The 288,358-nt window shown below is 35.1% G+C and overlaps 2 protein-coding genes across 8 annotated transcripts; both read left to right on the top strand.

The window, feature by feature from the left end:
- Positions 1–95,841: 95,841 nt before the first annotated feature.
- On the top strand, positions 95,842–109,492 carry Nudt12 (nudix hydrolase 12). Of its 7 annotated transcripts, none has more exons than XM_047556616.1 (8): positions 95,864–96,173; positions 96,497–96,590; positions 98,540–98,751; positions 99,388–99,977; positions 102,577–102,744; positions 104,010–104,123; positions 106,232–106,431; positions 107,433–109,492. In XM_047556616.1, exons 1-8 carry the CDS (start codon positions 96,169–96,171, stop codon positions 107,541–107,543), a joined length of 1,494 nt encoding a protein of 497 aa, XP_047412572.1. In that variant the 5' UTR covers positions 95,864–96,168; the 3' UTR covers positions 107,544–109,492. The 7 variants fall into 7 exon arrangements, with proteins under 7 accessions (XP_047412579.1, XP_047412577.1, XP_047412572.1 ...); XM_047556617.1 differs by having other exon boundaries at positions 95,907–95,953; XM_047556623.1 differs by lacking the exon at positions 96,497–96,590 and having other exon boundaries at positions 95,842–95,953; positions 98,544–98,751.
- Positions 109,493–144,324: 34,832 nt separating this feature from the next.
- LOC124986352 (uncharacterized) lies at positions 144,325–267,345 on the top strand. The gene is made up of 13 exons (XM_047554755.1): positions 144,325–144,393; positions 145,105–145,165; positions 156,137–158,458; positions 164,435–164,626; positions 175,909–176,076; positions 182,268–182,369; positions 194,526–194,636; positions 208,053–208,231; positions 251,879–252,036; positions 253,354–253,396; positions 255,264–255,450; positions 264,304–264,439; positions 266,394–267,345. Exons 1-13 carry the CDS (start codon positions 144,325–144,327, stop codon positions 266,491–266,493), a joined length of 3,828 nt encoding a protein of 1,275 aa, XP_047410711.1. The 3' UTR covers positions 266,494–267,345.
- Positions 267,346–288,358: the final 21,013 nt, after the last annotated feature.

Here is a 288,358-nt window from a genome sequence, read left to right as displayed (position 1 = left end):
TGTTCTAAAAGAAAACTGGATTGGAACTAATATTATACTGACCTCCACATGCACATCAGAAGTTTACTATCCTATAGATGAAAGGAAGTATGTATGGACAGGGAATGCATTAGAATTTCAAAGGATGTCAGATTTCTGAAAGTTTTAAAATAGAAAATAAAAACAGCAGTCAAAATTTCCTGGCATCTTTGCTCTATCTAATTCAATGTTCGATCCACATCAATTCCACTGCTAGTACATCCATCAAACATCTATAAGAACCCATAGTGTCTTTTTTGTGGGCGTTCGGTGAGATGGGAGTGGGGATTGAACCCAGGGGTGCTTAACCACTGTGCCACATCCCAAGTCTTTTTTATTTTTTATTTTGAGACAGGGTCTCATTAAGTTGTTTAGGGACTTGCTAATTTTCTGAGGCTGGCCTTGAATTTATGATCCTACTGCCTCAGCCTCCTGAGCCACTGGAATTACAGACATGCATCATCACATGCCTGGCCCATAGTGTCTTATATAGACCTATTTAAAAAGAATGTTTTCAGTGGCATCTCTGGTACCAATAGGTTCAAAATATCATCATATAATAGTGATCCACATTTCTCTGGGAGTCACCAGTGTAGCCCTCATGTAATCAAATTTCCAAGGAGTTTCCTTTTGTTCCAGAAAGGGAGAAGATTCAAAAAGCAACACTGTTGGGGTCCTGTTTTTTATTACATAGATTCGAAGGAAATAGTGATTGATGACTTTTTTTTTCTTTTTCTTTTTTTTTAAAAACAGTCCTCTTTGCATTGTTCTCCATAGAATTCAGATGATTCTAACAGGGATCTGAACAAAGGATGGACAACATGTTGCTATTTGTAAAATTTGCCAGCTGGTTCCCTTAGTACCACATATTCATTCTTTTTATTCCCTCAGGACAAGTTATTCTAAAAGGTAAATGTGCCCAGGCTTGGTGGTGCACACTTGTAATTGCAGTGGCTCAGGAGACTAAGACAAGAGGATCACAAGTTCAAGACCAACCTCAACAATTTAGTGAGGACTGAAGCAACTTAGTGAGACCCTGTTTCAAAAACAACAACAAAAGAAAACAAAAACAAAAATAAAAACAAACAAAAAAAAACAAAAAACGCTGGGGCTGTGGTTCAGTGGTAAAGTGGCCCTAGGTTAAATCTCCAGTAGCAAACAATAAAATAAAATAAAATAAAATAAAATAAAAATATAAAATAAAAGATAAATGCATAGAAAAAGCACTCCTCCCAGTTTTCCAGACAAATAACATCATGTTTGCACATGATTACATCTCATCTAAAACCTCTCTATTCTTGTAAAATTGCACAGAGATACAGAATAGCATGGTTTAATAATTCAACACAATTAGAATATAAAATAACTGAAGGTTGAGTAAGGGGACAGAAAGGGATGGCAGTTGCAAGAAGTGGAATCATTTCACTAGAAAGGACTCATTAATAAATGTTCAACCTCTCAAATTTACCTTGAGGACACTAAGAAGCAATTTCTATCTTTTATAAATAAAATTGGATTCAGAGGATAGCTAGGGATGGGGAAAAGGGGAGATTAATCTAAAAGAAGAGAACCCTTATTCTGTCACCTTTCTTGCTATTGAACAGAGGTTACTAACAGAATCTGGGCCAATATTGATAAAATCCTTTCAATTTCTCTTAGGAAAAAATGTTCTCTAACATGAAACAAGATAGAAAAGACAGTACTTCTCAATCTGATTTTTTAAATACAATACTGAATTTAATCTCTATTCTTACAAAGAATAATGTCTGATTTTCAGTGGATGTAATTCATGAGTTCCTCATCAATTTTTAAGAAAAATGATATACCTTCCAAAGATGATATGTGAGAATTCAATATACAGAAAGACAAAATGGGAAGCCATTGTTAAAGATAAATAGTTGAGTTACTTTCTTGAATACAATTGAAATAATCTTTCTATATGTGGTATTTCAGCATACTTCCTAAGAGGTCTTTAAATGACTGATGACTTATTTTATAAGTCACAAACTTTAATTCCTCAGTAATCACTGACCCCAATTAATGAAGAAAACTTGTCCATCCTTGTTATCCTGTGGTTATATGCTTCTGTATTGTTACATTAAAAATTTTGTACAAGTAAATTTAAAAAAGTTAAGTACATTCAGTCAAAATAATTTTTTTTCCTTAATGATACAGGGATTGAACTCAGGGGTGCTTAACCCCTGAGTCACATCCCCAGTCCTTTTTATTTTTTATTTGGGGACAGGGTCTCACCAAGTTGTTTATGGCTATGCTAAGTTGCTGAGGCTGGCTTTGAACTTGTGATGCTCCTGCCTCAGTCTCCCAAGCAGCTGGGATTACAGGCATGCACCATGAAGCCTTGCACACAGAGAAATTTAAAAAACACATTATAAAAATAAAACCTCAAGAATATTTTCATACATTCAGGTAAGGAATAGCATTAACAGTTGCACCTTGCAAATAAGAACATTTATAATTTCATGCTGCGATAATATTTTTGAGCCTACATATAAGGAAAGGATGGATTTTAGGGAATTGTCCATATGACTAAAATACATTGTGCCTCCTTGTGGAGTTGAAAAGTCTCTTAGTATTTGCAGCTACCACATCTTTATCTTCTCCTGTCACTCTGGTCCTAGAACTGCCTTAATGAGTCTTGCCTATTTTTTAATTCACAACCAAAGGGTCAAGAAACAGTCTATTGCTTAATTTCTTAGTGAGATCCTTGGTTCAATATCCCCAGCACCACAAAAAAAAAAAAAAAAAAAAAAAAAGAAGAAGAAAGAAGGAAAAAAAGGGGTCTAGTCCTAAACAAATACCCCTATACAATAGAAAACAGTATTGCAATATCAGAAAAAAATGGAATAAGAAAAGGAAAAAATGTTTTTGAAGTTTCTTGTTTTGTAAGTATAAATTTCCAATTTTGCCCTATCTTCACGATTTTTTTCTGTTCAGACCTCTCACTCCCTATTGCCATCTCCTTTACATGTTTCTGGTTGCTTGTTTTGGCTACAAAACATTAATGATGACATTAGAAAGTGTTTGTGATGAAATGAGACGAGTAGTTTCCTGTGGCTGTCATAACAAGTTACCACAAATCGAGTGACCTAAACCAACAGAACTGTTTTCTCGCACAGTTCTGGAAGCCGGAAGTCAGAAATTGAGGTGCGTCAGGGCTTCACTCCCCTCGGAGTTTCCAGGGAGACTGCATTCCTTCCCTCGGCTTCCTGTGGTTACCACTCCAGGCTCCACTGCAGCAGTCACATTGCTGCTTCTTTTCTGTTTTGTGTCTCTAATCATTAGTTTTAGGGTCCATCTGGAAAACTGAGGATGGCCTTTTTTAATCTCAAGATCCCTAATTTAGTTACAGCTGCAAAGACCTTTTTTCAAATAAGATAACATTTGCAAACTCCGGGAATTAGGGCCTGAATTTATCTTATGGGGGCCATCATTTAACCCATTACAAATGGTGTGACAAGCAAGTGAAAAATAATTGATAGGAAATACATATATTTGTGTGTTGCAAATACTAGTAGAATCACTATTACTTTTTTTTTTTTTTTAATTTTTCCTCAGTCGTTCATGGACCTTTATTTTACTAATTTATTTATATGGGGTGCTGAGAATCGAACCCATGCCTCAAGGTGCCTCATGCATGTGAGGCAAATGCTCTACCACTGAGCCACAACCTCAGTCCCACTATTACTTTTTTTAAAAAAATGTTTTATTTGTTCTTTTTAGTTATACATGACAATAGAATGTATTTTGATATATCATTCATACATGGAGTTTAACTTCCCATTTTTGTGATTGAACATGATGTGGAGTTAACCCTGGTTGTGTATTCATTTATAAACATAGGAAAGTTATTTTACTGTCTTTCCAATTCCCATCCTCCCTCCCTTCACTTCATTCCCTTCATTCTATTCCAGTGAACTCCTGTTCTCCCCACCCACCTCCGCTTATTGTGAGATGGCATCCAAATATCAGAAAGAACATTTAGCCTTTGGTTTTGGGGGATTGGCTTATTTCACTCAGCATGATAGTCTCCAACTCCATCCATTTACTGACAAATACCATAATAGCATTCTTCTTTATGACTGAGTAATATTCCACTGGGCATATGTACCATGTATTCTTCATTCATTCATCTATTGTAGGGCACCTAGGTTGGTTCCATAGCTTAGCTATTGTGAATTAAGTGGCTATAAACATTGATATGACCACATCATTATAATATGCTGATTTTAAGTCCTTTGTGTGTATGCTGAGGAGTAGGTTAACTGGGTCAAATGGTGGTTCCATTCCAAGATTTTGAGGAGTCTCCATACTGCTTTCCAGAGTGGTTGCACCAATTTATAGTCCCACCAGCAATGTATGAGTGTACTTTTCCCCCACATCCTTGCCAACAGTTATTGCTACTTATATTCTTGATAATTGCCATTCTGACTTGAGTGAAATGGACTCTCAGTGTAGTTTTAAATTGCATTTCTCTAGTTCCTAGAGATGTTGGACATTTTTCATGTATGTGTTAAACTAATCATATTTAGTCTTCTGTGAAGTGTTTGTTCAGTTCCTTTGCCCATTTATTGATTGGGATATTTGTTTCCTTGCTGTTAAGTTTTTTTGAGTTCTGTATATTCTGGAAATTAATGATCTATCTGAGGTGCGGTTGGTGACGTTCCTCATAGGAATATAAAAAGTGGTCATGAAATTCATTTGGAAAAATTAGAGGTTCAGAATAGCCAAAGCAATCCTTAGTGAGATAAGTAATGCAGGAGATATTGCAATACCAGACCTTAAATTATACTACAAAATTATAGTAACAAAAATGGCATGTATTGGCACAGAAATAGAATTGAAGACCAATGGAACATAATAGAAGACACAGAGACATGCCCACATAAATACAGTTTTCTCATACAAAACAAGGGCACCATAAACATACATTGGAAAAAATATAGCCTCTTCAGCAAATGGTGCTGGGAAAACTGGAAATCTATATGTAATAGATCGAAATTGAACCCCTATATCTCACCCTGCACAAAACTCACCCCAAAGTGGATCAAGAACCTTGGCATTAGACCAGAGACCCTCATCTATCAGAAGAAAAAGTAGGAACAACTCTCCATCTTATTGACTCATGAACAGACTTCCACAATAAGATTCCTAAAACACAAGAAGTAAAATCAAGAGTCAATAAATGGCATGGCATCAAACTAAAAAGCTCCTTTACAGCAAAGGAAACCATGAAGAACATGAACAGAGAGACTACAGAATGGGAGAAAATATTTACTACCTGCATCACAAATCCTCTTTTAAAGTCAAATATTATACTTTCCACAAATACATGAATCAATAGATGAATTTTTTTAAACTTTAAAGTGATCATTTAAATCACTTTGAGATATAGAATTACAAACTCCAATAAGATTTTATTAATGCTGCTTCCAAGACACAGCTCTGTAAAATTTGAATCACACATGTTGTTAAGTATAAGCCGATATGAGTAGACTTAGTATTAGACTGCAAATTCTACTAGAGTAATAATTAATATCAGTTCCCTTACTAATGAATAACCAGGAACATTGTTCATACCTGAAGGTGTACATGCTGATATGCTTTAAATATTGTATTAGTTTTAACACTGAACAAATATCAATTGGAATGTAAGACTTACCATCTGGAGAGAGTCTCAGTTTCATAATCATCTTTTGCCTACTTAAAGAAAAAATTAGGTAACCCATGTGCCACCATTCTGATCACACAGTAAGAAAAATTTACTGAGAATAACAAAATAATCATTTAAAGCTGTTTTTCAATAGCTCACTTTGGCATGTAAGGTATACAATGTAATTCCTAAGAATAAACTAGTAGAGTAATCTGCTTTATGTTTTTATAAAAAGGAAATGGCATTCTAAGATACAGCTGCATAGACTATATGATGAATATTCAACATATGAGAAACTGACAAATTTATCTTTACTCCATCATTAAGCATTTTTGTGACAAGCTGGGTATTCATCCCATTAGAGGTCTTTTTTCTGTGTGTTCTTTTTGTCTAATGCTTGCTCATGCCCTTTCTTGACATCCTGCAAGACTAGCCTTTTCTTTTCTTCTCAAAATTTCTGATTACCCATATTGTTAGAAACTCATACTCAGAAAACTCTTTTCAGATAGGAAGACAAGACCTTGGTCAAAACTTTCATTCCATAATTAAAAGCTTGATATTTTCCCTCAACCAATCAAAAAAAGTTTGTAAGATATGTAAGTTTTCCACTGGCAAATATATATGTGTGTGTGTGTGTGTGTGTGTGTGTGTGTGTATGTGTATAATTACTGTTGGTCATGAAGAATTCTGCCACCTTTATACATTCATCTTGCTCCTAATTTGAGAAAAAATAAGTCCTTATTTTATAACAGAGTCTACAACTTTGAAAATTTTATATTCTCAAATTAAATTATTCTTTTCATATATCTTCCATTGCTGTGTACAAGAAGAAACATTTAATGGTGGTGGCAGGGGGTCTTCTACCAGTTTTTGATAACACATTGAAGTAATATTCACCCAAAATTCATTGAACTCAGTCTGAAAAATAGATTCCTGGCATTGAGTTGGAAAATAACACAGATAATAGAACCACAGATAATAGGATCTCCAGAATCCCTATTATACTACATTAAAAAGAAGTTTACTCAGATTTTATTCATAAATGTTTGAAGTTTGGCAAATCTGTACACTAAACAATTCCATAGTTCCTTTTCAAAATTTCAACATTAAAAATATTTACCATGTAAAGAAAAAAATAACATATGAAAGTACATTAATTAAGAGAACTCTTAACTCCTTCTTCGTTTATTATGTACTCGGTGTCTTTATGAACCAGAGTTCATGACTAAACATCAATACATGTTAACACATTTTCAATATTTATAAGCTAAAGACTTAGATCCAAGAATTATCAAAAATTGTCCTGCTACTCTAGTTATACTTACTAGCATCTCAATTATAATGCCTACCAAGAGGCAGCTTCAGGAATTTGGGTGTGCAAGTTTTTAAAAACTAAATCTGATACTGTTAGGATTGTCAAATATTTCACTATCACTTCCCTGTCTTGAAATACTTTCTCTAAAAGGGGTTTTGTTTGCTTCATGACAGAGTGTATAAACACTTGAAGTCAAAATTATTCTTGTATAGTGATTATACCAAAGTTAAATAAGAAATAGCATTACCTACTAATATAAATAGCAGTGACTGGCAAATAAAATAGATACCAGAAATTCAAATTTTTTTCAATGAAGATAAGTGAGGAATGGTACATATTTACCACAAATATTCTGTAACAAAACTAATCCTATTTTACTCAACATCAAATGGAAACTACTTATTTTGTTAAAATAAATGCAAAGGTCTAAGTAGAGTATTTTAGCAAATGCCACTGATTTCCTATTAACAATGCATATGAACAGAAAGAACTAACATAAAAATCCTTCTGTCTATATATAGAAAATAAATGTCAGATTCATTTTTGTATTATGTTTCATTAGAATTTGATTTGTAAGATAATTTTAATATAGGATTACTGTCTTGATAGAGGACAGATTTCTACTTTAAAAATACTGTTACAATAAAACTTCAGTTAACAATGTTAAACTAGGATTGGAAGAATGAACCCTGGCCTAAAAACATTTGTTTATTTTTAACTTTAATATGATATTGTATAATCTTTTTTAAAAAATGATAGATTATCTTATTAGAGTAGGTATTATTTCACTATTAAAATCTTTTTGATTTATGCTTCTAATATATAGATCTTTGACCAATTAAAATTTCACTGACTAGAAACTGAAATGGGCACCTGAATCATGATATGTGTTCATGTTCAAATTGGGAGAGTTATCCCCATTCAAAAGTTATCCCTGTCATTCAATAACAAGTGCTGCCACAATGACAGATTTATCACCAGAAAGCATTTGCCAAATGAATACTCCTTTTTTGCAGTATTTCAGATATTCAGTTGACTGCCCAAATCAGAAAATCACAACTCCAGATTGATGTTTTTATGTTTATTCCATCAAACATTCAATCTGCACAACACACATCCTAGTCTGATCTCTGAACTAAATATATTCTCTCAAATGACAAATATATACAATGTGTCCCTAAACAAAACAAGGATGGAAGTGAGATTGCTGCTAGCCTGACAATGCTGTTGAAAGCTATGATTCAAATTAGTGAAATAAGTTATAGGTGGTTACTAAATGAGTTTTAAATTACCATTTTTGGTCCATTCACCCCAGAGAGAAGAGGATTCTCTCTCTCTCTCTCTCTCTCTCTCTCTCTCTCTCTCTCTCTCTCTCTCTCTCTCTCACACACACACACACACACACACACACACACACACACACATTTTTTCTGTCTTTCTTTCATTTCTGTTTTTCTCTCTCTCCCCCTGCCTCACTCTTTTTTCCTGGATGACTATCATGTATCAAATATTTGCATACAAGATGTTTTTAAGCCTCAGGACATTTTAGTAGTTGATTTACCTATCATCGTTTTCACTTAGGAATAGTCTAATATTTCAACATCACACTTGCCCATTATTTCATATCTTCCAACAAGGAAGGAAGAAAAAAAATGTTTTATGAAATTAAATCTTATTTTTGCCTAAAGAGACAAAAAACAGAAGTCAAAACTGTGTACTAATTTCATACTTTTACATTATTTTTTAAAAAATATCAGTGACTATTCCACTTATAGCAGAATTCTCTTCAGTTTAGATATGATTTTTGTCTAGTTCAAATTAGATTAAAAACAACAAAATAGAGGAGGGAAATACCTATTTTCAATGTACCTTTGATGTGAGAGAGAGAGTGAGCAAGAGATATAAATCTTTAATATGTGCTTTCCCTCTCTGTTTGAATGGATGGATAGATAGAAAGAAAGAAAGATAGAGATATAAGTATAACAAATCAGATTAAATCATTTGGAATTGATAGAACATGACCACTGAATACTATGTAACAGGTACTCATAAGAACTTTTAAATTTAACTGATACATAAAAACATAAAATTGTGCAAATTGATGTGGTGTTGTATAATGTTTTGATATATGAATACATTAAATGACATTTAAATCAGATTAATCATATTTGTCTACTCAAACATTTATCATTGTTATGATCTCAGGAATTTCTGGGACATTGGGTAATTCTCTTCTGAGGCTAAAGGAACATTATGATCCTTTGTTATTGATATATATATATATCCCAATCTCTGTCTCTAAATATATATGTAGATAGATAAATTTATAGATAGATATATCTCAATCTCTCTCTATATACAGATAGATAGATAAATTTTAAAATTATTATGAGTAACTGCTATATTGTATTCAGTGATCATGTTCCATCACTTACAAATGATCTAATCTGACTTATTATACTTGATATAGGGACAGATATTAGTGACTTTTAGACAAAATTTCTCTATAGAATGGTTTAAAACTATAGTCTAATAACAAAACCAAATTTTTGTTCTTGGAAAATTTATTTATGAATAATACTGCATTCATTGATGATAGTTATACATTAATTAGGATATGAACTTACTGTATTTGTTTAGCATATGCTTAAACACATTAGCATTTACTCTTTTTTTAATATATATATATTTTAGATGTCGATGAACATTTATTTAGATGTGGTGCTGAGAATCGAACCCAGTGCCTCATACATGATAGGTAAGTGCTCTACCACTGAGCCACAACCCCAGTCTAGCATTTACTCTCATGTATACACTTTGCATTGTGGGTTTTTCTTAAAACCTAAGGATATATTAATAGTTCTGTGTCTACCTAGGACAATAGAAAAGGGGTCCATGTCAAGCAAGTAACTGGTCTAATTAAAGAACCCCAAACCAAGAAGGTTGGGCTTCTTCTGATGCAAAACACAGAGAATCAAGGGAGAAAATGACATGACAATAAAAGGAACGATGTAATAACTGGCCCTGAATTGTGACAGAAAAAAGCAATGACATACTACAAAAAGAGAAGATCCATGTATATGCAATTCATGTCATAAAAAAAGAAGACATAAGAGAGGGTGGGAAAAAGGAAGAAAGTTCAAATACTTTAAGACGTAAGAAAAATAAAAGCAGGCCCTCCTTTCTTAAATGCAAGACTGCAGGTTTCCTGGAAAGGAGGACTTACTAAGAAAGTGCTGTTAACATTCTGACCCAAGGGTCAGTCTTCAGACTTCCTCTAGGAAATAGAAAATTATACAAATGAATAGTTTAGTCAATAAAGTAAAGCATTTTGTATTTCTGTTGAAAACTACATAACCATAAGTCTGACTACTATGGTTTAGGAACAATAATAATAAAAAAACCTAACTACTATGAAATGATGGGCTCAAAATAATTTTGTCACAAGTTTAGAAGTTGTTTTGTAAAATCGAAAGATGATTAAAGTATTTTCCTTAATCTTTCTCCCAACTCTACCAATTTCTTTCCTTTCCTTTTGTCCTCTGTGTGGAGGACAAAACCTATCAAGATTCATGCCTACAACACAAACACAACCATCTGCTTTCTCTAGGTCCCAACCCAACTGTAGATCCATCATTTCAGATGACAATTCCATAGGAAATCAATATTTTGAAAGGAAGATTGCTTCAACTCGTGCAGTGTGGACTGTGGATGCAGTCAGTGAATTCAAGAAAGCAGATCTATTTGTATCTGCTGCTCATTCTAGCAGGATTGATTGCAGGTAACTTCCTCAGAGAGGAGGTGGAAGAGCTATTCATTTATTCTTCTTTTTTTCAACTTGTTCCTCTATTCTGGATTTAATAACAATAGTCCTAAATTTTAAATAGCAGCAGGACATAAACAAACGCTCTGCCCACTCAAAATGCTAAATAATAATTTCACCCGTGCTTTAAAGATTGATGTTCTTTCTATTCAATATCTTTTTTCACATTTTGTGTTACAAATAGCAGCTGTGATTCATGGACCTTACATCACAGGATATTCCATCTGAAAAACTACTAATTCCCCAACTCATAAAACTCCCTTAAAGATTGTATCAAATGCAATTGTACTCAAACACAATATAAGATCTTAAAATTTTGAATCTTTATCATTTTTTTTTTTGCTTTTAGTATTTTGAACATAACTTACATATCTTATTGCTTCTTTTACATTACTTTTTGTTTTTCTCAGTATCTGTGATGCATAATAATTAAAGAAAGACCTTAAAATTCAGAAGGGAAGAAGAAAACATATTCCATCTCCAAAAACTAAACATATCTTGATTTATTTCTTCTAATACTTTTCTATGCAATTATTTTATATATTTAATTTCATATTGAGGATACAATTTCATATGTCCTTAATAAAACTTTTAAAGCACAAACGTTCTCCATATTCTTGGACTCCGATCATTAGTATCATATTTCATGGCTGCATAATTATTTTATACAAGTGTCATAATCTATTTCATCATCTTATGTTGATATTTGTTTTATCCAATATAAATATATAGTACTTTGTTATTAAACATAATTCTGAGATAAATACTTATATGTATTTCAAAAATCTTTGACACATATGGATAGATCACTTTCTAAAAGAGTTAAGCACTTTTTCTTAAGATGAATATTCTTTTTCAAATAAACCTCTCCTTGCCCTTTTGTGATACAGATCATTAGAACTATTCAGATATTTTCATGTCAATGTATAAAATACATTTTCTCTAAGAAGAGCAAAATAGAGAATGTACTATATTACTGAATAAATTAGCCAAAAAGCAAAGTGACAATCAGTTTAATCTTTAAAAATTGGTTTTATAGCCCATGAGTCATTAAGACTCCTTAAGACTAAGGCCTAATCATGACTCCACAGAAGGATAGGCAGCATGCTTCACCATAAGTGTGGTGAAAAAAAGGAAAATGTAGAGAGAAATAAAAAAGAAAATGAAGGAATCTGCATCTACCATAATGAATTCTTCAACCTCAGACCCATTAAGTTCAGGGAATGAAAGTATCAATAAGTATATAATGTGAATCAACACCACCCCATTTTAGTACACTCTATGTAGTTTTATTTACCAATTTTCATTAAGAAGAGATTGGACAGTATTACCTGGTAGATGATAGCCAAGAGCCAAGGGTTTGAGTTTTAGCTCTAACAAATCTGTGACCTTGGGCAAGTCAGATAACCCCTCTGAATATCAGTGTCCATTGTGAACTGCACAGTTGGGAGAATTAATAACTCTCAGGTTTTGTGGCATATTAATATTCTATGCTTCTGAGTCTGACTTATGTGTAGTAGGTACATTTGGTAGATTCTTTCTCTCATTTTTCTTACTGCTCTGTACTTATGTACCTAAAGATATTCATTATCAAATGTGGAGAGTGGGACATAGAACCACAAGAAAAAAAGTATTCGAAAATTGTTGGCAGTATGGGGGATTGAACCCAGAACCTCATGCATGTCAGACAAGCACTCTACCACTGAGCTATTTCCCCAGATCATGAATGGATTTTTGAGTGGATTCTTTAACCACATGGCATACATACTTAGTTCTAATGGTAAAGGCTCTTTCTATTTGCAAGACTCAGCTACTCAGGAGGAGAAAATGTCTACCAGGTTTCTAAAAACCTGGTGTTGCTGATCAGGAGAGGAGAGGCACTCATAAGAAAGGTTTATAGCATTGTGCTATCAAAATGTTGGTCAAGGCCCACAAGCAGGTCATGAAATCAAGTTACTAGGTCTAGACCAGCATTACTTTTTTCCAGTGAAATGAAATAGAGCATACAACAATTAGTAAGAATGCTTAGGGTACAATTCCTAAGGTTAATATGAAAATGTATTTCCCACAGAAGGTTTCTACCAAAACATTTTGAAAAATACCAGATTAGTTTATAAACCACAGAGGACAAGACGAAGAAATATGCTTACATAAGCTCAGTTGTCCAGAACTTTGGATATGTGAGGTGGAAGATAGCTTAGAAAGGATTGAGAGAGGGAAGCTACATGCAACTGTTGTCCCTGGGTCCTTTTTTCTTACACTGAAGCTTTTGACATTCAGAGAAATGGAGTCCAGAGCAACCACCAAACATTGACAATATGAAGACAGAAAAGTTCTATTCCATATCTGGATTTCTGAAAAGAGGCCTACTAGCAGTATGATGTTTGCTAACACGGAACCACTGCTTTTAGGTATAAATTACAACAGGACAAGTCTAGGCAGAGAAGTGTCTTGAGATTCATACCCATTCTACTATCTTTCCTGGAATGCTATAGGATATGGTGAGGATCCAAAATAACTCACCTGAACAATGGGACAAAGGTTAGATGAAAATTAAGAGATGGCATACCTGAAGGGTAAGTAGATGATAAGTTAGGGGAGCTACTGCACTGCATGAGCTTCCCAGAACAATCACTATACTCTGCTGACACTGAGAGGACAAATGGAAAGTCATTCCAGCAGATAGGAGCTGTAGACTATGTCCCCTCATTCAATGTCAGGGAGACAAAAAGTATCAAGAGCCTAGATAGTCCTGGGAAATAGAGTAGGAGAGAAATCTGAAGTTGACTTGATTTATATAGAAGATATAGACTTAACCTAGAAGCTACCTCAATCTAGCAAGACTGATTTACAGCACCCACGAAATTGGGACTTGGAATACATTATAAATTCATTCAAATGTAAATTAAGGGATGGGGGTGTAGCTCAGTGGTAAAGCACTTGCCTAGCATGTGTGAAGTCCTGGGATCCCCAGTACCCCAAAAAAAGAAAGAAAGAAAGAAAAAAGAAAAAGAAAAATAAAGAATATATCAAAAAACATAAATTACAAATCCTTGAGTTTGGGTCTGTTTTTATTTTTGAGGGGGTCTGTTTTTTATTCATTACACATCTCTCGTGTTTTTATCCATTGCATATCTTCTATCAATGTATTTATTACATTTTTGTTTTTAAATGATTTTTAGTTCATAAGCCAGTACCTTCTATATAATTGTTGCTCAACAAATATTACTTTCAATGGTTCCCAACATTTTACTGAAATGGTATACATAGAAATTGGACTGTATATTGTGTGCTAAGAAAAATGAATGAGGTTCACCTGCCCAGAGCCTTGGACTACCCCACATTTCACTATTGTATTTGAAGACTAAGGATGCCAATCAATGAGGGCACACTGAAAATCATTTCAAATTATGTGGTGTCTTGCATTACCAAATACAATCCACATGGCAGATCAAAATCATTCAACTGATACTTAACATAGTACCACATATATAATACCACATTTACTAAGGTACACACAAATGCTATTAGAAAATGTGTGTAGTTTCTTGTTTATTAAGACAATCTTGGGGGTCGGAGAGTATATTGCTAAGTCAATATCTCATCATCATTTAGAAAAATTGTGTTCACAAGTTTCTACAATGTCTCTTACCCATGTGGGTCAAATCAGGCTGCTAATGCTACATACAAAGCAAGTCCTCAGGGGATTAATTCAGAACTTGTGCCAAGGATAAATCATTATTTCTTAACTATTTTATAAATAATCAGCAGAACTTCTCTACTTAGCATTGGCTTCATGAATAAGCTCCTCAGTACAAAGAAATGTCAGAGGTCCTATTGTAATCAATTACAAATATGCTATATTTTATTTTTTCTACTTCATCTAAATGCCATGATAATTTTTTCCTGCTTTAAAGTATACTTGTATAGCTTTGGAGATTGTTTTATCACTCTAAAAATCCATTTGAGTCACTTTTTAAGTCCAATAGCATATTTTACTGAATGACCACATTGATTCTTTGATCTCTGATGAGTAAATAATGTTCTCTTTTAATGACCTATTATTTTTTCTAAGAGGTCATTAAAATTTTAAGGCAGCTCTTTTGTTGTAACTTGTCAGTGAACTACAATTAAAGATATAGTATAAAATCTTAGCTAAATATAATACAATATTCAATCATAAATTTTGTAGAGGAATAATATTTTAGAAGTTGCCTTCTATCACAATGGCAAGAGAAAGGGTCAAAGAAGGCATGATTTTTTAAAATAACAGTCAGTGTTCCGGCCATAGATTTGATGATTGTATTGGGATGTTCAAACTACTTTGAAGAAGAAATTTGATAACTTTTTGAAGGAGAATTTATTGCCTGAACCCCAGTTTAGTACACTGCATACATAATTTAATTTAATAAATTTACCATAATTAATGCCAATGGTCTTTTGACACCAACAATTTACAAGGACCAGATCCAGTGCCACCTGCTCTGTAAAGCCTTCACTGGGCCCTTTAACCCACCCATTGTATTCTCCCTCTTCCCATATCCAGCAGCACATACCATCTGGACTTATTTAAAGAAAAGAGAGTATTCACTCCCAAATGGAAAAGATATCAAAATATCTTAAATTATTCAATAAAGGTCATGGTCATATTTAGGGGTCTTTTATATCATTTATATTTTAAATATCTGTTCCCAAGGGAACCTCAAACTCAATATTGTTAGAACTAATGGAAATAGAAAAGTGCTTTAGCCATCATGGTGTTAAATCTTTCATTTTAAGCCCTCAGTTCATGAATATTTTATTTATTAACATATACACCAAAGAAGTAATCTACATATGCACTTGTGAATTCATAGCGATGTATCCTGTTCTTTTGTGCAAAGTACACTTGTACCTTATCTATCAACATTATAATGCTTATACTAAACAATAAAGTCATTTGTAATGAAAAGTGTATTTCTCAAAAACAAGAAATACATTAGAAATGCTTTACAGCATATTTATAAGCCTTTAGTAAAAATTTCCATGTGAGGTTATTTATTTTTCATTTTTTCTCCTTATTCTTTTTCATAACAATGATTTAAATTTTCGTTGCCACCAATAGGCTGGATAATCCATGCAAATTATGAAATGCATGTAAAGGTTTAGCACAGAAGCTGGCTCCTGCTAAGGGTTCTATAAAAAGTTATTATAGGTCTTACTTTGGTTGCAAGAGATGGAAATTTATTTAGAATTGCCTAAAGGAACAAAAAGAAGTTATGTAAAGGACATTAGTGTATTTCAAAATATTCAAGCAACAACTGGACAACCAACTAGAGACAAACTCCTGTACATTAGAAATAATTGAGACCAAGATTTAATAATGACTTTGTGTCATTTTTCTTGAATGCTAATTTCTTTTTCTTTTTCACATTAATCTAATTCTTTCTAGTGGCAAAATACCTGTCACAACATATTCTCACCATATCAACCAGAAATTCCATTCCTATATATTTACTCATGTGAAATAAAAATTTATATTACATAAAAACCCATACATAAATTTATTATATCTGGTTTATTTATAATTTCCTCAAACTGGAAATAATACAATGTTCTTAATTGTGTTGATGGTTAAAATTCTTTATAAATTTCTTAAAATCCATAGGACTATACGCAAAAGTAGATGAATTTTACTTTATTTGAAATATTTTAAAATTAAAAACAAATAAAAGAAAGTGGGAGGAAGTTATAGGCAATGAAGAGAGTAAATATGGAAGATGTTATCTTGGAAAGACAATACAAGATGTAGATCATAAGAATCTCTGAAATTAAAAACCCAAGCAATGGGACAAAACAAATACTAAAAACTAAAACCTAAAAAATTTTATTCAAGACTCTTTTTCTTTTTTGTCTTTGCTTTTGTTTGTTTGTTTATTTGATTTTGCTTTGGTACTGGGAATTTGTCAAGACTTCCTTGAAGTAAAGATTGGAAACTACATAGTAAAAAAGCAAATATATACCTGAAAATTTAGACTTGGATTGCTATCACTAATATCTTAATATAGTAAAATTATTGAACTTTGAATAAAAAAATTCCTTTGGATAACTTTAAAAAGATCAGTCATTTTTTTTTTTTTTTTTTTTTTTTGCAGTGCTGGGGATCAAACCCAGGGCCTTGTGCTTGCAAGGCAAGCAAGCTACCAACTGAGCTATCTCCCCAGCCCAGATCAGTCATTTTAAAAGGAAAAGAAAATTAGATTATCATCACACTTAGACCACAATGCTTTATGACATAAGAGAATATAACATATATAATATACCTAATAACATATTCAAAAATTTCAGTGACAAAATACATATGTCAAGGATTTTATATCCAGCAAAACTGACTTTTAAATATAAAGCATATAAGTCAAATATTTATTAAACATAGAAGAACTCAGAAATGTTCTTGTGAGCACATTCTGAGAATTCTAGCAACCAAAATAGCTACAGATATATCAGTAAAAGCACTGATGGTGAGCACTATATTTATAATTACATTTAGAGCTAAAACTAAATGAGAGTTAAAATAAAAAGAATACTGTATGTAATTTTTATATGCCCACATATTATATGTATATTCAATTAGTAAAATATGAACAAGGAATAGGATAGTATGAGTTAAAAATTACTTATATAACTGTAAGTTATGTTAAGTTTTATAATCATATTGATAGTAGTAATATTAGTATTGTTATTCTGAGACAATGGTATATGTACACAGGATAAATGAAATAATAAAATACAAAATAATTTTATCGACTTCTATACTTTTAAGTAGAAGTTAGGTTAAAAAATCCATGTACTAGTGAAATTGAATTCAAAATATCCATATAAACATATGATGTGTATTATATTTAGATATGCATATATTTAAAGATGCACATATATATGCTTGTATATATGTGTGTATATACATATTATATAAATACACATATATATATATTTCTGTGGGGGTGTTTCACAGCTGTCTACATATTTAATCTTAACAAATGCCTAGAAACACTCACTATCTCAAGATAAAGCAGAATCCCTAACAACTATATTTTAATCTTGAAGTTAAATTTTCCAATACAATTAACTAGAATTTGATTTTTTGGAAAAAGGCTGATTCTAGAACTTAGACAGGAATACATAAGATTAAGCCTGGAGCATCTTGTCAGACCAGATAGAAGGGAAGCAATCAGAAACTATTAGAGAAAATACAGAAATACTCAGGATCTGACAGTAAATGTTTTAACTGGCCAAAAATGGATCATTTTGAGCTTTAATAAGATAATAACATCGGTTGATCAAAATACACAAATTAGTTTATAATAATAGGGACAAATGAGTTTCCAGAAGATGGCTGGAATCAGTATCTTGGAAACTAGTAAATAAAGGGAAATAATTAAGCATCCACACAGCTTTTCTTATATACTACTGCATTCTACTGGGTCACGACATAGTAGATGAAGAGAAGTATCTCTTCAGAAAATTATTTCTAACTGACAAATGAATATAAAAGTCTAGACCTTTTTGCAACCCCTAATGAATTAATTAATCAAGGCATTAAGAACCAATGGTTGCTAACATGAGACAGAATAAAAGATTTAGAGACAGTGAAATAGACAAGGGGAGAGAGAGAGAGAGTGCAGAGATTATGTGCATCTTTATGAGAAACCACTATCAACAACAATAACAGGTTTACCAAAAGGATCAAATCTTAGTCCCATCAAGGCTTTGGATCTAGCTGCCATTCTTCAGGAAATCAGAGGGCAAAGGAATGTGTTGAATAGTATGAAATTATCAAGGTAGAGTATGAAATTATCAAAGCCCAGAAGGGAAATCTGTGTGCTAATTGATATGTTTCTCAACCAATGAATTTCAAAGAAAAAATGGAAATAGGATCTATATATTAAAGGATATAGAAGGCATAGCCAATAAGGAGAGAATGTCTAATAACATAATTTAGGAATGCACAAATAGGTGATATAACTATAGTAAAATTTAAGGAAGTGATTAGTAAAAAAATCAGCATAATGGGATCATTAATATTGGGACCATTAGGATTGGAGTAGAGCACATGGATAGATTCTAAGATAGTAGGAAAGAAAATCTGTTTTCTAACTCACGTAGTAGCTACAAGAGTAACCACATTATATTAACTTATTAAAGTACATGTACACATGTGGTTTTAATGTATGCATTTCAAAATAAAATGTATACTTCATGTAGAAAATTGACAAAGATTTAAGTGCTTCTAGACTGCATAAATCACAGAAGTTAATTTGTGAAAGAAGAATAGTATCATGGAGTTATGAACCTAAAGCTGTGGTAACTTTAGCAGTATGATATCAGGAGAGAAATAAGCAAATAGATCAATGAAACCTAAAAGAGAACACATTTTTATACTCATGAACACAAAAACACAACATATACCTTCTAATATAAGAATATAATGAATATATAATCCAATTGTAGCAAAATGCAGATTTTCAAATTAAAGATCTAAAATTTAAAAGAAAACTATATGAGTTTTTTAAAAAGATTTTTAGGAGTTTTTAAAATGCAGCTTAGGCTGGGGAGTTAGGCAAAAGATAATAGCAGTTCTTAAGAAAGTCATATATGACCTAGGAAACCTTTAATAAAATATCAGCATATTAGAATAAATGATAAGAACAGTCTTCCGGAATACATCAGTCTATAGTTTGCTCTTCAATGTCCCCCAAAGGTCCATGTGTTGGAAGCTCTTTTAGGAAGTGACAGAACCTTATGGAGGTAGAGCTCTAGTAAAGGTCCTTAGGTCGCTGGATGCACATTCGTGAAGGGGACTGTGGGATCCAACCCTTCCTCTTTCTCTCCTTGGCTCCCTCACCATGTGGTGATCAGTTTGTTACGCCACATGTTCCCATCATGACATTTGGCCTCACCACAGGCCCAAAAGCAATGGGGTCAACTTGATCCTGTATTAAATCCTCCAAAATTGTGAGGCAAAATAAATCCTTTCACCTTAAAAGTCAATTATCTCAAGAACTTGTTAGTGATAGAAAACTAACATGTATCAAAACTTACCTTTTTAAATGACAAACTAAGATATATTTCACATCTTATATGACTGGCAAAGAATGAACTCTCACATACAAAGAAGATGTATGTCAGTGTATAAAGAAGTACAATAATAAATCTAGTCATTAATAGATAATACACAGAAAAAATACACACACGTATATATTGTCATATAAGTTAAAACCTTTCACAATTTTTAACCTATTGGATTTGCAAATAAACAAAAAAATAAAAAGTGGTGTTTGATACTATACAGAAAAGCAGATACTACCACATAATGTTTTCCCCTTATGGAATCTCCAGATGGATATAAAAATTTGAACCTACATCAGTTTTTCCTTTCTAATTTTCATCTTTTTTCTTTGTGCTAAATTCTAGGTGAACTCTTTTGGCCAGTTTAATTAATCACTAAATAAATCTTAATCTACTATTAGTTTACTATCTACTCCAATTATCAAGCTTCTTATTTTGATGATCTCTGATTACTTTTTTCTAATAGTCTTTTGTTATTTCACTGCTGAATTAACTTATATTTTATCATTGTAAGGACATGTTATACTTCTTTAAAGTCTAATTCAATCTTTAATTCTGTTTCTTTTGTGTTATTCATGTATTTTCATGGATTTGATTATGTGCAAATGTTTGTAAATACTTGATTACCTGCTTACCTTCAGTGCTTCTTTTAAACATCTCATTATTCATGTGTCTATGACTCTTTTAAACCATGGGCTACTTCCAGTGATTCGGGGAGGACAATGCAGGGACATGTTGCTTGCTGCTGACCGTAGTGCCAAGAACTCAACTTTCAAACGTGGGTGCTTTCTCTCTACCCAAGGTGATATCAGTCATCCAGGCACTGCATTTACTATCCATGCACACCACTATCCAATTTGTGGACAGTCATAAACAGAGCATTTGCCTTCAGCTAGAGCAGGATCAAGATTGTGGACCGTGTGTGAACATGGACAGGAAATGCACAGCAATGCCTGGAAGGCTGGTGTTGCCCTGTGTAAAGTAAGTACCACATCCAAAGAAATGAACGAATGAACTCTTGCCAGTGCACTCAACATCACATACCAGTGAGCAGGGAACTTTCCGATCCACATCTGCATTCTAGGGGCATGGAGCCCTCTCCAGAACCAGTCTTACCTTCTCTCCACTCTTATCTTAAGTGCTTTTTGACCTATGTTTTCCTATTAATATGATAATGTCAGAAATTTCACATATTTCTATTCCTCTTAGAGTTTCCCTTCTTGTACCTCAGAGTCTTGGTTGATTTACATATTACAAAAGAAATGTACTATTATAATACCAAATAAAACAATTCAATCACATGAAAATTTTCTTTTTATTCCTTTCTCTTCCTAGCCCCTTGGGATAACTCTGGTGACCATGAAAGTGTACCACACATATTTTGCCTCTTGAGACTTTGCTGCAGGGAGCATAATTGACTGACAGTTGCTAGTTGCCACACCTCCTATCTACCTCAGCAGGCCAAGACTCTGCTACCCTCAGGCTCATCCCATCCCCACAAGGACTAACCCCAATCAATGAGGGGATACTAGGATCTACACAGGACTCCTCTAACAGGCACTTTTGTTCTAAGATTTTTCATCAGTCAAGACTTTTTTAGAATTCCACTCTAGTCTGCAGCTTTTTTAATCCAGCCCTCATTCTTACACTCACTTTTCCAATTATCACAACTGCATTATGATCCAAGGTTTCCTCCAGTCCCTCACACTTTCCCCAGTATATCCTTCATGGGTATTTTCTTCTATATCTCTTGCACATATAATACCATCTTGAGGTTGACTCTTGGAGAATTTGAACTTACACAGTTGGTAAGAGTAGTAGTCTAAGAACACTGACAGAAAGAAAGATTTGGAGATTGATTCACTCCCTCCCAGCTGTCAAGTAATGCCATAACCCAAGTAAAATATAGTACAGTTGCTGAAACAAGAGAAAGTTTAAGTTTTGAAAGATTTTGCTGGTGATGACCTGGGGAAATGTCCCAGTAAAGGAAAATGTCTCTGCAATGCAAGGATTCAGACATTTGAAAGACAGGGGGAGGGAGATTACAAATGGAAATGCTTATAAAAACAGTGAAGTTCACTGATAGTTCTAAGAATTATTGAGGTTATGAAAAAAGATAATGAAAATTTGAGGCTAAGGGTAAGCCAGAAATTTGCTGAAATAAGATAATGAAAATGAAAGGCTAAGGGTAAGCCAGAAATTTGCTGAGGTAGTTTACAAAAAGGCCCTTATCTTCTATGGTGGAAGACTGGAGAGAGTTGAAAAGCAATTTCAGGACTTAAGAGTGATGAAGCTCCAGAGATGTTTAAAAGCTGAGTGAAGGGATTGACATATTTGCCAGTTGATATAATCCCCACTTTGGTCACTGGCCTCTGAAGTAAGAGTTATCATAGTGGTTAAGAACCAGAAAACATCTCTGAAAATTCACCTAACTAAACCAAGGTAATGAACAACAATAAAAATCAGATCTCAGACTTTCCCAAATAAATTCCTGGGGAAAGGCTAAATATCACCACAAACTGAACCAAGTAGTAGCCCCAATCTTAGTGGCTGTTCCTGTTGCAGTTTTGTTGGTAAAAACAAATTAATAAGGTGTCAGGCACAGAGTATACAGTCATAGAGATGGTCAATATGCTTTTGTCCATAAGATATATAAAATAAGATGAGAAGTATTTTGATATTTATGTAGAACAGAAAATGATATTTATATATAGTTTTACCCAGAATTATATTAACTCTATCACCTGTTATAACAAAATCTTAAGACCTCTTATCCAAAATTTATCAATTGTTAAGCACAATGCTTCTAATACCGTTACACTCGTTACTCGAGAACAAGAGAACTGAAAGGGTTGTTTTTATCAAGTTTATCTAGTTTCTATTTGCTTTTTAAGAACATTCAGCAATCCTCATTTGATCAAAGTAGGAATTCCCACATGAAAATTTAAAAATTAATAACAATCACTGAACGTATTTACCACAAAATAGTCACAAAATAACCAAGCAAAGTAACTCAATTTATTTTAGCTAGCCTCCATCATTGATCATACTAAAAACACCAAAATATGCACATGGAAGGAGTGGCCACAGTTGCAGAAATGGAGGGTACATTCTGATCCAACCTTTCAGGAATCCACATACCAAGACCAATAATAACAGCTTTGGAATCTCTAACCAGTCAGCAACAAAACCAAGTGCTGACCCCTTGATATGCAACCAGTCTTTGAAGAAACCAACCAGCCACTCTAGACCAGTTGACGGTAGTAGGCCTATTCTTTCCTGGAAGCATTGACAATCATTCCTCACAGGGAAATATACACATTCCAGATACAGGTTCCTTCCTTTACAGAGCTACGATGAGCCTCTCCTTCAACCAAGGCCATTATTTGAGGACTTACAGATTATTCAATTCATAAGCACAGCATTCCAAACAAAGGAGCATGTAAATAGTGCACCGACCTAAAAGGGAAAGCGGTATATATCAAAAAGTATATGGCTTCATACAATAGATTTCCTACTGAAGATAGAATTGCAGCATCAGATGAAATATTCTGTGAGGAAAGGACATGCCATATTTCAGAATGCAGTATATGCATACATTAAATCAGAGACCTCTATAATCTTCCCTTAAGAATTCAAAGGGACTAGGAATCAATGGTGGAAGCAGAAGTGACTCTACTTTCCATCACACCCAGTGATCCACTAGAAGACTATTTGAAACATGCACTTAAAATCACTAGTTAGGACTTTCACAATATTTTTTCCTCATAAAGATTTTGTAAAGAACTTATTATAAAGGTATTCTGCTTCCTCCAACAAATATTACTAATTCCTACAACCATGTATACCTTCCAAGCACGCTATACAACAACCTGTTACAGATAGGAAATCAATATAACATGCTTCCTTCTGGGAATTCATTCAGGAAGCATAAGCCACCAGCAGAAATACAAGAACATGTGCTCGTCTATAATTGGCTTCTGAGTGTGAACCCTGAGGACTCTGTCTTAGAGACAAGCTCTAATTTAGTCAGAAGCAATTTAACAAGCATATTAGTCATCATGAAAGTAACAATAACAAAATAGTATCAATTTGGATAAATTAAAAATTGTCATTTTAAGACACTAAACATCAAAAAATACAATTTAAATGAAGTTGATTTAATATATGCCAGTAAGATGACTTCCTGTTTTCATGATTATCTTAAAAACAGTACCTCTACATAGCACTTTGTAGTTTTCCTTTGAGTCCCAACACAACCCTTGGAGCTAGGTAGAATATTATTATTCTCATTTTAAACATCAGGAAACTGAATCCAAAAAAATGGTCTGACTAATAGTAAAGAATAATGCCGACACTTGAATACATGCCTTTGGACTCTTCTTTCTGAAGAAGCAAGAAATTATAAACCAAATATGTGGAGTCAGAAGTAGACTTCTAGCCCAACTCTGTAATTACTACCTATAGAAATATCGACCACTGGATTATCTACTATAAGTCTCAATGTAACATATTCTTATTTTCCATTAAGCAGAAAGGGATAAGAAAACAGCCATGTATTGAACGAAACCTATTATCCAGTTATCTGCATATTGAAAATACATTAAAGATTCTTCTTTAAATTGTTTTTTTTTTTCATGGGGGTTTCTCTGAAATATGATGTTCTCTATTTTCCTTCCCTTAGCAAAACACCTTTACATCTCTTAAGAATTTACTCTTATGTCATTTTTTCTCCCACCACCACCCAACAGGACTGCCAAAACTGGGACAGCCACCTGGTACTGTACTATGAAGCTGCTGCAAAAATAAGGCTCTGTTTTTCTACCTCTGTTGGTTTTCTTCTCTTCCAAGGAATTCATGGCCAGTGACAGTACTGCCACATCAATCTTATTCTACCCCTACTCCCATCCTCCAGTTTCCAAGTCTTCAATTTTTTGCAGTTGTATTAGTCTTGTTCATGAGTCAGGCAAAATCACAAAGTTTTATTCTTCTTTCTTCTTCTTTTTTTTTTTTTGAGTTCTTGCAAATTTTTAAAAATATTTATTTATTTTTATCTTTTACAGACTGCATTTTGATTCATTGTACACAAATGGGGTACATTATTTCATTTCTATGGTCGTACACAATGTAGATTCATACCATTCATGTAATCATACATGTACATAGGGTAATAATGCCTGTCTCATTCCACCATTTTTCATACCCCCCCTCTCATTTCCTTCTACATAATCTAAAGTTCATCCATTCTTCTCTCACCCTCACCCCCCCCCCCTCCCATTATATATCATCATCCACTTATCAGGGAAATCATTTGGCCTTTGGTTTTTGTGGATTGGCTTATTTCCCTTAGCATGATATTCTCCGACTCCATCCATTTATCTGCAAATGCCATAATATTATTCTTCTTTTTGGCTGAATAATATTCTATTGTGTATATATCAGAGTTTCTTTATCCATTCATGTATTGAAGGGCACCTAGGTTGGTTCCACAATCTAGCTATTGAGCTACTATAAACATTGATGTGGCTGTAGCATGCTAATGTTAAGTCCTTCCGGTATAAACTAAGGAGTGGGAAAACTGGATCAAAAGGTGCGTCCATTCCAAGTTTTCTCAGGATTCTCCACACTGCTTTCCAGAGTGGCTGCACCAATTTACAACTCCACCAGCAACATAAAAGCGTGCCTTTTTCCCCACATCCACGCCAACATTTATTATTGTTTGTGTTCTTGATAATAGTCATTCTAATAGGAGTAAGATGCAATCTTAGAATTGTTTTAATTTGCATTTCTCTAATTACTAGAGATGTTGAATGCTTTTTCATATATTTATTAATTGCCTGCCTGTGTGTCTTCTTCTGTAATGTTTCTGTCCAGTTCCTTGGTCCATTTATTGATTGGGTTCTTTGTATTTTTGGTGTAAAGTTTCGTTAGTTCTTTATAAAATTTGGAGATAACTGCTCTATCTGAAGTGTGTGTGGAAAAGATTTTCTCTCATTCTGTAGGTTCTCTTTTAACATTACTAATTGTATCATTTGCTGAGAAAAAGCTTTTTAGTTTGAGTCCATCCCATTTGTTGATTCTTGCTTCAATTTCTTGTGCTTTGGGAGTCTTGTTAAGGAAGTCTTATCCTAAGCCAACATGATGAAGATTCGAACCCATTTTGTCTTCTATTTGGTGCAGGGTCTCTGGTCTAATTCCAAAGTCCTTGATCCATTTTGAGTTGTTTCCTGCAGGGTGAGAGAGAGAGGTTTAATTTCATTTTACTGCATTTGGATTTCCAGTTTTCCCAGCACCATTTGTTGAACAGGCTATCTTTTCTTCATTGTATGTTTTTGGCTCCTTTGTCTAGTATTAGGTGACTGTCTTTATGTGGGTTCATCTCTGTGTCTTCTATTCTGTACCATTGGTCTACCTGTCTATTTTGGTGCCAATATCAGGCCATTTTTGTTACTATTGCTTTGTAGTATAGTTGAAGTTCTGGTATTGAGATATCCCCTGCTTCACTCTTCTTGCTAAGGATTGCTTTAGCTATTCTGGGTTTCTTATTCTTCCAGATGAATTTCATGATTGCTTGCTCTATTTCTGTAAGGTACATCATTGGGATTTTAATTGGAATTGCATTGAATCTGTATGGCACCTTTGACAGAATGGCCATTTTGACAATATTAATTCTGCCTATCCAAGAACATGGGAGATCTTTCCATCTTCTAAGGTTTTCTTCAATTTCTTTCTTTAGTGTTCTGCAGTTTTCATTGTAGAGGTCTTTTACCTCTTTTGTTAGATGATTCCCAAGTATTTTTTTTTTTTGAGGCTATTGTGAATGGAATGGTTTTCCTCATTTCTCTTTCAGAGGATTCATCACTTATGAATAGAAATGCATTAGATTTATGCATATTGATTTTATATCCTGCTATCTTGCTGAATTCATTTATTAGTTCTAGTCATAAGCAATTCTCTAGTGGAGTTTTTGGGATCCTCTAAATACAGAATCATGTTTGGCAAATAGTGACTGCTGGGACTAATGACACGTTAACTAACTCAGGCTGACTCCTTACTCCCTGGCGAGTGAGCAAGATCAAGACCTCAAAGGTGGTTTCAAAGGTTAATGACGATAAATCGGACCACCATCAGAGATTGGTTAACAACAGTTCTGCGAATGTGATCAGCTCGTGCTTGCCATATAGTCCTACGGAACTCTTGCCTGCATGAACCCCCCTGCCTTGCTGACCTTTAAGCTGATTGGTTCCTGCCTAGCCCCCACCCTACATAAAAGCTGTGTGATTTCCTCAATAAACGAGTTCCTGCTGTGACTGGTCTCCCTGACGTGTCTGATTATCCTCCGCTCGGAGGACTGGGAGCGGGCAGTCAGTCAGCCCTACCTATCCCGTTCTGACCTTGTTGGGGAGTGTCCCCTTCCCTTGTTGCTGGTCGAGAAGAGCAAGGGGGCTTAAGACCCTGACAAGTGACAGCTTGAGTTCTTCTTTTCCTATTTGTATCCCTTTAATTTCTTTGGTCTGTCTAATTCCTCTGATAAGTATTTCAAGGAGCATGTTGAATATAAGTGGTGAAAGAGGGCATCCCTGCCTTGTTCCAATTTTTAGAGGGAATGTTTTCAGTTTTTCTCCGTTAAGAAAGATGCTGGCCATGGATTTAGCATAGCCTTTACAAGGCTGAGGTATATTCCTACTAGTTCTATTCTTTCTAGTATTTTAAGTATGAAGGAGTGCTGTATTTTATCAAATACTTTCTCAGCATCTATTGAAATAATCATGTGATTCTTAACTTTAAGTCTATTGATGTGATGAATTACATTTATTGATTTCTGGATGTTGAACCAACTTGCATTCCTGGGATAAACCCCACTTGATCATGGTGCACTATCCTTTTAATGTGTTTTTGTATGCCATTTGCCAGTAGTTAGTTAAGGATTTTTGCATCTATGTTCATCAGGGTTATTTATCTAAAGTTTTCATTCCTTGATGAGTCTTTTTCTGGTTTTGGCATCAGAGTGATATTAGCCTCATAGAATGAGTTTGGAAGGGTTCCCTCCTTTTCTATTTCCTAGAATACCTTGAGGAGTATTGGTATTGGTACTTCTTTAAAGATCTTGTAGAATTCAGCTAAGAATCTATCTGGTCCTGGGCTTTTCTTGTTTGGTAGACTTTTGATGGCTTCTTATATTTCGGTGCTTGAAATTGATTGTTTAAATTGTGTACATCTTCCTGATTCAGCTTGGGAGGTTCATATGTCTAAAAATTTGTCAATGTCTTTGATATTTCCTACTTTGTTGGAGTATACATTTTCAAAGTAGCTTCTAATTATGTTATGTATTTCAATGGTGTCTCTCATGATCTTTCCTTTTTCATCACAAATTCTAGTAATTTGAGTTTTCTCTCTCCTCTTTGATAGTGTGGCTAAGGATTTATCAATTTTGTTTACTTTTTCAAAGAACCAACTTTTTGTTTTGTCAATTTTGTGAATTATTTCTCTTGTTTCAATTTCATTGATTTCAGCTCTGATTTTAATTATTTCCTGTCTTGTACTATTTTTGGTGTTGAACTGTTCTTCTTTTTCTAGGACTTTGAGATGTAATGTTGTTGACTTTTTATTTTTTTTATATATGAGCTCTATGCAATGAACTTTCCTCTTTGTACTGCTTTCAGAGTGTCCCAGAGATTTTGATACATTGTCATTATTCTCCTTTACCTCCAAGAATTTTTTAATTTCTTCCCTGATATCTTCTGTTATCATTGCATCATTCAATAGCATATTATTTAGTCTCCAGGTGTATGAGTAATTTTTGTTTGTTATTTTTTTTGTTTATTTCCAATTTCATTCCATTATGGTCTGATAGGATACAAGGTAGTATCTCTATTTTTCTTTTTCTTTTTTTTTTTTTTTACTAATTGCTTCTTTGTGGCATAGCATATGGTCTGTTTTGGAAAAGGATCCGTGAGCTGCTGAGAAGACAGTATATTTGCTCAATGATGGATGAAATACTCTGTAAATGTCCATTAAATCTATATAATTGAATGTATTACTTAGTTCAATAGTTTCTTTGTTTAGTTTTTGTTTGGAGGATCTATCTAGTGCTGAGAGCGGTGTGTTAAAGTCCCCCACTATTATTGTGTTTTGGTCTATTTGATTCTTAAAATTGAGAAGGGTTTGTTTGATGTACATAGATGCTCCATTGTTTGGGCAATAAATGTTTCTGATTGTTATGTCTTGTTAATTTCTGCTTCCCTTAAGCAGTGTGAAATGTTCTTTTTAATCCCTTATGACTAACTTTGAAGTCCACTTTATCTGATATGAGGATGAAGACCCTGCTATTTTACTGAGTCCTTGTGCATGGTATATTTTTTCCCATCCTTTCACCTTTAGTCTGTGGATGTCTTTTTCTATGAGATAAGTCTCTTGAAGGCAGCATATTGTTGGGTCTTTCTTTTTAATCCAATCTGCCAGTCAGTTATTGAGTTTAGGTCATTAACATTCAGGGTTATTATTGTGATATGATTTGTATTCCTGGTCATTTTGGCTTATTTTTGGTTTTTAACTTGACTTGGTTTCTCCTTTGATTGGCTTTTCCTTTAGGGTAGTTCCTCCCTTTACTGACTTGTATTGTTTTTTCACTTCCTCCTCATGGAATATTTTGCTGAGAATGTTCTGTAGTGCAGTCTTTCTATTTGTAAATTATTTTAACTTTTGTTTATCATGGAAAGATTTTATTTCATCATCAAATCTGAAGGTTAGTTTTGCTGGGTATAGGATTCTTGGTTGGCATCCGTGTTCTTTCAGAGCTTGAAATATATTGTTCCAGGCCCTTCTTGCTTTTAGGGTCTGGGTTGAGAAATCTGCAGACATCTGTATTGGTTTCCCCTTATAAGTAATCTGATGCTTTTCTCTCACAGCCTTTAAAATCCTATCTATATTTTGTATGTGAGGTATTTTCATTATAATGTACCTTGGTGTGGATCTGTTATAATTTTGTGCACATGGTGTTCTGTGAGCCTCTTGTATTTAATTTTCCTTTTCATTTTTCAGGTTTGGGAAATTTTCTGATATTATTTCATTTTTCGTTCCTTTGGTTTGTATCTCTGTGCCTTCCTCCATCCCAATAATTCTTAAATTTGGTCTTTTCATGATATCCCATAATTCTTGGAGATTCCATTCATGATTTCTTAACATCTCAGTTTGTTCAACTTTATTTTCAAGATTAAATATTTTGTCTTCATTGTCTAAGATTCTGTCTTCCATGAGATCTATTCTGTTGGTGATGCTTTCTATTGAGTTTTTAATCTGGTTTATTGTTTCTTTCGTTTCAAGCATTTCTGTTTTTTTTTTTTTTTTCAGAATCTCTGTCTCTTTATTGAAGTGTTCTTTTGCTTCCTGCATGTGCTCTTTTAACTGTTTATTGCAGTGATCATGCATTGCCTGCATTTGCTCTCTTATCTCATCTTTTGCTTCACAGATCATTTTAATTATGCAGATTCTAAACTCTTTTTCTGTCATTTCTACCGCCATGCTGTCATTGGATTCTATCAAAATAGCATCTTGGTTTGTTAGGGACACTGTCTTCCCTGTTTTTTTCATATTGTTTCTGTATATTCCCCCCCAGCAGTGAAGATCTGAGGTACTGAAGTTTCCCCCCTGCAGGTTTATTGTGACCCTGCAGTTTTCCAGTAACTCTCTTTTGAAGGGGAGCTCAATATTAGTAGCACCTAATACAGGGAAAATACATCCCTGAACCAGATAGCCCCTATAAAGACTTCAATATTATTGTAATAAACAGGATGAGTTTGATTATTATTTACAGTATTTCTAGTTGTGAATGAAGAGGATGGGGAAGGATGTAGGATGTAAGTGAGTAAATAGAGGTACGTGTCAAAGGGTCTCCAGTCTCCTGTAGGTGTCTCAGGAAGGAAGCCGCCCTTCCAATGATGGTGGCCATGCCCTCAGAAATAATACAAAATACCTGCACCAGCCTCCAGAGAAGCTGGGGAGCCCCAGCGAGGGCAGGCTCGGTGTCCAGTGTCTGTCTGTGGCCTATTCTTAATTCTCTTCTCCTATGTCCTCTTTGGCTAGTATGCTCCTTAATCTGTCATTTCATAAGGAACACTGACTGATCAATTTAACAAACATTCCTAGAGTGCTTTCTATGCTGGCAATACTGTATAGTGCTGAGAATAGAAAGATGTACAACACAATCTCTATCCTTAAGGAGCTTACAGTTTATTAAAGGAGAGAGATAATTAAAGGAATCATATTACTATAATTCAATATATACAGTGTTCAAAGATAAGCTCAAGGTGTCATGGAAACAGAAGAGGAACAATTAATGGCTCTGAGGGTGGGAATTACGTTGATTAAAGACTACAAGAAGAAATGAAATCTGATCCTGCAGCATGAGTAGAAATTAACAGGTGAAGTAGAGTTACAGGTACAAAAATAACATAATTGCATAGAAGTGTAAAGCCACAGGTTTTGTTCAGGTGGTAAGCAGTTATGTACTAACAGCACATAAGTTTCAGTTTTGGATGGGTGAATTCAAGGGAACTGGGGGGATGATAAAGTAGAAATGTTTATCAGGAAGAAGGAAGAGAAAATAAGACTAAGTATTTAACAGCTAGCAACACTATAATACAATGAAGAAAAATCAAGTAAAGTAAGGGAGTAGGGAGAGTTTTTAATTAAAATAGAGTGGTTAGGAAGTTCTATACTTTTAAAGCAATTTTGAGGATAGAACCTAAGTAAATAAGTGAAAAGGTGAGTCACATAAATATCTTAGGAAAGAGTTTTCCAAGAAAAAGAAAGAGCAAATGCAAAGACCCAAAGGTAAGAGTATACCTGGGAATTAGAGAAACAACAAAGGGGAAGTATAAATAAAAAATATCAATCAAGAAGAGAGAGGAAGTAATGTCAGAGAAATAATAGGAACCAGATTTAAAAAGGCCTACATGATCATGGTATGGATTTCAGTTTTTACTTTGAAAAATATTAAAAATCATCAGAAATTCAGATTTGAAAAGTAATATGATTTATGTTCTAATATATCTACTCTGCCTATTGTTTGTATATTGCACTTATGGGGTAAAGGGAAAAATAGAATAATTTTGTACTGATAAAGGGAGCTATACCATTAATTAAAGAAAAAAACAATATAAGTTTAGATTGGTAATAAGAAATGCAGTTCACAGGATTTTCTGAGTTTAAAAATGTGAGAAAGGATGAAATAAGTTCTAAAGGTAGTAAAATATCTCAAATAAGAAGGACCTATGAGTGAGAAATGAAAGGAAAAAAACAAGGCACAAACAATACATAAGGAAGTCTAGTTTTTAAAAGTTTAACAAAAGCTAATATAGTCATATTTTCTAAAGCAGTAGAATGAAAAAAAGCTAAAAGCATCTGTTGGGTTTAACTTTTTTTTTTTTTTCTCTTATGGTACTAGGGATTGAACCCAGGAGCATTCTACCACTGAGCTACATTCCTGGCCCCTTTTTTTTATTTATTTATTTTTTTCATTTTGAGACGCAATCTTTCTAAATTGGCAGGGCTGGCTTTGAACTTACAATCCTCCTGCCTCGGCCTCCTGAGTAGCTGGGATTGCAGACATGTACCACTGTGCCCAGCATAGTTTTAACAATTGTGAGGTCATTATCTCTTACCAAAACAGTTTCCATGGAGTGGGAAGGAAGAAATCATATTGCATGGGTTGAAGAATAAATGAGAGCAAGGGATGAGAAACAGCACTAAATGTTAACCTGTCAAAATTTGACAGAGGGGAAAGAAAAGGGTTATACTTGCATGGTATTTGGAGTAAGAAGATTTAATCATTCATGTTTTGTGATGTGATTCAGAGCCAAGAAAGATCCATCATAATCTGTTCTAATCCAGGGTTTTAAGAACAACTCAGTGGAATGGGTCAGTTCCACTTTCTAGTCATAAAGATTTAAATGTCAGCTATTCCTGGAACCTGGATCCAGTAGAGAATTCCAGAATAATAACTCAAGTATTCATCAATCATCCAAACAAAGGCATTATGGAATTCAAAGTCACCAAAACAATAAACATTCTCCGGGAAGATGATGCATACATTAAATTTGTGTGGCATTTTGTTCAGTTGTGCTAATATCTGGTTTAATAACCTTGACTGATTAAATCATCTACCCTTCTTCATGTTTTGCTAAGCAGACAGAAAATATCAGATTCTACAAAATGAGTTTGCATCTTACTTTTACTTTCTTATATGAGATTTGTATAAGTTAAACACTATTTCCAGTGTTCTCAGTAAGTCCTTAATAATATTTAACTGTTAACCAAGTACAATCTATCATAGATTATGTAATTTCCGCCTGAAGATTAATACATTAACTTGTATTTTAAAAATACCCTTCCATTGACAGAAACCAGTAATAGTTATAAAACTGTTAAAATGGAAAAAATTTGAGAGATATCAAGTCCAAACAACTTTATTTATAAATGAGGAACCTGAAGCATAGGAAAGCTTCTTAGTGAGGTTAAGGTTAGATAAATACCCATAGAAACAAGGTGAAGTCAGGTGCAGTGGTGTACAACTATAATCCCAGCGACTTTAGAGAATGTGGAAGGCAGATTTTGAGTTCAAAGCCAGCCTCAGCAAATTAGTGAGGCCCTAAACCACTTAATGAGACCATGTTTCAAAATAGAAAATTAAAAGGACTGCTAATGCGACTCAATGAGTTCAGTACCTGATAACAAAAGAAGACAAAAAAAAAAAAAAAAAAACAAGGTGAAAATCTTCAATCCTGGATATCAGTGGTTTTCTTCTTGTTGTGGTGATCTATAACCCTTTTAAGTATTCCACAATAAAGGTATTAAGATACCACTACCAAAATTAAATTTATAAAATTTATTGGTGACTTCCTATGTGGCTCTAAGTATTGTTCTACGTCTTTACGTAAATGATTTCATTCAATAGTCACAGCAATTCTGACAGAAAGGTAGTGTTATTACCCTATTTTACAGCTGAAGAAATTAAGATTTAGAGACTTTGAATAACTTTTTCCAAGAAAATTCAGGTAGCAAAACTGGAATAAAAACTAGGTTCAAAACTCTCTGCTCATTTCTTGAGAAAGGCTGGGCATTTTTCAAGATCCAGTTCAAAAAGCATTGATTGAAAGGCTACTATGAGTAACCCAACTATTTTTGGAGTTGAATCAGATCTCTACTATACAGACCTTCAAGCCCTATCAAAAAAGATAGATCTGTTTACACCACTAACTGTAATACACCACAAAACGAGTGAAGTGTTAAAAAAAAATAAATAAATAAAAGACAAAAGTAAAGTGCCCAGGAGAGAAAGCAATTTTGGGCTGGTAGTGAGTAAGGACACTGAAAATAACCAGTTCTACTTTATAACCTGTTGAGATTTGCTCCAGACAAATCTCTTATCACCAAAGCCCAGCAAATAAAGCAACACTTTATTTTGATATACTTATATGCCTTTCATTCAGCTTGGTTTTTTTTTTTTTTTTTTTTACCATATCACCCTCAACACAGCCATTTCTAGATTTAGTTAGCACTCGAGTAATTTTTTAATGTCTCTAGTCAGAGGGTGAAGAACTATTAAAGCAAATAAGTCAGCTGTGCCAAAGTTCTTTTGTTATATCAAATCATCTTTACAGAACACTATTATGTCTCCATAAAATAATCCATTTACATTCACTGTCCACTTTAGCGAACTCCAAATTTATGAGTTATCTACTTGCTGAAAAGTCATAAAACTTGCTGAGTACCACTTTCTTAGATGATCCTGGTCTGGTAAAGAAAAATGCAAATAAGAGTCATAGTAAGGAAACAAATTCCTGTCAAATACATCCCAGACTATTCAAGAATCACTCTATCCTCAAAAATATATTTTTATATGCTTATGGTATGGTTTATTGAAGATAAGGGAAAATGTATTTGATTACTGATTATTGAGTAAAGTCTAGCATGTTAACTATTTAACAATTAAATTTAATCAAATGTTTGTTTGCAAATGCCCACCCTACATAATAAACTTCACACATGAAAAAGATAATGGGAAAACCATTGTTTTCTCTACTTTCTTTACTATACATTTTACTGTTACATGTTAATTTGCGCAAACATGAAGTGTGAGTATCTAGCAGTAAAGAGAGTATTATGTTTCTCTTTTATTTCAGAAGTGGCTTATTTGTATTCCCATCTTCACAGTCTATCCAAGCTGCTACTTTAACATTTTGATTGTTTTCCTTGTGTTGGGCAAGAGTAGTCTTGCATCTCTCAGCGACTTGGGTTCTTATCACTGAGAAGATGGAAGTACACTGGGGAGGTTTTGGCATATGCACTTGGCCACACTCCCCAGAAACTTTCCTAAGTAGAAGAGGGTTTGAAGCATTTTTCTAGATCAATGCTGCCTAAACTCCCATTTGTCATGGCTTGTGTCTTATCTCGAAAAGACCTAAATTTGACCTAAACTTGTGTCATATCTCACAAGACCTAAATTCTTAAATTCTTAATTTCTTAACTTAAAGGAAGTAACTCTTTTTCCTTAAATAAATCTACTATAAAAATGCTATCAGAATAAATTTTAAAATTTTTTAAATTTTTAATTAAAAAATAAAAGCAATAAATAAAACAATAATTGAACAATAACTGACTAAAAAAGAATACTATCAATATAGTAGATAAAAAATCAATACCTACAATGTCGTAAAAAACGTCACAAACATCTAGCTAGATGCAGTTACTTGCCAATGCTACTTTCCAATTATTCAATAGGGAGATTAACAAGTATTAGAGAGTTGCTAAGGATATATTTGTATCATCCTTATATTTTTTTCCTCCTTACTATAATTTTTTTAAAAAATGCAATTGTAAATCAGGTGCTTCTTTTTCCACGTGGCTCAATGTTATCCAATGCATTGTCCAGTTACCTTCTAATATCATCTCAAGTACTCCAGGAAGCCAAATAACACACTGGAAAACACTTTAAAATTATCTAGAATGTCTTGAATCCAAACCTTTGCACTTCTAATTGACCTAGAATAAGTTTAGTATCACTACTGTCATCTACAATCTTAACTGAGTGCTTCCTTTCCCCCCCTACCAGTGCTAAATCTTTATTGTATTTTTCTCAGCACAGCACTAGTCTGGTTGCTTGGAAACTGTTTTGTATGCCCACCTCCATAGGATATCATAACCTGGTTAATTTCTGGTCTAGTTCTTATCTCCACAATAACAATAATAACAACAATAGTAACAAGGGTAGGTCCATACTCATATATCCTTTAGATTTATTTTTGCCTTAATTCTTTATTTTCAAAGTTTTGTCATTTCTCAGTTATAATGAGATAGCTAAAAAGGGTTGTCTCCCTGGATTTCTTCTGTTCTGAACTTTAACACTCATTTTAACATGAATTATTTTCTTTCATTCTCTATGTTAATAACTCTACATTCCATTTGGAATTTAGCTTGAGAATAACTAAATTACTCATTATAAGTCTCCATGAAATTTAACTTAGGATATGATATTCTTATCCACTGTATTAAACTAAAAACTTATTTTGTACTCAAAATAATCAAACAACTTCAGCATAATTCATACTTTCTCTTTGAAACTAGAGAAAGAGCAATGTGACCTTATAAGGCAGTGTTAGCAACAAAATTGTTTTGTACTAACTTTATTGTATCCCCTTCCCAATTTTCCTATTTTTTAAAAAAATCAAATTTAGTATTGTTGAAAACTAGGAAGACTCAGCATCAACACAAACTAAGAGTCAGAGAGCAGGGTTTGTTGTAGCATGTGCTTGTAATTTTCCACAAAACCAGAAATCTACCAGGTATTTCTTAAACATTACATGAGATCAAGTAGATTTTCACCTATTTTATAGGTTTTAAAAGGTTCACCATGATTTTATTTGTAGCACATAATTGGGCACTTCCCTAAACCCACCAATTCACATAGAATATGAAAAGGAAAGATACATAATGATCAACTGTTGACTAGCAAGTCCAACTGACCAAGCCATGAGTAGGAAGAAAAAATTAACAGGAAGAGAATGAAAATCTTCAGCTAACAGGCAGTAAAACTGGCAGTTATATGCAGATAATTAAACATAAAACTCAACCATATTGGCACAAAACTCTATACCAAGATATAAGGCATTTCTAAAGAATTTAAATGTCCTTTCACTAATTAATAAATGGTATATATGTTTGATAGAGTCAATGAATTAAATGGAAAATAAAATATTCATTGTATTGGGGTGACCCAAATATCAACAATTCATTAATGGATTTTTTTTTTTTTTTTAGAGAGAGGAAAATTTGCAAGAAGGAGGCAATTAGATTATAATTACGGTATTTTTCAGGTGAACTACTGCAGCAGCTCATCATATTTACCCAGGTATCTTTTTAAGGTTTTACTTGTGAAAGGTTGTGATAACACTGAAAAGAACTTTAAATTCATTTGGCTTTTGAGATTATCACTCTATTTAACCTTGAAAGCTTTTTGCATTTTCTCATGCCTTTGTTTGCTTTCAGGAATTTATCTTCATTTTAACTTTAATCCATTTTATATCACCTGCCTCATCTTTGATCCACAAGGTTCAATCTTTTATTTTTTTTAAAATCTTCAGTGTCTAGAATGTGTAGGGTAGGAGTAGGGGAGCCTCTTGTATATAAAAAAGAGCATAAAATATGATCAGATTTAAAAGGTTATGCACAATATACATGTGTGTGCATGCCTGTGTGTGATAAAGTGATGATCATTTTATCTGAAAAACAAGTAATCCTAGTTCCATATTAATTAGCAATTTCTCCTGAGAGTTTAACACCAATTCTTTCAGTTATACTATCTCTAAGGTGACAGTATTTTTGTGTCAATTGGCCTAAGCATTTCAACATTACTTCTTAGAAAATGGAAGTAAATACTTACCAATGTTGTCCTAAGAACCATAAAACTAGCACTGAAATGGCCCTCTTACAACTTTGTATAGAATAGCAGTAGTTTAGATTAGCTTTACCCAGTTGCGGCATTTTTTTTAACATTAGGTATTACAAACACAGATTCTAGAATCTATGATGTTTTCTGGGGCATGAAAATAATTATATATCATTGACTCTAGAAATTAAAAAATTAAAAATATTCAAGTAGTGTCAGCTAAACTTTTGTGTCGACTGTAACTGAAATCACATTTAAATATAATAAAATTTGAATTTAAAGAGCAAAGGAAATAACTTACTACATTAAAATAAACTTTTCTTAAAATTTCACATCAAAAATTAAATTTAATATGATGAGTTAAATACTTGTGTTAGAATTTATTTGCTAGAATAAGAAATGGGGTGTACCAAAGTAAGCATGCCTAGGACAGATACTGCGATCACTATAAATCTTTATTCATATGTCAACAAAACAGTAATTACAGACTGTGAAACACTGAACATTTTATAAAGTAACAAAAATATCTGTATGAGAACTAGTTGTAGGTTGGAAATTACTTTCTCACAGACATTAAATCAGATAAATTGGGATTTTCCAGAAATCTTACCCAAAGAAAAGAAAATCCCTGGAGCCTTAAGACTTATTATAATTAGCCTTACTTCTATCTCATTTCTGAAAACAATATGAGTAGAACAGCTGTACTCTAAGATAATTAAAGATGGTTTATAACATCCTAAAGTTATCATGGGTATCAACATATCTATGATTTTATGATCCTTTTTTCTTCACTAATTTAAATTTGCCAAAAATAAACCTTAGCAGGGATGCTCAGGAAGTGTGCCCTTACAGTAATAATTGTTTCCAATTTGTTTAACAACTTGAAGTATCTAATAATGACCTCCATATATTTCTTACCTGAGAAAAATCAGAGCAAAGAATTCTCAGCAGAAAGTCCTGGGCTTTTAAGAATCAGATTTATAAACCACTTTATATCAAACTACCACATCCTATTATAGTTCCACACCTTGTTGAAGACCCAATATAAACTTGGACTTGAAATCAAGTATCCCAGTGTTACAAGCTAGCCAGTTTTTTTCACAATAACAATCCCATGGAGAGACACTGCTCTCACTTCCTAACAGGTTTGAGACACTGAAATGTGACTGCTTCTCTTCAGTAATTTTCCATCAAATGTGCAAGACACATCTTGACAGTGAAACATCGTTTCTCATTTACCTCTTCAACGAGATTGAAATATTCCTTTTCTATAACAGGACATTGATTTAACTTAAATAAAACCCAGGTTGCTCTCTATGGCTTCATTTCTTTTTCCAAATACTTCCTCATTAAAAAAACATTGATTTCTTAGCTCATAGGATCTGATAATTCCTTTTTAACGTGCCCCTGCTACCTGACAGTGATATGCTATTTGAGTTTTATTGTCAGCCATGTTTGGTGGCTAGCTTCCTGGTCACCACCAATCTAATCACTGAGAATGCAAGCTGCAATAATGGACACAATTTAAAACCATGTACTCAGTATATGGATTCCCAAATCAATGCAAGTTAAGCCTACTGGGACTGAAAGTTTGTAATTAAAGTAAAACATGTTCTGTAGGAAAAATGGAAATAATTTTGAAAAGTTGAAAATAGTGTTAAACTATAACACAAAGTTTTAAAACTCTGTCTACCACCCCCTCACCAGAGAGAGGACTCACTCCACTGCAATATGAATGAAAAGTCCAACCACTTATGAATCAATCGGAAGTGGTATTAGGGATGAAGTTCATTCTGACCTGCAAGTCCCTATACAGGAATTTGTCTTTGTCAAACAGCCAATGGTTCCATTTTCCTCACCTGCTAAAATAGTACCTTGCTCCAGTAAAATAGTAAGTTGGATGATAAATAATAAGAAAGGCATTTAATCTTCAAGGCTTCTAAAAATAACCTTCAGTTAACTATAAATTATCTCAATGGCCTGAAATACTCTAAAATTTCCTAAGGATAGAAAGAATATGTAGGATCTATCAAAGTTTACATATATAAATAAGGATCTATAGTTCCTATAGTATTAAAACAATTTTCTCTGCTCAGAACTAAGGTATAGGCCCTCTTGAAAGAGTGAAAAAATATAAATATTCTGTTTACTTATTAAGAACATTACTACTTTCCAACTGCAAAAGCACTAGAACAGAGAGTGGCATGACCAGCTGGTACTTCATGGCCATAAGAGCACAGCTCTCCCACTGCGTAAGTTATTAAATTCTCTGTACCTCAGGTTCTTTGTCTGTGAAATAGGGAAGGACTAAAGGAGAAATCATGCAATAGCACGGGTACTCACAAACATTCTCTAACTTTATATCCCATGATAATTATACAAGGTTAACAGAACATTTTCAATCACTATTGGGAATTCTGCTTCAGTGAATCACATAATAAAAAATAATTTTATTTTTTGGGTACCACTGGTTTTATGATTTACACTTCCAGAGATCTAAAAAATTGCTTGCTAAGTAGGTTAAATAAATTTCCTCTACTGATAACTTATTTATACTGTCATCTGATTACCAAAAACATTAAACAAAACACATTGATTTGGTTTCAAAATTTCCAAATTCAGCATGTCAGGATTAAAAAAAAAAACAAAAAACAAAACAGGCTATGAAGACAGAAATAACTGCTCAAAACCTAGTTTTGCTATAAACATGTTCATATCACTTGAGAAGCTTCAGCTTCAGTTTCCTTGTCTGCCAAATTGAGCTAATACTGCTTTGAGAAGTATTAACAAACTAAAAATTATATGTGGAGTGTGAATGTGAAATCATATATTTAAAATTACATATATACATATATGTACATAAATCTGGCATAAATCTAGTTATGGAAAACTCAATAAGGTTAGATGTGTTTAGATGAAGAATTTAAATTAAGTATGACTGGATTCATGAAATACTTGTATATACCACTAAAGCACTTGGTAAATGTCCACTAGCTTCAATTTCATATGTATAAGCTTGTCACAAGTGGTTAAAGTATGAGACCTGAGAGTTAGGCAGTTTCTCAAATGCTGGTTTATTCACTGTACACAATTACACACTTTACTTGCTCTAACTCTAGTCCTAAACTAACTCTACTCTCACACCTGACATCCCAGTACTCACTACTTGACATGTCTTAAGGCCGTCTTTGCTGGGATTCGATCCAACCTGGAGGGCTTGTGGAGAATTCACCGCATCTGGAGAGTGGAGACTAGCAGCATCTCCTGGGCTCAGCTTGTCTGGGGTCTCAGCTCTCTGGTGACATCTGGTCACCTCTGGTGTCCTCCGACGTCCGTCCAAGCTGATCTCAGCTCTCCACTGTCCTGTCTCTTGCTCCTCAGCCTGTCTTCTTATAGTTCTTGTGTCTGTCCAGGCTCGATAAGGTGGATGATGGCACTTCAGGGTGTTGGGTGTGGTTGCTCTAAGCTACTTCTGTTTGGTTACACTCCATTTTGGGGGTCTCTCACTGGTTACATCATTTTTAGGGTTACATCATTGGGTTTTTGCACAGTCACACATAACACTGCAATTTTCATATAATATTCCCTATAGTAAAATTCCATATAGCGAAATATAACAAAGCAAGGTAAAATAGTAGAGATCCACATAGCCAAAGCAAAACAGCATGCCACTCATAACAAAGCTACAATGGCTGTATATAGACTTCGGTACTGTCAGGCTTTCATCTATGAGGGTATTCTCAGAATCTCTGGAATAAGAGATTTTTTCTGTTCCTCACTTAAATTCCAAATAATACAAAAGAAGAATTGTAATATAACAATTGCTATGAGGATTCTTAATTTTCAGGACAACTCCTACAAAATGCTAAATTAACTGTGGTCTTTATTCCCTTGTGGTATTATATTGATTCATGGTTCAGAAGATTTATCATACAATGTCCTCACTTGGCACTGGATAATTTTAAACTAGCAAAAAGAAAGGACACAAATATAAGAATAATATTAATTTATTTGGCTGTTTACATTTGAGAAATTGTCTTTGTTTTTAGAGACAGTGATAAGACCATCAAACAGCAAGACCTGTTAAGTGCTTCATGGACCATTGTTAAACATCGGTTACCTGAACATCTCTAGAGTCAACAAAGGGAAATTGCTGACCTGTCTCTTGCACATATAGCTTTGTTCTTTCTATCTAGTTGTTGATTATGCTGTGATTTGCTTTCCTGTGCTTCAAACATTCAGACTTCACCCCATCCCAGATCTTCATATCACATTACTTTTTATCTCATCTCTTTTGTCTTGTTTTCTTTTTGCAATGATCATTATTCTGTTTATGTACTTATTTACTTGTTCAGTGAGTTGTTTAGCTTGGAATTCTGGAATGGTTTGTTCACCACTGTACTGCTAACATCCAGAATACAATTCCATTGCACATTCCATAGAATAGAAAGGCTAAGCATTTTCAAAAGCTCACTGCCTATCTAGACAATCTCCATTAAGGTATGATTCCACCTTCCTTTACAAGTTGTATTTTTTTCAAAAGAACACAAATCTAAGACGGTACTATTTTTTACTTAATTCATCTCATATCATATGTAAAAGTAGAGAGCCACAGATAAAGAAAGATATTAACAAAACCAGATTCCCATTAGGATTGAAACCACATGTACCCTCATAAAGTGAAAAGACTGAAAGAACAGTTCCAAACAATAAATCATGTCTAAGCAAAGCTGACAGAGATTTCTTCACGAGGCAAAAGAAAGACTGCATCACAAGTGTTTTTAAATGGTAAAGTAGAGAATATCACTGTGATAGTGATCTCGTATGATACATAGCTACAAAATATCTACTTCTGAATTCATTACAACTTGCACTCGAGAATCTCTGAAAAAAATACAAAATACAATCACATGATTCCAACTTTTTTGGTTGTTGATAGACCTTTATTTTTATTTGTTTATTTACTTATATGCAGTGCTAAGAATCAAACCCAGTTCCTTACACATCCTAGGCAAGCACTCTACCACTGAGCTACAACCCCAGTCTTATGAGTCCAACTTTGAAAACAGAAGCGCGAATGCATATGGACAAGACTAACAGATTGTACATGAATATTAGATGCACTGTATTAAGGTATAAGAATTATGGATTTTTTTTCTTTAAAGTCATACGAAACCATATGCAATAAAGAAAAAAAATCTAAAAACAAATAAAAAAATGAAAAAAGAATAGCTCCAAAGGGCAAGGGGGACAATGCACTGCTCCATGTCCCAGGTCAGCTGGACAACAGAGAACAAATGGTGTGGGCAATTTTTGTATTTATGATGAGTCTCTCATGGGCTTAGAATTTACCTTATCCCATCTCTGATGGAACTTCTTCTCATTTATTCTATAGAAAACTGAATAAAGAGACACTATAATTCCTCCCCCCAAAAAAGAATCTCTTCCCTGGGATGGGTGATGTAGTTTGGGGGTAGAACACCTGCTTGACAGGCACAAGGACCATGACTTATTTCCCAGCACCATAGAAAAAAAAAAAAACTAAAATAATAATTTCCTTATATAAAAAAGAACTTTTTAATATTTTATTCTGATTAACATGAATTATATATATGTATGTATATAAGTGAGGTTCAGTGTGATATTTCAACACATGTATACAACAATGAACTGACCAAATACAACTCCTTCCATCCTTTCCAAACTGGTGAACTTTTCTTAGCTGCCACATATGAAACATGTGGAATTTATTTTTCTGTGTCTGGCTTATTTCATTTACCATAATATTCTCCAGTTCCATCATATGCACAGGACAGGATTTCATTCTTTTTTATGCCTGAATAGTGTACCATTATGTACATGTTCCACATTTTCTTTATTCATTCATCTGTTGATGGGCAGTTAGTTGGAATCCACATCTTAACTATTGTGAATAGTACCACAGTAAACATGGGCATACAGGAATCTTTTTGGTATGCTGGTTTAATTTTCTTTGGATGTGTACCCCAAAATGAGATAGCTGGATCATAATTTCAACTATTTTTAAGGAATCTCCAGACCATTCTCCATAATGACTGTATTCATTTATATTTCTACAAATAGTGTATGAGCATTCCTTTCATGACACATCCTTGTCAGCTTTTGTTAATTTTTATTTTTGTTTGTAGTTGGTCTGTTTTATAAAATACCTTCCAATGGGGCTGAGATGGAATCTCACTATAGTTTTGATTTGCATTTCCCTAATGGCTAATGATATTGAGGATATTTTCTTTTTCTTTTTTCTTTTTTCTTTTTTTTTTTTTGGCCATTTGTATTTATGCTTTTGAGAAGTGTCTAGTCAAATCATTTGCCAATTTTTCATTAATTTCCAGGATATACAAAGAACTCAAAAAGTGTGATACCAAAAAAACAAATAACCCAATCAATAAATGGGCAAAGGAACTGAACAAATACTTCTCAAAAGAAGAAATATAAAAGATCGACAAATACGTAAAAAATGTTCAAAGTCTCTAGCAATTAAAGAAATGTAACAATTGATGAATGGATAAAGAAACTGTGGTATATATATACAATGGAATATTACTTAGCCATAAAGAATAATAAAATTATGGCATTTGCAAGCAAATGGATGAAATTGGAGAATATCATGCTAAGTGAGATAAGCCAATATCAAAAAACCAAAGGAGGTATGATCTCGCTGATAAGCGGATGATGACACATAATGGGGGGTGGGAGGGGTTAGTGTTAGGGTTAGGGTTAGAGTTAGGGTTAGGGAGGGTGGCAAGAATGGAAGAAGGAAGGACTGTATAGAGGAAAAAGAGGGGTGGGAGGGGTGGGGGGGAGGGAAAAATAACAGAATGAATCAAACAACATTACCCTATGTAAATTTATGATTACACAAATGGTATGCCTTTACTCCATGTACAGAGAAACAATATGTATCCTATTTGTTTACAATAAAAAAAAAAAACTACACTGAGATTACACCTCATTCCAGTCAGAATAGCAACCATCAAGAATATAAGTAACAATAAATGTTGGTTAGGATGTGGGGAAAAGGGTATACTCACATTGCTGGTGGGAATGCAAATTGGTACAACCACTCAGGAAAGTAGTATGGAGACTCCTCAAAAAACTAGGAATGCAACCAGTTATACCTTTATATCCAAAGGAGTTAAAATCAGCATACTAGAATGACACAGCCACATCAATGTTTACTGCAGCTCAATTCACAATAACCAATCTATGGAACCAACCTAGGTGCTCTTCAACAGACAAATAGATAAAAAAAAAAACATGGTATATATACATGATGGAATATTATTCAATCATAAAAAAAGAATGGAATTATGGCATTTGCCAGCAAATGAAAGGATCTGGAGGCTACCATGCTAAGTGAAATAAACCAATCCCAAATAAACAAAGGTTGAATGTCCTTTCTAGTATTTGAATGTGAACATATATCAAGGGGAAGAGCAGAAGAATATACATTCAATAGATTAGACAGGGGAATGAAGGGAAGGGAGGGGGCATAGGAATAGGAAAGACAATGGAATGAATCTGACATAACTCTCCTATGCACATATATGAATACATCACAATGAATTGCACATTGTGTACATACACAAGACTGGGATCCTAATTAGAATAAGACATACTCCATGTTTGTAGAAATATGTCAAAATTGAGTCTACTGTCATGTATAACTAAAAAGAACTAATAAAAAACTGGCAAAAGATTTATCTGGCAATTTTTATTTGAATTACTTTTTTTTATTCTTAAATTTTTTTATTTATTTATGTATTTTGCATATTAATTCTTTGTTAGGTAAATATTTGGCAAATAGTTTCTCCCATGCTGTAGTTTATCTCTTAATTAATTCCCTACCATCCCTTCCACTATTCTATTGTTCTCCTTTCTGTTTTCATGAGATTCCCTTTATATTCCTTTTTTTCTCTCAAGCTTCCACATAATGAAATAAAACATTCAACCCTTGACTTTCTGAGTCTGGCTTATTTCACTTAGCCTGATGTTCTCCAGTTCCATTCACTCATCAGCAAATGACATAATTTCTTTCATCTTTATGGTTGCATAAAGCTCCATTTTGAAGGTATAATGTATTTTCTTTATCCACTTGTTTGTTGATAGACACCTAGGCTGCTTCCATAACTTGGCTGTTGTGAATTGTGCTGCTATAAGCATTGGTATATAATCACTATTGTACACTGATTTTAGGTCTTTTAGATAAATACCAAGGAGGGGGATAAGCTGGGGTTCATATGGTGAATTCATTTCTAGTGTTTTGATGCATCTCCATACTACTTTCCAAAGTAGATGTACTAATTTGCAGTTCCACCAACAATGTGTAAGTATACATTTCCTACATATCCTCACCAGCAATTAATGTTACTTTTATTCTTGATGATTGCCATTCTAAAGGGAGTGTACTTTTGATTGCAATTCTGCAATTTCAAAAGATGTTGAATGAATTTGTTGGTCATTTATATATCTTCTTTTGATAAGTGTGTTTAGATCATCTGCCTACTTATTGAATGGGTTATTAGTTTTTTGGTGTTACATTTTTTGAAGTCTTTATATATGTTGGATATTAATCCCATCAGAAGAGTAGCTGACAAAGATTTTCTCTCATTTCAAGTCTTTCGCTTAATATTTTTATTTCCTTTCTCATGCAGAAGCTTTTAAATTTTATGCTCTCCCACTTATTGATTCTTGGTTTTAGTTCTTGAGCTTTAGGAATCTTGCTAAAAAAAAAAAAAAAAAATCTCATTATTGCCTTCACCAATATGTTGGTTGTTAACCCTATGTTTTCTTCTAGTGGTTTCAGTGTTTATGGATTCATTCCTAGGTCTTTGATTCACTGTGAGTTGATTTTTTTTTATAGGGTGAGAGATAGGTATCTAATCTCATGATTCTACATATGTGACATTATACAGGCTATATACAACAAAAGTTAAGATCATACTGAATGGAGAAAAATTGAAAGAATTTCCTCTAAAATCAGGAACAATCATGTATACTCTCACTACTTCAACTCAATATAGTTATTGAAACTAGCCAGAGCAATCAGCAAGAGAAGGAAATTACAGGGATTAAAATAGGAAAAGAAGAAATCAAACTCTCTTGTCTGCGGATAACATGATCCTGTATGTCAAAGACCACCCCCACAAAAAAAAAAAAAAGAACAGACTTCTAGAAGATATGGTAGAATACAATATCAACACAAAAAAATCAACGCTTTGTTATACTCCAAATAAGGAATCTTCTCAGAAAGAAATCAAGGAAATAATTTCATTAACAATAACCTCAAAAAATTAAATAATTGGGAATAAGTCTAAGTAAGGAGGTGAAAGAACTCTATAATGAAAATTATAGAACACTGAAGAAAGAAACGAATGAAGACACAAGAAGGTGGAAAGACACCCCCCTGCATGTTCTTAGAATTAATACTGTCCAAATGGCCATATTACAAAAAGCAATCTGCAGACTGAACGCAATCCTCATCAAAATACCAATGGCATTCTTCACAAAACTAGAAATAACAGTCTTAAAATTCATATTTCCATAAAAGACTCAGAATAGCCAAAGCAACTCAGCAATAACATCAGTGTTGGAAACATCACAACACCCAATCTCACATTATATTATACTACAGAGCAATAGTAACAAAAACAGCATGGTATTGGCATGAAAAAAGATGAGGACCAATGGAAAAGAAGACACAGAGACAAATCCACATAGATACAGTCATCTGATCCTTGGCAAATGTGCCAGAAACATTTGTTGGAGAAAAAAAAAAAGCCCTTTAAACAAGTGTCTCTTCATCCTTAATTGTTTCCTTCACTGTGCACTAGTGATTTAGTTTGATATAGTCACATTTGTCTATTTTTACTTTTGTTTCCTATGCTTTTGGAATCATATTCAAAAATGATACCATTGCTTTTACCAATGCCTTGAAAAGTTTCAAAGTTTTCTTCCAGTGGTTTCAGAGTTTTAGTTCTTCAAGTTAAGTGATGAACCCATTTTAAATTGAGAGGATGAGAGATGGTGGTCACATTTCAATCTTCTGCAAGTGAATATCCAGGAATACGTTTTCATTTATTAGTTATCAAACCAACATTTTTATAATTTTTTCCTGAGTTGTCTACCTTTTATAACCCTTTTGTATAGAGTCAAGCTACTGCCTGAAAACATTTCCTGGGAACACTGGGCAAAGTCATACAACTCTGACATCAGAATTAGTACCCAATTTTGTCCCCTTTTCTCTCAATTAATCTTTCTAGTTTATCCCTACCCAAAACATCCAATTATCTACATAAAGTTGCCTCGGGTTTGTCTTCCATTTGCAATCTGAATTTTCCATGGATGCCATTTATTTTCCTATTTTTTGTGTGTCTGCTTCTCTCCCATAAAAGATGAGTTCTTCTGTTTTCCAGCATTTTAGAGAAAAGGAAATTTTCATGCCTTTTTGTATGTTTTTGGCCTATTATAGTCTCATTATACTAACTATAATGGTTATCATTTAACCTGAGAATGTTTTTGTAATGCTATTCTATTTTGTTGAATCTCGTGTCCCATATCACAAATTCTTTGAGGACAAGTACCATAATTCACTCAGTGTGGATACCTAACACAATATTTTCCACATAGTACTTTTTAAAGAGTTGTTAAATAAACTAAATTGAGTCAAATTCTGGACAAATGGGAGTTGTTTAATGTCACATTTTAATTTTTAACTGTTTTTTGCTTCCCTGTGTATAAACTAAAGGACCACTATTTTATAGCTCTGTTTTGTTTTGAATAACTATATTATCTATTTAACAAGTGCTGTTCAGCTGAGGAAATCAGGCTTACACACAAATATATGCAAAGAAGCATATAAAATATTCATAGAAACTGATCCTAATGGTGTGTGTTAGACTACCTTGGAAAGCTAAAATGGGGAGAAGTCTAATCCCTGATGTACTTCCTGACTTGGAATCCCAGCTGACCAATATTTATACATCTGATAAAGCACCACCAATAGAAGCATTTATAAATAAAAGATTTCAGGAAATTAAGATACTTACCTTATAAAGATTTTGTGAAAATCAAATAAGCTTCATTATGAGAAAGTACATCAAAGATTGGGAAGTTCTATACGATATTAGTGACTATTACTATAATGTGCACCACTTCTAGAAGGGATTTGCATATAGCAGCTTAGAGGAAATTATTTTAGCTCATCCTTAGAGAACACTGTATGTGAGACAACATATTTTTAAGTAGCCCATGAATCTTCACTTCTTCAGTATAATCAATGTTCAATTGTTTATTCTTTTTCTGAATCAGTTCAAACCTTAAAAATCACCTCTTTACCAGATTTTAAATATCCTCCTCTCTAAAGCTCACACCAATTTTAAATCCATTCAATTACTTCTAACTTGGTAAATATTTTTTCTTAATTTTTAAAAGTTCATAAAAAGGGACATATTATCCATTAGACATTCCAAATTGTAAAATAATATAATATATGATGTTGGTATGACTCAAGCTATCAGGCACTACAAAATATGACTTGCATCTTGATCTTAAAGTATTAATACATTTATTATACTCTAAATAATTTGATAACTGTTTTATTTCCTGCAACATGAAACTTTACCAGCTTGTATTTGGCCTTATGCCATAATTCTTAATTAATACTCTCAGGTTCCACAACATGTTCAAAAACAATGGTAAATCATTGCACTCCAGACAGTGATTTCTGAATTAATTTCTAAGCACCAGGAGTAATTTTGCTATTACAAGCTGCATTTAGGTCATAAATTATTCTAGGGGTTTCTTGCCTGAGCCAAATAAATATGGAGTTACTAATATATATGGCAATTTGGAAAAATATTTAGAGAACAAAGGCAAAGTTCTCCTCCTATTGGTCAGAACCCTCTTCTAACTGAAAATGATGATGAAAAACTAGCCAAATAGTCCATGAAATGCATTTGTTGAAAACCTGCTTCATCTACAGCAGACACCTGAGAAGGAACTAGTTAACAGCTTGAAAGATTCAAGACAGGGATAAACAGTTTTCCTTGGCACTTTTTTAAACTGCTACAAGGGAGGGTGAGTCAGTGAAACTGGGGTCAGGGAAAAATGTAATAAATGCTTGTTTGGAAAAAAAAAAGAGACAAGCATTAGATAATGCTGAAGAAAATGTGACACTCCCAAAATACACATTTAAAATAAACCATTATTGAATTCACGTACTTAATAAAATTATTTTGAATAGTAGTTTGGTTCCTTCTAGGAAATAAAACATGTATGCCTAGAAATCACAGTAAGGTTTGAGTTTTTAAAAATGATATTAGATTTCAAAAGTCTATTCAAAAATTAGCTTAATCCATAACCTTAAAAATATTGCATGAGTTTTAACAGTCTGAGGACACAGGAAATATTTTTCAAATATCAGCATGATGTAAAATAGCCTAAAGTAGATACAGCAACAACAGCACTATGGTACAGGAGTCAGCAAACATTTTTTTTCCAAAGGACAATATAGCAGACATTTCATGCTTTGCAAGGGACTGTCTCTATCACAATGACCCAACTTTTCCACTGTACTGTGAAAGTAGCCAAAGATAACATGTACAAAAATGGGCATAGCTGTGTTTCAATGAAATTTATTGGAGAAAGAAATATTTTTAAAAGAAAATCTCAAAACACTATCCTGCTGGGCACAGTAGCAGATGCCTATAATCCTAATGACTTGATAGGCAGAGACAGGAGGATCACAAGTTCAAAGCTACCCTCAGCAATTTAGGCCCTAAGCAGTTTAGCAAGACCCTGTCTCTAAATAAAAAATAAAATAGGGCTGGGGATGTGACTTGGTGGTAAAGCAACTCTGGGTTCAATATCCAGTACAAAAAAAAAAAAAAAAACTCACTATCCTTCCATGCACTGTACACACTGCGACCCACATGGCACCAACTAGGGTGGTAACTAGAGTGTTATCTCCTTAAGATACTTGTTTTGACTCACTTTAACATCATATCAAAAGCACACAGCCTCTGAGCAATTCATCAGAACTCTCATATCCCTCCTGTAGACTGAGAGAAGGCAATATGGAGATAATATGAAGAAACTTGATAATGGGCCAGTAACACCAGTCACAGAATCCTTAGTAGGCAGGATGAGGGTCAAGACTAGCACCAGAACAAAATTAGATCCAACAGAGCAAAAGTCAGTCAGTATAATTTGACCACCCAGTTCCTGCTAATAAAGGGCCAGCTAAGCACTGAATTCCACATGAGATCCTTCCTGAAACAAATGCCTATTTCAGAACAAAACGAGCAGGTGTCTAATGCTGATTTTCCCTAACTATTCAATTTAAAAACAAACACTAGCATGCCTATAGTCTACTTAGAAAATTGAAGCAGGTTGATCACTTAAGCCCAGAAGTTTGAAACCAGCCTGGGCAACAGAGAAATACCCCATTTTAAAAATACATTTTTAAATATAAACAAACCCTAAATTTCTGCCTGAGGAATCAAGAACATGATGTTACATATTAAAATACTCATGTTGTGAATTTTGAAGAATTAAACTTACTTTTGAACTTTGAAAAAACTTACACTCATGATCACTTTACACTAAGTATTGAGGTTCCAGGCACAAAGGAATAAAGAACATTATATTGCTTAAAATAAGGTTATCCCGTGATTTTTAAAATTTTTCTTTTATTATTTTGTTACTGTTAAGTGACTTTATCACAAATAATATACTCAATTTGTATCTGAAGATGCATTTATGTGTAGTTTGTTTTTTAAGACATTCATATAAACTTAAGAGCTAGATGAAATTATGAAAATAAAATTCATGTTCAGATTTTTAGTAAGCTATAATCAAACATTTTAATACATTATACGACCTAAGACTGTTTTAGTTAACTATTATTTAAAACCATAAATTAAAACATATTCCCTCTTATACCCTTATTTTATTAACAAAGCATTTTTGGATACTTAACTGGGTAGTAATTGTTGATAATATCTTCTCTCTCTCTCCCTCCCTCTCTCTCTCTCTCTCTCTCTCTCCCTCCCTCCACCATTACTCAAAACTTCAGTTGCATCTGGACTCTTCCCTCTTCACTTGAAAACCTACTTGGTTTCTTGAACCTTAAATTTAATAATTGGCTCCCTACCTTTTGGTTCAGATATCTAAAGTAAGATCTTGATTTCTTACCAGAAACTTTTTTCTCATATCCTATCCATGGTATTATTTAAGATTTTTGCCTGCACCTATGGTCCACTACTTCACCTGTTCAGAATGGAAGAGTCAGAATGCATTCTACCTTATGCATTCTGCTCCCATCTGAGTCTTCGTTCTGTGGAATCTTCCACAGCTAGGAAAACAAGGCACATATTAATTACAGTTTTGTTTAAACTTATGTTGTCAAGAATAAATGTTTAAGTAAAATGTTTCCTTATAAAGCATCCATAATATTGAAAAAATTTAAATGTCCTTTTGAATTTCCTCAAGTTTGCAAATTAATATAAGCTTCTACATAAATTAGCCCAAATTATTGTCAGTTCTCAATGATCTTAAATACACGATTTTTATTGAATTAATTAAATTCTCTAAATTGTTGACCATGCCTATAATATCCACATTGTTGTATTTGCTGATATTCCTCTCTATTTATACCTATCACCTAACCCACTTTCTCAACTGAGTACACTAATTTGTCTGAGTGCCAAGCTGCATGGGCACTGACTAATCGGAATGTAGGCTAAATATCATATTTCTGGGATACAATAAGGACTGCTTTCCTCTCCACCTTACATGCCAGTTGGATTTCTATGGACATACTTCTACACTCTGATTCCAAAAGTCAGGTCCTTCCTTCTTGTGGCTCTGACTGATCATGTGCATTCAGTCAAGAGATGAAGAACAAGAGGGGAAACATGGAGAAGGAACACACTTGTTTTTAATTATCTTATCCTAGAGGCAGTAACGCAAAACTTCCCTGCAAATTCTATCAGCAAGAATGAGTTAGTGCCACACTAAAATGCAAGAGGCCTGGAGGTGCAGCCTAGCAATACACACTGTGAGTACAAACCACTGTATCTGCTACATATGAAACTACTAGAAGGCAGAAAGTGCTGTGGGAAATAAACTGAACGAAAATAAGAGACATTTGAAGTGGAGGGAAAGGAACAGCAATATGCTCTAATTAGGCCTCAATGAAGAGGTGACAAGTGAGGAAAGGACGGAAGGGAAATTTAAGTGGAACCATACATGTATCTCAGGGAAGAACATTTCGGGAGGAAACAGCCAGTTCAAAAGCCATGGTGTGGGATAGCAACTGGTAGGTTCAAGGAAAAGTGAGGAGGCAAGTGTGGTTAGAGCACAGTATTGCAGGGAACATCTGAGAAGCAAAGTGCCCCACAGAGTTGTATAAGTCATTGTAAAAACTTGTCTTTGATTCTGAAGAGAATGAGAGGCTCTTGAATTTTGAGTTGAAAAGGGATATGATCTGGGTTACATTTTAAACAAGATCATTCAGACTGTTCTTTGAAAATACACTAGAGAGGTCAGGTATGCAGCATGTGAGACCAGTTGGGAAACTATTCCAACAATCCCAATAGTAGTAGGTTGGACCCAGGTAGTAGCAGAGGAGATTTTGAGAAGTGGCAAAATTCTGGATATTCTCTACTTTTGAAAGTAGAGTCCATGTGTTTCCTGTAGGGTTAGATATAAATGAAATAAGTGAGAATGAAAGCTGTCACAGATGATCCCAAGTTTTTTGGCCTGAGATACTGAAAGTTAGATTTGCCATTTACCAATATGGGACAGACTGAGTGAAGCAAATGTGCAGGGAGGACAGGAGTACAAATCCCTTCTCAGACATGTTAATTTTGAAATACCTATTAGACATCTGTTTTCAAATGATCAGCTGGAATCACAGCAAAGGTCTGGACCAAAGATATAAATATGCAATTGTCACCACTGGATGATACTTCAGTCATGAGAGAGATGAGCCGGCAAGGTAACAAGGAAGGATAGAGAGAAGAGGCCCAAGGTCTGAGTTATGATTTAAAGCAACATTAAGAGGTCAAGATAAATAAGGACAAATCAAAAAAGTGAAGAGAGAAAAGATATAGAGAATTGCAGAAAGAAATCCAGGAGAGTGTGGTATCCTGGGAGATAAGTGAAGAAAGAGTTTTCAGGAAATAGAAACTGTCGACTGTGTAAAATGCTGCTAAGAGGTCAGGTAAGATGGGGACTGAGAATTGGATTTGGTGCCTAAGGGTCTTTGTTGACCTTGATAAAAGCAAGTTTGGTGGGATATGGAGTGGCAATAGTCTGAGAAGAGTGAATATAAGAGAGATATGAAGAGAAGAATTAGAGACTGGAAGTGCAGATAACTTTTGAGGACTTTTGCTGCAAAAAAGAAGCAGAGAAACCAGGGTACAGTAGAAGTTTTGTTAAGAGAGATTTTTTAAGACAAGCTAATACCAAGTTGTCTCTAATATATGTTTAACATTAAACTACTTGAGACTCAAACATTATCACAGATTTACTCCGCCTTACACATTTCTTTAGATTCTAGTGCTAATGACACAATTCTTGATTCTATTCTTCGTCAAAAACATAATTATTTGAAATTCATTCAATGATTAACAGAAAAATTCCTATTTGACCTTGCTGACAATTTATACCTTTTAAAATATATTCTATCAATAGTGCTTTCTCCCAGTTCACCTTAGCGCAATCATCACCGTGAGAAAATGTAAAAGGTGCATTTATCCCTTTGTTCCTTTTAGCCAAAATATGACAAACACTAGTGTCTCTCCTTCTTTAATTTGAATCATCAAATTATTTCTCTCTTTCAGGCCATTTTCTTAAAACAAGATGTATCTTCCAAAATTAAAAAGAGTGAGCCACATCTTTCATAATTAGTAGAAATTAAAAGTCTTCAGGAGATGGATATGTATCTAAAAATCTCAATTCACCCTACACACATAAAATCACTCTCACCATCAGCATCTCTAAAGTTGCTTTTTTAGAAGAAGCTCTTACCACCAAAAAAAACCCTTAGCTTTTCTTCAACCTTCCACCCTCAGGAAGAATTCATGTAGCCACATTGCAATAAACAGCTGACTTTCCATAAGCATACAGCTGAAACTTTTAAAAACTGATATGAGTAGGTTCAGGGGAAAAGGCTAGAGTTCAATTAAAATTCATCTGTTTTTCTGCAGTAAACATATAAAGTTCAACTTTCTGAGCAATCTGTTAGTTCTAGCAGAGCAAAACAATTTATAGACCTAGAAATACACAATGCAAAAATTAAATATCTGTTTAAATGAGCACACATAAAATAACTGTTTTAATAAGAAATTGTTCTTAGAAACGATTCAATAATAGCTTTGATTATTTAAGAAAATGGTTACCAATAAAAATAAACTGAAATAGAACAGGAATTAGTACAGTGCCTTTGACGTTCCAAACACACATTTCATCAGAGCCTACAATGTAGCAGGCTCTGTACTAGAACATTTTTATTTGCCTTTCAACTGCTCACATTCTAGTGGAAGAGAAAAAACATTAAACGATGAAGATATGATGTGTCAGGTGCTCTATAAAATTTAGAGATAGGTACTAAAATATATATAATCACAGTCATTAATTCCGTTCATGTCAGTGGAGAAAATTTTTAAAAAGAATTAATATTTGAAGGATAAAAACGTCTTTCTATAGGTTGAAGTGGGTTAAGAGAGGACAGAAAGACAGACTGAATGATTTAAAGTAAAGGTAACAGCAAGAACAAGGGGGGGGAGAGAGAAAACAATGTTATGAAGATAGAAAGATGCAGTCCACAGAATTCCTGTGAGCCTGTTTCTTTAAATGAAGAAAGCCAGAGAAAAGGAAAACTTTACTTTCCAGAGAGTGTCTATGAAGACTACCTAAAAGGGGGTTCATTTCCAACATGACACGGGAAGACACGGAGGAGGTCAGGAGGAATACCGCTTTATGAAGAGACTGCTTGAAGAACAAAAGAAACAGAAAAGTTTCCATCCTTATTCCTTTCTTTTCCCTACTACCACTTTCCCTACCATCATCTCAATCATTAAACAGTCCTGTGGTTGTATCTTCAAAGTGTATCTTAATTCCACCACTTCTCAACATCTTCTCTGACAGTCCAAAAACCCAAACCATCATCTCCTCTCTCCTAGATTACAATAGCTAACCTGTCTGCTACTTGTCCTCTTCCCTGACAACCTTATGTCCCCAAAATCTACAGTGATCATTTAAAATCATAAATCAGATTATATGATTCCCCTGCTAAAAATTATCAATTGGAGTCTTAAAAGTATTGATTGGAGTCCTGCTACAACAAGAATAAAAATCAAAATGCCTTTGTCAGGGTTTCTGGGACCCCCAGCCTTGGGCACGGTCAAGATGGCGCCTGGCGCTGAGCCAAAAGCGGCCAGCCATACAGTAGACAACCAAAGAATTCCAATGATTGGCTAGTTAACGATGTGATTAGAGCATGCCCCCCTCATGTACCTATTCTATGCCTGCAGCTGTCCGCGCGTTTACCTCGTGTGCTCTCCCCTGATTGGTTGAAGTGTATATAAGCCTGGTGGGTGGGAGAGTAAGCGGAAGCTGAAGCTGAAGCTGAGAGTAAGAAGAAACTGAGAGTGGAGTAGTGGAAGAAACTGAGAGTAGGGGAAGAAGCTGGGAGTAGGAGCAGAAGCTGAAGCTGGGAGTAAGAAGAAGCTGGGAGTAGGAGCAGAAGCTGAGGGCAGAAGCTGAGGGCAGAGGCTGAGAGTAGGGGTAGAAGCGGAGAAGCGGAACGACCGGAGCAGGCGAGAGTTAAGCGGAGGGAAAGAGAGCAGGAGAAAGAAAAGAGAGAAGAAACTGAGAGTAGGAGTAGAAGCTGGGAGTATAGGTGTGCAAGCGGGCGTGAGCCGAGCAGGAGAAACGAAGCGGCCGGAGCAGGCGAGAGCCGAGCGGGAGAAGAGTGAAGTGCAGGAGAGGGAAAGAGAACGAGAGAAAGGGATAGATAAGAAGGAAAGAAAGGAAGACTGTACGCAATAAACTTCCAAAGCTTCAGACATTTGTCGCGTCTCTCTCTGCGGGCAGAGGGAACGCGATATGCCTTATTTTGTTTATAAGGCCATATGTAATTTGGGTTCTGCCTACTCCTCTATCCTCATATTCTCTTTATTCCTGTGCTGGAATTCTCCCTGTGACTTTGACATAGGAAACTCACTCTTTGTACCATTTTCAGTTCAAGTGTCATGTCATCCCATCAAGGCCTTTTCTAACCACATTATGTGAAGAGCCCTCCCTTTTCTACTCTCTATCCATTACTCTGTTGTATTTTCTACATAGCACTTGTCACTATTTAAAATGATATTGTTTACTTTTTTACTCTCTCTTCTCTCTAGTCTAGTAAATTCAAAATACTCAAGGAATTGTTCCATTTTATTTACTTCAGTTTCCTCAGTATTTGTTTATTTTTTTTATTTTTTACAGACTGCATTTTGATTCATTGTACACAAATGGGGTACCATTTCTATGGTTGTACACGATGTAGATTCATACCATTTGTGTAATCATACATGTACATAGGGTAATGAGGTCTGTCTTATTTCGCCATATTTCATACCCTGCCCTCTCTCTCATTTCCTTCTACATAATCTAAAGTTCCTCCATTCTCCTCTCACTCCCCACCCCCATTATATATCATCATCCACTTATCGGGGAAAACATTCAGCCTTTGGTTTTTTGGAATTGGCTTACTTCACTTAGCATGATATTCTCCAGTTCCATCCATTCATTTGCAAATGCCATATTATTATAATGGTGTCCACAGATAACTATCCACATAACAGATGATAGTTGAGTATGTGAGAAAGTTTAGACAGAGGGAGAAATGTGCACAGAAAACTTTTTAAAATTTGCTCTCTGATGCCCTATTTAAGATTTCTGTGCATTTGTGCATCTACCTCTGAAATCTACTACAAGGCCTATATTCTTCAAGTCGGAGACAGATGGAATTTGCTTGATATATATGTAGTCTTGGGTTTCAAAGTAAGTGAAAACAGGCTCAGTTTACATGGAATGTAAGTGTAAACCCTATTTAAAGATTCTCCCTTCCACAAATAGTGTAATTTCTATTCAATGAAAATTTTTATGCATTGATTCATCTTTTTTTGAGTCAATATAAGTTTATCTGTAATAATCAAAAGCAAGAAGAGTTACATGGAATCAATAATTCATAGAATTCTTCATGAGGACGTTCCAGAAAAACTAGAAAACAAGGAAAATTAAAATTTGTTGTGAAAAATTTGTGGTAATAGAACTGGAAAATTAGGGTTTCAGTAGTAGAACTGGCAATGTGATTTTTTCCAGTGCATTCCATGGGAAAGAGATCTCATATCTTGGAAGCATATCTCATAAATGGTCACTAGAAAGAAGCATTCGACTGTGCAAGATTCCTAAAGGTAATTGAAAAAAGTGTCTACCTTTTCCTGTTCTCATTCTATGCTTCTTATGTGACTTTTTGATTATAATTCAATTTCCCTGGTCTCTTTATGCTAAAAAAATGTGTTAAGCAAGATGAAGATGGGACTGTCCAAGGTCCTTGTTGAAACTGAAGCACAGCTCAGTTTCCCCTTCTGCCCAGCCCAACTTCCTCCACTTTTTCCACAGGTGTTGACCTCAAGAGTACTCCCAAATATATTACCTGCATGCCAGTCTCCAGCTCACATTTTGCATTCCTGGGAACCCGAATTGCAGCCTCTATCTGTAAATACAGCAGGATTCAGGTGTTCAAATGAGGTAGCCAGCAATCCGACTCTGTTACAGCTTTACATTAAATTCATTTATAGACTCCCCTCTGGTTGAAAGAGGATTTTATTTTTTATTTTTTAATTTTAATTTGTTCTGTTTAATTATACATGACAACAGAATGCGTTGAAACTTGATAGCAAAATTTAATATTTAGTGTGATATTTCTTCTTCCTAGTTAATTTTATAATTTGGACATCATATTTAGAATTTTGAGCCTAATTTTTATTCTTTAATTCTTGTATTTTTGTACAATGTATTGGTGTACAATACAAAGTCACACCATTTGTGCAATCATTCACATACATAGGGTAATGATGTCTGTCTGAAAGAGAATTTCAGAACATTTCACAAAAATTTGGTTTTCTATAGTCAATTCTAATGACAATTTTGCTTCAGAATTTTTGGTAAATGAATGGTAGAAATAAAGTAGGATGATGTGCCATTTTGAGGAATTGGCAAAAGAAAATTTTTAAATGCCTAGAAGTGGAGAGAACATAACATAAAAATTCATTTAAAAGAAATGATAAGTTACTTTGATTCCTCACAATAATTAATTAGATATATTAACTTGGAAATAATCCACTATGAGATTTGACTTAAAAAGGCAAAATTATTCAAAATAGCATGTGAGTAATTAGGGATGATCAGAAGCAATTATTATTATTACTTTAATGTACTACATGATTTGTATATCACATTTGACATATATAAAACAAAAATACAAGAATTAAAGAATAAAAATTTGGCTCAAAATTCTAAATATGATGTCCAAATTATAAAATTAACTAGGAAGTAAGAAAAAATATCACACTAAATATTAAATTTTGCTATCAAGTTTCAAAAATAAACTAAGTTTTCAGCGCCAAATGGAAAATTGGCAGAGAATTTTGGCAATGTAAAAGTATTGATGACACATGAAATATAGAGAAATTGAAAAAATTTCATATGAATCACATTGTTTATTTGTGATGAAATATTATTTTTTAAATATTAAATATATATTTAAGAATAAAGCTATTTATAAACCTTAGAATTAATCAGTTAGAACATTCTTTAAAACATTTCTAGGTACAAATATAAAAATCAGGAATCTTCAAAATATTTTTATTTTTTTATGTATTTTTATTTGTTCTTTTTAGTTATGCATGACAGTAGAATGTATTTTAACATACACACATGGAGTATAACTCCCCATTCCTGTGGTTGCACTTGATGTGGAGTTACACTGGTCATGTATTCATATATGAACATAAGAAAGTTATGTCTGATTCATTCTCCTGTCTTTCCCATTTTCATCCCCCCTTCCTTCCTCCCATTTCCTCTGTCCAATCCAGTGAACCTACACTCCTCCCTCCCCTACACCTATTATGAGTCAGCATCCAAATACCAGAGAGAACATTCAGTCTTTGGTGTTTTGGGATTGGCTTATTTCACTCAGCATGATAATCTCCAGTTCCACCCATTTACCAGCAAATGCCATCATTGCATTCTTCTTTATAACTGAGTAATATTCCATTGTGTATTTGTACCACATTTTCCTTATCCATTCATCCGTTAAACAGCACCAAGTTTGGTTCCATGGCTTAGCTATTGTGAATTGAGAAGCTATGAACATTGATATGGCCCCATCACTGTAGCATGCTGGTTTTAAGTCTTTGGGGTATATGCTGAGGAGTGAGATAACTAGGTCAAATGATGGTTCCATTCTGAGGAATCTCCATTTTGCTTTCCAGAGTGCTTGCATCAATTTGCAGTTGTACCAACAATGTTTGAGTATACCTTTTTCCCCACATCCTTGTCAACATTTATTGTGATTTGTATTCTTGATAATTTCCCTTCTAACTAGAGTGAGAACAAACCTCAGTGTAGTTTTAATTTGTACTTCTCTAATTGCTAGAGATGTTGAACATTTTTTCATATATTTTTTGACCATTCATTTTTCTTCTTCTATGAAGTGTATGTTCAGTTCCTTTCCTCACTTATTGATTGGGTTATTTGGTAATAAGTTTTTTTTGAGTTCTTTATATATCCTGGAAATTAATGCTTTATCTGAGGTGCAAGTGGCAAAGATTTTCTCCCATTCCATAGGGTATCTCTTCACACTCTTGATTGTTTCCTTTTCTTGTGAAGATACTTTCTAGTTTAATACAATCCATTTATTGATTCTTGATTTTACGTCTTATACTTTTGGAATCTTGTTGAGGAATGTGGTTCCTAAGCTGACATGATGGAGATTTGGGCCTAGTTTTTCTTCTCGTAGGTACAGGGTCTCTGGACTAATATGTAGGTCCTTGGTGACTTTGAGTTTTGTGCAGGGTGAGAGATAGGGGTCTAATTTCAATTTGCTACATATGGATTTCCAGTTTTCCCAGCACCTTTTGTTTAAGAGGCTTCTTTTCTCCAATGTATGTTTAAGGCACCTTTGTCTCGTATAAGGTAACTGTAGTTATGTGGGTTTGTCTCTGGTACTCTTTGTAAAGTGTTAAAAACAAGTAAGATTTTTACAAACTGATAGATTTTTACATGGGGAATTTTCTTTTGGGAAATTTAATTTCAGAAAATTACTTTTAGAGAATTGATATTCTGTGAGTTGACCTGTCTCCACCAAGTTGGCCACTGGCAACCATAGTTTTAAACTCTACAAAGCAGATCAAATGCACACTTGGTTCCCAAGAACTTCAACAAAATCCTGGCACTAACATTGTTTAGGACAGCTTGATCAGGATGAGGATCCTCATCTCTGCACTAGTGATCATGGCCAAGACATTATCACACAGTGATCATTTGAGTCTGAACTTCATGATCCTCTCTGGAGTTAGGAAAGCAGCCAGGCACCTGTGAGTCACATAGACTCCAATTGGAGAGGGGAAACTCCCGAAAGAAAATTCTGAGTCCCTGCTCAGAAAAAAAGAAATGGTAGAGGTCTCATACATTTTTCACTCTAAAATTTGTAACAAAATTTTGCCTTATTTAGCAGCACTTCTCTAACATAGCTAATATAGCCAAATTTATCATGGCTTTCAAAAGAGAACATCTTATATATGTAATTTTTCAATCCACAAAAAGCTTTTAAAACAAACTTAGTATGTTTCTTATACTGTACCATAAAAGCACTGTTATAATTTTTCTCATTTGAAATTTTAAAAACTATTAACTGTCTTGTTTTTTTGCTTGAATTCTAACATTCAAACTACTTTTCTATAGTTCTGGCTGACAAGGTGAAAAATGTTTCCAAGTTTAAATAGACATGATTTGATATGTCAGTTATTACGAACTTTAGTGGAAAATAGATTATGGTATGCAGAAGTATTTATTTATTTGTTTGTTTATTTATTTATTTATTTATTTTGGCACCAGAGATTGAACCCAGGGATGCTTAACCATTGAGCCACATCACCAGTCCTTTTTACTAATTTAAAAAAAAAATTTTATTTTTTATTTTGATACAGGGTCTCATTAGGTTGCTCTCAGCCTCACTAAGGCTGGCTTTGAACCTGCAATCCTACTGCCTCAGGCTCCAGAGCTTCTGGGATTATAGGCATGTACCCAGCTAGTCTGCAGAATTCTTGATGATTTGTAGTTACTTTAACTTTTAATATATTAACCATCTATTATTGTTTTTTACCATGTTTCTTCTCCAAATAAATTAACTTTACCCTAGATAATTTAGAGTTGATATGTCTGTAATAAATCAAAATAAAAGTACAAGTCTAAATTGAACCCTTAGATGATACTGGAGTTGTTCTCACATTCTTTACTTCAACAATCATCTGACAAATATACATTGTGTACCTGCTCTGAGCCAAGAACTATTCCAAGTTCTGGAAAGAAAGCCACAACAAACTTCCAACACTCATGGACTTTATATTTAGCAAAGAAAACAGAACACAAATAAACACATTAGGTCAAGTATTGGTAAGTACTGTGAGGAAAACTGCAGCAGGACAAAGCTGTAGAGAGTGAAAGAGGGTACCAAATGTTGGATTTGGTGAAAACAATAAATCTTATACTTAAGTTTTATTTTAATTGAGGAAAAATAAGAAAAGGGTAAATAGGAAATCAGATATCATGATCCTTTACCCTTGATAATTTTGATTTAGGAAAATATGTCTAATACCTGTCAGTAAGTAGACTGCCTAATATTTTTTTCTAATCTTTTTGTTCTTTTTAGATATATATGACAGTAGAGTGTATTTTGACATATTATACATACATGGAGTATAACTTATTTTAATCAGGATCCAAAAGATTGGATTGTGGTTGAACATGATATACAGTTTCACTGCCTAATATTGAAGTCCAAAATTAGACCCACCAACCCATTTCTTCTCTGTGCTAGAATAATGTAAACTTCCCAAGAGGTCAGACCACTCTCACAGAAACATAGCACAAAGTAGGCGGAGCTCAAACTTTCTGCAAGCAGTTGGATCTCAAGGAGGAAGGAGGAGAAGCTCCCACCCCACCACCACATTCTCCCAAGTAAATAAAGTACCAGCACAATGAATGAGAAAATAGAGACAGGGAAGTATGTTATTAAAACTCCCTCATGCAAGGTATGTTATTAAAGGAACCAGGAAGAGGAGGATAAGAAAAATTCCTACTGAATCTGTTTGTTTTCTCCCAGCCACATTCTGCTATTCAGATGCAGGTGTATAGTAAGTAGGCAGAGAATTGATTGGATTTTATCAGGGACACAACCTGCTGAGTATTACAGAGGCAGGAGTAGAGAAGGGGATGGGAGTATCTGCAAGAGAGCAATTGTAGTAAAGGACTATAGAATACAAATTGGATAAAGAGAAAAGTGAGTCCATTAAGATAATAATAGACAATGGATAACTATTATAAAAAATGGACTCTATCCAAATGTAATGAAATAATTGTGAGACAGGGAATTAGTAAGTGCCCTGGAAATATAAAATAGTTCACTGGTAGAAAAATTAATCACCTACCAAAGACATTCATATCCTAATCCCCAGAACCTGCGAATGTTACCTTACACACACAGCAAAGAGGACTTTGTAGATGTGATTATGAGTCTTCATATGCAGATTTTTCCACATTATCTGTGGGGTTCCAATATGATCACAGGAGTCCTTTTAAGAGGAAGACATAGGAAACAGAAAAAGAAAGGAAATGTGATGACAGCAATAAACAGAGAGTCAAAGTTGGAGAGTTATGCTGCTAGCTTTGAAAAGGAAGAAAGCTAAGAGAAGAGGTTAGCCTTTAGAGTTGGGAAAACTAAAGACATACATTCTCTCCTAGAAGAAAGACTGCTCTGCTTGTACCTTGATTTTGGCCTGAAATACCCATTTTGGATGTCTTACCACCTGGGCTATGATTTAGAATAACTGTTTAAGCCACTGAGTTTGTTACAGATGTAATACAAAACGAACAGCTGTTTAAACAAAATTTAGAAGATGGTCTAAATATTTGTAATACAAAGTCTAGGGTGTGCCATGGGTTAAAGTAGGGTCAGGAAAAGTGAGAAGTAAGAGCCCTGAGGTCTGGGAGGTGGTTATCCACCTGAATATCAAAGTCTTTTGAAGAATGAAGATGGCAATTTAGATGATCAAATTCCCAGTGAATGAAGGGAGGTTGCCTGATTAATGAGAAGGGATGTACTTCAGAGGCTCTTGTTTTTGAGGGGTCAGTGATCTGGAAGAAACAATGAAACAGGGAGGACACATAAAATAGTCCTCCCTGTGGAGAAAATTCAAGTACAATCAGTGTCCTTAAAAATGGCCAGGTTTTAGTTAAAAAGAGGGAAGAGAATGATAAGAAGAGAGTTGAAGATACCAGAATTTAAATTTGATGACAAATTGTAATATCACAGTGAAAGAGTTTGGAGTATAGGGTGAAAGTGAATGATGTGCTTATATTGGGAGATATTCAAGGCTTTGGTGTCATGAACCAGACCATAATATATGATCTGAGATACCTGGACTTTTGAAAGTGATTTAGGTAGACAAGGTAAGGGTATAAAGCATGATGGTATTTGTCCTGATATTTTTTAAGGAGGATAAGGATCTAAGGATGTAGCTCAGTGGCAGAGTGCTTGCCTAGCATGTACAAGGCCCTGGGGCCAATCGCCAGCACCACAGAAAAAAAAAGGGGGGGGGCGGTTTGGGGACAGCTTGGGGGGGGTGGGCTAGCAGTTTCAAACACGGAAGTTAATTTGTTTGTTTGTTTGTTTTTGATACTGGGATTGAACCCAGAGACACTTAACCACTGAACCACATCCCCAGTGCTTTTTTGTATTTTATTTAGAGACAGGGTCTCACTGAGTTGCTTAGGTCCTTGCTAAAGTTGCTGAGGCCGACTTTGAACTTGCAATCCTCCTGATTCAGCTTCCTGAGCTGCTTGGAAATAGAGGTATGAATCACAGGGGCTGCTCAAATGTAGGAGTTTTTAAGGATTGATCATTAGGTAGTTATAGAGATAAAGTGAATTCTTGGTCCTTACCAGAAAGGACCAAGAATTCTCTGGGCTTCCTTCAAGTCCATTGTAGGGAAGTAGAAACATCAAGGAAGACACAATACTGGGAGTTATTATGAAATCTAGGAATTCATGAATCCCCGAGGACTTCTTTGCAGATTTCAGAGTAGGTCATGACTGCAGGTGGCAAGGTAAGGCTATGGAGCATTCATCAAGTTGCTATGGTATCTGCTTGGGTCATGGTTGGGAGAGGGGCAAGCAATGGAAATTAATGTCATCATATAAAGGGTTTTCTTATTTGCAATCCTATTATTACCATTAACTCAAGTACCTTAGCAGTAGCATTCTTTTTAGAAAATAAGTTCATATTGGAGAAGGAATAAGTATTTTTAAAAACTGAATGGTTTAAAGGAATTAGAAAAATGAACGTGAAAGGGAAAAAACTGCAAATGAGAAACAGCCCAGATTGAAATGGTTTTTGCTGACACAAATGAGAACTACTTTTTAAGACCTGTGAATGTTTGAGCAATCTTAAAAACTCAAACCTCTGGTAGAAAAGTCCTGACACGAGGGAAAAAGATATATTCATCAAATCTATTCTCAAAGAGAATTCTACTTTCTTACAAAAATAATACTATCTTTCTACTCTTTTTGTTTTCCTCAGACAGGAGAGTATAAGATTTTAGTTTTTGCATGTGAATTGTAGTTGATGTTTAAAGAAATTTACTTAGTCCTGTAATCCATGTAGTCAAAGAATGATATACAAATTATTCCTTCTTTAGAACAGGGGTTCTTAGCATGTCTTCAGAATGTGCATGAAGCCAGGTGTGGGGAGCATGCCTGTAATCCCAGTGACTTGGGAGGCTGAGGCAAGTGAATCACAAGTTTGAGAACAGCCTCAGCAACTTAACAAAGTCCTAGGTAACTTAGGCAGACCCTGTCTCAAAATAAAAAATAAAAATAGCTGGTTATGTAGCTCAATGATAAAGTGTCCCTGTGTTAAATACCTTGTTTAAAAACAAAAACAAAGAAACAGTGTACATGAAACCAGTGAAATTATATGTGAAACTATGTGGACATTGATAATTATGGTGTCAGGGTCTTTAGCTGTCTTCAAATTCTTAAAGTAGTTCATCTAAACAAAAACTTAAAAAGTAAATGACAATGATCTAAGTGTTTACAATGAAAAATAAGTGCATTCTCATGTTGTTTGTAATATAAATGTACTATCTAAATATATTTTAAATGCATGAAATGAGCACAAAAGACAAGAACTCATATGTCTCTACATCATGAGAGGTTGAAGTTAGTGAGTAAAAGTAAGTCATAAGTGAAACAAGAAACATTGATTCAAAATTTATTAAGCTGGGGCTATAACTCAGTGGCAGAGTGCTTGGGTTTGATCCTTAGCACCACATAAAAATAAGCAAATAAAGGCATTCTGTCCATCTATAACTACAATTTTTTTTAATTTATTGAGCACTAACTTTATGCTATGAATACATAGATGAACAAGTCACAGTATTTCTGCTCTTCACACTTCAATTTCTTGAAGTGTAAGTAGATCAAGTATAAAATGCTATCAAAATATTATAATTTTGCTCCCAGATTGGCAATAGAAAGGGGTATGAGTTCAGACTGAGGGGCCAGAAACCAGGGTCTGCGTGGATGTGCATAAGTAACCTGAAATTTTATGGCGCAGAGAAAATAAGTAGTATGAGAATTATTAGGATCATGAGAACAAACACTAAGCAAGATGATTTCCAAAAACAATAACAGTTATTCTTTCAATAACATTGTCTCATCAAGTATTGATGGAGATTTACTATGTGCTAGACTATCTTCCCAACTAGGATTACAGTGAATACAAGATAAGTTATGTCATATAAATATTATCAGTTTCTATGTATGCCATTATTATAGTTTAGATATGAAGGGCTCCCCAAAAGCCTATGTGTAAGACAATGCAAGAAGGTTCAGAGGTGAAATGATTAAATGATAGTAGTTGTAACCCAATTAGTGCATTAATGCACTGATAAGGATTAACTGGGTGATAACTGAAGGTTCACAGGATGTTACTGGAGGAGATAGCCCACTGAGGGTGTGGCTTTGGGGTATATATTTCAATCCTGGTGAGTAGAGCTCTCTCTGCTCTCTTATTGCCATGTCCTGAGCTGTTTTCCTCCTCACATCCTTCCACCATGATGTTCTGCCTCACCTTGGGCCCAAAGCTATGGAGTCAGTCATCTATGCACTGAGACCTCTAAAACCTTGAGTCTCAAATAATCTTCTCCTCCTCTACATCTTGTCAAGTCTGTTGGTCATAGTGGTGAAAAGCTGACTAAAACAGAAATTGGTACCAAGAAGTGGGATCATTGCATGCAATTAACCTGACTACATGGTTCAGAAGTTTTTGGATCTGGTTTGTTGGCAGAAAAATATTTGAAAAGTTTAGGGATGAAAGCTGGAAAAATTTTTAGAATGTTGTAAGTGGAGGTTAATGGGTCGTTCTGGTGGGAGTTCAGAAGACCAGAACGCTGACAGTACTGTGGACAGTATAGACTGGGTTGATGAGAATCTCAGAGAACTCCATTATAAATTGGACTAGAGTCTGTTCATCTTACACTCTGGTAAAGAAGCTGTCTACACTTTGCCCATGACCTGAAATTTCTTGTGAGGCTGAATTTAAAGGTGATGGGCTAATTTGTCTAACAGAAAAAAGTTTTAAGGCAGCAGAGCAGTCAGGCAAAGACATGGATATTGCTGGTGAATTTTATCCAAGTTTACTATGATAATCAGGAGTAGAAAGCAAAGAAAGATTTGAAAATCCTTTAGTTTGCAGTTCAACAAGAACAGTGTGATAAAACTGACTAAAGAAAGTGTGGTTCTTAAAGAGATTATATCCACTAAAGAAGTGCTTAATATTTCACCCAGAGACTATAAGAAAGATGGTCTGAGGACATCTCAGGAATTGGCAAGACTGCCCCATCTCAGGCTCAAAAGTACAAAAGTTCCTCTGAGAATAGCCCACTGGGGAATGCTGTTTGCACAGGGGGACTTAGGAAGTTGTTTCACCAAGCGCAGCTTCCCAGGTATTGAGAGGCTTCTGTAGCCATGGACCCAGGAGGCTTGGTTACTCCTTGCGATGGTGGCAACCTTGGTATCAACCACAAGGTGCTGGTTCTACAGGAATACAGGATGCTAGAGTTAGGAGATAATGAAGGCTTCCACCAAGATTTCAAAGAAGGCTTGGGAGGCCAGGCAAAATATAGCAGGCAGCCCCTGAGAGAATGACACATAAAGATACAAGAAGCCAAGACTGTAGCAGAAATCCCTGAGATTAAGTGATGCCAGTAATGTTGAACTTCTGCCAAGAAAAATTGTAGGAATCAAGTAGAAACAAGCCAAGAAAGAGGTCATGTGGACTACAATCAGCAAGGCCATAAGAACAGAGCTATACAAACCTTTTTATACAAAGAACTATAGAACCTGTTTGCCTAGCTGGATTTTGGTCTTGTTTTAGTCCCATCTCTTCTTTCTATTCCTCTATTTCTCCCTTATGGAATGGAAATGTTCACTCTGTGCCATTATACATGGGATACATAAAACTTACTTTTGATTTTTATAGGGGCTCATGCTGAGAGTTTGAGTCTCAGAGGAGACTTCAGACTTGGATTTGGGGACAATGCTAAAAATGTTACAACTATGGGACTCTCAAAAAAGGACTAACTATATTTTATATTGTGACATGGGCATGAGCTTTTGGGGACCAGGGGCAGGATGTTATGGTTTAGATATGAGGTATCTCCCAAAAGCTCATGTGTGAGACAATGCAAGAAGGTTGAGAGGAGAAATGAGTAAATGATGACAGTTTTAACCCAATCAGCAGATTAATCCACTGACAGGAATTAACTCAGTGGTAAACAAAGGCAGGTAGTGTGGCTGGAGAGATAGGTCTCTGGGTTGTAGCTTTGGGTTTATATTTTGTCCCTAATAAACAGTGCATACTTCCTCTCTCCCCTCCCCTCCTCTCCTCTCCTCTTCTTTTCTCTTTTCCCTCTCTCCCTCTCTCTCTGTCTCTCTCTCTCTCTCCCCTCCTTTCTGATTGCCATGATTGCCATGTCCTGAGCTTCCTTCCTCCTTCACATCCTTCTATCGTATTGTTTTGCCTCACCTCAGGCTCAGAGCAATGGAGTCAGTCATCTATAAAACTGAGACTTCTGAAACTGTGGGCACCATATAAATATTTCCTTCTCTAAAATCATTCTCGTTAAGTCTTTTGGTCACAGCGGTGAAAAGCTGATTAAAACAGCTATTATGAGAAAAAAACTATCAACAGGATAATTGATAGACTGTTGATAAACATTATCAACAGGATATCATAGTAGATCCAGAGGATAAAAGGAGCAGTAAATAGGGGAGGAAAGGAATGGAGCATACAGGAGAGTAAAAGTACCAAAAGGAACTACAATAGATAAGGCAGTGTCTGCAAGAGAATGTTGTAGTTTAGATGAACAGTTGTGATACTGTGACAAAATAAAATACATTTGGTCTCTGGTGAGTTTCTGACATAAAGTTTCTAGTAACTTCCTGAACATTGGGACACTAAGAAAAACTTTTTGTTCTGATATTTGGTCTTTGACCCCAGTTACTGACACAGAGCTCTTAAGATCCTTGTAATTTTCTACTAGTAGTTTCTAATACAATTCCTAAATCCTTAGAATTTCCAGAGTGATAGATGCATCTTTTGTTCTAGTGAGATAACACTTGTTGGGTTCCTGGATAGCCTCAAGATAGGGACTGACTATGTGGAGAATCAACCATTACTTTAGAGGACTGGAATTTGGTCTATAAATTCAATGCAATCTCAATCAAAATTTTAACAAGTTATTTTGTATGTATTTACAAACTTTTATTCTAAATTTTATATGAAAAGAGGAAAGAGTCAGAACACTCAACACAAGATTAAAGAATAAATTTGAAGAACTGACACTGCCTGACTTCAAGACCTATTATAAAATTATAGTAATCAAGACAACTAAGACATTGATGAAAGAATAAACAAATAGACAAGTGGAACACATTAGAGGGCCCAGAAATAAATTTACACAAATAGTCAAATAATTTTTATAAGAGATCAAAAACAATTTTAAGGAGAAAATACAGTATTTTCAACAAATGGTGTGGATATGTTGGACATGTATATACAGAAAAAAAGAATCTATACACAGACTTAAAACCTCTCACAATAATTCATTCTAAATGGATCAAAGACCTAAATGAAACACAAAGCTATAACTCCTATAAGATAATATATGAGAAAATCATGATGAATTTGGATTTGGTAATGATTTCTTGGAAACAACACAAAAAGCCTGATCCATGAAATAAAAACCTAAGAAGCTGGACTTCATGAAAATTGATAACTTCTACTCTACACATGATACTGTTAAGAGAATGGCAAGATAAGCCACATATTAGGAGAGAATATTTCCAAAATGCATATTTGATAAAAGATCAGTATCCAAAAAGTACAAGCAACTCAAAATTCAATAAAAGAAAAAGAATAAGAAAACAACCCAATTTTAAAATGGGCAAAATATATGAGCAGATATTTCACCAGAGAAGATATACAGATAGCAAACAGACATTACATTGAACATCATATGAGAATAGCACATTGAAACAACAATGGGATATACTACTCCCCATCTACTAGAACTGCTCAAATTCAAACACTGACACCACTAGGTGCTGGTATAGATGTGAAATAACAGGAACTCTGATAGAATGTAAAAAGTACAGTCACTCTGAAGACAGTTTGGTATTTTCTTACAAAACTAAACATACTTTTACCAGAGGAGAGCAATAACACTTTTTAGTAATTACCCACAGAAGTTGAAAATACATGTTAACTCAGAAACCTGCACCTACCTGTCCATAGCATCTTTATTCATAATTGCCAAACCTTGGAATCAACCAAGGTGTTGCATTAAATAGGTGAATGAATAAACGAATTTTGGTACCTCCATACAATGGAGCATTATTCAGCAATACAAATCACACAGAAGACATAAAGGAAACTTACACTCATATTGCTAAATTTAAAAAAAAAAACTAATGAAAAGTCTACATGCTAAATGATTCAAGATGTATGAAATTATTTAAAAAGTTAAAATTTCCAAGTTAAAAAAAATGATTGCAAAGGGACAGATAGCAAGGGATGAATAGGCAGAACACAGGCAATTCTTAAGGCAATAAAACTATTTTGTATGATACTGTAATGGTGCCATTATAAATTGTTGAAAATCACAGAATGTTCAACACAGAATAAATCCTGATGTCATTTATGGATTTCAGTATCAGTATTGGCTCACTAATTATAATAAATATAGCACACTAATGCAAAAGATTAGTAATAGAAGAAACCATGGGGTGTCAGGGAGGTAAATGAGAACTCTGTATGTTCTCCCCAACTTTTTTATAAATCTAAAACTACTTTTATAAATCTAAAACTTTTATAAATCTGAAAATAGGCTCATTAATTGAAAAAATGAAGGCCACTATGAATAAATGAATTAGAGTTCAGTTACAGTAGAAGTAGGATTCTACTAAGGAGACCTAAGTCATTAAGGCAAGGGAAGATGGTGGGTTGTACTAGGATAGATATAAATAAAAATAACAGAATCAAGACACATTTGCAGTTGGTATGAGAATTTGCTGATTATTTAGATATGGGTAAGGAGGGAGGAAAAAATATCTAAAAATGGTTTCTAAATTTTTATCTGTGTAATGGGAAATAGGCAAAACTCCTAAGTATAGATTTTAAGAAATGGAAACTTTCTGAAACCACCAGAGTAGGTCAGTGGTAGAAAGGGAATTATTATAATAGCTAGAAAGTTCAATCTTATATTTCAAAAAGAAAGCAATAGAGTAATATTTTTACTTTCTGTAATCATTTTCTTTTCACTCTCTCCTCACTCCCAGTCCTATACCAGAATTGCATTATAACATAAATTTAACACCATACAACTTAAAGTTCACAGTGATATCTGCAAAACAATATTTGAAACTTAAATGCAGTTATTTTAAATAATTTAAATATTTAAAATATTAAAATAAAATTCCCACTTTCAAAGGAAACCATGTATCAATAGATACTGTTTACATATATCAATAGATACTATTTATATGCTTAGAGGCTGTCTCTTTCCCCTCAACCAAAAAGTTAACCAGCATTTGCTAAGCAAGGATGCACACATCTAAAACAAGTTTTACTCCCCAATTCTCCTCAATGTAGTGTAAAAATTAACAGCAAGAATGCCTCAGAAGTCTAAATTTACAATGCATCACATTAAGAGAAAATAAAGTAACCAAGATCCAAATAATTGTGGACTTCATAGTATGCAGTCAACACCTTAAATTTCATCTGGAATCAGCAGAACAGAGAACACTGATGTAATATCCAATGGAAACATTATCACAGCTTGATTATGTAGTAATATGATGCATTTCTCATGCTGGTTTCATTAAAATAGCATCATATCCACAAAATTCTTGAATAGACCATCTCCAGAGAGATTAGTCCAAAATTATCATCTTATTCAAATATAATTCCTGCCTTGGTTGCATTTTACATCTTATTTCTTCAAATTTCCATATGATGGTTTACATAGCCAAGAGCCATGTGTTACCTCAGCCTCTTGTTTTAGGAATCAATTCCCTCTCCCCAATCAACTGTCCATCTTTGCAGATAAAGAGCAAAACTTAGAATTTAAATTTCTTTAAAATGGTAATTACAATTTAAAAAACCTTAGTTGTTTCCAAAGCAACAACTGTAATAGCTATACTTTATACAGCTGAGATTTATGTTACCTTTTTTAAAATTTTGGAAATCAGAGCAGGGCCATAATGTTATACAGACAGCCAATCTATTTTTCATTCTTCTCATACTAAATATATTTCCCTCACTTACCACCCACCCAATCAACCCCTGGGGCATTATTAACTTCTGTCTTAGGGTTGAAACAAACTGTCAGACATTAAGCCTGACCAATATTCACTTTAATTTAGCTCCTTCTTCTTCTCCTTCTCCTTCACTTCCTCCTCTCCCTCCTCTACCTCCTTTTCCTCTTCTTGCTCCTCCTCTTGCCTGTCAGAGTCTTGACTGTGCCATGACCTTTCATTACTAAATTTTGTGTTCATGGACAGGAATTTGGGATGAAATGAGCTGGGAGAAATAGATGTGACCAGAGGAAAAGCAATAAACTTTTATTTTTAAAAAGCGGGGGGTAGGCAGGGGAAGAAAAGAATATTCAGTTTTCCTCAATCTCTAATTTTCCCCAAATAATTGCCTGACAGGTATTTCTTACCTCCTTTCAGGTAACATTCGGAGGATCATGATTATTTCAAGGAGAACACTTGGGGAAAGTTAAGGCCATGAGAAGTCACTTCTCCTTCTTAATAAGGGAGTATTAGAAATGTGTAGCCACCTCCCCTTTCTCAGAGTGACTCATCATAAAATATTTTTATGTCAAACTGGAATATTCTTCATTCTTTCTTGTATAAATGAATGTGGGTTATTCTATACTAAAAGGAGTGGCCAAGGTAGCTTATAGATTTTTCTTCCCTTGATACCTTTAAAGAAGCTAAGTATCAATTTGAGTTTGAAGGATGGCATGGAATCCTCAGAATAGGTTAAGGAATAAATTAAAGAAATTAAATAACTTTGGCTGCCCCTACTCCCTCAATAACAAAATATGTATTCTCATAATATAAATCAACTTCGTTTAAACACCATTCCTTATTTACAGAGTGGCATCTTTTTTTTTTTTTTTAATGTAACTGTCACCTTGAGATTAGATGTCAAAACAGCACAAACTCAGGGCAGTTGAGGTACAAAATTAATTAACTGACTACTACTATGGAGAATGCTAATGTAGCATAATGAGCCTTGGAAGGCCTATGTTAACGCTAAATTAGAAAACACTGTTACCTTTAATAATTATTATTCTGATTCTGTGGTGTCCAGAAATTATATCAAGGTGAATGGAATGTTTATTAAAAGTATTAGCATATATGGTATCTTCTGAGAGTCATAGAAACTAAGGAAAAGCAAAGTTCACCTTCTTAAATCTCTATTAAGAACTGCTTAATCTTCAACAGGTTGATCAATGTGTAGCACATAGAAACTGAACACAGAATAAGTGGACTAGATCTAAAATATATTTCTTCTGGCCTTTTTTAGATGACTAGTTATTACCCTTCACAAAATGCTGAAGCCTCTCTCTCCTTCAGGTATAAATTCTGGATTAATATATACATATATATTATATATCACATATTACATAATAATATATTAAAATATTGTCTGTAATCCTATTATCTAATTTATACAGCTGAGGTTGATGCCATCCTTTTTTATTAATTCTGGAGATCAATATGAATCTTAGTATATCTTCCCAATCATTACCAAAATACATTTCTGAGAGAGAGATTAGCAGGAACATTAATTTTTTTTCTCTAAGTTAACCAACTTTCTCCATCTGAACTAGATGCTGGAAGGTAAGAACATGAGTAGGATTAGCCCCAAATCTCACTGATAATTTCTGACATTTGTACATAAATACGTAGTAGGTTTCTCCCTCCCATGAATTTTTTATAACAATTTGCCTATAATAAAAATTTACAGAGGTATAAATGGAGATATCACTACCATCAGAATTCTAGGACTATAATCTAGATATCCACCTAAATGAGAAAGTCCCACAAATTTGATTCCCATGTACATACCAATGTAAAGAACCATATTACCAGATCATTCCTTAACCCAACTCTTAGGGACAATAGTCACAAAAAGGAAGAAAGATGGTGATAATTTTAGGGGCTTTCTGTGAGTCAAGAATCCTGTTAGTGAAAAATTAAGGAATGCTGTGAGCTTTGAGGCAACTATTAATAGATGACAACTTACAAAAAAAAAAAAATCACCAAAAAAGTTATTTCTAAGCAGTGCTTTCAGATACAATCTTAAGTGTTCAACATTTATATTTCCTCACTTATAACGAATAGGATATGTAGTTCTTGATGTTTTTGAAATTTATAAGACAAACAAAAAATGTTATTTTGAAAAATATCATCTCACCTACTTGTCCAAATAAGACTATACAGTGAAAATTTATTTTTAAAACCTGTTTTATTAGAGATAATTTGCATTTTCCTTTTGTCAATTAAACCATTAATAGTTACAGTTAATTTTAGATTAGTTGTTTTGCCTAGATTGGGTTTATTTCTGAAAATTTGCTAAGGATCAAATAATCTATTACAGTCAGCCTACAGATATGTTTCATAAAGCTACCTCATCTAAAACAGAATTTTAAGACTCACTTTTAAGATTAATGTAAACTTTGCATTTTGTATTTAATCAAAAGACATTTCACAGCATTTTTGTCTTTCTCAGATTTTCTCAAAGTCTCTTGTTCTAGGAATCAATTGCCTCTCCCCAAGTGTCCATTTTACAGATGAAGGCTTATAATCTAAATTTCTCTAAAATAGTAAACTGCCTTTTTAAAAAAAATCCAGTTGTTTTATAGCAGCAGATGTAAAAGCATCCCCCCTTTTTAACACTGCTTTACTGATTTGATCCTATTTAAGCTTTTCAAAAGCAGCATAGTGACAACTTGTTCATTCAGAAGAAATCAAGTAAGAAAAGCAGGATTATACTCAGATGAGCATATACTCATCTCATGTTCAGAGAAATGCTCTGGAAGATTTGAATGTTTTCTGAAATATTAAGCATTTTGTGGTCCAAAAATGCACTTCTCTCAGTTATTTCTCATTCTAGGAAGAGTTTGTTTTTTTTTTTTTTTTTTTCATTTCTGCAATGCCTTTGCACCCTCTAATGGTCATTTTAGGATTTTCTTTATTGGGAGAAATTTATTCAAGGCTATTCAAAGATTTCATCTCGTAAATCTGAATTTTTATTAGAACAATGACATTTACACACTTTACACCTTTAAATCTGTGATTTCATAATACCAAATATTAATTGAAGCTCACACTTCCTCACATCATTGAGAAAATACAAGTATACAGAATTGAAGTTACTAGGATAATAATTAGGAAACACTCCATAATTTCCAATTACGTCTGACATTAACAAGCTAATAAGAATTTAAGATTCTGCCTCCAGGCACAAAACAATTCAACAGTCAAGCCATGATTAGGTATCACAGTTCTTATTTCCTGATACTAGCATGATGGAATCAACTCAGAATCTGTTTGGGCCTGTTTCACAAGGCACAGAAATGAGTTCTAATCTAGTACAATATCCCAAAATGAATAGCAGAAATGAGGCTTTATTTCATTAAGAGAATCAATATCAAGATTTACAGGCTTGCCCCATTGTTCCTGGCTTGATGTTTTGTATTTATACTCATATCTTGATATTTTCCTAACTTTTCTGATTGTTCTAATAATTTTTATTAAAATCTCTTGGGTTTCCTGGATCAACAAACCAGTAATTTGTGAAATATTTTTCTCCTTCTATAGTTCTAACTCTTGTATTGCAACTTTACAAAGTAATATTAAATAATAATGAAGACATTAAGAATAATTCATTTTGTTCCTGAATGTTAAAGGAAGTATTTCTAGTGTTCAACCTTCAGAATGTTCCTAATGATAAGGAAATTTCCTCCCTTCCTATTTTCCAGACTTTTCTCAAGAAAAATATTAAATTTTATGAGATCATTTGAGGGCATCTGCAGAAATGATTATATTGCTTTTCCCCTTGATTTATTACCATGGGACAATATTAGTAAGTGAACTATTAATAAGTAAATCTTGATCATCTAAGAATAAGATCTGCATAATGTTCTGGAAATAATGTCTTCTGATATTTGTTATATTATTTTTTACTGGTTTAAGATTTTTACATCTATTTCTGAAATATCATTGTGGAAATTGTAACTTGATCACCCCTTCCCAATATTACAGATGCCCATTACCAGATATCCTTTTTATTTTTTTTAATGGGACCACCTAGCATACTATGTAACTAGAATAAAATCTCCAAAAGACAAAAAAAAAAAAAGATTAAACACACACACTTTACAGTTTACCTGATTCATATGTTGTCTCAGCAACATTAAAATCCTTTAACTCAGAACTCTTTAAAAATATATAATGATCACTGGTTACCTTTTGTATTTTGTTTGGCACCGATAATAACAAAAAAAAAATGCTTATTCTTTTCCTGGTGTAAACAAAAGTCTATTAAAGTTTCATGTCTAGAAAACACTTAGGAAAAACATGAAAAGTGTTTAATGGCAAGATTTCTGAGTCAATGATGCTGATGACAAGGAGCCCTGCTTTGTGATGAAGCTAAGCAAGTGATAAAGCTAAAGAGATGTCAGATAAACTACAGTTTAAAGTCTTTCTGAGACGAACTATTGCATTTCCACCAATTTCCCCTTTCCAGGCTGGTGCTTTACATTTAAAGTTACTTTTAACTTAAAGAGAAGTGCAACTTGAGCCCTCTATATATCTATGTGTGAAAGTATGTAAAGTACTTCAGAATCTATACATTTTCTGTAAATGAATAATTTTGGTTTCAAAATACAACTACTCATTAAAAACACACAGAGCACTAACCAACAACATAAGAAATCCAAAATGGCTGAATAACATTTGAGGAGATAGAATATGCAATCATCAAACTGAAATAAGATATTATTTAGGATGACGTTCTGAGTATTTCAACATTTGATCATTTCCCAAAATACAAATAAATTTTAGAAATAAATATTTGGAGACAAATGCAATGGCACACAACTGTAATTCCAGCTACTTTGGAGTCTAAGGTAGAAGGACCGCAAGATCAAGGTCAGTCTAGACAACTTAGCAAGACCCTGTCTCAAATTAAAATAAAGAGGGCTGGAAATATAACTCAGTACTAAAATGCTTGCACAGTAGCATGAGGCCCTGGGTTCAATCCCAAGTATTGCAATAAATAAATAAATGAATAAATAAAATTTAAAAGAAAATTTTAGGGATAAGTACCTGGAAATGTAATGATCTCAAACAGCAGCTAAAATGGCACAAATATCACCAACCCCAGCAAAATACCTATTATTAAGATTGCCTAAGTAGAGGTTGTGGCTCAGTGGTAGGGCGCTTACCTAGCAAGCAAGAGGCACTGGGTTTGATCCTCAGCACCACATAAAAATAAATAAACAAAATAAAGGTATGGTGTCCATCTATGACTAATATATATACATATATATAAAAGATTGCCAAGTATAGTTCATACAGTGTGTCAATTATGATGACGGCAAATAAAAAATTAGACATAAGACTATCAGCTCCACAAATATTTATTATCTTCAATTATCCTTTCAAAAACTCTAAAATCCTAAAAGTCATCTCTTTTACAATGCAACCATGCATATTACATAAAATTCCTTGTTTATTTTCATGAACACTGAAAAATCTGTCATAAAATTGCCAAATGATCACTATCAGTGGCTCACATTATATGTATTATTCCACGATAATTAAAATTTATAGTTTTAATATGTGCATGTGTTTTTTAAAATGGGATATACTTTGTTAGTGGGCATTGCAAATAACTACTGTTAAACTCTATCTTGTCAGATATACCTTATAAAAGTCTTACATGCAAATAGTTCATGGAGAAAAACTTTAAAAGTATTACTCTTCAATAGCTTGAAGTTTTAAATCATAAAATGTACATGTAAAAATATAAAGTTATTAAATCCATTATCATTAACAACTATTTAGAAAACCAATAATGAGAACTGATGGAAAGCAGTGTACTTTCTTCAGCACTGTACTTTTTCACATTTTAATGATTACAAATTTAGCTCCCTTTATCAAAAATAATTTTTTCCTGTTTTGTTGTTCATATATTGGTACTTTATTACATGGGAATGTAAACTATTCACTTGAATGACTGTGTCTCCTAATAGATTGTCATATGAATTTCCTGATGATATGAACTGAGTTGATTCATTTCTATATTCCTAATACCTGAAAAGTAATAGGTGGTGAAACAACATGCTTTTGAGAACTGAAATACCATTATGGAGACCTGTGTTTTAATCCTAGGTTCAACAACTTAACTTTCCAATTCCCTTGTATTTAGATGAGGAATAAAACATCCTGCAGGACTGTTATAAAACAAAGAAACAAACAAATTTAAAGAAACTAACCCAGTGCCTGATTCACAGAAGACAATATTTTATATACTCAATGTCTGTTGGATTTCTTTTTCATGATAGCTCTTTCCATTTATATATTAACTAAAATACTGTCAGATATCTCAAAATTCAAATCACTATCTTATTCTCTTTTACTCTTTATCATATACTATAATTTAAATATAATCATAGCTACAAATAATGAATGCTCCTGTGTATTCAAGCAATTTTAATATTTAAGGGCATTTAGTTCAATTTTTTCAACAATTAAAACAGTTCAAAGCATCCTCAGAAAGGAACACTCAAGTTCAGGGCATTCAGCTTTATTTTCTCATCTACTACTCACCAAAGAGGAAAAAGAAAGCTTCAATATTTATAAGACTAAACATAATGGATGTGCATAATATTGCCCTAACATACATTTCTGCCTTTTAAACCCAGTTTAAACTCAGTGAAAGGCCAAGAGCACAGATTTAATTATGCAGAAAAAAAGATGCTTTAACTGCATTTCACATTCAATAGACAAAATCCAAAGAAAGCAGTCCTGCCTGAAATATTTACAAAGCAATTCATTATATTGATTGGGAATGAGTTCTTCTGTAATTTAAGACATAGATTTCCACAGAACAAACTTGATAAAATTCTATTTCTAAGACACTCTCACTTGGCTGTACACTTGACCTGAGACTTTTCAAGAAACACAGATTTGCCTAACCATAAGAAACACTATTGTATATAAATAATGGGTTTTAATGATATAACGATTAAGAATTTAATCAACATTATATTTCAAAAATGCACTAAACATTGTGGGTTTTTTTAGTTACTAACTTCAATAAACTATTGATATCTTATTAAGAACAGACAAAGTGTTTAGATTTCAAAATGATTTATCCCACAAACAATGAATAGACTGTTTCCATCTCATTTCCTAGTTCTGATATAATCCTTGAAGGAAAATTTAAGAATTGGTTCTGTCTTGTTTGGTTTTCATGAATAAAGCTGTCCCTTTGGGGAATCTGCAATTACGTCTAAGAGTTCTTTTGTCCTACTTAAATCTCCTGATGATTCACTATTTTATCTTAATGTAATTTAGATATGCTTATCTTTTTTCCTTTTTTTACCTTGGAGAAGACAGAGTATTTTTCAATCATTTTCATTATAATAAAATAAATAACCAACTGAAATAAAGAGCCCTGGGACTGTGAGTAAATAAAATAATAATTTGCAACTTTAGTCATTCCTAAGCCAGTCTCAGAATCCAGTCAGAATATATCAAGCTCCTTCCATACCTTAATGTCTCTCCTTCAGTGAACTCTTGTCGTTCTAGATTTCTTCATCATCTGAGCAAAAATGACCTCTCATTTCTGTTCTAATTTTATTTATTCTGAGTTCCTAATAATTTAAATAATTAGATTAGTAACAGAAATCAACTAACCTGCTCTTACCTGATAGGTAAAGTGATATATGGACATTTAAACATATGAAAATTTGAATAATCCATATGTAAGTTATTCAAATGAACACATAGCACTATTAAAATCCAAGCAATATTCAACAGTTCTTGATATATCATCCTCAAAAGTCTTCATTATTTCTAGTAAAATAACACAAAAGTTGTGAAAAATCAAATAGAATACCTCAATCAAAACAAAACAAAACAAAAATCCTTTTTTTGTTGTTGTTGTTGTTCAGGTTTCTTTCCTTTGAAATGAAAGAAGAAAATTTTAAGAAAATTATGGTCTGTGAAATTATAACTAAAGAGAACTTTTTAAATTTCTTCAATAAATGTGAGCAGCAATTTAAACTTTCAAAAATTTGTTGCCCTATTTAATCAGAGTGATTTTATTTTAAATAAATTTCTTAAAGTTTTCCAGAAATTTTCAAAGTAACTAGCTTGCATCAATAGAAATAAGTGATGCTGCTACGATATTTTTCCTGAAAAATTTAACAGGATTCAAACTACCTAATTTATTTAATTTAAGGTGCTTAGATTTTTTTTTTTCTGGTTGTGAAATAAATAACAAACAAGGGTAAAACAAACTGGCTATCCTCAGTTATTTGATTCCACAATCAAAACAAAATTCAGTCTCCAAACAGATATTTTTAAACACATTTAAATAAGTTTTCATCTGATTCCTAAAATAATTCTTGAAATAAATTAGAAGATAAATGTAGGTCTTCATTTAATGACTCCTTTATTTAACTTCCTCATATGTAGGTTTGAAAAATATTCCTTTCCAAGCTGATACCAAAAGCACAACCTTTGCTTGCACTGCCACCTGCTGTTGACTGTAGCCATTTTCCAGCCTATAGAAATAGAAATAAAAACAAACGAAATAGCAGGGGCAAATTGGTCTAGAAAACAAGCATCAACACAGATCTTATGGAAGATGGATTTCAGTGTATCTGCAGCATTGACCTAACATTGCCTATGGGGTAATACAGGAATAAAGTATATATTAAAAAACTGGATAGAACCAAATCTCTTTTATAATTTAACAGCTTCAAAAATGCCTTCAAAGTTTTATCAGTGTTCTTCAATTTTCTCATCATATAGTAAAAATTAAATAAGCAAATAACTGAGAACTTCATTTAAACATTCATGAAGATGTTAGTATATAAAGAAGATTCATTTTAAAGTTCCTTTTTTTATATAAGAAATCTAACCTTTGCATAAACAGACAACTTCTGTATTGTCTACCTAATCCTCTTCCTATAAATTCTTCCTCCCCTGTCTCCTATCCATACAAATTTAAATTCCATGACCCTTGCTGGTAATAACCTACCAGCTGGTGCTTCTCTTTTCTGAAAATTCAGAAATAGTATTCAGAAAGGATAGTTCAGTCTCTCATGTTTTTTGAAGTAGTGACAGGTAAACTCAGGAGCTAGGGGGCTGTCACTAAAGTATTAAATGCATGAAAATATAGAGAAAAAATACTCACATGTAAAGAAGGAAACACACTCAGGAAACAGGAGAGAAGAACCAGGGGACCAAGGGATAGATTCCTGATAGCTTTCCAGTTCCACATAAGCTCAGCAGTACTTCTGCCCATGGGTTTCCTGACATTTCTGTATTGCACACAACCCCCTTTCCCAGTGCACTAACACCAGTTTGATGTGAGATTCTATTTCTTAAAGCCAAAAGCCTTGAAATTTTTTGAAACAAGAAATGCAGAGAAACTTCTGATACAATAAAAAGTTAGAACACTACTCAAAAGTAAAAAACTAAAAAAATATAGATATTGCTCAGGAGATGAAATTTTAGAGATAAGCACCCTCCACAGAAAACTCTAATACTTAACTTGGGCTGATTTGATACCTAGGAATTTCAAAGTCACCTATAAGTGATTACACTATTAGTTCAAATTATTTGTCTTCCTTACAAATTTCCTCTCTAGCAATCCTTCAATCTCTTCTTAAGAGAGCAATATAACTCCCACTCCATAATCTCATGCTTGACCATGTAATTTGCTTTGGACAATCATAAGTAAGTCTAAGTGACGTGTACTATTATCAAGCAGGAACTTTCACACCACTGGTAGTTCTACTGTGGCTTTCCTTTCTCTTTGCCAACACAAGAAAAAACAACAATGTGAGGATAGGCTAGTTTATATGTCAACTTTCAACAGAAATATAACATGAACAATTAATGAGACTATATTGTTATCACTGAAATTTGCGGGTAGATTAGTACCACAGTATAACCAGACAAAAACTGGTACATGTCTCAGATAGATTCTCATTATAAAAATGCTAATGGGTAAGAGTAGATACTTCATTATCAATTGCATTTATTTATTGTTATTAAGCTGGTATTTTCAATGTCAATTTTTCAAGTGAACATATTATTAATGATTTTAAGGATCTTTACACATAATTATTACCAAAGGAGAAATTCACTACTTCACCTGTTTTTAAGAAATGCCAACACATTTATTAAAAGACCTATATTTTCTTAAAATATTATTTCAAAGATATTCTCATTTGGGCACTTGTACATTACTAAAAGTTGTGAATATTTTTCAAAACAACTAAGAAAAAGCTCTTGGCTATTTTATATTTTCCTTTCATATTATGAAAACAACCTAAAACCAAAGATTATGAAGCTTTTGAACAGCAAAACAAACAAACAAAAAAACAACTTTTAACATTAGACCTTTTTTCTTGGTCATTTATGATAGCGATGGCTTTAAAGTTTTAGATACTCCACATATTAATTCTTTTACATAAGTACCTTTTTCTTAAAACAATTTGTCACATTCAATAGAGATTTTCATAATTAAAAATACTATAAATAAATATAAGACATGAGGCCAATTCCATATGTTGTCACTATGATTAGCTATGTGATTTCAGGGTAGTCATTTTACCTCTTCTAAGCCAGTAGTCTCCATCAGAAAAAACAAGATAATAATCTATGCCTATTGCAAAGAGTAGTTAGGAGTCATACAATACAATATTTGTTGTAATCTCTTAAAATATTAGAATTAAAATTACTTTCATGTATATCAAGCTTAGATCCTTTGGGCTGACCAGGGCATACATACTGAAGGTCTAAAGGTCTAAATCCACTGCTAAAACCTACTGCTGTAACTACTAACCTAAAAGGGGCCAAACAGTCACAATGGAAGCAGTGATGGTTGCATACAATTTCATAAACTTTATTATGAAGCTTAAACTGTTGAAAAACCAAATCATTTTGAAGACTTTCATTACTTTTCTACTAACTCCACAACTATAACTACAATAAACTGCATTAATAAGAGAATTTACTCCTGTAATGCACTTTATATTTTTATTAAGTTTTAGTTGGTACAGTATAATTATACATAATAATAGGATACATTGTGACACATTCATACATGCATATAACATAATTTGGCCAATTTCACTCCCTAGCAGCAATTCACTTTATTATTCAAAATAGTCAGTAGATAAACACTCTCCATTTCAAGAACAAAAGCACTTATTTCCATAACAATAAAGAGATGAAGAAATAACCCAAATGTTAAAATTACATATGCTAGTGTTACTCTAGGTTTTGTGCATGTATTTAATCACTGAACCATGATAACAATTTTATGAGAAAATTACTATTAATTATTCCATTATTCAGATAAGAAGACTGAGGCACAAGTTAAGTAATTGGCCCAAAGTCACAGTTTAATTAGCAGAGCCAGTTTTTGAATCCAAGAATCATCAAAACTCCATTTCAATCAAATATTATCATACCTATACAATTAAAGCAAAAAGAATAGGGAAAAAAATGAAATACAGTTCTAACAAGAAAAAATTTTAAACAGCTATTATTTCATTAGTACATTTAAGTGGTCCTGAATAATCATATTTACATGGATTACTGAAGTTTCATATTTATATAAATCATGTGAATTCAGCAAACAAAATAAATGTTATGAATCTAGATTCATTACTACAATACCTCTTTTTAATTGTCATTTCAACTTTGAAGAATTCATTTTTGTTTTGTTCATGGTGCTTAAAAATTTTAGTCTGTGAGACATATTTCTTCTTGGTAATGAAAATATACAGTTGGAAGAGTTTAAATCAGGAACAAATAAATGTATAGTAACTATAATACTATAAATAGCTATAGCATCTAAAACTGCTATAATTAATACAGCACAGTATATCACAGGTATGCACCTAGAATGTACATTTAGCATGTTTCTATTACACTGTTTAAGAATAAATATATAGGTTCTGGAGATGTAGATCAGTGGTAGAGCAGGTGCTTAGTATGCACAAGGCTCTGGGTTTGATCCCCAGTTCCACCAAGAAAAACAAAAAAAGGCAAATATATAAAGATGACAATGTAAAAAATGTTTCACAGTATAACATATGTAAATATATAACTACTCTGGGAAGATAATGAAATAAGCACATCAAAGATTGAGACTTGACAATTACTTCTAAGCTATTACTTTAGTAAAAGAAGATAATTCCATTTAAATAGAAATTTCAACTCATGATTTAAGGAATTATTCACTAGGTGGTAAAAAATATTTTTCCAAATTCAAATCATATTTGAAACCTTCTAGAAAGAATGACAAGATACAGTTTAATTGAAATAAGTTAAATTTGATGTATTCAAATAACTTGGATCTTTTAAATTTAAGGAAATACAAAACTTCAAGTCCCAATATCAGAGAAAGGTGACAAAAATTTGTTACTTGCAAGAGAAAAGAGTCAATCATTTCCAAGGAGACCACTCACTGCCTTATAAGAACTAATTTACCTAAAATTAGCTAGGATTTTGGGATTGGCCCATTATGGAAAAGTAGATCTTATGTATTTTATCCTAGTTTGTCAATGAGAAAATCCAAATAAACTTAAAAAGAAAAGCCCCTATATTTTTACATCTCATTTTGCTCAAAATCAGATTATCAACCAAATGGAAATTTAGTTCTATCAACATGTCACAGAATAATGATTACTACAGTAAATGAAATGTATAAATATTATATTCTGTAAATTCTCAAAAAAAACTTTACTTAGTATTGTATGGTATAAAAAGACAAAACAACAAATGGAAAATGTTTACATTTTAACTTTGAAGAGGCTGGGTAAGGATTCCAATTTTTTTTTTTTTTTCAGAATATATCTGGGGCTTTTCTAACAATATCAATAAGCCCCATGGGACATCTATATACATTTCCAAGTTTCAATAATAGCTAAGATATTAAATAACTAATCCAGTATAATGCACTATTCAAAAGTAGAGTGGCCAGTATACCTCTTCAGAGAGATATAGTAATAGCTTCACTTCACTTTCAATGAATGATCTATAATGAAAGTTGCATTTTGGGCTTAACCTAGAGTTGTGTCCTGTGGGAAAAGATTGAGTCTTTGTAAAATGTGTTACAGTTTACTAATAAGAATGTGGAAGCAGCACAACTGATGAACCAGCAAATCTGCTCTGACTTATTTAGTCTTTGCTGAATGAATTTGAATATCATCAAAATACATTATCCTTATCCATAACCTGCTTCCTATGATTCACTCTATCCTCACACTCATTTCAAAAGGAACCTTAAGCACTTCAATATTTTATGGACTTTTTTTTGTGCTTTCTTTCAATATTTTATGTACTTATGCTACTCCTCTGGCATTACATAAAACAGAAGAAAAAAAATTTTCTAAAGGACAAAAATGAAGTTTTCAATAAGAAAAGGTTACAGGAAAATATTTAAAATCTGGAAAAAAGTGTGTGTAGGGGGATGATTCTTACAGAGATGTTTACAGTTGATTATGATATATAATAAATACAGTTTCTCACCTAAAAATAATGCAAAATCACCTTATTTGAATATTTATCATTCACATCAGAGAGCCATGAAGATATGGATTAAAATCCTCCTTCTACCAGTCACCAGTTCAAATATTAACTCCTCCCTTCTCTCACTTGCTTCCACCCTTTCTTCCTTTCCTTTCACCTGACACTCTCAAGAATTCATTTAACTTCTGTTCAGGGTATTAACACATACTGGACAACAGACTCTCGTGTATAAAGATCAACAAGATAATAGTTCCCCAGAGGAGCTCCTAACCTTTGGGGTGATAGAAAAAATAACTATATATACTTCAAAATGTGAGAACGGCTAATTTAGAATACTTTGCAAGGAAACAAGGAGATACAATTCAGTTCCTTGAGATGGTGATACATGAACTTAGTCTTGAAAATTAAGTGGGAAATATACAATAAGAGGTTGTATGGGTGAGTGAAGCGAGGTGGATTTCTAACAGGAGTTGACATGCCATATCCCCTGTAACTATGTAGCTGTTGCTCTAGTTTAGGAAGTAAATAGGGGAATGATAGAATTCTCCAAAGTTAGGTACATATACCCAAGGGTATGCAAGACAAATACATGAGTAGAGGAACAAAAAATTAGAAGTTCTTTTTAAAAGTATCCTTACCATTTCCTTTTAAAATTCTGTTTTTGTACTTAGTATAAAATGTACCTAATATTTTAATATTTTCAGATCTATATATGTGTATACTTTCTAATTAAATAAACATTATATATATGTTCTCAGAAATTTTTAATTGCAATTAAAAGGAAGGACTTCTATATTTTATTCTCCTGAAGGTGGTGCATGGTAATAAGGGATTTTAGATAAATGAAGAACAATTAGATTTCAAAAGATCAATCTAGTTATATTCTAGAAGGTAAATTAAAAGATGAGACCTGGGACAAGTAGAGCAGTTATGAAATCTCCATGTAATCCCAGCGAAAAAACCTTAAAGGATGATTTTTCCTCTTGGGAAAGCCAAGGTCAAGGTAGAGACTACTCATGAGGAAAAAGATTATAAACTGTTAATCAAGTTGATTTACATCATTCATTACATTTTGATCCTATACAATTCAAAAAAAAATAATTTATATACCCTTCCAAAAGCAGGCTTACAAATCAAGTTATAATGTACTATTATCCTATTTGAGATCATTAAAACTCACTGATTAAATTATATTCCAATTTCATGATGCTGATTTTAAACGAAAAAAGTAATTACTCTCCTGGTTCTGGGATTTTTTTCTCGTACAGGTCAAATTAAAATATTGATCACAGAAGATGGGCGAGTAGGAGGGAGGGGAAATCAAAGGTGAGAGTGAAGGCTATTGGCCGATAAAACACTACAATCAACATCCAATCATCCCAGGTCGTCATAATACCAAACGAAAAAAGACCATTTTCTTTCTGCTTCCCTCCTATGTTTTGTCAGACTCCACAGACCAGATATTTTTAACTATGTTCAAATATATCAAATTTCCTTTGCTAAGAAAACAAGAAACAGAGCAAAAATGAATGATGAGATAAAACTTCAGTACTAAGTTATGCCTTCTCCACTGAAATTTCAATAGTTGGATTTAACAAATTAGACACATTTTCAACAACTATCTCCATTAGGTTCAAATCCTAGAAAAGGAAAAAAGATTTGGTAATAGAACTTCGATGAAGTCGTTCATCAAGTACTATTTGCCAACATTTTAAGAACCCTTATCCATTTTTGAATGCATGAATTCAAAATGAATCATTTTTCAAATTTTATTTCACATCAAAGTGCCTGATCCTATATAAGAAGTATTATATTGGTAGTCCTTTTGCCAGAAAAGCTCCATGTGATTTAAATTGAAAATATTTTCACCCACACAGACAACATTTTAACTAGGATAAAATGAAATATTATATGAAATACACCTACTGGCATTTCCTAACATTTCCTTTTCCTGGCTTTCCATGTAGTTCTTAGGGCCTTCAGTAACACATATCCTCATTTAAGTCCCTCTAGTTTTCCCACAATTCTGTCAGATTTATGTTGAAACTAGCTAAACAGTGAATTCTAAAGGATTTTTCACAAGGACTTAAAGTATATTTATAAGGTATTTTTAACACCAACTTATGAATTTATAAGATATTTTTAACACCAACTTATGAAGTCACCAGCACATAATATGGAAAATGTTTTTTTATCTTAAAAAAAGTATCAGTTTTTTATCTTAAAAATGTATAGTGCTTTTTGGACTAACTAAAAAAGAATATTCTCATAATTTTTCAAATCTCTAAAAATAAACTGAATTCAAATTGACAGTTCTGTTCAGAGAATAAAAACAGAAAGGTATCCTACAAATTCAAAAAGTATTTATTAATCATTCTAAATTTCATTCCTCTTTTTAATGTATTCCAAAAATATCATAGCAATCAGCAACATATTATTGTTGTAATGAAAGCTGAGGAGGCAAGAGAAATCCTCTCTGGGATACTAAAACTAGACAAGTCGGGATGGCTAAAAGAATACTAAAAGAATACTGACAGGGCACTTTGTTTAGAAATAACAGGTAAGGTGCCCTCTAATCACAGTAAAGTCATGCTAGTTTTTTATTCCAAATTTTCAGATTTACTTCTGAACTAACCTTAAATCAGGCTCAAAAACAGAATATATTCACCTCCAACAGTAAATTAACTGACATGTGAGCACATAACATGTGGCTTTAAATACAGCATTAAATTACCCGTCCTCCATAGAGAAAGAATGGACTCTGATTCATAGAGCAGGTAACAAACCTAAGGCTCTCAATCATGGCTGAAAGAATTTACGTGCACTGCAGACATTCACTCTCTGTAGAAGGTCATTGCTTCACAGACTGGGAAATAATCCCTGCCAGCCGACTTGCAAAGTGCCTGAGGCATCGCTCCTGAGAGGCATAACTCGTCTTCTTTCAAGGCTAGAGGTCAGAGCCATGATCACAGCTCCGTCAAATTTAAAGGAAAAAGTATCTAGGGTCAAAAATAACCTAAGGAAAAAATGGAAGACTAAAACTCAAAAAATACATCGCATTCCTCTGGGCTTTGGCATGGTGATGGAAAAACCTGTTGCAGAATATTAAATTTGGATTTTTTTTCATCTGAAAGCTTCAAAATAAACTAAAACTGAATACAGAATCTGATGGATGTCATGCTGCAATCAGTTTTGAGGACATTTTTTAAATGCTACAAATCCATTTAAATGCTCATCAACCTAGACATTCTAAAAAAGAAAAAATTCAAGTTTAAGTGACTTAAACATGAAGTGTGAACAGCAGCTCAGTGATTAAATTACTGCATCAATTAACTTGAGTATACAGAAAAAATGCTGCTTTTTCAAGTAATGTTAATTCTGCCTATGATCTGACGGACTCCTCCTCACTTCATGGTTGTTGCTTCACAAAACACAACTTATACAGAAAAAAGGGAGAGATGATTTGTAAATAAGAATAAACTACAGTTTGGGAACTAAATACATAAACTAAATTGATGTTTGCATGAAAAATAGAGTCATTTCCATATACTTACAAGAGTAAAAAGCTCTGGAAATTGTTTTTGAAAATCATTAGATGAAATTGTCACTGAAGTTAATAAAACTGGTTTTGTATAAAAATCATAAAAAGATTAAAGTCATTTCACAAGGTACCCATCACAAAAGGCAAAATGTTTTATTTCGGTCATCTCTGCCAACTGCTGTTATATGCTATCATTTTCAGTAAGGGGAAATATAGTTGCAAAAACAGTAAACACAACAGGCCTTAAAACAGACAAACTGGGGACTATTTATAGAGCTATGTCAGCACTCAGCTTACCAGGGTTCTTGAATGTCAGCGTTTTATGGTGTGTTTCTGACGTTTCAGACACTTAGTAGACTGTGGCACTACCCTCCTCAGCATGTGGAATATTAACCTATTTTTATCTCTAAGTTTGTCCCTAGTCTTTTAAGGGACCTGGTTCAAGACAAGAAAGGAAAAGCCTATGACAAGCAGATTTTATTCTATCATTGTTCCTGATCCTTTAAAACTCAGTTCAGAGGTTATTTTCTCATTGTCTTCTGTATTACTCAGAATAAACTGAGGAAGCAACTTGACCCTAAAATCTCAATGGCTTACAGCACAAAGGTTAATTTTTTTGCTCATACAAAATCCATTGAAGATCTGGCAATTTTCCATGACAGTGTTCCCAAGGGTGAATGCCAGTCCTATCTTCTTGTGCCTTTATCTTAACATATGCTTCCAGATCACCATAACAGGGTAAGAGCTACCTGGCTGTAGGCTGTCCTGTCCTCAGTGGCATTAACCAAAACACCGTCTCTTCGGTTCATAGTGTATTGGCTACAAATAGTCACAAGGCCACACCCAGCTGCAAGGAACAATATTCTCTTCCCAGAAGATCCAAGGAAGAAGAAAAATAAATGGATAAGCACTTTATCTATTATATGTTTTTCTTTTCCTATTCTGAGAGCCTACACTGGGCACTCCCGATAGGCTGTCCACTTCAGCTTTACCATAATATATGTAATTGTTTATCACCTATTTTAATTCATTAGAGAAGGAGATCCTTGAGGAGCGCAACCAGACTTATTTCCCTACCTAAATTCCATAAACAACCACAGAAAGTTAATTTCTGCTTAATTTTATTTGAGAAGATATGATAGCAATGTCAAAAAACATATTTGACATAACATAAAAACAACCATTTGTTTAACATCAACAAATATTCACCAAATGTTTGTGATATGCCAAATAAAAAATCTAGGTATTTGAGAAACAGCAATAAGTAAGAAAAATAAGAACCTTATCACTGAGCAGTTTGCATTCTAATAGAAAAACACAATAAAGATCAAACCAATAAATATAAAAATATGAATTCCAAAAATAAGAAAATATCAGTAGAAGAGCTACTGTGATCAGGGGAGCTCCCTAAAGATAGAACTGTTGAGCTGATATATGAAAGACAAGAAAAGCCTAGTTAGAAAATCTGGGGGAAGCATTATTTCTTGGCTGCTGTTGTTGCTGCTGTTATTGCTTTCCATTACTTGAGACTGAATCCAGGGCAACTCTACTTTTTTATTTTATGTTTGAGAATACCTAACTAGGTTGCCAAGGCTGGCTTAGAACTTGAAATCCTCCTTCCTCAGTCTCCCAAGTTTCTGGATTACATCACACCCAGCTAGGGGAAGAATATTTTAAAAGGACGAAATAACTAGACCAAAAATCCCAAGACCAGAAAAAATTTGGTGTCAAGAATGCACAATAGATATATATCATATGTAAACTCCTCTATATATAGTTACTTTTGAAACTACTTCATAGAAAAGGCCATATACATGCAGAGTTCAAGATACCCTCACTTTTATTGAATTCAACTCTAAATGGTATGGTGTAAGCACAGTTCCCAGATATGTCTTCACTATCCTCCACCAACTTTTATCAGATGCATTATATGTGGAAGGAAATCAACTATTACTGTATAAGGTTTTTAAAAATCAGCCTCTCTATACTGAAAGAAATGATAACCTGTCAAAAGAAAAAGGCAAAATTACCGGAAATGTTAGTGTGGCAAGAATAAGGCACATCTCCAGATCATAAGTTTAATACCAAATAAAATTACCTACATAAACTTTTATTTATATATTGCTCATAACATTACATTTCCATCTGAGAGAAAAATGACCAGACGTATTTTCACTAAATTTGCAGGATACAGTTGATATGTATCTATCTGTCTTAAGAAATAATCTATGTTATACCAACATTCATTTGCAGAGCACTCAAAAAAGGTAGCAAATAACTTTCTATACCAGCCAAAACTAAAGCACAAGAGGTCCATGTGATCTTAAGAGGGCTGGTAACAGTGATGGACAAGCCATTTTGTGAAGAGATTCTATGGGCAGAGAGAAAAAAAAAAACTGGTTTAAAGTTTGAACTACAAATTATTTGCTTCAAGGGCAATCAATCCAAATTTCATGCATTGATTTGCAATTACACTGTTCTTATAAAGGCAACAGAATATAATGTGTTCCAGAATAACTGATAATAGGGACTTATTTACTTAATGATGGTTAATGATCCTCCCAAGCCATGCAGGGAAGGCTAACTACTCATAATAGAGGTTATGAATTGAAAAAAGGAAAAAAAAATCCTTATCTTCATTTATGTTCCCCAGAAGCAGATCCTGAGATAAGGATGCACATGTAATTGGTCATCTAGGAGGAAACAAAGGTAGAGGAGTAAGGACGGGAAGGAATGGTAGGGAAATAGGCAAGGGGAGAGAGCCAAAAAAGAGTTGGTTATTAATCAAGTCTACTATAGATGAAGAGAACCTACTCCCACCCAGGAAATCAAAAAAACAGTGTAGAACATGTTCCTCTGAGAGAAGGGGTGAAAAAGCTGAGTTATTTATATACCATGTTAAGTCATGTCAGTCATTGGTTGAGTATTTCTCTCAAGCAGTATTTATTATCTGACTCTGTTGATCTGCTGAGCCAGGAGGGCAGTGTGATCTGGTGACAAGGAAAAGCCCTCAGGTTTAAATAAAAAAAAATTACAGATATAGCAGTTGGAAAAATGGGCAACATACACTGAGGTGGTAAGAGCAACAAAATATTGGTGGAAAACTGATAACACTATGAACAGAAACGATCTAGATAATCTAATGGAAAAGGTACTTCAGCTGGGCTTTGAGAACCGGGTAGGATTTGAACAAAAGGAAGCACTTACATTAGGAAAAGTAGCATAAGCATAAGTGGCAAGGCAAGAAAGCATGAGGTATCTCAAGTCAGCGTATAGGCCAGTTTGGCTATATCAGAGATTGTTTATAAGATTTCTAAAAATATGCCTAAAATATGTTTGAGCCATTTAAGGAGAGTATTTCATGCTAAAGAATTTCAACTTTTAAGTTAAAGCTTTTAGGTTTCTAAATGGCAAAGTAATAAAATTAATACAGTTATTTCATTAACTTCTATGTTGGCACCATTACTGCCTTTAGAATGTAAACTGCTATTTGGAAAGGATCTGTACCTGTTCAATTTGCCTAGACAAGGGTTACATGCAGACAGGTATACAATAATCCATCAGCAATAAGCACCCCAGAACAAAGGATGGTGTTCAAGCACCATTGTCTCACTAAAAGGAACCAAAACTCCATAGAGGAATGGTTGATTCCAGACTTGGAACAGAGTATCTACCAGAAGAGTCTAAGCATTTTCTCATTGCCAAAAGGAAGTAAATTATCAAACACTACAGGAGTCTGGTTGAAAGAACTCAGGGTCCACTTGAGGAGGTTCTGCCTGGCTAAATAATTTACATATCAAAATAATAAATATTATACCAACATATTTTTAAATAACAATGTCTTCAATGAAATAAATACAAAATATTAACAACCATGAGTTCATAAATAAACTTCAAAACTTGAAGGATATTAAAGAACTATTCAGAAAACCAGAAAATAAAGGAGAAAATCACTTATTTATCCTACCTCTCATAACTGTGCATATACTTAATGAGAAAAAAAAGTTTATTATAAACTAATTTTGGTTCCTAACTGTAGAGTGAATGATCAAATTAGAATATCACCATTTTGTAACACCTAATGAAATAATCATCAATGGCTATTAAAACCATTGACTCAAAAGCTGATAGAAAAATTTGGATATTCATCATAAATTTTATGAGACTGACAACATTTGAAACCAATGATCAGTTACAGCAGGACAAAAAAAAAAAAAAAACACAACCATACATTGTACACCTATTAATGTAAGGCAATAATACAGGGAAAAAGGATATATGGAAATACAACCTAAAAAATTCAGAATGTGGGAAATTCTACAGTTCATTGTTATTCAATAAATAAGCTGCCAGAAAAAAAAAAAAATGAGAGGATTCTACAATCTTAAAAACATGAAATGTAATGTGGAGACCTAATTTAGGTCCTGATTTGAGAATAACAGTAAACAAAATTTATGATGTAATTGATTAAATGTGATATTGAATATCTTCCATATTACAGAATTTTTGTTAAAATTTTAGTAATACTAAAGATACTGCAATATTTTAAAGTTCTTATTCTTTAGATATATTCATAATTCCAAGAAGCTTATCCTTAAATATTTATCAATGAAATAATTAAGTGTATGGAATTTTTTTCAAAAGAATCCAAAGGGCTGGAAGAACTGTATATTAATTGTCGATGCTAGATTACTAATTATTAATTCATGAGGGTTCATTACGCTAATTTATCTAATGCACTGAATACAAAATTGGGTATTCCAGGGAGTGAGATAACTAAGTAGTATTTCTGATCTCCTATATGGTCACTGAAATCATTAAAGATTGAAGATTACTACTCAGAAAAGGACAGAACAGTTAGGAAAAGCACCATATCATCGGGTATATGTGGCTTTCCTGTGGGAAGAAGGAGATTCCACCGAGTAATATTCGGATAGGAAACAATAATCAATCTTAAAAGACCCATATAGCTGTGACTGATGGACAAAGAAAAATCACTGGTCTGGGAGTACCCAGCTCTGTAATCTCAAACGAACAAAACTTTTGTAGTTTGGCAGCATGAAAGCACAGAAAATGAAAGACATAAATAACAGCAACAATAATGGTAAAGTGGGTGCCGGCTCTATACTTGTCACTTTCCTAAAAGCTTTACATGCATTATTCTAGGTAGACCTTACAATCCAAGGAGGTACTGTGGGAGTCTGATACATACTTTTTACAGGACTACTAAACGCGATAGCCATTAGAACTCGGTATCATTTTCCACAGGAGGTGAACTGAGGTTTTACAGCAGCCAATACCTAAGTAACTTGGTTCGGTCAACATTCCAGGTTTAGATAACACGCAGAATGCTTTGAAAATTCAAATGCACTGATCCGTATTGGCTGAGGGAAAGTTGGGGAGTTGGCTGGGAAACACTGGAAAACAAACCTCAGACCTACACGGTCTTCAGGCAGCCCGCTCCGGGCTCTCCACACCTGGGTAGGAGAGGAAGGACCACCTGCCGACTCCGCAGCCCGGTTCGCGCACGCCTCGGATCCCGAGCCCCGCCCCCGGTGCGGAGCGCACGGCGGTGACCTTTAAACTACAACTCCCGCTAAGCCGCGCGAGCGCATGGACCTCCGCCGGAAGTCGGGAAGGTTGCCTCCGGCGCTGGGGAAAGTGAGAGCTGGATTTTCCCAGTCCTTCTACTGTATCCTGATTGCCACTACTCAGGTCACCCGTGGGTTAGTAGCAGCAGCGGCGAGTTAGTCGGCCCCAGGATCCCGTCTGGAGGCGGTGACCAGTTCCCCGGGTCCCCCGCTCGGTCGTGTGGCGCACCTTGCGCTGGGTTGGCGGGCGCCTGCGCGGGAGCCTCGGCCCGGGCTGCTGCGGCGCCCGGCACCGGGCGGGGGGTGCTGACGGCCCTGTGGCTGGTGGAGCTTCCAGCCCAAGTTTTGAGATGGGGTAAAAGAAACGCTACTTCGGATATGATTTCACATTTAAGAAGCAATCTCACGGTAGTGGCAAGAAAATAAACTATCTCCGTTTGGAGAGGCCGTGTTGGGGTTTTGCTAATTGGTTAATTGACTCTCTTGAGTGTCCAGGGATTGGAATTCGTTAAATAATGGTTGGGAATATCAGTAATACAGCCATATATGTGGTCTAGCTCTGTCCCACTGGAGCCGTATGACCTTGGGACCCGGGTTACACATTAGTAAACGTGGATGTTGGTTTGATTAAAATCCTAAGGCCTTTTAAATCTAAGATTCTTTTAAATGACCTCCCAGAATAGTTCATGCTCTTCTTGGAATGCAAGGGCAGCACTTTATCCTGCCTTTAAATCCTTACCTTCTACAGGACGTGTCAATAAGAAATGAAAAGGTAAATCAAGCAGTAGAGCTGGATGTCAGATTTTCTGTGCTTCTCCGGAATGAGAAATGGTACTATTTTGAGTTGACTTTTCTGTTGAGAAAGCTAAGGGGAGAATTGTATATTTTTTCCACTTTCTCTTTCCAGAGAATACTGTATGCATAAGCATTGCATTAGTGATAGTGAATGACACTATATTTTTGGAGGTCAATTTTGCAATCCCTTGGGGTGGCCTGCGAGGAGTATGAGAGAGTGACCATGACCTTAGAACAGGGGAAAGTGAAATAAAACTAATCCTCACTGAAGACACTGGGGGAAAAAATAATGGAAAATAAATTTAAGGGGAAAGCAATTTGGAATAGAGACTTACAGGAGTCATTCAACAGTGCTTAAAGTCCTGAAAAGTTATAGCTTTTTTTATTCATAATATTTAAAGGCATCTTCAGTATGAAAGATATGGAAGGGTAAATCTAAGATAAAACAAAGGAAATGAAAAACTTATTTTCTGGTATGATTAATTTGTAACTAGATCTTAAATATTGGGTTGTTTCCATTCCTGTGAGCAGTTTCAACTGATTTATAAGTAACAGGCAAACAAGAATTGTGAACAGTTACAAAATAAGAAAGTTCACCTTTAGCCCATTTTTTGCTAAACTTTTTCATACTGCACTACAAAATTGATCAGCTAGATTGCTGTTTGAGAATTTAAGAGATATTTCAAAAGTTATGTGTTATAACCTTTCATTCTTTTTTGCCTAAGTGCCTGATTGCTTTGAATAATTTCAAAACTTTTAATAGCATTTCATAGAAAAGAAATGTCTTAAAAAATACTTTGAGAATTTGATAGGACAATTGAAACATGAACCATTTTTATATGCAAAATAGCTGAGTATGTGCCATGCCACAAATAATTCATAATTAGATGGCATTTATTAAGAAGTATGAGGCAAATCCTTTTTTTTTAATCCCCACTGAAACATCAGATAGACAAAATAAAGTTAACGATTTGAAAAGCTTCTGTGATTCAAGAATATTATAGTGACCAACAGAACTTGTGTCCAATAATAGATTCAAAAATACGTGGTCATCTAATTTGTAACAAGATAATACTTAAATGCAATGAGACAAAGATGGTAGTGTCAAGAATAGTTGAGTTACTAAGCTGATGCACTCCTGTAGTCCTAGCTACTTGGGAGGCTGAGACAAGATAATCTCAAGTTCAAGGGCAGCCTCAGCAACTTAGACCCTGTCTCAAAAAATAAAAAAGCCTGGAGATGTAGCCCAGTAGTCAAGCACCCTGGGTTCAGTCCTCAATACCTGGGGGGTGGAGGGTGGGGAACAACAAAAGAATAGTGATGATTCATATGATTATCTATTCAGATACAAAATATCTTGATCTAGCCTACCTCATACCATGAATAAAAGTCATTATCAAATGGATTGCAAAATTAATCATGCAAGATAAATTATTTATATGTGAAATGTAGAAAGTTTTTGAATAATTATAGGATCATAATTTCTTGGAGGGTAAGGACCTATATCTGACACCATAGGATGGGATATTACTGTTTGTCATCTGTTAAACACCTCTTTTTATCTTTGTTTACTTTAATTGTATTTCTTGTCCCCTCACTATAATAAAGTCCTTGGTTTGCCTCAGATACCTTCTCCTCTTTGTAAGGTTACTGGCTACCCCTCCCAAGTCTCCTGTATTACCAAAACTCTTCATACATTATTTTGTATACCCTCCTGTGGACATATAGAATTTAATTACAGTTCTCACTGGTAACAGTTTTGAAATGTGTACTGTGAGAACAATTGACTACTAATTACCTTTTGAAGAGTATATTGCTTTGAAAACTATTACTATTATTCTAACATTAGCACTCAGATAATGTTCATACGTTGCTACAAAAAGCAATTGCAAATGATATTTTTCCCCTATTTTCCTTATTTTTAAGGAAGAAATGTCTTCTATAAAAAGAAGTCCAAAACAGGAAATAATTTCCGAATTTCTCAGTTCAGCTGCCGAAGGAGATATTGCCAAGTTAACAGGAATACTCAGTCATTCTCCATCTCTTCTCAATGAAACTTCTGAAAATGGCTGGACTGCTTTAATGTATGCTGCAAGAAATGGTCACCCAGATGTTGTTCAATTTCTGCTTGAAAAAGGGTAAACATTTAGGCTCTACCACCTGAAAGGACTTGTGATTTAATTTCTGTGTTATATAGTTCCTTTTCTTGTAGCCATATTTCCATATTTATATTACTGAGCTAGTAAATAATGCATGGACCAGTTTGTTATTCAACAAATCAGCATAATTTATAACTAAAAACTGTTAAACTTTTTTTTTTCCTGGATCTCGGAATTGAACCAGACTTCATATGTGCCAGGCAAGCCCTTTACCTCTGAGAAACAATCCTCAGCTGTAAATTTTATTATTGAGAAATTATTTCTTCATGCTCAATATTAAAGCAAATTTATTAGTGATTTTTTTCTCCTAAATAAAAATGCACATCTCATATACTACCAATAACTGTAGAATTTTGGTATACTTATTGCACATAAAACTACTGGTTGTTGTAATTATCCATAAATTGTAAATATTCACTATCTTCAATCTTTCATTACTTATAATTATTAAATGATTCTTTTCACGTTCCTAATAATAAACTACATACCAAAAGAAAGAAATAATCTATAAAATCATTAAATGGAGGGGCTATGATGTGTATCTAGAAATATTTTGTTGAAATATTTACTTTCTATTTTATTTTTCCTCTCCAATTTTTTTTCTTTCATCTGTAGGTGTGATAGATCACCTGTCAATAAATCAAGACAGACTGCATTAGATATTGCTATATTTTGGGGTTATAAACATATAGCCAACTTATTAGCTAATGCTAAAGGTGGAAAGAAGCCTTGGTTTCTAACCAACGAAGCAGAAGAATGTGAAAATTATTTTAGCAGAACACTACTGGACCGGAAAAGTGAAAAAAGAAATAATTCTGACTGGCTGCTAGCCAAAGAAAGCCATCCCACCACAGTTTATATCCTTTTCTCAGATTTAAGTCCCTTGGTTACTCTAGGTGGCAATAAAGAAAGTTTCCAGCAGCCAGAAGTAAGACTTTGTCAGCTGAACTATACTGATATAAAGGATTACTTGACTCAGCCTGAGAAGATCACCTTGATTTTCCTTGGAGTAGAACTTGAAATGAAAAAAAAACTACGCAATTATGCTGGAGAAGTTCCAAGAGAAGAGGAAGATGGGTTGATTGCCTGGTTTGCTCTAGGTATAGACCCTATTACTGCTGAAGAATTTAAGCAAAGACACGAAAATTGTTATTTTCTTCATCCTCCAATGCCAGCTCTCCTACAGTTGAAAGAAAAAGAAGCTGGTAAGAAATGAGTACTATTTGCTTGCTTTGGTAATAATCTGGTTTTTAGAACTGAGATGGAGTTATAATGTATCTGCAATTACTGAAATGGAGTTATAGTGTATCTACAATTTCCAGGAGACACACTTTTTCTAGTAAGTGTGAAATTAAGCTATCTTTGTTAGAAACTTCCAAAGTTCCACTTGGTTAGTTTCCTCAGAATTAACCTTAATACCTGATAGTTGCATTTCATTCTTCAGTGATTAATTCTTGAGCCCCTGCTATACACTGAATTTAATGGCAGAGTTCTCAACTGTTTTGTTTTGTTTTATTTTCTGTTACTAGGAATTTTTTATGCCATGAGAAGAAATAGTGTTTTTTTCTAAATGCCATCTGAATGTTGTAACCTGACGTATTTTTGTTTTAAAGAAAAACCTCATGCTAGTCTTCGTAGAGCATGAATTTTAGATACATAGCTAAAGTGTAGAAGTTAGGAGTCTTGTTAAGAGGGGATTGAGTGTAGCCCAGGTAACAGATTGCAGTGGCTTGAATAAGAACGGTGGCAGTTGAGAAGGAGAGAAAGGAAGCGTTTGAGATATTCTAAAGGTAAGAATAGGGCTTTATCTGTAGGTTGAGACTATTATAAGTGGGACAGAGATAGTGATAGCCTTGACTCAGGCACAAATTAAAGTGCTAATAGTAGCTAGGTGTGGTGTCATACATCTGTAATCCCAGCAATTTGGAAGGCTGAGACAGGACGATTGCAGTTTGAAGGCCAGTTTGCACAACTCAAAATATAGACCCTGTCTCAAAATTTAAAAATTAAAAGGACGGGATAGTTCAGTGATAGACTGACCCCTAGGTTCAATCCTCAGTACTGAAAAAGAAAGTGGAAGAGCCAGGGACGGAGGAAGGAATAGCTAACAGTAGAAATGGAGAAAAAAAGATACATTTAAGATACATATTTTGGTGATAAAATTAATACTACTTGCTGATGGATTGGGTATGGGTATATAATAAGGAAAACATGAATGACTGCTAGGAGACTTCAGTAATTTCCTATATAGTAATGCCATTTCTTAATAATAATGGGTGATAGAGCAAGGGAAGTAGGACAGACTTGGAGGAACTAAATCAAGAGTTTACTTTTGTGCATGTTAAATTTTAGAGAAGGATATTAGAATCTGGAACTCAGAGGAGAGGGCTGTACTAGAGAGGCTTTTTTGACAGTTGTCAACACAAAGGTGGTATAAGTTCTAAGAAACTACTGATATTACTGATTGAGAGTAAGGAAGAAAAAGAACTTTAGAATGAGACCTAAATCCCCCTAAATTTAGAGGTCAGGTTTAAGCAGAAGAGCCATCAAAGGAAATAAAAAACAGTATGGTCATAAGGTAGGAAGAAACCAAGAAAGCAGACTACTTCAAGAAAGGTGAGCTCAAGTATGTTGAATGCTATTGAGAATTTGAATAAAATACAGATTTTTTTAAAGGTCTTTAGTTTTGATATTATGAAGCTATTGATGAATTTGATGAGGAATATCAGTTGGATACAAGGAACAGAAATCAAATTATGATATACTGAATATTTAATAGAAGGTTAGGAAGGGATCACTTATCAATATCCACCTTCCCTTACATGATGTGGGTGACCCTTCTAGAGACTGCTTGGATACTTCCTCAAAGGCTGGTATTGTATGTTTTATTCTTTAAACCTGTGAAGAAATTGTTGACTTTAAAACAAACAACAACAACAAAACTTTTCTTTGGAACTATGTGTATAATTTTAAGTTCAAAATGATCTAATTGCTTTTTTTTTTAATTACTTTACTATTAGGAAACTGAGGTCCTTACTAACTTGCTGTATAACTTTACACAGTTACTTCTCTGTGTTTCCTCTTCCAAAAAATAAGGGTATTTTAAAAAGAGGAAGATCATCGATCATTTGAAATGTAGTTTCTGATTTTATTGCCTTGATTGGGCCAGACCATGTTAATTCTTTTTGATGTGCCAGTGAAAAGGTTATAGCCAAAGTGTACATACTATAAATAAAATTAACACCAAATGTTGTAAATACAGTGTATTTTATACTACCTGGTGTCTCCAGTTGAAAGTAGGATGTGTTCCACAATACCACGGACCAGCACTGACTTAATTTCCAAAAAAGAGAGTAGAGATGGGTTTCTACTAATACTTCCCTTACAATTCATGCTGATGTTAGGAAATTTCCTTGTAGTTTTATTGCTACTGTTGTTGAAAGGTAAATGTAATTTGCATTTGTTATCTGGAAAATTAAATCTTTTACTTGAGAAGAAAATGTACATCACAGAAACAAAAACTGTTAACAAAAAACATACTAACCTAACAAAAATACTGAAACTGTTTCTGAATCTCACACAGATATTCAGAAAACTATTATAGCTTAAAACATTACACCTGGAATATTGCCAAATTATATTGTTATATTGTGTGTATACACAAATGTGTAACAATAAATCCCACTGTCATGTACAACTATAAAACATCAACAAAGTAATGTGGAAAACAAAATTGTACCTATATATTAATTTTTTAATAATTTTTTATAGATTAATCCTTTATTGGTGCTTCTTTTTCAAAAGGAGTTGTAGCTCAAGCAAGATCTGTCCTTGCCTGGCACAGTCGATATAAATTCTGCCCAACTTGTGGAAGTGCAACTAAAATTGAAGAAGGTGGCTACAAGAGAGTATGTGTAAAAGAAGACTGTCCTAGTCTTCAAGGTGTTCATAATACATCATATCCAAGAGTTGGTAAGCTATTTGTTTTATGGTAAACTTTCAACCACCTGGAATCATGGGGAATTTAGGCATTCTGGAAAAACAAGTTCTTCAAGGAGTTAAAAGGTTTACCTGTTAATTAAAATATGCTTAATTTAACCATTAAAACTATAAATAGCTGGCACAGTAGCTCACACCTGTAATCCCAGCAGCTTGGGAGACTAAGGAGGATCTCAAGTTCAGAGCCAGCCTCGGCAGTTTAGTGAGGCCCTGAGCAACTCAGCGAGACCCTGTCCCTAAATAAAAATATTAAAAGAGCTGGTGATGTGACTCAGTGGTAAAGCACCCCTGGGTTCAATCCCTGGTATGAAAAAAAAAAAAGAAAGAAAAAGAACGTATGTTTTACTTTCATCATACATAATTAATCATTTAACTTTGTTAATCATTTTGAATTTAATGTGAAATTTATAGTTTCAAAAACCAGCCAATCTAACTCCTTTTATGGAAATTTAAAAAATAAAAAAATTCGGTGCCCGTTTGAGACCATACAAAGCAATACAGCAGGGAGTGAGCGTCCTGTGCTAGTGTCCACTATACCTTCTTTCCTTCTAATTATTGTTTTGTGTCTGCTGTAGGTTTGAAAATCTGATAACCTAGTCCTTTGAAACCATGAGAAAAGAGTAGATAGACTCAGCAGCTCCTGAGGAAGTCTCCAGGGAGTAAAACACATGTCTTAGTGACATCTGTTTTTGTTGCTCAAGAGCCTTTTACATTTAATTCCTTGTTCTCAATCATGATCTAGTAAGAATTTGCTGGATTAATGACTTCGACAGAAGGGAATTGTTATTTACATTTTGTTTTAATAACTTAAATCTAATCATACAGCAACATTAGCTTTCAAAAAACATTTGTAAAGGATTGGGATGTAAAGTAGAAGGAAATTTACTGTATTGTTGTAAAATTTGAACTTTCCCCATGCCATCCATGTATTACCTACTCATTCTCATTAAAAAATAATATTATTATAATATCCTAAGTACAAAATAAAAGTTACTACAATTGGGGAAAGGAGGGCAAAAATAATCTTCCTTTAGCATACTGACAGTGTTCTGTACAATTTTTCTAAGAAACCAATCAGCCACGTCAAAGCAGAAAGAAGTAATCTTATAAACAGACAAGAGTCTTGTTCCTACAGAAGATTTGTTATCCTGCCAAACAGTGACTTTGCTAAATGAGTCTAAATTATTTTTTACTGTCCTTCATGTATTTGATCTTTTTTTTTTTTTTTTTTTTAATAGATCCAGTAGTAATCATGCAAGTTATTCATCCAGATGGGACCAAGTGTCTTTTAGGCAGGCAGAAAAGATTTCCCCCAGGCATGTTTACTTGTCTTGCTGGATTTATTGAACCTGGTAAGCCTTCTCTCAATAATTTTTATAATTTCATTTAACTTATAATTTCCAAATAAAATTTTAGATAGCATTTGAAATGTAATCTCTAATAAATTACAATGTATAAAGCTGGGATTTTTCAAAATATTTTAAACATGATTTAACAATATTTTAGACATAAATGATACAAATTTTATATTTTTGCTAATATTATAATTTTATTTATTGTAAAATCAGTATTTGCTATTTCAGATGTTGATCTTGACCAGGTTATCTAGATGGTTTATGCCTCCCTTCTGTACTAGACTTAACTGTCACCTTTTCAGAGATGCCAAACCCTAAGTGATTGCCCTAAATGCATTACTGGGACCCCATACCCTGTATTCATAATCCCATAATATCCTGCTTGATTTTTCTCTGAAGTGCTTTACACCACCTAATATGTGTATATCTATTTATTTTCTACTCTTACTAGAATGTCAGTTCCATAAGAATAGAAATTTTGTCTTATTCATTTCTGTCTCAGACCATTAAGACAGATGCCTCACATCATAGGAGCTCAGTAAGGATTTTTGGAATAAGTTAATAAATTAATTAATATCTATTCACAACTTTTGGTATTAATCTACATTGCTAAAGAATAATGATAAACTGTAATAGTCTGTAATACCAGACTCTGTTCTGGAGGCTTTTTGTTTATTAAATCATATGATCCTTATAAAGTAAATATTCTAACAGTTTTACAGATAAGGACAGTAAGGCAAGATCACTAGTAAGTGATAGGGAAGGGAGTCAAACCAAAGCAGTTTGACTCTGCGTCTTTGCTCCTAATCACTATGTTACCAATGATAGTAGTTTGATTTTTAACTGCTGGGTAGTATTCCAAATATGAATATGCTACCATTTATTCATCCTTTCTGCTGTGGATTTCAAAGTTCTTACTATTATAAACAAGACTGCAATGAATTTTTTTATACTTCTCATGCATACTTGTAAGAGTTCCATAGAATATATATGTAGAGCAGAATTGCTAGCTATATATGAGCATCTTAACCTTATTCTAGACCTTGTCAAGTTACTCTCCAAGTGTTGCTGCCAGTTTTTACTCCTACCATTAGTAAATGAAATGTTCCATTATTCCACATCTTCACCAAGTTAGGATTTTCAGATTTTTCATCATTCTGAGGGCTATGAAATAGTATGCCATTGTTCACAATTTTGTTTCTCTGCCAGTGCAGGATTTTTTTTTTTCAAATATGCATTACACATCCATTTTCTTTTTAATTTTAGATTTTTATAGACTATTTTTTTGGTTGCTTAACCTTTTTTCTTATGATTTTAGTAGTCCTTAAATATGTATTATATACTAAATTCTTGTAATTATGATATTACAGATATCTTGTACTAATCCAAACTGTATTTGCTTTTGATGAGTATGTTCTTAAATTTTGTGTAGATTTATTGATGTATTGAAATAGAAAGCTATATTTTAAAATATTTTGCTAAATTATGTAGCAAAAATATTCTAAAGTTACAGATAAATTTTACTTAAAAATTTTTTTTCTGTTATAATTCTCAGTTCCAACAAATTTCAGAAATATAAAGAACATTTATAGGCATCATTTTATTTTATCATAGCGAAGTCAAGAAAATATTGAATTTCATCTTTTATGCTTTTTAAAATATATAGTGAGATGAAAAAAATTATCTGCAGTAACTGAGAACTTAAAAATGTTTCAACATTTTAATAAGGAAAGAACTATTTATAAAAGTCATGAAATGATAATTTGTATCTAGTGATAATCTGTAAATGAGATAATATGTTGCATAATGCTTAGCCAACAGTAGGTGATAGACAGTTTTATTAGATATTATTATTTGTAAAATGTAACTGAAAACAGATGAGAAGTTTTTGTTGACAATTTGATATTTAATATGTGGACATATATTTTTAAAAATAATGGAGTTTTTTTTTGTTTTTGTTTGTGTTATTTTACTTCTAGTCTAGTATTAGCAATCTTTGAATTGTGTTTTTCTCCAAAGTGAATTTCAGATGTTTGCACCATTTGGAGCACAAAATGTCCAGGGCGTGTTCATCAGCAGCTTGTTCTTTTGCTCCATTTGATTAGGGGAGACAATAGAAGATGCTGTTCGGAGAGAAGTAGAAGAGGAAAGTGGAGTCAAAGTTGGCCATGTTCAGTATGTCTCTTGTCAACCATGGCCAATGCCGTCCTCCTTAATGATTGGTTGTTTAGCTGTGGCAGTGTCTACAGAAATTAAAGTTGACAAGAATGAAATAGAGGATGCCCGCTGGTTCACTAGAGAACAGGTAAAGTTCAATTTAATTTCCTTCTTCTATTGATTGTTCCCTGACAGTATTTGTTGGGCATGCAGCGAGGAAACATATTTTCAGCAAGTTGAATGACTATGCTTTCTCATTATGCATGGATTATAATATAATTGATAATTCCATATAGGAAATATATATGTTTACTAATGTATCCTATTTTAACTTATTCTGTGTGATTCTTCTAGTAGTGATGAGTCCATGTCATTTCAGATTTCAGATGTGATTCTATCTCATTAATGTTAACACCTTTCACTGGATTTAAAGTATAAAAACATTAGCTCAGAGATAAGAAACAAGAATATTATTCTCACACATTTTATATTTTAGTTTATAGCATTAAAATAAGTATCTCTCAAAAAATATCAGTAAAAGTGCTTAAAGTTTTTGAAAAGTATTTATTCTGAAATATACTGAAGGACAAAAAGGACATAACTGTATATAACAAATATACACTTCCAAAAATGTTTTAAAACATCTCTAAATAATATGATGAGATGTGTTATTTTTCTGTGTTTTGCATGACCCAAAGCATTTGTGTAAAAAACAAATGGACAGTCTGCAATAGTAGACCTGAAATGCTTTCTTTGTCCACATAAAATTAATTTTATTTCATAATCGACCCCAAAAGGTAGAAAATAAGTTATTGTTTTGAAATTTTAGAAAAGGGAAGGGAAATAGTCCCAAAGATTGACTTTACTTTGAAATTCAGTATGAAGCACAAGTTGCTTTTTCATGACTCCATTTTCATAAGGGACTATGCCGTTCTGGAATACTAAATATTGAAAAACTATTCAGTGAAGCAATTAAAAATGCTGTACTAAATTTTGCATGTTGAGAATAGATATTGTCACTTTCTACTATTTTTCTTTACTGTATTACTCATCACATTTTGGTTAAATTATATAAACCTGCAAATAGGAACTAGTATTTAATTGCTACAGTGTTGAAATCCTAATGCATTTTATTATGCTGTATTTTAGGTTGTGGATGTTCTGACCAAAGGGAAGCAACAGGCATTCTTTGTACCACCAAGCCGAGCTATTGCACATCAATTAATCAAACACTGGATTGGAATGAACCCCAATCTCTAAATCAAACAAATAGGCTTTGTTTGAGTGTTATTTAATTTCTAATGCCACTTACTCTTTATGTGAGATTAGAAATACTCAATGCTTTTTAGAATATAATAACACAAAATACTATGTTGGGCTTTCAAAATATTTTGAAAGTGTTCTTTCCATAATTAACCACAGAAATCATATTTTTATAAACTTCGACATTGCCTCAGGTTGTGTTACATTTGGGTCAACCTTTGAATTTTCCGGGGGGTTTGTGCTTCATAAATTATCTCACAAAACCATATTTCTAATAAGAAAAATCATGTTACGTAAAAATGTGAGTAAGCCTGAATTATAATGCCTCTTATAAGCATTAGATTGCTCATTAAAATTCCTTATTTGAAAACTGAAAAAAATAATTTTAATGAATTTTGAGCCTGCGTTGATTTTCAGTCTTTTCATTATTGTAAAGGTCCTTTAAGTTACCAATATCTGATTTTCCCTGATTTTTCCGTTGCATTTCCACTTATTCTTCCCTCCTGGTTCTCTTGTTCTAGCAGTGGTGCTATTATAGTGTTGCTACTAGTATAATTTGACCAGTGTTAAGAATTTTTTGATAATTAACTCTACTGGTGATCTTAGGATACCACACTTATGGAAGGAGACCTGAAGAGAGAGCATACCATTGTGTAGGACCTCTTCCTTAAACCTAAAATTAAAATATACCTATTTATATGTTATTTATACCCAAAGTAGTTCTTACTCAAGATCCTCTGCTTTTTCACTGAAATTAAACATATTTAAAAGGAATTTTCCTCAAAGCTAAGACTTTTAATCAATTCCAGGTATATTTACATAGTCAGTTAAAAACAATGATTTTTTTTTATTTTTTTATTTCATAATGAGGATTATGTCTGTGTTAACCAAAAAATTAAATAATCATTCCCAACAATATTTACAACATCTTGGTTTGACATTATTTCAACATATTCTCAGGAGTCTTAATAATGTAAGTATATTTTAGAACTGAGTAAGATCCTAGAGAAAGCAAATTATGGTAGACAGTTTTGCAACATAGAAACTCGTATATTTTACAATGCTATTTTGAGATCATTTTAAGAGGTACATTTTTATAAATGTACAAATTTATATAATTTGGCTCTTTACTCTTGTATTTTGGAACTGGAAGAGACTTACAGGGTAATATATGTAATACATTGCCCTTATTTTATAGATAAATAAAAGGAAATCATGAAAGCTAAGTTTCTTTAATTGGTAAAAGTTACACAAATAATTATAACCCACTGTACTATATAACCCAGGGCAAGATTCTCCCTGTAATAGAAAATAGAAGCTATTACCAAAAATGTGTGTAGAATAAATTTTAAAAAGGGATAAGAATAAATTTTCCTTGCCAAATACTAAAAATTTACACATAGTACTTAAAATGTATTTAACTTAAATATGACAATTTTCTCAAATAAAACTTTATTTTGCTAAATGAATAATTTTTTTAGCTAATTGATATCAAAAACCAAATTAAGATTTACACAGGACATTTATGTACATAATAATATTGCAATTACATAACTATGTAAAATGATGTGCCTTGGTTATTATACCATATAATGACTTGAGGTTCAATTTTACTCTAATGAACTTTTAATACTTGAAGATTCTAACATTGCATTGTAAAATTCAAGGATTCCCTAATGTTAGTATAGGAAAGTAAAATATAAAGTGTCAACAAATATGATTATAAATGTAGTTTCTGATATTTAATTCTGCACTTGGGGAAAACCAATATGTAAGTAAATTATTATTTTAATAATTATTCCTAAATTGCTAACCTCTGAGAGGTGAATAACTACATGTAAATAGAAGGAATAGCCAATTAAAAATGGTATAGGTGTAAGTTCCATAAATATATTCTAATGGAAATGAATGTAACAATACATTAAAATATTTATTTTCTGTTTTGAGTGATGTGTATTTTTAATATGTTTTGTCACAGAGAAAAATCCAAATTTCAGATTTTATCCCCTGTTTAGAATTGATGTGTTAACAAACAAAGGTATGAAATTCTTATTAAAACTTTTCATATTTGGAAGACATAAACTTTTGATATGAATGCCATGGATACAGCTCTGTGGAAAAGAATTTGCCTAGCATGTGTGAGGCCCTGTGTTTCTTCCTCAGCTCCCTACCACTGAAACAAACAAACAAACAAAAAAGGGCAGGTGAGAAAAAAGACAAAATGAAATAAAAGTTCCCTTTGGGTGACTGAGGGATAAGAACCAGGATGCAAAGGAGAAACTACTTTCCTAGGAAAGAAATGGAGGAAAATTCTAAGGGCCAGTAGAGGAGTGATGGGATATCTAAGCAGTGTGAAGTACTAGAAAGGAAACAGAGTCAGCACCACAAGCATAAGATAGGTAGGAAGTGCATTTTGCCCCAATACTAGCTACAGACGAGACAAACCTTCTGAATTGTCAGAGAAATCCATGGTTTATGCAAGCTTTAAATTCAGGGATTTGGTCTGAACATGTCTGCTGTTTTGGAGGAGAAAGTTAATATCATAGCAAATTCTCATTGCTATAACCAGAAGCCATCTTGAGAGGGGTCCAATTGTTAGGAACCAGATTGCTCCTGGGAGCAGAAAACTTGGAAATATCATAATTTGGGGTTTCTGTGTATAGCCCATCACAGTGACTGGGTAGGAGAAGGCCACATGAAGTAGTTGTGGCAGAAGAACCTAGGCTGGGACAAAAGGTGGAAGATACAACCGTTGATGGCCCTTCCCTCTGTCATGAGGAGGAAGACCAGTATCAGATGGTGTGGCAAGGACCTAAGTTAGGGCATTGGGATGAGAGTGGCTAACTGTGTAGTTTGTGTGCCTCCCTCCTGTGCAGAACACAGTTTTTGACTCCTCCCCCACACACCCTGAGGCATCGTGAAGGCATTTGCCATGCCTCCTTTGCACATGCTGAAGTCTGTGGGACTGAATATATGCCTGTCCTGTGCCACACTCATAATGCCAAAAATCAGAACATCTTTCTTTGGTTTGGATGTTGACCAAGCCCCAAAGGGCATATACTTAGGTCTGCAGAGTTGAATGTAGGCCTACCCGGTACAGCTGACATACCTAACAGATATTGACTGTGTTCCAGTGTCCAGACTAAAATCTGTGATCTTTAATATTGGCTTGCCTGGGGAGAAATGCTTACTGTGGCCTAGACATTGACCCCATCCCTGGGCATGCAGACTAAAGGGCCTCTGGAACTAGCATATGCATGCTTGGAAAGAAGTGTCTCCAAACCAAACATCTCAGATAGGATAAATTTTTGACACTTCTTTTTTCTTTCATTCTTTTTCTGTTTCCTCCATTGATTCTACCATCTATTATATTATTGTTATTTTTCATTATTTTTTCTTAGTTTTATTCTTTATGTCATACTTTAATAAAATATTTTTAAATCTCTCTAGTCTACTTTGTCATTTTCCCCTTTTATCAAAAATAATTTTAATTATTAACTTGTTATTCTGTAATATTTTTACCTTTTTTCTACAGTTACTGTTAAGGTAGTTCTTGTAGTTTTAAAATTGATTGTTACCGTATTCCTATATGTGATTTGATTCTACGTTGTGGTTTTATTGTTTGTTTTTTTCCCTCTGAGTGGGGTGGTGATCTTTGATCCTAGCACCTCAAGCAGATTGGGTGGGAATTCTACTGCAGACCTATACCCTTCACACTGTTAAGAGAAATTGCACTTTACTTCAGCCATGACCTAGACCCAGTCAAACCTTGGTAGATAACTTCAACTTTAAGGACACACAAGACAAAAATTCCCCAACCAATGACCCAGCCCCAAGTAGTCACATTTAGGGGGTGTCCAAATTTCCACTGCTGGGCGCATGCTCCCATAGCAATGGAGTGAAAATGCACCTACAAGGAACCTCAACATAGGTCATTCCCATACCCTTGCAGACAGCACATTGTAGACAGACTGGAGGAGTAACCACCCCATATACTCTTCTGTTTATAACACAACTGCCTACTACACACTGTCAGTACCTACAGAGGAAAGGTTCCTCTGACTTTGACACTGTATGAACTGTGTTAAAATTGAACTGTCATGGTCAGAGAAGGCCCAGGGATACTGTACTACAAAGGTCACTTGGAATTAAATTTAACACTACACAACAAATTGATAGCCCAAGGCATATTGTCAAAAGAAAACTATTCCCTAAGAAACCTCTCACATAAAAGTGGAAGAGACATGTCACAACAGATGCACAAAACTCAATATAGAAATATTTAAAAAATGAAAAACCAAGACATTGATAACTCCAAAAGTTCAAATTTTCTTAGAACTGATTCCAAAGATACTGAAGTGGATGAAACATCAAAAAACTCAAAAGTAGTTACTAAAAATGATCAATTCAAAGAGGGTACAAATAAAAATTAAGAAAGACCATGCAAGATATGAAAGAACAATTTGGTAGAGAGATACTGATGCTGAAAAAGAACTAAACAAATATTGAAAATTAAAAGCCTAAAAATCAAAAAACAGTTTAGAAACTCACCAATAGAGTATGTCACGTGAAAGAATATCAGAGCTTAAAGACAAGGTTAATGAATTATTCAGACAGTAATAAGAATGAACAAAAAATGCAAGACCTTTGGGATATGATTAAGAGACCAAATATGTGAATCATAGGTGTACACAAAAGAGCAGAGGTACAGGCAAATGGCATAGAAAACCTATTAAGTGAAATGATAGCAGAAAAATTTCCAAATCATGGGAAAGATATGGGCATCCAGGTGCAGGAGAACTTCAATTAGACATAACTAGAAAGAAATCGCTCCATATCATGTTATAGTTAAATTACCAAAAGTACGAAACAAAGAAATATTGAAAGTTGCAAGAAGTACTAAGTCACTTACAAAAGTAAATCTATCAATGTAACAAGTTTCTCATTAAAATTCTAAAAGCCAGAGGGCATGGAATGATTTTTTCAATCCTTAGAGGAAAATATCTGCCAACCTAGATTACCATATCAAGCCAAATTATCCTTCAGAAATAAAAACCTTCCAAGATAAGCATAAAATAAATAATTCATGACACTACACCAGCATTATAAAAGATACTTAAAGGAATACTACACACAGGAAAGGGAGCAAGATAAACATGATTATGAGAACATGTGAAAAAATACATCTCACCAGAAGAGTAGATAAATGAGATAAAAGAACCAAACATTGTTAACTCAGTAAACCATCAACCCTCTAAGGAGAATAAGGGGGAAAGAAATAAACATAGATTATTTGAAAGTCATCAGAAAAGTAACAAAATGACAGTAATTGGTACATATCATTCAATTATAACCCTCAATGTAAATAATATCAATTCTCCAATTAAAACCATGTAAAATGACTGAATTAAAAAAAAAAAAACAATAATCTGCTGCCTGCAAGAAAATATCCTCACTGGCAAAGACATATGCAGGTAGAAAGTGAAAGGATAGAAAATGTTTCAAGCAAGTGGAATCCAAACTCAAGCAGAAGTAACTATATACATAGTATGATCTGAATCTGGAATTTCCCCCAAAGTTTCATATATGGAAGGCTTGGTCCACAATGCAGTATTGTTCCCAGGTTAGGAAATTATTGAATAATGACTGAATAATTCAATCATTATTGAATTATCTAACCTCATCAGTGGGTCAATTCATTTGTTGATTTAATAATATGAAGGGACTACCGAAAGGTGGTTGAAAATATAGACTAGTGGGGCTGGTTGGCAGAAGTAAATCACTGTATGTATGGGGACTATATATTGCTCCCACTACCCCAGTCCTGGCTTCCCAACTGCCATGAGCTGACCAGTCTTCCTCTGTCTCACCCTTCCACCACAGTTCTTCCTTGAAGCCAGTTGACTATGGACTGAAACCATGAACCAAAATAAATCTTTCCTCTAAGTTACTTTTCCTCAGATATCTGTCACAGCAGTGAAAAGCTAGCACAACTCAAGTCTCATATCCAACAAAGTAGACTTCAAGTCAAAATCAGAAGAGACACAGAAGGTCACTACATATGAATAAAGGGGAAAATCCATCAAAAAGATATAATGATTATAAATATATATGTACTGAATGTAGTTATACCCAATTTTATAAAAACAAATACTTCTGGACATAAAGGAAAAGACAGACTCCAGTATAAAAATAGTGGGTAAGTTCAATACCTGATATCACCAACAGATAGATCATCCAAACAAAACATTAAAGTAATTTTAGAATTAAATTATATTGTAGAACAAACGGACTTGAGGGACATCTTAAAAATTTTTAGAATCAAAGGAAAATGAAAAACAATATACCAGAAACTGTGGGATACATCAAAATCAGTACAAGAGAATGGAAGATGGGGACTACAGGAATTATGCATTCTCCAGAAGTTCCTCAGCCTGTTTTAAGCAGCAGGAAGACAATCCCTAAGCAAAGTGGGTGACTAAGGGAACTCACTGAAATTCAACATTGGATGATAAAATAAACATAGAGACATAATGTCAGAAACTTTTAACATAAAATGAGAAATCATATATTACAGATGTGTCATTTTGGCTGCAATGGCAATTTTGGTGCTGCCAGTCCATTTCAGAGGGAAGGGGAAGCACAGACAGAGAAAGAGAGGAAAGCGTGGCAAGTAAAAATAGCTTAGAAGAACCCATGGAATAGAGAGGGAGGCTGATCTTAACAGACTAGAAATGGTGGAGAAAACTGTTGAGTGAAAACAACCAAAATTGCTCGACCCATGGGCAGAGAGTTCAGCAGGAACCAGTCACTAAAGGGGTGAGAATTATTTTCAAGCAGTCACACAACAGCAAGCAGAGGCAGGAAATTAAGAACTTCATAAAGGAAGTTGCCAGCCTTATGCAGCATCCAGAGTGTGCCTGGACTAGTGTGAGTAAAACAGGTGCAGAGAGAAATGTGCCCAGGGCATTCCAGGCTGGAGATATTGAGACGAGAGAGCCTCCATTATTGCTGTGTCTCAATGAGCTGCTTGACAGACACCAGTAACCAACCAGATGGGCACAGTTATGCTCTAGGTCTGATCCTGGGTAATTTGCATCCATGGCAGTGAATATGCAAGGCATGTGGAGGTTTAGACCCTCTCATCCTAAAAGTGGAATTTTCAGGAGACCCCTGAGATAAGCATCTGCCCAGCAACAGGGGGTATGAATCAAATCTCAAAACCCACCAACAGAGTTCCAAAGGTCAGCCAGGACTACACCTTTCTATTGGAACTTCCAATTTAAAACTATGTGTTAGCCCCACTATGGAAATACATCATATGCCAGCACTCCCCAGTTTCTCTCATCCTATACTCGAAGACAAGAAGTTGAGAGTTACTTCAAAAGCCCCTACCCACAGAGACTGGCAACTTGGTGAGAAATACATAGAAATGGGACTTAACAAGCCCCAGCCCTTGACCCAAGGGTCACATAACCCAAAATAAAAGTAAACAATTACAACATAAGCAATGAACATCCATCCTTGCCAACAGTTTTGGCCACCTACATAGAAAAAAGTCTTTTATTTCACACTAAGATTTTTCCCCACACTTTTTCTGTATTTAATTTTATTTTTTTACTTTGTTCCAATGTATGTGATTGTGTGTATGTGTTTGTGTATGTGTATTCTTGCTGAGCTGATATTGAAAATATATACATTCATATAATTTTTCTTTCATTGTAATTGCTTTGATCTTCACATGTTTATAATTTTTATTTGGTTTGACTTGGTTATGTGGGTTTGATTTGTTTTGATCTTTTATTTGTTTATTCAAATTTTGTTGTTTTTTCCTCTTACCACCTCTTCCTCACTCTCTTTCTTCACTAATAGTCAAATTTTCCTGTTCCCTCTTCTGCTCCTTATTCTATTACTTTTAGTTATTTTTTTTACTTCTTCTTTATAGCCATCATGTTACATCTCTCCTGCTTCTTTTCTGTTCACTTTTTTAAATTTCTTTTGCCTCCCTACTCTATTTCCTCTCTGCTTAATCCCAATTTCTGATAAAATTACATCATTTATGTAATTCCTATCCCATTCTTATTGTGACTACTAATAATAGGCTATGTAGTAGACAACTGCTATTTAATATCTAATGTAGTTCATCATCATTTAGCATTAGTACTGATGTTAAGTGCTGACCCCACCATTGTTTTGTAAGGGGTGATTAATGCTATAGATTTCAAAGTAGACATAGGGCATTTATTTTAAGGCAGTTCATCTGTTGCTAACATTATTGCTATTCTTTACTCTCCCTCTCTCTAAGAGGGGCTGGGAAATAATTGAGACTCTTCAAATTCACAGAGTAGAGTTCCAGCTGCTGAACAACCCTCACAACTAAGCCAAGTAACAGTGAACCTCATGCCACACATAGTAGCCCTATCAAGCCTCAAAAATACTTTAACACTTAGAATAGGGGAAAGAAAAACCCAAACCAGTGACCAGGCTCCAAGGGACCTCAGATCCCACTCCTGAACATTGGCTTATCCACCAAAATAGAGAAGTCCCTAAAAACAAAAAGATATCCACACACCAAAGGACAAATAAAACAGGATAAAATAGGAAGAAGAATCCATCTCGACTGATTCACAAGTCCAATGTATGTGATTGTGTGAATGTGAGGAAAATGTGAGGAAGCTGGCAAACAAAATCCACCCCCCAACCCAAATTCACACTCCCTCAAAAAAGGAACTCACAAATATGGAAGTGGATGTGAAATTTCAGAGGAATTATATTGAAAAAGAATTATCAAAAAAATGTTCAGCCAGGCATGGTGGCACATTCCTATAATCCCAGTGGCTAGGAGACTGAGGCAAAAGGATTGCAAGTTCAAACTTCAGCAATTTAGTAAGATGCTAAGCAACTCAGTGAGATCCTGTCTCTAAATAAAATACAAAGAAGGACTCATTGAGTGCTCCTGAGTTCAATTCCTGGCACCATAAAAAAGTTCAGTGAACTAAAAGAATATTTAAGGAATGAATTAAGAGCAAATACAGGTGGTGAAAGGCCACATCAATAAAGAAATAGAGATACAAAAAGAAACCCATCAGAACACCCCAAAATGAAAGAGACAATGAATCAAATTAAAAATTAACTTGAAAATATAACCAGTAGACTAGATTGCATAGAAAATAAAACTTGAGGCCTTGAAGACAGAACTTCAGGCCTCAAATGAGAGGATATATAAATTTGAATACTAAGTATGTAATAAAGGTTAAAAAAAAAAAAGTAAAAGACTATAATCAGAAGACACAAGAACTCTGGAACAACATCAAAAGGCCAAACCTGAGAGTCATTGGACTAGAAAGAAACATGGAAATACAGGCTGAATGCATTAGGAAAGTCTTCAGTGAAATAATAGCACAAAAATTTACTAACCTTAGAAATGAGATAGACATCCACATACAAGAATCATATAGGACCTCAAAAAAGAACCTCTTCAAGACACATCCTAATCAAAATCTTAACATATAAAAAGGAAAGAATATTATTAAAGGCTGCAAGAGAAAAACATCAGGTCACATTTGGAGACAAACCAATAAGACAAACTTCTGTCTTCTCAAATCAGACCCTTAAAGTAAACAGGGCTTGAAATGAGATAGTCCAAACTTTATATAAAAATAATTGCCAGTCAAGATTGCTATATCTAGCAAAATTATCATTCAAAATCAATTATGAAATAACAATTTTCCATTATAAGGATAAACTAAAAGAATTTATGACCAGTAAGCCAGCACAAAAAGAATATTTAAAGATGTACGGCACATAGAAGAACTCAAAAGTAAATCCAAAATCCCCCAAAAAGATGATGTTCACCAGAAGAGCAACTGACTAAATGAAAATAAAGACCTAATTAAATATAGCAAATGAAAATAACAAACATGTATCATAATAGTACTGAATACAATGGCCACAACTCCCCAGTTAAAAGACACAGATTAGCAGAATGCATTAAAAGACAAGACCTAAACGTGATGTTTGTCAGAGACTTATATCAAAGACAAAGACACCCACAGGCTGAAAATTATTCCATGTCTGAAAACAAACAATAGTAACTATTCTCATCTCATATCTTACAAGCATATCTGAAGCAAAAATTAATCAGAAAAGACAAAGGCCACTACATACTGGTAAAAGGGCAAAATCTAACAAGCAGATAAAATGATGGTAAAAAATTATGGAGCAACTGTCATTCACCTAATTACATGAAAAAAACCTTCTTGATATTAAATCCCACATTGACCCCAATACAATAATAATGGGTGATATCAACACAACATTGTCATCAATAGACCGGTCATCCAAACATAAAATCAATAAAGATATTTCTGACTTCAATTATACTATAAAGCAAATGGATCTTATAGACAGTTATAGAATATTTCACTCTAAAACAACTGAATGCACTTTCTTCTCAGCAACTCATGGAAAATTTCCCCAAATAAACTTTATTCTAGGTCACAATGTAAGTCTTAGTAAATACAAAAAAAGATATAATCTTATGCATCCTAACAGATCATAATGGATTGAAACTAGAAATCAACAAAAAGAAAAATTATAGAAACCATATAAACACATGGAGATTAAATAATACTTTTTAAAAAATTTTTATTTATTTATTTTGATACTTGGGATGGAATCCAGGGGTGGTTAACCACTGAACCACATCCACACCCACACCCTTTTTTTTTTTTTTTTGAGACAGCATCTTGCTAAGTTGCTTATGGTCTTGCTAAATTGCTGAGACTGACTTTAAACTTGCAATCCTTCTGCTTCAGTCTCCTGGGCTGCTGGAATTATAGGCATACGCCATCATACCCAGCTGAACAATACTTTTTCAAATGAGAACTGGGTCATATAAGAAATTATAGCATTCAAGAAATACTTAGAAATAAATGAGAACAGAGATACAACATATTGAAAAATCTCTGGGACACAATTAAGGCAGTTCTAAGAGGAAAGTTATAGCACTGAATATCTTCTTTTAAAAAACTAGAAAGACCCCAAACAGATAATCCAATGCTATACCTCAAGGCCTTACAAAAGGAAATACAAATCAATGCCAAAATCTGTAGAGGACAGGAAATAATTAATATTGTAATAAAAATCAAGGTGGGAATAAAAAGCAATACAAGAATCAATGAAACAGAGTTGGGTTTTGAAAAGAAAAATAAGATTGATAAATGCTTAGCCAAACTAACTAAAAGAGAGAGAAGACCTAAATTAACAGAAGTAGAGATGAAATAAGAGATATAACCACAGATGTTTCTGAAATCCAGAGTGACATTAAAAATTATTTTGAAAATTCATACTGGAAAATCTAGATGACATTGACAACTTTCGATACACATATGGCCTGATCAAATTAATACAATGTTATGGTTTAGTTGTTAGGTATCCCCCAAAATCTCAAGTGTAAGACAATGCAAAAAAGTTTAGAGATGAAATGACTGGGTTACAAGAGGTTAAACCTAACCAATGCATTAATCCTCTAATAGGAATTAACTCGATAGTAACAGCAGGCAGTTAGGGTGTGGCGGGTCCTTGTGGGTGGGCCTTTGGGGTTTATATTTTGTCCTTGCTAAGCAGGGTGTTTCCAGGTGCCATATTCCCATTTGCTTTCCTCCACCACACACTTCTGCCATGATGTTCTGCTTTACCTCAGGCCCTGAGGAATGGAGTCAGCCATCTATGGACTAAGACCTCTGAAACCACGAGCCCCAAATAAACTTTTCCTCCTCTAATTGTTCTTGTCAGATTTCATCATAGCAAAAAAAAAAAAAAAAAAAAAAAAAAAAAGTTACTAGAATACCCAGGAATATAAAGAAAACCTAAACAGGACAATATTAAGCAATGAAGTTGAAAAACCAATTAAAAGCCTTCCAAAAAAGAAAATTCCAGGAATGGATGGAGTCTTATCCAATTTCTACCAGATATTTAAAGAACAAACAACAGTTATCCTCAAATTATTTCATGGGATGGGAAGGGGAGAAACACTACCAAAAACATTCTATGAAACCAGGATAAACCTGAAACAAAAACCAAAGATTTATCAAGGAAAGAAAACTAGAGACCAAAATTCCTGATGAACATAGATGCAAAAATCCTTTTAAAAATCTTATCAAACCACATTCAGAAGCACATAAGATAGTATGCCATTATCAAATTGGTTTCATTTCCAAGATGCAAGGTTGATTCAATATTATAAACAAAAAATGTAATTCACCACACAAATAGAATTAAGGAAAAAATCATAGAGCATTTCAATGGATACAACAAAATGCCTTTGATAAAATCCAGCACCCGTTTATGTAAAATCATTAGAGAAACTAGGGATAGGAATTTAACAACATTATAAAAGCTATATACTGAACAGAAAAAATTCTGAAAATATTTTCTCTCACATCAGGAATAAGACAAGGCTGTTAGCTCAGGGTTCTTGAAATTCAGGGAAATCAGATAAGAGAAGGAAATTTTAAAAATTCAAATAGGAAAATGTATTCTTGCTGATGACATGATCTTATATCTAGAAAGCCAAAAAATCTTCACCAGAAGTCTAGAACTCATATATAATTCAGCAAAATAGCAGGATAGAAGCTCAACATTCATAAATTAGTAGTTTTCCAATATTCCAATTGTTTTTATCAGCATTTTTGCTGCTGTGATTAAAAGATCTAATGAGAACAATTTTAGGGGAGGAAAAGTTTTGGGGGCTCATGGTTTTAGAGGTCTCAGTCCACAGAAGGCCAGCTTCATTCCTTGGGGCTTGGGATGCGGCCCAACACCATGGCAGAAGAGTGTGGCAGAGGGAAACAGCACACTTGGTGATCAGAAAGCAGAGAGAGAGAGAGGTCTCCACTTGCCAGTTACAAATATATACCCCAAAGCCATGCCCCCAATTCCCACCTCCTCCAGTCACACCTTACCACTGCAGTTACCACTCAGTTAATACCATCAGGGATTAATCCACTGATTAGGTTAAGACTCTCACAACCCAATTATTTCTCCTCTTAACCTTCTTGCATTGTCTCACATGTGAACTTTTGGGGGACCCCTCACATCTAAGCCATAACATTCTGCCCCTGGCCCCCCAAAACTCACAACTATCTCCACAATGCAAAATACATTTTGACAATTTCCAAGAGTCCACATAGTCTCAACAGTTTCAAGATTGCTCAAAGTTGAAATTCAAAGTCTTCTCTGAGGCTCAAGGCAATCTCATACTGTGAGCTCCTGTAAAATTAAAAGCAATTTATAAGTATCCAATATATAAAGGTACAGAGTAATCATTTCCATTCACAAAATTGGGGGCGTAGAAAGAAGGGATGGGGCCAAAGCAAGACTGAAATCTGACTGGGCAAACAAGTCCTGTAGCTCCACTTCTAGCATCTGAGGCACAAGGCATCATGATGTTCTCTCCAAAGGGCTTATGTAGATCCAGCTCTTGGCCTTTTTGGTTGCAGCCCAGGTGGTATTTCTGTTGACTTGTCTCTGCTCGATTCCTGCAACTTTCTTAGGATGACGTACCATGTTACTTGCATTTCTTAATCTGGGGGGTCTCCACTGTAGCTTTGACTTCCTCCTCAAATCTTTATACCTTGCTTTTTCAGTGAGTGCCTTCAAGAACTCCAACCCTACTGCACTTTGCCTGGCTTTCAAGGCCTTCCTTTGAAATCTTTGTGGAAACCCCCATGACCCTCTAACTCTAGCATCCTATATTCCTGCAGAACCAGCACCATTTGGTTGATGCCAAGGTCTGCTGCTATCTCAAACAGTAGCCACACCTTCAGGGACTCTGGCTGCAGCAGCCTCTGAGTGCCTTCATGGTTGAACATGTTGCAAAAAACTTCCTAGGCCCCCTTGGGCAAGAAGGGTGCCCCATTGATCTTTTCACAATAGAGTTTTCAGTTTTACTCCCTTGAGTCTGAAGTAGGTGTGGTCTTGCCAGTGCCTGAGACACCCTCAAGCCATCTTTCTTATTGTCTCTGGCAAAGTCTTTAGCATTTCTTTTCTTTGAATTTTTTAAAAATATTTTTTTAATTTTGATTCATTGTACACAAATGGGGTACAACTTTCGTTTCTCTGGTTGTACACAAAGTAAAGTCACACCATTTGTGTAATCATACATGTACATAGGGTAATGATGTTTATCTTGTTCTATTATCTTTCCTTCTCTCTGACCCTCCCCACCCCTCATTTTCCTCTATACAATCCATCCTTTCTCCATTCCTGCCTCCCCCCCATTATGTATCATCATCCACTTATTAGAGAAATCATTCCACTTTTGTTTTTTGGGGATTGGATTATTTCACTTAACGTGATATTCTCCAACTCCATTCATTTACCTTCAAATGCCACAATTTTATTCTTTTTATGGCTGAATAATATTCCATTGTGTATATACACCATAGTTTCTTTATTTATTCATCTATTGTAGGGCATTTATGTTGGTTCCACAATCTAGCTATTATGAATTGAGCTGCTATAAACATTGATGTAGCTGTGTCACTGTAGTATGCTGATTTTAAGTCCTTTGGGTATAGGCTGAGGAGTGGGATAGCTGTGTCAAATGGTGGTTCCATTCCAAATTTTCTAAGGAATCTCCATACTGTTTTCCAGAGTGGCTACACCAATTTGCAACCCAACTAGCAATGTACGGGTGTATCTTTTTCCCCACATCCCCACCAACACCTACTGTTGCTAATAATACTATTGTTGATAATAGACATTCTGATTGGGGTGAGATGAAATCTTAGGGTAGTTTTGATTTGCATTTCTCTTATTACTAGAGATGTTGAACACTTTTTCATATATCTGTTGATTGCTTATAGATCTTCTTCTGTGGAGTGTCTGCTCATTTCCTTAGCCCATTTATTGACTGGATTATTTGCAAACTTGGTGTAAAGTTTTTGAGTTCTTTATAAATTCTGGAGATTAGTGCTCTATCTCAAGTGTGTATGGCAAAGATTTTCTCCCACTCTGTAGGCTCTCTGTTCACATTGTTAATTCTTTTGCTGAGAAAATTTTTTTTAGTTTGAATCGATCCCATTTATTGATTTCTGCTTTTATTTCTTGTACTTTGGGAGTCAAGTTAAGGAAATCTGGTCCTAGGTCAACATGATGGAGATATGGACCTACTTTTTCTTATATTAGTTGCAGGGTCTCTGGTCTAATTCCTAAGTCCTTGATCCATTTTGAGTTGAATTTTGTGCAGGGGGAGGGATAGGGGTTTAGTTTCATTTTGCTGCCTATGGATTTCCAGTTTTCCCAGCACCATTTGTTGAAGAGACTATCTTTTCTCCATTGAATGTTTTTGGCACCTTTGTCTAGTATGAGATAACCATATTTATGTGGGTTTGTTTCTGTGTCTTCTAGTCTGTCCCATTGGTCTACCTGTCTATTTTGGTACCAATACCATGCTGTTTTTGTTACTATTGGTCTGTAGTATAGTTGAAGGTATGATATTGTGATAGCACCTGCTTTGCTCTTCCTGCTAAGGATTGCTTTGGCTCTTCTGGGTCTCTTATTTTTCCAAATGAATTTCATGATTGCTTTCTCTATTTCTATGAGGTACATCATTGGGATTTTAATTGGAATTGCGTTGAATTCATATAGTACTTTTGGTAACATGCCATTCTAGTAGGGCTATTGTCTTTAACAACTGCAACTTCCTTAGCCCTAGTTTTACTCAGGCCTTTCAAGTCCTTGTTTTCAAATCTCTCTGCTCCTGATTATCACAATAAGTTTGGCTAAAAGCTGGCAGCAATATCCATGCCACCACCTGAATGCTATATTTTCTAGAAGTTTCTTCCACCAGATTAAGAAATCTATTCTTAATCTTCCTCACAGAAAAGTCTCAGGACCTGGGAAAAATGCAGACAACTTCTCAGCCAGAACATAACATGAATGGCCTTTAGTTCAAATACCAATAGTGTCCTCCTTTTCCTCTAAACCCTCTTGAGCCCTATCTTCCAATGTCCATGGTCCTGATGGCATTCTGGTCTCCTGAGCTCTCACCAAAATTGGTCACTAAACTCCTCTTACAACAATCTAAAGCATTTCCAGCTTGCACTGCTAAAGATCTCAAAATTCCTCCCACCAATTCCAAAAAGCTCAAAATGTTTCTGAACCACATACCCCATAGTCAGATTAGTCACAGTTATGACCCCATTTCTCAGTATCAATTTCTGTTTTAGTCAGCCTTTTTGCTCCTATGACTAAAAGACCTGACCAGAACAACTGTACAGGAGGAAATATTTATTTAAGGACTCATGGTTTTAGAGGTCTCAATCCATAGACAATAGGCTCCATTCCTCGGAGCTCAAGGTGAGGCAGGACATCATGGTGGAAAAGTGTAGAAGAGGGAACCAGCTCACATGATAATCATAAAGCAGAGAGAGATGTCTCCACTTGCCAGATACAATTATATACCCCAAAACCACTCCCCAACAAACTACTTCCTCCAGCCACACTTCACTTGCCTCCAGTTACAATTTAGTTAATCCCATCAGGGATGAATTCATTGATTAGGTTAGGGATATAACCCAATCATCTCTCCTCCAAACCTTCCTGCCTTGTCTCACACATAAACTTTTGGTGACATCACATCTAAACCATAACACCAATAGTGATTCTGCTGAGAAAGAAATCAGGAAAACTATCCAATTTATATTAACTTTTTAAATGTATAAATTAATATAAGGAGGCAAAACACCTCTACAATGAAAATTATAGAACACTGAAGAAAGAAATTGAAGAAAACCTTAGAACATATAAAGACCTGCCATGTTCTTGGATAGGCAAAATTATATTGTCAAAATAACCATATTGCCAAAGCACAAAATGTTATACAGATTAAATGCAATTCCTGCAAAAATACCAATGACATTCTTCACAGAACTAGAAATAACAGTGGTAAAATTCATACGGAAGATTAAAAGTCCCAGAATAGACAAAGCAATCTTGAGAGAGAAGAGTGATGCTGGATGCATCACAATACCTAATCTCTAATTATACTACAAAGTTATAGTAACAAAAACAGCATGGTGTTGGCACCAAAGCAGATCAGTGCAATAGAATAGAAGACACACAGACAAACCCACATAGGTGCAGTTAGTGAATATTTGACAAAGGGATCAAAAATATATGTTGGAGGAAAGATAGCCTTTTTACTGTGGTCAGAAAACCAAATATCCAGAAGTAGAATGAAGCTAGATCACTATCGTCTGCCCTGTACAAAAGTCAAATCAAAGTGGGCCAAAGATAAGGAATCAAACCAGAAACTTTGCAACTACTAGAAGAAAGCATGGAGTTAACACTCCAACACATTGGTGCAGACACCAACTTCCTTAACGAAACTCTAAATCTCAAGAAATAAAGTTGAGCATCAACAAGTGGGATGGCATTAAGTTAAAAAGCTTCTTCACAGCAAAGAAAATGATCAAGAGCATAAATGGGAGAAGATCTTTGCCAGCTACTCTTCTGGCAGGGGATTAATACCCAAAATATATAAAGAACTTAACACCAAAAAAAAAAAATACTAAGTTTAATTTAAAAGAACTAAACATGTTTCTCAAAAAAGAAATACAAATGGTCAACAAATATATTAAAAAGAGTTCAACATCTTAAGCAATCAGGCAAATGTAAATCAAAACTACTTTGAGATTTCATCTCATTCCAGTAAGAATGGCAATTACCAAGAATATAAATAATAATGGATGCTGGTGAGGATATGGGGGGAAAGGTACACTCATACATTGCCTGTGAGTCTGCAAATTAGTACAGCCACTCTGAAAAGCAGTGTGGAGATTCCCAAAAAAAGTGGGAATGGAAGCACAATATGACCTAACTATCCTACTATTTGGTATAGAATCAAAAGGTCTAGACTCAGCATACTATAGTTTTATGCCACATCAACGCTTAAACAGCATAACTGATAATAGCCAAGTTGTGGAACCAGCCCAGGTGACCTTCAACAGATGAATGGATTAAGAAAATGTGGTATATGTACATAATGGAATATTATTCAGCCATAAAGAAGAATAAAATTATAGCATTTGCTGGTAAAGAATGGAACCAGAGAAAGTAATGCTAAGAGAAACAAGCAAAACTCAGAAATTTTAGGGTCAAATGTCTTTTCTCATATGTGGAAGCTAGAGAAGAGTAAGAAGAAAAGGGGGACTGATATTACACAGATAAAGGAAAGATCAATGGAATAGAAGGAGATTGAGGAGGGAAGGAGGAAGGACAGGAACTTTGAGGAAATACATTTTGCAAAATTACACTATGTGCATATATAAGTTTACCTGTTTTAGTCATTTTTATTGCCACTGTGATGAAAAGAACTTACAAGAATAATTTTAGTGGAGGAAAAGTTTATTTGGCACTCCTAGTTTCAGAGGTCTCAGTCCACAGATGACCTACTCCATTGTTCTGGATCCAAGGTCAGGCATCACATCATGGCAGAAAAGTGTGGAGGAGGAAAGCAGCACAAAACCTGGCAGTCAGGAAGCAGAGAGAGCTCTGCTCACCAAGGACAAAATACTAACCCCAAAGGCACACCCCTAATGACCCACCCCTTCCAATTACATCCTACCTACCTACCATTACAACCCAATTAATCCATATCAGTGAACTAATCCACTGATTAGGTAACAACTCTTATAATCTATTCATTTCACCCCTGAATTCTCTTTCATTGTCTCAACATGAGATTTTGAAGAACAGCTCATGTTCAAACTACAACAATATCACTGTGAATTTCATCTTTACGTGTATCTAGAAAGCACCAATTAAAACAAACAGATAAATAAATAGAAGGAAGACCAGTAGAACAGAAGAAAAGGAATAGGAGGAAGGAGTAGACAAGAACAGAGGAGACACCCAGGTTAAAAATGGAGAAAATCAAATTTGATACATTTGTGATTATGTCACAATGAACCCTGTTATTATGTATAACTCTAATGCACTAATAAAAGTATGATTGCCTTAGTTTTCATAGTAGATGTTCTCAAGTCATCATGCAGAAAAGCAAAAAAAAAAAAAAAAAAAAAAAAAAAAAGCCATACTAAGTAGGAAGTGTATAGCAATGAATGCCTACTTTAAAAAAGAGAGAAAGTTCAGATAAATAACTACATGATGTATCTCAAGATCCTGAAAAAGCAAAAACACAGCAAATGCAAATTCAGTAAAGGGAAAGAAGTAATAAATATCAGAGCTGAAATAAATGAAATAGAGACTAAAAGAACAATACAAGGGATCAATAAAACAAAGAGTTGAACAACTTGGTTCTATGAATATATAAACAAGATTGACAAATTCTTAGCCAAACTAACCAAAAAGAGAGAGAGAGAATACCCAAATTGGTAAAATTATGATCAAAAAGGAGGGATGTTAGAACAGATATCACTGAAATCCTGATGATCATTAGGGACTATTTTTAAAAATTATATTTCAATATAACAGAAAGTCTAGAAGAAATGGACAACTTTCTAGACACATATGACCTTCCAAAATTGAACCAAGAGAAAATTAGTAGCCTAAACAGATGCATAACAAGCACTGAAACAGAAAGAATAATAAAAAAGTATATCAACAAAGAAAAGCCTTGGACTAGAAGGATTCACAGTTGAATTTTATCAAATTTTTAAAGAACTTATACCAATACTCCACCAAATATTCCATGAAATAGAAAGAAAAGAAAGTCCTTCAAACTCATTCTATAAAACTAGTATTACATGTCTGTAAAAACCTGATAAAAACACAACAAAAAACTATAAACCAATATCCTTTGTGAACATAGAAAAATCTTCAAAAAATAGATGCAAATCAAATTCAGTAACACATTAAAATGATTTTGCACCATAATCAAGTTTGTTTCATTTTAGGGAATGCAAGAATAGTTCAACATATGCAAATCAATGAATGTGATACACCATAGAAATAGAATCAAAAACAAAAACAACAAAATTTTCTCAATAGATGCAGAAAAAGTCTTTCATAAAATTTTGAATCCTTCATGATAAAAGTCCCGAGGAAACTGGGTAGAAGTGTCACACCTCAACATAATAAAAACTATATGTGACAAACCTATAGCCAACCTCACACTGAATGGGGAAAAAGTGCTGAAATCATGACCTCTAAAATCAGGAAGAAGACTTGAGAGCCCACCGTCCCAACTCTCACTCTATATAGTACTAGAAATGTTATCCAGCACAATCAGGCAAGGTAAAGAAAAAGTATAAAAACAGAAAAGAAATAAGTCAAATTTTCCCTTCTTGCAGATGATGTGATTCTATACATAAAATGCCCTAAAGACTTTACTAAAAGACTCATAGAAACTAATGAATAAATTAATTAAAGTAACAGGATAAAAAATGAATATAACAAAAATTTGTAGCCTTTCTATACATCAATAATGAACTCACTGATAATCAGGAAAACAATCCCTTTCCAAGAAATTAAATATCTAGGAATAAACATAATCAAGGAGATGGAAGACCTCTTCAATGCAAATTGTACAATGCCAAAGAAATACAAGAAACTAGAAGACCTAGAAATCACCCATGTTCATGAAATTGGAGAGTTAGCATTGTTCAAGTGCTCACACTACCCAAGGCAATCTACATACTCCATGCAATCCCCATCAAACTAACAATGTTGCTTTTCATGGAAGTAGAAAAAAAGAATCCTAAAATTTATTTAGAATTACAAAAACCCCACATAGCCAAAATATTTCTGAGCAAAAAGAACAATGCTGGAGTCATCACAATACTTGACTACTGCAAATTGTACTACATAGCCATAGTAACAACAAAAAAATAAGCATGGTATTGGCTTAAAAACACATACACATACCAAGGGAATCAGTAGAGAATCCAGAAATAAACTTACACATATATAACTATCTGATTCTTGATAAAGGTGTCAGAAATGTACATTGAAGTAAAAGAGCCTCTTCAACAAATGATGCTGGGAAATCTGGACATCCACCTATAAAGGTTAAAATGAGACTCCTGTCTCTCAGCCTGTACAAAAATCAACTCAGAATGTAACATAGAATCTGAAATTTTGAAGTGATTAGGGGGAAACTGTTGGGAGCAGAGAATGAATGGTGGGCTTGTCTAAGTCATCTTGAAGTGGAGGCTTGGCCCTCAGAGAACTCTTGGTATTATCTCACACATCTGAGATCACTTTATTGCCTTGGCAAGGTCCTACGTAAAGAGAATTTTGTGATACTGGGGAATTTATTGGTTCAGACAGCCCTAGATTCAAACACAACTCCCCTGAGGTGGAAAGAGATACCAGGGAGCTGGACCAGCCCTGAGGTACCAGCTGCCTGGAGGAGGAAGAGTTACTGCTCTAGCGATAATTCTCCAATCAGGCCAACTTCCCCACAGCCTCTGCTTCTTGTTTACCTTGAAGAACCCTTACGATAAATTCCTTTGGTGTGTTTCACTATAAAGAAAGCATTCTTGGGCTTTTTTCCTTTGTTAGGATCAGACCCATCAGGTCTTTTCCACCCATCAAGCCCTCGCTTTAAATATATTTCTTGTGTCTTTTGTTTTTATTTCTTAATACTACTTTTTCAGCCTTTTATTTCCAGTTGGCTCAGACCTCTGATGGTTACTTATTTCCTCACCATGCGTGAAATATCTGTGGTGAAAATAGAAACACTTCAAGATATTGGCACAGAATAAGATTTCCTGAATGGAACTTCAATAGCTCAGGAAATAAAAGCAACAATTGATAAGTGGGATTACATCAAATTAAAAGTCTGCACAGAAAAGGAAGCAATCAACAGAATGAAGACACAACTTATAGAACAGGAGAAAATCTTTGCTATATATTCAGTGACATGAAACTAACATCCAAAATGTATAAAGAACTTGAAAAACTTAACATCAAAGAGCAGTCTAATAAATAATGAGCAAATGATATGACAGATACTTCTCAAAAGAGGACATACAAATGGCAATAAATATATGGAAAAAAGTTCAACATCTTTAGTCATCAGAGAAATGCAAATCAAAACTACCTTAGATTTCACCTCATCATAGTCAGAATGGTTATTATCAAAACAACAACAAAAAATGTTAGTGAGGACATGCAGATAAAGAAGCTCTTATACAATATTATTTGAAATGAAAATTAGTACAGCCACTATGAAAAACAATATGATGTTTCTTCAAAAAAATTAAAAATAAAACTCCGTATGATTTATCTATACCACTCCTAAGTATATAACCAAAGAAAGTCAGCATACAAATAGATATCTGCAAATCTATCTTTATAGTGCTCACAATAACCAAGTTATGGAATCAGCCTGTGTGCCTATCAACAAAAGAATGGATAAAGAAAATGTGCCACACATACCCACACACACACACACACACACATCCCACATGCAATAGCAACATTCAGCATAAAGAAGAATGAAAATGGGTGACACTGGTGATCATCGTGTTAGGCTACATTAGCCAGATACAGAAAAGTAATTTTCATATTTTCTCTCATATGTAGAAATTGGGAAAAAGTAATTGAACTGAGTATAGAAGAGGAACTTTTAGGGAAGGGAAAGAGGACAAGGGAGAGAAATGGAAAAGAGGGCTTTAGGGAGAGTGGATATGATTAAAATGTGATATGTGCATTTGTCAGGGTCTTAAGCCCCCTTGCCCTTCTCGATCATCGACAAGGGAAGGGGACACTCCCCAACAAGGTCAGACCGGGATAGGTAGGGCCCACTGACCACCCGCTCCCAGCCCTCCAGGTGGAGGACAATCAGACGCATCAGGGAGACCCGTCACAGCAGGAACTCATTTATTGAGGAAGTCACACAACTTTTATGTAAGGTGGGGGCTAGGTGGGAACCAATCAGCTTAAAGGTCAGCAAGGCAGGGGAGGTTCACGCAGGCGAGAGTCCCATTGGACTATATGGCAAGCACGAGCTGATCACGTTTGTGGAACTGTTGTTAACCAATCCCTGAGGGTGGTCCGGTTTATCATCATGAACCTTTGAAACCGCCTTTGAGCCTTGATTTTGCTCACTCGCCAGGGAGTAAGGAGTCAGCCTGAGTTAGTTAACGTGTCATTAGTTCCAACATGCATTCATGGAAATGCCACAGTGAAAACCATTTGTATATTTAATACATTAATACTCATAATATTAAAAAGCAAAAAAAAATATTTGAACTTTGTATTGTGTAGTTTGGGGTCAATTCATACATACAAAGAGAATATATATAGTCAATAATTTTTACTCTTCAGTTTGAAAGTGATTTATTTAATATAATGAATATTTTCACTACTTGTCTAATATTGCCAATCTTTGCATTTTGAAATTTTCACTTGTTTACTCCTCAGGAAGAATTAAAAGGCCATACATTTGATTTATTTGGAAAAAAATGAATAAACATGTCAAAGACCTAGTTAGAGATTTGGGTGAAGACATAAAAGAATGGAAAAACAGAGGGTAGCATCATGAGCAAAGAGCAAATATATGACTATTAATAAACCAAATAAACTATATTAAACTTCACATAAAAGTAACAGGAGACAGCTGGTCCTATAGCTGTATTGCTAATGTGAATATAGCAAAATATTAGGTAGAAATGTTTTATAAAACAAACCCATTAGTTATTATTTAGAATAAAACTTCTACAATGCAAATTTTATTAGAGCTGAGAAACAATTTTTAGGTTCTGAATATATCTGTATGTGAGACAGATAGTGGATACGGAGTGCAATCTATGTGTTTACTGAGCTCAAAGGGGGCAGTTTTCTCTAATAGAAAAATGTATAGGACAAAGTAAATCCAATGTGCAAACTTAGGAGCTTCTGTCTTCAAACGTGAAGGTCCAGGTCTGGAGGCAAACCAAGAGGAGTTGCAAAGGATTTGGTAAAGGAAGGTAAGGGAGTTTGACATTCTCTGCATGTAAGGGATGGTGAAAGGAAAGGGTGAAATTTCTGGGAGTTTTGACACCACAGGGGCAGGTAGAAACAGGCTGTATCTTGAGGAGGCAGGAATAGTATTGTTGCCAAACATCAGCACCTTCAAAAAGTCTCAGTGATTAGCAGCTAACTGAAGAGGAATTGCTTATGAAAATAAATACTGAAAATGATCTTTCCTTTTCTACACTGCACCTTGTTCTCTTCCTTCACAGGATACTCAGCATAAAATTCCAAACAGCTTCTAAAAGAGAAAGTACAGATTGTTATATATGACACATTTTCAAATAACTCACTTTACTTGCTCAAAGTAGAAATGGTACAAAGGAGAGTCATTCAAATAATAAAAATAGTGTGGGGAGAATGTAGTCAGCAACCTGAATATTTTTACTTGTTTGGAAAAATTCTTTTCAGTTATGGAATAAGCATTTGGATGTGTTAATTGGGCTAATGGGCAAATTTCTCATTCTGTTTTTACTGAAGGAATATGCACATATAATTGTACTCATTGGTAAAAGAAATACTTTTAATTTTTCTTTATTCCTTCAAGAATAGTACATTTTTCTTTTTATTGCTAAGCAGACACAGTCATTGCAGCAAGTGATGGGTATCTCTTGGTGATTCTCCAGAATAGTGGGGGAAGCTGTGAAATTTTAACATTGATTTTAAACTTAAAAAAGAAGACTTCATGCTAATGGAAACTTTTTTCTTCTTTCTAACAAGAAGTCTGGTAAGAAACAGATAAACAGTAGCACAAAGAAAGAAAAAAATGTCCTAGCTTTCCATTCCTGGGCTCAGGGGAACTCTACCAGAACAGCTCATTGTCTCCTTCCTGATGAAATAAAGGCATTCATCTAAATACTTAACTAGTGAGGTGGCTTCATTATTAGTAATGCGGAAATTACACCCAGGAGTAGAAACTAAAAACGGTACTCTTACACATTCAGTACAGAGTGCATGGACAAGTGATGTAGTCTGAAGTTTATTTTTGCTCTAGCCTGAAATTGTAGTTTACCCGAGCAGTATGATCTGAATGCCTCAGTAGAGTACCTTATAAATATTTATTACTGCTCTCAGGTGGCTGTGAGCTGAAACCATTTCTATCAGTGGGGGTACAGTGATTTTAAATGCCATTTTCCAACAGCTTTACAGAAGAATTATTTTGCTTTTTTGCTAGGTTTACTCGTATTTGTGTGAATACTGTAGCGCCAGTTTGTTTGCAGATCTGAAGAAAGAATATACCAATGATGCATGCAAACTGAACCACAGGGATTTTGTTGGTTCTGACCACTCTGCATCAAGGTTAGGGCTTCGGTGAGAGTCTACCCATAAATAGGAAGCTAGTTGGAAATCTGTGTGTTTTGGGATTCTGGGGAAAATTTGTACATATCTAGGTGGACATGACTGCAGATGTATCTAATTATTATTTCCAAAATACACCCTTAATTTACTTTGTACAAATTCCTAGGATTGTTCTATCAATCTTTCTCTTTAGTTCCCAGTCATTTCATACATCCTTTTGAACAAAAACACATTTCATTTTCTAATATGATGATAAATTTGTCACGTAAAAAGCTTGGTTTTATAATATGCTGATTTTAAGTCCTTTGGGTATAAACCAAGGAGTGGGATAGCTGGGTCAAATGGAGGTTCCATTCCAAGTTTTCAGAGGAATCTCCATGCTGCTTTTCAGAGTAGTTGCTCCAATTTGCAGTCCCACCAGCAATGTAGGAGTGTGCCTTTCCCCCCACATTCTCATCAACACCTATTGTTGCTTGTACTTTTGGTAATTGCCATTCTGACTGGAGTGAGATGAAATCTTAGAGTAGTTTTGATTTGTGCTTCTCTATTTGCTAGAAATGTTGAACATTTTTTCATGTATTTGTTGACCATTCATTTTTCTTCTTATGTGAAGTGTCTATTCCGTTTCTTAGCCCATTTATTGATAGGGTTATTTGTTTTTTGGTGTTAAATTTTTTGAGTTATTTATGTATCCTAGAGATTAGTTCTCTATCTCAGGTGTGTGTAGTAAAGATTTCTCTCATTCTGCAGGTTCTCTCTTCACATTATTGATTGCTTCCTTTGTTGAGAAGAAGCTCTTTAGTTTGAATCCATCCCATCTATCAATTCTTGATTTTACTTTTTGTGCTTTAGGAGTCTTGTTACGGAAGTCTGGTCCTAAGCTGACATGATGAAAATTTGGGCCTACTTTATCTTCTATTAGGCGCAGGGTCTCTGTTCTAGTACCTATCTTTGATCCGCTTTGAGTTGAGTTTTGTGCAGGGTGAGAGATAGGGGTTGAATTTCATTTTGTTACATATGGATTTCCAGTTTTTCCAGCACCATTTATTGAAGAGGCTATCTTTTCTCCATTGTATGATTTTGGCACCTTTGTCTAGTATGAGATAACTGTATTTATGTGGGTTTGTCTCTGTGTCTTTTATTCTGTACCATTGGTCTACATGTCTATTTTTGTGCCAATACCATGCTGTCTTTGTTACTATTGCTCTATAGTGTAGTTTGAGGTCTGGAATTGTGATGCCTTCTGTTTCATTCTTCTTACTAAGGATTGCTTTGGCTAGTCTGTGTCTCTATTTCTATAAAGAATGTCATTGGGATTTTAATAGGAATTGCATTGTCTGTATAACACTTTTGGTAGGATGGCCATTTTGACAATATTAATTCTGCCTATCCAAGAACATGAGAGATCTTTCCACATACTATAGTGCCACAGCCACATCAATGTTTATAGCAGCTCACAATAGCTAAACTATGGAACCAAACTAGATCCCCTTCAACAGATGAATGGATAAAGAAAATGTGGTATATAGGCATGATGGAATATTACTCAGCCTTAAAGAAGCATGAAATTATGGCATTTGCAGGTAAATAGATGGAGCCAGAGAATATCATGCTAAGTGAAATAAGCCAAACCCAAAAAACCAAAGGTGGAATGTTTTCTTGGATAAGTAGATGCTGATTCATGATGGGGGCAGTGCTAGAGAAGAATGGAGGAAATTTTCATTGGGCAGAGGGGAGTGAGGGAAGGATAGGGGGTGAGGAGGTGAGAAGGATGGTGGAATGGGATAGACAACAGACATTATTACCCTATATCATATATGATTGCATGACCTGTGACTCTGTATCATGTATAACCAGAAAATGAGAAGTTGTGCTCTATTTATGTACAATGTGTCAAAATGCATTCTGTAGTCATATATAATTAGAACAAATTTAAAAAAGAAAAGAAAAATAGATCTATAAACTGCCATGGTGGCACATGCTTGTAATCCCAGCAACTCAGGAGGCTTAGGCAAGAGGATTGTGAATTCAAAGCCAGCCTCAGCAAAAACAAGATGCTAAGCAACTCACTGAGACCCTGTCTCTACCTAAAATGCAAAATAGTACTGGGGATGTGGCTCAGTTGTCAAGTGTGCCTGAGTTCAATCCCTAGAACGACCCCCTCCCCCCAAAAAATAGATCTATAAAAATGAAAACAAAATTTTTTTAATTTAAAAATCTTGGTTTTATTTTACACAGGGAAAAGTGTAAGAATATTCTCCTCGTTCAGTATATGTATCATCATTTCTAATAAGTTGTATATTTCTTCAAATTAAGTTGTATATTCCTTCCAATTCAGACTTCTAGACTTTGCAAAAGTTATTTTTCACCTGTTCTTTGCAATCCATTTCTAAGATTTACTTAAGGATTCCTATTTAAGACAAGCTCTTAAGGAAACAACTCTTTGATTAGCTTATTCTCATAACAATAATATTTACACAGGACTTTAAATAATCAAAGTTGATAATTATTTAGTTTTATTCTTAAATATCACTCTTAATGCCTTTTTTTTTTTTCTTTCTTTCTTTCTTTTTTTTTTTGGTACCAGAGATTGAATGATTGAACTCAAGTGCACTTGACCACTGAGCCATATCCCTGGCCCTATTTTGTATTTTATGTAGAGACAGGGTCTCAGTGAGTTGCTTAGCACCTTGCTTTTGCTGAGGCTAACTTTGAACATGAGATTTTCCTGCCTCAGCCTCCCAAGCCACTGGTATTACAGGCCTGTGCCTCCACGCCTGGAATAAATGCTTATTAATAACATTATCCCAATTTACAATTGGCAAAGAGGAGGCCCATTTCTCAAAGGTAAATTTTTCTTAAATAGGAAAACCAGAGCTTGAAGGAGGTATTCCACTCCAAATCCTTTTATCTTTTCACTTATTTTAAAGAAGTTTCTTAATAACACTGCATAGACCAAAGCATTTCCAGTCTCAATCTCCTCTTCCATTCCCTTAAAGTTTGGTCATTTTAGGTCTTCTACTTTTGCTACTCTATACATTTCTTTAGGACCTTCATTACTTACTTGGTTCCCAAATTTTTCTGCCTCAACTCTCCATCAGATAATGCTACTCAGATGTCCCAAGCCTCCCAACTACTACATGTCTTAACATTATCTTTTCTTCTAAGCAAGTCCTAGCTTTTATTATCTCTATGTCAAAAGTCTTGCCCAACATAGAAATTTGGGCTTTGTTGTCTGTATACACTTTATCCCTCACCTTGCTGCACCCACAGCCAAGCAATCTCTAAATCCTATGACTTCTCTTCAGAATGAATTCTTCTTAAATCTTCTTAAATCTCAGTATCTCCCTCTCCATACTCTCCATAACTTCCTTCCTCCCTCTTCACTCCTTTCACTGCCACCATCCTACTTTTAGACCACTCACCTGGTTTCTACATCAGCTTCCAGAATTTGTTTCCTTATATCTGGTTTTACTTCCAATCCATTCCTCACAGTGCAGCCAAGGGTATCATGCCAAGGATCAGTTTTATTTAATCTTTATTCTACTTTAAACTTCAAAAAGACCCCCCACTTCAACAAAGAAAAAAGTCAATTCTCCTTGGTATGGCAACTTACCTCTCGATTTTCAACTCTCATCTGTCTTCCAACCCCTTCTACAGACCATAATTTATGTTCTTTCAAGGAACTATAGGAAAAAAACCTTCTAAATTGTTATAATGCATTAATAATATTCACTGAAGAAAATTTGGAGAACTATCACCAATGCCATGTGCTACTAGTTTAAATAGAAATAACATTTTAATCACTTAAAGATTCTAAACTCTATTGTCATTTACAAAATTCATGGGATTTCAAAAATTCTACATCAGGGTCTACAATGTCTATAATACTTATCCCAGTTTTACAAATGAACATATTAAATCTAAGAGTAAAATGGCTTTCCTAAGATAAATATAGGATGTGGAAATCGTACTGAAATTTAAGACTTTTGAATCAAAATCTATAGCATCCATCATACCAAATACCACACTGCTTCTGGCACTGTCTACCACACAAAGATATATAAAATTACCTCATAATAAGCCCAACCCATGTAAACAGCCAAGCTAGATCATTTAGGTTTCCATTATTATTTTGATTTCTTCCCCTTCATCTGTTCCACAAGAACATCATGCCTGTATTTCATGAATATCCATGTCAAAGTTCCAAAACTACAAAGCACACTGTGCATTATTGTTCACTAAAAGTATGTTTAAAAATAAACTATTAGGGGTGATTAAGAAAGATAAAAATAGACTGATTAAAGGATAGTAGACTATTCCTGACACTGCATAAGATTAAATATGCTAATCAGATTTTGGACTTAGAGGACCCAGATAAATCCAGTGTAGAACAAGACAAGGTACTCAAATCTTTATTTTCTTGCCTTTCAAAATATTTATTAGCATTTTATCCATGTTTCCTTCAGAGCTGAATGATTTATGAAGGCTTCACCCAGGTGAGCTGATTTTATATCTATAAATGTAGATTTTTCTTTTTGAGTAAAGCATTCTCTATTTTAATCTTAGCTGCTGTAAATTGACTATTTGGCAAAGAATTATGGCAAAGGGAAAATTATTTGAATGTTATATAATGAACAAAATTTAGCAACATATTCTTTTCTAATGACTAATTAGGTAACAGTTGTTTGTAACTTATTCTGTTAACAAATACAGAGGATGGTGACATCCCCAAAATTCTAAATATTCAATATGCTTAGGTCTCTCCTTTAAAGAAAGACATCATATCATATGCACATTTGAATAGCCATTACCCATATCCTAATTTGCTTATTTCAAATAAATTGTACATTTGGAAAGCAAGGAAAATGCAGTTGACAAGTTAGGTTTCTAAGCATAATTGAAATTCATTTTGAATGTAGAAAGGATCACTTTCATTTCTAAGCAGAAGATTTTGTTTTGAATTCCTATATTTTGCTTTGTTTTAATTTCAGTATTAAATTCTCTAAAAGCCAAAGCAATTTATGTATCTACTTTTGTTAGTTGCATTTTCTACACTAATTTTATACTTACTTTTACTTAAATAAATGTTTATATTTAACTTTTTGAACTATGTTAACTGCCCAAACATTGTGATCTGAACTCAGAATTTCTTTTCTATAACAATTGAAATTACTCTGTGATTTAAGTCAATTTCACAGGCAAAATATTCAGACCACTATCTTTTATGTATGTAATCCCAAAACAAACCATGCAGAATAGCCTATTTACAATCTTGCTGTCAGCTGATCTAATGTGCCCCAAGATTTTTATGGTAATATACATTTACTATGGAAGACTTATTTTTTTAAACCTTTTTTTAGTTGTAGATGGACACAATACCTTTATTTTATTTGTTTATTTTTATGCGGTGCTGGGGATGGAACCCAGTGCCTCACACATTCTAGGCAAGTGCTCTACCACTGAGCTACAACCCCAGCACTATGGAAGACTTCTTTTGCCATTTAGGATTCAGTCAGCTCTTCTAATCTTCCTCATTCAGAATTTGAATATTAGTGTTTAATCTTCTTTAACCTCTCAGAGTTTAAACATCAGTTTGTTTATCCCAGTGTCAAACTATAATATGAAATAAGTATCCTCAAATTCTTTATTTGGAAAAATAATTTTTAAAAATCTCTGGTTTTTTGAGATATACCTTCAGTTTCTATCAATTAACCTTTAAACAACAACAACAAAACTTATGTAAAGTTGATTGACTTTTCAAAGAAATTTTTGTAGTAATGATGTGAAAAAAATATAATTACAATGCTTATAAGATAGTCTTGGTGTCTTCTCTCCAGGGACAAAACCATCCAATAACCCAAGTTTTCAAATAAGTCTTTAAAATGTTGCAAGAGGAATTTAACTGTGATGGATCAGATGCTCAACTTTTCCATCAAATATGATGCCCCTTTCATATACTAGTTCCCAATGTGCACATATTTTTGCAATGTGCAGAATAAAAATTCTGAATATTATCTGAATTGTGAAGAAGTACCTATACTACACAAAATGCACTAACCTATTATTCTGACCTCATGAGACTGCCCAGACCTCAGTGAATTTGAGATGGAATATATTGTTAGCACTATTACATGCTCAATATGAATCCAATCATAAAGTGATTAAATTAACCTGGCAGATTAATTTTAAGCACAATTTCTCATTCCTTCAACATTAGTCAGACTGCAAACTTTTTTTATGACCTTGGGAAAAATATAGCACAATCAGTAGTGCAAAGAATGTCAGCAGAAAATATCAAATATATAACTGTTTTAAACACGTCTTTTTATTGCTTTCAGAAACTTGCAGTAGTTTGGACTAAGCTACAAAAATATATTTAGTGAATAAAGAGAATATAGAAAATATTTTAAAATAGTGATTCTAAAATTATTGAAGATTTCTCCTTTCAATCTTTTCATTGACACATCTTTGGAACCCTTCTAACTGGTTTACATTAATATTAATATAAAATGTTTGGGTGGGTTTGTTTTTACTATTTATTTGAGACTTTTTTTTACTTTTTGGGATGTAGCAATGTGATTATACATGGGTTTTCTTTGCTTCTTGACTGAAAAGAATGAATATGTTGTAGAGGATCTGCTTTGAGAAATTCAGAACTCTGGTATGAGCAGAATTGATGAGATCCACCTCTGGAGAAAGACGACTCATCGAATGAGTTACAGTGATTTCGTGTTTTGTAGGAATTACACAGAGTTTTCTGCGTAAAGATAGATATTCCATATATTCAAACACTACTTCAAACTGAGATTTAAGACTGAATATTCTAAAATTAAGAGGATATCATTTAAACACAACAAGAGTTGACAATTCAGAAATTATTAAATCTTCAGAGAAGCATAGCTGTTCTGTAACATGTTACTAAAGTAGTGTATCTCCACTTTAATAAGCAAAGAAAGAGAGAGAGAGAGAGAGAGAGAGAGAGAGAGAGAGAATTTCTCTTTAGAAAACTCAAAGGCATTCTTTATTTAATTAATAAGTAGGAAAAGTCTTGAGTAAAAAAAAAAATTAGCCTTTTGTGCCTATTCTTTTACTAACTTTTGTAACTTATCTAATATTATATTCGAGTGCATATATGTGCCTCATTTTTTTCTTTCTTTGTGATAATGAACATATATCATTTTAGTAAATTTTTTCTTATTTGAAATACATGTATTGAAATGAAGCTATCTTATTGTAAGCAACGCAATTAGTCAAAAAGGAGTGATATAAAGAGTAACACGGGACTAAGTAAAATTTGGAAATGGGTTTATTAAGATAAATTCTGAAAGTCCCCATGTCAGTTAGGTCAGAGTAGAGAAAAATCATAATTACAGATTTCTCAGATATAGCAAGTAAAAACACCACCACCACACACACACACATACACACACATACCCCTACAGTAGCTAGATTTCTCTTGTAAATGAAGAAAGTGCTTCCTCCTCTGTACAGTGATATTTAATTCATACATCATGTGGGATTAGCTAAACTTGCACTATAGTATTCATTCCAAAGCTAGAGAGGAAATGAAGCAAAGCAAAATACAATTCTTTAGGGATTTCTAGTCTAATAATGTCATGAAAATAGCACATGGAACATGACTACATCTTCCAAATCAAGAGACATTTAAGGTTAGTATGCAAAATGGTTTTAGTTATTACAACATGAAGATATTTACTTTTTATTATTTGCTGTTTTCCTATTTTTTGATATAATCTATGATTCCAACTATATTATAGCTTAATGTGAATCTAAAGTAGAAAATTTAATGAATTAAAAATTATTGAGCAATAACAACACAGGTGTTATGCTAGGTGTAGTAAAGATCATGAAGGTAGTACCCAAATAACTGAAGTTGAAAACCAATAGAGCAAGTCGTGTTCATTCATTAATCCAACAAGTATTTATTAACTACTGTGTTCCTTCCACACATCAGGAATAAGAGCATTTCTAAATACAATAGATAAATTATCAGTCTTTGTGAATCCTGTTTAGTTAACATACTTCTGGTGATGCCTCAGAAGACTGACATAAACAAAGGCTGTATACACTAGGTGCTTTGTCTCTTTTTGCTGGACTCCAAAATAAATTTCCTCTGATGCTCAGTTGGCTAACTCAAGTAACTATGGAACATCAGGGGGCTAGTACAATCCTGGAAAGATAATTCTCAGTAGAGGTGCTTCCCAATATTATGCTGTACAAATGCTGGAGCCCTAAAGAATGGACAAATAGAGGCTTCATCATAAATAGGAAGATCAAACTTTAGATACCTGATCAATTATCCTGCCAGATACCCTGCTTACAAACACTTCACTGTAAACCCCCTTGTACTTGCCAACCATTTCATCTCTTAAAAGAAATGTCAAGGGTTGGGGGTTGGGGCTCAGTGGTAGAGCCTTTGCCTGGCATGTGTGAGGTACTGGGTTCAATTCTCAGCACCACATAAAAATAAATAAAGTTCCATCAACAACTAAAAAAAATTTTTAAAAAGCAAAGTCAAACCCAAAGCGTAGGAACCCTTTGACTCTGGGAAGTTGGGTGTCAAGACAGGTTAAGACAAGCGATCAAAGACAAGGTTATTTTTCTACTAATTCCAGCATCCCTGGCTTGCTAATTTGACTTTCTCAATTTTTATCACAAGTTCTGGTTAGCTCGAAATAAATACTGGGGCACTAACATGTGAGTGATTTAGAATACAGTTCAAGTGGAACTTTTTTTCGTTTATTTTACTGCAAAAAAATTAATCTTTCACTGAGCTTTCTTTTCAGAAGCTTGTTGATATAGAAAGAAAGAGAATCTGTTCTTAAACCAAAACAATATAAAAAAATCAAGACATAGTGGGCAACAATTGAGAGAAGAGGGAAATGAGGTGGAATGAAGCGACACTGCATTCATAGCAAGTTTCCTCAGGGCTCCGTCTGCTAAAATCTTAGGCTTTCAAAGATTTTCTGAATAAAGTTCCACTCTACCTACCCAACTGTATCTGGTTCAGTGGAGTTTCTGAACTTGGGGTGTGTGTGTGTGTAATGGAGTGGAAGATAGGTGCATATTAAAAATGCGTATACTTGGATCCTGAATCTCTAAGCTGAGGCTCAAAAATCTACATTTTTAGCTTGTTGCTCGGAGTTTCTCAAGCACACTGTAATGTAAGAATCTGTGCTAAATTGTAAACTACATGAAATTTGCTTTATATTTACATGTTTACATCAAGTTCAGCTCAGAACCTAGCCTGTAACAGCGTGCCAAATTCTAAGGCTACCTCTGTTAGAAGCATGCTGCAATTTTCCCAATTACCATTCAAATCCTTTCACCAGAGTCCTTCTATAATAAAGTGAGAGAGGAAAGGGAAAGTTCCCAAAGTATGTCAGGAGGAACCTCTACATTTAACAAAGCAATGAAAATCTTCGATCTTTTTTTTGTTTGTTTGTTTGTTTTTTTTTTTTTTGCTGCTGAGGATTGAACCCAGGGCCTTGTGCATGCAAGACAAGCAGTCTACCAACTGAGCTATATCCCCAGTTCATTCAAAAAATCTTAAGTGAGAAAATGTTTCCCTTGCAGAGTCTGGCCATGATGGAAAGAGAAGTGAAGCAACATCTCAGCATCATGTTTGGACAATTGTTTTGTCTACTAGTTTCCTTTGAAGGGAAATAAGGGAGTAGGGTAGATGGTCGCATATGTATCTTCAGTCAAATGCAAAATAGACACATTGTAAGGGATTTTCATTTTTAGTTCATCCTTTTTGTCCTGGTGTTACATCAAACTTCACTAAATAATGCCCACTTTTGGTTAGTAATATTTTTTTCAAGTTTTAAACATTATTACTATTAATAACATTATAAATCATACGCCACACAATTCTCTGTATTATTTACATTTCATTTCCTCAGAGATTCTCATTTAATTTGTATGTCCTTGTCACTCCAAGGATTAGCTGCATCCATTAAGTTGTTTGACTCATTACGGGCCATAACAAATCCAACAATTATTTTAGTATTGAGGTTCTCTAAACTCAAGACCTTAACACATTTATGCTCCGTTGATGGCTAAAAATCTCTTTTGCAGATGGACATAAGTACTCCTCATGTGCCTTAATAACTTACCCATTGCATGCTTGGAGGAAGGATAATTTGGTTTAATTGAAAGTTTATGCTTAAAAAGTTTAACCAGATGAATTCAAATATTTTTATCTACATAAATTATTATAAATATGCATATTTTTCAATCAATTTTGAACTTGAACTTTTTGGGAACTTGTTTCACATGTATGAATTTTCTTTAAAAATTTAGTACAGATTATATGGACTTTGTTTTAAAATCAAGAAAATGAAGTCATATGAAAAATGCTACAATGTTTTTTCGGAGTCTATAGAAAACTCAAGATGATGGACATCACAAAGAGTACTAGATGGTGTGCTACCTTGGAACCTGAGCATTTAACTATCCGAATTTGTTTCATAGTCTCCTTCTAGCATTTTAATAGTGATCATTAGCTACTCTTTTGTGAACTTCTTTGTATTGGTAATAGAGCATTATTGTTCAATGTTTCAAGGAAAATGTTCCAGCTTAGCAACACAATAGAGAATTTTTAAGTAATTTGTCAGAAAAGTGACATCAGTAAAATTTTTTAACAATACCTTTCAAAAAAATCTTCACAATCCAACAGCTTTCTCAGAGTAATGGTACCACCATGTAATTCTGCAGTAGAAAAATGTAAGTTTTTCTGTTCAGATTTTCTTCATTCTTCTGTGAATTATAGTAATAAGTCAAAGCCCAGATGGAAAAAAAATCTATAAAATCAATATAAAGGCATCAGATGTGATAGGATTCAGCTGATATATAATAGCAATCATGGTGACTTTCCTGAATTTCATTGCCAATTTCATACAGAACAAATAAATATTTATGAAAAATATAAAGCCAGGAAAATCTGCAATGGAATGGATTCTGTAATGTATTACCAAACTTTAACAGTGATATTCTTTGCTTGTGGATAAAATTAAATTTTATACATTTATGGAAAAAATAGTTAAACGTTTAGAACTTTTCTGAAGTGAAATGAGAAACCCTTCAAGAGTTTTAAGCAGAGAGAGATAATATAATTTTATTTTTGTTTTAAAAAGTCAATCTGGTTGCTATGTAAATAATCAAAGGATAGAATTTTAACCTTATAAATGAGTATAAATACACATTTTTCAAATATTTTTTAACTTGGAGGTAAGAAAACTAATTAGAAAATTATTGTAATAGTCCAGATTTTAAAAACATAAATATGGTGGGTTGGATTAGGGTAGTAACAGTAGAGAAAAAAATAAATGAATACATTTGGAATAAGATGTTGAGAAATAGAGTAGGACAAACACTGATGGCTTGAAGGAGGAAAGTTAAAGGGTCACCAATGACATCTTAGTATCTGATTTGAGCTGAATGAATAGTGATACTGCTGATTGACATGGCAAAGATTCAGAGGAGGGAGGAATTGGAGAAAGCAGAGGACATAAAGAACTCTGTTGGGTGCATGGTAAGTTTGAGATTCCAATTAGACATCCAAGAAGATATGTCCATTTGGCAGTTGGCTATTTAAGCAGGGACTTCTGAGCCTATGAACTTATGAATTTTAGAATCATCCATACAGAAGATTTTAGAACAATGGAAATAAATTAACTAACTAGAGAGTTAATGAAGAGGCAAAAGGAACCTGAAAATGTCAAAAGATTAGATCAAGCAATAGCATCTAAGAAGGGATTGTTAATAGAGCAGGATGACAACCAAAAGAGTGTGGCTCTGTGGAATTGAGGAAGGAATGGATGCAAGAGGAACAGAGTGTCAAATTCTGAGATGGCTGCAGATAAATGGCTCTTTGCTTTAACAATATGAGTGTCAGTGATAACCTGGACAAGACTCATCCTGAGGAATGGGTGGGGATACTGGTCTGCTCGTGGTGGGTTTGAGAAAAGATGTGAGGAGAGAAAAGTGGAGTCAGAAAATATAGATAAATTCTTCAAGATGTGTTGCTGTCAAGGTGAACAGAGATACATGACAGTAGATGGAGTATAACAGCAAAAAATATTACTACAGAAGAGGAAATAATTGTAGGAAAGTGGTCCAGATATACTTAAAATAAAAGGGATTTGATAAAATCTGAAACAAATTCAAAGAAATTGGAAGTTTGGGTATTGGAAAGCAGAGAGATTTTCAGTTGATTTCTATTTCCTGTGTCCCATGTGTCAAGCTCATCATCCAGAGTGTAGGGAAGAGGAGGAGAGATGGGAATCTGGAGAAGAAACAAGATGGTAAATATTTGTTTTGGAGACAGAAAATATGTACACATTACAAAACTATTGTAGAAAATCTCTGAAATGACTATGGCTTCTGCATATAAAATTAAAAATTTCAAACCATGTGTGAGGAAGCCCAAGAATATTCTAATTTTTCCAATGATGACTACTTTGAAATTTTTTGAAAAATAAAATATTAAATCCTTTACTGTTCTAAAACATGCTTTAGTACCCCTACTTTGCTTGTGTTCTAACCACTCTCTCTATAATTTTATTATGCCTTTCTAAAAGAAGGGAGAGAGACTGACAAGAGCATAAAATGATTGCCTGTCTTGGAAGAACAGGGTCACATGGGATAAAAGAATGTATAGAAAACAGGAGACAGGCATGGTAAGAAACATCTTCTCCCACCCATCATTTTACTTAGAGTCAGTTTAGAAAATGTGGTTGCAGCCATGCCATGTTTAACAAATAAGAAGAAATGTTTCCTGCCATTCAGTTAAAGTAGAATTGATAGTACTCTACAGGCTGATTATGGGACTTATGCCAGTGACAATAGGCAGTGCCATCAGGTGATTTTGGTGCCCCTTATGAAAGTATAGATAAGAGATATAACTAGTAGTGGAAAATATGAACGATTTGGTTGTAAAAAAAAAGCTATTAAATAAATTATAAATTGACTATCAATAATACAGTAAATATATATAATATTAAAAGAAATGAATATATTTAGAAACACAGAGGGCACTTTATTAAAAACATAATTAGGTATAACAGATACTGCCAATTTAATGCATTTATTCATGTATAATTACTAGTGTCAGGTACTCTTGTTAGATTCTGGGTACATTCAATTCTATGGAACAAAGTTGAGCTCTCAGAACTAAAATGAAAACTTACTGCAACATTTGCTTGATAAGATCAGAAGCAGTACCAGGCCATCTACACCAAGTGTGTCCAAAACAGAAAGCTAGTCTAATGCCTAATTCCCGCCAACCTGGGTTCTAGTTCTGGTTTGTTATTGAGATACAGGAAGCAAGGATGAGCTGTAAAATGAGAGCTTTGAATGAAATGACCTTGGAAACTTCTAGAAATTCAAACTCAAAAAATAATTTATAATTTGGACAGCATTATCTAAGCACTCATCTATAGCTCTGATGAGATGACCAGTCTCCCCAAGCCAGGCAATGCTCAGTGCTAATTATGGAAGTAATTATGTAATTTGGTTGTTGCTAATAGGAGGTTAAGAATAACAGGAACCAATCCTCAACACTGAAGAAGAAGAAAAAAAAAAGGAGGAGGAGAAGAAAACAGAAAAATAGGCATCATGTTTTCAGATGTGTTTCTTTAAGACAACACTGTAAGATAGAATTTGTTACCATTTCCTTAGAAATGAAGGACACAATCTCACAGAGATTATACTGCTGAGTAAGAATCAGAGCCAGACAAGCAAACTTGGGTCCAGTCAAAGTCCAGATGCCCTCCATTGAACCCAGGACAGCAGGTCACATTGTCTGTCCACACTATATAGACCTATGGAGAAATAGTTTATATTAGTCAAGTGTTTTCAAAGCATGTTTTAAATTCAAAAACCCAAGGAATAAAAAAAAGAAAGTAAGATTAAATTATGTGTTTGTAATCTGCTTCCAAATCCCAACCCCCACATTATTAACCTCCTGAGAAGAAAGGATTATTGCTGTCTTGTCAACCTGAGGGACTTCGTTGTGACTCTTGAAGGAGAGAGAAGAGAGGACCATTGGAAAATGCCAAAAGGTCAACTGTTCTTTTTTTTTTTTTTAATTTATTTTTATTGTAAATAAATGGGATACATGTAGTTTCTGTTTGTACATGGAGTAACAGCATACCATTTGCATATTCATACATTTACATAGGGTAATGATGTTTGACTCGTTCTGTTATTTTTTTCCTTCCCCCCACCCCTCCCACCTCTCTTTTCCCTCTATACAGTCCCTCCTTCCTCCATTCTTGCCCCCCCACCCCCCATTACGTGTCATCATCCGCTTATCAGTGAGATCATTCGTCTTTTGGATTTTGAGATTGGCTTATCTCACTTAGCATGATATTCTCCAATTTCATCCATTTGTCTGCAAATGCCATAATTTTATTATTCTTTATAGCTGAGTAATATTCCATTGTATACATATATACCACAGTTTCTTTATCCATTCATCAATTGAAGGGCATCTAGGTTGGTTCCACAGTCTGGCTATTGTGAATTGAGCAGTTATGAACATTGATGTAGCTGTATCTCTGTAGTATGCTGATTTTAAGTCCTTTGGGTATAGGCCGAGGAGTGGGATAGCTGGGTCAAATGGTAGGTCCATTCCAAGTTTTCTAAGGAATCTCCACACTGCTTTCCAGAGTGGCTGCACTAATTTGCAACCCCACCAGCAATGAATGAGTGTACCTTTTTCCCCACATCCTCTCCAACACCTATTGTTGCTTGTATTCTTGATAATCGCCATTCTAATTGGGGTGAGATGGAATCTTAGTGTAGTTTTGATTTGCATTTCTCTTATTACTAAAGATGGTGAACATTTTTTCATATGTTTGTTGATTGCTTGTAGATTTTCTTCTTGAAGTGTCTGTTCATATCCTTAGCCCATTTGTTGATTGGGTTATTTGTATTCTTGGTGTAGAGTTTTTTGAGTTCTTTATATATTCTGGAAATTAGTGCTCTATCTGAATATGAGTGGCAAAGATATTCTCCCACTCTGTAGACTCTCTCTTCGCATTGCTGATAGTTTCCTTTGCTGAGAGAAAGTTATTTAGTTTGAATCTATCCCAGTTATTGATTCTTGCTTTTATTTCTTGTGCTATGGGAGTCCTGTTAAGGAAGTCTGATCCTAAGCCAACAAGGTGAAGATTTGGACCTACTTTTTCTTCTATGTGATGCAGGGTCTCTGGTCTGATTTTAAGGTCCTTGATCCATTATGAGTTGAGTTTTGTGCACGGTGAGAGATAGGGGTTTAGTTTCATTCTGTTGCAGATGGATTTCCAGTTTTCCCAGCACCATTTGTTGAAGAGGCTATCTTTTCTCCATTGCATATTTTTGGCCCCTTTGTCTAGTATGAGAAAATTGTATTTATTTGGGTTTGTGTCCGTGTCCTCTATTCTGTACCATTGATCTACCTGTCTATTTTGGTGCCAATACCATGCTGTTTTTGTTACTATTGCTTTGTAGTATAGTTGAAGTTCTGGTATTGCGATACCCCCTGTTTCATTCTTCCTCTAAGGATTGCTTTAGCTATTCTGGGTTTCTTATTCTTCCAGATTAATTTCATGATTGCTTGCTCTATTTCTGTAAGGTACATCATTGGGATTTTAATTGGAATTGCATTGAATCTGTATAGCACTTTTGGTAGTATGGCCATTTTGACAATATTAATTCTGCCTATCCAAGAACATGGGAGATCTTTCCATCTTCTAAGGTCTTCCTCAATTTCTTTCTTCAATGTTTTGTAGTTTTCATTGTAGAGATCTTTTACCTCTTTGGTTAGATTGATGCCCAAGTATTTTTTTTTTTTTTGAGACTATTGCAAATGGAGTTGTTTTCCTCATTTTCCTTTCAGCTATTTCTTTGCTTGCATATAAAAATGCTTTAGATTTATGCATGTTGATTTTATAGCCTGCTATTTTGCTGAATTCATTAATGAGGTCTAGAAGTTTTCTGGAGGAGGTTTTTAGATCCTCTAAATATAGAATCATGTCATCAGCAAATAGTGACAGCTTAAGTTCCTCTTTTCCTATTCGTATCCCTTTAATTTCTTTAGTCTGCCTAATTGCTCTGGCTAGAGTTTCAAGGACAATGTTGAATAGAAGTGGTGAAAGAGGACATCCCTCTCTTGTTCCCATTTTTAAAGGGAATGGTTTCAGTTTTTCTCCATTAAGAATGATGTTGGCCATGAGCTTAGCATACATAGCATTTACAATGTTCAGGTATGTTCCTACTATCCCTATTTTTTCTAGTGTTTTGAGCATGAAGGGGTGTTGTATTTTGTCAAACACTTTTTCTGTGTCAATTGAAATAACCATATGATTCTTATCCTTAAGTCTATTGACATGATGTATTACGTTTATTGATTTACGAATGTTGAACCATCCTTACATTCCAGAGATGAACCCAAATTGATCGTGGTGCACAATTTTCTTAATGTGTTTTTGGATATGGTTTGCCAATATTTTGTTAAGGATCTTTGCATCTATATTCATCAAGGATATTGGTCTAAAATTTTCTTTCCTTGATGTGTCTTTTCCTGGTTTGGGTATGAGGGTGATATTAGCTTCATAGAATGAGTTCAGTAGGGTACCCTCCTTTTCTATTTCCTGGAATACTTTGAGAAGTATTGGAATGAGTTCTGCTTTGAAGGTCTTGTAGAACTCGGTTGAGAATCCGTCTGGTCCTGGGCTTTTCTTGGATGGTAGATTTTTCATGGCTTCTTCTATTTCATTGCTTGATATTGATCTGTTTAAATTGTGTTTGTCCTCCTGGTTCAGTTTGGGAGGAGCATATGTCTCTAGAAATTTGTCAATGTCTTCGGTAGTTTCTATTTTGTTGGAATACAGATTTTCAAAGTAGCTTCTCATTATGTTCTGTATCTCAGTGGTGTCTGTCGTGATATTTCCTTTTGCATCATGTATTTTAGTAATTTGAGTCTTCTCTCTCCTTCTCTTTGTTAGTGTGACTAAAGGTTTGTCTATTTTGTTTACTTTCTCAAAGAACCAACTTTTCATTTTGTCAATTTTTTGAATAGTTTCTTTTGTTTCAATTTCATTGATTTCAGCTCTGATTTTAATTATTTCGTGTCTTCTACTACTTTTGCTGTTATTCTGTTCTTTTTGTAGGGCTTTGAGCTGTCATGCTAGGTCATTTAGTTGTTGACTTTTCATTCTTTTCTGGAATGCACTCCATGCAATGAATTTTCCTCTTAGTACCGCTTTCATAGTGTCCCAGAGATTTTGATATGTTGTATCATCGTTCTCATTGACCTCTAAGAATTTTTTAATCTCCTCCCTGATGTTTTTTGTATCCATGTTTCATTCAATAGCATATTATTTAGTCTCCAAGTGTTGGAGTAATTTCCCTTTTTTATTTTATCATTGATTTCTACTCTCAGTCCATTATGATCTGATAAAACACAAGGCAGTATCTCTATTTTTTTGCTTTTCCTAAGGGCTGCTTTGTGGCATAACACATGGTCTATTTTCAAGAAGGTTCCATGTGCTGCTGAGAAGAAAGTGAATCCGCTCGTTGATGGATGGAATATTCTATATATGTCTATTAAGTCTAGGTTATTGATTGTGTTATTGAGTTCTATGGTTTCTTTGGTTGGATTTTGTTTGGAAGATCTATCTAGTGGTGACAACGGTGCGTTAAAGTCACCCAGAATTATTGTGTTGTGGTCTATGTGATTCTTGAAATTGAGAAGGATTTGTTTGATGTACAGGGATGCACCATTGTTTGGGGCATAAATATTTACAATCGTTATGTCTTCCTGATTTATGGTTCCCTTAAGCAGTATGAAATGTCCTTCTTTATCTCTTCTGATTAACTTTGGCTTGAAGTCCACTTTATCTGATATAAGGATGGAAACCCCCACTTTTTTACTGAGTCCATGTGCGTGGTAGGTTTTTTCCCATCCTTTCACCTTTAGTCTGTGGATGTCTTTTTCTATGAGACGAGTCTCTTGCAGGCAGCATATTATTGGGTCTTTCTTTTTAATCCATTCTGCCAGTCTATGTCTTTTGATTGATGAATTTAAGTCATTAATGTTCAGGGTTATTATTGAGAAATGATTTGTATTCCCAGTCATTTGGCTTATTTTTGGTTTTTAAGTTGGCTTGGTTTCTCCTTTGAGTGTTTTTTTCTCTAAGGTAGTTCCTCCCTTTGTTGACCTACATTGTTGTTTTTCATTTCCTCCTCATGGAATATTTTGTTGAGAACATTCTGTAGTGCAGGCTTTTTATTTGTAAATTCTTTTAACTTTTGTTTATCATGGAAGGATTTTATTTCATCTTCAAATCTGAAGATGGGTATAGGATTCTTGGTTGGCAACCATGTTCTTTCAGAGCTTGAAATATGTTGTTCCAGGCCCTTCTAGCTTTTAGAGTCTGGGTTGAGAAGTCGGCTGCTATCCGTATTGGTCTCCCCCTATATGTAATCTGATGCTTTTCTCTCGCGGCCTTCAAAATCCTATCTTTATTTTGAATGTTAGCATTTTCATTATAATGTGCCTTGGATCTGTTGTGATTCTGTGCTTTTGGTGTTCTGTAAGCCTCTTGTATTTGATTTTCCATTTCATTCTTCAGGTTTGGGAAATTTTCTGATATTATATCATTGAATAGGTTGTTCATTCCTTTGGTTTGTATCTCTGTGCCTTCCTCAATCCCAATAATTCTTAAATTTGGTCTTTTCATGATGTCCCATAGTTCTTGGAGATTCTGTTCATGATTTCTTACCATCTTCTCTGCTTGGGCAACTTTATTTTAAAGATTAAATATTTTGTCTTCATTGTCTGAGGTTCTGTCTTCCAAGTGGTCTAGTCTGTTGGTGATGTTTTCCATTGAGTTTTTTATTTGGTTTATCGTCTCCTTCATTTCAAGGATTTCCGTTTGTGTTTTTTTTTTTTTTTTTTTTTTTTGAGAATCTCTATCTCTTTGTTAAAATGATCTTTTGCTTCCTGCAGGTGCTCTTTCAGCTTATTGGTATTATCATTCATTGCCTGCATTTGCTCTCTTATCTCATCCTTTGCTTCGTGAATCATCTTAATCATGTATAATCTGAAGTCCTTTTCTGACATTTCTTCTAACATACTGTCATTGAATTCTATTACTATAGAATCTAGATTTGTTTGGATCATTTTCTTCCCTTGTTTTTTCATGTTGTTCATGTATCTTCCCCTCTAGCAGTGCAGATCTGGGGTATTGCAGATTTCCCCCGATAGGCTTTTAGTGGCCCTATATGTTTCCAAAACCCTTTCTTTAAGGGGAGAGCAATATTAGCAGTGCCCAAATCAGACACTATGCAATTCTAGACCAAATAGCCCAAAATGAGTTCAAATATTATCGGCAAAACAAACAGGTTTGCAATAAGGTCTGCAGTTTCTAATGGAGGACAAAGAGGATGCAGAGGGATGTAGAATGTGGCTGTTAATGGGATAAGAAAAGAATATAAAGAAGTTCTAGAAAATAGAAAGAGTGAGAGTGTAATCAAAAGAAATCGGATGTTAGCATGCAAAAAACAGAGAAAGAGACTATGAGGGAACAGGTAAACAAAAGGAAAAGAAAGCAAGAAAAGTAAAGAAATAAAAACCAATTTTTTTAAAAAGGAGAAAAAAGAAAATCTATTGTATAACAATCATATACTAATGAAACCTTCCAGTGTTTAGTAGCCTTTTGCATGAGAGGTACCTGACAATGAGCTTCAAGCCTCCAGCAGGGTCGTAGGATGGGATTTGCCCCACCTAAAGATCGGAGCTACGGCTTCCAGGATTATCTAAGATGGCTCTCTGGCTTCGAAATGTGTTGGCAAATGGGGAGCTGCAGCTCAGGGGTGGACGCGGTCAGCTGGAGGTCCTGGAGACAGGATGCAGTTGGTCCAACAGGGGTCCTGGAGGTCCGGTGTGTTTGGTGTGGTTGTGGGATCCTGGAGGCCCGGTGCAATCAGTTGGTCTGGGGTCCCAGTGATAGAGCGCAGTCATTTGGTCTGGGGGTCCTGGCGGCAGGGAGCAGTCAGTCGATGTGAGGGCTCCAGAGGCAGGGAGTGATCGGTTGGGCTGAGGGATCCTGGAGACGGGGCTCAGTCAGTCTGGCCAGGGGTCCTACGGGGCTTGGCTGTTGTCTCAAAATGACCGCAGCCACGTGTAATCAAACCTGCAGGTACTGTGACAGTGAACTTCCAGGCAGCAGCAGGCAGCTGGTGCTCTCTCTACTGGCGGTCGGCGATCAGTTTGCTGACTGTTGTTGGATGATCGGAAGGTGAACCTCCAGCGTTGGGTGATGGATAGGAGTAAGGCAGGCGATGGACAGCGTGTCAACTGTTCTATATGAGAAAGCTGACCTAAGAAAAAAGAATAGTCAGCAAGTTATAAGCCTTGGAGAGGCTAAGGAGTATGAAGCATTTGAAATCAATATATCTATGTATCCCAGATATATCTTAATATCCTATGATGTGGGGGGTTTTGAGGAGAGAAATGGGGCCATAAACCAGCCCCATTTAAATTACTCATAAAACAAGTCAAGGTTCTCAGCTGAGGTGTCCAAGAGCATAGTCTGCCTAAACACACTCAAAATAAACTGCTTCCGTGGGAAGCCGTTCCCCTCGCATCTTCAAAAGTAGTTTAAAATATTTTAAAATAGTAATGCTATTAGAATCAAGCAGAATTCTAAGCACAGGTAGATGAGTTAAGAGAACAGACCCTTTCAACATTTTGTATTACTTAAGACATCATGAACAGGGAATATAACTTTTTATTTCATTTCACAATTAAAGAATTAATTGGGTCTTCTACAAGAATTGCCAACTCTGTCAATGTGTGTATTCAATTTTATATTTAAATTCTGTATGTATAATGATATTGGAATGAAGGCAAATCATCTTCCTACTTCATTTAACTTGGCAAGGCTGCAAATTTGATGTTATTGAATTTAGGTTAACCTCACAAGAATGTAGATGTTTCTACTAGGATAAGGAAAAAATGGAACATAAAAACAATCAGTTAATATGATTTTAAAATTTGAATCCTAAATGTCTACCAATTTGTGTATGTGTGTGTATTTGAAATATTCACATGGCATATGATAACACACTAAATAATTTGGATAGAATAAAACAGTAAAGAAAAATAGAATTATGATAATGAAATGTATTCAAAGGAGATTACTATAAGAAAAAGAGAAAAATATTATGCTAACAAGTTAACAAATGAGTTGAGTTGGCCAGTAATTTGATTAAGTCTAAATTTGGAGTGGAAAATAATTTCAAATTTTATGTTTTCAAAGGGCAGTGAAAACTGAAGATCCACAACTCCCCAAAATGAGAAGGAAAAGAAGAAAAGCCTATAAAAAATGGAAAACCTTGAATACCACAGTATGTAAGTTCCATTCGATGCTTTTATAAGTATGTGTAAGTTGAACTACCACCTTATGTACTTTGTTCTTTACCACAGGAATGTCTATAATATAAAATGGAAGATAAGTACATGCAAATATTATAGGATGATTTTAAAGTTTAGCCTATTGTTATTATATATACAATTCTGCATTAATTATTAGCATTATGTGTTGTGATGATAAAAATTTAAATAAAAGTATTTACTTATTCAGACATAGAATATTAAGACCACCATCCTTAGAGTCTATCATCAGTCCTTATATTATTTTATCAGTTCTATTTTCTTGCTTGCAGACCTTAAGAATAATCAATTGAAAGGGGCTAAAAAATTGGAAAGGGCTATAAACTGAACTGTTCTTGGCTTGAAGGTGTTATTTTAAGAATAAACTATAGTCTCCAGTTCTGGAAGGCAGTCCATCAGTCTATAAACTGTTATCAGGGTCATGCTCTGTCATAAATGTGCTTTGGAAAGATATGTCTCTATGTCTTTTCTCCCATGACTTCCACATTACAGCTTTCCGATTATAACCAGACCCACTAGAAATTATTTCAGTACCTACCAAGAGAGAAGCCCTTCTGTCAAACTAGAAAACAGACAAATGGGAATGATTCTACTCTCCAACTAATTTCATTATGCTCAAAGTTTTTATTTTTCCTGTTGAAGAGAATTTATTTATTTTCTGTTTGCACACATATTAAATATGTATAGTTATGTTTAATTTGATAACATTTAAAGAAAATTTACAAATAATTTTTTTAATTTAGTTTCATCAGATTATTAAAAATCACCTTTGAACACCTACTTTATCAATTTCCATGGAATCATTATTTACTTCTTGCCCATTCTTCTTTCTTTTCCTTAACAAATAATCTCTTTGAGATGCAGTTTAAAATAGAATATGAGATCTTTCTGTTTTTTTCTACTGTGTTTTATACAAGGTACCTCATTTTCAGCTTCACAAATTTCTCACAATTTCAACTTTAAAAAGCAGAGAAGTACAAGTTGCAAGCTCACAATCCTTAGGCCAAAGTTGGTTTCTACATATATTGGTCTCCACCTGAAAAGAGGTGTTCTGTTTTGGTTTTTTTAATTTGAGCCAATTCTTAGAAATTAGGAGGGATTTCACAGTATAATAAATCCAGAATCTTGTTCTGTCCTGGAAAATAAGAATATGTGGTAGTACCAGGATCCCTTCTCACATGTCCGCTATTGGGTGGGACTGAGTTACACAGGAAGTACACCTAGCCTGCTTCATTTGTTGATGCCATCCAAATTGAGTTTGTAATGATATCTTATAAAAGGCCTGGGCCAAAGGATTCTGTCAGACCTGATTGAAAGGCTTCCTGGAAACCATACTTAATTCTCTTTCATCCTCATTACTCACATCTTCATTGATGGTACTTTCTCAAAATATACGCAGTTTGATATAGCCTGTAACATAACACCACGTTTAAATACCTGATAATGGCAACTTGCTCTTTATCAAGAAGTTGCATTTAAAAATTACTTGCACACGTTTCTATTGAAATTTTCACTTCACCCACTTTTGGAAGTTGTTGTTTTTGAGTTAAAGCTTAATTAAATTCTTATTTCCTAAAACTACCAGGTGGTATTATTCACTCTGAGAATTAATTAAAAATAAAATACTTATTAGAGGTGAACTTTTGTGGAAAATAACTTGACATACTAGAAATGGATGAAAACTGTTAACTACAATATAAAGAATATAAAGGATATGAAAAGATATGCATTATTTTTCATCTGCTTTAAATGGACACAGAATGTTTTTCCTTTTTTCTTTTCTTTTTTGTTTTTTTTGTTTTGTTTTGTTTTGTTTTGCTTCCTCTTTTAGGTACATCTCAGCCTTCTGGTCAAGCATGCCAAAATAATATCAAAGACCTTGAAAAGGAAGTCAAAGGAGATACCTTTAAAGCTGTATTTCATCAGACTGGTGCATTAGGGAAATCTAAGGAAAATGGAGATGAACATATGTCTGCTTCTGTGAATAGAAAACAAAATTCCTCTTTTCTCCCTGAAGAAAAGAAGCAACCTCCATCTGACAGCAAAATATGTAGGGGAAAGGAAAATGATGATCCTCCTTTGGCCATCTCTCACCAACTAAAGAAAACATTACCAGTGGTCATGTTTAATGACTGTGAAGAATCATTATCAGAAAAAATTACACAAAAAGATTTCAAAAGCACAGTAGAAAACTGTAAACCAGAAAAGGGCAAATTTATTACAGAAGTGAAATGTGGGGCTTTCAATGTGCAAGTAGAAATCAAGAAAAACATTTTCTGTAAAACAGAAGCACAGTTCCCAACAAAAAAGGTATGTCCAACATGTCACCAGCGATTCTCTGCCAGGCTCACTAGGAGATGCTACGCATCTAGGAGATGCTTTCCTAAATACAATAATACAGTGGCAGAAAAATTAAAACCTGAACCATCATCTAAACAGGGAGAAATGATCAGAACTGACAGCCCCTCACTGAAAGTAAACATTGTAGGAAAAGAAATTAAAGTTAAATACGTAAGTAAGAAACAGAATATATTAATTAATATAACTCATCCTAAAAGAAGGGGAAAAATAACCAAATACAGAAACATTTCCTCCAATCCCACCCCTAAGGAACCTTTCAGATCTCCTTCACAGTCTGATATTAAGCACCCTGAAAAGCAGCAGCTTGAAAACAAGCACCAGAGTTTAGATGGTTCACAGGCCTCGCCTCCTGTTGTGTGCACCATACAGAAGAATTCTGACACAGTTCTGGTTTCTTTAACCTCAACTCCCAAAAGGGAGAAAAATAAGTCTGTATCTGTAGTCTCTGATGATTCTGAGGGAGAATCTGCCATCTCTCAGCAGAAGATTTTTAAAATTAGTCACAACACCCCTGAGAAGAAACAGTTCTCTGGAGCTGATGCTCTTCCCAAAAACATTCTTCCTACTTCACATGATACTCTAAAGACCACACATTTAAGTAATATATATTTAAGTAAAACACCTTTTGAGGATTCTAAGGATGTGGATAAAGAGAGAAAAATCAACTTTGCTGTCCCAGAAAATATCACATCAGATTCAAATACACAGCAGATCACAGATGGAAGAAATCCTTTGCTAAGTACCATTACCAACATCGTTCCCATTCAAGATGTCTCAGACTCTGACTTTTGTTCTCTGTCTTCTCTAAGCATTCAGCTTTTGGGAGAAAAGACAACCAGTATCTATTGCAAAGGCAACAAAACTTCACCCACAGAAGGCTATAAGAACTCAAATTCTACATCTTTCTCTTCTATTCAAAATGCTCTGAAGTCTTCTACCTCATTCAGTCCATCTCACTTAGAACCAAAAGATACTCTCAAGCATACATTTTCCTTTAACCACTGTACTGAACTTGTGATAGACCATGAGAAAGAGCACAGTGATATGACCGAAACAAACATTAACAAAGCCTTTATATGTAGTGACTCTTGTGCAAACGCACAGCAACTATTGGAAAGGAAGAGTATACAAGGTCCAAACGCAAGCCCTGCATCCTGCAGCAACCTAGCTGATGAGAGTACACTCCATGATATTAGCCATGGCACTGTGGAATGGGACCAAACAGAAGCCCAGAAAAATCATCCAGAGACAGTAGCCTCTAGCAGAACAAAAGTGTCAGTCATGACTTTCGTAATTGATAAGTTAGAGCAAAGATTAATTACTCAGAATGATAAAGAACACACAATTGATTCCAATGGTCCCTTGGAAATGAGAAACTCAAAAGAGTCACCCAACTCTCTGGGGAATGTTGAAAATGACAAATGCGAGATAATACCAGTGATAATGAATGCATGCCACAGAGATTTTGAAGACCTACCCAGTGAGAATCATGATGAAATCTGTTTTCAAATGGACTTTCCACCAAACACTGCTGAGACCAACTGCAAAGTGTGTGCTATGGATAAGCTCTTTCTTATAGAGAAAACACTACACAGTGGTGCAGACCAATGTGGTAACCAATATGGTATCCAAGATGAAAAGGACCTTGAATTAACGAGTTTTCAACACCAGTCAGCAGAGTGCCAAAGGATTTCATCAACAAAACCAGATTCTGAAGGAGATGAGAATGAAAAGGACTATTCTCACCAAATAGACATATTGCTGTCTCCTCAGAAGCAAAAGGCATGGAAAGGTACAGTGGCTATACAGAATCTTTAACTTTCATTATTTTTATTGAACTTTGGAAAGTCTTAAGGGTAAGGGTTCCTTTTTTAATTGCTTAGGATTTTTTCCTTATTGCCCAAGATAGAGTTTTATAGAGTTAGATATATATGAGCAATCATATGTCAGCCTGCTTTTTTACATTATCACCCACTCTACCCATAAATAGTACATAGAAAAATCACCAATGCTGCAGTTTAAGACAAAGTTAAAAAAATCAATTTCTCTTTAAGAAACTGATGTATTGCCAGATCAATTTGTAGGAAATGTTAGCCTCTTGCCACTCTTAAATGACCCACCATATCGTTCCTTCTTGCAAGCTAAGCATGTTTAAAAGAATGGGAAGAATATGTTTGTAATAAGCAGTGTTTTAAAACCTTGCTGTGGCATTATAGAAACATGGTTATGCAGGTCTCCAGAGGTAGTGTGGAATAGCAATTAAAGCAAAGGACAAAAACCAGAAACAATCATGGCTAATCCTAACTGAGCCATTCATGGGCCTTTGACCTCCAGCAGACCTCTGGTCTCCCTTGTGCATTTGGTTGGCCCTGCTCGAACCACTGATAGAACCCAGAATCTCTCCAGTCCTCAAGAAGGACTAAGATGGAAGCTCTTTTCTAAATCCATAATACTCTGTCTGTTTTCAATCTGGGATCATCACAAAATCATTTTTGTCACTTCATAAAAGGCCCTTATTTTTCTCAATGAGCTCAAATTATTTTATATTCAATATTATCACTATTCCATATTGTAAATAAAATAAGTCTTGGATGAGTAAAAATTGCCTTCCAAGCTGCAGATAACAGGGGTTGGGGATGTAGTTCAGAGGCAGAGTGCTTGTCTAGTACACACAAGGTCCTGGGTTCAATCCCCAGCACCAAAACATAAATAAGGAAATAAATAGGGAAGCTAACTTGCCAATTACATTCTGTAAATGCTTAGAAATGAGATTTGGAAGGTTAAAACTTAATGGAGAAGCTATTTTTTCTTTGTTGTTTTTCTAAATTTATGCAATAAAGATTAATAAAAATTTTTATTTAAAAATTTCATTAAGAATAGAAACACAAAAAAGTATAATCAATTGCATAAATGTTGGCATAAAAATGTGAAATTTGCTTTGTGAAAAATAAATTATTTAAAGCAGTACAAAACCTATGTAGTCACCTGCTTGATATGAATTCCGTCAAGCAAAGACCATCTATCACAGCCACTGCTTCTCAATGCCAATATAACTCCAGATATCAGATCAATGACATTAATCCAAACATTTGCTTCAGTGCATAGTTATTGAGAACTGAAAAAGAAGCATTGAATAAGAGCACTTGTGCCTCCCAGAGGAGATACATGTTTACCGGGATGAGTCTGTCTGACTGACTCTCTTTCCCCTAGAGACAGGCTCATCCTTGTGCTTCTTCTCCTAACAAGATACATTTCCTTAAGACAATCAATAATCCAAGTAAGAATCTGCCCCAAACTGAGATAACCCTTCAATGAACTTAGAAATTGTCCCATTTGGTAAATAATTCCAGTCATTGGTTCTCCATGTATCTATGGTTCATCAAAAGGTTATTCCTACAACTCTCTCCCTTGATCTCTAATGCCTCTTCCCTTATTAATTCTGTTCCAGCCACATTGACCTACCTAGAATCTTCCAACAAACATCCTCCCTCAGACTCTTTGCATGTACGACTCCCACTACCTAGACCAGTCTTTGTCCACATGTCCGTGTTCAGTCTCTTCTCCTCATCTCTCTGCTCACATTCAGTAAGCCTTCTTTGACCACTGAATTTAAAATTTCAATTTGATCTGTCCTTGTTCCAACCCAGATAAACTCTATCCCTTTTCCATGTTTTACTTTTATGCATAGCATTTTCACCTTCTAATATTTTATGGGTTGATTTTGTTTACGTTCTATTTTCTTCCATGAGAATGTCAGCTTCACGAGGGCATGGATTTTTCCTGTTTTGATTATTGCTACATCCACAGCATTAGACAGTACCTGTCCTGTAGTGTAGAAACTCAATGAATATTTGTAGAATGAATGCAAAGAAGCCATATCAGATTTCTTTATGTAATGCCCTGTTCACATACCAACGCTTGTGTGCATGTGCAAACACACACACACACACACACACACAAGGAGGAAAAAAAATTCAGTAATTAAAATATTTGCAGAAAAGCTATTTAAATGTATAAATCTATAAATATCTGCATGGATTTGACTCTCCTAGAGCCATGAGTATCTTTTTATTTTATTGAACAAAATTGTAAGTATGCTACTGATACCTCAGGCCAGGACTGAATAAACTTATCAGGCCAGAATTGCTTTGAAGAACTTGGACACCTTTGGGCTATTTTACCATAAATCATGCATTCAATATAGACACAAACTTAAGTCTATCTTTTCAAACAGGCTTTCATAACTCTTCAGAGTCTATCCATGTACCTCAGATTAAGAATCCCTGACGTGAGGGCTGACTGTAATATTTATGTAGTGCCTTCCAGCATGTATGTGTATCTGGGAATTAACTAGATTGGAGGTTACAAGCTAGACTATCTACTGGGGCCAGACAGGCAATGTAAATGAGTAAAACAGACTGCATGTGGGAAAGTGTGGAATGTTGGAGAAGTAGTGACCTGAGGGAATGAGAGTGCAGTCTAGTACATCCAGGCCTTCTGACTTTTCAAGATACCTGGAGATGTGGATTTTTTTTCACATGTGAATCTCCATGTTATAAAATTTGGAAGACACAGTGCATATTAAACCATATGCCACCTCTGAACTAGCTAAATGAAAAGATATAAGCGTGGGGTGTGGCAGGAGGCAACAGAGCCAGCATAGTGTAAAGGAAAAGATTTCAATGTGAACCTTTTATAACTTAATATTGAGTTCTTCCTTTGCCATATAAGACTATGTGTTCTTGGGTAAAAAGGTACTTGCTCAGGGACTGATTTCTTCATTTTTAAATGAACTGAAATATAAGATCTAAGTCAAAGAACTAGATCTTTAATAAGGAAACCAAAAGTACGCAACCATGAGAAAATGACAGATAGAGAAGGCTTAGGTGATATTTTATATGGCATAGACCTATTCATAACTAAATGGTCATTTATATGGAATATGACACAAAACTTAAGTGTAACGCATAAGATATTTTATTTCCCTGTACCTCTTAAAAAGGAGCAATTCCAGGGGCTGAGGTTGTGACTCAGTGGTGGAGCACTTGCCTCACAGGTATGAGGCACTAGTTTCGATCTTCAGCACCACATAAAATAAATAAATAAAAGTGTATGTTCATCTACAACTCAAGATATTTTTTAAAAAGGAGAAATTCCAAGAGCCCATACCAAAGCAAAAAGGTTTAGAAGACTCTGTAGTCTGAAAGAGTTTGGGATCTCAAACTCTGCATCAAATATTAAGAATAAAAAGATGAAATGAAAATTATTCCTTTCCTTACGGAAGACTACAAATGTTGGGATAGTACTCAACAAGTGGACAGGGTGAAACTGGGATCTTCCCATACACGTGTGCATTTCAACATTTCTTGGTTCAGCTGCAGTACTTGTGGTTTTTCTCCTGCAGGGCTCCTGCCAGATCTGCATCTTTTTCTTGGTCTTCCCACACACTTCCTGTGCCTCCCCCTGGCTTTTAAGGTAGTAGCTTCCACTTTCACACTCGTGCTTGGTGACTCAGTCCATTCATGCTGGTATAGCAAAGTATTAGAGACTAGGTAATTTATTTTTATGGTTCTGGAGGCTGACAAAGTCAAAATCTCTGGTGAATCTTCTTGCTGCTACCAAGATGGGATATTATTGCTGTGCCCTCCCATGGCAGAACACAGAGGGGAGAAAAGACCCAAATTGTACCCCCTAGCTCTTTAAAGGATAATAATACCATTCAAAGCCCTCAGGAGTTAACTGTCTAAATGTCCCACCCTTAATATTACCACATTGGGTCTTAGTTTCCAACATATGAATCTGAAGAGACACATACTTTCAACCATAGCACTTAGTAAAACTTTGTGTTTTTTTATGAATTAACCTATTATCCTATAAAGTGTCAGTGCATATTTTAACAGAGCTCCTTAAGACTTAAGTCCCAGCGTTCTAGCCCCAGAAAATTGCCTGATTCCTAGAAACGCTCAATAAATATCTACATTGTATTCATGGAATGAGGGATAGATTCACATGTGAATGAAAATTCTTGAGATAAACATGCAACGCAAAATGCAAAACCAATCTAACAAGTTTTAGTATACAAGGATTAGGCTGACTCACAGGTAGTATATTTGAGTCTAGGGAGTATGTAAGCTTAGATTGAATGCCTACTTGGTAGAAATTTTGTAGAAGTGCTTTGAGCTGTAGAGGGTGGTTGGACCATATCTCTTCTGTATTCTGTACAAAACAGATTTTACAAATTCCAAGATGGACAACAGCAGTGATGTTTATACTTGGCCAGTTGTTCATAAATTCTCAAATTACATTTCAAAGCACACTATATACTTTCTCCTAATTTCTTCTAATGTATAAGAAGGTCCTAGAGGGAGAGTTCCCACCATACCACAGGGCCATGTTTACATCACACACCATTCCCTAGGCTCATAAGACTTCTTTTTCCTTCAACAATTTGTAAAAAGGATTGCAATTACATGTAAGATATTTGATATTAGAAAATTTTTCCTTTCATGGATACCTTCATTGTCATCATGAACTCTTAATCTTAACAAATGGCATAACTAGAACAAGTTTTGGAAAAAAATATCTGGAGGTCATTTCACAACATTTTTTAAAGTTCCAGTACTGTAATATTCCAGAGGGCAAAAGTTTTCATGTTCATTGTTGCAGTCCCAATAACCAGCACAATAGAAACTAACATGAAGAAAGCACTAAAAATTATATAAAAAAGCTAGTTTTGCTGTCATCCTTTCATTTCCCAGGAAAGAGGTAAGAGTCAACAACAAAGTTATGGAAAACTAGAGAAATTGAATAATGATTTTTTTTCCTATTCCCACCCATTTAGCTATGGCAAGTGAGTTTAAATTGTAATAAAAACAAATTATTAGCAATTATATGTATAAAGAATACTATTTATTTACTGTCTATCCCATTTGTCATTTAAATAGTTCTTAGAACAAATGTTAATATTGATAAATTATATTTTTACAGAGACCAAATTGTAAAAATTCATTTACTGCTAGGAACAGAGTAAAAATAAAGGTCCAGAGTTGGCTTCTTTTTAAATCTGTGTTGTAAAATCAAGTAAAGTTTTAGCCAGTTATAATATATAAAAAACTTTCTAGGTATTATGTGTTCTCCTGTTTGGTTTTCTTTTTATTTTACTTTTTTCATTTTTCATTTTAAAGTTAATTGTATTGTGTCATTTATAATTGTTATCCTTCTTACAATACACAGTATCTTTGCTTGTGATGACAGAAGTCAATAGTTTGGAACTGTATAAAGTATCTCGAGTTGTTTTTTATACAAATATAAAATTAACAATGCCTTCATGCATTTTTGAATTTCTTTTTTTATCCTTTTGAACTAACATGATTAATAGAAAAGTATCTTGATTAATAGAATTCAAATCATAAGTACTAGAGTTCAGCAATAAATTCATTGTCCTGGCTTGTAATCTAAGTAATCCAGGTAATAATATCTTCTTCTTGAGAATTTAGCATGTGTATTTTACAACTTGTAGTTTGCCCCTCCATTGTAATTAATACAGAATCAGACACATTGTTGATACCCTGTTAAATTTTCCAATGTAAATCTATATTTTAAAGCTGCATGGTATGCATTCTCTCCCTCCTCTCCCTCTAAATAATACAAGTTTTGTAAAGGAATCAAAAAGAAATTAAATCATTTTAGTTCTCATCTACTGTGATTCTATTTCACATTTTATCTTGAAATGTTGTCTAACTTTCGTAGTCTATGTGGTTTAATCTAGATCAGAACTTGGAAATCAGTAGCCTCCGAAAGTTTTCCCAGGAGTTGACTTTTAGAGGTGCAAGAGCCAGTGATGGTTCCCAGGAAGAAGCAATAGACCAGTGGGCCAGGAGGAGGCAGCAATTCAGAGATGGCCGAAGATGCAATTCAACAGGAGGGAGCTCATTCACCAGCAACATCACGGAAGGATCCAGTGAGTAGTCAGCTTCTTTTCCTAAGCAAAGGCACCAGCAGTTTACTGAATAGCAAAGGCAACAGTTTACTGAATCTTAACCAAGTTTCCTCATCCAGCTGCTTTTATCTGCAAATACAAACTACTGTGTGAACATGGAAATGTAGTGATGATAAGTTTTTCTATGAATGACATTTGTGGAATAATCAACTCTCTGTTATCCATTAAGAAATCTCTCCTTTGTAAATTATCTTCTTCAAAAGCACAACTGCCTGCTAAGTTTCCTCTTCTCTTCAGATAGGAAAAAAGGCTATCTAAAGGATTCTTTATGAAATTAAATGTGCGTCCTACTTCAAGGAATCTGTATTGGTTTACAAAGTATGTATAATGCAAAAGGATAAGATAAACATGTTTGATTATAAGTAACAAGTTTTCTTCTTATGTTAACATTTCTAAAATGAGAGATATCTTCAAATGGATGTGCATTTTAGTGAGATAGTGTTTCTCTCGCTATTGAGAGTCTGTTTTTAAATCAGTGGGTACCTCAGTCCCTGAATCAAAAACAACTGACAATGTAAGATAGGTCATCATTGAGAAAACCCAAATAAAGTGAAAATCCACATAAAAAAGAAAAAAAAAACAGGGATTAGTTCATTTAGTTACATAGGAAAGAAAGAGGTGGCAAGGGAGGAAAGTGGGAAGGAAGGGAGGAAGGAAGGAAGGAATGGAGGGAAAAAAGGACAGGACAGCATTGTGATACAGAGAATGACTTTATGAATAGACAGCAGTGAATGTCCTAGGTCCTGTCCAACAGACAGACTGATGTGATAACAACAGTACAGTTCATGAAGAAGGTAGTGGTATAACTTGTCAAGAATAAGTGGGAGAGTTGGCACAGGCCAGCGCTGTAAATGTGGGGATGACAATTATAATTACTTTAAGTAATCAAAAATCATACTATATTATCACCAGCACAACATTCTTATATTCACATGAGCAATGAGGAATGTAAGTTAAATGCTCTATTTTTGCCCTGAGAGTTTACATTCTTGTCCCTTTATCAATGTCTTTTTTTCCCCAGTTCCTTCTTATTTGGCAGCAAGAGCCCAAGATCTGAAATCCTAAATTTTTATTTTCAAATTTACTGCAGTATAAGATTCCTTTGGTGTCCTTTATTATCCATATATCGTTAAATACCTCCCTGGAGAATATACTTTTTATGTTAGACTTCCAATAAAATAACCCTACTACTTCACATTTGTTCTAATATTCTTGTCTTTTTACTACTAGTCCACCTGCCCCTTATCAACTCTTGCATTTATATTCTAGAATTTGATACATATTTTTAAAATATTTTAATAATAAATGATATATTTCATTAACTTTACCTTATCATTGCTTTTTTGTATTGATTACTTCAAACAGAGTTCAGTTTAAATTTCTTCTTGTTATGATAATGTTCTAATAACATTTTCAGGGAAATTCTGTGGGAAATGAGCTGGATCCTTATCTATCTGAAATTATATTCACTTTCATCTTAATTATAAGTGATAGCTTGGCATAGTTTGATGTAGAATCCCAGGTTCAAGTTATGGAAGAAACTGAGTCATTGTTGTCCTGTAACTATGGTGATGCTGAAAAGTCTAAGTCCAATCTGATACTCACAATTTTTGTCATTAATCCACTTTTGTTTCTAGTATCTTTTAGGGGTTTCTCTTTATTCTTGGTTTACTAAGATTCTTCTATGTACCTCAGCATGTGTAGTTTAAATATTTGTTTCCTGTTCGGCATCCCATGGGATATTATATGTTGATGATTCATATTTCTTTAACTTTCATAAATTCCCAGAGATATTATTTTTTTTCCAAATATTTGCTTTGTTCTCTCCTCTTTTGCATGTCGCACTGGCACCCCCATTCAGCTGGTCATTTAAACTTCTGCGTTTATTCCCCATGTGCCTTAATTTTTCCTTTGGCCTTTGCATCTCCTCATCTTTTTTTGTTACACTGAGAGAATTCCTTAGCTCAGTCGTTCAGCTTAGTAATTCCTGCTCTTTAGCCTTTTTTTAACTTTTATAAATTTGAGCAATTTTATTTCTAATTTTAAAAATCTCTAAGCAGCTCTGGGTTTTTTATTGTTCTAATTTTTATACCTTTGAGGCTATTTTTATATAAAGTTTTAATCTAATTGTTCTATCAATTATTTCCTCAGATGCACACATCTTATTCAGATATTGCCAATTTCTGGCTTAATGAGAATTTCTTTCTTTTTAAACTCATTTATAGATATTACAAAATATACATATGCGTGCTACCTGCTCCTTCCCCTTATCATTTCTATCTTAGATGAACTATTCTTAATCTCACATTATGACATCTGATTTCCTTAAATCCTATCCACTCTTTTGAATAGTGTTTTTATTAAAGTCGCCTCTAAGTATTCATTGGAGGGTACTGTTTTTTTCAAACCACAACCTATGATACACCAGAACTCTTCTCCAGTGCTGTTGAATGCCTGCCATCAAGGATCACCCAAACATCTACCAGTAAGACACAACTGCTTACTGCCTACAGAGAAAACGGGTCACCCACTCAACAAAGCTTTGATAATGCCTCAGAGTAAAATAGGCAAAATTGGGTTTCAATAAGAATTAGAAACTTGGTTTAAGGAAGGTTCTTCAATGTGATAACTTGGTTAGAATTGAGTAAGGGTCATGAATTGATAGTTTAAGACTAATGGAAATGGTAAGGTAAGGATTTTAAAGACTTCAGAGAATCTAGGGGAATAAACTCTCTGTTGGGCATTTTTCCTGAAAAGTTGGTGATGTTTTTTGAAAGTTTCTAATAATTAAGTGTTTGACTGGCCGAAAGTCTCTTGGAAGAGCAAAATCGTGCTTAGACTGTGGAATAGGTCACACTAATTAAGACAGGAAGATGTATGATAGTAGGAGGTTTAGATTTTCAGTGTCCAAACAATAAAAGGGATAGAAGTTTTGTTCTCAGTGTGCTCTAATCTCTAAATAAAGACCTGATATTTCATTAAGATTGATGCCCCAAACTGGATTTTCTAGAGAACAATGATCTTTTTTAAAATTTGTTCTAATTAGTTATACATGACAGTAGAATGCATCTTGTTACATCATACATAAACTAAATATAACTTCTCATTCTTCTGGTTGTACATGATGTAGAGTTACACCAGTCTTGTAGTCATATATACACCTAGGGTAAAAATGTGTGATTCATTCTACTATCATTCCTACCCCCACACCTCCTGCCCTCCTTTCACTCCCCTCTGTCTAATCCAAAGTACCTCTATTCTTCCCTAGACTCCCTCCTTATTGTGAATTACCATTCGCATATCAGAAAAAACATTCAGCCTTTGGTTCTTTGGGATTGGTTATTTTGGGTAGCATGATATTCTCAAGAAAGGAATGATATTGAACTGACATTCATTTTTTTTGGTTTTGCATTTGATAAAGTTTCTGTCTTTGAACATTTTATTTCTTTTCATGTAAGAATACAAATCTTGTGTTATGCATGCAATTGATACATTAATTGACATTGATCCTGTGTTTCTAGGTCCCACAAAGACTATACTCACACAAAAGCAAAAGTAAAGAATATAGGGTTCCTTGAAGACATCAAAGGAGAAAGAGAGGAGAGGGTTGACACTACATATCCCATGGCAAACAATTTGAAGTTCCCTTTATCTATTACTCTATTTTGAAGGCACCTATGATGCCTTGCAGCCATCTAAGGAGTCCCATTCACAGCACTGCTTCCCTTATAAATTCCTACATTCATGGTTTATGTTTTTCCAGAGACCTTAAAATTTCTCTCTTTTATATTGAAGGAAGATTCAACTGCAGTTTCAATTCTAAACCTGTGTAACCAAAATTATTGAGGTGTTCTGCAATTGCCCAACATTAATCAGCATCTACTCATCTCAAGAACTAAGCATAAGGAAACTGAGAGATGAACAATGTGATTATAAATATGAAAAACAGAAACAAAATTTCACATTAATCATTAATATAATTATAATGTAAATAATTATACATTATTAATATAATAATTCTATTACTATATTAGCAATATGGATTTATTACATATAGTAATACCTTCCACTATTACCTGGAATAATTTTTTAATTAAGATTATTTTAAGGATACATAAAAACATAAAAATTATAAATATCTGTGTGATGTTTTTATACATGTATACACTGGGTAATGTTTTAATCAGTTTAAACATATCTACTTCCTCAAACATTTGTCATTTATTCATGGACAAAACATTAAAATCCTTTCTTCTAGATTTTTAAAATATACAGAATTTATTTATTGATATGTGTGATAGCACATTTGAACTTACTTCTATCTAACAAAAGTAAAAAATTAGATCAAATGGAAACTTTGTTTAACTTGATAAACTATAGATGATCTTCATGTATCTTAGAGAATAGATGCAGTACTTTCTAGTCCAGTGTGTCCTTCAGTTAGCTGGACTCAGTGCAAGTCTATTTTAGCCATTGTTTTATGGACAAATCTTTCACCGCTAGTGCCCTTAGACATTCATGTCTGCTATGCATTTCTTGAGAAAAAGGAATAATCAAGTACACTGGAGCCAGCTCTCAGTGGCTCACAAAAGCCAACTGTGCACATTTATCTAACACTGCAGTTCAGCAACAGCACGTTGGTAGCTTGAAATTGGTCATAGTGGGAGTATTTATACAATGAAAACTGGCAAATACTGCAAATCAGGAGTTGTTTTCCTTTTGGAACATTTAAAACATTTACCAATACTCCACTTGAAATAACACAGCAGTCAGCTATATAATTTATACACATTTAAATTTTGTGCCAAAATAGAATAATCATTTATTAAAACAATGATTGTGTTTTCTTTTGGATGAATTCTGTTTTGAATGAAAACTTATATTGACAATTTGTTTCACCATTAGACTCAAGAGAATTGATCTGTCTGCCATTTCTATTTTTCAGTTTATCCAAGCCACTGACACACTGAAAGCGTGCTGTATTTCTTTGGAAACTTTTCAGTAGAGACTGCAATTTACCAAGAGCTGCTAGGGCTAGCATTGTTTAATGTGTGGTTTAAATTTTATCTCGTTTATAGAGTTGGGATATGCTACTAATCCATGACTTAAAACCTGACAGCTTTATCGAGCATCATTATAGCTGGTGTTTTTCACTCTGTTAATCTCACTCATCTCTGACTTCCTATATAATAGCTGGAAAAGACATTAGGAATGACATATTTATGTGTGTGGACACAGTTGATCAATCCATCTAGGCTGTGGGGAATGCTGACTAAGGCACACTAGGTAAATAACTGGAAGGCAATAAACGGAAGTGGGAAGGGCCTACAAAATGGAGCTCTGAATTTTGTAATCTCAAATGGCTCCAATATCATAAACAGATGTGGCAAGAATTTAGATCTAATCATGTAAGGACACTTGATAGCAATCCCTTATTTAATCCGGCTATTAAAATTATTATGGAAATATATTTTCCAAATATTAATTGCCATTGAGAAAAAAAGGAAAAAAAGGAAGGAAGGGAGGAAGGAAGGGAGGGAAAAAGAAGAAGAACTCTAATTCTTAATGATAAAAACTTACAATGTGCTTGCAGAGTTATTGTAAGCTATTCATGATGTTTTATCATTAATTCTCCCAGTAGTATTGTGAGTTAAGTACCCTGTTTTCATCCCCATTTTACTAAATAAGGTTCTGAGTCATAGAAAAGATAAGTGACTTATCTAAGATCACTCAGCTATAATTAGTGGTGCAGCTGGGTTTCAATTTGTACAACTGAACCAGAATCCATGTTCTTCAACATTACATTCTACTGCATCTGATTGGACTCTTCAAATCTAATCCTGGTCTCTCTCTGGAAAAGTCCAAGCAGGGTCTTACTTCATTACATACCACATTTTTTTATTATCTTCAAATAATACAATACAATGAAAGAGGTATAAGAATGGCTAAAGACACTTGGAACTGGGCTGTACATTTTATCCTTTTTATTCTAAAGTCAAAAATTAAAATTAAAAAGGAAGTATTTACATTTTTGAGGACAAGTGTTCAAATGCAATTTCAGTAATATCAAGCATATTTAAGAGTTCATTGTATTTTAAAATTTCATTTATTAAAGGACTTATCCAGCACACCTAATTTGAGTGGCAAAATTTTGTGCCAAAGACATATTTGAACTCTTTTCTATTTGACTAAGGTTCCACTGGGGCAGATGTTCAGAAATTCAGCAGCTATAAGTTTGCAGCAGGTGTGTGGCTTGCTGCTTCATTAGGTTTTAACACAGATTTTATGTCTCAGTTTATGTAAGAGTATATTGATTAGCTGTGTTTTGGTAACTGAATGGATAGAGAATTGTTCATCCACATAATCAAATCTGTTTTTAAGCAGTGAGCTGTTTTAACAGACTCATGCATACCAATAAAAACAAAGATCACAATAATTTAAAGACTCACCCTCAAAACTTTTCATGATAGGGAGATGATTGCATATCCATCAAGGACAGCTATTGCTGAGGGAAAAAATAATAAAGATAAATCAATGGGCCCAGAAATCTATGTAAGTTATATTCATAAATGTTAAAATGTTACTGAATTTTAAGGCCAAGCAGATAGGAAATAAATCAAACAGAAGAAGCTTTAACACTTTAAAATCCTTCAGCACTTCTGTAACTTTAGTAAGTACTATTTTAGCAAAAAGCTTTGATTTAACCTTAAGGCTGAGAAAGGTAAATCAATAAATTATTATAATTTTAGGTTTGCTTTTTTACCCCTGAGGATCAAACGTCACACTTACACTTGACCAACAATTGAAAGCAAAAATATATATATATATTGAAGGGTTTTGAAATAGCATCTGTGGAAGAATGCATCCTATATCCTGATTTATAATAGTCTGTTCTAAAGTTTTTACAATTCTTATTCCAATAAACAATATGCCCCATAAATTTATCATTCATTTACATTCTGACTTTTTGTTGCATTGCTTCTCAATCTTTTGGTGAAAATCAAGTGTAGTATCTAACTTTATAATTTCTTAATATGCCCGTATGTCATTGCCTTTTATTTTCCCACACAGTATAACTTATTTTTTCGATCAACATGCCCTATCTTAGAAGTACAGGTTGAGTATTCCCTAACTAAGATGCCTGATATGAGAATTGGGGATTCTGTTAATATATTCATGTGCATAATGAGATATCTTGGGGATGGGAACCAAGTCTGAACACAGATTTAATTTATGTTTCATATAGAATACAGTCTGAAAGCAACTTTATACAGTGCTTTTAGTACACCTGTGTTTTGACTATGACATCTCACATAAAATCATGTGTGGAATTTCCACTCACGGTGCTATATTGGCACTCAAAAAGTTTCAAATTTTGCCTTTGGGGTTTCAGATTTTCAGAATTGCAGTTGCTTGAACTTCACCTGTTTTCCCACTGCAGACCATATGTCCATAGTATGTTTATCTGCCTCTCTCCCACCCCACATTCCCATAGAAAGTCTACTTACTCCATCAGATCCAGTCTAATGATATTCTTCCTTTAATCTTACCCCTCAGCCAGAATCACTTTCATCTTCTTCTAACTCCTTTATATCATCATGAGCCTGACTTGCTCATCATTCTATCCCCATTACACACAAAACTACACATTGATCACAAAAGAAGAACATTTATTTTAAACCAATTCAATTTAATGAATGAGTGAATGAATGAGTAAATGTACCTGAAACCACTCAAACTGTCAAATGACTATGCAGTCTCATCCAGAATACAAAATAAAAAAATACAAGACTAAGCATTAAAGATATTTGGGCTTAAAAGACATTTGCACTTTGTTCTGGGATGTCTGCAAGAGACTGGGAATTTATTTGCATTTTTTATTTGTTCTCATTAGTTATACATGATAGTAGGATGTACTTTGACATATTATATGTATATGGAGTATAAATTTTCATTATTCTGGTTGTACATGATGTAGAATTTTATTGGTCATATAATCATGTATGCACATAGGATAGTAATTCCCAATTCATTCTACCAGCTTTCTCATTCCTATTCCCTCTCCCTTCATTCCCCTTTTGTCTAATCCAAAGTACTTCTAATCTTCCCTACACACCCACCTTATTGTGATTTAGCATCAGAGAAAACATTCAGCCTTGGGTTTTTTGGGATTGACTTATTTCATTTAGCATGATATTCTTCAGTTCCATCCATTTACTGGCAAATGCCACAATTTCTTTCTTTTTAATGACTGAGTAATATTCCATTGTATATATATACCACATTTTCTTTATCCATTCATGTTGAAGGACACCTAGGTTGGTTCCATAGTTTAACTATTATGAATTGACCTGCTATAAACATAGATGTGACTGTGCCATCACTGTAGTATGCTGATTTTAAGTTCTTTGGGTATAAACCAAGGAGTAGGATAGCTGGGCCAAATGGTGGATCCATTGCAAGTTTTCTAATGAAACTTCATACTGCTTTTCATAGCTGTTACACCTATTTGCAGTCCCACCAGCAATGTATGAGTATACCTTTTTCCACACATCCTCACCAACCCATTTATTGTTGCCTGTATTCTTGATAATTGCCATTCTGACTGGAGTAAGATGAAATCTCAGTGCATTTGTCTATGTGTTAGGACAATGGCTAATACATACTCTTATTATATAACAAAGGTATAAGTTTATGGGCAAGAACAAGAACTGTTAAAAATGGTACTCCAGGGAAAAACCAGTGGAAGCAGACAACCCATCCTTCCCAGAGGTTTTATGTAACTGACACAAAACTGAAGTCCAGCAGGTGTCCCCAGTTGGATGGGCCCTTTGTTGACATGGACTCTTCTATGCAGTTTTTGTAGAGCTGGCTCAAGTTCCACAGAAGCTGAGGTGCTTTGCACTAAACTTGTTTTGGACTTTATACATGGAGCTCATTCTAGTAGGGATGGCCAGGAGTAGAGCTAACTGCAGCTCCATGGGGGATAAATAATCCTGTGCAGAAATGACACTCGCTTCTGCAGAGCTGACTCTTGCTTCTGACTTGAAGCTAGAAAATGGTTCTGTACTAGCTCTAGTTCTATGACTACTGCATCTAGTAACATAACTGCCTCCAGTTCTGTGGCTGGTTTTCATTCTATCACTGCTTCTATAGCTTGCTTGATCTTGCACTTGAGATTTTTCCAGAGTTGGTGCTAAAGATTGAGTTGGTGACAGCACATCTTCATGAATGTAGCTGATGACTTAATAGTACAATTTAAAAATGATTACAAAAGTTAAATTTTGTTTACATAAAAATATCAGTGCGAGAAAGTTAGCTGAAATCTTTAATGCCTTGGATTCTACAAGTGGTTGTGACCAAAATTATAAAGGAAATGTTTTATAGGAAATTAGTTTAATACTGTCTTTGCTATACCATGACGAAGAACTTAGCTGCATCGTGCCCATGCCCTAACATGTCATGAAAAACCAAACTTAACTAATGGACCAAATTATCTGGTGATATTTTCAAAACAACAAAAATTCAGGTTGCACAATGAGTATTATTGGTGGTTTTTAGTCAGATTTAGACTGATATGTAAGAGCAAAAGAAAGCAAAGTGCAAATGTTTGGAAAATTTATAGCTTGATGAAGGAAGAAATGCAGAAATTAAGTGTCAGATTGTCACAGAAAAAAAATATTTAATAAAAAAGAGATTAGTGAGGGGAAAATAAAAGGCCAGCTGGCCACTGCTAGGCAAGGTGAGGAATTATAGAGATTCCTTAAAAACAAGAAATGGAACCCCCATATGACCCAGCTATCCCATTCCTTGGTATTTGTCCAAAAGAACTAAAATCAGCATGCTACTGTGATACAGCCACTTCTATGTTTATAAAAGTGCAATTCACAATAGTCAATTATGGTAACCAGTTCAGATGCCCATCAATAGATGAATGGGTCAAGAAATTGCGGGATATATCAACAATGGAGTTTTACTCAGTCATAAAGAATGAAATTATAGCATTTGTCAATAAATGAATGGAACTGGAGAACATGATGCTAAGTGAAATAAGCCAGACCCAGAAAGTCAAAGGTAGAGTGGTTTCTCTAACATACAAAAGTTAAACCAAAATAAGAAAAGAAAAGCTGGAGGTGGGGGTATCCCATGAAAATAGAAGAGAGATTAGTGGAATAGAGAAAGAGAGGAAGGAGATTGACTGGGAAGGATGAGGGACAGGAAAAGGAAAAAAAAATGGTGAAATGAATCTGATCAAATTTTCCTATACACATATAAGAATATAACACAGTTAATTTCACCTTTATGTGTACTCATAATGCACTAATTTAAAAAACGTATAAATATAAGAAAAATCAGTAGAGTAGAGGAAAGGGAACAGAAGGAGAAAGGAAGGAAAGAAAAGAGGAAGTACTGGAGACTAAATTGGAGCAAGTTATATTATGCTCCATTAAATTATGTCAAAATGAGGTCAATATTATGTATATCTATAATAAGCTAATTTTTATAAAGCACCAAAAAAAAAAAAAAAACCAACAAATAACCCCAGAAAAAAGAAATACATTGTGTTACGTCACAGAAAAGAAAAAAACACGTGGGAGGCAATATAGAACACTCTCTCATGTCGGTAAATGGCACAGCCCTCCACACTATACAAGCCACTCCTACACACAGAAAAAATCCTAAATTGCTGTGAAAAACAGTAAGATAAAACTTTCTATGCTTCCTTTTATGCTTTTTTCTTCATGTAAGAACAGAGTGACTTTGCTAAGAATTGATATTTTTCAGTGCCTTCTTCAAGCACAGAAACAGTGGGAGCAGGGATTTTTACAAATTCACACTTAATAATCCTTTTCCTTATGTGTGATACTTTGAAAGGAACTCAAAGGTAATTCTAAGACTTTTGGGGTTTCATCTTCACACCTATATATTAATGCACAGTATATAGTGAATATTTTTCCATAGTTTTCCTTGACAAAAGAATCCATAGTGCTACCTCTAAGGCACAGACTCCCATTCTTTAAGATTCGAAGAAATACATGTTTTGATTTATGCTATATTTTGTCTATATAAATTCTCCCTAAGAAATCTGTCCAGGAAAGTTAGCTATTTATTTTCAAGGGTGACACTCTTCATTAATACAGACTTTATCTCTGTGTATTTTCTGCTTCTCTCCCTGACCAGCAGTATGTTGGACCTTCTTTCTCACCAGAGCATAATTGGTGTTATTTTTTTCTGTTCCTCAGTCACCTCAGAAGAAGGCCGTTCTATGGATTTTGGCTTTCGAGTAGATATTGAAGAAAAAGGATTCTACACAGAGAATTTTCATTCAGCAGCATGGGTTTTCCAAGGGGACGATGGGAATCCTGAAGATAGTCCCAGATGTCTTAGTAAAAAACCACGACCAGTAGCTGGTAAGGACTCTACAATCATAGCAAGATGAGTGAGCTCTGGAGAACTTGTAGCTAGACTCCAGGCAAGTCTCTGCAGTCACCAAACTGGAAAACTGGGTGGGAGAATTTGGTGAACTAAAGCATGTGTCATACACAGCACATTTCTTAATATTTTGTTTTTAAAATAAAAACTGTCTTAAGAGCTTATTCAAACAAGAAAGTAATTCTAAAGTTGGAATAAAGATTAATACACTCAGAAAGAAGAGTTTATTTTCATCCTTAGTTAAAAAAAGTACTTACTAATTTTAAAAATATACTAGAAAGTATGAAGAAGTAATAAATTGTCACTTCTTATTCCAGCTTCTCTAGATAACTGTTTTATTGTTTCTACATTTTTTATTATACATACTTCTGGTCCTGTTCTTAAAAATATATGAAGTATACATCTGATACTATCATGTATTTATTTTTATTTTGATATATATGATCTTACAGCCTGCTCCTTACATTTGATAAGTATTTAATAACTACACTTTTAATTGATAATTTTTTGCAGACTTCATTAATATTCTAATATTAATGTTCCATGATAATTTATAAGAGGAATTTTAGTAAATTAAAAATTAATAACTATATGTATTTCCCTAATGAAATAATAGCTTGTGATTTTTAAAAAACTTACACCTGAATTATAATTTTCAATATGCAAAATATTTACTTCAGTCCAATCTTTGCTACAATTTTAGGGTGCAGATCTTTTGTGAGCTTCTATTTTGTTATTACAAATAACCTTCATGAATAAACAATTTAACACAAGCAAAGATCCAGGCAGAAAAGAATATTTTAAAGTAATTATACAATAACGTATTCAATAAACATCATGCCTACTATGGTCAAGGTCGTAGGGGTAGTTGTAAGAGAAATGACAGGTTTGAGAGTATGACAAGTTCTACAAAACAGCACATAATTTCATTCATTACAGGCATCATAATGTGCTCAGTTTCATCTTATCTCCAATTATACAGATAAGATGTAATCTATACATACGTATATATTATGTATAATGTCGTTTGTCTTCCCTGTAGAATAAAATAGAGTCTTTCTTGGTTTTCTTCTTATACATACTATGAAATTGAAAAATGGAGGGTTTAAATGAGGAAAAGTAGTAAATCTAAATGAGTTCTTATATACATGCCTAAGAGAATACAAGGTTTGTAATTTGCATATGTAGAATATTTATTTATATTTACATCAAATTATAAACAAATTAAGCTTAACCACACACTGAAAAGTAAACATGAGACTTTGAATCCAAAACTTAAATTATTCAGAGTAGAGTTTGTGAAAATCAAGATAGTGTTGAAGCATACAGTTTTAGTTAAGTGAGATGAATAAGTTCTACAGACCTGCTGCACCACAGTACACCTATCATCAACAATAATCTATTGTACATCTAAAATTTTAAGAGGGGAAAATCTAATGTTAAGTGTTCTTACCAGAACCAGATAAAAAATTTTAAAATAAAATAAATCAGAACAACCACTATAGTAACAAAAGGTAGATGATGGGAATCTAGGAGCAACCTTAAAAAAAAAAAAAAAAAAAAACACCAAATTTTCTATATCTAACATATGTACAGTTGAGTTAAATGTAGGGAAAGAATATCAAACTGAAGGTCAGAGCTTCAGGTCAGAATATCTGTCTTTTATTAGTTCATTGGTATATCCCAATCTCCCAGGACTGTGCCTGCTTCATCATAGGAAGTCAACGTGTATTTTTAGAATAAATAATTAAAAATACTATAAGTACAATACAATAAGTACTATTGAATATTTATCACCTATGTGATTTTGGAAAAATCATCCACCATTATTATCCTTCTGCCTATCCCAGAATTTAAAAAATGTAAAACAAAGTTATATATGTGAAAACTACAATGGGCTCTTTCTATTCATTTTGGCTATTTTTATCTCCCTCTTTTATTTCTCTTAATTTTATAATAAATTTGGCTGAATAATAACTATAAATATATATGTATTCACATACATGTCTATGTATGTTTATATACCTTTATATGTAAAATATACATAATTTATATTGTATTAAAATTCAGTAAGTTAACAAATATTTATGGAATATTTGTTTGTGGCAGGAACCAGAGAACATAAAGATGAGGAAAACATAATTCCTACCCTCATAGTATTTTAGCTAAAACCTGATGTATAACGCAAATAAAAAGTACAATTATTATAATTTCTACTACTGTTTGTATTTATCAAAGAACAGCATTTTACTTAATTTGGTATTATTTGGTAAAAGAAAACAAGTGGAATTGATTTTTGGGGGTGTATATAAATATATTTGTACACATGCATATATGCATACATATATGTATATATGTATGTCTCTGTGTATGTATAAAAATATATTTAAATTTTGCAAGTGAGCTTCATGATACAACTTATTGGACTGAACCTCAGTTCAAGAATAGCTTTGTGGGCTGCAGCGATAGCTCAGTTGGTAGAGTGCTTGCCTTGCAAGCACAAGGCCCTGGGTTAAATCCCCAGCACCACAAAAAGAAAAAAAGAATAGCTTTGTTTTCTTTTCATATTGTTACTAACACTTCAAGTGTTACTTGTACCAGGTGCCTGTGTTCATAACTATGTGGTACCAAGAGACCAATAAAAGAAGATGGAAATTAAAAAGAAAAGTGAGTTGAAGGCTAATAGACAGTTTTTGAACTGAAAATATCCTTATTAACTAATAACATTTTAAGTTATGCTAATTTATATCTACCAGAATGAAATAAAATTCATAATTTAAAAACAAAAAATCCTACCCTGAATTTCCTGAAAGAATTCTTCTGAGTTGGATAGAGACTATATCACTATGTGAAAAATTTAAGGTATGTTTAGTATATCAGTTTTGTTATATTTGTGGATATATCCACCCTTTGAATTTTCACATCCAGCTACCTGATTCTAAGGAGGTATTATCTGGGGGGATAAATTATTGATGATGTGCCCACCCAGTCTCTGAAACAACAATAATATTCATTTGTGAATTTTCAGCAATTGTGCAGTATTTGTGGATTTTCCACAAGTGACAAGGGAAAGCAGGACTATGCATTTTAAAATATGAGGAAATTGTCTTCAGAATGGGAGGGGACCATGTTACAAAACATTTTGATTGTCTCTTCTCCCACATGAGAGCTCTGCAGTTGAGTTCACCATTTCAAAATTTTATTGAATTGTTTATTTTTTTATACACATTGTTGACATTCAATTTGCCTGATTGAAAAACTGAAAAGAAAGAAACACAACCTAGCTAGCAATAGCTAGTTTAACTGTCTCATGCAATATGAAAGTAAAATAACAAACATAATTTTATTTGAATCAACACAGTAAAAATACTCCATTAAACAAATATCTGTTGGGTAATCAATCTGTCAAAGCACAAGATAGTATCAAGAGAGTAACCTAGAGGATGCAAGAAGTCTTGACAAGTGTAGATATTAGAAATGATTTCTTCAGGGGTCAGAAATAGGATTTCTGATTTTTTTTTTTTTTACTTGATTGGTTACCAGCCTGTTGCAGACTGCTGAAATATTAATTCCTAAGTCCTTGAATTTCCCAGTTCTGTTTCTTAAGTTATACTGAGATCCAGTAAGTGGCAGTCCAAACAGTCATACCAAAGAGAATTGTGTTAACCAGTAACAGAGATTTCCCCAGAAGCATTGAAAAGAGCAGAGCACAGAATTTTAGATCTGGAATGCACTAGTACCTTCTCAGCAACTTTGGTATGCTTTTCTTGATTACAGTTAAAAAAAAAAAAAAAAAAGCATTTTCTTTAGACATTTTGTGAAGACAATCATTCCTTCAGGAATTCACATGAAGAGACTCTGGTCTTCGAATGTTTGCCTGTTTTGGCTGTCAGGGTCTGCAACACGAACTCCATGAGAAAATCACCCCTTGTCTGTCTGGAGAACCACTACATTTTAGTACTTAGGGAAACACCTGGACATATAGTAGGTCCTCAGTAAGTGCTTATTAATGAATGACTTCTGCTATCAAACTGCAAGGAATTCGGAAGAACAGATGCATGTTCCCTTGTTTTTATCAGATACTTTTGTTATCTGTCTGACTAAGGAAGTGGTCTCATCTGAGCATGCATGGACAAATTGCTTAACCTTTTACTATATGTGTTATTTCTCATAAGAAACTTAATTTGAAAAATATTGATTTACCTCAGAATATCTGAGAGAAAATTTAATAAGTTAAATGGCAAATCATCTTACAAACTGAGCCAAGTAATATAACTTTATAATACCAATATTTCTCCAGATGTCAAAGACAAGCTCACCTGCCTACCTGCCAGAGATGGTAAGGAAGAGATGCCCCAACAAATGGAAGATTGAACTAAGGGCCTTCCCCACTCTAAATAAAATTGTTGTCCATCACTTTAGACTCTCAAGAGTTCCTTTGACCTCTTAAATGCTCTCAGTTCTGATCATGTTTCAGCTACATTTAGACATTCTGTAATAGTCTTTGAATATAGACCTAAAAAGTAGGCCACCCTGCACAGGATAAATGTGCAGAACACCTAAATCTCTTCAAGAAATGAAAAGTGACAAATAAAAACATTAAAAAAGAACATTGGCATAAGTCAACAAACTATATTATCAATGAATTATGTTTCCTATTTTTTGATAAAAGGGGACTCTATTAAATTTTAATTTTAAGGTGTTAGATTGCCCTGCCCTTATTAATAAATCAGCATTCTTATTTCACAGCTATTAACCTGGCCTTTCCCCAGGACCTCAGAATAGGCCTATTATTAATACTTCACTTTTGAAGCTCAGAAAAATATCATTATACTTTATTATTATTTACTCTCAGTTATTTTCAATTTTTCATTGACATATCGAAATAAATGGACCAATAAAGTATGTCAATCTAATTGTTTAAGGAAGATTAATGCTCTTAGTACTTCTCTCTTGTAGACTTGACCATAAATAAAACAGAATACACATTATTTTGAAGTTTTTTGTTGTATTTCTTTATTGGATACCATTGTTAGCATTTAAAAATGAATCATCTGCCATCATATAAGCCCTTCAGGTGTTTTATTTCATGTATTCTGAGGTGATTCAGGTATATGTTTTTTTTTTCATAAACAGAAAATGAAATGAAATTGTATAATTAAAAATGAATAATTAAAAAATAAGAATGCCTACCAAGTCCACATCTCACTCCTTGGAAACTGTCCTTCCACAAAAGGAAGAGACAGTCTTGCGAGGGTGTGTTTTCTGTCTTGGAATCATGCCCGCTTCTTGCCTTTAAAGAGGAACAACAGAAGAGTTGTGATCAGAGAGGATTTTTACCTGTGAGATGCCCTCCTTCTGGAACTCAAACTTGGAAAATGCTCTTGGTAGTGAACACAGAAGTTAAAATCTTTCAAGGTGAAGAAAATTCAAGAGGGTCCTTGAATGAGCTGAAGTTATGAATAAACTGAACTCATCAACAAGCAGAAGCTGAGGAAGAAACATACACACATCTATACCTGCACACACAGAAAAGAGGGTACAAAATCAGCAGGGAGAAGAACAAACAGAAGGAAAAGCAGGTGAAGAGGTCACTGGACTGGAGTAAAAATCCATGGTCTCTTAGTGAAATTCTTGGTACTCCACACCTTCAATGAAGCACACTTAAGAGTTTCTCGTAGAAAGACCCAATTATTCCTATATTCTTCTGAAAAACTCTTGTTGTTTTAGCTTTTCTTGGTTTCTTCTAAGACTTAAATGTATGAGTGAAGATTCTGTTTTCTTATCTCTATAAATAACCTGAGACTAAATATCTTATTTACAGATCTAGGTGACTTAGATCTTTAAGGCCCAGGTGCCTTACAGGTAGCTATAACACAGTGGTCAAGAGGGCAACCTTGGGCATTGTACTGCTCTACCCCTTCCTCACCATGTGACTCAGGCAAGTCGTTTAACCTCTTGGTGCCTCAGTTTCCTCTTCCCCCAAAATAAGAATAATATGCTGTTGTGTAAATTAAATTAGATATTACTTATTTAATACTGGTTAGAACATTTTCATTAGTTCTGGCATGTAATAAACCATAAATACTAGCTACTGTAATAATAATATAATTAATTAATAATACCTAAAAATTAACGCAAAGCAATGCCCCCTTTGCTTTCCTTTTAGTTCGTGAGCGAACGGTGAGACTATTCAAGGGAACTGGAGATTATCCCTGGGGATTCCGAATTCAGTTCTCCAAACCAATCATGGTAACTGAAGTGGACACCAGTAAGTGGTCTCACAATAAAAGCTTTAATTCATTTCTGAACAATTATCTCAACCCTAGCAAAATACAGAAAATAGATTTCAATATCATAGTCCTGTAAAACACACATATGCAATAGAAGCAACTTCTAAATCTCAGTTTATCAAAAATGTATGATTGAGAACTGTTCACATCATGATCATATATTTTAAATACATGTATTCCTGATGGAATGTACTTTCTGATCAACACAGAGTGTTACTTAGTCTTCCTACCAAAAAGCCCTATTTGTTTCTACAGAAATGGTGCTCAATTCTGTAGGCAAGAAGACTATTGACCAGATAGCTGCCCTCTTGTCAGTATTTAATAGTTTCTGGGAGGAATCCTATTACCCCTAAATTCTTTTCTCCACAGCTTCCCAGGTGTCCATATTTTTAAATTAGTGTAATGGGAATTAGTAAATAAATAGACTTTTTTACGTCCTGATTTCTAAATTGAGAATAATCTGAGATGAATGATTTGAAAAAATCAGAACCCAAAAAATATTATTGGTAGGAGCATAAAATAAAGTATCCATACTCAGCCTGGTACATTAGGGGAGAAGCAATGAGATTATCACAGAGGGAAACTCAGGGCCTCTAGAGAGTTTCTGAATTGCTTTATTTTCAATTGTTTGTTTATCTCCCCATCTTAACACTGATTTCCCCAAGGTTGGTCAGCAACTGTATTTTACCTATTATATTATCCTCAAAATCTGGTGAAGTAGTCATGAGACAACAGAATGGTGCCCCAATAACACTTGGTGAGTGGCTGTGAGAGCCCTAGATGTCTGAAGGCTGGAACAGCATGGGGAAGAGAAACACTTCAGGAGGACCCACCTTTCCTGTTTTGGCCACATGCTCTAATCCCATTTCTGGCCTCATTATCACTAGGGTCCCATTCGATTTCTCTTGGTCAACACTTAGAGTTCCTCTGTTGTAGACTCTTTTGGTTCTGTTGGAAACTGCCTTTCTGTTATGAAGAAGTGAATGACTCTTCAGCTCTAGTAAAGGTGACAGGGACGACAAGTGCATCAGAGGAAATTGTTGCTTCCCAGCCCATCACACAGACATACGTGACACCAGTGAGCAGGAAACAGTGTTCAGACTGCCACCAATTTTTTTTTATATTAATGGAATTTTTAACCAACTATCAGGGTATGAGAATAGAGAAAGGAAATATTTATTGCCCAGAGAGACTGTAAGATCTTCTGGGCACAGTAAGGAAATTAAGGTTCATCCTGAGGAAACTTCCTGCAGGTTATCATTCATCCCAGATGATTAATAAGCACACATGCTATGAAATGTAGAGTTTAGTCTCCTATAAGCCTGAGAAGACTACCTAAATGTTAAGTAACCTGACCACCTATTTTAGATTCATTGATGTTACAAAAGACAGAGATTTACTTACATATTAATTTATTTTTAGATTTTTATTTTTTTATTTTTATAGACTGCATTTTGATTCATTGTGTACAAATGGGGTACATCATTCCATTTCTATGATTGTGCACAATGTAGATTCATACCATTTGTGTAATCATACATGTACCTAGGGTAATGATGTCTATCTCATTCCACCCATTTTTCAAACCCCCCTCCCTCTCCCTTTCCTCTATGTAATCTAAATTTCCTCCATTCTTCTCTCGTCCCACACCTACCTACCCCATTATATATCATTCACTTATCAGGGAAAACATTCAACCTTTGGGTTTTGGGGATTGGCTTATTTCACTTAGCATGATATTCTCCAGTTCCATCCATTTATCTGCAAATGCCATAATGTTATTCTTCTTTATGGCTGAAAATATTCCATTGTATATACATAACACAGTTTCCTTATCCATTCATGTGTTGAAGGGCATCTAGGTTGGTTCCACAATCTAGCTATTATGAATTGAGCTGCTATAAACATTGATGTGACTGTAGTATGCTAATGTTAAGTCCTTTGGGTATAAACTAAGCAGTGGGATAACTGGGTCAAAAGGTGGGTCCATTCCAAGTTTTCTCAGGATTCTCCACACTGCTTTCCAGAGTGGCTGCACCAATTTGAAACTCCACTAGCAATGTAAAAGTATGCCTTTTTCCCCACATTCATGCCAACATCTATTATTGTTTGTGTTCTTGATAATAGCCATTCTAATTGGAGTAAGATAAAATCTTAGAGTTGTTTTAATTTGCATTTCTCTAATTACTAGAGATGTTGAACACTTTTTCATATATTTATTAATCACCTGTATATCTTCTTCTGTAAAGTATCTGTCCAGTTCCTTGGCCCATTTATTGATTGGGTTCTTTGTATTTTTGGTGTAAAGTTTTGTAAGTTCTTTATAAATTTTGGAGATTAATGGTCTTTCTGAAGTGCATGTGGAAAAGATTTTCTCCCACTCATTCCCTCTAAAAAATGGAACAAGACAGGGATACCCTCTTTCACCACTTCTGTTTAACATCGTCCTTGAAACACTAGCCAGAGCAATTAGACAGACCAAAAACATTAAAGGGATATGAATAGGAAAAGAAGAACTCAAGCTGCCACTATTTGCCAATGACATGATTCTATATTTAGAGGATCCAAAAAACTCCACTAGAAAACTTCTAGAACTAATAAATGAATTCAGCAAAGTAGCATGATATGAAATCAAATCACATAAATCTCGTGTATTTCTGTGCATAAATGATGAATCCTCTGAAAGAGAAATTAGGAAAACCACTCCATTCACAATAACCTCAAAAAATAAAATACTTGGGAATCAATCTAACAAAAGAATTGAAAGATTTCTATAATGAAAACTACAGAACACTAAAGAAAGAAATTGAAGAAAACCTTAGAAGATGGAAAGGTCTCCCATGTTCTTGGATAGGCGAAATTAATAATGTCAAAATGGCCATTCTACCAAAGGCACTATACAGATTTAATGAAATTCCAATTAAAATCCAAATGACATTCCTCATAGAAATAGAGAAAGCAATCATGAACTTCATCTGGAAGAATAAGAGACCTGGAATAGTCGAAACAATCCTGAGGAGAAAAAGTGAAGCAGAAGGTATCACAATACCAGGCCTTAACTATACTATGGAGCAATAGTAACAAAAACGGCATGGTGTTGGCACCAAAATAGACAGGCAGACCAATGGTACAGGATAGGAGACAAAGAGACAAACCCACATAAATACAGTTACCCCATACTAGATAAAGGAACCAAAAACATACAATAGAGAAAAGATAGCCTGTTCAACAAATGGTGCTGGGAAAACTGGAAAACCATATGCAATAAAATGAAATTAAACCTCTATATCTCACACTGCGCAAAACTCAACTCAAAATGGACCAAGGACTTAGGAATTAGACCAGAGACCCTGCACCAAATAGAAGATAAAGTAGGCCTGAATCTTCATCATATTGGCTTAGGATCAGACTTCTTTAACAAGACTCCCAAAGCACAAGAAATCAAAGCAAGAATCAATAAATGGGATGCATTCAAAATAAAAAGCTTTTTCTCAGCAAAGTATACAATCAATAATGTGAGATTTACTGATTTATAATATCAAAGTATAGATCAGTTAATTTCACTGTAAGTATAAAAGCCATGTAATATCACAGAGAAAAGAACTCACATTCATTACAGACCTATTTTGAGCAGAGTATTATATATATGTATATATACATATATATAATATTACTAGGGAGAGCATATATATATGCATATATAATAAAACTTGAAACTTGATATTATCACATCCATTTAGCAGATGATTAGATTAAGGGTCAAAGTTGTTAAATGACCTGCCTAAGGCTTTATAGTTATAGTCATGGCAACACCAATGTTCAGGTATCAGAATTTCTACTTCCAGAAAAGAGTTCCTTCACTGTAATTTATTTCAGTCAGGACTCTTTTGCAACTTATAGAACATTGGACTGTACATGGTTTAAATGATGTAGGGGAAGTATGGGCTCACAGAAGCTGAAGTCTCTTAGCTGGTGCATGGATTTGATTTGCTTCAATGGCTCAATAATTTCATCAAAGACATGACTTCTTTCATTCCCTTCTTTGGTGTTGCATGCTTCCCTGTTGGATACAAAACAGTCTCCACAGTTCTAATCTTTTCCTATCACAAATCATAGGGTCAAAAAGAGAGGACAGTTTTCCAACTTCAAATACCCTCATTTTGCTATCAGCCCTGGGGCCCACTGTGAGTCAGTTTACATAGGCCAACTGCAAGGGGAATAAGATTGTTTTAAATAAATTACTAGAAAGCCAGGGACTACTCCGGACCTGAAGGCAAGGAACACTCCTTTACCTTCCTCAAGCCTTTACATAATGGAAGATAGAAGGCGGTGAGGCTGTGAAATCTCAAGAAACTCTTTCACCTCCCAGCCTCAAGCTATATTGAGACAGTGGCTCCCTGCAACCAATGAGACACAAACAAGAAGCACACACACACAAACTAAGTATCACTTGGTTAATGCAAAAGATGGATCTTTTCCTCTTCTTGATGTAATAGTACTTGACATCTAATCCCTTTCTGTAAAAATCTGATTCTACTTATCAAAGAACTGCCTTTGATATTTTCATGACTTGATTCTGGTCAAATACATTAAATATCACAACAACTCTTTTTAGCTAATGGTCTAACTACACATTACCTCTAATATTTGACTGTTTATGGAATGAACAATGTTCATTTTTTTTTCTCAACAGTCTCTCTAATCAATTACCTTACAGATCCATTCTTCCCTTTCTGAGTGAGTTTTGAGATGATCTCTAATTTTTTTTCTTAGACAATAAAGACACCTTCCCTTTGTTTCATCATTAAAAGTCTAGAGTAAACTAATAATCTTAGAACTACAGGTCAGTCTAGAATAATCATCAAAATGTCAAGTATTCTTATCCTATCTAAAGTTTTTAACCTTCCCTCAGTTTGAGCCTGCCTCAGATTTGCAAGTATGGTTGTCTTCTTTATGATTTCTATCTCTACTTCCTATTTTTCAGAAATTCTACCTCTACACCTCTGAATGAACTGGAATTTGTATCTTTTTCTGCCTCCTTCACCTATGGAAAGCCAGTCCTTCCTGTTGTGTGCTTGATCCCCTTTGTTTTCACTTTCTAATGACTTACTAAATATTAGTAAATTAGGAACAGATAAAAACCTCTTTAACATAACAAAGGAAGTTCCTTTATCTTCTGATAATAGACAAAATGAATGTGCAAGAGGTCGAAGGAAATCCCTGTGCCTGGCAATGGGAAGAAAGCATGCATGAGTGGGCAGAAGAGCCTCTGAGCACACCTGTCTGGCACCTGAGAGAGGAAGAACAGCAGGACTGGGCAGGAAGAGACTCAAACAAGTTCTGAGAAATTCTGAGACAGGCTAATAGGGAGCCCTAGAGCAGAGTGTCTATTAAAGGAATCCTGCTTTTGGTTAGCAACCGCCTGACTCTAGCACCCCCTCCAAGTTCAGTCACTAACTGCAATCAGACTGGGAGGAGTATAGCCTCTGTGAGAGATGCTGGGTCCAAAAGTGTGGCAATCAAAAGTTCTCAGTCAGTTCCAGTTCTTGCAATAGGTAGATCTGACAGTGTGAACATAAGAGGGCCACAAAGGGTGCAGGAGAGTAAGCCTTGGTGGGGAAAAAAGGAAGCTGATGAGAATAATTCTAAAAACATGAAAATCACTACTTTGCAAATGCTATAGAAAGAAATCAAATGACAACTAAATTAGCAGCAGAAAAAACACATTCATCTATTTTAAATCTTAGTATTTAAAGATGTTAGTTCTTCCCCAAATTATCTGTAGATGTACTCACAATCAAAATTCTAGTAGTAGTTTTAGTCCTCAGTTTTTATTTATTTATTTATTTATTTAATTTTTGGTAAAAAGTTCTCAGATTCTAAAATACAGGAGAGCAAGGGCCAGATTACTAAACTGGATTTTTTTTAATCCAGGGGGAAAAAAGTCTTCTATTCCTTAATTAGATATTAAATACAAATGCATGGATATATTCTTATTCTAATGTGAATGAATTTCAGTTAAAGTTTAGTCAGTTAATCAAATATATATACATGTATGTGTCTGTGCATGTGTGTGCACATGTATACTATTTAGCCAATTATTTCTTTACTAATGAGGGAAGTGAGGGAGTCTTTCTCATGTCAGTGGGATTTAGGGGTGGAAAGGTGAACTACAAAGAATTGAGGAAACCGTGCTGAAGAAGACTTGGCAGCAGGGCTCAGATGACCAAAGATAAAAATTGCAAATATTGTCTAGGTCAGTTTTACTTGGCTCCTTAGTGTCCTTTATATGAGCAAGAACACAAAATAATCGTGTGCCATGTTATCTCTGTTTTAGATACAAAGACAGGCAATATTTTAGCATCAAGTGGCTTCAGATTTCTTACTACATTTTTTATAGAAATCTGGCTTTAACAAAATCAGTGTTCATTCATGAGAAATTTATTAAAGGATGTTTCACATATTCCCACTCCACTTTCTCTTTCCCCTCTTCCCTTGCTCCTCTTCTTGTTTTCTCTTTCTCCCCTATCTTCTTTCCCACTTCCCTCCTCTCCTTTCCTTTCTCTTCCTCAGACTTCATGAGATTAGTTTCAACAGAGACAAAGGAATTTGTAAGGAATATAAAAATTACTACCCTTTAAAAATCAAACTGGACTGACTTCATAAATTCAGTAGAATTTTGCAAAATATTCCAAATCTTTACATACCTTTTGTGCCTGCTCTTCTATATAAGTTAATGTAGATTAATAAGATGTTATGATTTATTGAATTTCTGATACCTTTGCAACTGTTCAAATGTGAGACAAATAAAAATGTTTGCATTGCAAATGGCTTTTTATTTAGAAGCCCCCAAGGTTTTTGTAATAGGAAAAGCTAAGACATCTTTACTGTACTAGAAATGGTGCAATACATAGTTAACCTAGGATTTTATTCGTCATAAAAAAGTGCTGCCCTGGCAGGGATTCATGTAGCTGCTGAGTCTAGTTCTCTTTTTTAAAATGTATTCCTCAATGCTGAAGAGCACCCTCTGAAATCCATTGTCTAGTCAAATCTACTAAATGAGGGGTTGAGGGACTTTAAAATTACACATATTTTCAGCCCTTCTGAGAATCTTATTCATACCACAAAACATTGTTCTGGATGCAGTAGAGAAGCTTAATTACACACTGAAGATAAAAAGATAAAACGACGAGACCTGTAGGTGGGATGGAAATGATTATCCATAAGTATAGAGAGACTGAGCTTGCTTGGAGCTTACATAACTAATTGCCCACACCCGGCTGGCATTTGCATGAACATTTTCTATGAAAGCCTAAATGCTGTGAGATCTGTTGGCATAAACAAAAGAAACAGATGTTTCAACTTTGATACCAAGCAAACTTGAAAAGAAAACTATAAATTTAAGGAAAGGCAAACTATAGAGGACATTTTGAACAAGGCCCATCTTTTGGGAAGCTCTAGCATTTTAAATGCTACTGTTATAGTACAATTTTTAAATGAAAAGTACAAGCTCCTTTTTTAATTACAAGGTTTTCAGATTCTGCATTATATGTAAATAAGCATGAAAAGAGAGTAGCTCAGCATTCACTTCATAATAAACACAGAACTGTGCAGTCAAGTATCCTATTAGAGGGAAATGTAAATTTAGAAAATTATGGTCTTATTTCCCACCAACAAAGTAGACTGAACACTTCCATCTACTCCTAAGATCAGCCTCAAGTGGAACAAACATCTGTGTGCTATATATCACAAGGCTGCCTTGAAATATCTCCCCCAAGAAGTCCTAATGCCTAAAACTTCCACCATAATTACTAGATAAAGGAAAACTTATATGTTCCATTGCAAGATATTGGGACATAATCAGTACCCTTGATAACTAAAGTTAAAAGCAATTACATGAACTACCCAGAAGAGTTATATTCCATAAATAATTCCTCTATGAACAAGAATCATTTTCACTCTCATAACTTAATGGTACAAAAATAGAACAATTTTAAAATGAGCAGGGGATTTGAATAGACATTTCTCTGAAGGAGATGTATAAATAACCAATTAGCAAGTGAACAGTGTTCACCATCAGTAGTCATCAGGGAACCACAAATCAAAACCACAGAGATACCACTTCACACCCACTAGGAGGGCTGCAATAAAAAAAAAAAGTTAGATAATGACAAACCTTGACAAGATTGTAGAGAAATCCAAAACACATATGCAATGGTGGTGGGAGTATAAACCTGTATAGTCACTTTGGTAAACAGTCTGACAGTTCCCACTTGGGGCAATTCCACTTATGATATAAACCCATAAAAAATTGAAACAGATGTTCACAAATTTCGAAGTTGAATCCAAATTTACATAGTGGTGTATTTATCTTTTTAAATGTGAAATAACCCAAATGCCCTTCAACAGATGAGTGGATTAAAAATATACTATATTTTAACAACAAATATTGTTTGTCAGCTACAGGAATATATGACAGTTTATAGCAGATGAATCTCGAAAACTTTAGGCTAAGTGAATAGAGTCAAACAAAAAAGACCACATGTTTTATGATTCAATTTATATGAAAGGGCATAGTCACAGTAGGCAAGTCCAGAGAAGCAGAAAGCAGATTTGTGGTTGCTTCAGGCTGAACAGGGGGGATAGAGAGTAACTGTTATTGATTAGAGTTTCTTTACATAGTGACAAAAATGTGCTAACATTAGATTGTGGTGATGGTCACACCACTCCATCAATATGCTAAGAACAATTGAATTATACAGTTTACACAGATAAGTAGATTGTATGTGAATGACATTTCAGTAAAGGTACTTTTTAAAAAGGATTATTTTCATATTAGTAGACTCTTTCAGTAAAAATATTATTTAAAATCAAATTTTACTTAGGAATGACAACCTATTACTGGACCTCTACACTTATTTTAGTGGTTTATAACTTTATCTACTCAATCATTTAACCTGTTGATTAGCACAAATACTCAAATGTTTTCCTTCTACTTCCATAAAGTTCTTTATCATTTACTTTCCCATCTTTGGATATTATCACCTTTCCTCTGCTCTTACTTTTTTTGAGTTCTTGAACAGAAGAGAATTAAAAATGCTGTGGTTACTCTTTTTTTGGGGGGAGGCGGTACTAGGGATTGAACACAGGAATGCTCAATCACTGAGCCACATCCCCACCCTTTTTATTTTTTCTTTTGAGACAGAGACTCGCTAAATTGCTCATGGTCTCACTAAATTGTTGAGGTTGGTTTGAACTTGCAATCCTTCTGCCTCAGTCTCCTGGGCCACTGGGATTACAGGAGTGCCACCACACCCAGCAACTCTGGTTACTCTTATGGCACCATGACAGGGTTGTTGGTTTCTTTTTGTCCTGTAACTCTTCACTGTCTTCATTGACTTTTACTCTTGGGTCCATGCTAATAAGTATCTGTTCCTTTCTTATATTCTCTGAGCCCCCTCTTTTCTCCTTCTTCTAAAGTTAATTATTCTTCAAGATTTTGTCTTCAATGCTCTGATTTCTCTCCTTACATTTGTCCCATTGGTTAAGAATCATGAATCTCTTTCTCAGGCCCATCTTATCTTCTAGATTTGAAACGTTTTTCAATAACTCAAATGAACATTTTCAATTCTCTCTTCCAAGTTTATCTCTGTGTATCTAAAAACAATACACATATTCAACCAACACTTAAAAATTTCCTGCCATGTGTCAGAGATTATACGAAGCATGGGAAATATCAAAATAATTGAGAAATTTTACTTGTCCATGAGGTGTTTACAGTTCATTAAAATACAATGAATGCAATAAAATGTTTCAGCTCTCATGACAGATTTTTATATCTCACTTCCAGTTTCCATTTCTGCAGTCATATTTCAGATTTGCATTAATTTTTAGTAATAATTTCCACACTGATCTAATGTAATATAATCTCTAATGTAACCTCTCCCTACTCTAAAGTAATCTCTTGAAAACAGCTGCATATATATTTTCTGCTCACAGTCTTTAATGGCTCTCTAGTGTTGAAGGATCAAGTACAAATTCTGCAACTTCACCATCAAGACCCTTCATACTTGGTCATCTTTTCTGCCTTAAACTCAATGTCTACCCACAGTCTCTGCTCCAACTAATCTGAGTCACTAACTCTTTGGCGTGTATTAAAACACTGTTTCCATAACTGTTCAGAATTCTTTTACTTTCTTGCTTTTCGGATTATTTGAGATTACATTAGCTTTGAAACAAAAAGATCTTTATAACTTAAGACCAAACTCTGAAAAAAGAAAAAAAAAAGTTTGTTAGTCACATTAATTGGTCCATTGTGGATGTTCTTGATTGGAGAATAGTAAAACTATCAAATAATGTTTCATGATACCTAGGTCTCTCTTTTCTTATGAGTTGTTATCCCTAAGGGCCTTAAGGTCTTTGGCATCTGGCAGGCAGATGGGAGAAGAATATGAAGGGTTGGTTCTTGGGATGTTGTTATGGGCCAGGTCTAGAAGTGGCACACTTCCCTTTGGTTCACAGTCCAGTGACTAGAATTCATATATCTTGCATGCCCAACTCTGCCCTCCCTATGACTCCTCTCCAAAGAGAACCTATTTATTAATCAGTCAGATCAAATTCTAATTCCTCTGAAAAGCATTTTGTAACTACTCCAAATTGGAGTGAAAATGTCCTTTTCCAAAGTTTCACATTATTGCCTTATATATATATATATATATATATATATTTGTCACTCACTGTATTACACATATATATTTTTTATTAAGCATGTCTTTTCTTTTGCAAATAGAATTTTAAATTCCTTGCAGGTAGGAATTATGACATAAAATCTCGACATCATTCAATCATTCATTCAATATGCTTTGGTTGGAAGACTATAATATATATGACTTAATATTTGTACCATGGGGCTTACGAAAAAATGGAAAATTGTCTCTGGACCTATGTTGTCATTTTGGAATTTAATTTAGAAAGCATTGCCATGAGTAAGTGCTTTGAGTTCTTTTAGACTAAGGAGGAATGTATTCAAATGGTCACGCATACCATGAGACTTTAATTAGGTTCAAGCATGATATTAGGTAAATGAACAAAATATCAAATACTATGCTTTACCTACCCTCCTGTATTGGTGAGTCATTGTTTGTCAAGCAGAGAAGGCCTTCCCTACTATTATGAACAGATTTAAACAGACTGTAGCCATTACTAGAAATAGTCTGTTACCTCACCAATAGACCCATGCTTTAAGATTAAAATCTTTGAGATGTAAAACATTCTACATAATAAAATCCCTATATTGCTGCATAATACTCTGCATGTCCATGAACAGCATGCATGCACCAGGAACTGAGATCTAAGAAAGAGGAAATGAGCATAAAATGAAGCACAAAGGAAAAAAAGAGATGTAAGAATTTTGGTCAAATATGTGGAAAACTTTATTAAAAATTAATTAACCTTGAAATGCCTTATTACATCTTTTTTATCCCTAGAAAATGTTAGATATGCTCAGTAAGTGCAGATGCTAGAATCCAAGGGATAAAATAAATAACGTCTGGCAAGGTCCTCCCCATCTTTCTTAGCCCGAGTCCTAAGGCTTGGACTATTTTTGTTTTCCTTTCTGTAATTGTTCAGGGAGGAGCCTACACGATGAAAGTAAAAGCAGCTCTATTTCTTTTTTCTCTGACCACTCCAAGATCTGTTTTTGCACAACTTTGTAAGTATTTCAATTACTTGTTCCCTCAACAATCCTGCAGAGAAGCTCTGCCCTGCCCCCATCCTCCTTTTATAGATGAAGATATTGAGGTTAAGTGATTTTCTCAGGGTTACAAAGAGACCTAGCAGCAATGAGGGAATGAGAACTAGCAGTTCAACCTTCTAGTGGATGAATAGATTGCGTTTCTGAGCAGCTTTGCTATTATATTGCAAAGAGGCCACTCAGACAACCAGCTGAATGTGGGAGTCCAGGAAATGAAAGGGAGGCGGCAAGGAGAGCATTTTCCTTCTTATTAATGACATAGGGAATTGTCTAAAGTTGGAAATAAAGGCCCTTTAGAGAAAGTCTTTTTAAAAGAGTACAAACAACAGGACCCTCAAGCAGGGACCCTCCCTCAATGAGACCATTGTCTGTCTGCTTACAGACAGTGCTGCTGAGGAAGCTGGACTCCTGATTGGAGATGTGGTGCTGTCTGTCAATGGTACCGAGGTCACCAGTGTGGAGCACGCAGAAGCTGTGCACCTCGCAAGGAAAGGTAGGTGCGCCAGTTAGAGTCCAGAGTTAATATGAAGGAGCTAGAGAGCTGCAGTACACAGTTCAAACATGAGGAGCGGGTGACTGCACCAAGAAGACATATGCACTTCTCTCCCAAGATGCCTCTTTAATACTTTGTCATCATTTCATAGGAATTTTCTATCTCATGTACTTTTTGTATTGATGGTCAGTCACAAAATGAAAATGGCAGGAAGAGGAACACTCTTTATTACCAATATATTTCTTAAAACTCCTTGCACACACACAAAAACGAGATTCTCATTATGAGGATTCATTTACTATTTTCTTTCTTCTTACTTGCATCACTTGTTCCCTCCCTTCCTTCCTCTTTTCTTCTCTTCTTTCCATTAGTTTGTAGAGTTAGGAGCCTCTAGCTTTTAATGTAAAAAAGAAAAAAAAAAAAAAAGAAATCAATCAATCAATCAATCTCTAGTCTAAAGCTTCTACAGATTCTGCGAGGGCCACCTGAGGCTTTCCTTTAAAACATTCTAACATAGATGGAATCACCACAAGAACAGTAATAATGCATGCTCCATATCCTTGCATCCCCTCACATTGAACTTTGTGGAAAGATTAACACTGTCATCTCTCTGCAAACAACTTACTTTTTTTGGACCATGTTACAAATCATTATCTCCCTGCAGACCTCAAAGTACACAGCTGGGAAATGTTGTATTCCGTCTTGGGATTATGTGGTATGGTATCCTTTCCTGGTTCCCTAAGGGTTGAAGTATATTATCAGACAATAAGATATTTAAAATGTGTGTACTTGGGAGAGGCCACACTTCTCCAGCAGTAGGTGTCACTTGCCTTTCTCATGCTTCAGGGTTTGCAACAGTGAGACTTCTCTAGTGTGGACTAGCAAAAGAAAATCACCAACAAATGTTACATCCTGATGAGGATTCTGAATTTTTTTGAGGTGTAATTTGGCTTGGTTTTTTGCTGTTCTGTAGTACTTGTACTAGGTGTACAGGAATTCAAGAACATTGTCAGTTAAGCTTAGGTAGCAACTACATATAAGTCTTATATAAACATTTATAGTTTCTGCAGAACAGTTGAGAAATTGAAGTAATATGTTCATGATTATAATAATAAATTGATAGTATCCTATACCACGAAAGAATTTTACCCCTTGCTTCTGGACTTAGTTGTTTCTACGTTCTTTCTCAGAGACAGTTGCTTTTTATAATATTTTTAGTTAAATAAACCTTTGTTAATATTTTTTTCTCTTAATATCTCTATTTTTTCCTGAGAAGTTTAAATTCTTTATAATTCTGAGCCATTTCACCTCAATATATCAGTTAAAAGAAGGCAGAAAATATCCTTATAACTTGAATGGAGAGGTTTCTAGGTTCTGACAAGGTGATCAACTAATGTCAATAGTGGGATAAAGGCCAAATTCACCACCCTAGCTTGTGCTGCTCCTGGGAGGTACTTAGAAGGGTTTATCTGCTCTTATTACCTGGAGTAAACCTCTCCTCATTTGCCATGTTTACCCCTGCTTCTCCCCATTGAAGACTGTGAACCTGTCTTTGCCAATCCTCATACCCAACATTCTAGATCTGAGATGCTCAATTGAGGACAGAAAGAGACTGGGGGTAGGGCAGGGGAGATCATTTTGCACCAGTATTTATGTGAGAGGGGTGGAAATTACAACTAATAGTAAAAGAGGGCCACGTGTCTCCTATAAGAAATGGGCTAAGCAACTGCTTATTATTGTCTTTCTCCTCCATGTGGCCCTGGGTGACAAATTCTCCATCCCAATACCACTGAAAGCCATAAAAATGGCAGCACCTATTGTGGGCAGTCAGTGAGATGAGTCCAGCTGGATTAGGGAGTTGATCATTACTTACTGAGGCATAATCTGCACATTCCTAGGATTAATTGATTATAGCAAAGCTTTTAGTTGAGAAACAATAGTCTATGGCAGAAGAACAAAGAGATTTCCTGAAGTTCAGAATCATCTGGTAATAAAGTAAGTGACACAAATACAGTAACTGGGACAAGACAGCAACCGGAGAGGCTTATAGCCCTGAGGAATACCCTGTTACCACCACCTCTCCAAGAGGGACACCAATTATGGCCTGGACTTTAAACCTTCTCCCTGTACATATTTTCTGTAACTTTTTAATGATCTCATAAAAATGGAAGTTGTCTATTAAAAATAATAGGACATCTGAGAAACACAATTCCACTAAAAGAATAACATACATAGCAAGCAAAGCAAAATAAAGGAATACATTTGAGAGAACAAGCATTTAAAAATAAGATCAATAAATATCATAAAAGTGATATTCATAGGATATTACATATGAAACAGAAAAGCAGATATAAAGAAAAAACAATTGTCAGTACTAGATATAAAGAAGATAATTGTTGAATCAAAGGTGTAGTAGGTGAATTGAGTAATGAGAAATACAGTATAAAGATTTTTAAATGATCCAAACTATTTAGTGTAAACACTCTCACAGAAAGTATCAGAAGAGTTTAAAAAATTAAAAAAAGGAAATACATAAGAACAATTAAGAAATACAGATGATAAAATTATAGAAAACAACATGATAATATTTGAATCAAGAATTCTTGAAGGAAAAACACAAATACATGAAAGGAAGAATGTTTTTAAGAAAAATAAAAGACTTCTCCAGAATTAATGAAAGGAGGGAATTTAGAAAATACTCACCAATTATCCAATAGATAAGGGTAAAACCCTCACAACTGGCATATTGAGGTGAAATTTAAGAATATCAAAGAAAAAGAAAATTTTTAACTTTAAGGACAGAAAAAAAAAAACTCATACTATCACTAAAGGAATTGAAATTTGGTTGACATTGAACTTTTTAACACCACCACCAGATGCTAGGATATGATGGAGTAATGTTTTCATAATGTTACAGGAAATTAGCAGTATGACTTAAGTTTAATAGTCAACTAAACTATTACTTAAATGTAAGTGCACAATAAACACATATGTTGGCATTTATAGTTTTAGAAAAAATTGTTTAAAATATTCCCAGATGAAACTCTGTGGCAAGAAGAAATATAAATCCAGAATGGTTTTATGTAAATCATGGGAAATAGAAGTGAAGAAATGACTTATTAAAGTATCCCACTGTCCATATCAGCCTTCCCAAGGACAAATAATTTTATTTGACTCAGAATTTGCTAATCTCAAAAAGTGGTTAAAATATCCAAATAGAAAGCATCAATAATGGATGAGGTAAGCAGGATGACAGAGTAAGAAGTGCCAGACTGTCCTTTGTCACACAAACATACCAATTTAGCAATGATTCACAGAAAAATTGAGAAATCCAGATACTAACTAAAAGTTGCCTTATCCCAGGAAAACAATAAACCATGCTCACTGAAGTTAGAAGGGAGATTTGTTACATTCTCTCACCTGAATTCTTACATGCACTACTGTACCATATCATCAGGAAAAGAACCCCAATTGCCACCTTCTCTAAAAGGAGGGATGGGATTGGTGTGCACATCAACCACTCTGACATTCCCAATGGAGTTCTAGAGGACTGGCTTTCCAGTCTTGGAGATCTGAGGAAAGACATGGAAGCTTCAGCTGGTAAACACCATAAATTTTCCCTTGCTTAGCATAGAACAAGGAGACAAAATTCCAGCTAATCCTAGGGAGAGAAAAAGTTGATCTTTGTTTGCAGCCCCCAACATCTCAATGGCTGCCCAAAGAACTGGCAAATGTTTAGCCAGTCTTGGAATGTCAAACAGGTCTGATGCATCCAGATCATAAAGGAAGAAGTTAAATTGTTCTTGTTTGTGGGCAACATGAGTTCATGTATAGATAACCTAAAGTTGCCAAAATAGAACAAAGAATTGAATTCTGCAAAGTTGAAGATGAAAATAAATCAACATTCAAAAAATTAGGTGTTTTTCTATATACTTACAACAAAGTATCTAAAAAGGAAATTAGGAAAACAATATCATTTGTAATAGTACTGAAAAAATCAAATACTTAGGAATGGATTTACCTAAGGAAGTGAAAGACTTATACACCAAAAACTACAAAACACTGACGAAAGAAATTAAGAAGGGCTGGGATTGTGGCTCAGTGGTGAAGCGCTTGCTTAGTATGTGTGAGGCACTGGGTTTGATCCTCAGCATGGCATATAAGTCAATGAATAAAATAAAGATCCATCAACAACAAAAAAAAATTTTTAAAAAGAAATTAAGGGGGCTGGGGAGATAGCTCAGACGGTAGAGTGCTTGCTTTGTAAGCACAAGGCCCTGGGTTCGATCCCCAGCACCCCAAAAAAAAAAAAAAAAAAAAAAGAAATTAAGAAGATGCAAACAATGCAAAAATACCCTGGAATTCATGGATTGGAAAACTCAATGGTGTTAAAATATCTATATTACCCAAAGTAATCTACAGAGTCAGTGAAAATGATTATCAAAATCCTAGTAGCATTTTTTTACAGAAGTAGAAAAACCAATACTAAAATTCATACGGAAACACAAAACACTGCAGGTACACAAATCAATCTTGATAAAAAAAAAAGTAAAGGTGGAGACCTCACAGTCTTTTATTTCAAAATATATTCCAAAATTACACTAATTGAAACAGTTTGGTACTGACAATACAGACAAATAGTTCAATAGAACAGAATAGACAGCCCAGAAATACAGCCATGCATATACGGTCATCTGATCTTCGATGGCATTACCAAGAATGCACAATGGGGGGGAAATAGTGTCTTCAATAGATGGTGTTGAAAACACTGAATTTCCACATGCAAACGAATGTAATTGGATCCTTATTTTACACAGTACACCAAAATCAATTCAAAATGAATTAAAAATTTAAGAACTAAAACTTCTAGAAGAAAACAAATTGAATTTTTTTTTCAGGATACTGATTTTAACAGTGACTTTTTTGGATATAAAAATAAAAATACAGGTAATAAAATCAAAGATAAACGAACAGGATCCATCAAACTAAAAACCTTCTCATTAGAGTTAATTGCCGAAGTGTATGAGGAACTCCTAAAGCTCAAGAGCAAAAATACCATAATAATCCAATTAAAAAATAACCCAAGGATTTGAATAGACACTTCTCCAAAGAAGACATACAAAGAGCCATCAAGTATACAAAAATATGCTCAGTGTCACCAACTGTTATGGAAATGCAAATCAAAACCACACTGACAGAGATATCACCTCATATCTGTCAGGGTGGCTATTATAAAAAAAAAAAACAGTAAACAATAAGTGTTGGCAAAGATGTGGAAAAACTGAAACCCTTGCATATTGTTAACAGTAGTATAGAATATGCAGCTGTTATGGAAAATAGTATGAAGGGACTTCAAAAAACTAAAGAGAACTACCATATGATCTAGAACTCTCAGTGGTGGGTATGTCTTCAAAAGGTTTGAAATGGGGATCCCAGAAATCTGCACTCCCAAGTTCATTGAAGCACTATTCATAATAGGTAAGATGTGGAAACAACCTAAGTGTCCATTGGTAGATGAATTAAAGAAAATGCAGTATGTACATAATTGAATTCCATTCAGCCTTTAAAAAGAAGGGAATTCTGAAGGTATGTCAACATGGATAAACCTTGAGGATATTATGCAAAGTGAAATAACCCAGTCATAGGAAAAACCCCGAGTGATTACACTTATGTAAGGTATTTCAAATAGTCAAAATCATAGAAGCAAAGAATAAAATGGAGAGCGGTAAGAATGAAGGAAAGAAGGACTGTATAAAGGGAAAAGGGTGGGAGGGGTGGGGGGGAAGGGAAAAAAAAGAAACATCATTACCCTATGTAAACGTAAAAAAATAAAAAAATAAAAAAAAGGACATTTAAGAACATTCTAGTTTTAATTTATTTTATTTTATTTGTTCTCATTAGTTATACATGACAGTAGACTATATTTTAAAAAAAAAAAAAAAAGAATAAAATGGTGATTGCCAGGAGCTAGATGAAGGTTAAAAAAAGGGGAGGAGTTGCTAATCAATGAGTATAAAATTTAAGTTTTGAAACTGAATAAGCTCTAGAAATCTCCAGAACATTTACCTATCGTCAACAGTGTGTTATACACTTAAAGATTTGTTAACAGGGTAGATATCATGCTACATAATACATAAAATTTTATTAATATTTCTTATTATCAGTAAGGAGAAACAATATTTTAAATCTGCAAAAAGTGTTAGTAAATTTGAACTTGGTTTGCAGATTTAGAGAGAATAAATTCTATGTCCTATAGAGCATACATACTCTTTTCTGAGTACATTAGAATGTTAACAGAAATTGATAACAGGCTATGAATGAAGCTTCAATAAATTCTAGACACTCAACATCATATAACTTATATTCTCCATCCATAATGTAATTAAGTTAAATTTAATTAATTTTAATAAAACTTCATTTAGAAGTTCTATGGATAAAAATATTTTTAAATGTTGCTGGATAATTATTACACTATTTAGAACTGAGTAACAATAAAAATGCTGCATTTCAAATTTGAAGAACACAACTAAATAGTATTCAGATGAAATGTATAGTTTAAACATATGCATCAAAAGCAAGAACAATTTAAATCAAATGAGTAAATCTTTAACTCAAGCAACAGAGAAACCCCAAGAAACCAAAAGCACATAAAGAATCAAGTTCAGAGTAGAAATAGTAAAATAGAGAATTTAAAGAAAAATAAAGAATAGTAATAAAATTAAGAATGGGTTCTATCAAGATTTGTAACAGACAATTCTTGGTAACAATAATAAATAATAACAATAAAAGAATTATAAATAAACAAAATATAAAACAAAAAAGAGAAAATAAAAAATATACAAGATTTTAGAAATAATAAAATAAATTATATTTTGTGTAAATGAATTTGAAACTTAGATAAATAGGAACATTTGCTACAAGCAATTAGAGTGCCTAAATTAGTACAAGAAAAAATAGAAAATTTGTACAGACTATAATATATTATTAAATGAAGATTCCACCTCACATCTCTCCCGTTTTCAACCCTTCCCTAAAGCTCATGAGACATTTTTTTTAAGTTCCCATTCATCCGACTTTCTAAGAATACACAATCCCTATTTTATACAGTTTTCCAGAAAATCATGAATGCTTCTTGGTTCATTCTATAAGTCTATTGTAACCTTGATTCCAGAACCAGATTTGTATGAATAACAAAATAACAATAATATATTTCATTTATGAGTTTATAGATGCCTACATCCTAATAAAAATAGTGGACACCTCGCTGGGTCACCTTGCCTGTAATCCCAGTGACTCCAGAGTCTGAGGCAGGAGGATTTCAAGTTCAAAACCAGCCTCAGCGAAAACGAAGTGCTAAGCAACTCAGTGAGATCCTGTCTCTAAATAGAGTACAAAATAGGGCCAGAGATGTGACTCAATCCCTGGTACCACCCCCGAAAAAAAATAGTGGACACCTGATTCAAATCATTTTTTAAAAAGACACATATCATAATCAAGAAGAGTTTATCCCTTTATATATGGTTTATCATAAGAAAATATTTAATGTAATTCATCACATTCATAATCTAAAGACAAAAATCACAGAAACTCTCAGTAGACAAAAGGAAAATGTTAATGAAACTTAATAAAGTTCAATTTGTGCATATAACTGTTAAATTCAATAAACAGTAGAAATAGCGGTTTCCTTTCATAACTTGAGAAAGGCTATCTACCTGTATTAACTTTTTGTTACTATGACAAAATACCTAAACAAAATCAACTTATAAGGAGGAAAAGTTTATTTTACTTCATAGTTTTCAAAGGTTTCAATTCATGATTGCTTGGTCCTTTTGCTTTGGGCCTGTGGTAGCACAGTCCATCATGGCAGGAGTGCCTGACAGAGGAGGTTTTTCACTTTATGACAACCAGAAAGAAAGAGAGGCAAAAAATGGGGACAGAGTCTCAATATCATTTCAAGGTCACAACCACAATGACTTAATTTCTTTCCACTAGGCCCACCTCCTGAAGGTTCCACCACCTTCCAACCACAGGTCAACTACCAAACCTTAGCATATGGGCCTTTGGGGGATTTTAAAGATCCAAAACATAACACTACCAAAATCCTAATCTTGCTCACACACAAGAACAAAACATTTAACAGAGAAACTCTGGACACATTTCTTTCAATATTGAAAAAAACAATGCTGAGAATAACAACCAGGTCAAAGGGCCTGACTGATCCAATAACACATGCAACAGAAATAAATGGATATGTACTGGGAGGGAAGAGAAAAAAGCCATTATTTTTTGCAGATTATATGATTATAACTGAATCAGCAATCCAACATCTAGAACTAAATAGACAAAGACTGACCAAACCAAGATCACATTATAAAACTCAGTAATATTTGCTTACATTAGAAATAAATATAAGGAAAATGATATATGATTAACAATAGCAACCAAATTACAGTGTAGTTAAGAATTAATCTAACAAAGAATGCACAAGAACTTTAAAAAAAAATTATGACTTCTTCAAGGTATATAAAATTAAATTTAAACACCTGGAAATGGGGTGAAAAAATTTGCAAAGATCTTAATTCACCTAAAGTTAATGTAAAAATTTAATAATACTCCAATAAATTTTAATGAACTCTGTGTAGATTGTCACACTTATCCTCAAACATGTAGAAGACTAAATATCAGCAAATGAGCTATGTCATTTGTGAATAAGACAAGCCAAAGCAAAGGACTTTCCATACCAGATATTAAGATATATTACAAATCCATAATAATTAATAAAAGGTGGAGTTCTTTCATAGAAAAGATAAAGACTAGTGGGAAAAAAAAGGACTAGAAATTTCAGAAACATACGCAAATATTAATTAAAATTTTATGTATGAAAAAGGTAACCCCAGGAAATTTTTAGAATCTCACTTTTATAAAGAAGTTAGCTGAATTCAAGCATTATAGCTTAACCTTTATACCTTTTACAATGTGGACTTCAACTATATTAAAGACCCCAACTGTAAAGTTAAAAGCATTGTCAATAAAATAAATTGTAGAAGAATAACTTTATTAGTAATCAAAGAAATGCAAATTATCAGCAAGATGATAGTTCAGATCCACTAGATTATGAAAAAAAAAAAAAAGAGATTGAAAAATAATAGCTAGCTTTGACAAGCCTGTAAGGATAAGGAAATGAGCCTCCTCATGCACTCTTTTGGGAATGCAGGCCTTTCAGAGAGCAATCTGGCAGTTCCTAGGGCAGTACCTATAAATCTTATGTCCTAGCAGTTGCACTTCAGCGCAAACAAGCCCGAAAAACTACAAAGGAAGACATACAAGGGCATTCGTTGCAGTTCTGTGTAGTAGAAAAGAATTACAGGCAGTTTGGGTGACCATCACTAGATGAAAGGATAAGTAAGCCACAAGAGATTCACACTCTGTGTTTCTACACCTCACTTCACAGCAGCGTCCAAGATACACATTTAGCCAGCACCATGGATAGATTTGTAAAACATGGTTTTGAGCTGAAAATGAAGGAGAGAGGAGGGGAGAAACAAAGCAGAGCAGGAGAGAAAGAAATAGAACTACTTCTTAGCATAACACTGTTTCTAAAATAGACATAACAAAATTCCATAGTCAGTATCTTTTGTGAGGGACAGAATGCCTGAGGAGAAAATAAAGTAAAGTAAAACAAAACAAAATAAAATAAAGCAAAGCGAGGTCTTGCACTCAAAAAAAAAAAAAAAAAAAAAAAAAAAAAAAAAAGCCATGTGCCAGAATCTGAGGGTAACAATCAACTGATCTGAGAGTCATGAACACCCCAGTTCAACGGCAGAGGAATGCTTCCTGAGTGGGAACCCAAAAACCAACTTTAGCTCCACCTACATTCTAAAATGTATAAGCAGTAATAGTGAAAGAAAGCAGAACAAAAGAGGATTACTGAGGAGCAGCAGGTCTACAAGAAGAATATTTGGGACCACGAAATTGATTTATATTTGTGAACATCAAATCACTTTTTGCCAAATACTGAAGCCTAAATCTAACTGTGTGTCAGATTCGCTGGTAAGAAATTCGTGGTAGTGGTCTGCACGTTTGTAATTTGAGTAAATGTCCCTGATGATGATTTCACTAACAGTCCTGCATCAGAGCCCCGCCCAGCATCTTAGAGACATGCTACAGCACTATGACAACAAGTCTGCTTTCTTAGGCTCTAACACCAATGTTATCTCCCCAGACTAGTGTGACAAAGGGGATTCACTGAATATTACAAAGCCTAATTTTATAATTAGGATTACTATTCAATAGTACCAATCACACACACCTGTTCAAAATACCTTATTTTGCTGACAGGAAGATCAAAATGGATATTTAAAAGGCGCTCGGTGTCACATGGTGAATGACAACGTCTCTGTGTGAATATTTGTTTCAGTTAGGTGTCCCTTACTTTCTGGTTTTAGCTTCTATATACATGTAGGGGGCTCATTATTTGCAGACTCAAATAGAAGATTTAATCAACAATGAAAAGAGTAAAGGAACACAGTAAAACTTAATCAGTCCAGAGTCTTTCACCTTCTTCAGGGCTTCTTTGCATCACTAAAGTGCAGGCTTCACTAAAATCAAACACACAGGTACCTCTGGAGGCCAGACACTCAGCTTTGGAGCACAGAGCAAGCCCTCAGGGACAGTCCTCGTCTTGCACATTTCTCCTCTGTGCTTTGGAGGGTGGTAGAGTTTGTCTGACAGCAGAGGTGTGACTCTGACACAGTTTAAGATTGGTGGCATAATAAGAAGATGATAAGCCAAGGAGAAAGTGTGAATTAGAAAAAGAAATTATTTTTCTCCTTCCTGTAGCTGTAAATAACCTCCACAACTCTTTACTTTGAAAACTCTGGGCGAAAGTGCTAGGGAAGTAGAGCTTTCTGGGTAGCTTTTGTTTTGAAGGACATCATCGCCAAAGAGTTAAATTTGCTAAAGATTGAGTTTTCGAGCTCTTTCATCTCACAAAACTGGTCGTTCTCTTGACTCTTTCACCTCAGGTTGTAGACATTTGCCCTCCCATATCCTTTATCCCACCTACTGCCAATAAACAAACAAGATGTCCAGAGAGGAAAGGAATTCTCCTGGTTGGGGAGAGACAAAGAAAAAGAAGTAAAGGAAGGAGCTAGTTTTGTTGCTGAGAAATATTGGGGCTGAAAATGAAAGCAGACAGAGGACATTAAGTCATAGTCAAGGAAAGAAGAAATATGGAAGTTGGTGGCAAAGACTGTGCTAAGTAACAGAGCCTCTTGGAAACTGAGAGGTACCTGGGAACTTGCAACTCAAATTGTGGTCAAACATTACCTGAGAGCTCGTTACAAATTCAGAATCTTAGGCCTTATGCCAGATCCACTGAATAAGTATATGCAATTTAGCAAACCACTGATTTGCATTTATATTTGATTTCAAAAGCATTGAACTAAAGAACTGAAGACACTTCCTAATTTTAGGTTCCCAGTTAGTTAATAAATAAATGATAACAAAACCAGGAGGTTTCAAATGTTCCTACTTGACAATTTAGTCCTTTTAACACAAATACACACACACACACACACACACACACACACACACACACAATTGCAATGACTATACTAATAACTTTTTTTGAAGGTAACATCAAATGTCTAAAGCCTTAAATCAAGCTCCTCTGTGAATGTCAGGTCCAAGTCCTCTGGGCCCTGATAGAATTGGATAAACAGTATAAAAACCACCACTGCCCGACAGCTGTTTGGAACTCAGAAACTCCCGATGCATCAGACTCATATCCTAACCCTGCATGTGAAAAACTTTCTTCTACTACGATGACACTATGCTGCAGCAGGGCCATCTGTATCCCTCCCCCAGAGAGAATTTTTTTGTGGTGCACCAAGTTATGTTTATGGCCAGGCAGAAACACAAGCTTAGTCTGATCAGTATCAGAGAAACCCATATGCAGTCTGTGTAAGCAAGAGGAAAATGACCTCGAGGGGCACCCACTGCAACAGTACATAAATAAATTGGCAGATGTGTCAACTATGCATATTAGTCCAAGAGTGCAGTTCTTTGGGGACAGAAGTCCAAAGACAAAGACATTTGTGGGTTGCTGGTCAATCTGGAGCATTTCTTCTAATTTTCCTGGATGTGTTTTTGACAGGAGCTTAAGGGCAGTTCAATAAATTAAAATGTATTTACATGGCAATGAAGAATTATCTTGACACAAAGAGAGTTATTTAATTACCAAGGTGCATTGTGTGCTGCTAAAGTTAAGACTGTGTCAGCCTTTCTGGGACAAATCTTTATTTTCAGGGCCATTTGGCTCAGCCAGGAATGATCCCCTGGGTTGGAGCTTGTCATTTATAGAAGAGGAGTCTCCTCACTGACCCCCATTTCCATAGACAGCTCTAAACAGATCGGTAATCTCAATGTCAGACATTATGATGAAGTCAGCGTAGCCAAGGCCAAATGTCCCCCTTCAGGGATGTGGCCTCCCTCTCAGAGGAATTGTAAATGAAGTCATACCCCATTTGCAGTCTTCAAAGCATGTCAGGGTTGCTGTCTGTCTGAGTGACATTCAGAGTGTTGTCTTGAGACATCAAAAGATAGGTGTATGATAAAAGTCTGTGTCCACATTGGCAGCATCAAAGCACAATGACCTCATATTAACAGGGACAGGGACGAGTTCCCCAAGCTATACACCATACAGTCCTATGGGTAAGGGGATGCCACTAAGTCCAGTCACCAAAGGCTTTCCAAGAAAGAGAAGATAAGAGTCTAGAAGCTCAGGGTTAAATTCTCACCTTAAGTTCGATAGGTAGGGGGAAAAGAAAAGTGCTTTAGCCCTACTAGTCTTCTTCTACTTCCAAGTTCAAGGGTTGGTAAATGATTTTGATGAGAGACAATATTGGCAAGAGATACAGTGACTTAAATCTTCCCTTTTGCTTGCTTGGGTCAAAGAGGCTAATTATCTCAAATAAAAGTGAGACAGAAAAGCAAAAGCATCATCCTCCTCCTCAGGAAACAAAACCAAAATATGTTTAAAGATTTAGTTTGATATAATTGTAACCAGTAAAAATGAACAGACTTGAGGCCATAATCAGAACCAAGAGGGCTCTATGGTTGAATGAAAGAACTATGTCCTAGAAGTTGGGTCCCACAGCTGGGTCCCACATCTGACTCAACCCCTTGTAAGTTGTGAGCTCTCTGGGAAGTCTCTTTACTTCTCCAATTTTTATTTTTCTAAAAAACATGAGGGTTTAAATTACCAAGGAACCCATTTCATTTCTAAGTTAAGATTCTATTTAATTTCATTTTTAAAAGCTATAACCATTTCCTCATCTACTCCTGAATAGTAATGTCCTTCCACTTGATTTTAAGCTTGTTAACCACTGAATGATCCCATATTTATGCCTTTAGGTTCAGACATCTTGACTCTGGTGGTGGGATCTGACATCAGCCACTGTCCTAATACCCCTCGGCCCACCTGCCGTGGCTATCTACATAAGAGGACTCACTCTGGCTTCGTGAAGGGTTGGAGGAAGAGGTGGTTTGTGCTGAAACATGATGGCTGCCTCCACTATTACAAACATAAAAAGGTAACTGAGGGTAGGGGTAAGGACTGGCACCGGGACAAGAACAAGAAACCATAGGAAAAGCAGTCCCATGGACTATTTCGTGTTCTAAGTATTCTCTTGTATGGTACCATGTTGCAGGATTCTGGAAACAGTGTTCTCTTCTGTGACTTCTTGGGAACTTTTCTTTCTTCAAAAGCTCAGGGAATTGTAATTTATTTTCTCTGCTGCTGCATAAATCAAGGCTGGCATAAGTTTCTATCTTGTCTGCTCCTATTTTCAGATTCTCTCTGAAAACTTTCTTATCAAAGCCAAGAAAATAAGAACCAAACTGAATACCTAGAGAAATCAAGGTGGGCCTAAGGCAAAGCACAGGTGGCCAGGACTCAAAGCCCAGGCACCATTCCCTGTGTGATAAGACTTGGATGTCATTAAGCCTTCTGAGGCAGAGCACCAGGGAAGTGGCCTGGAATACCTTGTTTCATTTTCCAGATCTCCTAAGTGATTTCTACCTATAGGTGAAGATTGAAATCATCTAGGGAATATTTTCAAAATATGCAGACTTTTTTCTTTTCCCAGATGTTTCTCATTTGGCAGGTCTGAGTTGGGACCTAGGCCTGTATGTATGGGGAAAGCTTTTCAAGTGGCAGTTCACATTTTATCAATAAGTGTTTTCTCAGCCCCATGAAATCCAGTGTCTAATATTTTTTAATCAGATGCAAACATGGTAAAAACAGAGGTTTCACTTGGACATCTCAATTTCCAGCTTCTCTTGAAATAGTCTGGGTGTTGGCAAGAGCTAGATGGACTCCTTTCCCTAGGGAGTACATACATTTCCCCGTCTGTCAAAGGACCATTGTGTCTTGCCACTTTACAACCTATTATAGGCTTCACTTTGACCACATGTGTGACCCACCTGTAATTGGAGTTCAAAGCAGAAGTTTTGATCTTTTACCTCATTCATTACACAATCGTATTTTTTCTTCCTTTAATTTACATTACCCTAGTTTCTTAACTTTAAGTTGTGCATATATATACATACATATATATATATGCACACTTATATGTATATATGTATATACAATGTAAACCACATATTTGTGACACAGAACTTGAGATGCTGTGCTTTCATGGAAATGTGATCCCTATAAGCTCCTTTGAAAAACTTTGTCTCCCTCCAGTGCAGGAAAATAGAATTCTCTCTACTTAGGATGAAAAATGGTACTCTGTCCTTGATTTCTGTTGTCTGAGTATTAAAGTGGAACAGAGCAGAAGTTTCCAGTCTGGATGTTGTTTCAGAAGCCCCAGAGTTTTCTGAAGTACATAGGGAAACTACCCTCTTACTTGTTGAATCTTCAAGAGTAGGGTCCTTGAAACTGTGCATTCTTTTTTAAGCTTTCAAACTAATTTTGATTTGTAGCCAAGGTGAGTATCACAACAAAGTTTATTCCCATCCAGTCAAAAGACAAAAATAAAAACAGCTCATCTGAGCTTGCCAATTGTACTTTCTGAAGATTGGAATCCTGAGATTGTATACTTCCTGCCTTTGATCAATTTGTTTTCCTCTTATAAAATAGTAATAATAGTAGATGCTAGTTTTTAATGTCGTTTTTCAGCAAAATAAATACAGAAAACAAATTAAGTCAGGCACCCCTTGTTTGCAGATTCCTGGTTTTTGAATTTCAGATGATTCCTGGAGTCAATATTTTAGGTCTGGGTTTGCCAGGCAGCAGTCATAGGACTGGTGTTGCTTGCAGGTGTTGTGTTTGGCTTGCATGATGTTTTTATAACTTTTTTAAATTAAATGCATTCAGGTGTAGCATGTGCTGTGCAATTTGCCATAATCCCCACTATTCCTCATTTCCTTACACTGATCCCAGTCATTTGAATTACCACAAGATCCTATTGGGATTTGAGTGTATAAATTCGGGGGTAGAATTTATGTGGAAAAATTGGAACTCTAGTGATAATAATAGTTGGAGTTAAAATATTTTTTTAATTGCATCTAGTTTTCTTTTCAAAAGAATTGAAGATTTTAAGATTTGTACACGGCGAACAAAAAACTATCATGAGCAAATGCAATTGTGACCATCATTGCCACCATAGGTAATAATATGGAGATAGGAATAAAAAATACAACTTTATTTGGCATCCAAAGAGCCAAAATCAGATCCCTCATAGTGCTCCAAATTCCAGAATACATTATTCTGATCTTTAGAATAGATAGCAATGACTCAGAAGAGTTAATGGGGCATAAGAAGAACATAACAGAATAAATTAGCAGAAAATGAACTCAGTCACACAGTATTCATTCATGCAGCAAATATTTATTGAGTACTTTTTATAAGCCAGGCATTATGTAAACACTGGGAAGGCAGCAAAACAGACACAAAGCCTGCCCTATTTGTGCTTATAGTTCTGTGGAAGAGACTTATGAAGAAGTAAACACACAATTGTGATTAGTCCTATAAGTACAATTATAGGAAGAAGAAAATTGCAGCAGTCTGAATGGAATCAAGAGACAGATTCACAGAATGCTTTTAAACAAGGGAAGTTTAATATAAAGAGTTCTTAAACTATAATAAAAGAATAACTATAAGATATAAGACAATTCTATATGGCACCAAGATAGCATATCCAAGAAATGACCAATTTGGAAGGGGGACCCCTCTCTAAGACTGGGGATTCAGATTTCATTAGAAAAATTAGTTTAATTCACTGGTGGCAAAGCTCACCACTTTGCCAGGCCAGAGTTAAGTCTATAATCACAGGACAAACTAAAAACAACCCTTTGGGGCATAAATGGGGCAGGCAAATCTCAGCCGGTGGTTGCTGGATAGTTATACAATGAGAATGAGAGCATTCAGATGGCAGGAGGCCTAGAGTATGAGGTGTTCCTTTTAGAAAAACCCTGTCAAGAAATGGTGGTCTGAAAAGAACTGTAAGGAAAAAAACCTAGGGGAAGAGGGACGTGCACAGAGGAAATCAGGACATCAGGTGGGCAGGAGACCTGGCACATAGGAAGTCCATATGGAAATAGTTGAAAGAAAGTGATCACCAGATCAAACTAGGGCTGCAAATTTCAGGAGCACAGAGTGTTCTGGGTACATGGTTGAGACAAAGCACCCCCTGATGTCCATATACTCACACTGTGGTCCCACCCTGCTGCAGCTGAAAGAGCAGCATCATCCCTTCCCCCTGCAATGCTCCTCTAGCACCCTCTACTGAGAAATCTTAGCACCATGCTTAATGTAAAGGAAAATGTAAATGTAATGTAAATGTCAAGGAATTCAGTCCATTAGAACAGAGCATATTTTAAGAGTTGAATTTGGACAGAGACTGAAAGGCAATAAATTGACAATTGGAACAAAAGTAAAATGAATGGCCTAGATAAATTAGGATGGGGAAGGGAGTATGTAACGAGTTCCTTTTCAAGGATATAACATTTTAACTGATACCTGAGGGCTGAATATTAATTAACCAGCTAGAAAGTTGGAATGAGCATTCTTCAGATAGGAGAAACAACATGCATGAAGTCTCTAGGCTAGAAAAAGTTGTGTCATGTTTTAGGACCATAGAAAAAGTCTAGTGTAGCTAAAACCAGAGTGGAAGGTGGAGGGCAGAAAAAGAAGAAGGTTAGACTTAGAAGGTAGGCAAGAAACCGGTCACACAGGCCCTGAGGTATACAAGGGACTTTTGCATGTTCTAACTTCAATAGAAAACCATCAAGTGTTTTAGGTAAGGCAATTCTCAAAAGCTCATTCTGACTTAGTGTTGATAATGAATTGGAGAGTGATCAGAGTGGAATGGAAATTCCACTTAGGAAGCCAGTGCCATAGTCTAGGCAAGAGGCAATGGTCTTAACCCATGTAAGATTATTTTACTAGACAGGTTTCCAGATGTCTTTAAGAACCAGAAACAGTAAGATTGGGTGATGGATTAAATGTAGTATCTTCGTTTTTCAGGACTACTATAACAAAATACTATAAACTGGGCATCGTATAAGCAATGGAAACTTATTTGGCACAGTTTTGGAGTTTGAGAAGTCTGGGTTCAAAGCAGTAGCAGATTCACTGTTTGGTGAGGACCCTCTTCCTTGTTCATAGGTGACCATCTTTTCACAAGTCTCACATGGTGAAAAGAACAAGGGAGTCTTAGAAATCTCTTTTGTAAGGGTCTTAATCTCATTCATGAAGATTTCACCCTAGTGACCTCACTTCCAAATATCCCCCTTCCAAATGCCTCTACATTAAGGAATGAGGTTTCAACACATTAATATGGAGGGGAAGGGAATATCCCATCTATAACTTAGGGAAAGGGTAAGATAAGGATCACTGAAGTTTCTTCAAAAGTGATTGGTTGGACAAGGTAGCACTTACTGGAATGGGAGCAGGTCACAGAAATATAGAGTGAGGAAAGGTCAGTAGTTCAGTTTGCCCTGTGTGGTCTTGTGGTTGACATTGTAGATGCCCTTCTTATGTAGGCATTTGGATATTCAAGATTGGAGGTAGGAAAAAAAATTGAGAAGTGTGTGTGTGTTATTATGTAAAAGATAGATATTATAGAATGCCATGTAGTGAGTATGTGTGGTGTTTAGTCAATGCCATTGCTAAGGGAGAGAATTAAAGAAAGAAAAAAGACAGCCCTTAACTTAAGCAGAAGGTGGGCAGAGAAGGAGGACATAGGAAAAGCGACTGAGGGGTAGCCAGAGAGGGAAAACAACCCAGGAAAACGTGCGTCATCGAGTGGAGGGGATAACTGAAGTTTCAGAAAGGAAGGTGATTCATTTCCCCGTGCTGCCCAGGTGGCATATGACAATGACTGTTAGAAAGCATCCCTTCAATCGTGCATCACAAAGGTCATTGGTAATTTTGGCAAAAGCAGTCTAGAGTGGGTTTAGACAAAACCAATTCATTAATGTGAGTTAAAATTTGAAAACAGCATTCAGAGACAAGGCTTTTGAAAAGCTTAACTGCAAAAGAGACTAGAGAAGCAGGGTAACTTAAGAGTATCTAGTTCATATACAATTAATGCAACTAGTAGTATCATTGAATTTATCTGCTATAATTTCTTTCTTTTGATTTGCCCCTTCTGTTCCATATTTCTTTTCTTCATTTTTCTTCCTTTTAGTATTTAAAGAATTTTATTATTCCATATACATGATAGTTATTAATTATTATAATTTTAATAGTTATCTAAAAGTTTACCTCATGCACTAACTTATTAAGCTAATAGTTTAATAAGTCAGTACTTATACTATTTTATGGAGTATTTTATGGAATTCACAGCATCTAATTTAATCATGCTCTAAGTAATATGTTCATGTTATTATGTATTTTAATTCTACACAGACTATAAATCCTATGACACATTATTGGCATTCTTTTATACTTACCCATTTATTTATCCCTCCTATTAATATTTCTCTATTCCTAAATCTTCAAATGTTTAACCTGCAGTCATTTTTCTTCTAGCAAGACTCTGTTAAGTAAGTAGTCTATTGATGATGAATTTTTCAGTTTTCACTGGCAAATATCTTTGCCTCTAATACTTTAGGAATTTTTATTGACTATAGAATTATAAATTTTGTGGTTGTTTCCTTTCAGAACTTTGAATTTTGACTTTCATCATGCCAATAAGATGTTCAGCTACTTTCTCAACAGAAAACCAAGAGAAACCTCTTGTTTCTTTATGCTTTATTCTGTATATATTCTTCTGACATACCTGCAATTATATAATTTAATAGCAAATTAATTCCATAAAGTTCTCAATTTCAGTACTTATATTTTCACTTCTACTTTCTATTTGATTCTTTTTTATAGTTTCCTGTTTATGCTGAAATTCTCAAGATTGTCTTTCATTTCTTTTAGCATATTAACATAGTCATATTGAAGTTCATGTCTAATGACTCCTTTATCTGTATGCCCCTTAGATCTGTATTGTCATCTTCCATTTCTGTAATTTTGTTTCTGTTAGGAAGATAAGAGTACTCATAATTCAAGGTCATCTCAATCTTATCAGTGCTGGAGTGGTCGTAAGACAACCATCAGTCCCTGTGAGGGTTGGTCTTTACCTTGTTCACCTAATTTCCAGGGTTTTTCTTCAGAGTTCTAGGGCAGATTGTGATCTATCAGGAACAACTTCTTAACAGAAGGTCAGCTCCATGACTTTGTCAAATGCTCTGTTTACTTCTCAGCCTCTTCAAATGGATATGACCCTGATGTTGGGCTTTTCTGTTTGGTTTTACTCTCATTAATATTTATTTTCTTCCTAGCTCTCTGCTGTATTCAGAGACTTTTTTTATATTTCAGCTTTTCCTTCTGCTTGGCAGTAGAGGAGATCCTTGATCAATTAGCTTGCCATTGCTAAAAGGAGAACTCCAATGAAAACTGACAAGGAAGGTGGTATGAGGATAAAGATGTTTTGGTCATAGTTTTTTAAATGTGAGTTACCAGTTTAAATGTGAATGCTAGGGGTAGAGTATAGAGAAATAGAAAAGAGTAGAAGACACAAAAGAAGAGGAATGACTGGTAAATCTATTTACTATTTAGCCTAAAAGTTAGCTATATCCAGGCCATTAGTGTCAATAACAGATAGGACTTTACAAAAATTAAGTCTGAGTGTTCAACCAAGTTAAAAATAAAAGGAGGCATTCCCTGTACTGTGTAGTGAAACAAGCTAGTTTTTGTTCTGCTCTATGAATCTATGTATGCAAGAATCCAAATGTGGGTGTGTGTGTAGGACCTGGAGATTCTTCACACACTGGGCTGTACAGATGCTCAAAGAAAAAAGCTGTGTTCTGTGCTGTAAGTACATGTCTCTCTTTCAAGGTTCTGCTTGTCATTGCATATCTACTCTGCACTGTTAGAGAAGGAGTCTAGTGGATGGCATGGCACACACAGTAAGAGGAGACTTCATTTTCAACAAAGATTAAAATTGAAAGCATGAAATGGGATTAATTATTTCAGTTATGTATGTTGGATTTATTTTGTAACTAGGCCTCTTAATCTGCATTTCCTTTTATCAAAGGAAAGTGATGTATACCACCTTCGAAAGTTTCAAGAGGTTAACAATTCATTTTACAGAATCGTAAAGTTCTATAACTAAATGGAGGCAAGGTAGGGAAAGTGAAGGTCATTCTGGCTCCACAGACCACAGTCTTAGAATAAAGATTTTATACTATAACTCTTAGTCAACTAAGGCTTACTAGAAAAGTGGGTAGCTTTGGGGGCATACCCTGACATTGATCCAAGAGTCAAAAGAAAACCAGGCCCCAAGAAGGTCTGAATGGACAGTGGAAGGAAACAATATAGATGATTAGTGAGGGCACTTTTTGTAGTTATGCTTCTCAACCAAGTGATTTTATGCCTATTGGTTATCCTGGCAGAGACAGTGCTGGAGCCCCGGGTAGAGATGTGGAAAGAGATTCAGTGGTGTCAATCATTTACACGTAGAGATGATGTCATATGCTATGAAGTCAACTAGGTAGAATGTAGATCATAAAAGAAGAGAGCTGAGAATCTAGCCCTTTGGTAGAAGACAGAGACTGTCAGAAGTCTGGCACAGGGAGGAGGATCCAGTAACAGATTCAGAGATAGCCAATGGGGCAAGAGGAAAACCAAAGGGTTTGGAGAAATGTGTTTTGATGGGATAGAAGTGAGTAGTAGAATGAAATGTTGCTGCAAGTAGTTGTGCATCAGGCAAGAGCCTCTTGGTGGGAAAGTGAACCTGTCTTACTGTGACTTGTCTTGTCTGGACTTAACTTATCTAGATATTTTATTTTGCGTTTTTTCAATGTAAAATCACATTTGTCTTTGCCATCTCAGGGAAAGGGGGGAAACTCCTTTGAATGCACATTTCTTGCAACCTGTTTTCATTCCTCTTCTCCCTTCCTAATGCAAACTTTATGAAAGAGTTTTCTCACACTGTCTTTCTCTTTCTTTTTCTATCCCACTGCAATCACATGTCCGCTTAAGCAATGCTTGTTTAAATTACAAGCATGCTGGATTATCCAAGAAGAGTGTGTAAGATGAGAAAAACAGCAGGTCACCAGCATGTAATGGGAAATTAGTCTACTTGATAAGGCTTTTATGTGAATTAAATTAAGTTACATGCAAACCAATCACTATAGGGGCTGGTACATAATTTCAAATACTATACTAGGGTCCCTCTCCTTTCTCCATTTTGCCCCATTCTCAGTAAACTGCCTGTGGCCGTGTAACTAATTAAGTGAGTACAGATTCAAATTCGGGTATGCTTGTTTAAAAAGATCATGTTCTTTCTACCGCATCAAGCTTCCATCTTAGTGCTTTTGTTCTCATTTTTGTGCCTAACTGCAAACTATCTGCCCCTGGAGACTATAGACCCTGACCTAGCTCTGGTCACACCATGGTGCTTTGCCTAACGCTGCAGATCTGCTCCTAATGGAGATTTCGGCTATCTCTAATTTCCTATTCCACCTGTTTTCATGTCCTGTTATTCCTAGAGAAAAGTGGCGAGACCACAAAGAGGCAAATGGAAGACCTATTGAGTAAAATTTGTGACCATCATTTTCTGAGTTCACAGGAATAAAACAAAGACATACCCATGGAAAATACTTGCAGCATTCAGAAAGAACGGAATGAGTGTGTGTTTGTGTGTGTGTATGTGTGTGTGTGTGTGAGAGAGAGAGACAGACAGACAGACAGACATACACACACACACACACACACACACACACACACACACTCAACATAATAGGGATCTTAAAGAAGTCTCCGAGTTTCGATACTTCATTGGAGTCTTATTTGTAATTTAAAAGTCACCCAGTAGGTGGAGTAGCTTACTCACATTTTGTTTTTCAGATCCCATAGTAGCCAGTAATTTGAATCAAAATTTTTGTTAATGGTGGAAGACACTTGAGAAATAATTTATACCTACCTCCTTATTTTCCAAAATAAGAAAGTGAGCTCTAAATATAGAGTTTACAACAAAAGGTTCAGCTCTTTAGTCAAGTAGTTGATGTCCACTGAAATTCCTGGATTGAACTGGTTACTTGCCTCCAATTTGAGTATCTTGCCCTATGAATCCCATGCATTAGCATAGGCAGCTAGTTCTGGGTTAGGAAGGTGTTAGGGTGTTAGAGGGAGGTTTTATGTCATAGGATGACATTTCTGAGGATGATACCCTTTTGGACCTGCTTCTATTAAAAAATCTTCCCCCAAAGAGGGCATTTTAGAACAGAAATTCACCTACCCCTTAGTTTTTCTGACTTTCTTCTACTACCATCTGCTTTCCCCTGCACAAAAACCCCACTTTCCAAGTAAATGCTCGGTAAATTAGAAGAAAGCAAGGCTTTGTCTCCATGCCCACTGTTAAGAGATTTATTACTGGGAGAAATTTACATTCATTCAATTAGTTATACACCAAATACTTACTGATAACTTACTTGTATGCTAGGGATAGAGGTGTAAAAATGATTTTTAAAAAAGGTCCACAGTTTCCATGGAATTACGTTTTACTATAGTAAAAAGACAGAATAGAAATTAGGCAATTTTAGATACTGATAAATATTTGGATTTGAGAGTCACTGGAGGGTGGGATAAGGGTCCAAGACTATTTCCAAGGAATGTCAAATAAGCTTCTCTGTGAAGATGCTGAGTAACGTATTTTTAAAAGAAAGATGTGGGAGAATGGTTTAGTCAGCAGAAACAGCTAAAATAAATGACCGTGGTAGAAACATAAAACTATTCTCAATCAACATATTCTTAATAAGCATTGGGTAGTTCATCAGATTGCTTCATTAGTGTTACTACCTGGAATAAAGAAAGATATGAAAGGGAATCAAGTTCAAATGAGGGAAGGAAGAGATCTTTCTGGAACCTGTCAAGCATGTATCCTTCCCCTAGTGTGGTGGGGCTGGCAAATGAGGACATCCTCAGGCACCAGTACCAGGGTACACCAGTGAAAGGGGAGAAGGACATCATAAAAATTCAGAAAGACCCATTGATGGGACAAACTGAGGACTATAAGAATAAATGGTCAGTACTTAAAAGCAGCTCTTTTAATAGCTTTAAAAACTAACCTGCCTATCTCAGCTCTCTGTATCTCAAAATGTGACTGGAGGAGAACCACAAATTAGAACCACCTAGGCACTTGTCAGATACCCCAGGCATCACATCGGGTCTACCAAATCTGAGCTCATGCTCTGTAGAATTCATATTTTCACAGAGCTTCAGCTCTTCAAATACTATGCCCTTCTTTCTCCTTGTACAGGTTCAGTTCTTATAAATCGGAAGAGGTTAAACACCTCTGAGAGAAAAGATTAATGCATGCAAAATAACCTTTAAAACACTAGAGAATTGTTAAGCGATGTTTAGTTTTTTCCTTTATAAAAAAAAGACATAGGTTTATTTTTGTAATTCATGACTTTTTATCTATAATATTTAAAGAGGCATTTTTCTTTCTGGGTTTGAATAAAGAAAGGGCATTAGGCATTCTTCAAGGCCACAATATTATTTTTCCTGTGCATGCTGTAATTTTGTGGGCTGTAATGTGTTCTACCTAAATGTCAAAAGTACAGAGCCCTCACCTCATCCTGGTTTGGGAGCACAGTGAAGAGGAGGTTCTGTTAGTGAAATGTGTGTTGGGAGAATGCAATTTCAGCTCCTGCACCAGAAAACAATGATGATACAGCCAATGGATTTGGAATAATGAAGAAAATCAGTATGTTCCTCATGTACACTGGAATCTTTGTATTTGACTTAGAAAACTATGTCCAAAAAGTTAGAATAAATTTGGACCCTTTACCTATCTCCCATCCTTAATTAGGTACTAGAATTTTGTTACTCTTTCCACTGATCCAACTTCAGTAATCCAACAAAAGACCAGGATTATCCACTCACCTGGTATGATATAAGCAGGTATTTTTAAACTTTCTCATAAATTTCCTTTTATTTTTATCTTCAAAAAATTGAAGAGAAAGCACATAACTTCTTTCTCACATGGGTTTTTCTAGTGGGCCTTGTCTGACAGCATTAGCAGCAGCAGTTCCTGCAGCAGGACCTTTGGAAAGTATGTTTCTGAAGCTGACAACCTTTGCTCAAAGACTATTAAACCACTGCTCACACTTCTTCAAAGACTTTTAACCAAAATGTCATCAGAGTGGAAATCATTTTATGGCTCTACAGTACAGTATCCCCTCCCCACCCCACTCCCCATGGCCTTATCTCATTTGAGTGAAATATCTGCTACATCAGCAAAAGAATTAGTCAATTAAAGTTATTGTCCTTTTTCTTCATGAGAAATTCTTGGGGAACAATCTCCAGAACAGACAATTAAGATAAATTATTCATGAGGTACAAATGCCCTTTGCATTTTTCCCTTTGGAATAAGTTTATCATCCTTGTTTACATGAAGGGATTTGCTTGCAGATCTGCCCTTTTACTTCAGAACTAAGATAATGTTTCCATTTAAACTGAGTCATCCTTGTCCTAAATATTGCATAATGGCACAGTCTGCCATCTCCTGTTTGCTTTGGCCAAACACAATGACAAGGCAAACTAGGCTGTGGTTCCTGAATCTCTTTCTACTCACTGCCCATTTTGTGTGGCAGTCAAATGTGTTTGTTATATTGCAAAGAATTATAACATCAAATGAGTTGCATAAAATTCTACTCAGGAAATCTTACAAAGCTTGCAAATGGAGTGCCTGCTCTAACTATGAAAAATGTGTTCTGAAAGCACAGAAGGAACATTTTCAACTTGAAACTTTTCATCAGAAATTGAGAGAGCTCAAGGTCAGTTTAATATTAATCCCCACCCCCGTTCTTTCATCTAACAGATATCAAGTTGCATTTGAATCTGGCAAAGAGATATGAATTTAGGCCAGTTTAGCCTTCAAAGGACAAATTTTTTGAGAAATATTCTGTATCCATCTATTAAATCTTGAACACCATTAGATTATTTTAAGGTGAAAATGACCAAAACTTGCCTTTTCATTGAAAGGGAAATTCATTTCTGGTAAGTTGAAATTGCTTTTGAATAATTTATAGGGAACAGAGAATTCATCAACTCTGATATCATCAGCAGCCATGAGATTGCATTGTTCTATAATGGGTGCTATGGGAACTAGGAAACTGGAGTTGGTTAGCATGAGAATTTCAATCCAGAATCTCATGTAGGTTAAAGGCAGGTAATATTTAAGAACGGAAAGGCCTGAATTAAAACTAATTATATACGAGTAACCTTTAAAAAAAACTTCCCTGCAAAAGATACTCTGTAGCTCTCCCATTCAATGTTGATAGAAATTGCAACGTTGCGAAATTGGTTGGGGCCAATATGTAAGCCTCTTTCTCCTAATATCACCTCTATCTTTTCCTCCTTTACATTTTTGGTGAGGAGATGATGATAACAGGAACAACAAGAAAGAAAGCTGAATACAATTAAAATATGATAATCCAAATAAAATAAGAAAAGACTTTTAATTCATTGTTGACCAACTCCCTATTTTTTTCTATTCAAATGCTAGGATTTCTTCTCCCATTCTTATATAAACAAATGCACAAATCTATTTATAATGAATTATATCCTCTGCCCTTTTTGTCCTTTATTTTGCTATAGGGTCTTGCTAAGTTGCCAAGGCTGGCCTCATATTTGCAATTCTCTTGTCTCAGCCTCTCAAGTCAGTAGGATTTACAGGCATGTGCCATGGTGCCCTGCTCCCCCACTCTTTTGGGCGTGCTTCTGAAACGTACTCTTTAAACCCATCCCCAATTCATCAGTTTATAATCTAGGGACTTTTATAATATACCATGCTTAATCTTCCTGTTCATTAATTTTAAGTACTTTTACTGACCATCTCTTATATGTAACGGACATGGAAAATCATTATATTAGATACCAAGTTGAATAAGACAAAATTCCTACACTCCTAATAGATACTGATGGATCTGAAACTTCTGATGTGGGTATGACTTGCACATGCAATGTGGGAAACCATTCCATCTGGAAGCAACAACCTGAGGAAGGACCAGGCAGGATTGTGTTGAGACTCAATCAGGTAGCTATAAGTGGGCCAATTTGATTACATCATGAAGTACTGTATATAGAAATGACTACTAGAGACTTGGACTGTAAAGATAGACCAAAACCAAATACTAAAGAACCTTGAATTCAGACTATAAAGCTGCACCCTATTTCGGTGTCAATGAAGAACCACTAAGTGGTTTTGAACCCCAGAAGAATAACTGAACCAGAACAGAGGTTTTTGAGAAGACTTTGAGGTAGTGCTGAAAACTTGAGATGTAGGATAAGTTAGGAAACCTTTAATTTAAGCAAGTAATAAGAGGCTGAATTTGGGTGGTGGCACTGAAATGTAAAGAAAACCAATCTTAGGAATATCTTGTATAAGCATCTACTAATCTGAACCTCCTGCTGCTGCCCTACACCTCTTTTACCAGTCTTGAATCCTCTATGCCACTATAGGCACCCCTCTTCAGTTCCTTTACCAACTACCTCTGCTAATACGCTATTACAGAAGATGTTAACATATCACAAATTTTCCTTTAGTATTTTGATAATGATATTTCAGTATATTTGCTCTGCTTTGTAATCCTATGTAGTTTGATTTACACATTTAAAAACTGTTAGTCTGAAATCTCCAGACTGCCAAAGATCAGGAATTTGTAGAAACCTTGTAAAGTTCCAGGTCATCATTTGAGTTTATGGGACTCACAATTTTCTGACCATCTCTAAGGTGCATATACCTGAGAGAAAATATCCCAACATTCACACTTTGTGAAGGCAATCTTGCCTTTGCCCTTCACCTGCAGACCAGAGAAGGAGCATTATCCCCTCACTTATAACCTCATGGAAGGTTTCACTTCTTTTTTTTTTTTTTTTCTTAACTTTTTCTACTTTATGAGCATGCTAGAAACATGTTATTTCTGTAACTAAGCACAATCTCCATCTGCATTTTGCTTTTTTTCTGGAAATTCTTTCTATGATAAATAATATGTTATATTTCTCCTGAATCTAAGTCCCTTTATTGTTGTTGCATACCAGAAGCTGACCACTTTCAAAGGTGAATGCCAAGTCTCCTTAGATTCACTTCCTTATAGGAGGGAGCAGGAGGTGAGAGGAATTTCCTGCTGGAAGCTAATGCTGCACTGCACAGCACACCTGGACAAGCCTGTTTGACCATCCAGTGATGTGGAGAGGAAGGAAATTGTTGATTAAAGAATGTAAGGAGGATATTTTCAGGGACAGGGAGTGCACCAAACTTTTCCTGAGTTGTGTCTGACTAGATTTACTGAATATCAGTGTGCTGAGAATCTTGGCACATATGCACTAACTGATAACCTCTGTATGTTAACCAAAGGCCCCAGGCTTGGGACACACACTGCAAATAAAAGCACACAAATATTCTCTTTATTAACATTATAAACATTTTATTAACATTAAAATAATTTTAGTTTCACAATAATTTTGTGACAGTTCCTTTCAACTTCATTTCCTATGAATAAGAGATAAATTTGGTGATGGAAAATATTATGCATACTATAAAACTTAGTGGAACTTTCAATGTTTTGTTTTTATTAGATCTTGTTTTCTTATTTACATAGCTACCAAATGACTAATGAACAAATAATTTGCTAAAAATTGTACACAAATTTTATATGCATATTCTTACATTATTGGAAGCAAATAAGTTCATAGAATTTCAGGAATTCTTGAAAGTCTGTAACTTACCATTTTAAGTAATAATTTAAAAAAATAAGATAAGTTTGATCATTAAGATCAGAGTCACAGATACAACAGTATCTAATATCATAAAAGGTAGGTTTAGAATCAAATGACTTTTATAATTTGATAGTTGAGGGTAGTGTGCACATTGCAGAAAGGGAAGCCACGTGGGTATTTATGCAATAACAGAATTGTCAAGGGGTTGAAGTGGACTTTAAGCATTCAGAAAACAAAACTGAAATAATAAATGCAAAAAATGCTTGCTCTTTGGTAATTGTGAAGTTATTGTTTAAGTAATAATAGCACCAGAGAAGCCCTACCCAAAACTTGTGCCTAGGAAAAAGGAGGATAACTCACAGAAAAGGACAAAATTTAAAAGGTATTAGGAAACGAATAGGGGGAAAATTAAAAGGAAAATGTGCCATATCAAATTCCTAAACCAGGAAATAGTGAAGGTGGTGTGTGTAGAATAATACTGGGGTATTCAGAGTAGTCCAAGGGGAAGAAAATTATGGATAATGTATTCAAAGTATTGTTATTCATAAGTAAATTATTTTCAACTTAATAATGTATCCATCTTTCTACAATCATTGCTTTCTTAATTTTCTAATTTTCCTAAACGACTTTTCTTTTTAAAAAGAAAATATGGTAGGTATTTTCCTTAACATTCCTCCTTGAAAAAAAATTTAAAAGAATTGAAAAACATGTCCCATCTCCCATTTTAACTTTTCTACTCTTGTAATGAGTCCAGTTCAGTGATCCTTGAACTTATTTATGACATAAACTTGAACTTATTTATGACATTCAGAAAAAATGTTAACACATATTCCTATTTATTAATCAAATAATATTGAATAATATTTTATTTATTAATTTAATTCATATTGCCTTCATAATATATGTAATATTTTATTTACGTATATATTTTTAAATTTATGCAAAAATAGAAATTTTAAAAGGTAAAAAACCAAACTAAAACATTCTACTTATTAAAGTTCTAAAAAAATCCCCTTTTTACTCTCTTTCATCTTAAAAATATTATACTTGAGATAACTTGATTAAATATACCTCAGTATTTTAAAAAGTCATGCTTTGACTTAGGAATTCAAAGGCCTAGTTCAGAATTTAACTTATTTTCCTATGTAATTTTAATAGCTGTCATAACTAAAACAAACACTTCTCAAAGATACCAGTCATTTGAATGGAAGAAGTGATTTATTGGCTGCACTTTCTAAATCCTGGTACTCATTTTGCAATCTCATCCACCAGTTATGTAAAATTTTTTCCTTTAAATATGGCTAGTAAATTTCCATCTTCCCTGATGTCAGTCAATCATCCATGCAAACTAACTGGGCAGTGGTGCATTTTACATCTTATTTGGAGATGTGAAAATCCAAGTTCTTCATATAGGTGAAGTCCACTATTTATGCCAACTAAATCATTAGATAGAAACATTCCCAAAACCCTTTCTTCACAACATGAGTTTCTTTCAAAAAGCAGTTCCTTTCTCATCCATTATTAAAATGTGACCTTTACCTTGAAGGGGCAAATCAAGCTCATTTTTTCAAATATCTACTCTGTAGCTACTTGGCATAAAAAAAAAAAAAAAAAAAAAAACAGCAAACTTGGCAGGCAAAGTTTGGTTGTTATTAGATTTTGGTATTATTAATAAAGAAAGCAATTCATCTTTAAATTTGACATATCTTCCTGTAACACAACCAGCACACCTGTGTTATGCAAAAGATTTATGCTTACTGATTCCACATCATAGAAATTATTATGAAAAAAATTTAAATATATAAAGTAAACCAAGTCCTCAATTCACCTAACACACATTAATTTAACACTGCAATATGCTGAATGTAAACACATGGGCAGGAGTGTACAGTCTATACTCCATGTTTTAGAATTCAGTTGCCTTCAGCAAACAGAGCCCTCAGGTACAAGTTTCCACCTTGTGAAACTCTGAAATACAAAATATGATGCCAGGGAACAATATGCAAAACATTTGTAAAGTTCAATTTATTATTAATTTTAGGCAAAAGTCTAAAAATAAAAGTTTTGTTATTTTCTTCTTACTTTATAGTCTCTGAGGTTCATGCAACAGATACCAAGGTCTTATGAATTTGAACAATGGACCTTTTTGAAATCTAATTGATTGTCAAAGTCCAATGGCTTAAGGGACAAAGTTTGCTCATTAACATTTTCAGTTGTCTATATGAACACAGTAGACTTTTATATAGGATGTGTGTGCACAAATTTGTTGATTTTGCCAAGAACAAATCAAACGTGAAAGAACTTAAGAGCTGAAAAAGAATTATAGATAAGTTAAAATTTTTTTAAAATTTAAGGAACATTATTAAAACAAAAAGAAATTCTGAAAAATATTCCTTTAGAGATCTTTTCTCAAACACTAAGGGGCTTTAGAAGAAAGGAAATCCATATTACAAAATGATGTTGTAACAAGAATTTCATGCTAATTCATAGATCCCACAGCCCTTGGCCTGGATGTCCTGTATTTTTACAAAAATGACATACACATAGCTTTTCCAGGTTCACTGAGAAAGTTCTTAATGTCATTCTCCCTACAACTAGAAAAGATGCATTTGACAGCTGTTAGTACCACCATTATCAGAATTTTGTAATCATTATTCAAAACTCTGTCAACTTGAGATTACATACAAACAAAAATTTGATTAAGAAAATACTAACAAAAGTAGCCTGAAATAAATATCCAAGGAATAAAATAATGAAAAAACTAGACATTCATATTTTGTGAACTGACCAACAAATGGACTTTTACATTTTAAATGCAGTTTTCAGAGGTCTTTGATTTTCCTGAAATTCTCTAGATCATCCTAACTCCTTGTAAAGGTATTTCTACCCAGAGATTCAGTCCATCCAAAACTTGGATGAATGAGATTTAGATATTAAGAACTCTCTTCTAATATGTAAGAGAAATGTATGAATTTCATTTCTGATGCTCTTGTGAACATAAAGGTGTCTATGTCCTTGAAGTCAATTACCACTGTGAGAATGAAGAAATGACAAAGCACCTTTTTCTCCATGAAGTGTGATGTGTATGGAGGCAGTAGTAAAGGGATGGGGAACAATACCAAGAAAGCAAACTCCAAAGTTCCACTGGAATGAAGTGGTGAAGAGACTTACAAACCAGTGAAAGACGTCTGAGCTTTATTCTGAAAGTTATAAGAATTCATTGGAGGCTTCAAACAAAAGTGTGGTACACTCATATTTGCATTTGTTAAAGGTTTGTCTTTTAAAACATGGCAGTATGAACCAATCTCTAGGAAGGAAATTATTTGAAGCGTTGTTTAAGGTAAATGTTTTGTTCACCCTCATGGTGGGACAGGAAAAGTGTAGCTTTCTGGAAATGCTCCACTAGGACAACCACCTTACGAGAATGGAAAAGCATTTTTTTCTCACCCACCTGGATGACTCCCCAGCTACAAGGGTCTCAGATGAGCTATTACGCCAAAGAATAACATTTCAGCACCAATAAATTTTGCCTCTTTCCTGTAAGTTTTGGGCTAGTTACAAAATATTCACTACTGATGAGGAAAGCTATTGCAATAAGGTCAGGTTTGAGAATATTTATGACAAGAAGTAATGATGAAAATAGGGCAGACTATTGACCAAGTGTGTTTATTTCAAGTTTAGTCACTGAAGCCTCTTTTTATTTACAGGAAAGAAAAGAAGCAAAAATGCTTCTCTCTTAAGTAACAGGTTTATGTTAATAATAGTTTAGATCTACCAGGTATTAAGCATTTACTTTGCCAATAGGAATTGTGGTAGACACCCAGCATATCTTGTTTCATTTACTCTGCATAACAGTTGTATGAGATATGAAAGCTCAGGTCTGCAAAAACTCAAGGGCTTACTCAAGGTCACACAACTACTAAGTGGCATGGTCTGGACAGAAATCTTGGCCCAATATTCTAGGTCTTTCTGCTTGGCTACGTTATTTCTGATATGCAGGTACATACAATGGTAACAGTATTGAATTTAGTGTCAGATAACCTGTATTCAGATTTCAGCCCACTGTTTAATAAACCTCTTTTTTTTCTGTTAAGAGGGATCCCAAATGTTTGAGTACAGGTCATTTGAAGATTAAGTTATAAATTGTCTTACCCCGATTACCAGCAGCCACACAACTGCTTAAGACTCCTTTCTCTCCTCTACTGGTCTTTTGTCTATTTGTTTATCAATTTTAATTGGTATTTTATACTTAAAGGTATTTTGTACATAAAGGTGGAATTCACTGTGATGATATATTCATATATGGAAAATTGTTTTTCTTTTTGGGAACTGAGGATTGAACCCAGGGCTTCAGGAATGTAAGACAAATGCTTTGCCCCTGAGCTACATCCCAGTCCAGTATGTTCATAAATGTACATAGCACAATTTGGTCAATTTCATTCTACAGTTCCTCCCTTTTCCAATCCTTCCTCCTGCCCTCTTAATCCCCTTCTTTACTGATGTCCCTTTTATTTTCATGAGACAACTCCACTTTCTTTTTTCATATTTTGCTCTAGCTTTCACATATGAGAAAAAATATTCAGTCTTTGACTTTCTGGGTCTGGGTTATTTCAATTAGCATTATATTCTCCAGTTCCATCCATTTACCAGCAAAAACCACATTTTATTCTTCTTTGCTGCTGAATAAAACTCTATTGTATATATGTACACATTTTATAATCCATCTGTTTGTTGACAGACCCCTGGGCTGGTTCCATAACTTGAGTGTTGTGAATTGTGCTGCTGTAAATGTTGATGTTCTTGTATCACTATATTATACTTTTTCCATTTTCTTATTTTATGTAAGCCTTCAATGCTACCAAATTTCCTCTTAGAACTGCCTTTACACTGTCCCAGCGATCTTGATATGTTGTATCTCTGTTCTTGTTTCTCAGAATTTTAAAAATTCTCCCCTTATTTCTTCTATGAACCATTCCTTGTTCAAAATTATATTATTCAATCACCACCTGTTAAAATGTTTTGTTTTTGTAATATTATTATTGACTTCTAATTTCTTTCCATATGATTTGATAGGATTCAAGGAATTATCTCAATTTTTTTTTTGTATTTGCTAAGACTTGCTTTGCATCCCCAAATATGGTCTATTTTAGAGAAATTTCCATGTGCAGCTGAGAAAAAAAATGAATTTGTTGATGGATGAAATATTCTAAAGTTGTCTATGAGGTCCATTTGATTAACATTATTTTTTTATTTCTGGAGTTTTTTACTTAATTTATGTCTAGATGACCTATCTATTGATGAGAGAAGTGTATTCAAATCATCAGGTATTGTTATGTTGGGATCTATTTGATTCTTTATATTGAATAGGGTTTGTTTTATGTACATACATGTCCTGACTTTTTTGCTGCATAAATATTTATGATCATCATATTCTGTTGTTGGAGGTGTCCTTAAACAGTGTGAAGTTATATTCTTTGTCTCTTTTGATTAATTTTGGTTTGAGGTCTACTTTCAGATGTGAGAGTAGCTACTCCTACTTGGATGTTGTCTTTTCCCATCCTTTCACCTTTAGCCTGTGAATGTCCTTGCCTGTTTGTTGAGTCTCCTGTAAACATCATGTGGTCAGGTCTTGTTTTTTAACTCCACTCTGTCAATCTATGTCTTTTGAAAAATATTTTATATGTTCTAATTTGTTGTACATAACAATAGAATGCATTTATACATTTTGATAGATCATACTTAAATGGAGTGTCTTTTCTCATTTTTCTGATTATACATACTGTAGGATCACATCAGTCATGCAGCCATATATGTACATGAGGTAATAATCTATGTCTTTTGATTGGAGAGTTTAGACCATTTACATTCAGAGTTATTATAGAGAGATGATTTTTAGTTCCTGCTGTTTTGATTCTTTCTAATGTTTAATTCAGACTTGATTCTCCTTTAATTGATTATTCTTCTAGTGAAATTCATCTGTATGCTGGCTCTGATATTTATTTTTCATTTTTTCTGTCCAAAATATTTCATTGAGCATGTTTCATAGTGCTGGATTAGTGGTTATAAATTCTTTTAGTTTCTGTTTATCATGTAATATTTTCATTTCATATTCAATTCTGAAGGATAGCTTTGTAGTATATAATAATCTTGATTGGCACTCACTATTTTTCAGAGCTTGGTATACATTGTTCCAAGCACTCCTGGCTCTTAGATTCTAGGTTGAGACTTGCCTCTAATTGACTTACCTCTAAATGTGACCTGTAGTTTTTCTCTTGCAGTTCTAAAAAAATTATCCTTCTTCTGTATATTAAATGTTTTAATTATAATACTTCTTGGCAAGGATCTTTTTGGGGATTCTAAATGCCTCTTATATTTTAATTTCCATCTCATCCCGAACATCTGAAAAATGTCTCTAATATTATGTCATTGAAAATGTTGTACATTCCTTTAGTTTTTATCTCAGTGCCTTCTTCTACAACGGTCATCCTAAGATTTAGTTTCTTAATAGTACCCCATATTTCTTGAATATTCTGGTCTAAGTATCTTTCTTCATTGTTGATTGTATTTTTAAGGTTATATGCTTTGTTTTTGAAACTTGAAAATTTGTCTTCTATATGGTCTAATTCTTTGGTGATGCTTTCAACTGAATTTTAAAATTCGATTTATTAACTGTTTCATTTCCAGGATTTTTGTTTGGTTCTCTTTCAGAATCTCTATGTCTTTATCAAAATGTTCTTTTACTTCCTGTATTTTCTCTCTTCATTCATTCCTTATATCTTTTAGTTCATTGAACATTTTAGTTATGAACTTTTAAATTCTTTACCTATCATCCAATGTGTGTCAATGGGATTAGTTTTTGAAGTGTTGTAGCTATTTGGGATGGCTTGTTCCCTTGCTTTTTCCTATTGTTTGTATTTCTTCCCATCTGCTGAGATGATTATCTTTTCTACTTTTATGCAAGAGAATATTTAGAAAGCTTCTTTAGCTTAAGTACCCTAGGCTGGGTGAATAACCACATATTAATACTCCCATTCCATGTGTACCCTCCACTGTGACCAGTACCCAGCACCACTCTGAAAGAAGATACCAAACCCTATTAAATTCAATCAGTTCAAATCAAAGTCATGTACTAATAAATCCTAGACAAAAAAAATGTGTTGAAAATGTTCACAACTTTTCTAACTTAAGAATAAAATTGGAGTAATGTTCTTGAATAGATTAAAAAATTAGTCATTAAAAATCATATTTTTATTGGTACATGACAGTTGTAAATAATGGTGGGATATGTTGTTACATATTCATACATGCACACAATAGAAACAATATAATTTGGCTAATAGTATTCCCCAATTCTTCCCTCTTTCTTTTCTCTTCTTCCTCCACCAGTGCCTTTCCTCTACTCTACTGATCTCCCTTTGATTTTCATGAAATTCCTTCCTCCCCACCTTTTTTTTTTCTTTTTCCTCTCTATTGTCCACATATGAGAGAAAATATAAGACCTTCAACTTTCTGAGTTTGGCTTATTCTGTTTAACATAATGCTTTTAAGTTCGATCCATTTTTCTACAAATGACATAATTTCATCCTTCTTTATAACTGAATAAAATTCTATTGTGTATATATACAACATTTTCTTTATCCATTCATCCACTGATGGATATCTAGCCTGGTTCCATGTTTGGCTATTGTGATTTGTGCTGCTATAAACATGTATGCATGTATGTGTATGGTCAGATGACTTTAATTCTTTTGGATAAATATCAAGGAGTTTGGTAATATAGTGGTTCCATTCCTAGTCCTTTGAGGAAGCTCCATATTGATATCCATAATGGTTGTATTGATTCGTAATCAGGTGGGGAGATTTTTTACTGAGTCTTCCTAATTTGAATTTCATCTGGATTTGGTATCCTTAGAAGATGCCCATCACTCTCAGAGATTTTGTGGGTGTGATTAAATTAAGGATGCTGAGATGGGGATGTTATTATGTATTATCCAAATAGGCCCTGTATTATCTGAAGGATACTTAAAATAGGAAGCAGAAACCAGACTCAAAAAGATGTAACAAAAGAAGTAGAGTTTGGAGTGATGGGGAAAGCCTAGGAATTCAGGCATCCCAAGAGCTGGAAAAGATAAGGAAGTGGATTCTCACCTTGAGATTCCAGAAGAATTAGACCCCTAACAAAATTTTGATTTTAGCCCTATTGAAACTAATTTCAGAATTCTAAAACAATAAGACAATGCATTTCAGTTGTTTTAAGTCAGTATATTTGTGGCAGATGTGTTGCAGTGACACTAGGAAACTCATACAATACCTGTGGCTGCCGTGGAGAAAGGCTTCAAGGGGGATAAAGGATGAATCTGGGAGGCCAGTAGAGATGCAGTTACAGCAGTGCACACGCAGTTGACCTGTACCTTAGATCTGAGGTAAGGACACATGCTGGAAATGAATTTTGGAGTAGAGCTAATAGGATTTGCTAGATTCCTTAACTCCTAAACCACTCTTTGGTTTGGCAGGAGTTGGGACCCCTGGGTACTATTTGGCAAACTAGAGACATCAGTCTTAGAAAGCAAGTGCTGCTGCTGCTTTACTAGGTGAATGATTTGACAAATTATTTATTTAACAGCCAGAAACATCTTGCCAGTGGAAAAACCAAGCTCACAGTCCACACTGGACCAGTCTAAAGGCAAACTTTGCTCTCTAATTCCCTGAAGAGTGAAAAAGTAAGACCAAAGATGGCAGTAAACACACAAAAAATGTGGATTCCTTTGAGGGGATTAATGTGCTTGGGGGCTAATTCCAGGCTACACAGAATTTCCTTTTTACATGAATTAAGAATGTTACTCTTCATAATGGAAAAGAGAGGAAGAAGTAAAGACTTAGCCATTTATCAGATAAGTCTGAGCAACATTTTCCACTCCTTGCACAATGCAGGTCAGGGCCCCACCTGGCTGAATGCAATAAGACACTTTTCCATGTAGATTTCAGGGTGTAATCTCTGACCACAGTCCTCTTGCTGCAGTCAGAGATATTTAATATATCAGGAAGAAGACTTAAAATAAACAGAACTGGAAGAATACAGGCAATTCTCCACAAGAACAGTAGTGCTTCCTATGCCACACAGTGGGCATTTCTTTCCCAGAGAGAGGACCACACATAAGCCTTCTAAGCCCTTGCCTGCAAGATTTCCTAAAATCACCTCTCCCAACCCTGCTGTGTCACACAGCATCACACAGCATCACACTCTTTTCTCCATCATTGCCTGTAGCCCATATGAGCTTTATGAGGAGGTATCTGACCCTAGCAAACCTGCCTTGGGTCTTGCAGCCTGACTCTCTTTTCTTCCAATTTGTAATAGTTGTTATATTTTCTCTGTGTGGTCCACACTGTACCCCTCTACACACACACACACACACACACACACACACCCCAAAAAACTCTCCTGAATCCACTAACTTTCCCAAAGAAAGAAATTACTAGAGTGTCATCAGAGGCTTCCTACCATAAGGATTCAGCGTGGTCAAAGAGGAACCATCTATATGTTCAGCTTGAGCAACAGCAATGCCTGTGGGAAGCCACAAGGGCTTGGGGTTACCAGTGAGAAGCTCTTCTCTGAGGTGAGGGAAGAGGGAATTGTGCAAATGAGTTTTGAAACATTTCAGTTTCTTCTTTCTACATGGCCTCCAAATCTTTGAATTATATGCATAGTTGCTCTTTTATCTCTTGCCTGGGTGATCTTTTTTGACTCCAGATTCTTTCTTAAGAAGCCTCATCTCAACCCAGTTGAGTTGGTAAACAGGTCTCATGTTCTCCTTGCTCAGAATAATCAGAACAGATGACTTTTTTTTTCATACACCACTTTGATTTAATGGTCCCATTTCCGCACCAAACCTGTCATTCACTCTCCAGATTAATGACTTGCCTTATCCTTTCTATAAGCCCTAGATTCCAAAAATGACATACAGGTGGGTATTTTCATTTTTATCATAATGAGAAACAAAGTACTTTGCTAAAAGAATAACACAAATGCCAGTGTTCATGAAGGTGCCCTCTTGCCCTGATCTCTCATAATAACTACACCTCATTCCTTGTCTCTATTTTGGGAAACATTTTATCCCATGTGCACAAAGACAACCAATTGCCTGAAGAGAACGGCACCATGATGAATGCAGAGATCACTCAGAACACTGCGAGCCATTAGTTGATTACATACTTTTCCAAGGCCGACCTCAGTACAGGCACAGTGAATGCTAAATGGCGTGTACCCAGCGTTCCAGTAATTAGTTTTGATCTCTCTGGCTTAATGCTGTGTCCAGTTGTTCTGTAAGAGAAGCCTCAGCACCACTTATTTTTATATATTTATTCAAGGGAGACTTATAGAAGGCTAGGTCTCTCCCAGACATTGTGGAGAATGAAAGTGAATCATTCCTTGACCTCCAGAAGTTAGCAGCAAAGAAAGGAAGAAGAAAACATGTACATCAAATATGACACAGTACACTTCAGGGTTTGGAGGAGAGAAAGGGTTCTTCCTTTAATCAACAAATATGTATTAGGCACAGTTTAAGGTACCAAGGACACAGAAATGAAGAAGATAAACAAGGTTCTGTTGTCATGGGAAGAGATCATCATTACACCAATTAAAACACACACACACACACACACACACACACACACACACATATAAAAAGTTAATTTTAAGATGGATAAACAGAATTGATAGAATAGGAATGGGATGGGATGGAAGTTAGCTAAGAGTAGGCATTTAGGTAGACCTTCTCTCTGACAGACAACACAGTCTAATCATCAAGTTCTAGGGTAGAACAGCACAGGCAGAGGAAGTGAGTGTGAAGGCTGTGGAGAGGCACAGTATGGGAACTTCTGGGGAGAAGTGATAGTTCAGTCTCAAAGAATGGGTAAAAATGGCATAAGTAAAAGTGCTGAGTTGGGAAAGTAAGAACTTCATTTATTTGGAAGTAAGCATGGATTTGAATCAAGGTCTGGTGAAACCTGAAATTCAGAAGTTAGGATCAAGGTAGATTATTTATGGAGTGCTCCTGAAGGCCAGCTCTGTCTGTGACCTGTGTTCTGTAAACAAAGGGCTCTGAAGTTCAGAGCAGTGTGTGACTTCATGAGAATGTGCTGTTGGAAGATTTCTCTGGCATTAGCAGAAACCATTTTCACCTTTCATGAGCAAGTATTCTTCTGAGCTTCTATTAAAGTTTCTTATTTCCTGATAAATATTCATCTTCATGCCTTTCTTGTATGAGCCTAGGCTATAAAATAGTATTAAATAGGACTGACAATATAATGTGTGCAGTCCTGTGCAAAATGAAAATCTTGGACCCCTTATTCAAAATGCTGATTCAAAGCTTTTCCTTTGTTCCACTTGCAGTCCCTGTCTTGATCTGTCATGCTGCTTTTGAATTTGTTTTCTAATGTTGTGCCTTTGAGGGCAAGATATCTGACAAACAAGTGCAAGCCTTGATGGTACTTTTTCCCCACTTTAACCCTTTTGTACCCACAACCAGTACCCTGCCAGGTAAGGAGGTCAACACTGGTCATTGTGCAGGAGCCAGGAGCAAGAGGTCAAGACTCTATGCCATGGTGGCAGAGAGGTGAAACCACACATAAACAGAGGTGCCAAGCTCACAATGCATGCTCCACCTTAATTCACTTACAAAACAGATTTAAAGAGAAAATCATTTAAAAATTCAGGATGCAGAGTACATCCTTCTGCTAGTGGGATCTTGTACAACAACACTGGAAGCACAGTGATGACATCTACCCTGGTTTTAGAACAGAGGAAAAGATCACCGCATCTTGCTGTTGATTTTTCCTGGGCACTAAACTCAGTGAGCCTCTACTATACTTCAAAAATGCATTTGTTACTATAGTTATATAAGATGTTACCATTGGGGTAAACTGAGTGATAGGTGCATGGAACCTCTCTGTATTACAGTTGGCATTACATATCCTCAGATTCAACCAACTACAGATCAAAAATATTTGGGAAAAAATGTTGTCTGTACTGAATATTTACAGACATTTTTTTTCTTGTCATTATTCCCTAAAAATTACAGCACAACTATTTACTTAGAATTTATGTTGCATTACAAGGTATTTTAAACAGCCTAGATATTCAAAGTACATGGAAAGGTGTGCATAGGTTACATGCATAGACTATACCATGCTCAGATTTTCATATCCCCAATGGATCTTGAAGCTAATCCCTCATAGAAATGGAGGGATAGCTGTATTTTTTTCAAAATTCCTGTGACTTACCATAATTTGAAAATACAGAATTATGGACAAAAATCCCTCATGCCTGTGGTATATTTTGGAAAAAGGGAAATAAAAGGAAGAAAGAAAGAAAAAAGGAAGGGAGGGGTGAGGGAGAAAATCCAAGAGTAAAACTGAGAAGATAAATTAAAGCATTTAAGATGCACTCTACTGTCATGTATGACTAATTAGAACTTAAATAAATAAATAAAAATTAATTAAAGCATCTAAGTGGTACTCAGCTGGGCACCACAAATGATCATGCAGCCTCAGCTGGAAACAAACCTTAACCATGAGCTAGGAAGGAATGAAAGGCAAGTGGACAGACTCACATTCTAAAGGTACAGAACTAACCAGCTTCTTCCTGACTGTACTTCCCTTTTATCTTGCCCAGTCCTGTTCAAATCCACCAAATGATTATTTATTGATTATTCACTATGTAGAAGGAATATACTGCCCTATACTTTCTGGAATTACAATTTGAAACAATTGCATTTTTGGCAAGGAATGCATTCCCAAGTGCTACTGGGCTTCAAGATTAATCTTGACAAAGAATGACAGGTATTTTCATTACCAGATAAAGGAGCAATATATGTGCCAATACAGTGAACTAAGTTTTCTTGGACCATATGCTTCAAAATTCTCATTAATTTTTAAATTTAATTTGGAGGTATTCAGCTTATTTCTGATTTTGTGCCTGATGTTTACATAATGCTATTCCAGATTTGCATTATTCAACTTGACATAAAAGGTAATGCTACAGATCATAAAAAGATATTGTTGGGACTATGTGTTCCAACATCTAATGCATCTAGCAGAATCCTTGGAACAAGATAGGCAGAAAATTAAACGTAGCCATTCTTATTGCTCTTACGTTCAATATTTTCAATAAATCACAGTCTCCCATTCCATGGAATATTGTCTTTCAGCTAGAGAACTGGAGTAAGAATCATTTTTTAAAAATTTTTTTGAAAGAATAAAAGTAGAGCTCATAGAGTTTAAATGCTTTGTGAGAAAATATCACTTAGTTTTGAGGTTAAAATTGTTTTTCTGCTGAAGGAAAAATTAATACCTAGTCAGTTCTGCTTCTGCGCAAATGTGCTACAGAAAAATAAACCTATTCAACAACTTAAAGCCTTGGTATAGTCAGTGCTTAGAATGACTTTTCTACATCTTCATGCAGTCTAAAGCCAGGCCTCCTTTTGGCTTAATCCATCTGTTCTAAATAGCATGTCTCAAGAGGCTAGTTCTATCTTAGTGAAGCCTTGAGGGTTGAAAGAAGACCAAAAACACAAGACGAGTTGTCTTCACCCAGTACCAGGGAAAGAAAGAAACTGCTGGAAAAAAGAATAGAAGGTAAAAGAAACTATTACTAAGAGACACAGCAAGACACCGTAAGAAACCTTCATGCTGGATATTAAGATCATGGCCCCCTTAACTACTGTCCACCTTGATCAACAGGGATTTAAAAGAGCATTTCCTTGGGATTCAGCACTGTCTTACTATCTGGGGAAAAACACCTAATCCTGCTCTGATGGAGCTTGTATCTGCATGAGTCCATAAGACCCAGATGAAATAGCAGCTAACAAGAGATTAAGAACACAAGCTCTAAGTCATAAAGACACTACCCTGCTTCTGGCTATGTTAGTGGACTTGGTTAATTCAAGAAGGTTCTCTAAGGCTTTATCCTTCACTGTAAGATGAAGATAATGACTTTCTTGACCTCCAGGGTTAATGAGAGTATAGCATTTCGCATATTTGGCCCTTATGAAATAAATCTCATTTTATGGAGATAGTCTAATTTTGTGGTAAGGTAAATCTCTATTCATATCCTGCTTTACCACCTATTTACTGTATATCCTTAGTCAAAAATTATTTAACTTCCCATGCCTCCAGTTCCTCATTTGTAGAATGCAGAGTAATGTGACCCTCGTAGTAGATTGTTTTACAACCTAGCCAAAATCAACAAGGAATATTAAGACAAACTTCAAGGTATGAAGAATAATCAGGAAGAAAGAGTTATTCAGCTGCCATTTTAATCTTCACTTGAGACAAAGCTAAACAGTGTTTAAAAATCACCTACACTATTTTTATCACCATGCTTGTGAAATTTCCTTTTTCTGATATCTGAACCATTCAAAAGATTTCTTGAGATTGAACAAAAAGGAGTTTGCTGGAAATTCCAGCAAAAGTTAATTCTGTGGGCATGACAAAGTAACAAGTGCAAGGGCAGAAAAGGGTTCTAATCTTTATTACCTCTCTAGGTTTTCACAGTGAATCACAGGATGGATTCTCTCAGCTGAGGCAGGTTCAGTATGAAGGATTCTATTAATCACTAGAAATACTAAGTCAGAAAACTACAATTTTCATATACACAAAGAGATTTCCCACAATTTAGCATATGTTGTCTTCTAAAAAGGGGATACCCTGATATTATGGTATCTTACTTCAGAACAATAAACCAAATTCCCAATTTGCTAATCTCATTTGATTCCTCAGAGAAAGAAGAAACCCTTTAATTATGTAGTGGCTATTAGGGAAGTGCACAGATTTATACATGTAGTATTTGATGAAGAATCTCCCAGAAGAGATGATTAAATGATAAAAATAACTGAGAGTGAATTTTTCAGTGTTCTCTCTACTAAAACTGAAAAAGTGTGTGAGGTAACACATCTGCTACTTAGATTGATTTAGCCATTTCTCAATGAATATATATTTTTAAAAATCTTCTTGTATATGACAAATACATGAGTTTTATTTGTCTTTTAAAATTTCATTAATTAAAAAGCAACCTGATTAAAAATATAGCAAAGAACTTTAAGTAGAAATTTCTCCAAAGATGTGCAAATTGCCCAAAAGTGCAGGAAAGATGCACAAATGCCACTAATCATCAGGGAAATGCAAATAAAGACCACAATAAGATATCACTCCATACTCATTAGAATAACTATTATCAAAAGAAAATTAGAACTAACAAGTGTTGGCAAGGATGAAGAAAAATTGAACTCTTGTGCACTGCTGGTCAGAATGTAATATGGTGCAATCACTATGAAATAAAATATGGCAGTTCTTCAAAAAATTCAATACGATTACCATATGATCCAGAAATTCCACTTCTCAGGATGTGCCCCAAGAAAAATGAAAGCAGGGACATGGGCAGTTGTTTGTACCCCCATGTTCGTAGCAGCATTATTCACAATTGTCAAAAGATGGAAGCAACCTAAGTATCCATTCACAGTTGGATGAGTAACAAAATATGGCATATACATACAGTAGCATATTATTCAGTCTTTTTTTTTTTATTGTGAATACACCTTTTTTTTTTTATTGTAAACAAATGGGATACATGTTGTTTCTCTGTCTGTACATGGCGTAAAGGCATACCATTTGTGTAATCATAAATTTACATAGGGTAATGTTGTTTGATTCATTCTGTTATTTTTTCCCTTCCCCCCCTCCCCTCCCACCCTTCCCCTCCATCTATACAGTCCTTCCTTCCTCCATTCCTGCCCCCCTCCCTAAACCCAACTCCAACCCCAACACTAACCCTTCCCACCCCCCATTATGTGTCCTCATCCACTTATTAGCGATATCATTCTTCCTTTGGTTTTTTGAGATTGGCTTATCTCACTTAGCATGATATTCTCCAGTTTCCTCCATTTGCCTGCAAATGCCATAATTTTATCGTTCTTTATGGCTGAGTAATATTCCATTGTATATATATACCACATTTTCTTTATCCATTCATCAATTGAAGGACATCTAGGTTGGTTCCACAATCTGGCTATTGTGAACTGAGCAGCTATGAACATTGATGTGGCTGTATCTCTGTAATATGCTGATTTTAAGTCCTTTGGGTATAGGCCAAGGAGTGGGATAGCTGGGTCAAATGGTGTTTCCATTCCAAGTTTTCTAAGGAATCTCCACACTGCTTTCCAGAGTGGCTGCACTAATTTGCAGCCCCACCAGCAATGTAAGAGTGTACCTTTCTCCCCACATCCTCGCCAACACCTGTTGTTGCTTGTATTCTTGATAATTGCCATTCTAGTTGGGGTGAGATGGAATCTTAGGGTGGTTTTGATTTGCATTTCTCTTATTACTAGAGATGTTGAACATTTTTCCGTATGTTTGTTGATTGCTTGTATATCTTCTTCTGTGAAGTGTCTATTCATTTCCTTAGCCCATTTGTCAGTTGGATTATTTACATTCTTGGTGTAGAGTTTTTTGAGTTCTTTATAGATTCTGGAGATTAGCGCTCTATCTGAAGTATGGTTGGCAAAGATATTCTCCCACTCTGTAGGCTCTTTCTTTGCATTGCTGATAGTTTCCTTTGCTGAGAGAAAGCTTTTTAGTTTGAATCTATCCCAGTTATTAATTCTTGCTTTTATTTCTTGTGCTATGGGAGTCCTGTTGAGGAAGTCTGGTCCTAAGCCGACATGTTGAAGCTCTAGACCTACTTTTTCTTCTATAAGACGCAAGGTCTCTGGTCTGATTCCGAGATCCTTAATCCATTTTGAGTTTAGTTTCGTGCATGGTGAGAGATATGGGTTTAGTTTCATTCTGTTGCATATGGATTTCCAATTCTCCCAGCACCATTTGTTGAAGAGGCTATCTTTTCTCCATTGCATATTTTTGGCCCCTTTGTCTAGTATGAGAAAATTGTATTTATTTGGGTTTGTGTCCGTGTCCTCTATTCTGTACCATTGATCCACCTTTCTATTTTGGTACCAATACCATGCCGTTTTTGTTACTATTGCTTTGTAGTAGAGTTGAAGATCTGGTATTGCGATACCCCCTGCTTCACTCTTTCTGCCAAGGATTGCTTTAGCTATTCTGGGTTTTTTATTCTTCCAGATGAATTTCATAATTGCTTGCTCTATTTCTGTAAGGTACATCATTGGGATTTTAATTGGAATTGCATTGAATCTGTATAGCACTTTTGGTAGTATGGCCATTTTGACAATATTAATTCTTCCTATCCAAGAACATGGGAGATCTTTCCATCTTCTAAGGTTTTCTTGAATTTCTTTCTTTAGTGTTCTGTAGTTCTCATTGTAGAGGTCTTTCACCTCTTTTGTGAGATTGATTCCCAAATACTTTATTTTTTTTGAAGCTATTGTGAATGGGGTAGTTTTCCTAATTTCTCTTTCTGAAGATTCATCGCTTATATATAAAAATGCCTTAGATTTATGAGCATTGATCTTATATCCTGCTACTTTACTGAATTCACTTATGAGATCTAAAAGTTTTCTGGTGGAATTTCCTGGTTCCTCTAAGTATACCATCATATCATCAGCAAATAGGGATAGTTTGAGTTCTTCTTTTCCTATTCGTATCCCTTTAATTTCTTTGGTCTGTCTAATTGCTCTGGCTAGAGTTTCAAGGACGATATTGAATAGAAATGGTGAAAGAGGGCATCCCTGCCTTGTTCCAGTTTTTAGAGGGAATGCTTTCAGTTTTTCACCATTTAGAATGATATTAGCCATGGGTTTAGCGTAGATGGCCTTTACAATGTTAAAAATTTCCAAAAATTTTACAATATGGATGAACCTTGAAGATATTATGCTGAGTGCAATAAGCTAACCACAAAAATGAATATATGGTATAATTCCACTTATGTGAGGTGCCTAATTAGTCAAATTCATAAAGACAGGAAGTAGAATGGTGATTTTCAGGGACTAGGGACAGGTGGCAGGTGGGGAGTTATTATTGATGAATGTAGAGTTCCAGTTTCAGAAGATGAAGAAAGTTCTGAAGTTCTGTAGCCATGGTGATGGCTGCACTTTAAAATGTTTAAGATGGTAAATTTCATGTAGTGTATATCTTATTACAATTTTTAATTAAAAATAAAATTAGCCAGGCACAGTGACGCTCACCTGTATTCCCAGAGGCTCAGGAGGCTGTGGTGAGAGGATTGGGAGTTCAAAGCCAGCCTCAGCAACAGCAATGAGCTAAGCACCATAGTCAGACCCTGTCTCTAAATAAAATACAAAATAGGGATGGGGATGTGGGTCAGTAGTTGAGTACCCCTGAGTTCAATCCCTGGTACTCCCCCAAAAATAAATTAAATTAAATTAAAAACTTTAAATTCACTCCTTAATTAGTCCCTCCCAGCAAGCTTCCCCTCACAAACATTTCTGTGACAGATACCCATGACCTAGCAGAAAAGATTCTCAGACACCCTGAGTTGAACTCCTGCTTTCCCAACGACAGTTTTACTACATGCACATGAACAAGAAACTCTATGCCTCAGTTTTCTCATATATAAAGTGTGAGCAGTAATTTATCCTACAAAATCTTAAGAATTAAATAAGATAACAAAAATGCCTGGAAAGTAATTGACACTCAGGGAACAAATTATCATAAGCATCATCACTCATCATGTTTCCCACTCAAAAATCAACTTTAGAAAAGTGAATAGCACAGTGTCTGGTACACAAGAATAGTTCAATCTTTAAAATGTTGCAAAGAAGATACACACAAGATACTGAATTCTGTGGCATGAGTGTCATCTGTAGGAAGAGAGAAACTGGTGATAACTATAAGAAGCAAAGAATTCAGGAAGGAAGAGGAATTTGAGCAGGACCTTGAAGGACAGTTAGGATGTCCATGAAGAAGAAGAAATAGAAGCATGAAAGAAATGAAGAGGGGAACTTGAGCACAGGCAGAGAAGGAATGAGTGTGGTGCAAACCAGGACAAATGACAATCAAAGAAATTGATATGTATGGTGGAACCAGATTACAAAGGGGCATGGAATGTACTGGAGAGCTCCAGTTGTGTATTTTCAATGTCTTCACGAGTATCAGTCTGGGTTCATTGAGGAAACAGAAACAACACAGCGGGGCTGAGTTGTAGCTTAGTGGCACAGTAGTCTGATACTCATGAGGCCTAAGATTCAATACTCCAGCACCAACAAAAGAAAGGAAAAAATGAAGAAGAGGAGGAGGAGGAGGAGAAGAGGAAAGAACAAGTGTATAATTTTGTCAGTGTTCTTCAGAAAACATAAAAACAAGGTGTGTGTGTGTGTGTGTGTGTGTGTGAGAGAGAGAGAGAGAGAGAGAGAGAGAGAGAGAGAGAGAGAGAGAGAGAGCAGGGAGGAGAGGGGAAGAGAGACAAAAAGAAAGAGAATCTCACAGAGATTTTAAGGGATTGGCTTATGTAATTACAGGACGAGTCGACAAGGCTGAGTTCTGCCACATGGGCAAGCTGAAGACCCAGGGAAGCACTGATATAAGAGGCAATTTGTAGGTATAATTTCTTCTTCCAGAGGATCTCAGTCTTTCTCTCTTAAGGATTCAGCTGAATGGTTAAGACCCATGCAAACTATGGAGGCTAATCTGTTTTGCTCAAAGTCTACTGCTTTAAATGTTAATCATGTCTTAAAAATGCTTTCAAAGCAACCTCCAGGTTGACCCAACACCTGGGTGTCAAGTGAATAGAGAAAATTAGCCACCACACAAAATAACTTAAGCAGAAGAAATTTAATACAAAGAACTTTTAACCAATGAAGAGAATAATTATAAATGTAAAAAGAGAACTCTAAAATGTATCTTAAGGCAGAAAAAGATACCCAATAAAGGATCAATTTGGAAGTGGATATAATATAGCAGGTGGAGAAGTTCAGTTATAGCTTACTAGATAATGGAGAATTTTGTTGGGCTGCCCAATCAGGAGTAGTCCACAGTCTTTGGGGAAATAAGGACAATCTGTTGGGGTACAGGTGAGCCAAGGCTTACTGAGTGTCAGGGTGTTGCTGTAAGCATGAGCCAGAGCATGGTGTCTGCATGGAGTTAGCCACAGAAACACATCCAGGGCTCAGTGAGCCCAGGGTGATGGTTAGGCACACAGAGGGATTCAGGTACATTAGAGGCCACTGGAGGCCACTGTGCATGCTATTGGAACTGGAAGGGGAGCAGCCTCCCTCTTTAAAAACTTAGTACACTTTTGAATACATCTTAGGTTGGTGTTTGGAGGGAAGTTTCCTAAATTTCTAGCTCTGAAAGGTGAAGAAGAGAGAATATGTGGAGCAGAAACCTGAGCTAGAGAACAGGACTGCACTCTTCAGGGCTCCCCAATACATCATTGTTGCCCAAATTAAGAGTTAGAGAAAACCTAGGAGAAACTGCGTCCTGCGAGCACCCAGCACCAGAGAAAATCACAAGGACTGGGGATTGGGAAGATATGCAACATTTAAACCATCCACTAGAATCAGAAAGAGGACCCCATTCATCCTACATTGTCTCTCTAGTGCTCTGTACTGACAGTTTGACTTCATGTCAGCTGGTAAAGGAAAAAGTATTTAAAAGACCCAAATCTATTTTCACAAATAAGACAACAAAGTCTGAATCTGAAGTTGAGAGGCAACAAGTTGGCAACTGTCATCATGAGCAGTACAGTAGAAGCAGACTTTGGGTGGACCCTCTCAGGCTTTTCAGATTAAATTGTCAGGGCTATGGAGAAAGAAGCTTGGCCATCAGATTTGACTGGTAGGCTCCTGTACCTGGAGTCCTGCAATTCAGGTGGCAGGGCCTGTTTAATGCTCAAACCTGCCCCAATACTCAGAGATTTGTGGGATGTAGCAGTTGCCTCTGGTTAAACTGAGATATAGGCATGAGAGGCCAAGGCCTTGTGCAAAAGTGCCATCAGTAGGAACTAAATAGAAGAGCGATGGGAATGTTTCAAAGGAAAACAGAATTTTTCTTCAAGGTTACCACCCCAAGTCAAAAAAGAAGAAGAAGGAAAAAAGGAGGACCTGAAAATAGAATAGGGAAAGAGAATCACTTTTCTTTTGCTCAGAAATGCTGAGCAAGTCATCATGTGTATAGACGAACATCTGAATCCACTGAGAGTCAGAGCACTCCCTCTCCGGAGAACCAGATCACCTCTTCCTTAATAAGTAGCAGAAAGGGCTACACTAGGAGCACAAATAATAATGGACATGTCAGATTTGGGTGAAAAAAATCCAGGTATCTAACAACCTGATCAGGAAAGAAAACTGAAAAATTATCAAAAATGAGATAGGCCTAGGGCTGGGGATTAGCTCAGTGATACAGTGCTTACCTAGCATCTGGGAGGCCCTGGGTTCCAGCCCCAGCACTGAAAAAAAAAAAAAAAAAAAAAGTGAGACAATGAGAGAGACCTTACCCAGGGAGTCAGTCTAAGGTGAGGGAGAACTGGAGAACCTGGCACAATGTCTGGCAGAGGAAGGAGACACACTCTGTTGGTGGAAGGGAGGTGGGATGGAGTTAGTAAATAGATCCACTAAAGCCCTGGTTGTTCATGCAAGCATGGTCAGGCAGGGTTTAACAAAGATCCCAAAGACAAATCCTCATGATGTGATCACAGAGGAAGATAGACTCAGCAGGAATCTGACTCAGTTTAGGAGAATCTGACTCTATCTGTGGGTGGTGGGAGCTTGGCAGTCCTGCATTACCAGAGGCAAGTGCTGAGTCCTCCAAACTCTGAGTGTGGGGTAGAGTTGAGCACCAAACAGGCTCTGCCACCTGAATTTCAGGAATCAATCTGTCTGATCATTACAACTCCCTTGTAGGATAGAAAAGTCAAATCACCCAGCCTCCCTCCCCTCTCTGCTTTCAACCCACTCCCACCACATCCTCACCCCATCCTGGCCCCAGCTCAACCTTTATCCTAGAAATGACCATCACTGATGCTGAAGCAAGATCTGTTTTTTTTTTTTTTTTACAAAGCTTGTCTGACTCCTAGGAATATTTTGGTGATGCTTTGTTTATGTAAACTGAAAGGGAACACCAAATGTGGGAAAGAAACCATCTTCATTGAATAGTTGTTATATGCCAAACACCTTACATACATGGTCTTATCTCATCCATACAAACAAAGACACTCTCAGCCCTATTTTACAAATGAAGATACTGAAATTCACAGAGATTAAGTTTTTCCCCTTGTTTATGAGGTCCATAAATCTTTTTTTTTAACTTTTTTTTTTTTACAGACTGCATTTTGATTCATTGTACACAAATGGGGTACATCATTTCGTTTCAATGGTTGTACACAATGTAGATTCATACCATTCATGTAATCATACATGTACATAGAGTAATAATGTCTGTCTCATTCCACCATTTTCATACACCCCCTCTCATTTCTCTCTATGTAATCTTTAAAAAATGTATATATAGAAGCTTACTTTAAATAAAGTTACCCTATTATCCATATTAATACTCCTTGGTTAATTGCTTCTTTAGATTATCACTCTTTTCTTTTATCAAATTTCTCTGCAATAATGGAAGCTAACATTTATACATCCCTTATGAAGTGCTGTGCAATGTTCTGAACACTCTGTGCATATACTAATCCTTAGAACAATTTCATTTTACAGATAAGAAAACTGAGACTTAGATTAAGTCATTTGCCTAAGGTCACATAAATGGCCTAGTATATGGTACATTCCACATTATCTGGCTTTAGAATCCATCTATAAATGAATAATAAAACAGTCTCCACTTATCCACAATTTAAGTTCCCCATGGTCACTTGTGTTCCAAAACTACCAAATGGAAAATTGCAGAAATAAACAATTCATAAATTTACAGTTGCATGCCATTCTGATTAACATGATAAAATCTCACACTGTCCAGTTTCATCTCACTCAGGATATGAATCATCCCTTTGTCCAGCATATCAATGCTATCCATGCTACTGCCTGTTAATCACTTAGTAGCCATCTTGATCATCAGATCCCCTGTCATTATATTGCAGAACTTGTGTTAATTATTATTTTGGTTGATAATGGTATCAAGTGTAAAAAAAGTGATGCAAAGGAGGTATTGGGATACAAAACATGAAAGAAAAAATTTACTCTAGAACCATGTGGCAATGCTGAAGTACATACAGAAAAAGTGTTTGTGTGTGTGTGTGTGTGTGTGTGTGTGTGTGTGTGTTTCTGTCTGTCTGTTTGGGGCATCCACTAGGGGTCTTGGAATATACTCTCCCAGGATAAGGAAAACTACACCATTCACTGAGTTAAGCAGGCAACTTTTCAGGAGAAATATTTAATTGAGTTTAAGTTGCAGAATAGAGGTCTTTTCAGTTGACCCTGAAACTCTTTGACTGTCAAAAAGGTCATGACTGTATCTCAGTTTCACCCTTCACAGTCTTTCTGCTATGACAAATATTGGGTGGTAATTGTCATACTAAGGGATGGTAGGAGCCAAAAAAATGGTGACAAATAAGTCATGTGATTGAGGCCAGAAATGTCTCTTTAAAGCTGTAGAGCCTGGCAGCCCAGACTCCAGTACATTGGCACCCCTCCCCTTGGCGAACTTTGCAGCAGAAGCCTGTCTGTCTGGGCACAGCATCATCATTGGTCCAGTGCAGACGAACTCTTTCAGTTGCAAGGGCTGCCAGTGTTTCCTGGAGCCTGGAGTCACCTTGGTGCCAGGAAACAACATGGTGCAGCCAGCATGTATTTATCACTCCTAAGAAATGATTCCCACTCCAGGAAAGCTGAAAAGGAAAGCACAAAATTCTGAGTTTGCAGCCAGTTACCTCTGCTGATGTCACATATGCAGTCAGGCATTTTTATAAAAGCAAGGAGTCAAAACCATACTTAAGGATAAGGTATCTAATGTACGTACTTGTCTTCTGATGTTGCAGAATTGCTGCAACTTTGGGAACCCTGGAATTGTACTCATCTCAATTCTTTAATCAAAGTAAAAGAGAAATGTCAATTCTGTAAATCTTTGACAGGGGACCAGTATTATCCAGGAACAAGGGTCCGATTTACATATTTCTTTTATTTTCAGTTTGCTATTCCTTTTCATCCTTTCCTGCCTACCTGGAGCAGGTAGGGGAAGAAAACATAAATAAATACATAAACAAACAAACAAACATATACATAAATGCTTGCATAGATAAATAATCTTGAGTGGTATAATGAGGGTCTCCAGTCCATTCAGGGTCGAGACTTATTTATTCACAGGACAAAGATAGCAAAAATGAAAGGACTCTTGCACGTCTCTTTCCTTTTTCCCATGCAGTTTTGCAGCTCTCCTGATCCCATCAGCTGTGACACTGACAGAGGCCATCATCTCATAGCTGTCTAGGAGTGACGGTCTCAGTCATCGTCAAGGAGGGGATGACTCTAAACTGCCACCTAGAGAAAAAGGGCTCTCAGTATCATTAATAAGGCTCTGAGGGACATGCATTCCTCAATTTTGCTTCAACCTTCCAGCTTTAAATAGAGCTTCCTAGCTGTGTATTTCATGTACCCTCTCATGTGATGTTTTGCTTTAGGACATTCTTTTTCTTCCCTCTAAATTTATCTTGGCTCTGTTTCCCCCACTGAGAATTAGATCTTTCCCCTAGCTAAGGATGCTTTCCCACCTCCTTACTTTGTGGATTTTCATGGCTGTGTCTCTGGTTAAAATGAAACATATTGGTACAATGTCCCCACACTTTCCCTTCTCTTAGACTAGGAGGTTTGGCATCAACAAAAAATTTCTAGCATATTTGAACAAAAATTTTGACCAAAGTAAGTGATTAAAAAAAATGTGTAGGTAATTTCATTTTAGCAGAGCCAAATTGTAGAAAGATACAAATGACCTTGTCTGTATTTTTCTCTGAAGAAATAATTTAATTTAGAAGTGACTTCACTCCGGGTTGAGTTTTTGTCATTATTATTGCTTACTGTTTCCCTTTTCTGAGCATCCTGACCTTTGGGAATATTTCTGTGGAAGTATTCTCTCCATGATAGACAGTGTCAACATCACCCAGTGCCATCTGGCATGAACAGCCCAAATTCCCTTATTCTCAGTCTATAGCTTCTGGACATCACGAAACAATTCCTTGATAAATCCCTCCAGCATCCCTGCCATTTTAATCAATCCTGCACGCATGAAGCAGCTGCATCTATGACTTGGCTCAGGAATAGAAAATTGGAGTTAAAGAATCTCCATGCCTTGGAAAGGAAAATGTAAAATTGTGGGGAAATCAGAATCTTAAAGAAATCTTCATTGTTCTAGCACTGACAGAAGAGGGACTCTTGGCAGAGTTGTAGGGAGGGAATCAAACAGAACCAGTTTAATATTCATTGCCAAACCTAGGGATAGAGTTTTGCTGAAGGGATGAGTTAAAGCCCCAGGGGCATGGCAGTGAAGTACAAGAGGGATTCTAATGGTTCTTTATCTCTAGAAAACATCTGATTGGAGAACATGGCACCATCATCCAGGCAGCATTAGGATTAGGCTAAACGGAAAATCTTTTTTTAACCTCTGCATCTCCACGAGAGTGCAGTTTGAAGGTGCCTGGGATGGTGAAACTGAGAGAAAAAAGTAGGATGAGTCAGTGCAACTGCAGAAGCACTGACTCCTGTTAGGCAGCCTCTGTGACCATGGTTTGCAGCTCCTCCAAGGGCCAAGGCAGGCTGATGAACAGGGGCAATGAGGCAGCAGCTGAGATTAGTAAAAAATAGAATCTGGGCCATGATAGAGAACATGGAAGAGAGAGTAACCCTCATTTTTAAATACAGCCCACTCAGTAATCCATTTTCCAAAACAGCTGAAACTTGAACAAAGAGGAAACAGTCTCTGTTTCTGTTCATGATTTGAGGCACTATTCTTGGCTGTGTGTCATGAGTTGTGTAAGTGAATTCCTATGAATTCTACAGCAAAGGATATGAGAGAGCGCTGGCAGTCCGAGAGTGACCAAACAGTACTGACACCAAGACCAACATACTGTGCCATCTTATCTGTATAATGGATCTGCAGAAAGCAGACCCAGTGAGTATTTGCTCTTAGCAAATGAACATACCAATCTTTTCCAACAGAATAGAACCTCCAGGCTTCATTTATATAATTTTTTGTCATTTAAGATGTGCCTGTGAAAAAGATATACAAAATCATTCTCTCTATATAGGCACGTGGTCTTTATCCTCTTTAAGGCAAGTGAAAATATATTCTAGGGGCTGGGGTTGTGGCTCAGTGGTAGAGTACTCGCCTAGCACGTATGAGGCACTGGATTTGATCCTCAGCTCCATATAAAAAATAAACAAAATAAAGGTATTGTGTTCATCTACAACTAAAAAAAGTTTAAAAAAATATATTCTAGTTCCTAATATCATATTGTTGGCCATATGCTACTATTATTATAAGATATGCCAACTTTCTGATATTTACCAAAGCAAATAACAAGTTTAGACTCTGTGCTGTTCCAGGAAAGCTAATGGTATCAGGAGATACTCTGACACCTGAATGTTGAATACCACAGCCATCAACTGCTGACTCCAGAGCCAGCAATCCCCCAATTCCAGGGACTTGAGAAGTCAGAAACTTGATAGATGTCATGTAGGAAGAAAGCTATTATACCAGGGCTTAAATTCTCTGTTTCTGCTTGTGGAGTCCTACCACATATCTTTGAATCTCCGTTTCTTCCTCTAGAAAATGGGAATCATATTAGCTCCCTACTTCAGAAAGTAGTTGTGATTAAAAAAAGACAGAGTCCATGAAATTGCTTTGTAAGTAGAGAATATTACTTTTAGTTGAAAAAATATCTTTCTGTCCATCTACCTATGAGTTGCAAGACATTTTTTGAACACATGTCTATATATATGCATACATCCACATATGGATTTTGTGGGGGAAGTAGTTCTCATCAGAATCACAAAGGAGTTCACTACCTAAAATTAGTTAATAACTTCTAAGGTAAAGACGAACCTTTTAGCATTACATGTCTGTAGACACATACTATGTGATCTAAGATATGTAATTCAAGCACACACTTTTTATTCAACAAGAACTTATTAGGTGTCCAACTGTATGCACAAATCAGAGTGGTTTTGCTTACTGGTGTCCCTTTTCACTTATTACTTGATTTCTCAGAAAGTTTTATTTAAGTTTTTTTTTAGTTGTTGATGGACCTTTATTTTTTATGTATTCATATGCAGTGCTGAGACCCCTGAGCTCCAATCTCAGACCAAGTTTTTTTCTCATAGAATATTTGAAAAATATTACACTAAAAAAGAGACATGTCATCACAGAAGACATTTCAATCATCAATAAGCACATCACACAGTGTTCTACATCATCTGCCTTTAAAAAATGCAGATGGAAACCACACTGATACCACCATACACATACAAGGGTGTCTACTATCAAAAATACAAACATTGCTGATTATTATGAGGGTGTAGAGAATCTGGGAAATTCATTCTGTGGTGGTGGAAATGTAGAATGGTATGGCCACTTGGGAACATAATTTGGCTATTTTTTATGAAGTTGAAAATAAACTTACCATATGACCCAGAATTTTTACTCTTAGTTATCTATGAGAGAGAAATGAAAGCATGTGTTCAAGATATGTACACAAATATTCATAGCAGTGTTATTCAAAATAGCACAAAACTGAAAAAAAAATCATCAATTTGTGCATGGATAAATGAAATGTGGCATACCCATGCAGTAGAATAAAATGCAGCAATAAAAGGAAATAAAGTATTGATAAGTGCTACAACATAGAAGAAACATGTAAACATTACACTAAATGAAAGCAACTAGTCACAGAAGATCACATATTTGGTAATTCCACTTGTATTAAGTGTCAGAAACTACAAATATATTAGCACAGAAAATGTGTCTTTGATTGTTTTTGATAGGTAGGAGATAGTTGCAATTTACTGCAAATAGTCTTAGGGGAAATTTTAGGATTAATGGAGAAGTTCTAAAATTGAATTATGATGCTAATTTCCTAACTATAAATTTAATTAAAACCATTAAATTATACTTGTAGAATGAGTTGCTTCATGGTATGTATAAATTATATCTAAAGGTAGATATTTTTAGAACAAATATGCATAATGGACAGGATGTTTTGAGAAGTAAAATATATACAAATAAGAAAATACTTATCTGCAAAACGATTTTCATTTTACATGAATATTATGGTATGTTAAAGTACTGTCCTTTAAAGAAAAACGTTCTTGCCTGTAATCCCAGTGACTCAGGAGACTGAGACAGAAGATCGAAAGTTCAAGGCCAGTTTCAGCAATTTAGTAAGTCCCAAAACAACTTAAACAATTCTGTCTCAAAAAATACAAAAGGGTCTGGAGATGTAGCTTAGTGGTAAAGGTGATAAAGTGCCTGGGTTCAATCCCCAATACTAAAACAAAAAAGAAAAATTTTATTCAACTTTCCTGATGTGTACAATGGATATGATAAGAGTAATTTCCTCATTTGTATTTGTGAGGATAAATCAATTAATAGATGTAAAGAATTTAGAAGAGGACCCAACACACAATAAGCATAAAATACATAATAACTGTAGGTACTAAGTTGAGATGTTATGTCACTACCACCCATGTATATTTTGTGATATTAATTATTTTGCTGTTTTTATTGCTGATGGAAAAGAATGGGCATTAATAATTATTGATACTTTCCCATGTTGTCATAAATGAAACACATATTAATAGAGGTTGTTCAAAAATGATGTGAAAAATATCACAGGTGGAAAATTTAGAGTCCCATGAAATATATCAAGGAAGATGTGCCACCTACAAAAATTCTTTTTGTTTTTATTTTTATGGCAGAACCAAAAAATAATCAATCTAAAACAATCATTTAAGTCCTCCCTTCCTCTCATTTTCTGCCTTGTCTATGTAGTTACAGCACCAGTACTGAACATCTTCCTTATCAATTACAGGATGAAGGAAAGTGGCCACCTCTACAGGTAATAAAGTTAGAAGGTGCTGACATTGGTATTGATAGCAGCTTGGGAAAACCATTGGTGTTTAACTGTGTCCCTCAATCTGGAAATAGAAGTCTTTGCCTCTGTGCAACCTCAAACCAAGAAATGAAAAGGTAATTCATTAATCTTTTACCTTACCAGTTTCAATTTGAATGGAATAATGCTTCTTCAATGACAGTCTTACAGATTCATGGCAGTTGAAGTAGGAAAGGGAATGACAAATTTATAGCATGAGTCAACAAATTGGTTGTTTTCCCCTTTAGATATGAGAAAGTTACTTCTTCATTATACCTTCAGGTTTTCTGCTAAGAGAATTTCTAAAGAAAATAAGTATATTCTGCTAATTCACTTGTTTTAGATATCTGTATTTTCAGAAAATAATCCAATACTGCTAGAATTCATACCTAGTATCCCCAAAAGTTGCCAGATAGATATATTTTAAGTTAATTAGATTGATAATCTTGGGTATAAAGATAATGTGGAAGGATTGCAGCTTACTACACCACACTGAGATGAGTTTGATTAATTAACTAATTAATTAATATAATTTTGAGGAGGATGAATGCGGTTGACATTTTGTGAGCACAATATCCAAAGGGAGAAGCATGCAGGAATTTCTAAGAAAGTGGCCTGTAAGCAATGACCATTCAGTCACCATTTTTGTTACTCAGTCTGCCTTCCTGAGGGAATGGAGTTCACTGGGCAATCCAGTAAATCAACTAGAAACTGCAATAAAAATACTGGAGTGAGGGATGGATAAGATGAAGGAGTGGGAGGAAATGCAAAAAACGGTAGTGGATTAGCAGTTTATTATCAATGGCATTCGATAACTCACTTTCTGAGCTTATGCTATACGAAACCTGTTAAGAGGAAAAATTGTTTTAATACCTGATTATTTCATTTTAATGCAGTGGATATGATTTCTAATTGTGTCTGGATAAGGAGGCAAGACTAAGAAAATTCAGCCTTCAAGAAGGGACACTAATGGTATACTAAAGATAGCCACTATGTCCAAGGAACACTTTGGGAAAGGACTCAGGACTGAGCATTTACCAGTCTTTTCATATATTAACGGACAGTGCCTTACCATTAATAAACCAATTGTTATCAGCTCTGCTGGTGTTAATAAATTTCATACCTTGGTAAAATAAAGAATTAATGAATTTCCTCTCAGATACTAATTAAATTATGGTAAAGGAGAGAGATAAGAATAATTTATTTTTAATATGTCTGGTGGGGGCCGGATTTTGCCACACAGTAAACCTAATTTTTAAGAATATGTTGCCTTTCACCCAAGAAGTTAGTACAATAAAATACATCCTTGCCCCAGGACTGTTCTCTATGAACGGTGGATTGGGCAAGAACAAGCCCATCTAAATGACACTTATCCAGTCCCCAAGGATAGCTCCTTTCATTTTACTGTCTTGCAGGTGGCTTGAGGCAATGGAAAAAGCAGCCCATCCTATTCGCCAGGTAAGGTTTCCTTGATATTTATTTCTGCCTTCATTTTGTTTTTCTTTTCAGCGGGGAAAAGGAACAAGTTAAATGTCATGCAGTCTACCCAGGGACTTCTTAGATCTGTTCTAAAAGCTCAGAAAGAGGATGTTAAGTCAACAGGGTTTTCTGCTCAGATCCTGTGGGGGAGCTTGCATTCCTGCTGTTCTTTTTATTTTCAGGGGTTTGTATGACATCCTTCCCAGTAAGACTCAATAGGGAGTCACAAACTGGGGTGGAATTTCTGTTTCACACAGAGCAGTCCAGTAGTTCCCCATGGTGATAAACCAACGCTGCTGTTTTCTTTACACCCCAAAGAATAAGATCTCAGCGGTGTCTCGTGATGGTACCGTTGGCTGAGCAGCTTATTATCATTATATTTAGATATGCAGTGCTTTATTCTCCTATCGTTGTTCTATAGACATATCAGGCCAACTTTCAATATTCATTTCCATTCATGATTCCCAACTTTGGAGCAATAGAGTTTTTATTTAGACTGTACCCATAAAGTGATAGATAACTTCATAATACCAGCAGGTGAGTCATCACTTCAGTCCCTAAGGCATTCAATAGTTCTCATTCTGAGCTTGTGCTACATGCAACCTGTTGAGGAAAAAAAATTGCTTTAATACCCAATTGTTTCATTTTTATGCTATGGATATGATTTCTAATGAGGTTATAGATTTTCTTTAAAAATGCTTATTCCCTCACAAAATGGCATACAGGCAAAAGGCATTTAGCATCAATAATCTTCTCCATGTATTTTGGTTCTTGTGCATTTGGGAAAATTCATATTGAGTATGAATGTACCTTGCCTCATGACTGTCCTTCCAGAACAATCACAAACATCATCATATGACAAACAGCAGGACATGTGTTTCATTTTCCCTGGAACACAACACTCGATGCTCTCATCCTTCTCTCCAATGTATCATCCTAATGAGTCTCGATATTTTTAAGAGGTATCTATTCTGCTAATGCACTCAGAGTGTCTGCAGCAAAGTGAAAAACTGAACACCCAAACTCCCAGCAGGCTGCCACTTCACAGCAAAGAATACAGCGAGCTCTGCATCCTGAAATCTTTTGCACTGCCTTGTTAAAACTAAAGGGCAAAAATAACTCAAACGAGAAGAGAAACTGGCAAGAATAAGCAAGGGTTCTGATAAAGAGATAAAGCACAGTGTCCCCAGCCTCAGTCAGAGTTCTCAGAAAGAGCCTGTCTCAGGCCTGTGGGCTGAGGACTGCCCTCCAGGGTAGAGGATTCCAGTTTATCATCAGCCTATTACATCACTGACCATGAAAGCCTAAAGCTTGAGCTGGCCTGGGGCACTTAACTTGTTCGTTTGGACAAATGGAAGTTACAGATAAAGAAAAGCATGATCCAGGGGCTGTTTTCAGTCACTGTGGACACACCAGGAACAGATGTACAAGGACAATCCCAGCGGTGAGTAAAATAGATCAGGTCCAGCAATTACAGGCAGAGGCATTGGAAAGAAACCTTTGCTGGGGTGCTTATTTCCATTTCCTTTCTATTCACAACCTCCTGCTCTTTGCCTGATATTCTTTTGATTTCCTCAGAATACAATAGAAGTCAAAGAGAAGGGATATCCATGATCTTGAAAAAGGAGAAGAGTTCTCTATGGTCAATGGATAAATTTGGGTTTTAGGGTTTTGGACTATTTGCTCAAGTATTGAGATTGTCTTAACAATAGAACCGTTTGGGGTAGTGGCCTCCCTAAAATCAAAGACATTTGGTGATGAGGGTACTGGCTCTGGGAGTCAATGGTCTTGCCAAAGGTCAATAACAGAATGACCACTCATATGATTCCTTTGTGCTACACCGCAGAACCATGTCTGGGAAGATGTTACTCTGCACAACAGCAGTCTTCCACCCTTGGCCATTAAAAACCCAGAGTGTCTGGGTCTCCTGCATCAGCTGGATAGACACGCAGACATGTGGGTTCAGCACTATTGCATTCTGAAGGATGGCTGCTTGTATTTCTATGCTAGCATTCGCTCCACCCGGGCCTCAGGTAAGGAGCCAACTTTCACTTGAAATAACGGTAATTATAATAGTGATAGTACTGACATCTTAGATCTCTTGAGCCTTTACCAGGCCCTATGTTATGTTCTTTACCTAAATTAATTAGCATTCTCCAGAGTAGAGATGCTATTACTGTTCCCATTTTATAGATTAGAAAACTGGCTGCAAAGTCTACATAATTTGACAAGTAGTACGTAATGAAGTAAGTAGTGAAGCTGAGATCTAAACACAACCAGGCTAACCCCAGAGCTTGTATCCTTAACCCCCTCACTTTAACTGCCTAGAAAAGTGAGAAATGAACTCCTTTATTTTTTAGGTTATTGATAACATTCATAGTCAATGCCAATTGTTTTCTTAGGTAGTGTCACAGCCTTTTCCCATAGTATCCCTACTTTGGACAAGTGAGTAACAAAAAGAACATTAACTTCCTATATTCTGTGGACAAGGTACTCATCCCCCTAAAACTTAGTTTCTTCATTCATAAAATAGGAACAATAACTGTCTATGTTATAGGACTGTTGTGAAAATTAAGAAGGTTATTGCTCTTCAGGTGATTTTAACTCTATACCTATAGCTTTCTCTTTAAGCAGTTGTCTCATATATATTATATACATTTATTATGTATTCATTATAAGTAATTATTAAATTATATATACTATTTAAAATATATATAATGATTATACAAGTAAAATAATTAAATAACCCGATTTCCATAAAATAAAAGAACTTTCTTGTGATTTTTGATACAACAAATCATTTGTGGTTTAATTTTTTAACATATGAATAATTCTTAAATAATTAGCAGTAGTAAATATCCTGGAATCTCCCTAATTTATTTTTTTAGCATTAATGCTTATGTTTAATTAATCTACATAGATAGATATCTCAAATGAGAAGGAGGCATTGGTGACCTCTTAGAATTTTTGGAAGTCTACATGAGATACAAAGCCAGCATCACTCTGAATAAATAATGCAATGACTCTCCTCCACTCAGTCACCTTTCCATTTTAAACATGACCCAGATTATCACACAACTATGAAGAGGTGTACAGCATCTCTCATCACTTACACAACAGGCTGTTCTTATCCAACCCCATATGCATGGCTTTAAGCAGCTGATACCAAGATGGGGATGAAGGTAAACAAAAGAGCTAAACCTACAAAACTGTCATTGTCTTGGTCTCATAAAATACATTACAGAAGTCTGAACCCAGCTGTGTATGGTGGCCCATGCCTGTAATCCCAGCAGCTAGGGAGGCTGAGGCAGGAGGATCACAAATTCAAAGCCAGCCTCAGCAGCTTAGCAAGGCCCTGAACCACTTGGTGAGACCCTGTTTCAAAATAAAAACCAAAAGGGCTAGGAATGTTAGCACCCCTGAATTCAACCCCTGGTAACAAAATGAAAAGTCTGAACCCTTTCAACTGCCAGATCAAGTAAGCTAAGAGACTCTTAAGAGCTTAAGAGATTCTTCCCATAGATAGAAAGACAATGTTTAAGATGGAATGTGCAGATTATTCCAAACTCTGAAATAAATATTAGTAAAGTATTTCCAAATTCTTGGGACCCAAAGACTGTTTCTGATTCCAAGGATTTAAAAATAATAATGACAACTACTACGTGACTTCCACCATTCCCAAAGGTCAAAAGGGACGATACTTGGGTAGGAAAATCCTAGTTAGAAAGTTGCGAACTGCTACTATTGAACAACCTGAAAATAATAAGAGCAAAAGTAGCATTTTCAATGTATGAATGTGCCTCTTGCCCTACAACCTCGCCAACATTTATTCTTGCTTGTATTCTTGATAATTGCCATTCTGATTGGAGTGAGATGAAATCTTAGTTTTGATTTGCATTTCTCTACTTGCTAGAGATATTGATATTTTTTCATGTATTTGTTGATCAATTGTATTTCTTCTGTGAAGAGTCTGTTCGTGGAGTTGGAATATCATGCTAAGCAAAACAAGCCAATCTCAAAAAACCAAAGGCTGAATGTTTTCTCTGATATATAGATGCTAATTCACAATAGGAGGGGCACTAGGGAAGAATAGAGTTACTTTAGATTAAATAGAGGGGAGTGAAGGGAGGGGAAGGGGGCGGGGGTAGGGAGTATATTAGAGTGAAATAGACATTATTACCTCATGTACATATATGACTGCATGACCGATGTGATCCTACAATATGTACAATCAGAAAGATGAGAAATTATACTCCATTTATGTGCAATTTATCAAAATGCATCAATGCATTCTAAACTAATTAGAGCAAATAAAATATATTTTAAAAAGTAGCATTTACAAAACGTATCATTTAGTTAATGCAACTATTCTTGCACAGGTCATTCTGTTAAGTGGTTTTATTTATTGTTTTATTTCATTTCTCAAAGAGATAAATTATCATTTCACCTACAAAGCTGGAAACTGATAATTGGTGAGGAGAAATAACTGCCTCAAGTTCCCCTAGCTAGTAAAAGGTGAAAACAGAATATGAACCTAGGTGGTCTGAGTTATACACCCTCAAAAAAGATTGATAAGTAGGAAAAATCTGAAGGTTTATATCTTCTCAACACTTATCATTGCACATGTCTTTCCAGAACCTTCCATGGTTGTCTGCTAAGCACTTTAGGGACTTATCTTTGTCCTACAACTCCTGTATCTGGTTTTATCTTCCACTCTTTGTATTAAAGTACCCTACACTCCACCTAGATAGGGTCATATTCAATCTTTCTAACACACCTCCTGGATGTTTTTCAGATCCTATACATTTACTTGTGCTAGTTCCTTTCCCTGAAATCTTCTTACTGATCACCAATACAAGTTGTCCTTCAAACACAGAAGCAAATGCTTTCCATGTCAGCCATAAAACCATCCCAGAGTACCCTACCTAACCTGTCTTTTATGAATCTATTTATCTTGGGACACCACCCTCTACCCTGTGTTTTATCTCTTGCTGGCCATCTTTTCTAAGGAATCATATCCTCTAGAAATAACTATTATCTACATTGAATAAATTAATAAATGAAAAGATACTCAGTTGACCTCAATTGGTCATCAGTTCCATGATATATGCATAGTTTATCATCTAATTTACTAGTGAAGAAAAATTAGAAGTAATTCAAAGACAAATACAGCATCTCAGGCCATCACATCTGTGGTCTTTCTGCTATATCACACTCTTTCCAGCTATAAGAAACTATTTTCTATCACTTTTTAAAAAAATTCCTCTGCTTTAGTCAGCTTTTTTTTTTTTTTTTTTTTACTGCTATGACCTGACAAGAACAATTAGAGGAGGAAAAGTTTATTTGACGTTCATAGTTTCAGAGGTCTCAGTTTATAGATGACTGACTGCATTCCTCAGATGAGGCAGAACATCATGGCGGAAGGGTATGGCGGAGGAAAGCAGCTCAGGACGTGGCACCAGGAAGCAGAAAGACAAAGTTCTGCTCATAAAATATATAGCTCAAAGGCACACCCCCAATGACCTACCTCCTCCAACCACACCCTACCTGCCCTTAGTCACCACTCAGGTACTCCCTATCAGGAGATTAGCACACTGATTGGGTTAAGGATCTCATAACCCAATCATTTCACCTCTGCACCTTGCATTGTCTCACATATGAGCTTTTGGGGGACACCACATATATATAACCATAACATTCTAAAAATTTATTATTTTGTGGTTAATAGAAATACAATATAAACCAACCATCCTTTCCTACCTTTACTTCTTGAATATTTCTATCTCCACAGATTCTCAATTTCTATCCAAAATTATCTCAAATATTAAAAGAATATTTTCCTTATTGAAATCCCAATAGAAAATTTTTATCTAGACCCTGTTCTAAAATAGAGGACTGTGGTTGTTTACTTTTACATGAATCTACTCTTCCCTGAATAAAAAAATACTATTTCCCTGAGCATATAGCTTGTTCCAGAAGGTGAGCTTCATCAACTCTCCTCCCCCTCACACTCTGACTGGAGCTGGTCCAGTCTGGATTTCCCCTGGGGTTAACCAGCAGCTAACCTTTCTTCAGGGTTGAAGTGGCTGTACAGGAGCTCTTCTGAAGTCTTTTACCTTTCCCTAGATTTGAATTTTAAAGTGAAATTGACATCCTTTTTCTAAGATTCCAGTTTAATCTTGAACCATCACCTGAGGGTCGCAGGCAATGATTTAGCATGATGAAACTCAAGACAGAATGCAGGCATATCCAAACCTCCTGTGGAACATCCTGAAAATACATTCACACACTCCACCCTCTACTAAGGATCACCGCCCTGGTGAGACATTTTATCAGAGGGCTGAGACATAGTGCTTAGGTATATTGGTGAAGGAAAGTTAGCATCTATTGAAAGCTTTTTATGTGTCAAAGACTAGGATAAGCACTTAATGGTCCTTATCTAAATCTAATCTTTACAAAACATCCACTGCTATTGCCCATCAATCAATGAGAAACTTAGAAAAATTAACCAATATGTTGATAGTCCTCCAGCAATAAAGCGATCAGAGACAAAATGGGAACAAGTACTACCTGAATCCTGTGCCCAAACTCAGCCACAATGCTATGTATAGCGCCTCCTGGCAGAAATAACTCTTCTTGCAATAGCACCAAGTTAGTGTCTGGTCCCTGAGTCTGGACATCGGCACACTAAGTTAGCCAGGTTCCACTCAGTCCTACTGATTATCATAAGAACCATAGAAATTCATAATTTTCATAATTTGTTGAGAATGGCAAAACCTATACTATGCTGTGAACACTACTAGAACTAAAATATTCAGTTTGACATAATCATTTTTATATGAAATATGAAGAATTATTTCTTGTTTTGTTTTTGTTTTGAGGCAGACTTATTAATCTCCTTAGGGCCTCACTAAGTTGCTGAGGTTGCCCTCAACCTTGGTGATTCTCCTGCCTCAGCCTCTCAAGTTGCTGGGATTGTAGGTGTGCTCCACCCTGCCCGGCAGAATATGAATCATTATTACATTCATAAAGATTATGCCAAGTTCTAATGCTCATTCTTAATTCTTCTAGGTGATGTTGAATAAATAGTCTGTAAAAATGATCTAATCTATAATTCCTCCTTTATTTGTAATGCACAAGCTCTGCTTGACTCTTGCATATCCCACACAGGTTTTTTGCTTGTTCTTCTGCCCTGTGAGTGTCATAACCTTGAAGGAAGTCTTGATTACCATTTATACCTGTGCTTCTCAAGCTGAAGGTTTGGGTTCTATTAGTGAGTCATGCAATCAATGTATTTGCATGACTCACTATAGAACCCAAACCTTCAGTTTTTTTTTTTTTAAAACTGAATAGAATTTAATTGAGTAGAAAATATCACAGCACATCACAATGTTTCATAAAATTTTGTTCAATAATATGAAAACACGTAGATGTCTGCATTTATTACATCTTTTGATTACAACCAAAAGAGTTAGAAAAATGCAAATATGCAAAACCTTTCCTGTCTGCATGTGTTTGTGTTCAGATGGTCAATTTTATGCTCAGAATCCTAGAAACAGAGTATATAAAGATGGTTACTTCCTTAAAAATATTTTTGTAGTAAACCTGCTACTCATTTTTTGTTCTTGAGACCCGGCTTCTGTGGTCACTCTTCATAGAAACCAGGTCCCCTGACCGTGCCATCACAGTTGCTTTGCTGTTTGGTATATTTTAATTTTAATTTTAATCTGTTGCTTTGTGTTCCTCATTAGAGATCTGAAAGACATCATGTGGTATTTCCTATTTCTGTAGATTTCTGTAGCATCATCAGCATGCCTCATTCCTTGTAACAGTTAACTGAGATGTTGTGAGGACACAGGGTAACAAAGGGAAGTCAGGAAAAAGATAAAGCTACTATAAGGGGAAAGAGCAGGATGTGGAAGAACACAGCCCTAGTTTCCTGCAAGAACCATATTAAACACTAATCCCACATTTGACTTTCAATTGCATAAATATACCTCTATCGTGTAATGTGGGAGTCGGAGAAAGAACCTCATCAGTTCCCTGAAGGTTTTCCTTACTGTCAAGGAAAGTGTTAGTACTTTAACAACGTGCATTGCTGGCTCTCATGTGCCTGCTCATATTAAAAAGCCACTGTGTGATTATTCTGGAAGCCCCTTAGTCAAGCGCCTTCACATGAGCCTGAAGGCCCTTGTCATTCACTATGCACTTGATAACTTTTTTCTTTTTATCTCTCTCCAGCAAAAGCTGGAAGTAACAAATCATGACTGTTGGCTATTGGTCATGAATAAATCACATCAAGGTCTGTGCGCACTTCTCAGAAAGACATATTTTACACTATTGCAACAAATAGGACATGTAATACTTGCACAGTTCTTGCAATCAACATTGCGCAGACTCAATAATTATTGCTGCTAATCTCATAACAAAGAGACACCATTCTAATGAAGTCACCTCAAGTGAGGTAATGGTTATGATTGGATGTCTTTCCTGCCAATCATTTATAACCTACTTCTGATTAGAAAAAGGGTCAAAAAACTTTACTGTTTGTAGGAAACATTTTTTTGGACAACACCTTCTATCATTCTCAGAAAAGGTAGAGACAGGGAAGGATAGTCATGTCTTCTCATACATATGAAAAAAGGAAGTCTCACAATCAGGAAGAAACCACAAACCAGTGTAACAATCTATAAATACTCTGTGCTATTATTTGGAGCAAGGAAATTAGACAGTAAAATAACCCTATGATATTTCTTTAGGTTCAGAAATAGTTAACATATTGCCTATTCTACTTCTAGTATACACTCAAGGAAATAAAAGCAGACCTAGACCAAAACTGGTGAATAAATATTCAAAATGTTATTCATAATAGTCAAAAATTGAAGAAAATTCAAATGTCCATAAGCTAGTGAATGGACAAATAAAACATGGTATATCCATACAGTGGAATATAATTTTGCAACCAGAAGAATGAAGTATTGATGTTTATTAAATGCTTCAGAAAAGACAAATCTACAGAGACAAAGTAGGTTAAGGTTGCCTATGGTTGGGAGGGCACATCAGATGAGAAGTGACTGCTAAGGGGCATGGAGTTCTGCTTGAAGTGACGACAATGTTCTAAAATTAGATCATGGTGATGCCATACACTACAAATGGGTGAGTTTTATCATATGCAAATTATATTTCAATAAAGTTATTTTAAATCTCTCTCTCAAAGAAAGAAAGAAAAAAATCGATCAATCAATCACCCTATAGTCCTATAGTTTTGGTAAATATCCTACTACTGAGGCCTACTAAGGGGGAAAAAAAATCTGTCCATTTCTAAAATGAATAATTTTTCAGAAGTTAGTTCGAAATTGGATGTTTTAAATGAAATTAGAAGGACTTTAATATTGCATCTAACCCTCTCAAAAAATAAAGTTTTTCTCTAATTTTTTTGGACACCATACCGTTATTTATTTTATTGTTATTATTATTTTTTTTTTGTGGTGCTGAGGATCAAACTCAGTGCCTCACACATGCTAGACAAGTGCTCTACCACTGAGTCACAAGCCCAGCCCCATTCCCCTAATTTTTTAAAGGTTAATAGCCACTCATCGTGACTATTTTCATCTTCCTGACAGTGTACATTAGAAGTGAATAGAACCAGAAGGAAAAGTCTGACATATTCCCTTTACAGCCTTCTTGTTAAAATAGTGGCATAGAAGAGTTATCAGGTAGAGTGGCAAAAATCCAAGTGGTATTTTTATATTTTCTTTGTTAGTGTAGTGTACAAGAGTGGCTCCTGGGAGGAGTTAGGGGCTGAGAACAAGAGTGAGCAGGAGCAAGAGAGCTTTAAACACTCTGTCATCACTGTTGCTGACACTGCCTGGGGTCTCTGCATGAGTCAGGCTACTCAAAGTATCAAACACCAAAAAATGACAGACAAGGGTGTTGATTTTTCAGAGCCTTCTCCTAGACTGAGATCCTCCCTACCTCTAAATAATGGAAACAAAATCGGGCCTAGTTATATATGGTATGACCTCTAACATGGATTCAGAATATTACAGGACAGAAATGATCTTTTAAAATCAATCATGTGCCAGGCATGGAGGAGCAGACCTGTAAAACCAGCAACTTGGGAGGCTGAGGCAGGAGGATCACAAGTTCAAAGCCAGCCTCAGCAGTTAGTAAGGCCCTAAGCAACTTGGTGAGATCCTGCCTCAAAATTAAATATAAAATGGACTGGGGCTGTGGCTCAGTGGTAAAGCACTGGGGTCCAATCCCCGATACAATACAATACAATACAATACAATACAATACAATACAATACAGTACAATACAATACGATACATCACTTATTCTCATTCTTAATTCAAGTTGGCTCTTCATGTCACCCTATGGGTTCATATTTTAAATGTGCTTTGCATATTTGCAATGAAAGTGAGAGTCTGTGTTGGTTGTAGGAACTGCTGGAGATCTTTATTCTTTAGGAAGGATATTTTAACAATTTGCCCCAGCAAATACTACTTAATTTCCCTCTAATGTGATATTCCAGGTGAAACTCTTTGATGCTGAAAACTTTATTTCAAAATATGTTCTTCAGATAAAGAAACTAGTTTAAGCACAGTTACCCAAAGCTAAATACTGGTCATGTAGTAAGAAGATGGCAAAAATGGAAACCAGGAAATTCAAATTTTATTACCAATCTTGCTACTAACCATTAATTAGTGTGTGACCTAAAATTACATATTCTTGTGAAGTCTTAGTTTCTTCACCTGTGAAATGAGACAGCTGGAGTAGAGGGTTCCTCACACCCAAAATGTTCTTGACACCTTTTCAGACATCTTTTCTCCTTCTTACTCTTTTCCTATTCTCACATGCTTAATTTTTTTTACGCTCTGTAGGTGGCCTATATCTTCAAGGATATAGGGTGAGTGAACAGACCCATAGCTTCAAACAATCAGTAATTGAACTCGAACCTCCATCAGAAGAGTTCAAGACTTTCTATTTCTGTGCAGAAAATAAAACAGAAAACCAGCGGTAAGCCAAGGACTTCATATTTCTTCTTCTGTATCAGACCTGACAAGGTTTTCTTAGCAAACCCTTGTCCTTATTTTTCAACTCCACATCTTCAGTTAAATCCCTCCCTTTCTTTGCAGTCTCCATAGTTAATATTTCCTAGGATTTTTTTCTTTCAATGCCTCCTTAGATAACTATTCTAAAAGATTTCTTTTCTTTCTTTCTTTCTTTTTCTTTTTTTTTTTTTCCAAATGGAAAAGTAGTAGTCCTCAATTCTTCCCCAGGCAGTTGCTAACTCGGGCTTCAACATAATGTATCAACTAACACTATAATCTGTTAACTCTTGTAATTTATTAATCCACAGATTTTATTTCACTTGTATTTAATATGTCAAGTTACATGTGGTTGGTGGCTTCCTTTAATTATAAGTCACTGATGGAGATAGAACCTAATTTGTGATACATTCATGTGATATCCATGTTGGCATGCAAAAAATAGAACTTAGTTCATAATGACTCTGAAAAAGAAAAGCAGTAAGTTAACAGAGACAAAATCTTGAGACAGAGGGAATGTTCTCTGTTACTAAAAGTATTCTCCACCCCTTCAGTCTTCATAACCCAACTCCAATCCCCAAGATATCCAGTGCCCTCTATCTCCCATCCCTACCCTCACTTGTTTCATGACCATCCCGCACCTCATCCAGACACTTTTTACAGCTGTGTGGGAAACAAGAATCTAAGAAAGAAATTCCCAGTAACTTGGCAGACATTTCCAAGACATTTGCAAGAACTAGACACATTGTTTGAACCCAAAGAAATATAACTCTAAAAGGGGGATTTCAGGGATCTCCACCACACGACCATTTGAGGAAGGGATTTAGGAATCTCTTAGGCCTTCTCCAGTGTGTGAACTTTGTCTGTATCTCTCATCCCTAAGGCTGGGCTACAGGAGAGTGAGTATAGAACCACTAGATATTTTGCCAGAATCTTCTACCTGGGCATGTGTCACCAACCCTGCAACAGGTAAAGATAGCTACCTGGGTATGGCTTCAACTAAGCATATCAGAGAAAATAAAGAATCATTGAAACAGAGGTTAGGCTCATCTGATGAAATCCACCAGCTTCTCTATGAGAGGAGGTTGAATGGTTGACTCTCACTGTTAAATTCACAGGAGATTTTATCAGTGAGAAAAATATTGAGTCATTATAGAAATATTTCAAAGCATAACAACATAGTGTCACAAAGTGCACAGAACCCTGGATCCACAAGATACTCTACTTATTCTTAAAATAAGTTCAGGAAATAACACAAATCATATTTTCCTCTCAGAGAATCACAAAGCACATTAACCTGTTAGTGTTTCTGAAACATTCTGCTGGAAAGATTTGTGGTTCACATTGGTTTTGGTTATTGTTGGAGGTGTTTTTTTTTTTTTTTTTTAAGTTAGCACCTGTCCTTGGAATACATGTTTATAAAACATCATCCAAGAAAATTAAAGGAAAGAAGAAGAAAGGAGACAACTGGAGTGTTTGTTGTGGCTTACCAATTTAATTTAATAAAGAAACATTTTGCCCATATTGCAACATTTGATTACTCTACATTTAATCAACTAAGTTTTAAATTAAATAGAAACAATAAAATACTAACAACAATTTTTGAAACCCTACAGCTCCATTAATCACTTTTTACAAACGTAAATACTTTCTTCAGATTCTACTGTTTACATCAGCAAACTTCATCACTATCACTGCATAGTCCACATGTGGTATTTTACCTTCTTACTTCAGAATCTAAGGAGCATGGTTTATCCTATTAATTTCAAGCTAAGCAACCAAGAAAAACAATTAGAAAATAAATTAAAAGATATTGTAACACTTCATATCTCCAGAGTCCAGCACAATTGGTTTATGGCCTGTTCTAATACTGTTTGTTTGTTTGTTGTTGTTGTTGTTGTTGTTGTTGTTGTTTTCTGCAGCTGGATTACAGCTTTGCAAACATCTATCAAAAAATGGATTCCTTTGCATCAGGCTATTCAAGACTTCATGAATCGACCCTTAGAGGAGACCAGAATGTGAAAGGAAACCTGGGTCTTAAGAGAAAGGATCCATAGGGTCATCACCAACTTGCTGTAGGAAGAAACAAAATATTTATTGTTATACGGTTTTTCAAATGAGCATTTCTCCAGTATACTGAAACTTTGTGATGAGATAATAATTTTGCCTTTAAACCAAAGCACCAATACTTACAGTGAATTTCAGGTATACCACTTCTATTACTTATTCTCCCTTCAGGTAGTATACGTCAGCATCAAAATATAATAGGATCCCCTACTCTCATCTCTTGAAAGAATAAATACAGTAAACATTCATTTATTTTATCTTTTATATTCTGTGCTTTGGCTCTAAGCTTCCTAAGAAGTTTTCAACCATGAAGCAGGAAGCTGATATTTGGGGAAATTAAGATCATGGAAATGAAATGGCTCAAATGATGGGTAAATATTTCAGCTAAACAAAGTCTCTCTCAGGTTATTTTACAATTAACAGACCCAAGTGCCTCCCAAGACTTCCCAGATGAAAAAGATGATAACAACTGTAGGTAGAAAAATCAATAAGGAATTAGACTGAATTTAGGGGAGAAGATTGAAAGACATGGGTCTTACTACCTGAACTTCTGTCACAATGCAAACACAAAATAAATCAAGAATGCTCTGCTCCTGATGCTGAAAGTAAGAATGTCAAAAGAAATTCTAAGCATTGGCTTCATTTCTGAATGGAACAATCCTTTTGCTGTATCCAAGATGTTGTGATGTATTTGAAGCACTGTGACCTTGCTAATGGAACATGGATCACACATTTCAAGGAGTTCAGCTATGAGGTTCAAGTGCTTTGACTCAACTCACCAAAAAAAAAAAAAAGAAGGAAAGAAAACATAGCATTCCCTGTATCATTATATTGTGTGCATATCCAAATATGTAACAATGAATTCCACTATTTAATACACCAATGAAATACTAAAAAGAAAAGAAAAGAAAAATTAAAGAAAAAAATAGCATTTTCGAGCTTACAAGGATCTGACAGTTCAACACCTCTTTTCAACAATGCTCAAGCTCAGGGAGATAATTGCCTGTTGAAGATCACACATGTTTTTGATGGCAGACCTGGAACTGAATCAGGGTCCTTGTATCTCTATTGAATTTTTTCACTCACTCATCCTTCTCCTCCTCATTGTACCCAGAAAAGTGAGATATAGCTTCACAGACAAGGAAACCACCCATTACCCAAAGTTGGACACCTCTAGTCTTCAGCTGACTAGCACATCATTTCCAACAATAAATCATGTTTCTACTTCTCTAATCTCATGGAAATTTCATGTTAATTAAATTACACTCTTTTCCAGGGAATCTTAAATGCAAAACAGTGTCATTTTTCCTATACTCTCTTATTTCTTCTTGGCCAAAAAAAAAAAAAAAAACCAGAAAGTCCTCAAACAATGACTACACTTGCATCTGTTGTTCAACATAACTCAGATAAAGGAGGCTTGTGAATGTGTGAGGATGTGCTACCCAGTGGATGTATTAAGAGAAGCTCCGTAATGAACTTATGCCAAAAGAGACATGAATACTCTGAGCAACTTAAAACCATAATTAAAAAATATTCAATTAACAACAACAGATAGCCCTCTGTGCTGAAAATGGTCCCTTTGTTCTCCCAGTATCTGCCATGATAATAATGAGGTCTTTCAGCAGCAGCATTGGTAATGTTCATGTTGGAAACCTGGGGCTCATACATCCGCTCCCCAGCAGTGCTTTCTGCCTTTCTGGAGCCTCGCCATGGAATGCACAAACTGTGCCGTTACCAGGCAGCCAGCTAGTGACCACAGCCAACTGTAACACTGGCACAGAGCTTTCCCCTGGAGGAGGAAAACAAAAGCAAATACCTCAATCAAATGTGAATGCAATTTTCTCTGAATCAAGCATTCACATAAATGGTTTAAAAATGAACTGTGTTGACATTCAAAGTTTAGAGACACTACCCCAAAACTACAATGTTTTTCCTAGAAGGTTCTAAAGATCTAAACAATCCTAGATATTATGCAAAAAATTTTTGTGGGTTGGTATTTTTTATGGAAAGGATTTTTAACTTTAATGTAATTCTGAAAGAGTTATGTGACCCAAAAAGGAAAAAAAAAAATACTTTTTAATTCTAAGATTAAGAATACCACCAAATTCACCAGGTTTCCATCTCCAGTAGATGTAATAGGGAGGGAAAAGTGGAAGGCCAACCTCCTGCAGCACGGGACTGCACATTTGGTGGGGTTAGCCTTTTGGCAAATCAAGTAGAACCACCCACAAATCCAATGGTCAGTCGGTCAATAAAGGCTCACTGAGTACCTGCTATGGGCCATACTTACCGGCTGCTACCAATTATCTTCCACTATGAAAAGCCAGGAAAAAATTGTTCAAATCATACTTTCTGAGCCAGCAGGCCCTAGTTCAAATTCTAGCGCTGCCACTTTCTGCCTATGACCTTAGACAGACTATGTGAACTCTCCTTGCTTTAGTTAACTCATCCATAAATAAGGATAATGATAATACATATCTCATGTTTATGAAAATTCAATAGGCAATGTATAAAAAGTGCTGTAACAGTGGGCTGCCCTAGCCAGTTCTCAATATGATCCTCAATATTACTAGCTTGATTGTCAGCTTATGTACAGACTCCACATCCTGTGGACCATTCAGAAAAAAAAAATGCCTCTTGTCCCTTTGCCTCACTGCCAACATGTGGAGAGGACATTGGACAGACCCATCAGGTTCTACATTAAGAGGACCTAAGAGAGAGGGACAGGTGTAGTTTCAGGCTTCCTGGGTCATATGCCTCAGATTTTTTACTTTTTAGAACTCCAAAGACTAGCCTATGACTATCAAAATTTTGCTAATCCAACTTTTGATACACTTGTGAGATTTTCCATTAATTAATATTCCTAGAACCCCTAACCTAAAACCAAATGCTTTCACAGGTGCCCTGTTGGACCTGTCCTGCTTCATCTGATGACAGTGTGCACACTTGAAGGGAAATTTCTGGACTATTCTGCACTTAGGTTTCCCAGTAGAATTATATTCAGTGAAAATAAATTAATAAATATCAAAAAAACACTGTGATTTTTTGCCTAAAGAAGGGAATACTAAAAGCAATCAGTTTATTTCCTTACTTGTCTTACCCAAAGAGCTTGAGAAAATTTCCTCAAATTTCCATACCTCTAAATCACCATTACACTTCCTTTGGCTTGGGACAATATTTATGCCCCTAAATTTTCAGAAAAAAAATATTTCCTCCATAGAGGTTTGTCTAACATAGAATTATTTTTCCATGTGAGATTTCCTAGGAACTACATGAAACCCTATCCAGTGACATGTCTATCACAGGATGAAAAAGGTAATGAAACTGTAGAACAATTTTTTTAGTTGTAGATAGAAATTATACTTTTATTTATTTATCTTTGTATGTGGTGCTGAGGATCGAACCCAGGGCCTCGCACATGCTAGGCAAGCACTCTATCACTAAACCACACCCCCAACCCATGTAGAGCAATTTTTTAAAGTTAACACTATCATAACAAAAATTTACATCATACGTGTGTATATATACATATGTATATATCATATTTACATATACATATTTTGTGATAACACATATCCTTTCAAGTCTGTCTTTTTAGAGTAGAATCCATTCTCGGGCAGAGAACTTTATTTTCATTTCACTGACTCTTCACAGGCTATTAACGCAAAGCAGATGGATACCATGGATGTATAAACAAGGTTTCGAATAATCTAGTAAGTTATTTGACAATCTTTTGAAGCATAATGGAAATATCTCACACATTAGTTTGATGTCCTCAAGGAGGTAGGAATATGTTTTTCTTATTTGCTGTATGCCCTGAAGTCCTGAAGGTTCACAATGTTGAACATATACTAAACATTCGATATTCACCTAGATGCCCTTCAGTTGATGAATGGATAAAGAAACTGTGGTATAAATACACAATGGAACATTATTCAGCCATAAAGAAGAATAAAATTAAGGCATTTGCTGGTAAATGGATGAAGTTGGAGAATATCATGCTAAGTGAAATAAACCAAGCCCAAAAAAACAAAGGCTGATGTTTTCTCTGATAAGTGGATGATGATACATAACGGGGGTGAGTGTCAGAGGGGATAAAAGAAGAATGGAGGAACTTTGGATGCTGTAAAGAAAAATGGGGCAGGAGGGGGTGGGGGAAGGAAAGATAGTAGACTGAGACATCTACCTTGTGTACAACCATAGAAATGAAAAGTTATACCCCATTTGTGTACAGTGAATCAAAATACAATCTTTAAAAATAAAAATTAAAAATCATTCAATATTCATCTAATAAAAGCATAAATAAATGAATTCCATTTACTGATCTGATCACAGATGAAATTTAATCTTCTTATTTTCAATTTAGATTCACAGTGATAGGGCTTTAAGAACTGAAAATTACAGAAAGCTTTCACAGAGAACTTGAGCATAAATCCATTATAATGATGAGGAAATGGTAGCATGAACATCAGGGGCAGTCTTATAGGGATTGGAACATAAGAAGAAACTCAGTGTACCCTTTTCTCTGCCCTGCTGTTCTTTGTGTATCTGCTTCATTCTTTTTTCTCCCTAAAGTTGCCTTTTGTTGATAAAGACTGTAAGTGAATGAATCATGAGCCTTAAACCCCAATGATCATCCCAGTCTCTTATCAGTATTGACATGAAGACTGCTTAACCTCCATGCTTATATGACCAAAATACGGATGGCAAATCATTTGTAGAACTCATACCTAAGATTCATATGTTAGGGTTAACTACTCTGCATACCAGCATTAATAGCAAGGGCCTACACAGCAGCAGTATAGGAGACCTGATTTTAGAAAGATGGTTCCCCTTTACAGAAAATGAAAGATAGGAGTCTTCATAGTTCAAAGGCACTTGCTTCCTCAGACAGGTAAATTCTGTTCCTCTACTCTTTTCAAATGTTGAAAATTGAGTCCCTTGACTTGGATGATGGAACTCAAGAATGATAAAAAGGCAGTTGCTGTTCAAGTTGAGCTGCCATTATTTTCCATCACAGTACTGAGTGAATAATGTAACCATGTAATCTAGTTTCTAAATTAGAACATTTTGAGAGAAGACACTATTAGTAAATATACTGGGCAACTGGTGTAAAGAGTGTCCTGGGAGAAGAGAAACGTGTCACCTATGAATAACACACAAACTGCCATTCTCTGATTCCTCACCCACACGGAGGAATATGTTTACATGTTCTCAGTTCAAGTTTGTTCTCAAGTTCAGTTCCTTGTGAGAGAAACATTTCTCTGTTTCAATCCCAGTTCCAACAAATTAAGAAACCAAATACTCATGATCAAGGAGATGAGGTCACATAAGAAAATAGATTGGGAACTCTGCAGCCCAAACTCTGTTTATTTGAAAGGAGTGGGAGGAAAAGGATTGCATTTCAAAAAAAAAAAAAAAAAGGAAAATCTTTAGGAAGCCAACTGTTGGGATTTTATCCTACTTATATAAGTTTAATGGTGTGGAGAAGACATAAAAGTCAAAGAATTCCCACCAAAATAATTATAATTTGATGAGTTAACCTGTGTCAATTCAAGAAATTCTTGCAGAAGATATGAAATTTCTGTCAAAGACAAAGGACTTTATTACATAAAGCAAAAATAGCTACAGACCACCATTTTTAAGCTGTGGCCCATGATTCTGGTTCTAGCTCTGATACCAACTGATTGTTATCACCTGCAAAGAGTCATTTGATATTCAGATATTTAATTTCCTCTCATTTATTTTTGTAATAAGTAGACCCAACAAAAAATTAACTTCAAAGCTACTTTATTTAGGCAATAGTTCTTGAGGAACTATTGCTTCTCCTGAGCTCTTAGGAGAATAATAGATTCGATTATCCCATACTTGAAAAGGTTAATATGTTTTACAATAAACTACAATGTAGTTTGAGATTATGAGAATGGTATAGTTACCTATACTTAGAATCATTAATATAACACAAGAGAAGGTGGTCATTGTTCAAATAACACTGATTTGGAAATGCGTCCCTTTACAGAATTCCACTACAACGTTGACCTGTCAGCAAAGCAATGAACAGTTACATCATGAATATGAGTTTGAAATGGAAACCCTCTTGGGCAAATTCCATTGAGCCACACCAAACACTTTATTTTGCTAAAATCACACTCTCAGACTTTCCAACTGGTTATATACATTTGACCTTTGTGCTTCATCAGTTTCTCAACTTGTAGATTAAATAAACTGTTTTGCTCAATGAATCTGTTCAGTGATAGTCATTTTAATTATGACTTTATTTTTAAATGATCCATGCTGTATGTTTCTATGCTATAAAAAATTTAGAACTTTGTTCTTGGGAACTTTACTCTTTCTTTGAAGTAATATAAAGTAATGTGATCTGATAGTTTTGTTCTACCCACATGGACTTTTCATTGTAGTTTCTATCACCTTCCTCCAGCATATTAATTGCATATGAAATCTTGTACTAATTGACCAATATAGTAACATATAGGTCTAGTTCTTTCAGCATTATATGTCCTATGAATTAGTTATAGGTTTCCCCCCAAATAAACTGATGATATTGTTGGCAGGTTTCTTTTTCTTATTTTCATATCTTCCTGATCTTTTGAAATAAATGTATGTGCATGTGCTTATTCACACTTTAAAAAATCTTTCTTGGGTTAGGGGTTATAGCTCAGTGGTACAGTGATTGCCTAGCATCTGTGAAGCACTGGGTTCAATCCTCAGCACCACATAAAAATAAATAAATAAAATAAAGGTATTGTGTCCATCTACAACTATTTTTTAAAAATCTTTCTTATACATTTCTAAGGCTTGAAGTAATACAGACGTTTTTAACAATTCTATGACAGGGTTTTAATTGAACAAACTGTCCCTTGAAATATAATAGCAAAAATGAAAGTTCTAAGCTGGCTCTGGTGGCATATGCCTGTAGTTCCAGCTACTCAGAGTCTGAAGCAGGAGGATCACTTGAGCTCACTGGTGTAAAACAGTCTGGGCAACATAGGGAGGTTTCCATTTAGAAAAAAAGAGAGAGAGAAAGAAAGGAAGAAAAGAAGAAAGGAAGGAAGAGAGGGAGGGAGGGAGGAAGCAGGAGGAAGGGACAGAAAAGGAAAGAAAGAAAGAAAGAAAGAAAGAAAAAGAAAGAAAGAAAGAAAGAAAGAAAGAAAGAAAGAAAGAAAGAAAGAAAGAAAGAAAGAAAGAAAGAAAGAAAAAAAGAAAGAAAGAAAGAAAGAAAGAAAAGAAAAGAAAAGAAAGAGACCGAGCGTCTTTTGGAATAAGCATCTTTTGGAATACCTGGATTTATATTGTAGCAAATAAAACAAGTGACCATTCAGAAAAGAGTTTGAAGATGCAAAGGAGTTTGCTGATCACAGATCAGGAACTTCAGAGCACCAGGGTCCTGGGGAAACTAAGTCAGACTAACAAATAACTGATGCCAGTATGGGGATGAAGCAATAATGGACACCTAGGAAACAGGGCTTCATGCCATCACTGAGGGGAAACTAGGAAGAGAGGCGTGATTGAAGTTATTGTGATAGAGTCTGATAAACATAGACATTTTTCTAGCATTGAGGTGTTAAATATTTGGCTAAATGTGTGCAATTTCTAGATGAAATGACTACCTATTATAGCAACACTAATGAAATTTGCAATGGCTTACATTTTCACCATAATTTTTAACTAATTATAATAGTTTAGAAACAAAATATGGTAAATTGATGTAAGACTTTCTTTTTTTTATTATAAACAAATGGGATACATGTTGTTTATGTTGTTTCTCTGTACATGGCGTAAAGGCATACCATTTGTGTAATCATAAATTTACATAGGGTAATGTTGTTTGATTCATTCTGTTATTTTTTCCCTTCCCCCCACCCCTCCCACCCCTCTTTTCCCTCTATACAGTCCTTCCTTCCTCCATTCTTGCCCCCTTCCCTAACCCTAACTCTAACCCTAACACTAACCCCTCCCACCCCCCATTATATGTCATCATCCACTTATCAGCGATGTCATTCGTTCTTTGGTTTTTTGAGATTGGCTTATCTCACTTAGCATGGTATTCTCCAATTTCATCCATTTGCCTGCAAATGCCATAATTTTATCAATCTTTATGGCTGAGTAATATTCCATTGTATATATATACCACAGTTTCTTTATCCATTCATCAATTGAAGGACATCTAGGTTGGTTCCACAATCTGGCTATTGTGAACTGAGCAGCTAAGAACATTGATGTGGCTGCATCTCTGTAGTATGCTGATTTTAAGTCCTTTGGGTATAGGCCAAGGAGTGGGATAGCTGGGTCAAATGGTGGTTCCATTCCAAGTTTTCTTAGGAATCTCCACACTGCTTTCCAGAGTGGCTGCACTAATTTGCAGCCCCAAGAGCAATGTATGAGTGTACCTTTCTCCCCACATCCTCGCCAACACCTGTTGTTGCTTGTATTCTTGATAATCGCCATTCTAATTGGGGTGAGATGGAATATTAGGGTGGTTTTGATTTGCATTTCTCTTATTACTAGAGATGTTGAACATTTTTCCATATGTTTGTTGATTGCTTGTAGATCTTCTTCTGTGAAGTGTCTATTCATTTCCTTAGCCCATTTGTCGATTGGATTATTTGCATTCTTGGTGTAGAGTTTTTTGAGTTCTTTATAGATTCTGGAGATTAGTGCTCTATCTGAAGTATGATTGGCAAAGATTTTCTCCCATTCTGTAGGCTCTTTCTTCACATTGCTGATAGTTTCCTTTGCTGAGAGAAAGCTTTTTAGTTTGAATCTATCCCAGTTATTGATTCTTGCTTTCATTTCTTGTGCTATGGGAGTCCTGTTGAGGAAGTCTAGTCCTAAGCCGACATGTTGAAGACCTGGACCTACTTTTTCTTCTATAATCTGCAGGGTCTCTGGTCTGATTCCAAGGTCCTTAATCCATTTTGAGTTTAGTTTTATGCATGGTGAGAGATATGGGTTTAGTTTCATTCTGTTGCATATGGATTTCCAATTCTCCCAGCACCATTTGTTGAAGAGGCTATCTTTTCTCCATTGCATATTCTTGGCACCTTTGTCTAGTATGAGAAAATTGTACTTATTTGGGTTTTTGTCCGTGTCCTCTATTCTGTACCATTGATCTACCTGTCTATTTTGGTACCAATACCATGCCGTTTTTGTTACTATTGCTTTGTAGTAGAGTTGAAGATCTGGTATTGCAATACCCCCTGCTTCACTCTTTCTGCTAAGGATTGCTTTAGCTATTCTGAGTTTCTTATTCTTCCAGATGAATTTCATAATTGCTTGCTCTATTTCTGTAAGGTACGTCATTGGGATTTTAATTGGAATTGCATTGAATCTGTATAGCACTTTTGGTAGTATGACCATTTTGACAATATTAATTCTGCCTATCCAAGAACATGGGAGATATTTCCATCTTCTAAGGTTTTCTTTAATTTCTTTCTTTAGTGTTCTGTAGTTCTCATTGTAGAGGTCTTTCACCTCTTTTGTGAGATTGATTCCCAAGTATTTTATTTTTTTCGAGGTTATTGTGAATGGGATAGTTTTCCTAATTATTCTTTCCAAAGATTCATCACTTATGTATAAAAATGCATTAGATTTATGTGCATTGATCTTATATCCCGCTACTTTACTGAATTCACTCATGAGATCTAACAGTTTTCTGGTGGAATTTCCTGGTTCCTCTAAGTATATAATCATATCATCAGCAAATAAGGATAGTTTGGGTTCTTCTTTTCCTATTCATATCCCTTTAATTTCTTTGGTCTGTCTAATTGCTCTGGCTAGAGTTTCAAGAACGATATTGAATAGAAGTGGTGAAAGAGGGCATCCCTGACTTGTTCCAGTTTTTAGGGGGAATTCTTTCAGTTTTTCACCATTTAGAATGATATTAGCCATGGCCTTAGCATAGATGGCCTTTACAATGTTAAGGAATGTTCCCACTATCCCTATTTTTTCCAGTGTTTTGAGCATGAAGTGGTGCTATATTTTATCAAATGCTTTTTCTGCATCTATTGAAATAATCATGTGATTCTTGACTTTAAGTCTATTGATATGGTGAATTACATTTATTGATTTCCTGATGTTGAACCAACCTTGCATCCTTGTGATGAAACCCACTTGATCATGGTGCACTATCTTTTTCATATATTTTTGTATGCGATTTGCTAAAATTTTGTTGAGAATTTTTGCGTCGATGTTCATTAAGGATATTGTTCTGAAATTTTCTTTCCTCGATGTGTCTCTGTCTGGTTTAGGTATCAGGGTGATATTGGCTTCATAGAATGTGTTCGGGAGGGTTCCCTCCTCTTCTATTTCGTGAAATACTTTGAGAAGTATTGGAATGAGCTCTTCTTTAAAGGTTTTGTAGAACTCGGCTGAGAACCCATCTGGTCCCGGAATTTTCTTTGTTGGTAGGCTTTTGATGACTTCTTCTATTTCATTACTTGAAATTAATCTATTTAAATTGTGTATGTCCTCCTGGTTCAGTTTAGGCAATTCATATGTCTCTAGAAACCTGTTGATGTCTTCGAAATTTTCTATTTTGTTGGTATAGATTTTCAAAATAGCTTCTAATTATTTTTTGTATTTCGATCATGTCTGTTGTGATATTTCCTTGTTCATTCCAAATTTTAGTAATTTGGGTTTCTCTCTTCTTTGTTAGTGTGGATAAGGGTTTATCAATTTTGTTTATTTTTTCAAAGAACCAACTATTTATTTTGTCAATTTTTTGTATTGTTTCTTTTGTTTCAATTTCGTTGATTTCAGCTCTGATTTTAACTATTTCCTGTCTTCTACTACTTTTGGTGTTGCTCTGTTCTTCTTTTTCTAGGGCTTTGAACTGTAGTGTTAGCTCGATTATTTGTTGATTTCTACTTCTTTTTTTGAATGCACCCCATGAAATAAATCTTCCTCTAAGTACTGCTTTCATAGTGTCCCAGAGATTTTGATATGTTGTTTCTTTGTTCTCATTTACCTCTAAGAATTTTTTAATTTCCTTCCTGATATCTTCTGTTATCCATTCATCATACAATAGCATATTATTTAATCTCCAGGTGTTGGAGTAGTTTCTGTTTTTTACTCTTTCATTTATTTCTAATTTCAATCCATTATGATCTGATAAAATACAAGGTATTATCTCTATCTTCTTGTATTTGCTACCAGTAGCTTTGTGGCATAATATATGGTCTATTTTAGAGAAGGATCCATGTGCTGCTGAGAAGAAAGTGTATTCGCTCTTGGTTGGATGGTATATTCTATAAATGTCTGTTAAGTCTAAATTATTGATTGTGTTATTGAGATCTATGGTTTCTTTGTTCAATTTTTGTTTGGAAGATCTGTCCAGTGTTGAGAGAGGCATGTTAAAATCACCTAGTATTATTGTGTTATGGTCTATTTGGTTTCTGAAATTGAGAAGGATTTGTTTGACATACATGGATGAGCCACTGTTTGGGGCATAGATGTTTATGATTATTATGTCTTTCTGATTTATGGTTCCCTTAAGCAGTATGAAATGTCCTTCTTTATCCCTTCTGACTAACTTTGGCTTGAAGTCCACATTATCTGAAATGAGGATGGATACTCCAGCGTTTTTGCTGAGTCCATGTGCATGGTATGTTTTTCCCATCCTTTCACCTTTAGTCTGTGGGTATCTCTTTCTATGAGGTGAGTCTCTTGCAGGCAACATATTGTTGGATCTTTCTTTTTAATCCAATCTGCCAGTCTATGTCTTTTGATTGATGAATTCAGGTCATTAACATTCAGGGTTATTATTGAGATATGATTTGTATTCCCGGTCATATGGTTCATTTTTTAAATTTTATTTATTTATTTATTTTTTTGACACAACTTTGTTCCTCCTTTATTTGACAATTCCTTTAGGATAATTCCTCCCTTTGCTGATTTGCTTCTTTGTTTTTCATCTCTTCCTCATGGAATATTTTGCTGAGAATGTTCTGTAATGCTGGCTTTCTTTTTGTAAATTCTTTTAGCTTTTGTTTATCATGGAAGGATTTTATTTCATTGTCAAATTTGAAGGTAAGTTTTGCTGGGTATAAGATTCTTGGTTGGCATCCATTTTTTTTCAGGGCTTGAAAAATGTTGTTCTAGGCCCTTCTAGCTTTTAGGGTCTGGATTGAAAAATCTGCTGATACCCATATTGGTTTCCTTCTGAATGTAATTTGGTTCTTTTCTCTCACAGCCTTTAAAAGTCTGTCTTCATTTTGTATGTTAGGTATTTTCATTATAATGTGCCTTGGTGTGGGTCTGTTGTGATTTTGTGTATTTGGAGTCCTGTAAGCCTCTTGGACTTGATTTTCCATTTCATTCTTCAGATTTGGGAAATTTTCTGATATTATTTCATTGAATAGATTGTTCATTCCTTTGGTTTGTTTCTCTAAGCCTTCCTCAATCCCAATAATTCTCAAATTTGGCCTCTTCATGATATCCCAGAGTTCTTGAAGATTCTGTTCATGATTTCTTACCATCTTCTCTGTTTGTTCAACTTTGTTTTCAAGGTTAAATGTTTTGTCTTCAATATCTGAGGTTCTGTCTTTCAGGTTTTCTATCCTATTGGTTATGCTTTCTATGGAGTTCTTAATTTGGTTTATTGTTTCCTTCATTTCAAGGATTTCTTTTGGTTTTTTTTTTTCAATATCTCTAACTCTTTATTGAAATGATCTTTTGCTTCCTGTATTTGCTCTTTTAACTGTCGATTGGTGCGATCATTCAATGCCTGCATTTGCTCTTTCATTTCATCGTTTGATTCCCTTATCATGTTAATTATGTACATTCTGAACTCCCTTTCTGTCATTTCTTCTGCCATGCTGTCATTGGATTTTATTGATGTAACATCTAGATTTGTTTGAGGCATTCTCTTCCCTTGTTTTCTCATATTGTTCAGGTATTAGTGAACTGCTGAGATGTTGCAGATTTCCTCTATTGACTTATAATGTCCCTGAAGATTTCTAGTCTATCCTCTCTTAGCCTTCAGTAGCCTGAAGTCTTGGAGGAAGTTGATAGTGTGGTCCTCCACAAGGAGGCTGCCTCTCTAGGGGTGGTGGCCTTTAGGCGGGGTATATTCCCTGCTAGTGGGCAGAGGTGCCTCCACTTGTTGACCAATGGTCATCCAAAGGGGAACTAGACTGCAGGCTGAGGCAAGGCCTGTTTGTGCCTGTGTCTCTGGTTTTACCGTCCTTGTGGGAAAACCTCACCCGGCGGGGAAGACTCACCCGGTGGGGAGGTCTCGCTGGTCATTTCCCCTCCTGGAGGTCCCCTCAATCCACAACTACCTCCTGGGCAGGGCAGCCTTCCTAGGCAATGTTTCCAGGGGCCCGGACCTACCTCCTGGGCCTGGGAGCCTTGCCCTTCGCAGACAAGTCTCCTTAGGCTGCCCCTCCTCAGAGAAGCTGCCTGCAGTCCTGGAACCTTTGCTCTGCCCCTCAGCTTGTCTCTATGCAGCTCTTCCACTGAGAAGCCACCTAGGTCCCGGGACCCTGCTTTGCACCTAATTGCCTGGCTATGTGGCCCCTCCTCTGAGCAGCCACCTGGAGCCTTGTACAGATGCTCCGAGCCCTAGCGACCCGCTGCATGCCTCTTCCTCCAGGCAGCCACCAGTGTTCTGTGTGGTCGCTTGGAGACCAAGCAACTCACTGTGCACCTCCTCCTCCTCAGGGCAGCCCCCCACATTGTTCAGGAAGTTACTCTGAGTCCAAACAGCTCGCCATGCAGCTCTTCCTCTGGGCAGCCACTGGAGCCCCGGCAGGTTGCTCCGAAACCAAGCGCTGTGCTGGGCGGCCTCCTCTACAAAGCTCCCAGTTGTCCATGTTCACTGCTCCAGCAGGGGGAGGGGTGTCTCGCTGGGCAACTCTACTTCACAAAGTTCCCTGCGTTCTGGGACTTTCGCCCCATCCGGGACACCTCCCCAATGGGAGAGACTCACCCGGCGGCTTTGAGTTGGTCCCAAGTCTCTCAATATCTCCTCTTTTGAATCCTGAGTCCTGGAGCAACACAAAATGCAGCCACCCTCTAGTCTGCCATCTTGAAACCCCCCTAAGACTTTCTTGACACTACCAAATCCCCATACCTATTGGTGCTGTCCATATTCAGTGAGAGTAGAACTAATGGCACTAAGGGATTCTGATTCCCTGTTGCTACAGTCGTGAAATCATTTTAGGATAGTAAAGTGTTGTATGCTAAATGATTTTTTCTTTCCTCTATAACTGTTTGCCTCAGTTGATTATTGTCAGTAGTAACATGTCTTTTAATAAGTCGAATGCCTTTGCATTTGTTAGTTTTGTTCTCTTTCAAAGCCTCAATTTATACCCTTAAAATTCTGTCAGGTTTGAAAAAAAAAATCATGTTTTTTTAAAAAGAAAATTCTCTGCCAATACAAAAATAACTCAAAGTACAGGTCCTAAATTTATAGGTCAATTGTGTCATACACAAAGAATATTGGATATATTCTTTTGTTGTATAGTAAAATTCTTGCTTTGGGTTAAAGCAGAGTAAAGGTAAATGACTTTACTGAGGTTATAAAGAAAAGCTATGATGAAAAAGAGAAGCGAACACCCAGCCCTGACAATAAAGAGTAAGGAGGCTTCAATTATCTTAAAAATAAACCTGCTAAAAGATCATCATCATGACCCAGAAAGAAACTGTCTGGCTATTTACAAGTGAGAATGTGACACAACAGGAGGAAAAAGTTTAAGGTAACCAATTCATTGGGCATTTCCATCTTCCTTTACAGAAAAGAGAGAAATGATTGATCTTTTTACTCTCATTTTAAGAAAAATAAACTGAAGTCTACCAGAAATTGAAACATCAAGTTGTCTGAAAATAATAGAAGTAGAGACACCAGATCTTATATAACATAAAAATAGTGATCTGGATGGCAAATCTACTTAGGCAAACAAATGGCATAGCAAGAGATTCCACTAAAAGTAGAAAAAAGAAAAACAATGGGGATCCAGCGAAAAATATTAGGCTCCCTTTTATTCTTTCCCAAAGAACTGAAGTCAATCCATCCACTCGGAATCACAGGTTGAACATTGGCAGACTGAGAACTTAGTCATAAGATGGTGAGTTCTGAATGTATATGAAGTGTATCCCCAAAAGGAATAATGACTAGGTTACCAGAAGCAAGTGTTACACAATGAAAATATCTGTATTACTTCATATGATAAACTCTTCAAATGTTATTTATTTTAAAAATCCAAAGGACACTGGTTATTGTACTGAGGGTACTTCATTATTATGACACCACGTGATAACAAGAAGACATTCCAAATGTTGAGTAGAATTGATTCTCCTGCCCCCAAATGACAAACATGTTGCGCTTGATAAGATGAATGACAGGAGATATTGTGAGTTCAGCAGCATAGATGGAGAATGTGATAAAGAATACATGTCTAGTTCCAGCAAACACGGACCTTCTGTTCTTGAAAGAAGGGCAGAAGATCATAAATGACTATGTTGGCAAGGAAGAAAGAGCATATGCAGGCCCACTACACCAAGCACTGGAAAGTTTGAACATTTCATCATTACAAGAGTAATAGAAAATGATTACTTTTCATTTTGAAATATAATCCAGTTAAGGATGTCTTTGAAACGAAGTTAAAGTACTTTAGTACCATAGTATTGGTACTAAAAACTAGAGACAAAATCACTCTCAGTCATGAAGTTATCCTTAACTTAAATATTTCAGTCATTCATGGTTTAAAAGGCTGAAAATACTTAGGGCAGAGCAAAAGGGAAGGTGGTACTACCAACTTCCTGCTCCTTATTCACATTGCTGACAGAAGTGAAGTCGAAAAACTCCTTCTCCCTCCATGGACCTCTCATTGCAGTGATATGAGGCAACGAGAATCTCAAGACGCAAGGCCAGCACATTCTGAACTAAATCCAGTAAATTGCCCCTAGACATATGTAGATATTGAGCACTTTAAATATACTTAGTGATGTGGATTAAGGCAAAATAGACACTAGATTTAGAAGATGAGGTACCACAAAAAAGAATTTCACTAGTGATTTTTTTATATTGTCTATATATTGAAGTAATAAAATATTGGAAGTATTGGGTTAAATATAATAGATGGTTAAAAGTACTTTATCTGTTTCTTTTTTAGTTTTTTAATTTATATTTTAAATTATGTGACTTGCAACATATTTCTATTAGACAGTGCTAAGCTATAATTTCTATATGGTACTAAGGAAGAATAAACCACAAAGGAGACTTAAGTTTTCTCCTCCAGGAAGTCTTGACTGGAGATTGAGCACAGCTACACAATCCATGTATCACTAAGAAGCTGAGGGTTAGAAGGCTGTACTTTTCTGTTTGAGAAACCAGGAAATTGGTGACCCAGGGGCAATGAAATGCACTATCCCTGTTAGAAACTACTAGAACTTAAAATGGAGGTGGGGTGGGGAGAAAATACGTTCATAGACTTGTGGAGATAGGTCTCATTCAGATAGATGTAGTAGTGATAATCATTGTGAAGACTGTGTGGTCAGATGTGGAAACTAAAGTGAGAGTTTACTCCAGAATATATCTACAAACATGCCATAAGCATACTTCCACTTAAACCACACCAAACAGTGAAGTTCCTCTGTGGTGTACTGAGAAACAGCTTGCTCTACATCTATTCCAGTGCCCCTTTTTGTACTCCTTCCTATTTCACAGAGGTAGAAAGTTGAGAAGGACACTTCCCAAACTCCATGGCAACTTGGGTTCCAGATGTGATTTTTGGTACTGTCAGTCAGATAAGTAAATACAAGTTTGAATTTGGAACTGAGTAAGTAGAAACATAGCAGGACAGGAGGGAGTATTCATGTTTCGGGACTGGTTCTAAACTGATAGCTGGAAAGACGGCATCATTTGCACAGCCAACTCTCTGATGGTGGCCAAAGCAGCAGCTATGGCAGCCCAATTTTCCCATGAAGATTTGGGAATCATTGTTCAGAAGTTCAGCTTTATGTATGTCGCTTTGGCTATACAATCTACATTAAATTGCTACCTATCTCATGAGTTGTTGTAAGGAGGAATAAACTAAGGTATAAAAGAGCTTAGCACAACTATTGACACCTAGGAACCATTATTTGTGGTTTATTAGAATTAGTTATTATTAGTTATTATTAGAATTTTAATGTCAGTTACTAGGATTTGAATTCAGGGTTGATAATGAAGGGGATTTGCATGGCAAATAAGATTTTGGTCAGAGGTAAAACTGATTCCATTTTATTCTCACGAAAATACAAGAAAAATTCCTTAATCTGGAGTAAACATGTTGAAGAGAAGTTGAAGAACCAATTTCTTCCATAAATTCTTGAGAGGTGGTAACTGAGCAGGTAAGAGTAAGAAAAACTGGAATAGAGAAGCTTGCCACATAGCAATATTCCTGGAAGCTCATTGTCTGGAACTGTTCAGGAAAATGTGTGCAGATGGAGGGGCCATAAATAGAATTATCTCATTAAAAAATAACAACATAGAAAGCAAAACAAACAAAAACTCCCTTTCCATTTGTTCTCATAGTAGTGGAAAATGTTAAATGAAGGTTGAACTAAGTTATTTTCTAGGGCTTCATTGCCAAATTTGTTTCCAGAACGCACCATCAGTTAATTCTTTAAATGACCATTGAATCCTCCATGTGCCAGGCACTGGGATAGGTATTGGAAATAAAACGCCAGAAAGCAAATCAGTGACCTACAGTTTCAGTGGTTTAGGATTGAAAAGAATCAAAATGGGAAAAGTGAAGGTTAAGGGAAAATTAATAAACCTTGAGAATCAATTCTCAGAATGAGTAGGAGACAAAGGAATATGGTTCCATAAATTTTTATTCCCTCATTTTGCACTTTACTTCAACCTTCTCCCGTTCCTTCTCTCCCTTTGTACAAGATGAAACTAATAATCAATCTGGAAGCAATTGTATGAGGTGCTTGGCAAAAGTTAGAGCAGTGACTTCAATTTTTAAAATGATATTGAATTTACATAAAAGTTACAAGTATTGCACCAAAAATTATTTCTGAATCATTCAAGAATAAGTTGGCATCATGATGCATCATCACACTCAAATGCATTAAATATACTTCCTACAAACAAGGACATTCTACTTCCCAGTCACAGTGCAATCTTTAATTCAAGAAATCAGCATATATATTACCACTAAGGAATTCTCAGATCCCATTCACCAATTGACCCAATAAGTGATTACTGGTCAATTATTTCAGAGTATTATCCTTATAATTTTATCTCTTCTCATGTTTACTCATTATAAGATTAAAAGTATCAGCGAGGCATGGTGGCATATACCTGTAATCCCAACAACTTGGGGGGCTGAGACAGAAGGATGGAAAGTTCAAGGCCAGTCTCAGCAACTTAGTGAGGCCCTGTCTCAAAAAAAAAAAAGATGAGGGTGGTGGTGCTTAGAATATAGCACCCCTGTGTTCTATCCCAGGTACAAAAAAATGAACACCAGATGTAGTACTCTATTCTCTTTGCATCCTATCAGGTAGCACAAAATCTCTATTCACAACATTACTACTAATATTCATTTTGATCAATTGGTTAAAGTGGGTCTGCCAGACTTCATGCTTTGTCCCCTGTAACTAATAAGAAGTTGTACAAAGATAACTTTAAATTATGCAAATATCCCTTCACTCATTACAATTTATTATGTATTTATGTAAGTATGAATTCATGGTTTCTGAGGGCATTGAATCGGGGAATCCATTATCAATATTAGTTATTTTGATGCTCATATTGTCTCATATTTGGTGAGATTGAGTTCCGTGTCCATTTGACATATCCACCTGAACTTCTTTACTATCTGACACAAAAGGATGTTCTGTACTTTCCTTGCCCAGCCTTGGAATCAGCCATATCGTCAAGAAACCCTCATTCTTTTTTGTTGAAACTAGAAGTACTGTCAACTGTCAACTACTTAGTAGCCACCTTCACCAACTCACATCCTGCCCTGGACATCCCAACTAAGTCAGCTCAATAAAGTTTCTCTCAGAATTTGCCTCCTGGAAAACCCAAAATACAACTGGATCTAAGATTCAGTCACTGATTATATTCATTGATATTAGAGTATTGCTGCTCTTAGGTTCTCTCAGCAGGCAGAGCTTTTGAATGTGGGTGTGAATAAGCACATTTATATATCTGTGGAGGACTTAAAAATTCCCCTGTAAGGTTATCTATACTTTAATTCCTGGTTCCAAAAAAGGAAGAGGAGGATAGCCTTCATAGATGTGTTAAGTATTTTGAGATGGGGAGATTATCCTGGACTCTCCAGGTTGACCCAATGCCATCACAAGGTTATAAAAGAATGGAAGGAAGAGAATCAAAATCAGAGGAAGTTCGGCAAGGAAAGCAGAGGTCAGAGTCAGGCAAAGCCATGAACAAAGGAATTGGCAGCAGCCTCTAGGAGAGGGAAGACTCATGGGAATGCATATTTTCCTTGAATTTGCAGAAGGTAGCACTGTTGACACATTAGTTTTAGTCCAGTGAAACCAGATTTGGACATCTGATCTGTAGATCTGTGAGAAAATAAATTCCCATTGTTTTTAGCTACCAAGTTTGTGATAAAGTGTAACAGCAGCATTAGCAAATGAATTCCATCCATCACCACATGGAAACCTTCCTCAGCCAGCTTGGATTCTAAAGCCTCACCTTAGACAGCCATCTTCCCCACCCCAGTAGGAATATACTCTTCCCTTTCCAGGACCCAATGTCTGTGGCACAAAGTTCTTCTAGAGCTCGAACTCTTCGCTTTGCCTAGACTGAGATCTCATCCTGGGCCATACTCTGTATGGATGCTCCACTTGCCCCATCTAGGTTCCAATGCGCCACATCCCACACTGAACTGCCCTTCTTATGCTGCAATAGCTCTTTTCAGTCCACCCCTCCATGAGTACATCTTTCTCCCATTGTTTGAAACCAAGGAACCATCTCCCCATCCCATGATAAAAGATAGGCATTTGTTCTCTGATAAATTAAACCACAGTCTCAGATGTGGACATCTTGGAAACTGAAAGTCTCTATGTTCAAAGGTGGTAGTTTCTTCTTCTGTCCTTTAACAAAAAGACTACCAATCAGGGTTGCTCTCACCAAGGAAGAAAATTAAGGGAATCTCCTCTGGGGAAAATTAATAACCACAAAGGAAATTTCTAGAGATATTGATATTTGGAGACACTCTCTCACCAAAAAGACTAGTTTGTCCTCTTCCTAGGTAAACATGCACCACCCAGGCATATAGTTTTTAATTTGGGTCTTGGTGCTTAGACAGTCTATAATGAATGAATGGACAGCAAATATCATCATGTTATTAGGGAAACTTCCAAGATGAAAGTTGTTTTAAACAAAAAAAAAAATGGAAACAATGCAGGAAACAATGAAATAAATTGAAAGATAATATTCTCAGAGAAATAAAAGAAAATTTGAATTTCATAAAATATAAGCAGATAACAAGAAAGAACTCATAAAGTAAAATGGATTGAAGTTTTAAATTCAGTAAAAGTACTGAAAGATAAAGTCAGAATTTCTTCCACAAACCAGAATGACCAGACAAAAGAAACATAAGATAGAGAAATACAAGGAAAAGAGAGGAAAATTCCAGGTTGTACGATATCTAATTTATATGAATTACAAAAATGAAAATTATCAAAGATTCAATTTCAGTTTTACCAGAAGTAATGAATGACATTATTCTCCAAAAGATCCCCATAGTGTCCAACACACACACACACACACACACACACACACACACACACACACACACGAGAGCTACACCAATATACATCATGGGGTGAAATTTTCAAATACAAGAGAGAAGTAGTGGATTCAAAGTTTCAGAGAGAAATGTGAGGTTGCATACAAAGGAACAGGAATTAGAACAGCATCAGTCAGCAGATTTCCAGGGCAAGTCTCTTCCATGGGAATTCAGCAATTCAGGATTATTTCTGATTTTCTCAATATAAGGTTTCCTGCACAGGAAAAGAAATTGGTTTGGCTTATGACAGACAGCTCAGTGGCCAAAACTAATCAATGACCCTATCTAACTGCAAGGAGACCATGAAGTATCACTCTGCATTTGTTCAGGGTGAGAATAAGACTGATTACGAAGGGGAACTAGAAGTGTCTTCCAATTTTTTCTTTGGAAACATGGTGGGAAGTACTCAATCAGAAAAACAAGGGATTTGACCAAAACAAGTAAAACATGGGATTCAGAAAACAAGGATTCCACATCATTAAACTGGAAAGCAATCAGTCCAGATTAAGGTAGGAGGATTCAAGAGTCTGGAAAAAAAAATTGGGTTTATAGACTATCTAATATGTGTGAGAATTTAGCAAAAAAGATCATTGCTAGGCATGATGGAAAATATTAGAACAAGTACTTAGGAAACAATGCAAATAAAAACATGGTAATGTGGAAAAATGAAAATTGAATAGGAGGAGCTAGGTTTGTGACTCAGTGGTAGAGCACTTGCCTGGCACTTGTGAGGCACTGGGTTCTATCCTCTGCACCACATAAAAATACATTTAAAAATTAAAGCTATTGGGTCCATCCATAACTAAAATTATTTTTTAAAAAGGAAATTGTATAGAGAACTTTAATTATATCAACACTTAGCAATGACATAATTCACTTAGTCATAACAATGCAAACTTTAACTATTACTTCAAACAAAAGTTGTTATATAACTATATTGGAATAGAAATGAGAAGAAAGGAGCCATAAGAGTGTTATCTATCACTATGCTTTCAAATCCATAGGATCCACATTCACAAATTAAACCAACTGTTCATGGAAAA

This window comes from Sciurus carolinensis, chromosome 6 (genome assembly GCF_902686445.1).
Source record: "Sciurus carolinensis chromosome 6, mSciCar1.2, whole genome shotgun sequence".
NCBI classification, from domain to species: domain Eukaryota; kingdom Metazoa; phylum Chordata; class Mammalia; order Rodentia; family Sciuridae; genus Sciurus; species Sciurus carolinensis.
The sequence above is the reverse complement of the archived record's forward strand: the minus strand, read 5'-3'. Positions and strand labels throughout refer to the sequence as shown.

What these genes read in the sequence shown, in the direction of transcription:
- Nudt12 (XM_047556616.1), top strand. An exon ending in TACATCATATCCAAGAGTTG is followed by an intron (nt 102,745 to 104,009) that starts GTAAGCTATTTG and finishes TTTTTTTAATAG; the next exon opens with ATCCAGTAGTAATCATGCAA. An exon ending in TGCTGGATTTATTGAACCTG is followed by an intron (nt 104,124 to 106,231) that starts GTAAGCCTTCTC and finishes CCATTTGATTAG; the next exon opens with GGGAGACAATAGAAGATGCT.
- LOC124986352 (XM_047554755.1), top strand. Translation starts at nt 144,325, where the DNA reads ATGGCAAAGATTCAGAGGAGGGAGGAATTGGAGAAAGCAGAGGACATA. An exon ending in TCTGGAGAAGAAACAAGATG is followed by an intron (nt 145,166 to 156,136) that starts GTAAATATTTGT and finishes TTCCTCTTTTAG; the next exon opens with GTACATCTCAGCCTTCTGGT. An exon ending in CAACATCACGGAAGGATCCA is followed by an intron (nt 164,627 to 175,908) that starts GTGAGTAGTCAG and finishes TCTGTTCCTCAG; the next exon opens with TCACCTCAGAAGAAGGCCGT.